The following is a 288,358-nucleotide window of genomic DNA, read 5'->3' on the forward strand; positions in this document are numbered from 1 at the left end:
TTAGCAAGAGTCCTAAATTTACCATTAATGACTGTATAAGGAAGAGAACCAGTTGACAAACTAATTCCTGATTTTAATGTTTGAAATGGAATGCTAATGATTTACTATTCCTCTTGTTATCACCAACATAAAAATTTAAAGTAGAGAAAAAAGGATTGTGTTTCATATGACTTACTATTGTCAAATTATAATAAAATCTCAAGAGTTTAAATAATATACTTCATCAGTAAAATTCATAGTACTAGGTTCCAACTTAAAATGTTCTTCATTCAGTAAATTTTAATTGAGAACTGAGCTCTGTACTTGGCCCAAAGAATAGAAGAATATGTATATTTTTCAGCAGGATTTTTAAACTAATCACATGAAGATCCCTTTAAAAATGCACAGTTTGATTCAGGATTTCCATAGTATAGCAGGAGATTCTGTATTAGATATAAGGTCCCATGTTGTTTCACCAACCTCTCTTTGTTGTGTCAGAGTCTTGGCCCTTATAATACATTTGATAGCACAAAGGTCTAAACAAATTAATGAGTGTAAATGTGGTGAGTTTTATTATAGAGTAGAGAATGAAGTGTTAGGAACACATCAAAGACTGGGAAACCAAATCTTTCTAGGGGTATTAGGGAAGATTCATTGTGGTGGTAACAATTGAACTGAGTCTGAGAGGAAGTATAGTACTTTGCTGATCAAATTATTAATTATTAATTACTTTTGTCATTTATGGTAGGTGGAGTAATATAATATATAAAGAAAATGACTCATGAAAAAGTCTGGAACAGGGTCATATTCCGTGTGGAATGAACATAGATGTGTCTGTGGGAACCAACGAGCTAGAAGGATGTTGGGAGAATAGATTGGCCCAAATTGTAAGGGCCAAATTAATAAGTGGGGTTTATACCTTATAGTTTGCATTAACAAAAGAGGTTTACAGATAGTGGAGTAAAATTATTGCTTAATTTTATAAAAATAGTTCTGAAATTTATATTAAGGATGCATTAAGGTAGAAAGTCTAGTAAAAATGAAATAAGATAGAAGACACTTAAAATAGTTCAAATGAGAAAAATAATGGTCTACATTAAGGCAGAAGTGTGAGGAATGAAGAGTAGCCAATTTTAACAGATATTACTAGGTTTTATTAATAGTAATTGATGACTGATTTGGTATGAGTCAGAAAGAGAGAGTAATAAATTATGATGCCAAATTTTCTATGTAAGGATACAGGATTAAATGATGACAGCACTAAAATTATCTTGTCAAAAATGTTATTCTTATTAAAATATAGCTATTTTAATTACTATTTGTAGGTAATGATTCTATCTCTATGTCATTAAAGTTAATAATTATCAATTCACATATTAAAAATCTTTCTTTAACATCATTCTCATCAAAATATCATGATTAAAATATCATGTTTAAACATAAAAATGATTTCCATAGTTCTCAGAATTTCAACCAAAACCATTCTGTTCAGTGTGATAATTAGAAAAAATAATATTTTAAATTTTGTTATTTTATTTTACATTTTACTTGTCTATTATTTTTCTCCCGGGCCTTTGGTAGTTTTATTTTCTATTGAAAATAAAAAGCTTTCTGATGTAATTGGACCATTTCTGCTTTTACTGGACTCTGTAACTTTACGTTCAGCAGTGAGAGTGAAAATATTATCAAAAAGTTAGTATACACAGTTGTAGGCATATAAAGGGTAAGGGAGTTTATGGTTTTGTAGATAATAACTAAGATTAAAAAATATGTAATAAAATTTAAAATCAGAATTCAACTATGTACGGTCATTTTTTAAGAGAGGAAAAAGTTTCATAAATCTTTATTACATATTTTCTGAACTCAGCTGTAGTTCTGTAAAAAAAAATCTGTAAAAGACAAGATTTTTGTACAAAAAATGAGTATAAATATAAAGCATTCCTTTCAGTAGTATACTGCAATATTTACAATAGCTAACAGCATGACTTTTGGAAACTTGAGCATATAATAGCAATTTGTCATTTTTCTCCAAGTTCATTGACATCGTCAAGGCATATTTAACTCAGCAGGAGAATTTAAATTTCATACTTGGTGATTTCATGAAGCATTCTTCTCACCTTGAGGTTTCAGCTAAAAACTCCCTTTTTCATTTCTTTCAATAAATTACCATCTATTCATATCTCATGGCTTCATTAGAATGTTCAGATGCAAATAATCAAAACACCACCTGCTTTCAAACTATGTTTATATAAAAGTTTACTTCTGATTTGTAATTTGGATAATCGCTGAAGAAATGTTCATGAATATAATCTCTGTAGGCAAGTGGAGAGTTTGGTCAGAATCCCTTGTGGTATAATATGATCTGTTTTATCAGTTGGCTTGGATTTAAATTGGTTTTGCTGTATTAGACTATTATTACCACTGGGAAAAAATAAAACTAGGTGAGACAAAATAGAACAATAGCATTTGAATTTTAATAACTGAAAGGAAAAGAGAGCTATTTCTTTGGTAAGGATTGTGTGCTCCTAACAGTTTTACTCTAATTCTACTCAATGGAGAACATGCCTTTTAAAGCAGGTACATACTGTGTTGTCCTAAAATTCCCCTCTACCTACCCTAGCCACAAAGTGGATGTCCTCTATATTCTTGTTCTTATGAATTATAGTACAGTCTTCCAATTCATGCAGCAATGATGTTTAAAATCATATTTCATTATGTTTTTCTCTTAATGTTCATAATGCTGATATTACCCCAAAAGGGAAAGGGAAAATATCCCAGTTCTTGTCTTATCCAAAAGGTAAGAATATAGATGGGAGATGGTATGTTGTGCAGCAAAAGATTTTAAAGGATTTACTTAGGAAAGGAAAAGCCACAGTCTTTGTGTGCCCCTTTTCTTATACCCTTGCTTAGAGATGGTCTTCTGAGTGATGGATGGCTCTTGACACTGTAATGCTTAGTCATGTTTTTCCCCTTTGTGCATGTCCTTACCCATGGTGTACACAGAAAAACCCATGGAGGGGCCTAAACTGCAGTGCTAATTATATTACAATGAGCATTTGGTCACGCCCAGTTAAGTCCTTCCTGCTACTGAGCAGTTGAGGCTGTTGGGTTCTAACCAGTTTCTTGTTGGCACTCATTTAGATGAAATAAGTCCCTTTATGCTGGAGGCAGGCATAATACCATTTTCAGGAGCATCTTCCCTCTCCTTCACCTATCTGCTCTGTGCCCCCACTTATCTAACTACCTAACACTAATACCATTTATTTAATCTATATGTTATCCAGATTCTGTGTTATTACTACACACACTATCCTTGTATTGGCAATCAAAGACAAAAAAAACTAAAAAAAAAAAAATCTAAAAAAAATTTAGTAACTATTATTTCTATAGGTATTATTTTGCCCATAGTCTGTCATCCACATTTTATAGAAAAGGAAACTGCACTTTGGTTATTTATCTTGCCCTATCAAGGCACACGACAGATAAAAGCCAGAGCTGAAACATGAACCATTTCTTTTCACTGTATTACATTGTTTCCATTCCTTATATTTAATCTTTGAAAATATGCCATCAAATTATATTTTTCTGTATTCCAACATGACTTATATTAACTTTCCTTTTCCATTTGTGCTTCGTGGACCCAGGTCCAGAGTCCTGCCAGTTCACACTTAATTTTCCATACCTGCTCTGAGATTGTCCCCATATTTCTACCCTCATCCATTCTACTTTCCACTGCCAGCTAGAATTCCTCAGGTCTAAAACATTCATTTTTTAGGATGATGGCATAAAGCATGAAATTTTATATTTACATTCAAGGTCTTTCTTAATTTTGTCTTATTGCTTATTAAATACATTTCTCATTTCTATTAGTTAGATGTTTGAAAATTAGTAAAGGGGAACCTCACTAAAATGGGGTTGGGAGGCCAGGAGGAGGAGCTCTCATCCAGTACCACTCCATGTCAGTTACAAAAATTGTCAATTACAGACCTCAAAACAAAAATTATCAGTAGGAAAGAATCATCAATTATAGGCTGCATCAGGGAAAAATATAAATTGCATCTCCTGTGTGAAACTGACTACCCTAGCAACTCAGCCAATGAGAAATTGTCATCACCCTGAACTCTCACTTTTCTCCAGTGGATTTTTGTTCAAAATAGCCCCTCTCAACTTGCTCGTTTTTCTCTAGAAAATAATTTTCCTCTCCTTTGTGTTTTGGACTTGCATATTGTCCTTGCTGTGGGTTGCTTGTCCTGAACTACAATTCTCTGCTCTTCTGGAATAAATTCATTTTTACTGGTAAAAGAACTGACTTTTATTTCTGAGGTCAACAGATGTTAGATATCTCATACTGCTTTTATTGATGTCAGCCGTCTAAGTAGACCACTATGACTAGTGTGAATTTTGTATTGACCTCTAACCTTGAATTCTCTCCTGTCATTTTTATCTCCATCATTACAAGTCCTGGCTATTCCACAAAGTAGGAATTAGAATCTGTCATTTATACAGACATCATTTTACCTGTTACTTTCTGTATTTAACTTTCCTATTAATAAACTTGATCTAGCCTTCAATATATATTTTCTATAAATAGGTATAGTTTATTAAGTGTTTTAACATGCAGCTAGAATCTTGAACACTATACTATGTGTTTTAATCCTCATGAAATCCCAGTGAGTATGCACTATCATTAACCCTACTTAAGGAGAAAAAAGCTTACTCAGTGTTTCATAAGTACTAAATAAATCCCAAATTTATTATTAGATTTAGCTTTTCTTGCATTTTAATTGAAGAATATTTGATTTATTTCCTCCACGCAGACTGGAAATTATTTTTAAACCTTGGAATTCATAGCCTTCATACTTTCTTTCAACCCATATTTTTTTAATGTCATTTTGCTGTGGTCACTGAGGAGACAGGATTATTCATAAAGGAAATGGGGGGAGCACTTGGTTATGTGGAAGTATGAAAACAGACTTACAAAAGGAAACATCTATTCCGAGGGAAAATATACAGCTAGTTTTCAAATAACTATATTTATGCTACTAATGACAGGCCACATGATTAAATCTTGTTCTACCTGAGAATTCATCAGAATATAAATATCAAATCCATCTTTCCAAATATTTATTTATTAGATTCTTTTGTTTTATGAGGGGGTGGGGATGAAAGTGAATTGAAATTTAGCATATGACCTAAGTATAAAATCAAGAGGATTCTAATTCATGTGGCTAGCAAATTAAAAAAAAATTCACCAACATCATTTCTGTAATAAAAGGGTTGCAAAACCTGTTTTCAGTCATCATAGCTAAATAAAAATGAAATTCTCAATGTGTGTCCTCTAAGACATGATTTGGCAAACTGTGTCCTGTAAGCTAAAGGTAAAATGGAACATTTATATAGGGCAAATAAAAGTCATCACTATCATATTTCCTCTTTGGAGAAATAGAAACAGCATCTTAAAATTTTAACAATTAAAGAAAAAAAAAAACTATGGTAACCTTCAAGCTTTCAGTGTCTTAAATAGGTTCAAAATCCAATGTGTCATCTAGTTTAGATTTGTGTACTCCTTTGAGACTGTTATTTCTAGTTCAAAATATTATCAGAGAGAATGAGGCCAATAAGATTTTGTTCAAAAATATTGTCTGTGGCAGAACTGAAAAAAGTCCCTTAAATTTCAACAGTAATTAGTTCTTCTAATTTAAAATGCATTCTTGAAGGCTTTTAGTGTTCATGGTGATAGACTCTGGGTCTGACACTAAGTAAAGGCAACAACGAAGTAAGCAAGAAAGAAGATGTCCCAAAATAACAATGTTTTAAATTAATTATGAGAAATAGTGAGCTGGCCAGTCAAGTAAGAAAATACATTTGATGTTCTTTCTTCTTTCGTTGTTTGCTTTTATGCAAATAGTTTTTAAAAATGACAATGTCAAAGAAAAATGGCTATTTAATAAAATTTTCCATAGTTGTATATATTGAGATCAGGTGAAGCTCCAGATATGTAACACTTAATCTGTACATTTCACAAAGAAAATTAACTTCATTGATTTATGTGTCTGGAAATTTAGTAAATTTATTTTTGCACAGAGTATATTTTCTAATAAAACTGTTTATGTTTAGAAATTATAAATCATTATATGAGACTTCAAATTAAATAATCCATAGAATAATTTGGTTTTGGAGCTATGATAAGAACAAAACAAACAAAAAAAGTGAACTACTGTTACTTTCCCCATCTCTGAATCTACCACAATGTCTACACTGCCTTTGCCTTTTTGAATTAGCTTTTCAACTCCCAAATTCAAATACCCATGTTTATAACACTATGGTAGATTTTTAGTTCTTTTATTGCATTTATATTCTTTCTGTAATCCATTCAGATTTAGTTTTGGATAGTTTGCTAAATTGAAAGACTCATATGTGATACTACTTTCTATCATATCTATTTCTGGCTAAAATGGTATTTCATGTAGTCTAAATATTTCTGCCATTTTATCTAATTATATTATTCAAATATGAATCATACTCTTTGAAATTAGTGTGATTTTAACCTAATAAGTATTACATTGAATAACATAAGATTATGCCTGATATTTATGTATCCAATTTGTTTAACTTTGGTCCAAAAACTTATTCTTAAAAGATTAAGGTTAATTCTAAAATATAAGTGATCCACGAAGAAACTACTTGCAATATCAATGCCAAAGTTTATGTAATTTACACATAATACATTCTATTAATGAATAGTGTGAAATAGAGAAGCCAAAGTATAATATTTCATATTTTCTTTCTACTTTATTATTACCAAATAAAAAAATTCAATCAACTAATCTCTAAAGCATGTATTAAGAGTAGGAAGTGCTAAATTATTTCATGGATATTAAGAATCAGAAATCTATTGTTTCATACATCAAACTTGAAATATAAAAGGGACAAAACTGATATCTAGAATGATTAGCCAGAAATTGGGGACAAAATACATTCACATGCCAGTTTCTGTGATAAAAAACATTAAAATGCTAAGGGTGAGAAGGGATAAATTGGGAGTTTGAGATTTGTAGATACTAACTAATATATATAAAATAAACAACAAGTTTATACTGCATAGCACAGGGAACCATATTCAATATACTGTAGTAACCTATGGTGAAGAAGAATATGAGAACGAATGTACGTATGTTCCTATATGACTGAAGTATTGTGTTCTACCCCAGAAACTGACATAACATTGTAAACTGACTGTACTTCAATAAAAATATATTTTTTAAAAATGCTAAGAAATACCAAAAATGGAATAAAAGATGAAAGTCAGTAGCAGAAACTTCAAAGTATAAAGCAGAGTTTGAAATGGATATTTATTTTTAAATAAAAATTGCTTAATATCACAGAAAGAGACTTTAATTTCTAAAATGAGACCTAGGTAAATAAATCCACCGATTTATTTCAGAAAGCTCACTTTTGAGAAATGATCACAGCTATGCCTACCATATATTTCATATCAAGCTATGTACACTGTTTCCTGATTAGAGGATGTTTACTTTTGCTGGTCAACACCAACATTATTTTAAAAATATTTTCACATTTTAAAAGTAGTTAAACTCACTATAAACATCTAGAAAATATAGGAAATAAAATAGCCCATTTTAAGCTGGACAATATTTGACTGGTTTGTTTTGCCCAGATTTTTATATCTGAAATAGTGCTTTGACGTCTTTGTTTATTTTTGTCTAAGAGCCATTGAGAAATTGTAATTACTATACTATATTAAGGAGACAAAACTTGATACAAGGAGAAGTAAAACTTTGTTTCAACCAGCATGTACTATGAAATTCTCTTTGATTTTTGTTTGTTTTAAACCAAACTATGTTCACTATCCAAAAGATCAAAATAGAATGAATTTTTAGAAATCCTTATCTTTCTTCACTAACATCAAAATTAAAACATTAAAAAAAATTAAGATGCTTCATACCACTTCAGTTTGAGCACATTTGACTACCCTTTCTCATTGCAAAATTTCATTAAAATTCAAGAAAAATATCTCTCATTTTAAATATTAAAATGTATAGTACTACTGAAATCATGGATGCATAATTGAATGTTTGAAGAGAAAGAAGATTTGACTAGTCTTAGAATTTCTCCTCCAAGATACTAACTACAAAAGAAAAAAATAGTAACCTTACAGCGAGAAACTCAGAAGACATCAGCTGAGCCAAGTGATGAATGTTAACATCATTAATAATGACGTTTCAATATCACAGACCGTCCCCTCCATATGATACACTGAGAAAGACGAACATCACTGATGTGCTACTATTGCCAAACATGCCTAACTTTATTCTAAGCGTGAACAAACATCAGACAAATATAAATTGAGGGACATTTTGCCAAATAACTTATCATACTCATGAAAAGTGTCAAAAGTTGAGAAAAATAAGAATATGAAGTTGTTACAATCTGGAAGAGACTAAACAGAGACAAAGAACAACTAGCATGGAATCCTAGTTATGACCTCAAAACAGGAATAGGATATTAGAGAAAAAAAGGTGAATTTTGCACAGTGTGTGTAGTTTAGTTATAATATTATAACAGTAATTTTTGTTCTTTATAATTTTACTATGGTTATATAAGATATTAACATTAGGGGAAGCAGGGTTAGGGGGACTCTAATTTTTTTCAACCTTTCTTATTAGTCTAAAATAAGTTCAAGATAAAATGTTAAAAAAAAAAAAACGTTAGGAACTTACAGAAAAGCAGAGAGTGAGGAGGAGGAAAGGGAGCTGGAGGTGGGTAGAGGATGGGGAGAGGAAGGTAGCAACATTGACAGGAATAGGTTTCTTCTTGTAAGACTAGAAAGATTGTGAATCAAAGTAGGATAGAGGACAAAAACGCTTTCAGAGCCTAAACAGGAGAAAGCCAGTAGAGGTAAGACCCTCGGTTTCTAACATAACTTAAGCACAGCATCAAACACAAGTCCAAGGTAATTAAAAGTACAGCCTTAGGCTATGTATTTCATGTCTCTTTCATCAGTTACCTATGAATAAAGTATCAGGGACAGCATGTTAGGGTCTGTTAATACATCTGCCTGACTGGCCTGAAGTATTGATTTTAGATAATTTAGGATTTTCCTGTACATTGGAGATTGTGACTAAACTACTGTAGGGTGGGTCCAGGCATTGATAATTTTAAAAATGGAGAGGGTTGGGGGCAGCAGAATTTTAACTTGCAGTCAGATCTGTAATCTATTCACCTTTCTACGAATAGCTGATTTTTCCTTGTAGGGCTACACTTTCCAGAATATAGACACTGCACTAAAATTTACACCCTCTATCATTCTACTGTGTTGTTTTCTGTCATTAATTTGAAGAACAAATAAAAGGGAAGGCATTGCCTTGATAGTCTTAAGAGCAGCACTCCTGCCCTTGAAGGAGAAAATCTGAGTGTTTGATCTAGGCATGTTGCCTAGAGAGTGGGACATGGCAAAATGTCTCCATCCCTTCTTTAGTGGACAGAATTTCTTTCTTTTGCTAAGACAGCTTATCATGTAACACCCATTGAGCCTCAGCACAGTTGCATCAGCCTTAAGAGTTGAGAATCTATTCAGACACCAGCACTGTGTAGTCTCTCTGTCTGGTTCATGGAACTCTTAAATGTAATTTTTAACTTTTTATATGTTTATTCATAAATGTTTCTCCTGAGGAGAACTTAATCCAAGGGCAGCCCTAAAATTCCATTTAAAATTAAAAACAGTAACAATCTCATTTTATCAGAGGAAACAAAATGAATCTCTTGTTATATACATATATGTACATATTTATCTATGTGTGTGTGTGTATATGTGTGTGTGCATATATATATGTATATGTATATATATGTCTATATATATGAAATCAACTTGTTACTGAACTGAACTTGGGTCCATTTGCCTGCCATGCAGCAGAGCTGGTTTACTGACACTGGGTTGTAGTGACGGAAAATACAGTGTTTACTGCAGGTACCAAGCAAGAAGAATGGGTAACTCATGGTCAAAAGATCCAAACTCCCTGATGGCTTTCAGGGAAGGGTTTTTAAAGGCAACGTTTGTGGGTGAGGTCTGCACGATGCATGACTTTCTTTTGACTGGTTGGTGGTGAGGTAACAAGGTGGTATTTCAGGATATCACTCATCTACCTTCTGATTCCAAATAGTCTGGGGTCTGTGTGCTTGTACTCAGCATGTAGTCACCATCCTCCACTTGGAGGTGGGGAGGGGGTCATTGTTCCTGCATAACAACTCAAAGATATGTGTCAATTGTTATGCATATCACTTGAAGAGGAACTAGGACTCTGTTTTATTGCTGAACTATTGTCATTACTTTTCTTATTTAAGTACTTTTACTTTGTTTCTGTAAACCCTCACTTCCCTGCTTGGGAACTGTATGTGCCTGCTCTTTGGAACTCAGGGAAGAACTAGGAGACTAAAGTCTTTTCTGACAAACAAGAAATGGGAGCTACAGAGACACTTTTGTACCCAGGAGGGCCTTGCAGGGTCCTGCTTGATTTCAAAATTTGTTTCACTGTGATGTCATTTAAAAATTATTTGAATTGTTAGTTAAAACTTTGAAAATGGTTTACAGAAATAAAAAATCCACTAATACGTAGAACTTGAAATAGTTGCATAATTTTCCAAATTGAACTTTTGAAAGAAAAATCCAGAAGATGACAACTATGTAGATATTTTGGGAACGTTTGATGCTTCTGAAACTCCTTAGAACTGCCCTTCACTCTTGCTATCCATAAATATTATATATGACTTCTATCATTGTTTGCTCCCCAGCCAGAGGCCCTACAATTAAACCATCTGCCAAATTATAATTAATTTATACTTTCCGTCCTGGGGGAAAAGAGCCAAATATTTGTCAACATGACCACCCTGTCAAAATCTTTAATACTTATTGCAGCTTTATTTTAACTGTAATAAATAAGTATATATATTGGATTTCATTATTTTTCAGAAATTCTAATTCAAATTTAAGTAAAAGGTGGAATTATTTTTTCTTCTATAAAAGCATATTTGAAAGCACTTCATTTGTTGAAGGATCTCTCTCCATGTATTTGATTAAGATACTTATAGACAATTATTCTATGTTGGTTCTTATATTTTTAACTATACCCCTGATTAAAACATTAAAAATTAATTTCAATAATATAATTTTAGTATTTTTAAGACCATACAAATTTAGTTCTATCAAGGGTATTCATTTTTATTGTGATGTGAATAAGTTAAAGATAAAGGTGCTTAGCTCATATAGCCACATACGATACCACTTAAAAATGTAGAGACAGTTTCTCTCAATTTGTGATTTTATTAAATGCCTTAAACACTAATGTTATGTTACCTGCTACTTGACAGAGGCAGAATTAATGAAGACATGAGCACATTTTAAATATCATTGAGATGTGCCTATCAATGCAAATTTTACTGATTTAATTTTCATGGAAGAATAAAGCTTGGGAAGGATTGTTTACGTGAGCAGTTGTTACAAACAAAAATGAATGTACAAACCATATATATGATTTGATTTATATTATCAATAATTTGGACAGAGGTTTGCATTTCTAAAAATATCTAATTTTGATTTCGATCTTCATGAAAAGTTGGGAGTTTATTGTCTTATTTCTCAGATGCAGTATCAGCCTCAGCTAATGATACCCCTAGACCACACCTCTAACATTTTTTCAAGATAAAACTCAAATGTAGGATTTCTGACTGCAAATGATGTGTCCTTTCCATGACATGATGCATATTTATGGGATCAGTAGAAATCTGAATTAGGATATTTTCTAGTTTATTAAAGAATAACATTGTTATTTAATGTTTATTAGCGCGCAACCATGGAATGGTGTTTGTTCTAAGGTTTTTAAATACATTTCTGTATATATAAAAATGCTAGAGAAAAGCAGCCATTATTACAATATGTGCTTAACTGTACTTGTCTCCTCCAAAGACACTGATTTTGAGTGTGGTCTGAGGAAGTTTAGGTATCTATTACTAATCCCCAAAGGGTCAGCAACCCCTTAAGGGGTCCTTTGCCTGGAGTTACAAATGCCAATCAAATGAACCAGTTCTGTAAAGCAGAGCAGAAACTTTATTTATTGTTCAAGAAATGGAGAAGTTAGAACTTGTGCTCTAAATACACCTCCTCCCTTCAGGGAGAAGAGTAAGGGAATTTTAAGGGGTAACAGATAAACATGTCATCAGGGCTCTAAGGAAAGGGTGGAGATTTCCACGGGCAGCTGGGGCATGCACAGTCTTCCATGCTTTTTTGCACAGGGCATAGATTGTGCCTAACAGAGTACAAATCTCCCCAACCCTACCCTTGGGCAAAGATCTTAGCATGGTAATTAGCAAAGGTAACTTTTTAGACACCTCCAGATCTCATCTGCACAGCTTCACTCCTGTGGTCAAGTCAGAGCTGGTTCAGGGTGGTTGACCACTGCATATTTAAAATCACTGCTGCAAAACAGCTGTCAAATACCAGGTGCTTCTGAAATAAACACTGAGATAAATCAAGGCAAAGATCCCTTAGTTCTCCAGAGCTGATATGAGTGACAAAATCACCACATTGTCAGAGTTTAATAAGTGCTTTAACTGCTTTATTAAATGCTGTATTAAGTAGATTTTATAATTATATTCTACAACTTGTAGTACACACACACACATACGCACATAGAGATATGTACATAAAATCATCATCTGCATTTTTTTCCCTGACATGCTAAGGAAAGGAAACATTTCCAACATTCCCATCTGTTCTGCATGTGAGTGTAACTAATTATGCTCTGATTGACGAGGCTTTAAATGTACATTCTTGTGAGATGGTAGGTTTAGAGCTTGGCTACACTAAAAATTATCATGTGTATGCATTTTACAATCTCTCCATGAAAGCATTATGTTAGGTATGAATTCATTAAAGCAAAATCTTGTATACATTTTTAGACGGTGTCCATTTCTACACACACACACAAACACCATGTACACAAACGTATATTTATATATACAAATAAGCATATGTATGTGTGTTTAGAATAGTTTTGAACTACTAAATAATATAACATATAGCACTCTAACAGAGCTTTTTATTATTTTTATATTATTTTCTGTGGACTCTATAGCAAGGAGTGTTTGAAAAGACATAATCCAGATTAAATATAAATCTTGTCAGGCTATCATCTAGTAAGCAGATTCTAAATTCCATAGAAAATGACTATGTAGGTCTTGATGGTAATAAAACTATTAAAACAAATATAGGCTACTAGGCTTGTGTGTGTGTGTGTGAGAGAGAGAGAGAGAGAGTATTTAAGAGTTATAAGCTTTAGCCAAACACTCCTGGGTTAAATTCCCTCTATTTTAATGAACATTTCTGAAGTGTCCATTGTATTTCTAATGAAAGAAGGATAATCATAATTTGTAAGCAAAACAAAACAAAACAAAAAGCCTTTCTTTATGAGACAAAGGCATGGATGTGAAAGGAAATTAATGTGTGGTTGATAAAGTACATCAGTACCATAGATGCCCTTGCTACTAAAGCAGTCACAACCTATCACCAAATAAATACACTTATTTAGAGACATAAGTAAATTTAGAGTTGTGCCATATACTGTTCCTTAGATTTTCCCAGTGGTTTATGCTTTCAACAGTGGTTCTCAATGTGTTTCTCCCAAGGAAATCTGTTTGAAATTTCTGCCTTCTACTCTTATTTCTCTAGATATAAGTATAATTTAACTTTCCATTAAGGAGGAATGAAACTATTGTTATCTGAGTGTGTTTTTTTTCTAAAAGACTTTATTGAGATATAAATGAATGCCTCATTTATGTAAATTGTATTTTTAGGAGGTTTAACATATTTAGTCCCTCTTACAATCATAGCCCCAGTCAGGTATAGAATATTTCCATTTGCTTTAAAACTTCCTCCAGGACCTCATTGCTGGCACTTCTCCTACTGCATCCCCCAGGCCATCATTTATTTAATTTCCACCACTGTAGGCAATTTTTTCCTTTTCTAGACATTTTATAAATAGAATTTAAAATATGTGTGGCCTCTTTGACTCAGGATCATGCTTTGGGATAAATTCATGTCATTGTATAATATATCAGTAGTTTTTCTTGTTTATTTTTGCAGTCTTGTGCATGTGCATGTGTGTGTGTGTGAACATGGGCATGTGTTTTAGGCAGTAGCAAAGAAGTATTGGGAATTTATTCTTCTAGACAGAGGGCTCAAACCTTTGCTTTGGATTCTTATCGAAATATTTTCTGAGAAACTTCTTATCTCCCTATTTGTAATATACAACAGCAAATTTTGCCTTTTTATTAATCTGTTGCATCTACTCGTTAAACTCTTGTTCCCTGTGGACATTTTCGACAGGTAAGATTTTCTCAATAGAGTGACATTATAGAGTCTAAGTATTGTACAATACAATGGTTTTAACCAATAGTTTCATGTAAAATTTTTATAATAATTTCCCCCAAATTATTAACATTCTAAATAAACAAAACAAGTAGAAAATTTGAGATACATTTCAAATATAACTGTAGAATATCAGGCTCACAAGTTCATGTTTTGAAAAACTGTCAAATGCCAACTATGGAGATGCATGTCTGAATTTTTTTCTGAAATTAAAGAAGGCTTCAGAGCCTCCTTTTCAGTGTGAACCATTCTCTGCAACTGCATATTTGTCCTGAATATGTTTCTTTAGTTTAAATATGTTCATGTTTTTCTTTAGTGTTTTAAAAATGGACCTCTAAAAGATTGAGAAAGTATTGCCGAGAATATGGAGAATGAAGCAAAAAAATCAGAAAATTATTTCAATGTAAGGAAAGCTATAACTGCAAATAGGTGACCAGGAAATGAGGTTTTAAGCGTTTTACATTTCAATGCGATTGTTACTTTTACATAAGTGTGTACTGTGCTTTGATTAATTTTTGGAATTTGATGGAGCAGTTCAGTAGATGTGTAACACAAATATAATCTTCCCATTTAGAATCATAGGCAATAGACTTTAGTACAATCAAGCAGGCATATGGATTTTTAAAACTAAATGATATCATTAATCAGGAAATGTCTGTTTCTTATAAACTGTCCCAAATCTTTGGCAGATAAAATTTTTTATGAAATTTTATAAAGCTACCTTTTCCCAAGAAACATCTTGACAAATGCAGCATAAAAAAGGAAAATATCACTTATGACTACACATGAAAAAAATCTAGATCCAAATATCAAATTTAGCAACATAAATATAAGTAAACTATGAGTGAATAATTGTTATGCAAGATAGCTCTGGTACAGAACATCTATTACTTGTTAAGATCTTATTAATAAGCAAAATGAGAAGAAAACATGATCAGTCATGAGGTTCTACCTCCAAATATCATCACATTGGAGATCAGAGTTTAACATATAAATTGTGGAAGGACGCAAATAGTCAGTCCACAGCCCTTTAGTAATACCAAGAGGTGCTCTGAGGGATTCCTTTATGTCCTTATCTCCATTGTGCAGTAGCAGTTTAATTGTTCCCTGGTAGTCAGAATCAACCACCCAGATTATCATAGTAATTGTCATTTTTGCCTGTTAATTCAGAGGCATGAGGAATCCACAGTGGTCAGGCAGCAGTCTTAACTTCAGTTAAATTAAATCCTTTTTGTATCTACTTGTAGAAGCATTCTTCCCTCTCTAGGCCGGCAGAACATAAGGTTACAAAAAGGAAGCAAAATTTTTGCTAGTGGGTCACTAAGGTTTAAGAGCGAGTGGTGCCACTCCCATTTCCACTTATTAATCCCTAGACCTTTGAGTCTTGGCTGTAGGAGAAGCAGCATCATATATTGGGTGCTCAGTTGGAGAATATATAGCCTTCTGGAGAACCTTGCCCCAGTCCTGCAAAATGTTGTCATCCAGCTGGAACTATAACTGAGTCTTCAAAAGGCTAGCCCACCACTGTGTCAAACCAGACACTTCAGAATGGAGGGGAACATGGTTAGATCAGTGATTCCATGGGTATGGACCATTGCCACACTTCTTTTGCTATAAATTGAGTTACTTGATCAGAAACAATGCTGTGTGGAATAACATGATGATGGATAAGGCATTCTGCAAGACCACAGAAGATAGTTTTGGAAGAAGCACTGCATGCAGGGAAGGCAAATTTGATATCCAGAGTAAATGTCCATTCCAGTAAGAATGAAACACTATCTCTTCCATGATGGAAGATATAATCCCTATTTCATTGTTATCATTGAAAATATGTGTTTTAACATTCTGGAATTTTATTAATTTTATTTTTCATTTGTAAGAACCAGTTGCTCTTATTTTTTTTCCTTTTTATATTTTTTATTTTTAAAAAATTATTTCTGTTATCCTTAATTCTAAGTAAATGGGTTTTAATTTAACTCTTAAAAGTTGTAAGCTTAGATAATGGATTTTGGACCTTTATTTTTTTAGCATGAAAATGTAAAACATGATTTTCCTCAATGGATTGTTCTAGGTGATATCATATTTTATTAAAATGTAGTCAAAATATTTTCTAATTTACCTTGTGAGTTTTTCTTTGACATAGGAATTTTTAGGAGAGTTTGTTACTTTATAAATAGTTATGGAGTTTTCCAAGATTTTTAGTTATTGATTTTTTGTTATTGATTAATAATTAATTGTATTTTGGGGAGGGAATCCATACTGTAAAGTTTCAATCTTTTAAAATTTGTCAAGACTTATTTTATAACCAGTATATGTTCTATTGTAGTAAATGTCCCTTGTACTCTTTCAAACTGTGTTCTACCTTTGCTGGCTATAGTAATCTACAAATGTCGATTAAAGGAAGCTGTTTGATAATATTATTTAAAACTTCTATATACTTATTGAGTTTCTGTTTACTTACTTTAGCAGTTACTGAAAGAGAGGTGTTGAAATCTCCAACTATCATTTTAGACTTGTCTGTTCCTACTTTCACTTGTATCAGTGTTGCTCTTTGTTTGGAAGCGACGTTGATATGTACACACATTTAAGATTGTTAAATTTTCATGGTAAATTGACTCATTTATTATAAAGAAATATCCTTCCTTATCCCTGTTAATATTCTTTATCATAAGGTGATTTTTAATGATATTACCACTCTAGTGTGTTGATTATTGTTTGCATTTTTTATCCATTTTACTTTTAATGTGTAAATATGTTTTCACAAGAAAGTAACAAGTCTCATTTAGTTTAGTGTAAAGGCATGCAACAGAGTTTGCAAAAAAAAAATTATCTAGAATTTTCATTAATTATAAGGACCAAAGGGAAAAAATTTAGAAACATTCTGATGTATCTGCCATCATTCAAGGTGAGTAAGCAAATTATGTTTTGAAAGAGAAGGAAATTAAAGTCTGGGGAATTCAGCTACAGTTATATATAGATACAAGAAATTCTACAATTGATTTGACACAAGTCTTAATCCTGCTTTCTCCGGGTCTGAGTCAAATTCTCAGGAAAAAGGAAAGTTGATTTGTTTAGGTCAGATACACATTCCCAGTCCAGTTATCTATGTTTGGAGAAGAAAAGAAGGTCACGTAGCAGAAACTGATTACCAGTGACAGCAGTTTGCTTAGTAGAGAGGCTGAAGCAACACTCAAATGATTCCTTTCTACACAGTCTAAAAGGAAAGATCCTATTCAGATATCCTTCAGGGAATGATGATCATATTTACCACTTCTTTGCAAGCTATATTTGAATCAATTAATATTTGTTTTTTGTTTTTCTCATAAAACTTATAGATCTATTAAAAATAATAAATTACCTTTTTGTGCCTTTTTAGTTTTATAGAATATTATTTTATTATTTCCCTACTGACCCATATCACTACTGGATATCATTGTTTTCAATATCATTTTTCATATTCATAAGCATACGTTTCTGATTTTTCTCCTGAGACAACTCAGTTGGCATGATCTGTTCACCTGCTTGGATCAGCCCTGGTGGGTCCGTGGGACTAATGCACAGCTACAATCCGGTAACTTCCTTGATCTCTCATCCTCAGACTTCTCTTTGTTGCCATTTGTGTAAAAACCTATAAAATCCTGTGTTTGAACAATTTTCTCTTGCTTCCTGGATTTCATGTTTTACTCTTCTCCATTTTTTCCTGCAGCATAATAGAAGCTGAAGTGATTATTGAGGCAGGCTTCATAGTAGGGTGATTTTAGTTTAAGTTTTAAAATATCTTTTTTTAGATTCCTGACTGGATAGGATAAGAATTCTGAGATAAAAGTAACTTTCAGCCAGAATATTGAAGGTATGATTTTGTTGCATAGTAATTTTTCTTTGATAAGTTTTCTGAACTACTAATCATTTTATCATTATTATATGCAGTGTTTAACACTTTGAGGGGCAGGATTAATGAAAGCACATCCAGGTAAATATAATAGACAGTAAGTACTCTTTGCCCAGTGCTTCTAATAAGACATAGTTCTGCCTGAATGGGCTAGCTATATAGTCATGTGGTTCTATTTTCAGAAGCATCAAAATAATAACTATCATTTTATGATATCCAATAGGTTATATAATCATCAAAAGTTGTCATAAAGATAAAAAAGCAGATAATAGTAAATTTAAAAAAAAATTAGCCAAGGAGGATAACCTTCAAGTAGTGAGAGTTCTGGAAAAAGAAAAGAGAAAATGGAGAGGGGAGGATATGTCAAAAGGATATTCATTTAGTTGTGAATTTGACAGAAGCACAGCTAATGAAGGTGGCCTCCTAGTTTTGGTCCCCAGATATTGCTCTTCTTTTTTTTCCTTTTTTTTTTTTTTTTTTTTTTTTTGGTATGTCAGTGAATAGCCATATCCTTTCCTTGCCTTATGTTAGAAACCAGAGAATCTGCATCATTTTGTTAGGGCCTAAAGATTCTGTCTTTCTTCCTTTCTAAATTATTCAGTTCTCTGTATCAACATGATAACCAACTCAGTTCAAACTATCATCATCCTGCGCCTAAATAATGACATATTCTCCTAAATGTCATTATTACAACATAGTTATTCCCCCAGTTATTTCTACATTAACACTCTTCTTGTTCTAAATTGCAAATATTAGATCATAATACTTCAGTAGATCTCTGTGCCCTTAATACACAGCTTCAGTTTCCTAGAACACCCTAGGCCTTTTTATGGCCTAATCCTTAAGTGACAAGAATTCCTGTGTAGTATTTCTCACCCTTATTGAAGCCTTTTACATCCAAACTTTCAAATCTCATAATTTTCCATGGTCCACCTTGTCTCCTTGCTCCAGTGAATTGATATGTTTTGCCTCCTCACCTTGTTTAGACTATTTACTACTCTTTACTAATATTTCACTTAGTAATAATCCTCTAAAAATACTTCAAGATAATCATACTCTGGGCCTTAGGTACATCCTTTAACTGCCCAAAGAAACTTTGCTAATCTGCTATATTATAATTGCAGTTTACCACAGTGTTGGTTCCACTAAATTTTGATTCATTTGAAGGTAGATAACCATGTCTATTTCATCTTGGACTAACAGCAGGTTAGTTAGTCCACTAACATTTGGCGTGGAGTAGGTGTGAAATAAAAATATGTTGAGTGAATATGCAGATGAAAAAAAATGGGCAAATTCTTCACATTTTCCTTTACCTACAGAAAATAAACACTAGGCCAGAAGTTCTGCACTACTGTTCAGATTAATCCTACCAAGGAAAGAAAAGAACACACTTTCCTAAGCATCATCGGATGAGTTTTGCATTTGGGAGGTTTTGAAGGATTTTTTGTTATTTTTTTCTCCCATGGTATCTGTTGTAGTACCAATTGAAAATGTTAAATTGATTCTGTAAATGAATCTGAAATTTGCAAATATGGCTGAATATGACACATTTCATGTTTTCAAGGCAATATAGCAAGACAATAAATACTCACAGTACTGGTCTTCCGTAATACATTGACATCTTGCTGTGTATTACAAATTTCACTAAATGACACAGTGTTCCCACTGTCAGCTCACAGTGTTTACACAACAGATGTAACAACTTAAAATTATCTTACCTAGTAAGGGGAGTTTTTTATATCGGTAATTATGTAATACTTCTGGAGATCATTTCTAACTTTGCTTATTTAATCAGGCAAATCAAATATTCTGAATTGGATGAAACTGGGAAAAATGAACTCTGAATTTCCTTTCAACCTTGAGATTTTCTGTGATATTTGTAAATACTCTTTAAAAAAATGGAATTTCTAGTAAGGACCCAGAGAACCTCATCATTTTCAACTCCAGCACAAATCTAAATCAGTTTGCAAGAATTTTCCATCTGCTTCTTCCTGAACTTCCCAACAATCCTACATGTGAAATCAAAGAATTTCTGCCCGATTTTTTGCCTGGTAGTAAAGACATGGTATTTTATAACCCTTTCTATACTTTGAGCATTTGGTTTTCCAGTAAATATTTAGTGACCTACTATCAATAGATTATGAGATTTTCTTATTGTACAAGTTTTCTTCCCCTTTCCTCTTCCTAAATATACTTTTTTACATTTGCAGATCTGTTATATATTTAAAAAAGAAATATAAAGCATGAACAACAAATCTCATCATTACTGGAGAGTATAGCTAAATTCAACAATATCTAGAGTTCTTAGGGTTTTTTTCTTCATCTTTGGATAATTTTTCTATTATTTCAGTACTTATTTACAGTGTAAATGAATTTAAGCATAACTTGGAAATAATGATTGCATAGAATAATAACTATGTGCATGCTGCTAGCTCTCAAAATTTCTCTAGATTCTTGGCAGCACCTTAAACCTTCAAGATTTTCATTGTATAATTTAGTTTTTATGTAGGCTTTTTATGCACTTAACATATTTTATTCTTCCCATGGCTCCAGACAATGTGCAGTTGCAGTTAAATATGTATATGTCAAATGATTTTCAGAATCCCAGAGGTAAAAATATACAAACACTTCCTGGGTTTGTTTGGCAGTTTTTAAGAAGGCAACTATTTACTCAAAAATTTGAAATGAATAGAACCCAATGGTTAGCATATTTCCCAAAAACATAACTTAGAAAACAAAGCAAAACAAGATGCATGCTATTAAATTGTACAACAAAGATTTATGAGATGAAGATAATTACTGGATCATTGTATTTGTCTGTGTTTAAATATCTGAGAGATAAAATTATAACCTTATTTACACTATCACCTGAACTATTTTATGCATTAAAGGCCTTTGCAGTATTTAAATTTAAATAATCACATCAAGCCTCAAGAGTTAAATTCCCCCTATATAATAGTTATAAAATTAATTTACTTACAAAATCTTAACTGAATTATAAACTTTGGAGATCAGCACCATGTTGAAATGTGTTTTTATATATGTACATTTTTCCTAAGTCTATCATCCTCTATGTTAGGCTAACTTAAATTTCAGAATCGTCTTTCAGTGTTTCATAACATCACAGTTTAGGCTTCATGTGTACTCTTGTTTTTACAAAAGTATAATTCCCTCCCCTACCCCAAAGCTCTCTATCAACCATATCACAGTACCTTAATGGCTCAGAGTCATAATCTGTAATCTTGTGAAAATAATCCAGTCTGACCACTACTAGTAGACATAGTTTTTTTTCTTACCTTTTCATCCCAAGTCATATCATCTTTTCCCTTCTGTCCTATAGTAATGCTCCCTAAAGTTCTGATGTACCTAGATACTACCCTAAACTATATGGATGGACCTTGATTGACCAGATAATCACAGTAACCCCTTTACCTTGCAAGAAATTTACCTGAGTCAGTTCAGAGTACAGCCCAGGAAACATTTTAAGAGTTGGGAAAGAAAAGCTCTTTTTTTTAAAAAAAATAAGGATATTATAAAATGATGTCTGACATGTTCTATCATTTATGAAAAGTCCTTCTTAGGCTAGATACACACATAGAGAAGGGCAGATTTAGGAAGAATATTACAGTCAGAACTCTTCATAATATGTAGTATTTGGGTAAATGTATATTTCAGTTTGGTTGTACTCTGAAATTTACTGTTATAGACAGATAAATTATGATTCTAAATTTTGTTCTGAAATTCTTATGGCATATTAAAGGAATTGGAATAGTCAAAACAACTCTGAAAACAAAGAGATAAGCAAACGAAAACAAATTTGGAAGATTCATAATATCTGATTCCAAGACTTATTGTAAACCTATAGTAATCAAGATAGTGCAGTATGGATAAAAGTATAGATTCATAAATCAATGGAAAAAATAGAAAGTCCAGAATTAAACCTAATCAAATATAATTAATGGATTTTTGCCAAAGTTGTAAAGGCAATTAAAAGAAGAAAAGATAGTATTTTTGTTTATTTTCTCTTAGTCTCTCTTTTTTGAATTATGGTAGAGTTGTATAATATTATATGTTACAAGGGTACAGCATAGTGATTCACAATTTTTGAAAGTTATATTCCATGTATAGTTATTATAAAAGATTGGCTATATTTCCTTCACTGTACAATATATCCTACTAGCTTATTTATTTTATATGTAGTAGTTTATACTTCTTAATCCCCTACCCTTACCCTGTCCCTCCCCCTTCCCACTTTCCACTGGTGGAGATTCTTGGTCTGACTTACTTCCCTTAGAATAATACCCTCCAAGTCCATACATGTTGTTCCAAATGGCAAAATTTCATTCTTATTTTATGGCTGAGAAGAAATCTGTTTCATGTCACATTTTCTCTGTCCATTCATCTGTTGTTGGACACTTAGATTGCTTCCATATCGTGGCAATTGGAAATAATGCTATGGACCTGGATGTATATTTTTGAATTAGTATTTTCATTTTTTTCAGATATATACCCAGGAGTGGAATTGCTGGGCCATATGATAGTTCTGTTTTTACTTTTTGAGAAGTCTTCATACTGTTTTCCACAGAGGCTATACTAATTTATATTTCCACCAACTGTATATGGGGGTTCTCTTTTCTCCACATTTTTGCTAACATTTGTTATTCGTGTGCTATTTGATAATAGCCATTCTGACAGGTGTAAAGTGATATCTCATTGTGGTTTTAATTTGCATTTCTCTGATGATTAACGATGTTGAGCATCTTTTCATGTGCCTGTTGGCCATCTGTGTGTCTTTGGAAAAATGTCTATTTAGATCTTTGGCCCATTTTTTAAATCAGGTTGTTTGTTCTTTTGCTGTTGAGTTCTATGAGCTATTTATATATTTTGGATATGAACCCCTTATCTGTTATATCATTTGCAAATATTTTGTTCCATTCAGTAGATTGTCTTTTCTTTTTGATAATGGTATCCTTTGCTATATAAAAGGTTTTAAGTTTAAGTAGGTCCCATTTGTTTATTTTTGTTTTTGTTTTATTTGCTTTAGGAGACAGACCCCCCAAAATGGTGCTATAATTTATTTCAAAGAGTGTTCTTCCTAGGCTTTCTTCCAGGATTTTTATGGTTTCCAGTTTTACATTTAGATCTTTAATCCATTTTGAGTTTATTTTTTTTATGATGTTAGACATTGTTCTAAGACACACTTTCTGATAGTTCATTGTTAGTGTATAGAAATGCAACCAATTTCTGTATATTAATTTGTATCCTGCAACTTCACCAAATTCATTGATGAGCTGGTGGCATCTTTAGGATTTTCTATGTACAGTATCATGTCATGTGCAAATAATGATAGTTTTATTTCTTTCCTTACAATTTGGCTATGGCTAGGACTTCCAATACTATGTTGAATAAAAGTGGCAATAGTGGGAATCTTTATTTATTTCTAATCTTACATGAAATGTTTTCAGCTTTTTATTGTTGAGTATGATGTTAGCTGTCAGTTTGTCCTATATGACATCTATTATGTTGAGACATGTTCCTTCTTTGTCTACTTTCTGAAGAGTTTTTATCATAAATGGATATTGAATTTTCTGAAAAGCTTTTTCTGCATTTGTTGAAAGTATCATATAGTTTTTATTCAATAAATGTGATATATCACATTGATTTGAAAATATTAAAAAATTGTTGCAACCCTAGGGTAAATCCAACTTGATTGTGGTTAGAATCCTTTCAGCAAATACAGTTAACTTTTGCCTTTACAAAGTTGTAAAGACAATTAAAAGGGAGAAGGATGATCTTTTTAACATAATAAATAGCAGTGGAACAATTTGAATTTTAATGCAAAAACAGAATGAACTTTGCCACAAATTTCACATATTATACAAAAATTGACTCAAACAGTTCATAGCCCTAAATGAAAAATATACAGGTATAAAATAGCCTGAATGAAACATGAGAGTAAATATATATGACTTTGATTTGGCAATGAATTTTTAGATACAACACCAAAAGCACAGTCCATAAAAGAAAAGAATAATAAAAATGATAGGTTATGAAAAAGGAAAGTAGTAATTTTCAAGTTAAGAACTCTGCAAATACTACCTTAACTAAGTGATCAAGATTAACATCACCAGTGGTGTCATATGTTCATCCTTCCTCCCTTGATATGATATGATGGGCATTTCTTCTCTGTTTTATTCTTTCCAAAACCTATGATCCGTGTCCCATTATCAGAAAAACTCAAATTGGAAATCATTCTACAAAATATCTCTTAATTATCCTTCTTAGTCCTCAAAACTCTCAAGGTTTTGAAAAATAATTAAAGACTAAGATACCAGTCACAAACCAGAGGACATTAAGGAGGCATAATATCTAAATGAAACATAGTATCCTGTATAAAATCCTAAAACAGAAAATAAAACAAAATGTATGTGTATTTTCACATTACAAATTCCTGAGAAAAGGGGAGGTTTTGAGATTGATGCTTATATAGTGTTATTCATTTGTGTCATGGAGACAAATGTCTCACCAGCTGTCACTTCCTTTTGAGGCAGGAATTAGTTGATTATTCCCTTTTCAAGGAGGATCAGTTATGTCTACCCATAAACTTTGAAATATTTCCTTTTCAAGGTAGATGGTCAGAAAACTCAGGATCAAGTTTCAGCCGATTGCCATCCATCAGGACATATGCATTTACAAAATATGGAAAAACTCCACATTGGTTGGAAAATAGTAAATTCTCAAGCCCATCCCTCTCGTAGTGCCATCAGCAACTCTAGTTGTCCTCCTCCTCTCACTTCTGACCCACTCTGGACCTCTTCAAGAACTAAAAACAAGAGGGTTCATTTCTAGGGTATAGAAGAGTTCCAAAAACTCTGCTCTCTAATTAGGCCTTGCTAATTGGTCAAGTACTTTGACTTACACCCATATTATTAACCCATTGGAGAGAAAATATTCAGTAGACCACCATTTCCTCAATTGTTTGAGAATAGTGATCCCAGAAATATTAATAGGTATTCAAAGAGAAAGAGTTCTTGGGCAAAAAGTACACAAAAAACTTCTTACGTTTTTCTGTTTTGGAAGATTCATATACACTTAAGCATTTTTAAGGCTTAGATATATCTTCCTGTAAATAAATCTGTTTAGCTTTGATTAACTTGATGTTTCCAATATGTATTTGAAAAAGTGACAATTTACTGAGGGTTATCTGTTAACTAGGCACAGTCACACTATTATATAATGTCCTATACAATAATAGTATAAAAGTGCTACTCTGGACAACATTTTTGTTCTTTTTATTCATTGAGTACTAAATATATTTAGACAGTATTCCACACAATAAAATTTATAGAAATAGTTGATATTTTATTCTTCCTGAACTGCTCCCATAAGCTGTGTGTTGACCGTGGGGATAGAAACTTGAAATTGTGTAAACTGTCTCACAATCTTGAGGCACTTCCTTTATTCTTGAGAGGTGTCATAAATATATCCTTAACTAAGGAAATAAATTTTAAAAAATAAAATTACCAATCTGGTAGTGCTTATTTATATCATTAATTTGAACAGTTTATCAAATTTTCAGGGCCAGCACTTGCTGCAAAATATTTTTCTTGAACAGGTGACTTAGGCATATTTGTAAGTAACCAGTGTTTTGAATTTAGACTAATGCCAGTTCTCCATTGTAACATGGAAAGAAACATGGGAATCACACTGAAATTAGACAACCCCATCAGGGGTAGGATGAATAGTGAGTTGTGAGACTCTAGATTAGAGGTCCTGAGAGAAGGGTTTTGCTCATAGACAGAGCATAGAATCCAAAGGGTTAAGAGAATAAAATGTCAAGATTTTAATAATTCATAGCAGAAATTCCAGAAACTATAGTGAGGGACCCAAAAAGGTAAATAGAGTAGGTTTTCTCATTATTTATAATTGGGTAATGGGATTCTATTCTCATGAATGAGTTTTATCAGAAAAGATAAAACTAAGTCTTAAAATTCCTGATTGACCAACAAGAACTTGGTAGCAAGTTACAGTTACCAGTCCAGTTATCACATTTATGGCAGAGGAAACAAATCCTAGAGGCAAGAACTAATAGAACCTGATCTGCTTAATTATCTGTGGCCTGGACTGCTATGAAGACAGACTTAGTTTATAAAATGTCTATCTTATTATCTTCTCATAATACATTACAAAGTTTCTCTTTTAATGGATCTGGGGCCAAGGAAGAAGTTGTCAATTTATTTGAGCTGTGGCAACTATAAGCCTGTGTAATTCAAGGTCCAAAGAGTGAATGCCTATAAACAAGTATTTGTAATGAAGCTTGGAATGTGGCAGATCACATAGGGTTGAACCACATATTTTGATAACTCATTTTCTAAGGGGTTATAATTAAACAAAATAAGGAGTCAATTCCTGTTAAAATGACTTAAAGCATCAAATTATATATATAATGTATATTTTAATTACTGGCTACGAGACAGGTTTTGAAATGTGTTTAATGATTTTGGAGTTGCTTTTTTTGCATAGTAGATTAGAAAATCTTTCAGGCATTTACATTATTTTCTAAATTATGAAGCATGAATGATGATGTTTCATTATGGAATGTAAAGTCATGAAACATACTTAAGTTCGCATTTAATAATAAAGTATTCCACAGCCAGCTGTATATTATTTGTCCCATTATGTAATATTTACATTGGAAATTTTGGGAGAGAGAAATATTCAACACAGAGATGTATGTGTTGGAGAATGTTTCCTAAGAATGCAAAACAAATAGTGCTGTAAATAGATCAAAGGTAACAGGTTAGCCTTGGAAGGGAAAAACTATTGTTCTTCATCTGACAAGGTCAGGGCATAGGCAACAATAGATACTATTTCAGAAACATTTTTAGGTGTATGGTTGCAAAATTGGGCAGTTGATGCCAGATAGCCTCTATTTGATCTGAATTGTACAAGATAAGGTCATCACTTGAGATTATAGGGGACAATGACAGAGAGTCAGACTTCAAAAGAGTGTTAAAATTTAGAGTAATTGTTGTAGAAATAGGAAATTTAGCTGACTCTGGATAAGTATAAAGATTCTGAGTTGACTTGAGTATCTTGGCTTCGATAAAAAATCCTAAATGTGTAATATCGTGGAGCGAAAAAATATGTTATATATAATTTTTATGGCACCATTGAGCAGGCTAAGAAAAATGTGACCTCCAATTATTTTTCATGTGTAGGAAGTGCACATGATAAGTGAGAAAATTATGTTGATTTTGTAACTAGGAGATCATATAACAGAAGTTGACACCTTTTACTAATGAGCAGAAATTTTATACAGAATCATCTGGAGCTAACTGAGCTTATGAAGTCACTTGTTCACGGAATTCACATAAGAGATGCTATGTCACAGTTTCAGTGCCTGACAGACAGTTAATGGAAACACAGCCAGTGAATTTATGTTGACAGTAGCACTTGGGAATTAGGTGCTGAAATTCTGCTACTTCATAATTGGATTTTGGCACCTCCTTTTAATCTCCTCTAAATAAAACATAGCATTACTAACAAGTGGCATACTCCAGTGTTACTTGGAGTTTTGTTAAGTGGCAAATTGTTGCTGACACTAGTGGCATTTTTGGTACTTACAGAAAAGCACAATACAATTTAGAATAAAAGACATGGGGTTAAACAAGTGTTGCAAAAAAAGGAATGTCATTTATATTAGGAAACAAATTAGATCTTGCTATTTTTTTTGAAAATAAACTATTTCATTTAAGGATATTTAAGAGTGGATTTCATGTGCTGCTTTGTTGTTGCTGTTGTTTTAAATAAAAAGTGGAAAAAGATAACTTTTATTTTTTAGATATCTTCAAAAGGACCTGGAACTATGTATTAGTTATATATCTTATAAATATCTTACAGAAGGTAAAAATGTTAAATAGAAGATTGGACTGTTTGCAGCAGTTGCTTTGTAGTCAAGGTCAAATAGATTTAAGGGTACAGGACAGAAAGGAGCAAGACTTCCCCTGTGTCTTCATGAAGACTGAAAAGTAGTTATTAAGTGCAAGAGAGAGGCTCTGAAACTTTGTTCTAGATGTATGTTAAATTGACTAACTAAGGACCATGGTCGTGAAGTCAGTGTTGAGTTGAAAGTCCTATATGATGATAAGGAATTTGGTTAACCTCAGGGGTTATGATTATTTAATATTATTTGTAAAATACTCAAACCATCCTTACTCATGGTTTCTGTGCCAATAATAACTTAACATGATGATATCTTTAATGAATTTCAAATGAAGTTGTTTTATAGAGAAGGATATTTACAATTCATTTTATAATAGGTGAATCATACTTCAGGATTTGGGGCTAAATTTCAAAATGCAAAATAAAAATTCTTTCATTTTTAATGGGTTGCTTCACCCTCAAATTCTATTTAATAACCTTTAGCCAAGAATAATAGTAGGTGCTCAGATATTCTCTGAGTGGCACTTATGAGCAACTTTTACTCCAAATCGCTTCAATATACCTGGTGAAGAGAGGAAAAATGGAAAGTGTCATGGGAAGTCTCATCAACTCTGAATGGTTCTGTGTGTGTGTGTGTGTGTGTGTGTGTGTGTGTGTGTGTATACACACAATATACAGTATCTGCAAATCTTGATTTGTTGAATGCCTTGAAAAAAGAAAAGGCACAGGTGCTAGGATGTGTTGAAAGTAGCTATAGCTAAACCTGGAAGTATACCAGTAAAAAGGGAAGCTTCGTTTTCTGTGAAATTTCACAATGGAAAATGAACTAGGAATCATCCATATTTTGATTGCATACGGTACAACTCCTTCTCATCCTCTCCTTCATTCTCTGTATCTCTGTATTCTGAACCCCTTCATTAAAAAAAATTACGGAAAGTGTTTATTTAGTTACATCTTTAACTTTTAATGTTTTCAGCAAGAGACTTTCTTGGACATTATCATTTGTTATAAATATATACATATAGCCAATATAAGTAAATAAACATATATGTATTATCTTAGGTTTTATATATATATTATCAAATATATAAATATATTACATTAGGTTTTATATAAATATGTGTGTGTATGTGTATATAAATCTCCGAACGTAAACTGTGTTGTAATCTGTATGTTCACACATGGTCCATATTCTTACAAACACATAATTCTGTAGCAGAGATCAGTCTAAAAGCTCTAGGTCATATAGATAAAGATTTTGATGACTGAGGATTTTGCCCAGTTTTCTCTTTACTAAATGGTGTTTCAAAGAAAACTTGAAACTTTTATTTAGTTGCTTTTGTAAGTTTCAGAATTAATTCTCCTACTGCCTTCTGCCCTTCCACCTCCCCACACACAACAATAAAAGATAAAAGACTTTGAAAGATGGGTGAGAAGCCATGACAATTAACCTGAAGGTGGCTCCTTCCTTCAGGTTCTGACACCAAAACAGACTTGATGAACCCATCAAACTATGACTCTATAAGCTTCTATAGTGCAATTTTACTTTTGGAAAACTACAACAAACTTATTACACAGAATTATAACACAAATGAGGGCAGGATGGAGTCCAACCTGATTGCAGCTCTAACTCATGCTCCTGGCTCAGGCTGGCAAGAGGAAGGTTCTGAACAGACATTCATTATTTGCATGTTGAATAATTTGAATTTCAACTGTATTATTTTCAAATTGTATCTGTTTATTTTTGATACATTATGAAAAATTCATGAGCATTTATGTATTTGACCATAAAACAAACCTAAGGATGCTCTTAATTTTAAAAAAAGACAACAAATTTTGAAAGGTAAAATTGGGAATTGTTAAAAGATTTTTTGTGCATTTGGAGAAAAGTAGAAACATGTAAAGAACTCAGTTATAGTTAGCTACCTTTTATTTTCAATGTGAGGCCACACCATCAAAATATGTATTTCTTATTTAAATGTTATAATTTGACAAAACATGATAAGATAATACAACATTTTGAAATGACTTTATATAACCTACATCAAGATGAAAACAAATATTTATAGTCCAAGAGAATGGATGTTGCTGGACTTCAGCTTCTGTTTTTGTAATTCATCACGTTCCTGCAAAAATAACATCAGTTATGTTAATAGCCCTCTTCATAACAACTGTGGTTGATAAATGACATCAATTTCCTGATGTCCAGACATGAACTAAACTTTCTTTTTTAGGGATTTATAATGCAGATCACAAGTCCTGGCATTTTTCCCCATCATCATATGACTGTTACCTGACTCTTTCTGGGCATCTAGATCATTGTGCCTGTGAACTGTTCTGGAAAACATTTCCATCACTGGCTTCTTATAATTACTTAGTTCCCAGTTGAAATCAATGCCTCATGGCCATCTTCCCACAATCACATTACCCAAAGTATCCCAGTTATTCTCTCTTCATCTATGTAATATTAAGAGAAGCTTTTTTATTTTTTTCATGTTGTTTTCCTGTGGATTGTTTGTTTATATTTATATTGCCCACTGATTGATTTATTGAGGTGTTTTGCAGTAGATATATTTCATATTTATTATTAATCTCTGTATATAGATCTTGGTTTTTACATTTAGCATTAATATTTTGAGTATACTTTGATACCAATGGTTTTGTTTTGAAATGGATTTGCTTCCCAGGAGCTATGAATCAACCTTCTAATTTACTCTTTTTTTTCACTTGCCCTTCATTTTCTACAAATAGCTAGAATATTATTTTTAACATGTTAAAAAATCATATCCCATTTACTCCTCATCATTGACTATAAGCTGTATATGATATAGCTCCTGCCAGATCTTTGAAGTTATCCTTCATTGCACACCAGCCATGTGGAGCTATTTTGTTTTCATTTTAAAACAATGTTCATTCTTATATTAAGGAATTGCAAATTGCTTCTCTCTTTGCCTGGAATTGTTTCCTTCCATATTATTACATGGCAGTTTTCTCATCATTTAGATTTTAGCTGAAAACATCACATCTTAAATGTCCTCCATGAAATTCTTTACAAAGTAATTTATGTCCCATTCCTCAGAATCACTCTCTATACAAATGCTCTTTTTATTTTTCTTGTTATAGTTATGTTTACATGAAATTATCATTGCTTATTTACTTGTTAGTTGTTTATTCCCTCTTTAATATAACAGAATCTCTTAGAAGATGAACTTTGTCTTCCTGGTTTCTTACTATATCCCCAGTGCAGGTAATGTTATCAGGGTCACATTGAATACCTGGTGAACTCTATTTCTTGTAGAATTCTCAGTTGAGATTCTTTCCTAGTTGATAATATGAATTAAAAAGTCTCTAATCTTCAGTCTTAGATAATTCCTTATGTAAGTTCACCTTATTTTACTAGAAGTAAATGCCAAGGAAGAAAACTGTGCCGTCACTCATGGAGGGCCTGTGAAGTGATAAGCAATAAAAGTAATTTATTTTTGGTAATTTTTACAACAACCCTATGATGAAAGCATCGTTATCTCTATTTTACAATTGAGGTACATGAGACTGAGAGAAATTAAGTCTAAGCTCAGAAATTACCTCAAGCTTTATTTCAAAGACTGATATTTTCATTATACTACTTTTACTGTTTTTGCCAGAATCTATATCATGTTGGTTTTTAATAGCCTTTAACATATATGGAAAAGCAAAGATTACATCGCTTATATACATTGTCCATTGTACACTGTTGATACACGTGCTTGTGACAACAGAAAGTAGTATAATTCATCAAATGTGAAATGTTAGCTTATAAGTAATATTTTGTAGATTTTTATTAGACATACAAACTACTTAGTTACAAGACAATTAGTACAGAGTTCAATATTCTGAAGTGAAATAGTTTATTGACTACAGATACATACCATCTTAACGACCTCAACATATCTAAGTTCAATGACATAATACATAGTGCTCGTTTCTATTAGTCTGGAATCATCTAGTGATTTAGTGATAAAAATAAACCAACGTGTTTTGACTGTGGTAAAATCTCATGGCAAATAACAGCCACCAGAATTTGTTTGTCAAAATATATTTTATATAATGGTAATTGTGACAATTTAACTTACAAGAACTGTGTCTTACGTATCTTTCAGACTCGAATTGTGAAAATAAGTGTAATAAGTGATCTGTAATAAGTGACTAGAAAAAGACAGGTGGAAAAATAAAACACAAGAGGAAATAGTAAAGACAATTTATTGTAATTTTTAGGGTAAATTTTTAGATGAGCTCCTTAAGTACTAGAATATTATGGAACAAGTAATATAGGCTATTATAAATGATCATATTTAAGTTGAGCTGCTGATGCTGTAATTGAATAAGGCATCGTGCCTCACAAGGCTTCTATAAACTCTCTACAGCATCCAGTCTGCTATTTCTTTTTTGGCAGTAGAAAACTGACAACTTCTTGGAGCAAATAAGCTGATTTCAAATTGCTTTAACTGAAAAGCTGGAATCTTTCCTAATTACTTTGCTTTATTTGAGAAACTGGAATCTCCCCTATCTTGCTAAGTAGGTCCCTAGAATTTCCAGATTTGCTTCTTCATTTGCTGAATGGTAAGGAATACATCATCCTGGAAAATGATTTCTGTATCATGTTGTCATGGAAGATGATTGTTCTATAAGATGATTGTCTTATCTAAGAGTCCCTTCCTGCCCTTATCTCCCTAAAGAGAATCCTATGTTCTCTGGGCCAATGGCTTCAATTTTAGAAGACTTCCATGTAGTTTCCAACATGTTCAGTGGACATTTCTCTCTCCTTTTTATGCAGAGCTCATTTGAGATAGAAACTCAGCTCTGTTATGTACATATGTGGAGGCACTTCTAATATTAATCTAAAAATTATATGTACTGGATACTTTAATTAATTTAGGTACTCCATTAACAATGATTTAGCACCTAATATGTGGCAGCCACTGTGTTAAAGACTGCAAATTCTAACATGATTCCAAAATTTGATCCTGACTATATTAGACCTCTTAGCTGATAGGAGAAACAAACTATTACAAGAAGGTTTTTTATTTACTGTGATAAAGATGTTATGTATATTATGTTTGGAGGACTCAGAGAGGACAACCAAATTTAAACATAGGGTGAAATTTTAATTGATTTTATCTTTCCTGATTCCAAAATTATAAAGAAAATAAATGATAAGGAAGCTGAATCATTTAAAATTTCAATATTTGAAATGTCCTAAATGTTTTTTATTCAGTCAAAACTCAAGTCTTTTCTTCAAATTAAATATATTTATAAAGCAGATGTTCCTCATCTTTTGAAGCTGTAATTATGAATGTTACTTCATATGACTAATTATGACTAGAGGCCAGTTATTTCTCCACCACCTGCTTTTACCTTCCATCCCCCTTCTTATTGGAGTCTTAGAACACTGAGAACAAAATTTGAGAATTCTGTCCCAGACAATTGTTTCTGGGATCCCCTTCAGACAGAATAATATAACACAGTAAAGCACAAATAATATAACAGGCCCGTGTTAGTTGTTATTCCTTTAAAATTTGTTGTTTCTAACATAGAAATCAAAGATAAAGAATGTATATATGATATTTCTATGCCTTAACATTTGGGCAAAAAGGATTGTCTAAATTATTAATGAATAATCTATAACCTCTGATTTTCTTCAATCTTGTAGCTTTGACAGTGCATTTCAAGGTTTGTCTTCAGAATTATCTTATTTTTAAAGAGATCAGTTTCATTCTTAGAGAAATAAACTCAACCTGTCTCCCTTGGTCTCCCATGGAATTCATCAGTGTTCCTCCGTCCCTGTCTAAGAGACCAGGATAACTGCTTGGATTTACTTGCACGTGGTATAGTAACAATAAATTGCTTGAAATGGGAAGTGGAAAGGAGTGGTAAGAGACCTCAGAAACTGATCCCTAATCCCATAGAAATAAGCATTGGAGTGTTGGCTTGCCTGACATTCTTAACTATTCATGCCTGAGTGCTGTGCATGATTGTGAGTGCAGCCATATAAGAGAGAGTGATGGGAGAGATTGCCCTGGGTTCCAGTTCTGGAGCTTGGGCAGATGAAAGGTATTTCAGAAGTAAGCTTTGTATTTCTACCTCTAATGTTACCAAAAGAAAAATGATAGATTTAAGACCATATTTATTTAGGTGTTTAAAAAATAAAGCATCAAATCATCTGAACATCAATGTTTATGTAAAGGGGAACACTGTTATCCTGTTGCAGAAAAGTGTGTTATAGCTCAGTGTTACATCTCAGTTGCAATAGCAACCTGGATCCAGGCGAGAGACCAAGCAGCACTCTGAGAGTTGGAGAACTCAGGTTTATTATGCCAGTGGGCCCAGAGGAGTTAACACTCCAAGCTCTGGACCCCGTCTGTAGGTTTATATGGGCTTTTATAGACTGCCAGTTTACATTTTGCAACATCATATACAAATAAGGTATAACAAAAGTTTACTAATTAGGAACAAGCTTTGTAGAAATGGACCAATCATGAGGGAGAGAAATAACCAATCAGGAGTGAGAGAAATACCAATTAGGAGTGAGCTCCATGCAAATGAAGCACTACAAATGGACCAATCAGGAGTTAGCTCAGGGAACCAATAAAATTTTACGGGTAAGTTCCACTTTCCTAGAAGTTAGCTGTTTCAGAGGCAAAAAGTGAGATAAAGCTTCTGGGCCAGGGAACCAGATGGTGCTGGCAGGAGGGTAGTGGCCCTGCCTGGGGGTCCTGCCACTCTTTTTTATGGGGCTTCCCACCTCAATCCTATTGTGTGATCCATTTTAATAAAATTATTTATTTTTAACAAAATATATTCTTCAGTAATAGGGTATAAAGCTACAATATTTAAACAGAGCTGCAGATCTCATGTTTGTAGATTTTTAAAATTCACGTTCTTTATTAGCTGGGATATTTATTTAATTGCTTTACTAGAGAGCAAATAACTGTGTCTTAATCAGGATAAAAGATTCATTTTCTCAAGCACAAGGAAGTCTAAGCTGATAGGGGTTTATGGTCAGGGCACCTCAGCTACTGAAGGTCATACAAGTGCACAGGCTCCTTCTCCCTTCCTGCTTCATCATCCTCATCTGCACAGCCAGTGCTGGCTCATTACACCCTTTCTCCATACCAGCTCTTAGGATGGAGGGAAGAGGAAAAAGGAAAACAGCTTCCCATGAAGGATATGATTAATAAGTTGTACATATAATTTTCCTTCACATCACACTGAACAAGACTGAATTCCACATTAAGTTTTTGCTGCAAGAGGGGCTGTAAAATGTTCTTGCTAGTTACGTAGCACTAAGCACAGTGAAACTCAGATATCCCTTACTAGGGGGAGAATGGATATTGAGGGAAACTACCGGTCTCTGTCATTACTTTCTTAGAATTCAAAAAAAAAAAAGTCTGTAACATTATTTGCTATATTTAACCTCATTAAACAAAGGGCAAAAAGTATTAAAATGCATATCACTGTTTTAAGAGTATGGTTTAAAAATTACCGAAAAATCCTCTCCCGAAAACATGTACAGAATATATCTGATGTTCACAAATGACTGCTATTTTTATTCCTCTAGAATTGCTAAATATTATATAATACTCTTTTATACTGCTATTTAATTTAAACTTAACTGTAGTTTGATTTTACAAATAATTTAATTAAATGTCCCCAAACTATACAGTCCTGTCAAAAAATATATAAGACTTAAGGATAGAATGTTAATTAGGATACAAATATAAAATCTTTTTATTCGTAGACCATGCCAGGCCACCAAATTCCCAACTGTCTTTGTAGCAAATTGTATCTTGTCCATTGTCCATTGTCCATCGTCCATTGTATTGACCTATGGGGATTCTGACCTTTAGGGGAGAATATTTTCAAAAAGCTTATATAAATCTAAGGAAAAACTAATAGCATATATTTTAGAATTAGAAACATGTGTCCTTACCTTTATTTTGATCTTTTTTTCATAGAAAGGATGTGCAAATGCCATTCACTTCTCATAATCAAGAGAAAATTGTCTAAGGTAGTAAGAAATAAAACATTAAAGAAAAAGAAAAATAATAAAGTAACAATTTTATTACTAGAAAAAATACAGTAGTGTGATTATATATTGAAAAAATCTGAAAGGTCAGTCTGTTGATAAATCATTATGCTCCTAAGCTACACTTGATTTGTAGATTTTTTCAACCTATTGGCAAAATATACTTGAAGCAAATTTTTAAAAATATAACATATATTTTAAAAAATTGATATGGGTGTGAAGGGTATAGTTCAAATGGTAGAAGGCATGGTTAGCATGGACAAGGTCCTGGCTTCAATTCCCAGTACCTCCATTAAAAAACAAACTAATAATAAATAAATAAATAGACCTAATGAACCCCCCCCAAAAAACAAAGAAGTTAATGTGAAGTAGCTTCCTTATAGTAAAAGCCTTTGACATACACATGAGTATATGCCATATATATGGTATATGTTATTTATTATGTGTAACGTAATAAAATTAAATATATATATTACTTAACTAAAATTTCAAAAGTATATCTCAGAAATCTTTCAGCCTTGCTCTATAGATAGAATTATTTCTTCTAGGAGGGAAGATCAGCAAAGTGGAGGGGAGGAGGAAGTCACTGACTGATAGATCAATTGATTAATTAATGATGCACTAAATTCAATTTCTCCAGTGCAAATTATCCTCCTCTCAGTATTTTCTCATTTTCCTAGTTATTGTCTCCCATATTCTCCAGGATCTAATTTCTCCATGTACATCATCCTCCTAATCTTACTACCTTTTAGTTCTAGCAGATAACCATCCTTCTGAATTCACAACCATAATTAAATAAACATTGAGAAATTTACCAGTATATTCATTCACATTTTACTCTCAGAATCCTGTTGTAACGGATAGTGTTCCTTTTCTACTCAAAAGTTAATATATTGATTATATTACTTCTCTTGCATTTTCAAAACTTTCCCTCATACACAAATATCTATTATTCCATTCAATGTTTTAAAAAATAGCGTTCAAATCTTTAAAACAAAATTGAGTAATTTAAAGAAATAAAAGGTATCATCAATTATATGAAAGCCAATTCTTTTATGCCACCTCCAAGGCAACCTTGTTAAAAATTTGTCTCCTTCACTTTTTAATTCTCTTTTTCAACGGAGAAAGCTTGCTCAAACTCTCTGGTCCATTGCATTATTTTCTTTTGACAACTTATTACTCACACATTTCTTGATACATTTATTTTCTGCCTTTTTAGTCACAATCAAATACAAGTGCCTTGAGAAAAGGGACTTCATATCTTTGTTTTCTCTGCATCCTCGCCTCTCAAAGAGTTTATTTCACATGTAGATGCTCAATACTTATCTGCTGAGTGAATGATCAAATGTATGAATATTTTATTTTTTACCTGGTATGATAACTGACAGTGAGGAAATAGTCAAATGAACATTTTCAACAATTATTTGGTCACATTGCCAGTGTCATATGTATAAACTCAAGATCAGGGAAATTAAGGCAATTGCTAATATTCCAACTTCAAAGTCTGTAATAAGAAATAGTTTAAGAATTCTACTGTGTTTTCAGAATGATTTTGAAGTTAAACTCTTTGTTTCTTTTTTACTTATTTAATGTTGACTCCTCTAATACTGATATAAAGTATATTTCAAAATCATTATATAAAGAGAAATGATTAAAGTAGAGTTAGTTTTGATAACATGTAAATATTCTGAGTACCATCATGGCTTCGAATAAATTTGATTTGTTAATTATCTCTTTCAGGTTTATTTGTTTGATTATTTGTATTTAAATTGCTACTTCTGTGAAACATTGAGTAAATTTCCATGACATGAGCAAATTTTAAACAGAAATGGGAAACAACTGAGAAATGCTTTATCTCAGTAGAAGGTTGGAATGTGGGAATTACTTTTTTTATTTCACTGACTTTCTGAATTTCAATCAGCTTTGATGTAACAACTGTTGGTTGACCTGATTAAAGTGAACCTCTCATCCAGTTGATTTAAGTCTACTTTGCTGCTACCAAAGAATCTAAAATATGCTCTATTTTAGACAACCATCTGGCCCCTAAATTCAAAAGTTTACTTTACTGCAGTCCTAGGAAACAGACTTTTTGTTTCTAATTAAATCATATTTTACTCTGTTGTATATAAAACTTCTTACAATCTGGCAAGTACTTTTTTTATCAACTCACATGAATATTTTCCCTTCATCATGAATTTTCCTCAATAAAGCAGTCAGAACAGTTAATGGAAAGTCAATCATGGTGAATAACAGATTTTGAATTTTTCAGAGAACTGTCATAAGAAAGAAATAAAGAAAGGGAGAAAGAGAGAAAGGAAGGTAGAGAGGACAGAGGGAAAAGAAAAAAAGGAAGAGAAGAAAAAATGTTTCATTAGAAAATAATTTATTATTAATATATGTAATATAATATATTACAACTATCTTTTTCAGACGGGATCAAGTTTCATACAGATAATCTGAAAGATAAAGTATATATCAAGATTTCTATAGGTCACTGATATTGCTACCCCATCTTTTTAAGTATCTAATCCAGTGAAGTTTCCTTCAGTGATCTTCAGTGGCAATATTGATAGCTTTTGTGCTTCCCTCAACAACTAGTTCATATTAGTACTGAAGAGCTAGCTGGAGGCTGCTGAGCAACAGTGACTCTACAATAGGAAATGTACCGTTTTATGCTCTTATTGGTGGTCTTCAGTGGTGGTTTGTATTGACAGTTTCCAGTAAAAGCCCTGAGGGTCACTTTTGAAGCTTTTCATGTATTCTAAAATTATTTATCAAGTGCATATTGTGGTATTCCATGTGTCAAGAGCTGGAGATACACAGTTCAATCATATTGACTTAATATTTGTTCTCAAGGAAGAGTCTATTTAACAAAAGGGAAGTTCCTGTTCAGGCTTTAAATCCAAGTATAAATAAACAAACTTTCTCTTTTATTTTATTTAAATGTGTGTTAATTATAAGTATACAAAATTAATTTTTTTTTAAAAATAAAACAATATAGAAGTGTTTAAAAGAAAATCTAAAAGCACTTACCCCTAACATTCATCATGCTTTGACTAACACTGTTGACAGTGTACTGTTTATCCTTCCTGACATGCTCACACATATGCATGTTGATATACCCACCACGCACGCACGCGCACACACACACACACACACACACACACCACACACACACATATGTAGTATATACATATACATACATATCAACATGTAGTTTCCATTTATAGGGAACTGGCTTTCTACTACATGTGTGTTTCTGCAATTTATTGTTTTTCACTTGGCAATATAGGCACACCTTGTGCTTCTCTTTATTGCACTTTGTAGATACTGTGTTTTATACACATTGACTGTAGCAACTATGCATCAAGCATTGCCTACTGGGACTGTTTTTCCAACAGCATTTGCTTACTTTGTGTCACATATTGGTAATTCTCACAATATTTCAAACATACAGTAGTAGGAATTCAGTAAATATTTATTGAGCAATTGAATGAAAGAATGAATAAAAATATAATGTTTTATTAAGCAGGATTTATGCAGTTGTTTATTCATGTTCTTCAAAATAAATTATAGGAGAGTTAGCTTAGTGTACTAAAACAAAAGTTGTTAGCATGGATAGTTCTAAATTCATAATTCAAATTTTCTACCACAGAAGACATGTGATTCTGAGAAATTGTATTCTCTGGGCTTAATTCTTCTTCTGCCAAACTGTCATAAGGATATCTATTTTACCTAGTTATTATGTGCTTTTAAGATACTGTGTAAAGTTACTAGTACATGATAGGAGAGAAATAGTTGGTAGAAAGTGTAATTATTTATAAAATAATTTTAGCATAAAAAGGTGAATTTAAATAGCTTTATTGAGGTATAATTAATCTGCCATAAGCTCAACTATTTAAAGTACACACTTTTTAAGTTCATTCGAAGAATTGCACAATACTATTACCACAGTCAGTTTTAGAATGTTTCATTCTCCCCAAGTTCAAAAAGATCCTTAGCCACTAAGACTCATTCACACCCTCATTTCTCTCCAACCCTTGTGGCCCTAGGAAGTGATTAATCTGCTTTCTGCCTCTATAGATTTACCTATTCTGGGCATTAACACACTGATATGATATGTGTATAGTGGGACTAACTTCTTTCACTTAACATAATGTTTCAGGTTTCAACAAAGTAGAAACTTGTATCAGTACTTTATTATTTTTATGGCCAAATAGTATTCCATTTTATGAATATACCACATTTTATTTATCCATTCATAAGGTGATAAATATTCAGGTTGATTCTACATTTTTGGCTATTATAAATAATGTTTCTGTAGATGTTTGTGTACATGTTTTTGTGGGGATTTTTGTTTTCCATTCTCTTGGTCATACACCTAGGAGTGGAATTTCTGGGTCTTAAGATAACTCTGTGTTTAAATTTAGGGAAACTGCCAGACTCTTTTCTAAAGCAAATGCACAATTTTGCATTTCTTTCAGCAGTATATGAGGGTTTTGAAGTCTTCATGTTCTCATTAACACTTGTTATTAACTGACTTTTTAATTTTAGTGGGTGTGAAGGAGTATCTGTTTGTGGTTTTTATTTGCATTTCTCTGGTGGCTAATTGCTTACCATCATATCTTCATTTAAAGTTCTCTTAATTCTTTAACTTAACGCAGTGAACTTCCACAAACTCTGTTCTAACTACAGTCAGTTTCCTTAGGACAGCTTCATTACTCTCTACTAACGTGGAATGACTCTGGTAGGACAATTATCTATGTCTGTGGGCTGGGTGGAGAAAGAGAATCCCAGATATCTTAGCTTTAGCTGTTTATGCATGGAATAGAGCGTCTTCAGCATGAGCTGGAGCAGATGATAAATGCTCAGTGCCTGTCGCTCTGGGAAGATACTGTAGCCCTTTACTTGAAACATGGGAAGAGGGTGCACTGACTTGGTGGCCACTTTCATCTGATCTGGACCTTCTGCCATGCTGAGTTGATGTGCTTGGGCATGGGGGATGGGATGAAGTAGAGTTGGATATGGCTCAAGTGCCATATGGACTATCACTATTCTTATGGAAATTTGGAAGATTTTCTGCAATAATTTCTTCTTATGTTGTATATCCTCAGAACAAATTCCAGAGACTTTAAATGCTTTGTTTTTATAGTTTTTACCAATTTTGGTTCTTTCACTGGTGAGCAGACACACAATGAAATTCAGGAAGTCACTCCAGAAGTCTTCCAAACATGAATTATTTTCTCCAGACACACACACAAAAAATAATAATGATTAAAAACCATTTAAACAGCTAAAATTTTGGTCACATTTATAACTAACTCAGTGTGGCTTTTGTGTTTCTTTTTCTAAATAGAGTTTTATTAATAACATAAGACATATAGAAAAGCTCACAAATATTGTACAGCTGAATGATTTATTAAAAAACAACACCTGAGTAATAATTATCCAGGACAAAATGATGTTAACAAAAACATATATATATATATATATATATATATATAGTGTTAGATTTTATTCTTTTGAATGAAATGAAAAAAATGAAAACAATAAAAAATAATTTCATTCTTTTACAAGTAGCTGTCCAGTTTTCCCAGCACCATTTATTGAAGAAAATACCTTTTTTCCATTGTATATTGTTGCTTCCTCTGTCATGGAGTAATTGACCACAAGTGTGTGGGTTTACTTCTGTTCTGTTGATCTATGTGTCTGTTCTGTTGATCTATGTGTCTGTTTTTGTGTCAGTAAAATACTGTTTTGATTACTGTAGCTCTGTAGTATAGTCTTAAGTCAGGGAGTGTTTCCTCTAGCTCTGTTCTTCTTTCTCAAGATTTTTTTAGCTAGTCAGGATCTTTTGTGTTTCCATACAAGTTAAAATATTTTTGTTCTAGTTCTCTGAAAAATGCCATTGGTAATTTTACAGGGATTGCATTGAATCTGTAGATTGCCTTGGATATGATGGTCATTTTAATAATGTTGATTCTTCCAGGCCAAGAACACAGTATATCTTTCCATTTGTTTGTGTTGTCTTCAATTGCTTTCATCAATATCTTAACGATTTTCTGAGTACAGGTCTTTTACCTCCTTAGGTAAGTTTATTCCTAAGTATTATTTTTTGATATGACAGTACATGGGATTATTTTCTTAATTTTTCTTTATAATATTTCACTGTTAGTGTATAGATATCCAACAGATTTCTGTACATTAATTTTGTATCCTGCAACTTTACTGAATTTATTGATGAGCTCTAGTAGTTTTCTAGTGGCATCTTTAGGATTTTCTAGGTATAGTATCATGTCATCTGCAGTGAGTTTTACTTTTTTCCTTTACAATTTGGATTTCTTTCCTTTTTCTTCTGTTAATGATGTGGCTAGGACTCCCAAAACTTTGTTGAATAAAAGTGGCAAGAGTGTACATTCTTGTCTTATTCCTGATCTTAGAGGAAATGTTTTCAGCTTTTCACCATGATATTAGTATTATATTAGATGTGGGTTTGTCATATATGACCCTTATTATGCTGAGGTGTGTTCCCTTTATGTCCACTTTCTGAAGTGTATTTATCATAAATGGATGTTGAACTTTGTCAAAACCTTTTTCTGCATCTATTGAGATGATTATATGGATTTTATTCTTCTAATATTGCCACTCGTATCAACATGCATGGATTTGGAGGTCATTACGCTAAATGAAATATGCCAGACAGAGAAAGACATATACAGTATGATATCACTTATATGTAGAATCTGAAAAATACAACCAACTAGTGAATAAAACAAAAAAGGAACAGACTGAGATATATAGTGAACGAACTAGTGGTTACTAGTGAGAGAGGGATGGGGGAAGGGCACTATAGGGAAAGGGGATTAAAAAAGGGTTATTATGGGATTATATGAAATCATGTGTGTGAAACTCTTGAAAATTGTAAAGCACTATATAATTAAATAATTAAAAATGGTATATGTATAGCATATTTGTGTATGAATATATGTATATGGTTGTATTATATAAATATATTATATATGTATGTTCCAAGGTCGATATTTATGCTGAAAATATTAAGACATGGTGTGAGTATGCAGAGAGCCTGAAACAATTTATATAATTAAAAAAATAAAAATAATTTAGAAGTCAGGATTCCAGGATAGAGCTCAGACTGTAATAATCAATCTAACTGTATTACAAGTATATTAAACAACCTCACTTAAGAAGTTAAGGGAAATAGGTTCTGAATTAAATAACTTTATTAAAGAATGGAGACCATAGGAATAAATGGCAAATGAACTATATAGAAGCACTGTACTCTAGTTGATCAAGTTGTTCTCACTGTGTGGGTTAACAAATCTGAAGTCTCTATATGTGTATACTGGAAATAGACAATTAAATAAATGGATGGTGGATAGTCAGAGTCTGCTTTCTCACTATTGGAGTGGGCAGTTACAGGCCCTCAAGGAGAGAAGGCCAGCATGAGTCATGTACCAGATTAGATTTGGAGACATCACTATAAATATGTTTTGCTTAATGTATTAAGCAAATGAAATGTATTATTTCATACATATAATTTCATTTATATATACATATAAATGAAAATATGCAGAGTTGTTTTTATGTGTGAGTGTGTGTGTATATATATATGTATATATACAAGGCTTAATATACACATGTATATGTCCTTACTTTTTCAGATAAGAAGGCCTGGAAGCAAGAACACTCCAATAGCAATGAGAACACCTAGTGCATAGAACTTGGTTTCTAATACTATTTCCCAGTAATAGGAAACAGGGCTTCTTGGATAAATGGCTTTTTCTATGACTTGGGCAGGCTGTATACTATATGAACCTGGAATCTGTTGTAGTGTCGGAAAGTAAAGATATGCTCAACACACACGTGCTCAGGTTCACATACATAGACACACACACACATAGTGATGGAGATATGTCAGAGGGGAACACAGATCTCAATAATCAAAACTGGTATAATTTGAGTAATAAAGTAAATAAATTAGTATTGGATTATAACATATAAAATATTTTTATGTAACCATGTATCCATATTGTTAAAAATAAAATGACTAAATAAATAAGAATAAAAAATATCTCCCATGCAGGAAAAATCCAAATCATTTATATAAAACTACTCTTAAGGATATGAAGCAAACCTCTTTTCTCCTGAACTGTGGCTGTGCAGAGTGACTTCCTGCCAAACAGTAAGAGTGGGAAAGTAAAACTTTTTTAATAGAAATTTGATGAGCGCTACCTCAGCCAGGTGACCAGTGTTAATATCAATGGTAATGCCATGTTCACAGTATGTGCCCTTGATATGATCTAATGAAAATGGCACTTTACCTCTGTGGTCTTCTTCCTGAAAATTCACAATCCCAGTCTAATCATGAGAATAACATTAGACAAGTCTCCATGAGGGACTTTCTACAAAATACTTGACCAATACTCCTTAAAACTGGCGAAGTCATAGAACAAAAAAGTCTGATAAACCATCATAGCCAAGAGAAGCCTAAGGAAATACAGTTACTAAAAGTAATGTGGACTCCTAGGTGAGATCTTAGAACAGAAAAAATATATTAGGTAAAAACTAAGAAAATCTAAATAAACTATAGACCTTAGTTAATAATAATGGTAATATATCAATATTGGTTTATTGTGACAAATTTATCATGTAAAATGGTAATAGGGGAAATCAGATTTGTGGATATGGGAACACACTATACTATCTTTGAAAATTTTCTATAAATTATTCTATAATATAAATATTTTAAAAAATCAAACTAAATCATATGAATCCAATACAATGTTGTTTCTGATTTCAAACTAAATTTTAAAGTTATAGTAACAAAAACAATATAATACTGGCATAAAAAGACACATCAATGGAACAGAATAGAGAGCCCAGAAATAAACCCACACATATATGGTCAATTGCTTAATGACAAAGGAGCTATGAATATGCAATGAGGAAAGAATAGTCTCTTCAGTTAATAATGTTAGGAAAACTGAACAGCCCCAGACAAAAAATTAAAACTGGCCCCCTATCTTACACCACCCACAAAAATCAACACAACTTATATTAAAAGCCTAAAGTATGAAACTGGAAGGAATCATAGGGAGTAAGTGCTTTAACATCAGTCTTAGTGATGATTTTTTTGCCTTTGACACCAAAAGCAAAGGCAACAAAAGAAAAAATAAACAAGGGAGACTTCATCAAACTAAAAAGACTGCATAGCAAAGGAAACTATCAACAAAGTGAAAAGGCAAAGTATAGAATGAGAGAAAATATTTGCAAATCATATCTGACAAAGAGTTCATATGCAAAATGTATAAGGAACTTGTGTAACTCAGTAGCAAACACCTTCCCAAACAATCCAATTAAAAATGGGCAGAGGACTTGAATAGAATTTTCCAAGTAAGACATATAAATGTCCAACATGTATGTGAAAAGATGTTTGACATCACAAATCATCAGGGAAATGCAAATCAAAACCACACTGAGTGGAGAGGGTATAACTTAGTGGTAGAGTGCATGCTTAGCATGCATGAGGTCCTGGGTCCAATCCCCAGTACCTCCATCAAATAAGCAAACAAACCTCATTACTTCTCCCCCAAAAATAAATGTTTTTTAAAAACACTGAGATATCACCTCACACTTGATAGGAAAGCTGTTATCAAAAAGACAAGAAATAACAGGTGTTGGCAAAGATTTGGAGAAAATGGAATCTGTGCTGTTGGTGGGAATGTAAATTAGTACACCCATTATAGAAAACAGTATAGAAGTTTCTCAAAAAAATAAAAATATTATGATCATATGTTCCAGCTGTTGACCTAAAATAAATATACTGCCAGTTATTCCTCCAGAAAAAAAATGAGTTTATTCAGGAGCAATAAATAATTGCAGTTTGGGGTCTGCAACCAGGCAAGTCATGTGCAAGTCCCCAGCAAAAATGGAGAGGGGAAATCTTTTAAAGAGGGAAAAAGGTAGGTGGGAGGGCTATAGTAAACAAAGACTGCATTTGGGGAATTGAGAGTTTGAAGTATAGTGGCGTTTCATTGGCTGAATTGTGACAATCTCTGATTGGCTAAGCTCTTGCCAGGTCAGAAGAGGAAGTTTTTCTTCTTCCTCTTGGGCTCTGCCATTGTCATAGCAGGTTGTTTTATCTTAATTGAGGTTTCTGTTTATTCATTTTTACACAGCAATTCCACTTCTGGTTAAATATCCAAAGAAATTGAAATCACTCTCTCAAAATGATACATGTATCCTCTTGTTCATTGAAGGATTATTTACCATAGCCAAGACATGGAAGCTACCTAAGGGCCCATCAGTTGATGAATGGATAAATAAAATGTGGTATATACATATACATACATATACATACATACATACTTATTTTACACACACACACACACACACACACACACACACACATACACACAGTGGAATATTATTCAACCATAAAAAGGAGAAAATCTTGCTATTTGTGACCACTTGGATGGATTGGATGGACCTTGAGGGCATTATGCTAAGTGATATAAGACAAAAAAAAGTACTGTGTGATCTCAGTAATATGTAAAATTGAAAACAAACAAACTCATAGATAAAGAAAACAGATTAGTCGTTGCCAGAAACCAGGGGTCAGGGGATGGGAAAAATGGGTGAAGGTAGTCAAAAGGCAAAAAACACTTCCAGTTGTAGGATAAATATATTTTGGAGATATAATGTATAGCATGGTGACTTTAGAAAAGAAAAAAAATTTTTGGCATTTGAGTGTCTCTATTTTTAAACACTTAAATTTACTTTTTGTCCTTAACTATTCCAATAAAATTACATCACACTGTTCTCCTCTTTCCTGGGATAACATATTCCTGAGACTTAAGTACTACTGGACAACTTCTCTTCTAATTTATATTCGTTCTCATTCTGTCTTTTGGCTAGACAAATTTTAATTACTCTTACCAAGGAAACCCCAGGACAAATAGACTGTTTATGGCTTTACTGAAGCCAGAAACAGTGTTTAAACAGCTTGCATCCATGATTGAACTTTGAACATATTTTGACTTCCTTGCTTCCTTTACTTACAGCTACTCTTCCAAGTTCAGTACTCCAGCATCCCTGTCTATTCAGGTTACAAATATATCCATCCATTAAAGTCCTCTTGTACTTAGGAATACATGGTTTCTCTTACATATAACCAATAACCTGGCTCATATAAAAATTGATACCAGATGTTAAGTTGTAGATAAAAGAATATGATCATTAACTGATTCTCTGGTCCTTTAGGAGCAAAATATGATGAAAATCTTCAGAGAAAATACTTAAGAAATGGAACCCTCCCAGCCCAAGTCAATCAGTGCCAAAATAGCTAATTAAATAATTGATTGTAGTGATCTTAAATGAAATATCAATTGAAACATAGGCTTTAGAGGACTCATCTGACATTGCCATAAACTTTATGAAGGAAGTGAGGAATTTAAGGATTATGATTTTAAGTGTTTGCATTAAATTTTCATAGGCAATGTGAATAAAGAACCACAAGCTTGAATCTATAAATTGTCTAGTTCAAAGCAGGGACTGAGAATCCGGACTTCCTGTTAACATACTAAAAGTGTTTTCTTCTGAGCTGCAGGGCTGTGGTAGTGGAAAGCAAATGTTGAGTTTGATCCTTTAGAAGGTCACTTTATAATCTCGGTAGAATGAATAGCTTCACTAGGTTTAAGATAAAGAAATTTTTAAAATGATAATAGCCTTGAGAACTTGAAAATGTTATATAAGAGATTCTAAAAACACAGAGTATATCAAAATATCAACCACCATTGAGTCTCACTTGTCTGTTGAGGCTGGTTTATTCTCCTGCTAGAAGATCTTTTAATTTCTCAGTGTGAGACATATACCATCCAAAAACAGAAGGAATCAAGTTATCCCCATGACCCATGTTCCCTCTCCTCAGATTTTGTTTTTTTCCCCAGACATACAATTAAGTCATATTTCAGCATGCGCTATGTTCATTTACAAAGTCAAACCTAAAATATGATACATAATTGAAGAATTTTATATCAGCAAAAATTTATAGAATATAGTAGGAATAGATTCCTAGTGGAACAAAGCAAATACACAAAATTATAATTTATTTACTCATTATCTTTTTTTCCAATTTGGATGACTTTTTTTTTTTAACATTTTTTATTGATCTATAATCATTTTACAATGTTGTGTCAAATTCCAGTGTAGAGCACAATTTTTCAGTTATACATGAACATATATATATTCATTGTCACATTTTTTTCTCTGTGAGCTACTATAAGATCTTGTATATATTTCCCTGTGCTATACAGTATAATCTTGTTTATCTATTCTACAGTTTTGAAATCCCAGTCTGCCCCCTTGGCAACCGCAAGTTTGTATTCTATATCTATGAGTCTATTTCTGTTTTGTATTTATGCTTTGTGTGATTTTATTTATTTTTCTTTAGATTCCAGATATGAGTGATCTCATATGGTATTTTTCTTTCTCTTTCTGGCTTACTTCACTTAGAATGACATTCTCCAGGAGCATCCATGTTGCTGCAAATGGTGTTATGTTGTCGGTTTTTATGACTGAGTCGTATTCCATGGTATAAATATACCACTTCTTCTTTATCCAGTCATCTGTTGATGGACATTTAGGCTGTCTCCATGTCTTGGCTATTGTAAATAGTGCTGTTATGAACATTGGGGTGCAGGTGTCATCCTGAAGTAGGGTTCCTTCTGGATATATGCACAGGAGTGGGATTCCTGGGTCATATGGTAAGTCTATTCCTAGTCTTTTGACGGATCTCCATACTGTTTTCCACAGTGGCTGCACCAACAGTGCAGCAGTGTAGGAGGGTTCCCCTTTCTCCACAGCCTCTCCAGTATTTGTCATTTGTGGATTTTTGAATGATGGCCATTCTGACTGGTGAAAGGTGATACCTCATTGTAGTTTTGATTTACATTTCTCTGATAATTAGTGATATTGAGCATTTTTTCATGTGCCTATTGATCATTTGTATGTCTTCCTTGGAGAATTGCTTGTTTAGGTCTTCTGCCCATTTTTGGATTGGGTTGTTTGTTTTTTTCTTATTAAGTCGTATGAGCTGCTTATATATTCTGGAGATCAAGCCTTTGTCAGTTTCATTTGCAAAAATTTTCTCCCATTCTGTAGGTTGTCTTTTGTTTTACTTATGTTTTCCTTTGCTGTGCAGAAGCTTGTAAGTTTCATTAGGTCCCATTTGTTTATTCTTGCTTTTATTTCTATTGCTTGAGTAGACTGTCCTAGGAGAACATTTTTGAGCTGTATGTCAGGTAATGTTTTGCCTCTATTTTCTTCTAGGAGATTTATTGTATCTTGTCTTATGTTTAAGTGTTTGATCCATTCTGAGTTGATTTTTGTGTATGGTGTAAGGGAGTGTTCTAGTTTCATTGCTTTACATGCTGCTGCCCAGTTTTATTCATTATCTTTAAGTAGGAAGAGATAATAGATCATCTTTTATTAAACAGTAAAACTGAATATGTTTCTATGAAACATAAATGTACATGCCTTACATATGTATGAAATATAAAATAAAGCATAAACAATGAGCAATATACTTTTAGATTCAGCTGTGTCAATTAATACATAATGCACAAATATTTATTGAGTTAAATGTGATAGTTCACACAGTTGAGAACTGTCCTTATAATTTCCCCAAGTGGACATTCAGGTGATGCAAATGAAATGATTTTGAGATTATGTTAATTCCTAGAATAATATAGAGATAAAAATATGAAAAATAGGGATCCTGCAATGGATCTATCTTGTGAAATCTTATTGTTCAACTCCTTAAACACATTTCCTTTTATTATTCCAGGAGACATCCTCTCCATCAAGGCTTGAGAAAAATATTGTTTTGGAGAGCACCTACATCTTTTTTTTTAATTGAAGTATATTCTGTTACAATGTGTCAATTTCTGGTGTATAGAATAATGTACCAGTCATGCATATATATATATATATATATATATATATATATATAATGTATTCATTTTCATATTTTTTTCATTAAAGTTTATTACAAGATATTCTCTGTGCTATACAGAAGAAACTTGTTTTTTATCTATTTTTATATACAGTAGTTAACCTTTGCAAATCTCAAGCTCTCAAATTTATCCCTTCCCACTCCCTTTCCCCTGTTAACCATAAAATGGTATACTATGTCTGCGAGGTCTGTTTTCGTTAATAGGTGAGTTCATTAATGTCTTTTTTTTTTTTTTTTAAGATTCCACGTATGACTGATATCATATGGTATTTTTATTTCTCTTTCTGTCTTACTTACCTAGAATGATGATCTCCAGGTCAATCCATGTTGCTTCAAATGGCATTATTTTATTGTTTTTTTATGGTTGAGTAATATGCCTTATATAGATATACCATAACTTCTTTATCCAGTCATTTGTTGATAGACATTTAGGTTGCTTCCATGCCTTGGCTATTGCATATAGTGCTGCTGTATCTTTTCTAATTAGAGTTCCCTCCATATGTATACCCAGGAGGAGCACCTGCATCTTTGAAGAGTGCTTAGTGGATAATCTCTGAATACTGGAGATACAGGAGGGAGGCATAATAATTGAACTAATCTCTCTGCTTTTTTTGGTAACTGTAGTATTCCAGCATCCTAGAGGTCAAATAATAGCATTAGCAACAGAGGGAATGTAAGGATGATTTTAGCAGTAGGCAGCAAAGTTAGCATGGATGTCATAATAGCCTAATAATGTATTTTTAGAATTCACTGATTGATCATGGAGTTTTCGAGACCTAAATAGGTCAACAGCTCACAAAGGCCTATCTTTATTTTCATAAGTTAAAAAGTCTAGTTCTGCTATCATAAAGCCACTCACTTTCAAGAGCTTTGTTTTGAGTTTAGCCACCTGGAGTAATATCAGTGAAGGGAGATGTTGTAGAAGGACCCTACAATAACAACACAATTATATTCTGTGAACTTTTTCTCCAAGTCTCCTTGTCAGTGGCCAGTGGACATTAACCAAGCTAATTTTACTGGAAAAGGAAATGGTGAATATTTTAGATTATTGGACATTGAAAACTGAACAGAAACTAATTTCTGACAACATACAATGCAAGTGTGATCCATTAGTCAAATGGAAGCTTCTGGGGTGATCACTAATTTTAACCAATATGCACTTTGCAATAGATCAAATAAAATCTAGATCTGAACAAATCCCTACAAGGGCTTCCAGGTCTACAAAGTTAAAAATATGATGGAAAACTTGTTAAGCCAAGATCCTTGGAACACCCTCCCTACCAAAAAAATGAATGAAAACAACTCCATGATCCTGAGGACTGTAAATATTAGTACCAGTATCAAAATTTTTAAAATATTTCTGTTGCATAATGATTTCTGTCACCTCCTTGAGTAGATTTCATAATTTGAATGTAGGTGAATCTTGGAGAAGATAACTGATTGTAATAAATTTAATAAGATGACATATTTTAACTGTAATTGCTATTCCAAGTGAGAAATCCTTCTTGGAGTTTTTCACAGTACAATATAGACTTTTGTACTTAGCATGCAGTTATGTTTTGGCAAATGCTTATTTTCTTTATGACAACAATTCTCTAAGTGTGGACTGAGGGACCCTGTTGGGAAGGGTGTGTGTGTGTGTGTGTGTGTGTGTGTGTGTGTGTGTGTGTGTGTGTGTTAGGGCTAAAGCAAATTATTGCTTTTTTATTTAATGTATGTGATTAATCAAGAGAGATGGCTCTTGAGAATCTGGGGGTCTGTGAGGACAGAACTATTATAGAGTATAGAATATTTGCTTTTTTCAATTTGGTGACATTTGCACAAGTGATACCTAAGAAACAATGGATGAAACTGTGGGCATATTAGCACAAATCGTTCTAGTGGCCCTTAAGAGAGGAAAATTAATATGATGTTGGAAGCCAGAAAATAATGCATCAATGCTTTGCAAATTCTGAAGAAAATAATGTTTAACCTTAGTTTTTGTTTTTTTAGATTTTTAATTTTTTTCAAAAGAAGTTGTCCCATGCTAGAAACTTAAACTAGTTTATATTTTTCATTTATTTTTAATTATAATCACAGAGATTAATTATTTATAATTATAATATTTTTAATTAAAATCATACATCTTAAAAATGTAGAAAGTGGAAGAATTTGGGACAAATTTGCCTTTTGAATACATTACACTTACCTGAAAAAAAATACAAGCCCAAACCAAATTAAATGATCACAGTTAAAGTGACCCTTGAATCATAATTGGCCTGTTTCTACAGTCAGTAAGTACAAATGATTAGTAGAATTTAATTATTCAAGATTATCATTCAGCTCTCACTTTTAATTTCATGGTGGCCATTATTAACTACTGACGTCTTAATGTCTTCAGAATATCAACTAAAATTTGTTTTCCAAAATTTATTTCATCAAAATTTTTATAATAATAAAAGCAAGAGAAAAAAAGCAATAAATTTATTATTGTAAATTTTAAACTGTTTCTCTTTAAAGTTCTCAAATCCTAGAGTCCATGCATATTTGTATATAGATTTTATTAGTTGTAATTATAAAATAAATATAATTTTTCATCCTTTTTTTATTTAACATTATATTTTTTTATTATCATGCTGTTATATCCATTTTATGCTAAAATCCACAACTACATTAAAGAACAACTGTGTATTATCAACTCAATAATGCAACTTATATTTCCATAATCAACACAGGGTACCTAATATAATATTAACTTATACATTGTATTTACTATGCAGGAAAAAACTGATTCGTGATTCAATTTATTTTCATAGATTAAGGATAAATATTACTCTGGTAGCCTTGCTTCAAAAACCTCATTACTGACTTTACCTTAGAACTAGATGATATTTTCTCAAGATTTTGCACTGATTGAAATTTGATATGAAACAAAAGAGATATATTTTCTATTAGCACCAGTTTAAAGTTTGAAAATTCAAATGTACTATTATACAGTGGTTGAAAACATTCAATCCTGTCTAAAGGCAGTAGGAATGCATATTCAAAATGTTTCAAATGCTGTACCATAATAGTACATTTCCTAGTCCTGTTATGATTGCAGAATAAATATACTTTCATTTCAGTTTGTTATTTTAGAGATATGTCTTGTGGGTAAGAAAGAAAGTAATAATTTCTTGTCACAAGTAAGCTATAATTATGTGTATTTATATTTAACCTTTGTAGACACTACTCATTAGCATCTAGTTGTACCCGTATACGTTTTGATATACAACTTTTGTATAATGCCAGTAATGACTATGGTAATCTTTGACTTGCAACTTTTTTTTTTTCTTTATAAGTATCACATTAGTGTCAGAGAGCAAACTTCTAAGAACAAGTTTCGGGTAGCAGCCACATCTTTTTCTACTATTATAATAAATTCAGTCATGTGAATACCACTTTCAGAAAACATCTGCTCTTTTATTATAAAATTGAAAGATAATCTTGAAAGAACTGATCCTCAAGAGCAAATGCTGAACAGGAAGAACATAGAACAGCACTGACTCATGGAAAAATCAAACTGATAAAATAAAAGGAGGAGAGAGATCTAGCTACTCTTCCTTTTCACATCTTTAATGACAAATAAAATTAGAACCCTCTCATCAACTGATTTTACTGTCTTGAAATCAAAGGCAAGTGGAGCACACCATCAAAAAGAAATATGCATTCTTTTCTAAGTAGCTGTTTGATTCCTTTCATCATTTGTCATCACCTTTATGTAGGTTATGTATTATTAACAATAACATTGTATAGATTTTGGAAAATTGAAATAAATTTTGTCACCTTGACATATTTCTCAGTAGCTCATACATAACAAATATGTGTTGGATTTAGGGACTCACAGCTGTTTTTATCCCTTTAAAAGTGTTTACAACTTTGTTCTCATTTTAAAATGTGTTTATTGGAATAAAAAATAAGTAGAAAATGCTGAAATTAGAGCAAACATAAAGGTTCAATTTTGCTTATGAATAGATTATTGTGTAATATGTTCATGACTATAGACAAGCTATTTTCATCTTTTAGAGGGAGTATAATAGACGTTTTACCCAAATCTTAAAATGTTATCTCTTTAGTTTGCAGACATTAAAATACCATGCACATTAAAAACAAAAAGAATATAAGAGAAAATAAAATTTTCACATTTCATTTCACACTACTACTAGACACCCTAACACTAAAATTAAATATAACATTTTATTCTGTATTTAGATATGTGTGTTTGTACAGTTGGTATCCACATCATAATCAATGATTGCTTTCATTACTTAAAGGGACATTTCTCTTTTCTGGTACATATAATATAATTGTATTCTGTGGACATCTAGTTGAGCATTATTATCTTATGTAATTCAAAATGAATTTATCTGACTCTGATCAATAGTTCCACTAGGATTGTGGTATAACAATCTGGTTGAAAAGACCAGCCTCAACTTGCAGTATTTCTTACTAGAGAAAGGTCCTTAGGGAAGAATGGATTTTCCATCCTGTTTGGGACTAATCATTCTCCTGCCAATAACAGATCTTGCATTATCTTGTGATAGATTAAAAAAGTGCTAGTCTAATATTGCACCCAATTTCTAAGTTTCTCAGGTACTCACTTACCTAAAATGATTACATAAATGTGACTTGGCTTATTAATCCTCCTTCTTTCTAATTTGTTCTTTGTTTCTTCAGCAGTTTTCAAAACACAATTATTTGAAAAAACTCACTGTAAATACAGCACTAACATTTACCCATTAAGGTTAGCTACTCGCTAATAAAGTTCTACATTTATTTTTCAAGATAGATTTAAGTTAAAAACATTAAATTATTTATCCTTATTTTTTAAAAATTGAAGAATTCAACACCTGCTAAGCAGAAGCTCTTAACTGAAAAAATATAAACAAATGAAAATGAGCTTTATTGTGATTAATAATTGAGGTCAGTAATGATATAACAGATTTGTATAATGTATGATACTGAGTTATTTCTTTTTAATCTTATTTAATTAAAATTTTTAATCTAATTTAAAAATTTTAAGATTTTTTTAAAGTACGAGATTTCTGTTCTAAATTATTTATGAAACTAATTTTGAATAAACTTGTTTTTGGTTTCTCTATGGATAGTACTTTGTATATATTGCTTTTTGTCAGGATTTCCTATTAGATAGAAAGGACAGTGTAGAGTTTAAAACAAAAACAAACAGAAAACAGGAAAACACAGATTTGAAAAGTTTCTTGGAAAGCCCTGCAGTTGTAATTACTGTCACATGAAACTGATTCATATCAAATTTGTAAGCAATCTGGTTGAGACGTCAAGAGATTTGGGAAAAAACGACACTCCCCAACCCCCAAACCCCAAGTAAGTAAGTGATAGGACCAAATAACTCTTGAGTATTTGAATCTAAAAATATTCTTGGCATGATCTTTTGTGGTAGAGTGGGCCACGAAAGCTCTGCAGACTCCAAGGGGCACATCCCCCAATACTGATTTTTGCTGTCACTGCAAAGGAAAATGAGAGGAAGAACTTCCCAGTGGTAAAGAAGGTTTCCCCAAAACACAATGGGGAAGTAAACTCCCTTTAAAGAGTAGTGTCTGATCATGCTAGGAAACATCCTCAAATATTTAAAAGAAACTTCAGAATATAAAGAAAGAAGAAACATCCTCAACTTATTATATGAAATCAGCATAATCCTAATATCAAAATTTACTAAGATATTTTAAGTAAATAAAATTATAGACTAAGATTTTTCATGAACAAAAGCATACATCTTTAAAATACTGACAAAAAGAAGTCTATCAATATTTTTAGAAAAGATAAAACAGAGAGGAGTTTGGCTTAACAGATACACACTACTATATATAAAATAGATAAACAACAAGGACCTACTGTATAGCACAGAGAACTGTGTTTAATTTCTTGTAATAACATATAATGGAAAAGAATCTGAAAAGATAAAATATATGTGTATGTAAATGTATAACTGAATCACTTTGCTGTACACCTGAAACTAACATTGTAAATCAACTGCACTTCAATAAAAAAGGCAAAAAACTCTTAAACCTCATAGTAACCATTTAGAATAAGCAACAATATGATTATATTTTATAAGGAACTAGAAATTTTAGAATGGATGATCATACATTTAATGTCTCTAGTTTATTCAACATTATAATTTAGAGCATCTGTACCTTAGATGTTTTATCCTTTTGCAAAAACTATTTTGCTAATATGTTTGAAATAAAGGGCAAAGCAGGAGACACATGAGCATGCATTTAAAATGATGATGATGTTATTATTGTTGTAGTTTAGTTCTGGTCACATTTCTTTAAAACTTTCATTGACATGGTTTTGTCATATAGCTTGACTTATAGCTTGCTGTACAGACCTCTTCTCCATAATCCGAGGTGTTTCTAGCCCAACCTCTGCATTTGATATTGCATGTGACTTTTTTTTAAAAAATTTTACCATAACTTTTATTTTATTTTTTTAACAGTATAACATTTTTATTGATTTATAATCATTTTATAATGTTGTGTCAAATTCCAGTGTAGAGCACAATTTTTCAGTTATACATGAACATATATATATCATTGTCACATTTTTTTCTCTGTGCACTACCATAAGATCTTGTGTATATTTCCCTGTGCTATACAGTATAATCTTGTTTATCTATCCTACAGTTTGCATGTGACTTTGATAAGATAAGCAATAATTTTTCTCTCAATGCTGTTTAGGATTATTATTATTATTATTATTAACTATAAATGTCTAACACCATGAGCATCTTTGCATTTTTCCTAATTATAACATTGCTTGAATGTATTTCTAATATGCTCTTATACCACCCTTATTCTGTCCTGTAAATATTAAACCTTTAGTTTTGCTATAGTAGCAATAAGTATAAATTTTTAAAGAATGCAGGCAGTTCTCCAGATTTCCAGATTTTAGGATTCAGTAGTTATGATCCAGATTTAGTGCAGTAGAGGCAAGTGATCACAATTTGGCACCCCAGTTAGAGCATAATCCTCTATCCCATTTAGCATCGATTCGATAAGCATAACTCAAAACAACTAAACCTTCATATTCAACTTATAAGCACAGAAAATACTAAAATTTAGTCTATCAGCGATTCTTTAGTTCTCTAAATTTTCTATGATCTGATACATTGTTATTTTTACATATGTGCTTCTTTTGTGTGCTTGAGCCTGTAAGTTTTTCAACATTTAATTCTTTCATTAAGAGTGAATGAATATGTCATATTTGATATTTACCAAGATTTTGATACTAGTTTGCTGTCGATTTATTGGGAGGTTATAAACATTATGAAAACATGCATAACATTGTAAACTTTATAGAAACAAACAAAATTTTAATATTTAAAATAGATAGCAAAAATTCCCTTTTTTGTTTATTTCTGCAAGAGATATAGATAGGATATGCAGCATTAATGTTCAGTTCTGAAAGTCAAGTAGTTATTTAATGTATGGCTGATCAGAACTATTTTACGATTTTTACTTCATGTCATATTTTAACTGTCGTTTTTCATCTGTTGCTTCTTCAGAATAATGATATAAATGCCACCTGGGTATTAAGAAGAATTTTGAATGCCTCACATGAATAACAACATAATTGTAGTTGTCAAAGGTGCTTTGATTAATGTACTGGAGAAAATCAGTTAGGCTTCACACTCTGAGTTTTAGACTTCTTTAAGCTGGTTTACAGAATATCATAACTCTCATTCTTATGATTCTAAGCCCTGCTTGGAAGCTTTGTATATATCTTAGTGATTATGTGAAGAGCCCAAGTGGCAAAACAGTTGCAAGCTATCTTCTTGCTTCACTCTACATTTTACATTAAAAAAAAATAACAAACAATAAGCTGTTGGAATTATCTATGCTCACAAGAGAGCAACTCACAAAAAATATTTGTGTACCTAGGCAGTATCTATGACTAGTCATTACCAAATGAAAACAAATTATCTATAAAAAATTAATGTTAACAGAAAAATCCTGAAAGAGATTTCATATTTTAGAAATATCATCTTGATTAAAAAAAACATACTATTTAAAAGAAGAATATTAATTAAGCCCTGGTATTCAATGCTAGATATCACAATCAAATGCTGTGTTTTGTTTGTGGTATCACTGCTTGTTAACACACTAATGATATGACAGTTGTGCTATGGTTAATGTGATCTTGAAATCACTTCGAGAAATGATCAAACAGTACTCACTTTCTTTTATGTGTTGATAACAAAGGAGGAAAACAGAAATATCTACACAAAATAATTATTTTTGAAATCCACTGTCTTGAAGGGATGTTAAAAGTTGTTGAGATTTCCTATAATGAGAAACAGGGAGCCATAAAAGGATTTATAGTTACTTGTTTACTGACTCTTTAAAACATGTTCTTTACAGAAACCAATGAGAATGTTCACACCCTTAAACTGTTCCTTAATATTATTTTGAAAAACTAGAGTTATAAGGTTTTTCACTTGCTTCTTTCTGAGTCTATAATGGTAGGCATCTTAAGAGAATTTGTAAACATAAGGAAAGCATGGTAAAAGCGTTCATCAAGGATTTCCTTATATAATAATAAACCCATAAATAATGCTGCACCAAAACATCTTTCTCTGGTATTGGTATCATCATATCAACAATTTGCTTATAATAGTGAATTTTAATATAGCATATAAATATGATTCATTTTTAATATAAAATGTAGATCCTGTAATTTTTATAATTGTAGATATTTAACTGAAATATTCAAAAAACAGTTGCAAAGAAATTGAAGCCAAAATACATATCATTAGGGGATAAAATTGCTTCTTTAGGAGAACAAAATAAGCGAAGGTAAATGAGGATACTCACTTGTTTGGAGCAGAATTCCTTCTGGTGAGTACTGTTTGGTAGGAGTGAATAGAGTCGCAAAGGGTGAATTGTAAAGCATAAGAGCCAAACTAAAAGGAATGGGTTTTATTCTTTGAAAAACCTGGGCAGAGGCTGAAGTGACAGAATTCTCTCTCCTATAAGAATATAGGATAGCATGATGGAATTAACCTCTAAATACATAGTTTGTCTTGAAGTTGGGAAAGGAAATCACTAGATGGCATATACAAAGAGAGCACACAAAACTGTGAGGTGAGCATAAATGGAATTCAGAACTGAAGGGGCGTAAAAAAAGAGATTATATAATAAGGAATCAGATTTAGCCTCTCTGATGATAGAAGTTGAGACTTCAGACTTGCTCATCATGGTGAGTAAGAAAAGAATTCCCTACATTAACTCACATGCACTGTCAGTCACTTCTCTAAAATGGACACTAGATCAACCCCAACTATCAATCTGGGGTGCAGTGAAGAAAGTGGCTAAAGAATAAGGAGGAAAGGGATCTCCTATAACAATAACCTAAGGTATGGGGCAGTCATTGATTTAGACTTCAGATTTTCACTATCCATATTGTCCAATAACCTTTCAAAATTAAACATTGATAGTAACTAAATTCAGCAAAAATTTCCTCACATCAATGTCAACCATCCAAATTATGCATATGCTACAAACACACACACATTCTTTGAGGATGAAACATAATTATAAACTGCCATGAAAGAGAATCAACAAATTAAATACATGATACATGGTCAAATTACAGTTTTGAAGCATAAAATAATAAAACAACCAAAATATATTTCTACATAAACATATTTAAAACATTCAGAATGAATGGGAAAGGATCCATTATGTAGTAAAGGAAAACTGAACAAAACAAGGAAATGGAAAATCTAGAAAAAAAAGTTAAAAATAAGTATGAATTTTTTGAATTTGTAGAGTGGTAGCACTACAGATAATTAGCTGTTTAAAAGGATTATTACCTAGAATACAGGACATAAAACAATATACAGAAAACATGAAAGAGAATTTTAAAAAGAATATAGAGTAGGAAACTTCATTAAGATCTAGTAGGAGTTCCTAAATGAGAAATAGTGGAAGAGCAAACTTAGAAGAATCAATAATCAAGAAAACAGGGAGATAAGAAATTCTCCTAAATGCTGTTGAGCATTTTTTCATGTGCTTATTGATCATTTGTATGTCTTCCTTGGAGAATTGCTTGTTTAGGTCTTTAGCCCATTTTTGGATTGGGTGTTTGGTTGTTTCTTATTAAGTCGTATGTGCTGCTTATATATTATGGACATCAAGCCTTTGTTGGTTTCATTTGCAAAAATTTTCTTTGTCATCTAGACCAGCAGTATTGTTCCAGACATTCTAGGGAGAGAGGAGTGAGCTAACATTTAATGAGTTATCATTATACAATGATATTCAAAATCAATAAAAATCTCACCTATAAATTTTATAGCTCTTAGTTCTCCATTTTCTCCAAATATTTAGTTTATTCATGTTATCCTCTGTGCTTGGCACTCTGACAGTCATTAAAACAGCATGTCCTACACAACTCACAGTCTCAGCCCATGATTCTCTGGGAAGATCTTACTCTGTTTTATGAATACACAGTCACCTCAGTGTTGTTCTGTCCTTAGTGTGGGAAATAGCAATAGAGAAAGGGTAGATCATTACAAGTTATTTATAAAATAAAGAAATTACAAAGCACAGGAGTTAAATTTGCCAAAATTCTGGGATTAGGATACCCAGATTATTTAGCTCCATTAAAATCAGATTGTGTTTATATCCAGCATATTTCATTTTAACTGAATGCATGAGGTACAGATGTATAAAGAAGTAAAAATATAAATATTTCAGAAATTATTTTCTTGAAGTGCAACTTTCAATACTATTCCATTAAAATGTTCCATGTTCACTTTATCTAGAATGGGCATGGATCTCTTACAATTTCAGTCAGTTTCAGATGAAACATCAGGGGAAAGGAGGGGCTAGAACTAGAAAAAAATCTTGTTTAGGAAACTGGCTTTTGTCTTGGCTCAGAAAATATGACTGTCTGGATCACTGTGTGACCTTTGATCACATTTATTCATTAATTCAACAAGTGGTTATAGACTTACTGCTTTGTTTCAGTTGTTACACATAAACACACACACAAGTATATGCCTAAGCACCCTCACATATATGTAGCAAGGGATAGTTGAAATTAAACAGATAAAATTAACTTCATTTAGTGATAAGTGCCATAAATAAAATAAAACAGAGTGAGAGAGTAAATGGTGGGGTAAATTGTGATTATATTAAGTGCAGTGTTCATGAAAGGCATTTCTAGGTAGGTGATAACTGAAAAGAGAATGGAAAATAAAGTGATCTGTGATGTGGCATGGAGCTAGACTTTATTTCCCACCATCCCTTATAGGCAGAGAGGTCATATGACTAAATTTTGGCCAACAGAATGTGAGCAGTATTAATGCAGATCTTCTCCAGGCTTAGTCCTTGAAAACTTCCGGAAAAATCAATTTGGCGTATGCCTTTCTCCATCTTCTAGCTGAACAGAGAAATTCTGATTACCTATAGGCTGGAATCATAAGGTGGAAGATTCATGAGTTTCTGAATGGGAAGAATTCCTTCATCTACCACGGTAGAACCACAGATATGTAAAAAATAAACTTTTTGTTACTTTTAGCCAGGGATATTTTGATACATTATTTTGCCTACTCAGATAAATACAAATATTTGTATGTGAACTTGGACAAGTTAACTAACTATTCCATGTCTTAGTTTCCCCATTTTGAAAAGGGGTTTATAATAGTATATTCCTTTGAGATTATTGTAAGGATTAAATGAGTTAATGCGTGTACAACATTTAGAGTAGTGTCTGGTACTTAATAAAGTGTTAAGTAAGTTTGAACATTTTTACTGGTATCTTAGGGAATAGAGTTCATGGATGAGAATGCACCAAAGATAGAGAGTCTAAGGCTCAATAAGCTTGTTGTAAAAGGAAGGGTATAATGAGAATAAAGGGAATGATAGATGAGTTCAACAATTAAGACTGAGGCCAAGTCTGGTAGAGTCTTAAGGACTCAATTCAAAGATAGTGGAGATTTTTGAATATGGGAATTTATGGCTTACAAATGTCAATCTCACTTTGGGGTGGAGATCAGACTCTTTGGAGGTGATGTTGGGAGAAATAAAGTCAGTCTTTTGGTTATTGCTAAAAGACAGGTGAGAGATGATGATGCTTAGATCAGAATGGAAGCAGTAGAGATGATGTAGTGATCAATACAATGCAGTTACTAGTAGTACTACATATTCTTCCACATGCTCTACAGTCTATCAGTCAACAGGGTTTAATTAAATAACTGCTACATACCAAGCACTCTACTCTATATAAAGAAATAGCAATGCATTTATAGCAAAAGGAGGCAGTATATAGGATCTATATGCACCAGGTGCTTTATATGAGTCTAAGAATAAATAAAGAACATAATTCTTGTTTTCAAGGTATGTTCAGTCTGGCAAAAAGTGACAATTTGGTAATTACAAAGCCAAAGAGAAAATAGTATGCTAGCAGTTGGAGTGAGGTTCAGAGAAATACAGGAGGGTACCAATCTAGCCTGGAAAGTTCCAAGATTTCCCAGAGATGTTTATACATAAGATTAAATTGAAGGACAGACTCTGCACTATAATTATTCCTCTTTAAAATGAATAATCAAGATTTGATTGAATGATGTTTAGAAACAAGCATATTTAGACATTTGTATTACCATTTTTAAGTTCTTTGAGGAAAGGGCAAATTTGTACTTCTTTCTGTTCTCACACAGTGTGGTGGCTAGTAGAGTGATTGCTTTATTATTTGATGAATTGATGCACTTGACTCTGAAAGCAGTCCATATTCTTGGGCATAACAAGTTTTTTCTTCCCTCTCTCTTATCAAATTCCTTCTGGCAGGTCTTTTACTTTATCATGGATAATGGATTCTAGCAGTTAAATACAGCAATTTTTGTCCCAAGTTCAGTGCAAGCCCTAAAGTGAATAATATTTAACAAGGGAATAAATTGTGGATTTTTTTCCCTGTTGTACTTGGGAAAGATGGTTATTCATATTCTTTCAGATCTACAAAGGATTCTGGGTACTTTTGCCTAAGCCTCTTTGTAGCAAAGATTTTCACAGCATAATTGTTTGACGGAAAGGCATTTTTGCCAAAGGGAAAAAGAAATAACAGGTTGACAGTTTGGTTTTAACTGGTTGACAGTTTGGTTTCATTTCTTCATTGACACAGTACACTCATTTTTGTATTACATAAATCTTGGCTTTCATAATGGTCTATATAGTGACCACCTTAAAAAATAGTGGATGATAATAATTATGTACACTGACTTGATAGAAAATATAGTCATAAAACTTGCTGGAAGTGTGAAATAAGTGAGTATAAAGCCAGATTGCATATTATACTAGAAACTGATAACATATCAGTTTGCAAATCCTTTGGTGATTTGAAGGTGCAGAGTTGAATCTACATTTCCCACAGAACTTTGGAACATATGTCAATGGACGTGTAACAAAATGCCAAGAACAAACAACAGTTCAGAAATGTTCACAGTGCAATACACAGCTCAGTTACATATATGCTTCTTAGTATTTGGAAACTGATATCTCTCTTAATGAAGAAAGAAATTTTAGTGAAGAAAGAAAACTGTGATGTCAAAAAAGAAATTGTGATGTTGAATCAACAAGTCAAAAAAAATACATATAAAATACTATGAACAAAAGGTGTAGAAGGCCAGTGATTAGATAAAATTAAAAAAAAAATCAGTGATTTGCACAGTATTACCATGAATCTACATATATTTTACATGTATTCAGGTATTTTGGATTTCACACTAAAGTTCTTTTTTCATTTTTTTATTCATTTTTCATGTTTCTTTATGTCCTTTTTAATGTCCCTCTTTTATTTTTTGTTATTTTATCTTTTATGGCAAATTGTCTCATGGCCAATTAGTTATACAGCAGAAATACTTGCAGCAAAGAGGTTTATGGCAAAGATCCTTATGGTGAAAATACTGGACATGCTATGAACAGAATCAGGTTGAATAATGAAAGGAATTTTTATAGGGGTGTGATAGATTCATTTTCTTAGATAAATAAAATGCAGAATGTTAAATAAAAGAGAAAATACAATATAGAGGCTAAATTATTATTTTTTTTAATAGAGGCTAAATTAAGAAGCATTCAGGAATTTCTCATTATTTTGAGTTGCTGTAACTGTCATAGTAGAATGGCTTCATAGAGAATGAGGAGGTGTTCCACAGAGCTTAGCACACAAGTACTTGGGAAGACTGTTATATTAAGCAATTTAGGTACATAATCAATTCTCAAACATTATCACAATTTTTTATTCCTTCTAGATGATAAACTTAACTGAAAATATTTGAAAGAAAATGAAATGTTTCACAAACTAGAAATGTTCAAAAGTTTAATTTTTGATTGATATTGTGTTCTATTATTTAACATAGTATGTGTCTGAAAAAAAATGAGGAGGATTCTTTGCCAGTAAAAAGCCAAAGACGTTTCCATAAAAATACTAACCTCTTTAGATGATCTATTTCCCATTTTTATATATCTACTCTAAATTTGACTTCTAGTATTTAAGAACATTGCAGGGGTTCCTATGATCTTTGTGATCTTGGGGAAATTACATAAAATCCTTAATAAAATGGAAATAATAATCATATCAACCTCATCACGTTCTTATGAGAATTTAAAAAGACATGCAGATAAAAGCATTTATCACTTTGCCTGGCTTATAGTAGATCTATTGATTAATAATAAAAACTATTCATGTACTCTTAGGCAAAATAGTAAATTAAGTACTTTCAGTAAATTAGACCAGTATTTTTTAACTCAGGATATGCATTTGATACACATGGAGACTTTCATTTTAAGGCACACAATCTGGACCACCTCTTACCTACTGTTTTGTAGTTGCTGCAGGTAGCAGGGACCCAAAATTAACAACTGGTATTCTAGGTCATTTTTAACCCATATACTTATTGTTAAGCCCCAAGATCATAGGAGCAGATACAGAAACAATGTATTTCCTGAATCATCTTTATGCTTCCTTCTTAGCAATCAGTTTTATATGGAGATTGACAAATTACATATACACATATATTTTCATGACATTTAGAGTTAGTGTGGTAAATTGGACATAAGATGGATTTTAAATAAACCTGGACCTAATCCCTGCTTGGCCACAAATTAGAAATAATTATTCTATCTTCTTTGACTTTAGTATTCTCAAGAGCAAAATTTAAAAATATACATATTTTTTAAAGAATTAGATTAGATTACATACATAAATTGATTAGATTAGATTACATAGAACAGTCTTGTTTCAGCAGTAATTTAAAAGCATGACTAGTCTCTTTCCCTTTCTCCCATCTCTTTGAATCCAAGCATTATTACTTCTCAACTGCATATCATTGGCAAATCTTTTATTTAGTTTGCATACGCAGTTAGAAAGACCACAAGTTTCTTGTAGCAAATTAAACAAAGTGTTTAAATGTGATTTTGTAAACCACGATAAACTGAAAATTACTATTTTAATGTCTATTACATATATGTATTTGCATTTGGTAAAAGTTCTGTAAAAATTACGAAGAATTGGTCATAATTAAGATTAAATTACATTTACACTAAAATCTGAGCTTCATAATGCTCTTACTTTCCCCCATCTTCTTGATTCATAATTCTAGAAACACAATACCAGACATTTTTCTGAATCTTTCAACAAACAAAACATCCGAGGTTTAATGTTTTATCCCTTACAATGCTGCATGTGTTACTTTCTTTAATATGTATTACATATCTCTTGTTTTTGAAATTAATGTTCTGGATAAAAATCATGTAGATTATACAACGTATTAAGCATATTTTTCTGTGAGTATATAAAGTTAGAGTTATAACTCTTAATAGCTCCTCATGGAAAATTGCTCAGAGTGGTGTCTGATAGACAATGTACTATAGTTAATGAAAAGTCTATGATAACTAATTTTCAAATTTGGCTTATCCTATACAGAAGGGAAAAAAGGCTAAAAGCGAAAAATGGAACACTCCACATACCTCCATTCTTCAAAGAGCAAATGAAAAACCACCAATCTAAAAACTAAAAGTGATTACAATTCTATGTGGCTAATTGAGAGCTTATGGAGTTTGAATTTAAAATGAATATAATCATAGTGAAATTGTTCTATTTTTCATGGGGAATGAATGGGTAACTATTTTCCAGAAAAAAAAATTACTTTTGGGATATATTTTAGCTTGAGAAAATTGAGATAATAAAACAAAAGGAAAGGCAAAACATTAGGTTTACTACAAGGCAATATTGATTATTGAGTGAACAGTGATACTTGAAAAGGAATATATGCCGATCCAAATAGACACACTTTTCTATTTGTTGAACAATGTCTTATTGATTAGATACTATACATTCTCTATATCAATTGCTTGATTAAAAGAAATTTAGTATTCATAGCGTCGGGCATTTAAAAAATGAAAAAGGAAACATGACTTTCTTAGGTGCTAAGAACAAAGAAGAGAAGGAAAGTCTCATCAGTCATCCATTTATCTTTGCCAAATCCCTTTGTCTGTAGGCAGGTTATGCTCACCAGACCACACTTGCTTAGGAAAAAATTGGCTGGCTACGAATGAGATCACAAGCACCATTCTTAGACATGAGTTTTCTGATCTTGGTCACCATTGTGCTGTTATTTGGCTAGCATTTAATTCCATTTGAATCTTAACTTGTCATCCCCCAAATCAAGATACTCATCTCATCAGCTCTGCCTTCTATGAGAGGTTAAACTTTCTATATTCTGTCCTTTTCCTCATTGGTTGTACCTACTAAAGAATGTCACTTGCAAACTGGCTCTACAAGAACTGAGTCATTAGGCATTGCAGTCCTGACCTTCAACATACCCTGAAAAGAGTTCAGGGTGGTGATCAGGAATGAGACACTTTGTGTTCTGGAAAAACTGGTAGAACAAGCCTACAGATAGTTAGATATTTTCGAGAGAAAATTTTATGAACCCGATTTCTTGTATGTTTTCATACTTAGAAGAGCACTAAAATCATTAACTAAGATTTCTGTGCTTGCATCGTGACTAGCAATAACCTTCTATAGAGATACATGTTTGATTGCACATACCCCTTCTCCAAAATCACATATGTGCTGACCTCCCCACTTATCTCTTCAGAAGCTATCTAAGAGATATCTGAGAGCTATCTCTCAGACTATAGTTCTCAGTAACTCCCCAAATAAAACTGAAACTCACAGCTCTCATGTTCTGCGTTGTTATTTCAGTCAACAGTTGCTATCTATAGGAAATAGATCTGAACCTTCCAGTTCAACTCCTCATGGCCTTGTTGCCAGTGCTAATAGCTTGTCTAACATACCTTATCTGGTGAATGCAAAATTATTTAAGAAGTTAGTATTATTAGCCATAGTATTATTTACTATAAATTATTTCTCCTTCTGTACATTTTCTTTACCTATATTTGGCATTTTTTCAAGGAGGGGGATTTAAAAATAACAAGCTTTGGTGAACAAATATCCATGCACAAGCTGACATTTCCTTTCTTGCCTACCCTTAGCCCTGCTATGATGATCACACAGTGTTCTAACAAATGATTGTCATACCAGTATCTTAATGTAGATTAATTATTCTTCTTTGCAATCTTCCCAGGATTGTTTCTGCCTCAGTTTATAGTATTTTGCTGTTCTGTTTATAACGTACGTACCTTTTTATTATCCTGAAGAATTTTTACAACACTTTAAAGAAAATAAAATGCATTGTCTGTTTATGAGTTACTTTTCATTTCTACTGTTTTTATGTTGTCTTGGCATCTTTTTATCCATCTTTTTATTTATTTACTTAATAAACTTTAATTTAATTCTTACAAATGGTATGAAGTACAACTGATTCTTTCCCCATTTCCTTTCTATTGTAGATAGCAGAAACTCTTTCTCATCTTTACATATCCTTTTAATTTGTTTTGTATGTGAGAGGCTTTCAGATCAATATGTTCTTTTCTTTTAATTTTCTATTGTTACTTAGTTAATCTTTCCTCTGTAGCTAAGATAGTTTATTACATGTTAAAATGGCACTAGATAAATATATGATAAAAAAAAATTCTGAAAATATGTCTAGGAGGGCACTAAAGGAGGCATGTAGTTAAGAATTCCAGGACAACTGTGACATTGAAAGAGAAGGTTTGTAAATTGTGGAGAGCATCTATCTGAATGTTGGGCAAGAGCAAAGACAGGGGAAGTTTATTCCAGATGCTGGTGAGTTTCATGAATAAAGAGCTAAATAGTGAGAGCTCAGTATTTTTACTCAGTTCCCAGGATTTCTAACTGTTATATGCTCTGGTAATATTTGTGTGCCTTTATCTGCAAGCAAGTTAATAAAAATGTATTGAAAGTATAGGAGAACCCTAAGAAATGAAGAAACACTTGAGATTTTTAGGAAAACAGAAATTAAGAAAGTTCTAAAGCCTAGGTAATAATTAATAGACTGTCTCTTTATAAAACTAAGCAGGACCCTGCAGGGCCCTCCCAGGTACTAAGGCCCCTCTGTGTCTTTTGTTTCTTGTTTGTAGAAAAAGAATTTAGTCTCCTAGGCCTTCCGTGAGATCCAAGAAGTAGGTTCAAGAGTTACTTATTAGGGAAGTGAGGGAATGCAGAAACAAAGGAACAATAGTTCAGTGATCAGAGTCTCAGTTCCTCTTTAAGGAATATAGATAATAATCTGATGCGTATGTTTGAATTGTTCTGCAGAAACTAAGGTCCCCACCCAGGTGAAAAATGATGAATATATGTTAAGCACAAGCATGTAGACCCCAGACTTGTTGGAACCACAAGGTTTATGATTAAGATTCCTGACACACTATCCTGTTAACCTCACCACCTATCAGAAGAAAGAATTTTTAACAAAGAGAGTTACTTGGAAGAGCAAAACAATTGGTATTTAGACATTTTGGTATTATGTGCAAAATATGTAGAGTTGGAATTTAGAAATTAGAGTTCAAAGATTGACTGTACAATCTTCTTCATTTTAAATATATTGGAATTGAGTTTCAAAATAACTAAATCACTTGCCACATCCACACAACTGTGTAATGAAAAGGCAGAAATAGATATTAAAATTTCTAATCTATATTGGCTTATCTTTCTCCTCCTTTTGGTTCTCTTAGTTCTCTTCTGTCTTCTCATACAGTACAGAACTGATAAGATGAATATCTTAGTTTGGGGAAGATTCTTTCAAGACATTATGTGAAATTGTACATTTGCAGTTGTTACAGGAAAATGGGGCACAAGAGGATGGTCATGTCTCAGGTCTTGGGTGAGTCCCTGAGATGCGCCCCACCAAGTGAGAGTCTTTGGCTTTACACAGGAAAGAATTCAAGAGTGAGCCATGTGGTAATGTGAAAGTAGATTTATTCAGGGAGATACACACTCCATAGACAGAGTGCAGGCCATCTCAGAAGGCGAGAGATGACCCTAGGAGATACACTTTCCATAGGAAAAAATGAGATCCATTTCAGAAGGGAGAGAGGCCCCAGAAATATGGTGTCACCTAGAAAGTTGAGAGCAGCTTTGAGGTGTGAGGGTGATTAGTTTTTAATGGGCTAAATAATATTATATCCTACAAGTGGAAGGATTATTCCAACTATTTTGGGGAAGAGGTATAGATTTCTAGGAATAAAGCCCCTGCTCACTTTTTGACCTTTTATGGTTACCCTTAGAACTGTCATGGCACCTGTGGATATGTCATTTAGCATGTTAATATGTTAGTTTTGGATATATCTACCCAGGAATTAAGTCATGATGTTATATATTTAGGTGGATAATAATATCACTACTACAAAACAAATACATATGAAGACTATAAATAACAATAACCACCAAAAATTAATCCAGTATTTTAGGAAATAAATCCTTAATAAATGATTTAATCATTGAGTTATTCATTCATATTTATTATTATAAATTCCCGTATCATATTCTAACACAGTATATCATAAATGCTGGAGTAGATGTGGACAAAACATGTATTATGCATTGACAATATTAGTACTGATTTATTTAGTGCAACACAAGATTAATTAATCATTGAGAATAATTAGAGTTTTTGAAGATTCACTAATAAATTCAAGAATATGTGGATAAGATCTAGAAATGGCAGAATACAATGTTATAAAAGGTTTAGAATGACTTAAAATATAGTTCTATGTGTACAGAAGGTATCTTGAAACAGTATTTTTACTCTTCTGATTGAATTTTAAATAAATATAGCAAATCAACTGATAATTTACAAAAATATCCAAACAATTACCCTATCCCAAGATACCTGATGATATTTAATTTTATCTTTGATATCTCATTTATAAGTAAATTTGATTATACTTTGATCTAAAATTTACATTATTAGACAACATTTTGTGAAATCAGTGAACTATTTTCTTTATTAGACAGCTCTGCATTTTGGAAAAAAATTATCTTCATAATTTTGACTCACTAAATTCTCTTGTTTAATAAAATTCTAATTTCCAAATCTTTTAGTCTTAAAAGGTTATTATGCAAAGGGTAAATATTAAAAAATTACCCATTTGAAAGCAAATGGAAGAGATCAATAATGTGGCAGCTTTCTATGTAGAAAATATAAAAGTAACTTGGAATTTGGAATTCATGGGTTTTAATTCTTCTACTGTGGATTTTGTAATCTTGAATAAATCACTTTTAATAAGAACCATAATCTGTAATATAAAAATATTAATGATGAACTTAGTTGTATTTTTTTGGTTGCTTTGTATCAATAATGTATGAGACATTGCTGGTAAAATGATGATGATGTGTACCAGCTACCTACAGTTGTAAAGGTAGTTTATGTTATTATTAGACTCTTGTCAAATTTCAGTGCAGAGGAGTAACTTGATTCTGCCCATAATTTTTTTCTCACCAAAATGGTTCTGTTAATTACATGAATAAAAACTGCATTTAGGTCCAAAGAGCCATTGTTTTCTTTAGGAGCCATAAGCTAACTGAGAAGTGTAAGATTAGTCTTTCAAATTCAAGACCCTGTGTTACTGTCGCCGATAGATGTAACCAGTGTTCCAGGTTCTTGTCCCGTCCCAGAGATAATTCAGAGACAAGACTTAGAGGTTAAAAAGGTAAAGTGAGGATTTATTAAAGGATGGATAGTACACTCTCAGGGGAGAGTGGGCAGGCTCAGGTGAGCAGCTGCCCTGAGTTTCTTTGGCAAGTTAGTTACATAGGGTGTATAAATGAATGGGTGGAATATTCATTGGGGAGGGAAGGGTTTGGGGTCGTATTCCCTGATTATCATCCCAACTCCACCTTCCTAAAGGGAGGAGGGATTTTTGTCCTTATTTAGTCTGGATCGGAAGTGTCATGGCGTCGGTGCATGATGAGTACTTCTGATCTGCAAGGCTAATTTTATTGAAATGAGGGCATAATGAGTAAAAGGTTACATTTGGACACTGGAAATTCCTGCCTTTTCTGACCTTTCTTTGTTGGTCTTCAGGCCAAAAGGTGTGGCCCCTTATCAGCCCAAAGAGTCCAGCTTTTCTTTCTCTGCCCAGGGATCCCTGCTGCTCACATGATGTGTGGTTTTCTGCATTTGGCCTGTGCCCCTCCTTTCTGCCCAATTCCTGCCATTTGGTCTGTGTCCCCCTTTCTCTGTTCATATCTAGCTATCTGCCTGCTCTAACATTACCAGGCTAAACTTTGGGTCCTCTCACCTGGGCAACAAAGCCAATTTACTGATACCAGGTTGGGGTGAGGGAAAGTAAAGTGTTTATTGCAGGCACTAAGCAAGAAATATGGGTACCCAGTGCTCAAAAGACCTGAACTCCCAGATGGTTTTCATGGAAGAGTTTTTAAAGACAACATTTGCAGGTGAGGGCTGCAAGATGTATGCCTTTCTTCTGACAAGTTGGTAGTGAGGTGATAGGTTGGTGTGTTAGGAATCTTAATCATCAACTTTCTGGTTCCAGCCAATCCGGGGTCTTCATGTTTGTGCTCAGCATGTAGTCACCATCCTCCACCTGGTGGGGAGAAATCTTAGTTCCTGCAGAAGACTCAAGGATATACATCAGATTGTTACGTATACCCCTTGAGGAGAAACTAGGACTCTGTTTTATCACTGAATTTTTGTCATTACTTTTCTTATTTAACTGCTTTTCCTTTGTTTCTGCATTTTCTCACTTTCCTACTTAGTAACTGCCTGTTCCTGCTCTTTGGAACTCAGAGAAGGCCTAGGATATGAAAGACTTTTTCTACCAACAAGAAACAGGGACCACAGAGAGGCTTTTGTACCCAGGAGGACCCCACAGGGTTTACTCTGTTTGCATCCCCCCTTTTCTTTGATACTCCTCAATCTTGATGGGAAGAGGTGTGGACAAGGGAGGGAATAAAGTTTCGGATAAAAAGGTTAATCACAAATTTGGCAGAGGAACTCAGGTTTAGGGGGGCTCAGTTTCATCTCCCTTCCTTTTCTGAAAAGTAAACATGTAAATGATATTTATTTCTTCCTATTAAAACATGGCCCACGTAAATTTACCCATGCTTTACAAATTCTCTTTGTTCATAGGTGGATTCATTAGATTAGTTAAAAAGTAACTAGACAGAGAATATAATAAAAAGTTAAATACAGAATTTTCAGTTTAAAAAGTCTCTTCTGCTAAAATGCCTTATTCATCCTGTTGACTGAAATAAATGCGCAGCCTAAAATTTAAGAGTTGTTTTATTTGACGGGAGGACTGGAGCCAGAATGACAGCCCCTCGGATTGCTCTGAGGGACTGCTCCAAAGAGGTGGGGGAGGAACTAGGATATATAGGAGCTTTACACAAAGACCAGGTAGTTGAAACAATAAAAGATTACTTGTTATCTAAAGAAAACCAGGCATCTCAAGTTAAAGAATTTAGTGCTTTTCTATGTATGGGAGGAAGCAAACACTTGGGCTCACTGAATTCATTCCTTTGACAAGCACCTAGCTATCTAGGGCCAGTATCTTGTGCTTTCTTATTCTGAATCCCCTCAGGGTGCACCATTGTGAGTGGCTGCAGAGACTGGGCTGCAGGCTTGTCCTCACTAGGTGGGTGGCGGCAGCGGCTGATGACTTGATGGCTTCAGCATTGTTTGTTTATTTACATGCTTTGCAGTTTTTTTTCCTTCACAATCCCAACAGGTTTAACTCAGAATCCCTCTATTTCTGCAAAGATTGTGACTTGTGTTTAGCTGTCTTTTAATGTGAGAAAGGAAAAAAAAAAACCACAGATGAATCTCGTATTACTGGTATCAAATAATGTTTTCAAATTTTTATTCGCCTCTTTTGAATATATTTTACTTTTATTTTCACAAAGTATTATAATTAACTTTTAATTTTGTTACTGAACAAAAGTTCGTGTGCCTGATGTTCAGTGAGGCCCCAAAAACCGAAACATCAGAGTTCGTAGCAGACAAAGATTTATTGCAGGTCCAAGCAAGGAGAACGAGTGGCTTGTGCTCAAAAACCCTGAACTTCAGATGGTTTTGGGGAAAAATGTTTATAGGCAAAATTTGGGCTCAGATCACCAGGGTGTATGACTTCCTGCTGATTGGTTGATGTTGAGGTAACAGGGCTGTCTTCCAGAAATCTTGTACTCAGCCTGAAGTTGCCATCCTCCATCTGGGTGGGGGCCTTGGTTCCTGCAGAAGAACTCAAAGATATTTTTGTGTATATTCCCTAAGGAGGAACCAGGACTCTGCCTCAAGGCTGCACTATTGTTTTATGACTGTTTCTCCCTTGTCTGTGCATTCACTCCCTTTCCTGATAAGCAGCTCTTTGAATCCGCCCTTTGGAACTTGGGGAAGGTCCAGGAAGCTGAATGAAGCCTATTTCCTACAAAAGAGAAATTCAGGATAGAAAGAATTTGTACCAGGAGGACCCCACAGGATCTTGCTCCCTTTTAATTTCACTTTGGTAATGAGTAGAAACTGTTTAGATTCCTAGATGCTTTACATCTGGTTACATTTTTGGTTTAATTATCATAGTTCTCTCTTTGAAAGATACTAATAATGCGCTTACAGATTTCCCTTTGCCAATTTATCTTTTCTTCCTAATCATGCTTAATATTTTGTTCATTTCATCTTGATTATATATGCTTTTCTTGGTTCTCTTCTTCAAGCCCTTGATATATTTTCAGGAATGATTTTTCTCTCTTACGCTTCTGAGTTGGCCTTTGTTTAGTGATAGCTTTATTTTACTCGTCAATATTTTTTCTGGAATTATTTCTTCCATTTTGTTATTTTGTTATTGCTTGCCTAGGCTTTTTCTGTGTGTCTCACTCATTTGCTTTTATAAAGATAATTGCTTCATTATTGTTTTTTAACATTCACAGTGATATGCAGTCTTTCCTCTTTTGTGGCAACATCTTTGAGTTAGTGTTTTTTTCTTTTATATATTTATGGTTTATCCATCCATGGTTATATATATACATATATGACTATGGTTATATATAGTTTGATTTCTTTTTAGTTGTTATTCTTCCTTGTAGAAATTTCTCTCTTCCTAGAATATTCAGAAGGTTCATATGAGGAGTAGCAAGGTATAGATTCTTAGCAGATAACAATTCTCCTCATGACTCAGGATTGACTCTGTGTGTTAGAGACTATTTAGTATTTTTCTTCTGAAAAAAATCAGATGTCACTGCAGGGTATCTCATAAAACAGTATGTCCTTTACCATATGTTTTTTTTTGTTTTTTAAACAAGCCTAAAATAAGCCAGTTTAGAAAAAAAAAATACTTTAAGGTCATCATTTTCATCATTGCAGTGGCTGCCCTTCTGGATTTTTCATAACTTTTCAACCAGTCTCCAATTAAATGGTTGTTTCCAGCATTTTTCTCATGATAAAATATGTGATGATAATAAGTTAATAATTTTCAATGTAACACTATGCATCGAATTAAATATTTATATATTTCCATTCATATATGCATGTATGCATTTGTGTGTATAGCACATAGAGTGTGTATGTATGTGTATATGTGTGTGTGTATGTGTGTGGTGTATAGTGTGTATGTAGATTCATACATACATACGCACAGTATTCTTGGGTACATATTTAATATTAGTGAATGTCTTTTGTAGAGGGATTTAAAAAAATCTAGTATGTGGATACATCTCATTATTTATTTACTCATATAAATGTTCATTTGTATTGCTTTTAAAAGCTGAATTGGATTTTTAGCGTTTTCTTTTCATTGACAATAGTTCTGTGATTGTCTAGCTCAGGTATGTTTATCTAACCATTTAATCTCAAATTTTGCGATTATTCAATGTACCTTAGTAATGATCATGCATACTGTTGTGGGAGAAAGGAAGAAGAAAGTCTACCACAAACACAAACGTATGAAAATGCTTTTCAGTGTCTGTGTAAAAAAATCTATGAAAGTATGTTATTTTTCCTAATCGAAAGAGTAACCAGTTAAACATTTCATGAATATATGTTTACTGTTATAAAGAAGCTGATGAGGAAGACATACCTAGTATTGAAATGACCTAGGAATAAGACAATTTTGAGTGATAATGAGTTCAAAGTAAAATTTGATTTTTTTTCCATTTTATTAGGTAGAATTATCACAACTTGACTGCACATATACATTATATTGCAGGTAAATACATATATACAATATACTGCAGTTTTTTTTAGTTTACATATGTGTACTGATCATTGTTTCTAGGAACAGATTAGAGCTTTAGCTTTTTAAACTTACATAGTTATCAAAGGAATATAACTAACCACAAAATAAGAATCAACAGATTGCAATAATACAATCATAAAGGACACTCAAATTGTGCTTACACGCTAAAATTTGATTTTTAGGTCAGGAAAAATAAGCAACAAGATAAAGGTTTTGGATATAGAATAGAGGAGATTGTCAGTATTTAAATCTAGGTTTGGATCAGTGTTCATTACAATAGCCAACTAACACAAATTCCTCTAAGGAAAAGGTAATAAGTGGGTTGATAGAAGAAATGTATTTAAATATATATATGATGTATATATCTCTGTAAATATAAGGGGAAAAAAGGATTGCATTTGAAGAAAAGATGTGTGATTTGTTAGATTTATTTGCTAGTCTTTTTATATATTGACTGCTTTCAAAATATATTAAAACAAAGCTGAGTATTTGAATAAAATAAACATTCACGTGAGTTTACTCAGGCTACTCACTAAGTGGTCTTATCTATTACCTCTAAAATTCCTTCACTGAAACGTATCTCACATGAATAGAAGAGTGGTTTCTATGGGGTATTGGTGCCTGTTTTTTTTTATTGTAACCAAAACCCAAATAGGTCAGTGTTTTTATGCAAGCCCGTTTCAGTATCACCATGGAAACCTCACTCCATCAGTGAAATAATGAATTGATAATGAAGATAACAAATGGATCTAACAAAGACAAGGAGAGATAAATCCAAGGGGTGATTTGAGGGAGAGAACATAGCAACAATCAAAATACCACATCATTTATGTGCAGTGATGGTACAAATTATGCACAATTCTAACATTAAGATATTATATTTGAGTGTGGCTGGTCTTGGAATTGATTTGTGAGGTTCCTTGCATGACTTAAAATAGAGTTTTATTACCTCTTTGGTTTTCTGTCTCGAACTTTGAGGTCTTAGTAGTTAAATAAAGCAAAACAATTATATGACATAACACTTCTCGTAGATCCCAAGTCACTTCTATTTCCATTGGTGGAATTTGTAAACTGTACATGGCTGAAACATGTTCAGAACAGCAAAACTTGATAAGATCAGTAATATGCCATGGTAATTCTTTAGTGTGTATCAGAATAAATAATACTTGATTAGAGTTAACATAATGATCAAATTAACCTAGCTAAGACACTAATGAAATATATTGGCCAGTTTAGTGAAAAATAGGAGGTAAGGTAGGCATATGGATTGTTCTATTTCAACAGTTAAAGTATCTTATTATTATTTGTTTGTTCCCATCTCACTCTTACTATCTGCCATTTCATCTGAAGACTGACTTTCCATTATACTTACAAGATTTTTGCTGAGTGCCCCTAGATCATCATTTACTCTTTCGTACTAAAAGGTAAGATTGCCAGATGAAATACAAAACACCCAGTTAAATTTGCATTTCTAATAAACAGCAACATTTTTTAGCATAAGTATGTCCTATACAAAATTTAGTATTTGTCTAAAATTCAGATTTTACTGGCCATCTGTATTTTATTTGCTAAATCTGTCGATCTTACTACCAGATGAATGAAACAATATAATTTTGCTTTGAGAAACTCTTAAAAAATGAGGAAGCTTCTTTTCAGAAGTTCCCACAAAACATCTTCTCATGTCTCATTTTCTCAATTTTGTCATCTCTCCATACCTGAGATAATAATTGTCAGGGGATGAGACTTTGCTGGTTCTATTTATCTTAGCCTCAGCTGCCTGTTACACAAAATTTCTGGAGAAACATAACTAGAATACAACAAAAAATTGAGTAGTTATGAAGAGAAGGGTACTGACTAACTACTGAGGAAGCAACAACAAGAGTTATATTCTAAAACATAATGACAGGGACAATATGGCATAGTTTTAATAATGTGGGGCTTGAAGCCACATTATATGGATTTTCTCCATATTAGTGATGTAGCCAAGTTGCTTGACCTCTTTGTGCATCAGTTACCCCATTTGTGAAATGGACATTATAATATACTTTTAACAGTTTTTACTTAATGAATATAAAGTATTTAAACAATAGTTTGCATTTAGAAAACCCTTATCTTATGATAAGAAGCATGAGGAAAATGTACCTCTAAATGATATAGCAGAAAGTCTACAAATTAGTTCTTATTAATTCATGAATGTCCATAATTTAGAACTTGTTGAAGACTACTCTTCTAACTTTTTATATAAGTCTATTTCTTGAATATTTGATTGTAAGGATTTGTATTGGAGGAGCAGACATTAATTTAGATAATAATTGCAATTTAGTACTCAATTGCATAATTTTTTTTATTGTGGCAAGCACAGTTAATATGACTACCCACTTAAATTTTTATATGCACAATACAGTATTGTTAAGTATAGGCACTATGTTATAGAGCAGATCTCTAGAACTTCATCTTTTTGCATAATTAAAACTTTATACCTGTTGAATAACAGCACCATAACATACAGTTCTTAGGTACCTAGTAGAGTCTAAAAATTTACTCTAATCTGAGATATTATCTTAGGCCATTAAGAATGCTGTAACAAAATACCTTATAAGCAACAGAAATTTATTCTTCACAGTTCTGGAGACTGGGAAGGTCAATATGAGGAAGCTGGCAATTCAGTGTTTGCTTAAAGCCTGCTTCCTTAGAAGGCTGTATTTTTGCTTTAACCACACTGCATGGAAGGGAACACTGGAGCTCTCTGGTACCTCTTTTATAAGGGCACTAATCCCATTCTTAGTTACCTCCCAAAGGCTGCACTTCCAAATGCCCTCACATTAGCATTTGAGTTTTAACATATGAATTTAGGGGAACATAAATATAAAATGTATAGCAGATATTAACAGAAAGTTGTTTCTTCATTTATTTCTAGCTCGTCTATTATTCTACATGAGCTCTCTTCTCTTAACTGGTTTTCAGTGGCAGGCATACGATGGGAGTATTTGGGGAACGTTGGAAGAGTAAAGCAAAAATCCACTAGATTTATTTTAATGTTTTGTATACAATTTCTGCTCAGAAAATACAAGCAAATTTCTATGACTTACAAAATCCATTTCCTCAACCTGGCCCCGTGTTTATGGAGTGGAATATTTGAAAAAGACTGTTGTGATAGAAAGGAAATGTGTCAATGAAGAAAATACGGTGTCTTCAAATCTGTAAGATGTCCTCTAGGACTGGTGTGCTCTGAAATGTGTTTGGTTCAATCCCATCCCTGAGCGTTCAGCTAGTAGGTATGTCTGATGTTTGTGGCTTGATTATCTTGAATCTCATTTCTCTTTTACATTAATCTAGGCTCGTGGTCCTTATTAGTAACCCTTTCTTCATTATTCTTTGGCCCTTATTTCTGAATGCCTGCCACATTCTATACTTGGATTGTTGCTGGAGTTGTCTTCAGCCTCCCTTTCACAGTGACCTTTACCTTTCTAGCTATATCACATTTATAGAAGTCTTCTTAGCTCTCTGTTTAGTTACTTCTAACCAAACTGAGTCTCTAAAAAGCATGTGGAGATTTCTGGGTCTCACCACACTAAACAGAGACTGAAAGATACTCAACAGTGCCAACTAATCCCTCTTGCTAAACAGCAACGCTGATCTCTCTTTTCTTTACTGGAGCGGGGTGATTTTGGAGAATAGCACTGTGTGGAGTGTCTCCTTCCTAAATCTCAAATACAATATGTCTAAAGATGTATAAAATGCATTTACTCCCAGGTTTGAAATCTGTGCAAGTCAGATTAAGACATCTGCATAGATTCTTGCTTTTTTATCTGTGGCTCTCTCCTGTACAACCCCTGGGACTAGAAAAGGTGTTGTTTCTTTTTACTGCCTGGTTGGGAATTCCCTTAGGTTGAACTCTTCGATCAGGTCCTCAAGGCCTAGCTCTTGATATGATAAATGCAAATAATAAGGAATATTGAAAATAGTTTATTTTTCATAAAGCTTTGTATTTAAAAGCTAAGTAATTTTGTATTTTTTTTTCCATTTTGAAAAACATGCTAATCATGCATATAATTAGTGGCTTCTTTACAATATTTAAGACTACAAAAGATAAGTTCAGTATTAATATGCATATACATATATGTATGTATTTCAAGATATTCCTCAGGTACATAGATATATAAACAAAGCAGAATTCTCAGCTGCTGCACATTTTTTTTTAGAGAAGATAATAATCATATTTGAAGGAAAATTTGTCAAATATGCTAAAAAAGGAAAAATGTTTTAGAAGCTTCTATTGGCAAGTAAATGGAGGTAATCCTTAATGGCACATTTCCCTTATGCAGTATCCCTAATGATCACTTTGATGGACTTTAGAAGGATTTTTTTAAAGAGAATGTTTCCACAGACTTTATTAGAATCTCAAAGTAGCTTTAAAAAAAAAAAAAAAGGGCAAAAAAAAGGATTTATAAACTCTAAATTGCTTACTCTTTGAAGTCACAATACAAAGGGTAAGTTTGGGGAAATTGCTATAGAATATCCATATTTTATGTCACTCCTATGAAAGATGGTCAGTCTTTTGGTTATAAAAAGGAATGGGAACTTAGAATTATAAGGAAAAAAAAGAAATACAAGGATGAAAAAAAAAACCTTAGCCACAAACTCTATGTCAAATATTATACTATATTTTGTATTTGAAATTTTATTATCAGAGTTTTAATTTTGATTTTTGGATGAGAAGACCTCTTTTCAAAAACTATTTCTGCCCCTTATTATCAGAGATAAGTCACATACTCTTTCTTAGTGTCAATACCTACATTTGTAAAATGGCCCAGATAGACAGTGTATAAGATATATGGAAGCAATGTTTTATTTTTGGAAAAATAATTTGCATTATATGTATTAATATTAAGGATATCCTCATCTGAAAAAGCACTCTGTAGAGACAAAAATGTTAGATATTTTTGTTAACTGATAAAAAACAAGTTAGCAAATTCTTTTATTAAAAAAAACAGAATATCAAATATAAAATGATAAACATGTTATCTGTGTTATAGTACAGAAATATGACTGTTTGACAGAGTATACTAAGAATCAGCTCATTTTCCTGACAGTGGCATTAGATTGTAACAGATATGGATATGTTGGATATGTATGACATGGAGTATCTTAAAGGTGATGGCATTTTAAATGGTTTTCCAAAATTGAAAATAATTTATTTTAAAAGGTATAACTTATTTTCAGTACTAGGTCAACCAAATGTGTACTATCATTCATTGTCTTCCTAAGATGACTTGAGTATGCTTGTTATATTTAATTTTTTGTCACTAGATGGCATACTAATTTAAACATAAAGAATCTGTGAAGTTGATGAGATTAAATTAATGCAAATAAACACAAGTGTGTAAACTGTCAGAGAATACCATCAAATTCAAGTAACAATAACAATGAAAATATTATGACTCATTATGTAAGGCTTTGTTTCAAGGTTATTTTTGTCACGACAATTTAATGATAGCAAGGTTGAAAACACAATTTCATTTTTATATGGATACAACGTACAAATATCATTAAACTTATTATATAGTAAATTTAGAAGACTGTCAAATTGAAATAAATATCAAATGAATGAAAATAATTTGGTATTAACACATTCCAACTTAAGAAAGAGGGAAAATATATTTGTAGCATTTAGTGAATATCTGCATTACATGTAACTCACATGTGTAATTAATTTAAAAATAGTACTAGAAAGATTTTTTAAAATTCTAATTTACTCTAACACACATTGTTTTCTGTCACTGTCATCAAAGGGAAAGAGGTGAGAGCTGGTTTTTGATTATTTACTGCTGCAAATAAGCTACCCTAAATAGTAAGTTTTCAAACAGCAATTTGTTTGCCATTGATTTTTTTTTTTTTTTTTTTTTTTAATTTGAGCACTGCTCAGTGGGACCTGCACATCTCTGTTCTTTGTGGAGTAACCTGACAAGGGCTAGAAACTGTAAATGCAAGTGGCTGGTTGTTGGCTGAATGCTCAGCTGGTACTATCATCTGGGGCCTAAATTCTCTTCCCCATGGCTACCTTGGCTTTTTCCCATAGCGTAGCAGGCTAAATGTCAAGAGAGAAGACAAACAGACATGCCATATGATCCAGCAATCCCACTCCTGGGCATATATCCAGAGGGAACTTGAATTCAAAAAGAAACATGCACCCGATGTTCATAGCAGAACAATTTACACTAGCGAAGACATGGAAACAACCTAAATGACCATCAGCAGATGACTGGATAAAAGAGCTGTGGTATATTTATATGGTAGAATACTACTCAACCATAAAAAAGAATAAAATAATGTCATTTGCAGCAACATGGGTAGACCAGAAAATTGTCATTCTAAGTGAAGTAAGCCAGAAAGAGAAAGAATGATACCATATGATATCACTCATATATAGAATCTTAAAAAAAAAGGACACAAATGAACTTATTTACAAAACAGAAACAGACTCACAGACATTGAAAATAAACTTACAACTACCAGAGATAAAGGGAGTAGGAAGGGATAAATTGGAGTTCCAAGATTTGCAGATAGTAACTACTATATATAAAATACGTAAACAACAAGTTTCTTCTGTATAGCACAGGGAACTATATTCAATATCTTATAGTAACCTAAAAAAAGAATAATATGGAAATGAATATATGTATGTATATGTATGTATATCTATGACTAAAACATTATGCTGTAACCAGAAATTGACACAACATTGTAAACTGACTATACTTCAATAAAAAGATAAGAGTAACAATTTTGAAAAGAGAGAGAGAGGCAAAGAACTTGATAGTCCACTTAAAAACTGGCAGAGTCACTTCCACTGCATTCTATTGAACTGTCCTCGATCCAGTTACACAGTTCAGGTTCAAGAGGGTAGAGAAATAGATTACACATTTCTTTGAGAGGAGTGACAAAGAATCTACACTTATCATTAATTAATCTGCAACATTCCACCCTCTAGCCACAATTACTTATGTAACTCTCACACAAAATACCCTTCCTCCCTATAAGACACAAAAGATTTATCTCAATAATCATCATACTCAAAACCAGAAATATTTCCTGTGTATCAGGAGATGCAGGTGCAGAGGTTGTTTTTAAAGTGAGATTTCCATTGATCTAAAAAATATGTAGCAGAATTCAAAGTGTTGTGCCCTCCATATACCCAAATAAAATGATGGGTAGGGAAAGTACAATGTACACTTACTTTTACAAATAGAGGGAAATGGGAGGCACATAGAAGTCATTAGTTCAGAGCAATTCTGAAATCTCTGGTTTTCATTGCCAGTTCCTTGATTAGCTTTCAGTCCTGTGCCCCAGGAATGATTTTCTGTGACTCCTGGTTTTACTCTCTGAGCTCTTGGCTCTGCCTTTTCCCATTAGAAATATTCCAAATTTGCAGCTGCATAACTTTTCAGTTTGGATCCTGTTCATGGACGTTTAAGAGTGTAGGGGCCACTCTTCATTTTAAACTGTCCCTGTCCCTTTCAGTCCAGTGGATTAATCTTTTGAAAATGTTGTGAGTTCCTTTTATTCAATTTATAGTCAACTCAATGAGACAAAATGTGAAACAAGCCCACACGTCTTTCCAAGGAAGTCCTTTCCCTACCTTAGGTCATCTTTGAGGCAGCTTTTGGACAACACTCTTATGAGGCTGTTGTTTTAAGATACTAAGTTTTCGGGTGGCTTGTTATGCAACAATATGCAGCTGCAACAAAATTTGGTTTTAGAAACAGTATATTACTGAAACAAAAACCTAAAACTTGTGGAATTACCTTTGAATCTGAATGTTAGGAATATTGGTGAAGGCTGGAAGGACAATGATACTGTTATTGAGTAAAAGAGAAAGGTGAAATAATGCTTGTCAATTCTGTTACTTTAGATGTTCTGGAAAGTAGAAATGATATCTAATTAACTTGTGGATGTGGCCTCGGAGGATTCCAGGAAGAATGCTGCAGGTACTAAATGGCTTCTTTGGGCTTGTTATGATAAAGTACAAAGCTGTGAATTGCAAGGTGTAAAGTTGTCTAGCTGCGTGAGTCTGTGAGGCATGCCCTTAAATCTTCCTGAGGTGTAAGAAAAGGGTTTTACAAGATTCACCACTGATATTTTTGATTCAGAGGCCACCTTACTGGATTTAAAGTCACACTAGATTAAATCTATTACGTACAGCCACTTAGTACCTTGATCACTTAAAGGCTTGGAATGAGATAGTTTTAGTTTCAAACACAGGTCTGCTCCTTTATCTTTCCTTTAAATTCTGCCTAAACCTGAAGAGTTAATTTAAGCTCATCTCGTAGCTTTGCACTTTCATAGGGGGAAAAATAAGTTTGTGAATGATAGATATGTTAATTAGCTTGATTGTGGTAATCATTTCACAGTGTATACATATATATATTCATCCCATCATTGTGTTGTACATTTAAAATATATAAATATAATTTTTATTTATTAATTATAGCACAATAAAACTGGAAGATATATCAGCCCTCTCTTTCCCTATTTCCCTATATGTCACGTATTATATTCTTGTATTTAGATATAACCTAGTCTATAAAGGAATCTCAAAAGTAGTATATGCTTAAAATGTTATTTGTATTTCCTATCCAGCTGTTCTGCGTCATACCCTCATTCTTCATTCCTTGAATAATATCCTTGACACTTTCTATACCTTTCTGGTCACTTTTGTTTATGAAAAGTCAAGTCTGGTTTAAAACTTCAATCTCACACTTATTTTGAAAATTTGTATCTTTCCTTCCTTCAAATGCAGATTTTAAGCCATACTTCTCTAGTTTAATAGTGATAGAAGTTAGGGAGAAAAAAGGCAAAAATCTGACTTTGTGACAGCAGCTAATCCCATCTTTAAGGCCAGTCTCCTTTATTGCTGGAGATACGGAGTGGGAAGGAACAGGAAGATCTTACGAAAACAGCTGCTGACCATCTTAGAGAGATGTCCCAGGTCAGGTCAAATGTCCATCTGATTCTATTTGTTGCTGGTGCTCTGTACTGAGTTGGAAAATGCTCTCTCTTCATAGGAGCCACAGATACTAGTGAAATCTTTTACAATCTCTAATTAAATTCCAATAGAATGAGCACTATGCTTTTCTTCTTGTTTGTATAACTCTTAGTTACATTTTTCATCTTTGTAGCAGAATTAGGCACTAGTCTCTGTGTTCATGGTTGTTTCTAAATATTAGGAGATAATTTCCTTTGTCTCCAGAGAATAATCCTACCAAATCCCCTTTTACTGAAAGCTCTAGCATAAATCTTCTGATGTAGCAGCCCATAAAGAAACAAGCTAGCTTTGACAAGGTGATTCGTTTGTTATTGGGTTGGGCGCTTCCCTTCTCAGCTTCACAAGGAGAATAAAAAGAATCTCATTCTGGCTACTTTACAACACTTTGTTTTATTTTTAGGGATTGATTTGGAGTAAAGGGTAGTCCCTGGTTATTTTGATACTTCTATGGCCTTTAAATAACTCCAAGTTCACCTGCTGTCCTAATTTTTCGTAGTTCTTTTTACAATGTTGAGAACTTTGAGCAGTAAGTATGTTACTACTCAGAACATCAAGGTTAAATAAAAAAGATCATATCTTAGAATCTAGGTGTTCTATTCAGTAGAAGTACCAAAGATAATGATAACTAATTGCAATTCTGATTAATAATTTAAGTAAATGAGATGAAACAGTGAGGTTTGTAATCTGTGAAGATGAGTCATATTTAACATGATTCTCTTTCATTCCAAAGATGAGAATGTCAGAATGCTCAATGCGCCAGGCCTGGAAGAGAGGCAATGGGAGGATGGACAAATGTTTAAATTGTTTTTCTTCCCCTACACTCACCACTACCACTTTTAAAAAATACAGGTTTTATAAGTGTTCTGTATACCTTTAATGTTTATGTAGGCTAGGAAGAATTTGCATGCAGATGCCTTTGAAAGGCACTGGAGTGTGGGACCCTGGAGTAAAACAAGTAAGAATTAGTGAAGAAAAAAAAGAGGTGGACATGTTAAGTATAGTGTTCAAGGTATGAGAAGATCTGGAACCAGGAAAGGGTAGACCATTAGAGACACAGCTAACAAATCTACTGCCTTCAAATTTATCTTTCTGCTGTAACTTCACCCTGGGAGGAAGTTACAAGATATGAAAAATATTATTAATCAAGGAAATTATTTCATGAATGTACTTTGAAGAAGAATATAGGAATACCTAGTTCTTTACAAAGATTAAGCAAGAAGATGTTTGCTTTGTGTGCTTATTTATTAGTTTGATTTTGGCCTCAGAGAAAGAGATGTAGGAAGGATGGTGACAGGAAGAATAAGAGAAGTATAAACATGTATGGAGAAAGATGATTCAGAGAATTACCCACCACCCCTTGATTAACTAAAAACTGATGGCAGTTAAAGAGAATAGTAGTAGCAATAGTTGCAGCAACAGTACTAGTAACAACAAAAACAAAAGTGATTGCTTTTGAGAACTTACTATGTTTTAGAAATTTTCAATAGAGGACCTTAGTCTAATAAATTCTATTGAACACTACCTTACTCTGTTGAACACTACCATCTCTATCAATGTGCTGAAGTGGGTAATAATAGTACATATATTTTACTATAAATTTAGATTTAGAGAATTTACTATCTTCCTTAATGTCACTTACCTAATGAATGGTGGCAATAGGAAAAGGACCAAGGAAGTAAATAAATGGTTTAAACTATCTTCACTGCAGTCTGGTCCTTGATGGATTACTATTAAGATTTTTCTTTTTTCATTGGTCTGCTTTATTTTTCTGATGATGGACTTGAGGGCTCTAGTTTCACTCCTCTCATTCTCTCTTACTTCCATTCCAATCAATCTTGACCTCTTATCACTCCACTGAATCTGATTGTATCAGTGTCACTAACGATATACAATTTCCTAAATTTAGTGGTCTATTTGCATCCTGGTTTTAATGTGATTTTTCAGAAGCATTTGACACAGTTCTTTTCTCCTTAGTATCTTTTTTCCCTTGACTTTCAGGACCGAATACTTTATTGGATTTTCTCCCATATACTGGAGTTGTTCTTTGGCCTCTATTTCTGCACCTTTCTCTTTCTTGACTTTTAAAATTAAAGCGGCCCCAGGCCTATTTCTTAATGAACTAGTCCTCATGGCTTAAATACCACCTATGTGCTGACAACTCTCAAATTTATCTCTTTAACCCCTAATTCTTTTATAATTTAAATTATCATGCTTAAAACATACATTCACCACTATCTGATTGTCTTTTAGATAACTTAAATTTAAATGTTCATGTATAGACTCAGTCATCTTACAAAAACCTGATCTATGTACAAGCTTTACTATTTCAGTGGATAGAGAATTCTTTCTAGTTTTTCAGGCAAAAAAAAAAATCTTTATTATATCCTAGAATTCATTATTTTTAAAACACTGACTCAAATATATATGAAATTGTGTCAGTTCTCTTTAAACTGCGTTAAATTCCAAGCACTTCTTTCCATTTCTGCTTTTACCACTCTAGCCTCAGCCACCATCACCTCTTACCTGGATTTCCATAATAGCTTTCTGAAGAGTTCTCCCTACTGATACTCAAGAGCTTAAACTCCAAATATACAGCTGCCAAAGTGAATCTTTTAGAACATGAATCAGATTACATCACTCTTCAGCTTAAAACTCTGCATGGCTACTCTTTACATTCGTTGTTAAAGCCAAAGGTAAGATATCTACAAACCCTGTAAGTAGGGTGACCATGTAATACATGATTCAAACCAATCAGAGAATGAAAGAAGGAGTTAGAGAACAGTAGACATAAAAAACGTTGTCTTGGGCAACTGGAATGTTTCATCGTCCTGCTGCTAAGGTGCCTCACAATTTGCCCCATTACCTTTCTGATCTCTTCTGCCATCACTCTTCTCTGTATTAATTTTGTTCTTATCACATAGGCTTATTTTTGTCTTCCTCAAACACCCCATGCAGGCAGGCACACAATACCTCAGAGCCTGTGCTTTCACTCTGTTCTCTCTGCTTTGAATAGTCTTAGCTCGAGAATTCACTAGGCTTGTTCCCTCTTTCCTTATATTCTTTGCCCAGCTCTTGCCTCTTCTGTGGGTCCTACCCTGACCACCCTATTTAGTACTGAAATCTATCTACCTTTCATTAACATTTCTAATGTTGTGAATCATATACTCAATAAACTATGTGCCTAACAAGGTGCTGAATATATAGTAAACAATAAACACTAGTTATCATCATAGTATCATTATCACTAGATATTCTCTTAAATACAGATAAACATACACATAAAGATAAACATATAAATATAGGTATTTAAAATGGAAATAGATTTATTATTAGGGATTGGCTCATATGATTTTGGAGGCTGAGAAGTTTCATGATCTGCCTGAAAACTGGAGGCCCAGGAAAGCCAGAGATGTAGTTCTAATCCAAACTTGAAGACCTAAGAACCAGGGGAGCCAATGGTTTATGTCTCAATTCAAGTCCAAAGGCCCAAGAACCAGATATGCCAAAGTTTAAGAGCATGAGAAGATGAATGTTCCAGGCTAACAGGGAGCAAATTCACCTTTCCGTCACCCTTTTATTCTATTCAGGCTTCAGTGTATGGGATGATATCCACCATACTGGTGAGGATGATGCCTTCTGGAAATACCTTCACAGACACAGCCAGAAATAATATTTTACCAGCTATGTGGACATTCTTTAGTACAGTTAAGTTGTCACATAAAATTAACCATCACCTGACCAGAAATCTTTTTCCAAATGAGTTATTAGTTTATTCAGCAAATATTTGCACAAAACCTATAATATCAAAGCAATGTATGTATTTATTCCAAATTTTAAAATATTAATTCATTCCCTTAGTGTGCTGCATTTGCAACATAATTTAAACTAACTTGTTACCTTACATATACTATTAACCAAAATCTAATAAGATAATACAATATTTTTTCAACGTAAAGGGAGGTTTATATTCAAATGTTTCCCTGCATGATTTTAAAGCCACTTTAACCTATTCTTTGTAACAATTTTAATTGTTTAATCTGTACTATTCTTGGGAACTACCCTCTAAACTCTTATAAATGTTCCAAGAAATTAAGCCAGAGTTTGTTAATTAGGGACAATTTCTTGAGGACAGACAAAACATGGCTTCTCTTTTCCTTTGTCTAAATATTGCCACATTATCACAAGTATATGAAAACTTTTCAGAAAGTAAATACCAAAAACATGAAAATAATAAAGAAATGAAGACTTCAATTTCATTACTATTCCTTTGAATATTAAAATTTTCCCTGTCCCATTTCTTTAGTAAGAGTTCCTGGGAATTGTCAGAGGACTTAGGTGATTTTTTTTTTCTCCTTTGAAGTGAGGCTACATTACAAAATAATGTATAAGTTAGAATTAGGAAATATGGTTTTGAGTTTTGCCTTTAATGTTCACTTATTCTGTATAATCTTAGGCAAGTAAACTCAGTTTCAACATGGAAATGCAAAGGAATTGATTTTTCATTGGATTTTTATGAAAAATTAATGAGGTGAGTATTTAACCTTCAGATTGCAGGAAAAATAGTCATCAATGTTCTGGGCAGCATGAAATCTTTTAATTTTATTTAATTTTATGTCCATATTTTAAGTCACTTTACAAATAACTTACAGGTATTAGAATAAAGAATTACTAAAAGCACCTTTATTAAATAAAACATACATAATAACAAACACAGTAAAACTATTTTAATCAGTGAATTTTTGTGCACAAACATCACTGGAGATGAAACAATACTGTCATATATCCTTTTAACAACATGAGATCATTCAGATTCTTATTCTAAACTATTTTGTAATATACTTTCCTTTAAATGACTAACTGGAGGAGAATACTGTATTTATATTCTTGTTCTTGAAAATATATTGTTTAATGATTAGTTCTTAAGTTTGAGAAAATTTATTTAAGATATTATCATCTGAAGACACATAGTCTGAGATTTCATTAATATGAAAAATTTCACCATACTATTAGAATCTGAGTGCTGCTTTTGTTTTTCTTTACATGCATCTTGTGATTGAATTTATCTTATAACTATGGAATATCAGATTTCTTCTCTTTGCCATCATGGTTGGAAAATTAAAACTTCTAATTCTCAACTGTGTTCAAGGATATGAAAGCAGACTACAAAGATGCTGTCCTAGTCTTTTATAATTCCTTCTTAAAAGATGATGCAATAGTTCAGGTAAGACAATAAGAAAATGAAAGAATGACAGTTTATTTCACTCTTACATCATTCTTCTGAGTCATTGCATCATTCTTTTGTTTTCTTATTACTTATTCTTTTTCAGCATAGTTGGGATATTCAATGTAATCTTGAATAATGATAAAGCAATTCTTAGAATAATGAAATAGAAAAATATTTCATAATACAGGGAAAATAAAGTCACTATGATTCCATAATTTATTTTCCATTTATGACAGAATTCAGTGGATCCAAATGGTAATTGCAAGATAGAAATAGTTATATTCTATTAAAATAGATAAATTACCTTTTGGTTCTTTGAAAGGACTCTAAGAGAGAATAAATTCGAGAAATATGAATGCTTGAAAACAGAGCTCCTGGAAAAAGAAACTCAAAACAAAAAATTGGTCCAATGATCCTGATGTTATACTAAGGGTTAATCAACTTGACACACTGTACATACTCATAAAAATTGGACTTACTGTCTTTTTCAACTAAGTAACTCGATTTATTGCACCCTGAAGAAGGTAGATTTTGGGTGTAGGAAAATAGTTATAGAAAGAAAGCAAAAGAGGCAATACTATCTGTATCTATGTATTTAAAGAGTGTAAACAGTAAAATAGTAAATGCTAATACTTAAATATGCATACATGCATATATATATATACACATATTCATACATATACTATATGTGTATACACACATGCATGCACTATTTTTACTCTTTAAATTTACGCCATGAAATGTACATTTTCACATATGCCCCTTTGAGATACTAGGGTGGTTTGACTGTATCTGCTACTTCACCAGAATTATTTGAGATTGTCAGAAATTAAAACAAACAAACCAAAAAATCAACAGTAGAATCTGTTATTTGTGGAAAGAAAATGCATTAGGATGGGACATACTAGTTTTGAAATGCATTAATCTTTCAAAATTGAAGCAATTTACTAAACTGAATTCACTGATACGAGATGGATTAGTGCAAGAGGAAATCACTGCCTGAGCCCTAGCTAAAATCTGAAAATATAAATGATAGCTATATTATTCATTAGCCATTTTATGTAGGGATTACTGGTCCTAGCTCTCTATGACTTTTAATATGGCTATAAGATATCCTCTAAAACCCTATTTCTAATAAATCTAATGTTCAGCCACATTAACAATGGAAGAAGAAATCGGAGCACCTGGTTTTCTTCTAGGAGTGTGGAAGATGGTCATTTCAGATTTATTTTGAACTATATGCTATATATGTATAAAATATGATTTTCATTAAAATATTTCATTTTAAATTGGTATTGGCATTTCCATTTTGTTACTGCAAATGAGTTTTTGTAATGACAAGATGTTCTTTCAAGGCCATTTGAGGCATAATTCAGATGTTTACTTCATTTCCCTTAATAAACCATGTAGGTGATCATATGATATAGCATTGGGAAATGTATTTTCTATGATTCCCAATAGTGCTTTTTTAAAGTAACATTTAAATTAACCATTGGTAAAGATTGATATAAGAATGAAAATAAAATGAGCAAATATATGAAGAATAAAAAGTGTAACATTTTTCAAACTGCTCAAGGCTGAAATGTCACTTTTGATCTATTCCTTTCACAAGAAGTCTAGAATCCTGAAGATTTTTAGCATAAACAACATATGTGTTAATTTGCACATATCCTACAATAAAAAGGGTATTTTATTTAATAAACAAATAATAAATTAGACATGTAAACTTAGTTCCAACATACATATATGACGTGTGTTAAAAATGAGGCTGAGTATATTATTATTTGTGAGAGCAATCGTTTGTATATATTTATATGTGTGGAAGAACTGACAAACTCTAAGAAGCAATCTCACATCTTAATATTGAGTAGATACAAAAAGTCCTGTTAATTTGGTCATTTGTAACTCTGCACATATATTCCCTTAGACTCTGTATTATGCCAGATATTTGTGATCTAGTTGACCCACTGATGATTTAGAACCCTTAATGGAGTTTGAAAAGTATAACTACTGATATGTTCATGGGAATATAGAGCTTAAGCTTGATTGATAATTCAGTCATCTGGCTAGTATTTTTTTTGACACATACATGTCACACACTATGGTGATAGAACTAGGCATATAAAGTCAGTGCTCTTCTGGAATTTGCCATCTCAGAGACTTTGAAATATCACATTTAATATTTTGTATTGTGCTTAGCCACACCCTCAAATAGACAGTTGTTTTATTCTTTCATCAGATGTCATATCTAGAAAATACATTTCTTCTTAACTGGCTTCCCTTTATTTCCTTCTACCAAAATATTTGGGAAATAGCAAATTCCTTTTACTATCTTTTAGTATTCTACAAGGTTTCTGGGCCATGAACCTCTTGATTTAAAAAGAAATATGTGGAAATAATTATTACAACTTGTTGAGTTTTTTTTTTATTGGATAGATCATTTTGTGTGCTATTAATTTAATCAACAATTACAATTTTATAAACTAGATAATCTCATTTTTTTTAAATGAAGAAACCAAGCACAGAAAGATTGTCTTACTAAAGTGGAGATTAATATATTCAGTATTTTCTTTTCTTTTCTTTTCTTTTATTTACATTTTTGTGTGTGTGCTGGGTTCGGGCTAGGTGCAGGGTTAGGGTTAGTTGCAGGGTTAGGGCTACATTCAGGGTTAGGCCTTGGTGCAGGTTTAGGGCTAGGTGCAGGGTTAGAGCTAGGTTCAGGGTTTATATTCAGTATTTTAGACATGACTTGATTCTAGAGGCCTCTTTCTTAACCACTATGCCTACTGATGTGCATATAGGAAGTGAAAGAACATGTGTTTAAACACGAAAACTATGATATGGATATTTATTAATTGTATGAATATTATACACACAGTACATATACTAATATCTATACACACACACACACACACACACACACACACACAATTATGTATGAGAGAGTGAGAGAGATTTTGAGTTGAAAGATGTATGAAAATTCTAGTATTTCCTTCCTACACTGCTGTATTTGGTCATCTTGGACACCCCCTGCATGAGTGCGCTACATGGTTTCTGGGAGCAGACCCTGAATCAGAGTTTCAGCTATTTGACATTTGTTAGTGGTTAACATCTGTGAAAGGAAGTGGGAAGCAAGATTAAACAGAGAAAGAACTGTGATGCAATTCTAACAATTCCTTTGCAGACAGTGCCCTTTGTTGTTTTCCCACATCAGGTTGAAATAACCGGGCTTTATTTTCTCTTTTGCTTCAGCTGTGTCTTTAGTTGGTAGATCTGATGTTCTATCTTGCAGGAAGCTTCTGGATGGTATCCTATATGATACGATCAGTGGATTCTATAGTTACTAGTCCATTATTGCAACTCCTCTGTTCTTTAGTAGTTGCCCTTGTCTGCCATAATTTTTTTGTGAGATCTAGTGCTGTCAGATGCTTGCTGAATCCCTGTGAGCAGGTAAGAAATCCATAGCCATAAGTTTGTATTCTTTTGAGAATAAACTATTGGCTCTAACAGACTGAAATGATCACACCATAGTAAATTTGCCATCAAGTGGGCAGTTTATGTGCTGGAGAAGTGGTGTCATAGTGTGGAACTCAGACTGGTCTCTGTTGTTGATCGGTTGGACATTTAACAGTGGCAGAAACTAGATCCCTTTGAAACAGACGTCATGCTTCGGTCCATAAATAGTCACCCTCTCTGTCCCCATCGCTACCATTCTTACTTTAATGCCTGATACGGTAATTGTGACCTTAGCTTCTGGGTGAAATCTCACTGCCTGGTTTTAATAGTTGCAGGGTCATACCATCCCCAGTAAGCCAAATTTATGTCAGCTTCTCCTGTCATCAGTCCTGGTCTACAGGGAAAAAACACCAGTGATCTAGGGATGCTGGTCTGTCACTCTTAGCAGAATTTTCCTAGAACCTCTGGTAAATGGTGTGTCCTTCAACTTTCTCATTGAACTTAATAGACTGATGAATCCTCTGGCTGTAGAGAGTATAGCCATTCCAGTATGCCCACTTTTTTGAACCTTATTTTATTTTTTTCATCACCATCTACCACAATCATTTTAATATTTTAATTGCTGAGCTTGTGCGTGAGAATTTTCCCGACTTTTAATTTTTAAATTTCAGCCCGTCTGATCAAATACCCTCACACTTTGTCACATGAATAATTCCCTATCTCCTATCAGATGTTGGTTAGACCTTGCAGCTTTTTTAAGGTATATATTTCCCTTATTCTGTAATTAGCTCCAGCTTGTCCTCAGCTGGGATAAACTATAATTTACCCCTTAGTTATAGTCCTAAGTGACCCTGAAGGGAGGTGGTAAAAAATTCTGAGAGGGACATAGTTGCATTGCTGCCTGAGGGAGTAAAAGTCCTCTGTATTGTCTTCTAGATCAAATAAAGTGCTCTCAGTAAGGAAAGAAGTCTGTCTGGCTCAGAATTTTAAAATGTGTCAGAGATTTAAAATATTTGAGAGTGTTCACCCAGATGCCTTCATTCCATGTGTCATAGTTTCAGGTTTTCAAAATCAAGACCAGACCCTGTTATCACTACCTGCCATAGTTGGGCATTTAACTGGCTGAACTTTATAGACAGTTTGACTCTTTAAGTACTGGGCTTTGCTTCATTTTCTCCACTCTCCCTTTGCAGGAGATGAGAGCTTCTTTATATGCAACAAAAAGTCCCTCTGGCTTTCATGTCTGGGCTTCAGTTCACTGTTATCAGCCCTCAGTTCTTCATTACTTTCTATTATTTATCAATAATACTTAGCAGTAGATATCTGAGACCGTTAGCCTTACAGTGACTATTTATTTCATACATCTCAGATGACTTGTACACACCCACTTTGCAATCTCTTTCATCTATACCCAATCCCAGTTCATCCAAAGGTGAAAGTTTCAACAACTGGACTGCCAGCTTGTGTCAGAGGTTTGCTGTATCTACCACCGGTGATAGAGTCTTTTTTTGCCAACCAAACAATCACAGAGAGTCATCCAAAATTCCATCTTATTGACTAATTTCTTGGACCACTTTTGGTTCCAAATATCATATATCGAACTTTAAAAAAAAAACAGATTCTTAGACAGAGTTAGGGTATGTATTAATTTGCTAGGGATGCATTAAGGAAGTATCATAGGCTGGGTGGGTTAAGCAATGGAAATCTATTTCCTCACATTCTGGCTAGAAGTCCAAGATCAATGCATCAGCAGGACTGGCTTCCTCTGAAGTCCTTTCTTTTTGACCTGTAGATGGCTGTCTTATTCCTGTGTCTCCATATTATCTTCCCTCTATGAGTGTCTGTGTCCTAATCTTTTCTTTTTATAAGGACACCAGTCTTGGATTAGGGCCGACCATAATGACCTCATTTATTCTTAATTACCTCTTTAGAGACCCTATCTCCAAATATAGTCATATTTGAAGTATAGGGGTTGAAGACTTCAAAATACGAATTTTGCCAGGAGACATTTAAGCTTATAACAGGGTACAAGATTATTAAGAATCATCACTTATGTAAAGAAGGACTTGCCCCAAAGTAAAAAGTGAGACTTTGTTGTAGGTCCAGGAAAGCCTCAGCCTAGTCAATAAGAAGCTCTGGTGCCAACAGTGCCTACCCCGACCTGCCTCAGACACAAGTATAGGCACACCCAGAAAGGGTATGATTTCAGGATAGGTATATCTCTACAGCCAAGGCTGACTCTAAAGGAGCTAATAGCTGGTGGCTCTCTGCTAACCACAGTCCCTCCATGTGGGCATCATTTTCCTCCTTGAAGTTGGACCTCAGTGGCACATCTTTGTGTCTAATTGACTCCATTTTGAAGATATCAGTTATATTTAAGAAAATAAATATGCCTTGAATGCTTAGTATGTTTAAAGGACTGCTCTGAACCTTGTAGGTGGTTCTGCATTGTACTTGACTTGGATTTTTTCCCCCACATCTCTAAGGAATTGAGATATGCACAAATAATACTAACACAAGATGAAGTGTGTTAAATAGCAAAAGAGGAATATAAGAGAATGTTGAAAGACTGGAGCAAAGAAAGAGAATAATTCTATTTCAATGCAAAACTCTTCAGAAACAATGACATATGAGTTAGGTCTTCTATAGCTAGGGCTATTTTCTTTTCTTTTCTTTCATTTTTTAGTAAATGTTGAAAGAGTTCAAACATAAAAGTACAAAATAGAATAATAGGTATTCATGTATCTGTGGCCCAGATTCAGCCATGGCAACTGTTAACATGTTGGCATATGTGCTTCTGATCTCTCTTGATCTTATTTTTTTTCTTTGTGTGTGTGTGTGTGTGTGTGCACGCGTGCGTGCATGACTAGCACTCTCACCCTTGCCTTGATATATCAGTTTAATTTGTGCCCCTTCCTCCTTATATCATTTCAGGAATCTTTCACTACATTTCTCTGACTTATTTACATCAGCATTATATTCTATTCCTAATAAGGAAATTACCCTATAATATGTGCTTTATGATGACAAATTTATAATATGATTTAGAGACTATTAGATATTGAAAAATATGTGCTGAAAGAATAAACTGAATACTGCCAAGGCATTGCAGACTTTCTGGGCCAAAATCTGAGAAAAAAGAGCCTAAATAGATAAAACCAAATTAGCAGCATTTTTCCCCCATTGGAATATTTTCTTACTGCATATACTGAGTAGAGTTTATAATATACTGACTGGTGGAAAAAAAAATCAGACTTCAAGTCACCACAAGATGGAGATAACCTGGTAAGCATCCAAGGCTTTGAGTAGGAATCTTAAATCTAAAGCTCAATTATGGATGAAGTGAAAACAGACAAAGCCTCATAAGAATGAAAGAAGGAAAGATTAGGGACAGGAAGTATTTTACTATATATTGCAAAACAGATACAGTGCATACACATACACTTCTAAGAATCATAGGAACATTGCTAGGGGCAGGAGGAGGGAGATAATTAAAAATATTAAAGAAGGGAGAACAGACTTTTAAAAGAGCAATAATATTTATTAAGTGAAATAAAGGAAACCAAAGAGTAGTAGAATGATATCTTCAAACATTTCCAAGGAAAATCCTGTCAAACTAGAATTAAATACATATTACAGTCAGTCTTCCAGAAATGAAGGTGAAATAAAACTCATTAAGAAAAGCAAAAATAAAGAGAATTCACCACCAAAAGACCATTATTTAAAAAAAATAAATAACAGGTTTCTTTTTGCTGAGGGAATATGTCAATAAGTTGGAAAATTTCTGTTTAGGTGTTCCTTTTTAGGAAATTATAAATATCCAATATTGAATAGAGAAGATACAAAAATCTTGAACAAAACAATAACAAACAAATTTTAAAAAGTCAAATAATTACTAAAATAACACCTGGGAACATAGATCAAGATGATAGATTATGTAAAATAACAGAAAAAACATGAAAATTACAAATAACTAACAGTTCAAGGGGAAAACCAAGCTCCATTAATGAGCAACAATTTTACATAATTATTGAATGACAGAAAGCCAAGAGTTTTATATATATACAGAGAAACAAAACCCAAAGAAACAGTAGCTCAAAAACCTTATAAGAGAGCACTATTTTAAAGGAAGGAGTCATATTTGGATATGCCATACACAAATTCAATGATTATAAGAGGTAGGGGGGGCTCAGAGGAGTTTTTTCAGAGTGATGAATAGTAAAGAAAATTCTGATAAGCAAAACTATAGGTTTCTAGTATGAGAATTCTACAAATATTAAGAATATAGATTTGATTTTTGAATTAGAAATTGGAATGCCCAATGAAAACCAAAAATAGGTTAAATATTGAGTAATCTTGTATTCATGACCTTAAATACAGAGCCAAGTAATTCTTCTAGATTTCATTGCAAAAGAAAATAACATATATGAAAAATAAGAGAAAAGTTTGGACAAAGTTCAGAAAAATTAAAGAAAAGTTTGGGCCATATTTGAAAACTGTTTGTCCCATGGGAGTATCACAAAAAGTTTGGAGGAAAAAAAAAGAAATAATAAGACAAATTTTGTCCTAGACGAAGTAAGCACACTGAAATTCTTCCAATTAATAGAAGTTTCCAAAGAATGGATAGCAATTAGAATGGAAAACATCCATACCCATATAAATACATATTAGAAATTAAGGCTAGCAAATGCAGAAATTCCCAAAGATCCCAAGTAGAGTGAATAAAATGATACAAATTCTCAGACACAAACACACACATTGTCTGCAGAGGAAAATAAGAACACTAGTATATAAGTTTGTATCTTCAACCCTAGATTCAAATAGACTTCAGAGTTCTGAGGAAGTATGAATTACATCCTTGAATTCTAAAACCACCAAATTAGTACTCAAGTGGGATTGACAGTAAATTGTTCATATATGAAATCATTAATAAATACAGATGTTATCAATTTAAGGTCATTTGATATGCTGTTGTAAAGTGAAAACTGAATTGTATAACAGGGATATGGCAGGGAAGGGAAACAGAGGAAAAAAAAACTAATTAAAAATAATAGTTACATAAAAGACTTCTAGATCTGAGGATAACAGAGTAACTGATGCTGGGCATGATCACCTGCTAAAACCAACCATAAAACTGGAATGAAATATAACAAGTAAATGTTTTAGGCTTTGAAAATATCTATCCTTAGAACAACCCCAATCTTCCTGGCTGCTCCCAGTTCTTGTTTCAGTTACTCACTCAGCCCTACATTACGTTTTTGAAGGGGTGGAATAGGATATGGCAGTCTTGCAAAATATGGCTAAATTCATTTAGAAGGCTTTGAGGTGGTGGTGAAAGTATTTGCTGATTTATATTTGTATTATCCTAAAAATCTGTTGTAAATCATTTTAATTTGTTAAGCCATGAGACTATCTTCTGATGGGAATTAATGTGGGATCTCCTTTTGCTGGTACATTGTTACTGCTGCAATCTTTCTGTTTAAGTTTTTCTGGGAGTAGCTAAAATTGTTGTTTCAATATGTGGAGAGGTTTTTGAGACTTTTTCAGCAATGCAATTGGCCAAGTTTTCTCAAAACAGTTAACTCCAAAAGGCATGTGATGATAATTTAACTTTCTAGTTTATAAAAAGTCTGAGTGTTTAAGAAATTTAAAGAAGGAATGTATAGTGTATTTGTATAACTTTTTAAATTAACATTCCCACTGCATAGATTAAGAAACAAAAAAAGAAACAAAGTATATGGTCTAGTAGCATAAGTATGGTATTGTATGTTTATTTGAAGTCAGTTATGTCAGTTGAAATTGAATTTAAGGGCTAAACACAACAATCCAACTAACAAAATACCAGAACTTTCTTTTAAGAATGTATTTAGAAGTATTTTAAATGAAAACCACTCACTTTTGCATTGAGATAAATAGCTATTAATATTTGTTAGAATTCTGAATCAGTGAGTAGGGGGAGTCAACTCAGAATTTTGTATTCAAGCATGAGAAACACTAGCAATCAAATGCTTTTTCTCTTAACCCATAGAGATCCACTTCTAAAACTTACCTTCTGAGATACAGATAATGTAGAGGAGCAAGGAATCAGGGACCCTCACATTTAACTATTAACTCATTTTAAGGGATAATAAGCAGCTATAATAACTCTTGAAAGCTAAGTAAAAGAGGCTATTTTCCTCTTAAGCCTAATTGTTTTTATTTTGTTTCTGTTTTATGAAATGTTTACCTGAAGGAATTTCCAGACTTCACAACCTCGTTTAAAATACTGTTTCCTTTTGGAAAAAAAGAAAAAAAAAAGAGAAAAGCTTGTTTGTCTTTCATCTATTTCCATGAAAGAATATATACAATTTATTATCTGATACAGGAGATGTGACTAATACAAAAATAGTTTTGTTATGCAGTTTCCTCTATGGACAACAACCCCAACATAGTCAAAAAGATGTCTTATGATAGTATTACTGTTAACTTTTCTAGAGAGATTAAAGAGCACTGATAAATAACAACTGCTCTTTTGAATTTATCAGCTATGTTCCGTCTGAGCTTTATAAACTGGCCAATAGTGATCCTTCCACAAAATATGTTCTATAGTAAAGATTAAATATTGTATCATCTGGACTTACTGACATGCACATCTCAGTGTGATAGAAAACCTCAAGAGAGTTTTTTTGATACAAAATGAACAGACAGCTTTACATAGAAGCTTTGGATTGCATGAAAACAAAACCAAACACAATAGTGCTGACAGCTGGACTCACCAGAATGATAGCTCCTGTTCAAATCTGGACAGAGATAGATGATCTTCAAGTATTCAGGTAAAAATACTCTATTATTCTCGCAGATATCCTGCATGTACTTATAATAAAAACAATAGAATAATAGGACATTGAAGTTTAAAATTTTTAAAAAACAGCTATGGTTTACAGAAATTACAAGCACTAACTTTATTTAAGGATTGGTGAGTACCAAATACAGTCTAAGCTTCCCATGTTTTAGTTTTCCTTAGTTGTCCTAATGGTATGAACTGACATTTCTGTATGCTTTGAAAAATACACTTTTAAACAGAAACTAATTTTTAAGAAACTTTAATTGGATCACATTAAGATAAAGAAAAATAGGTTGTTTTCATTAACAGTATTCATATGTAAAATTATAAACATCTTATTTAGTTTGAAACAGTCTTTGTTAAGGGAATCACACTAAATTATTTTCTCAAATCTTCCCAGACTGGCTAAATACACAAATTTAAGGTATTCACTTAGCGTGAGAAGAAACAATATGTGAGGTTGTCTGACCCATTTCACATTTAACCAGGTTTTAGATGTAATTCATATAGTTTATCCTTATTATACTGATACTGTTATGTATTACTCTTCTCCCTCTGCCAAATAACCAATAAAGCATTTCACTGGGTGATATTTTGTTAGCTAAGAGATACTTTGCAGTAATATAGTCAATCAAGAAAATTAGCAGAATGTTTTATTAAATATTAAGTTGCTTCATTTTTAAAAACAATATTTTCAATTAATAACAAGTATTAGGGGATCTATAGACTGTAGAAAGTCAAATACAGCTAAAAGAAGTTAGCATAATTTCTAATAAGCCCCAATGTTACTTTTTGAAATTCTCTTTTCATGTATTCAGTTACTGAATGCACTTCCACTGAGTGGTTATTACGTGTAAGATACTCTGTTAATGGCTGAGGCTATCCTGACATCTTAGTCTTGCCATTTAAACATCTTGGGATTTGCCATTTTAGGATTTGTAAACTAAAGTTAATTTTGAATTAAATGCAGTTTATGCAGTCATAGATTTTAATCTTTGATACAAATTTTAAGCCTGACATACTTGATACACTTTTGCATATGTGCTTTGAGCCAGTAAATAAGGTAGGAACACAACCATATTGAGCTCTTACTTAATGTGATAACTTCTTGCACATATATACACATACATTCATAGAAGTCCCCATTGCATTTATTCAGATATGAACTTTACAGTTATGTTAATGGACTTACCTGAAATAAGAAGAATAATAAAAGAAGAATAGAGTCTTCAGATTGTACTAATTTTATCATGCCTGAAGGCAACAATCACTGAGCTTAACTTATATTGTGTGACTTTATGTAAGGCTCATATATGTTAGAAGTTTGATTTATTTATTGTGAAAAGTGTGTAGACCTTTCTTGAAAGTGTTCTGCTTCAAGAAATAATGATGCTGGACATGTCAGAATTAAATGATAAACGGCTTTTTAAACATCTACGATCATAGTGCACAAACATGAAACTGTGAATTCACTTGAAGAATGATAGCTAAATCACAAAGGAATGGCAATACATGGAATCTATGGAGAAAAAAATTATCATGCAGTAGTAAAAATCAATAGTTAGAGGTATGCTTGATTTGAAATTATAAAATATTTGAAATGTTATGTTACTGTGTGGTAGGGAAAAATACATGAAAGAAAAAATGATAAAACTCAGTTCCAGGACAGATATTCTCAATAGTCAGACATATAACTTTTGTATAAATTTGTTCCGAGTCTTATTTAACATATATGTAAATGATAAGCATAGTTTTATATGACAAAGTTAATTTGTGTTATTTTGTCCAGAATAAATAAAATATCAAAGACATTTAATATTTGAATAGGACACTGACTTACACTGTTAACACAATATCAGGTTTATAGAATAAGCATATGGAAGGACAACCCAGAGGAATTCCTTTTCTTGAATAAATGTTCTGGAATGGTTTTTGAGATCCTGACTCACAAATCCAAATACCTACTCAACCTTTCGATATTAATGTCAAATTTAAAATGTTCAAATTTGAACCCTAGTCTTCTCCCTAATATAGTTGATAGTATCTTCATCCTTTTAATTGCTTAGGCAAAGAAATTTGGGGCCAGTCTGGCTTTTCTCTTCCTCTCATACCTCTTATGTAATAGAAATTCTATTAGTTCTAAATTAAAACTATGTACATAGTATGACATCATCTCACTACCTCCAGTGTAACAAATCTAAGTCATCATTATCACTAGATGCCTAAAATAGCCTCTTAACTGTTCTCACTACTTCTCCCTTTATCTCTAAACAATCTATTCTCCCCCAAGTAGTTATTTTTTTTTAAAACAATAGGTCAAATCATGGCACTCCTTTTCTCAAAGCCCTGCAACATTTTCCTCTTTCATTCAGAATAAAAATTAAGGTCATTAAATAGACTATGATATCCTTCATGATCTCATCTCTACTTATCTCAGTAACATTAATTCCTAATAATTTTACCCATATGTTCTCTCTTTCAACCACAGTGGCCCTAGGCTTTTCTTCTCACACAGCAGGCACACTTATGCCTGTGCTCTGGCTGTTGCTTTACATGGGATATCTTCTACACCTGGAATGACTATATTCATCTTCAAACTTCCTCAACCATACAACCTTATGAAAATGCAACAAATTGTGTACTGTCCTACAACAAACACTTCTGTTGTACTTCTTTTCCAAAGCAATTATCAACTTCTAGCATAATACAAAGCTTTCTTATTTACTATATTTATTTATTTCCTGTTTTCTCCTATTATACTGTTAGCCTCACATGGGCAAGTGTGATTTGTCCATTATGATCACCAATGTGCATGGCCTGGCACATAGTAAGTTCTCAATAAATTTTTATGGACTAAATCTAGCCAACCAGGGACACTGGGCCCCACAAAGAAGTAGAAACCTGATAGGCAGCTTGAGTTTTGGTCTTTTTTTTTAATGTGAAAGCTTTACAGATAAGTTAATTTTTCCATGCAAAGTTTGCAAAAGCTTGAGTAACAACTTCTATCTCCGTTATTGCTATCTAGGTTTCTAGGTTTTTACATAAACTGCAGTATTTTTTGTTTGTTTCTTTGTTTGGCCAGTGAACTCATTGGCCTGTGTTCTCATCTCCTTGGATCTTTGGTCCTTTAGTTATCTGCTTCTTATTTGCATCTTAGAATGACAATATATTTTGACTCTCACCCCTTACTCATCAACTTCAGTTCACTCTATAACTGAGGTCTGTTTTTTGGACTTTGATAGGTTTTTTGGTTCTAGAAGAACATTAACCCTAGCATATAGGTACTCATTGTATCTTGTTGGACATATGGTTCACTGATCTGGCAAACTGTAACAATCTCCTCAGTCTTTTTGTTGGGGGAAGGAGATCAGTCATGGAATAATCCTAGGTTCCTGTTTTTAAGGGGTTACTGCTGTGAAATTAAGGAGAATAAATTGGAGGAATGTAAGATGTGAAGTAAGCTTTTAAGATGCTAATAGTGAAAATAAATAATGTTAAGGAGATGTAGAAAAGCAAATCTCAAAAGATAACTGAAAGATGAAAGTAACAATTATTAAAAGCCAATTTGATGGGGGAGGGAAAGAGAATAGGATTTCAAAGTTAATTTTAATCCAAATATTTAACAATTATCTTTTAACGTAGGTAATAGAGTAACTGTAAGGATAGTCTATGTTGTTATGCCTTAACAAACATTCCCAAATATTAGTAGCAGAGCAGAATTAACATTCATTTGTCAATTCAAAGTCCTCTTCATGATGCTCTTGTCCATGAAGTAGGTTAATATTCCAGGAGTCTCTATTTCAAAATTAGTATCCATTTTTGTCATGAAAGAGAAAAAGTGCATGGAAAATTTCACAGGAAAAATCAAAATTTTCAGCCTCGAATTGATACTTATCAGTTTCATTTGTCTTTCATTGGCCAAAGAATGTAATGGTTACCCTTAATATTACACTTAATTATTATCTGAAAAGAAACAAAGAAGTCTAAATGTTGGAAGTCTAAATTAGTAGTCTAATGAAATATCATTCACTGCCTCTGTGCTAGGGACCAGAATACAAAGTTAAGACATTTTAAATAGATTTATATATGTAGTTGTATGATTCACTTACATGGTGGAAAATGTTTGAGGTCAAACACAAATTCATTACAAGCCATGTTGAGATGGAGATATCTGTGTGATATGAAGATAGAATTACCACAATAGACAATTGAAAATATCTTGAGATCTATTATAAACTCAAGGCTATGATCTTGTATTTTAATTTACTATTGTATTGGAGGGAGTTAAGGTCATGCTATTAAAAAATTTTATCTAATTGTAAGATATAAATTGAGACAAGAATAGATGAAAAAAACAGTGGGAACTATATCATCATCATTATCTATGTCTTTATTAATAGTCTTATTTCTGGAAAGATAAAATTTAAGATAAAATATTTCACTTATTTCTTCAATTCTCTGATTTTTTTTTTACCTATTTATTACCATGCAGAGTTTACTAGATAAATAGTTTCTCCACCAAGAGTTCTTGGAACTTGGAAGTAATGAATGAGTTTCCTCTTAATGAAAATATCCCCCATGGTGAATAATATATATTTACATTTATTTCAGTTTGTCGACAGTATCCTCTAATTTCCAACACATATCCTTTGTATGAAAGTTGAGAAACATAGTTCATGTTGTAGGATTTTTCTGTTTTCCAGATATGAAACATAATGACACAAATGACTATTCCATAAATAAATGTTTTCCATTAATTCCTTATCATTTGATTTTTAGATACTGAATTACTGGTCAGCATCTACTCTTTACATCTAGATTGTATGTTTAGTGAGGTTTCCATTTACATGTTGTTTCCTCTGTGGGAAATAAATTGTTTCTCTATAGGAAGTATTAGATGTTTACTAATAAATTGTTTTTTAGTAAGTTTGGACCTTTGAATATTACAAATTAAATTGTTCTTTCTGTTATTATATGAAACCCATTTCAATATTGTATAGTTTATTAGATTTTGGAGACTTTTTCACAAAGATTTAATGTGTATAATATCAGGGAACACTTAAAGATCCTTTTAATTTGTTTTTGCAGAAGCTATCATAAAAATATTATTTTTTATTCAGATAGCAGTATTTTGCTTATCTGTTTGTTTCTCATATGTGCCTAAGTACACAATAAATACATTTTAACTTCTTTTTTTCTCAACTCTATTAGCTAGTAATCTTGCTTTCTAAGTTTTGATATAAACATGTTACACAATTAAGTTAATAGGGTTATTAGATATAAGAAGTTAGGTTTAAAAATTGTAAGTTTGTTGTTTTGGAGTTTAAGTATTATTTTTATACTAGACTATTATTAGAATACACTCATACCAAGAAATGAATGACTGATATAAAATCTGTGTAGCAGAGTATTAAACCTAATTTTATCTGTGATGTTCATACTTTTTCCTCTAAATCTCTAAAATTGAAAATAGGTCATAAATTCTAATGAGAGTAACATTGAGATTCCTGATATTTCTTCCAGTTCCTTACAAAAAATAAATGCATATCTCTTAAACCGTACTACAAAGCAGTTATACCCATCACCCTATATAAAAAGATGATATTTTAAGAAGTTTATTGATGTAAGAACGTTTTGTGAAGTTAGATTGTAGAATAAATATAGAAGGATAATGTCAAAAAGAAATGGCGTTCTATGAGAACCACTTAGAGTGAGTAAACCTTCCTGCAGGAGAGGAAAGCTGTTATCTTACTCCCTAAATGAATTTTTGCTCAGGACAGAAATAAGAAATGATACATGATAAAGAAAACCTCCATGATCCTAACAAATTTTCCATGGAGTTTGAAAAGTAAATGATATTTTCTTTTCCCTGAAAATTTTAGAGGTCCGGATGTTGGCTTGAATGACACAAAAATAGAGTGTTGAGGCTGAGATGGAGTGGCCTTCTGTTATTGGTATATTCAAGGGTATGGACATCTTCTCTGAGTCAAGCAGGGACTGGCAGGTGTCAGACATGGAATCCTGAAAAAAACCCAATTTAAGAGAATGTAGGATCATCACCAGTAAGAGGGCAAGGAGTGTACCAAAAGGGCTGGAGGTACATCCTGAGGGAACTCAGCCATGCCATGTGAAGTGTTATCATTTTCCATTTGGCTTCCAAATAATCTATGCCTACAGTTATCCTTGGATAGCTGCCATAAAGAGGATTCTAGCACCCAGAAGATAACTTCAAATATAACTTTCTACATAAATCTTCCCTTTAAACCACTCACCCCAGCTGTGCCTCCAGCTTGGGGGAACCAGAAAGGAGGAAGAAATTAAAACTGATTTAAGGAATAGACCATGCCTCATTATTTTCCTGAAGATGCCTAGAGCCAAATTAAGGTTTTAATTTTGGGTGAGAGGAGCTTTGAAAAACATCCAGAATCAAAGTTTTGAATTAGACTAGAATGCGACAACTTTTTTTTCTCAGTAATTAAAACTGAGCGTGCATTAAAAAATGTAAAAATCATTCTTATACTTATTTCCTAGAATCTACGGAATATGATGAAAGTTTTTCAAGGATAAATTTAGGAAAAGTCAATAAACATCAGAGAAGACAAAAATGGGAGTAGGGAATAAAGCCATGTCCTATGTGTATCCTCAAAATATGAAACTCTAAATTAAACTGTACTCTTGGAGAGTCTTCTTTTATGAGACATAGTGGATGATTGTTAACTTAGCTCTCTGACCATGGCTCCCATTTAAAACTGTGCTAACCATCAGCACAGAGCTGGAGTACCTGCAGCTACAACAAATGGGTGAGGAACATGCAAAGGAAAAGTAGTAACATTTTTTGAATACTCATCCAGCATCAGCTGCTATGTATATATATGCTGTATGTTATTTTCATTATATTTGATACTATGCTACATATGGAAGGATTTTTTTTTTATTTTTTGGAGAGTAATCAATAAGTAACAACTACTTTTCCTAAAATAATGCTAACGTATGACAAGGTGATGATCACAAAATTCCTATTGTGCTCATGTAGTTTTCAGGATGACCTGTTGAACTTGCACTGTCATAGAATATATATCTTTCAATATTAGCAGGAAAAATTAACTTGAAGCTGGCATATGTATTGGGTGAAGTAAGTGAAACAAATGCAATTGATGCCAAATGGAAAAATGTTCCTCTCTTGTATTTGGAACACATAGCTTATGTGTGAATAAGTGATAATATAAGGTGAATAATGTGAATTACCTCACAGAGGTTAAGGTTAGGTGAGTACGTTGAAGTCAGTCGATAAGTAGAAAACAACTATGATATCCACTAATGGGATAATAGACGTCATATACACACCCTATTTCACACCAGATAGGGTAAAGGAGTGTTAATAAAAAAGAAGAAGAAAAATGGAAAGGGCATAAAATTGAGCTAAGAAATAAATAAAACATATAAAATAGAGGCATGATTTAAAATAGGTCCAGGAAGTGGGATGAGAGATTCAAGCTGAAAGAAATAAAGATTAAGAACAGATCAGTCAGGAAAGTAGAGAAGCACTAAAAGAGTTCCTGACAGCAGTAGTGCTAAATACTTGTAGGCTGGATGAATGTTGACTGCTTCAGAAACATGGTCAAAATGGTCATAAGAACCCATGGCAATATAATAATGGATGTGGCATCCAAGGAGCTCAGATACTCACAGGTTTGACTGGAGCTATAAATCACAGCCAGTATACGAGGGTATAGAGGATAAAATACAGAAGATTGAAGTGAAGATGGCATGTGCTAGGCATAGAAATAAACAATGCCATTGAGGTAATATTTAAAATAGTGTCTTTGCTTTTCAGAAAGATAAAGGTACAGTAGATATGTTGAAATAGAAATTATCTACTGAAATGTAACTAGACCACATGGTATAAAATTATAAATTTGTTAGTAAATATCCAATTTCTTAAAAATGAGAAACAGCAGGTTTTCTGAAATATTGGAAATGTTATATAAGCATTTTACTATACTTATGAAACTATCCAGAGAAATTAATAATTTGGAGTTATTTTAAAAAGCCATCAATTGAATTAAGACCCACAACTAAGCATATTTTTATATTGCAAAAATAAAATGAGTTCTAACACTAATGCTTTCAGAAATAGCATAGTGGCAAAACATGGTAATAAGTTGACTTTTGGAATAGAGTGAACATAAGAAAGAAAAATTGAGCCAACAATATATGGTATATAAAATAAGAATCTGGAAAACAAGTATTTAATTAAAAAAAGCCTAGAATCTGCCCTAAGAAAAATGTTGGTCAGCAATACGTAGAAATGTGCAATTAGAAATATGCTGACAGCTTTGTTTAAACATTGTAATGAAGATCCACATTTAAAGAAGATTCTCTGTCAGAGGACTGTCTGGAGCTACTATGCTCAGAGAATGTAGAAATAGCTATGGGGGTAGTCAATCGGTATGCTAAGCCGAGCTCAGGCACCAATTCACACTAATCTTGTACAAGTTACTTAACTCTTCTTAAGCTTTCTCATCTTGAGCAATAAAGACCTTATCTAGAGGTGAGTTGTGGGTATTGATTAGCTAATGTCCTGAAAGTTCTGTGCAGATGGAAGAAATAAGACATAAAGGATAAATTGAGTCCTACAGACAAAGAGTCTTCAGTTAAGGCTTCCAATGATCATATACACATTCTCTTTGCTTTTAAAAATAAATTGGAAAAGGTGTCACTTATAAATCCATGGAAATGTAATTTTTAAAGATCATAGTTACCAAAGATAGTAATACTGGTTTGTTCGTTTTAATTAAAATTACTCAAACTAAATAACTGACACATATGCACAGTCTAAGCTATTATGGGGATGGGATTAAATATAGTTTTCTATATTTGCATATGTATTTGGAAAGTAGAAATTTCTTAAAATGTGTTTAAAATCATGGCTTAGTATTATTTAAGATAAATTTCTAAGTCTTAACAAAATTTAATATTACTTGTGTGATGATAACCTAATAAGGCAAATTTTAGGGCAGTTAAATATAACTTAACTGCTTTATCAATATCTAATTTGAAATATATGAAATTAAAACTGTTAGGATCTACAAAATAAGTATTTGTTATAAATGCACATGGAATAATTAAATGATATTATTTCATCTATCTAGTTTGCTTATGTGCAACAATAACTTTTACCAGCTTTATAAAATTTAAGTTACAAATGCACACATCAAAGTAAAAATTATAAATTAACCTAATTATAAACTAAAAATAGACAGATGCATATTATCATCAATGGGAAATGAAACAAAACTAATCATTTTCTTAGAATTAAAAAAACCCCCTCAGATCCATGAATTAGTCCTTCTTTTCTTTCTTCAGATTTTCTAGAATATCTTTTTGAGCCTGAGGCATATCAGAAAATGCCTTTGAGATTTTCCAAAGTATATTCTACTTCCACTTTTGTTTCCTGTTTTTTGGGTCTCAAATAAATGTAAAACTATGATATTGTTTCTGACTTTCTTATTAATTTTCAAAATGGACTAAAAAAAATTAAAGATAGAAAATAACAGCCCCCCCCCAAACAGCTAAGGAATTAAACCATAGAGTTAAAGTACACATTTTTATATGCTTATAATAAATAGATCCTAATTATCTAAAATAACTGTATAAACATATATGATTAAAATATCTACTTAATTTTTCTATTAATGTATTTTGAAAAATGAATCTCTGCAAAGTCTTGTTGAAGCAAAAATATTGAGGATTTTATGACAGTTATGTTAAACTTGTTTGGTATTACATAATTTTAACTTAACAGTCAGTGATCAATGAATGTCTGTGTCATTTTTTACAGCTTAACTAGCTTTTTAACATTAAAACAGCTCAGTGATGACTAAGCTATTATACTCTTCATCACAGAGTCTATTTTTTCTGCTTTCTGGAGCTAGTGTAACCTAGTGATTAAGATCCCCCTGCTTTGGAATCAGTCCTGGATTTCTCAGCTTATTTGACCTTAAGTAAATGATTTAACCTCTTTAGCCTTTTTGCTCATATGAGAAAAAACAAAAAGGATATAATAATAGGCATTCCAAAAATGGTTGTGAGAATAATGAAGGGAAACCAAGTATGAAGGAAAAATCACTGTGTACAACATATAGTAAGTGCCCTCATAGTAGTATCTATAGTTAAAGCTATTATTTTCTCTGTATTATTGTTGACTTATAAATATGAATTTGTTTTCAGTTTTCTTTCCATTTGGTTATGCGATTTTTAAAACTTTGCTGAATTCTTACGACATAAGAGCAAAAATATGTACTAATTGTTTGCCAGTAGAATTTATGTCAAATTTTATAAGATAATGAATGGAAAATTTTATTGCCTCAACAGACATCCATTTCACTTAGAGACTTTACTATACACCCCTCAGTACATGGTAGACTTATGTAACATGTCTGTTCTTCCTAAGACAACGTGAAAGCTCTCTCAGATAATTATATTAGGGCCATCATTGTTAATGTGATTTTATAAACATTCTTCATGTATAGCACTATCTGAACCTGCACACTGGTGGTAAATGTCACGTTTAACTTAATTCAATGGCAGCATCAAAGGCCTTAAAGAATTAGTAAAGAGCACTTACTCAGTTTTCATTTGTTATAACCCTACCTAGACTGTTGGGCTTCCATATTTTCTATAACTATATATCTGTAACTCTTATTAGGAACACTTTTGAATATTTATTATTCATAATTAAAACTTTCCTTTATGAATGAGTCAAAACTACCTAAAACTACATAGTAGCCTTTTCTACGTGGAATTGTATGATATAAATACACTGCTATCTTAGATATGTGTTTAATTTTAAATGCTATTCTAAATAACACATGGCCATTTCTCTCTGAATTATGATTCCTGGGACTACTACCTAATTTTTAAAACTCTAATTTAAAAATATATACTGCTGGTAAATATAATACAAATACTCTATAAAGAAGGGCAGGGAAACACCAATTTTTCATATCAGATGCTGTTACACCCTGTTGTTTTTTAAATGAAATTGAAAGTTATTGAAAGAGACAAAAAGTTTACTAGATTCTAATATTTGCCAGACATAATTATTCATATAAAAACAATGATAGTTCATTGCTATTTTCCTCTTTATTTATAAGATTCCCTAACAAGGCTATAAATTCTAGAAGAAAAGGGACCAGGTCTAATTTAAAAATTAATTTTAAAATAATTTAAAAAATAAAAAAGACAGCAGAATAACTGGAAATTCTACAGTCTGTATAATTGCATCATACCTATTCCCCTTTCTTTTAAATAATAAAAAAAGAACTTATCACAATGGGATACAAAGGTAAACATTTCTTTTAATCTAAATTTAGATTATATGAAATATGGATACTCAAAGATCATCTGTTCAGAATTCACATTTACATGATCAAGCTTATGTATTTTGCCAGTTTTACTGGGCATACAAGAGAGGCTAACAGCTTTCCTCTTTCCATCAGCCTCCCTATTCTTTGGAGTTCTATCTGTTATAGAAATATTCCAGTAATGACAACTTGGACTCTATATGGCTCCAAAGTATTGCCTGCGCCACTCTCCCCCGTGCCTCCAATTTTTCATCACTGTGCTCCTGCTGAAAAATTAGAAGCTCACTTATATTGAAAGTTCTTAACGAGGATGCTTTACCTGTTAATCACTTGGCCTGAATGTCAATGCTCCAAGTGCAGATTTAGACTCTGAAATTGGGTCAGTTTCCTCAGTGCCGAGCTGTCCTTATACACAGTCCTCATGCCAACATCACATAATCTTTTATTTCTATGTGCATTGTGTTGAAGTGATTGAACCACCTTGTTAAAGCCAAGTTCTATTTTATGATGCATATTTCTGTCGATAAACATGATTGTAAATTCTTCTTTCTGCTTTCAGTCTTTTCTTCCATTTCCAATTCTGTTATTTTTACTGTTGTTTTTTTTTTCCTATTACCAGCCATGGTGAGTACATTTTTTTCTAAATGTCATCATGCTTAAAAAGAGGTCCGATATTTTACAACTTTTCCTTACCAAATTACTAATTAGTACACCTGAAGAAAAACATTCTATGTCGTTAACTTTCATCCTAATTTCACTTGTCACTAACAGCAGCCATTAGCTCTTACGAATTTCTTTTTTTCTTTTCTTCAAATATGTCAGTTTCTCTCTCATATAAGACAAATAGCAGGTGATCGTTCCTAAGAGACAGGGAAGAAGGAGAGACAGAGACAGAAGGAATCCATTGTAACTAGCCTTGAGAAACTCAATGAGGTACTTTAGTGTGCTTCAACTAAAAGACAGGTCAATTAACTTCTCTAAGGTCTAGTGTTAGTTAACTTGCTAATAAGTGAGCAAACTTTAGATTCATACTATCACATTGCCTCAGAGACCAGAAAATAGTGTAAAGACAGAAAAAACAGACTTTCTAATTTCTAAATCTTCTTAATTTTCACTAATGTAAGGATATGCAGTGAGTGCAATGTGAATCTTCATTAACTTGCCATCTAGTTCATCATTAGCCAATTGAAGAACCACTCAGGGGCACTGAGAGATAGATGGTTATTTTACCAATATGTTTTAGAATGTGTTATAAATGTTAATTCAGTATTATCTCTGTAACTACATGAATTTCGAAAAGCAGTGATTCCAGAGATTAAGAAACTGAAGTATTCTTTGGATACTTAACGAATGAAAATACTCGTTTGATAATCTTCACGCAAAATCGATTTTCAACTGGACAAAAAAGCAGATGAGAAATGCTCAAATTATGGCACAACAGAGGGACTAAGAACAGTAATATAAACTACTACATAAGAATAACAGATATAGTAGAAAAGAGACAAATCACATTTAAATAATTTAAATGGTCAATAAACCACAGGAATCTGTGGTACTTTATGTTAGTGATATTCCCACCAGAAATGCACTATCCCGGTCTACTCAGGAGAAAAACATCATATAAATTCCAACTGAAGACATTCTACTAAATAGCTGACCAGTATCCTCAAATGCTATCAAGGTCACCAAAAATAAGACATGTTTTATTAACTGTCATAACCAAGAGAAGCTTAAGGAGGTAAAAGTACTTAATCTAATTTTACCCTTAAGCAAAGAGGAGTAAATAGGAAAAACAGAGGAAATTTGATGGGAATTTACTTATCAGTATTGCATCATAATTGTGAGAAATGTACCACTCTAATGTAAGATGTCAGTAATAGTGAAAATTGGGTGAGGAGTACATGTGAACTCTCTGTACTGTTCCAATAATTGTATGAAGTGAAATGTAACACTGAGGAAAGCATTCAAAGGTAAAAAATCTGGACTTATGAAAGAGGTTGGTAGACATGAAAAACAGAGTGAAACGATTTGAAAACAATTAATTCTAGAGTAATAAAGCATGTGGCAATGCAGTGAAAGGCATTATTTGCAAAGTTAAGGGTGAAAGACTGAGAATTAAAATTAATCCCAGCAGCTTTATGCTCTAATGTAGTAAAATCTGTTCCTTGGCCACTTGATATAGGTAATATATTTCTTTAAAATCTCATTAGTTATATGGGTAGGGCTAATCAACCTTATAGGAGATATTCTGTGAATAAAGTTAAGTTAGAACTTTTAAAATACGAAGTGCTTTGTAGACATTAGATCTTTTACTACCTATTATTCCATAGAATGTCAGAATTGCATCAGTCTTCTGAAGAAGGATTTCTTTTTTTTTCTTCTGATTTATGTGTTTTTAGATAAGGTGAATACAAATTTATATTTTGATAATAAAATATCATAATTGGAGACAGTGATATTTAGGTTAATTTAAGATGTGTTAGCTGGATTGAAGAGAGGATCAAATGTTTAAATTTCAAATGGAATTAAATTTAAATAGAATCCTAAATTTTACTTACATTTAAATATAATAGCTTTTGTTTCTATACTGGCTAAAGATAATTGTGTTGCTTGAATTGGAATCAACTTGTTTATATATTTGACTAACCTGGTTGCTAGAATTTTTTTCTCTGAAGAATTTTCTTGTTAGTACTAGCTAAATAATTCAATATTTTGTTTTTCCATTCTCTTATATAGCCTCTTTCAAAATTTCTCATTCTCATTATCTCTATTGTTGTATTTTAGCATTAAAATCAAATTTAAAATGAAAAATCTTTCTTGAGAGAAAATAAGAAAATGAAAATGATGAAAATAGAAATGAAATAAAGATGGAAAATTAGACAAGATATATAAAAGATAAGAATTTCAACAAAATTTTGGAATGTATAATATTATGAAATTGACTCTACTTAAATTAAAAAAATGCAGTCTATATAGTCAAGAACTGCGGTTAAGAATTGTAGAGCAGATTAGACAAGGCAGAGGACAAGACTTATGAACTAAAACATAAGTCAACAGAAAACATCCAAACTGAAGGATAAAGAAAAAAAAAATGGAGGAAAAGCATTTCTGACACACATGGGACATACTCAAACATTCTAATAAATATTTAACTATAGTCCCAGAAGGAGACAGTGGAGACAATGAGTTAGAAGCAAAATTGAAAAAAGTTAACCATTAATATTCAAAACTTATGAAAGATATCAACTTTTGTCCAAAATGTTCCATGAAACACCATAGTAAAAAAGCAAATGAAACCACAGCTAGGTATATTGTAACAAAACTCTGTAACTTAAAGAAGTTATAAAGAAAATCTAAAAAAGCTGCTAGAGTAAAAACTACATGTTACCTACAAAGAAGCAACTAAAAACTTCCATACAGAAAAGAAAAACAAAAAGCCAAATGAAAATAGAGACATCTTTATAGTATAGGAAAATTTACTGCCAAGAAATCAGCCTCTAATCAAAAACCTATGCTGCAAAAATGAAGTTTTCAGACATACCTAAAACCGATAAAGATGTATGGTAAGTCAGGCTAGTCCAATAAATATTAAATAAATTTTAAAAGGAAAGATTATTTAAATAGTTAATATTTAAGTATTTTAAGTATGTATTAAAAGGAAAACTCTGTCAGATGGAATATGATTCCTGATAGAAATATGGAAATGAAAAATGGAATGAATAATACTGGAGAGAGTAAATATGTAGGCTAATGTAAATGATCACTGGTAGTGTTAAAAAATGTAATGCTTTGTAAAGTTTGAAATGTATGGAAAATAAAAACCCATAGCTGAAATAATTTAAAACAAGGAATGATATTTCTGATGAAGCATTCTATGGTTATAGTAAGGTCAGGAACACCCTAAGACTATAATAAGTGAAGGAAAAAATAATATAATGTCTAAAATAACCAATAAAATAATACATAACTAACAATTTAATACAGAGAAGTGTATTAAAATATTTGTTTAACCCCCAAAAGGCAAGGAATATGGACAACAGAACATTAAACAATGGTGTCAAATATTATACAAGTACATTTTATATTAGTTATTATACTTATATAAATAAACTAAATATTCAAGTTACAAAAGGAATATTGTCAGATTGGATTATGACAGAGATAAAACCTAAGACTCAAAAAGAGTGATGGAATAATAATATATAACACAAGCAATAATAAAAACAAAAACTGCTAAGTCTACTAATACCAGACAAATTCGACTTTAAGGCAGGAGTCATACTACAGAAAAGGAGAAATATTTTATAATTATAGTAGGGTTTATCCAAAAAAAAAGTTATAAAATTTCTAATTTAGATTGCATTTAGTAACAGTCTTAATCAATGTAAACCAAAAATTCATAGAAATAAATGAAAATATAAACATATACAAAGTGACAGTGGCAGATTTTCACTCACCTAATAAAAAAACAGGCCATTTAATGTGGGTCAGGTAACAACTGAAAAAGAGAAACGGTCATTAAGTTACCCTTAGAAGACACAAAATGTTTCCATCAAATATGTAGGAATTAAATTCACTGTTCACTGAGGGTACTGAACAATTTGATGAAAAAAAAAAAACAGTAATGAAAAATGAATCAACATAACATTTTTGTTATTTTTCTGATGGCTATCTTTATAAAAGTAAAATATTAAGATTTTAGGTTAATGGGTGCTTTAAGTCTTGGAATATTTCATATGTATGAAAACACCATTATGATAGCTCTTCTCAGTAATTTTCAACCTCTATGGAAAGTATTATCAGTTCTGACATATTAGTTATCCTTTCTCTATGTCCTTCATAAGAAATTTGTCTATTCACTTAAATAACATCTTTTATTTTTACATCATTGACAGGGAAGCATTTTAAAACACATAATTTTAAAATGATTTATGCCAAAATGAATTAACTGTTTCAGTTTTGAATGTGTCCATTACTTTTGAGAAAATGTGAATTTCACGGTAATGGTGGTGTTAACAAAAATCACTATATAAATGGCTGACTCCATCTCTTCATACAAAGGTTGCTTTGAATTAAGGTAATTTAACCAGTCTTATAATTTACCTATAAATTGCATGTTAGTTTTTCCTATTCAAGGAAAAAGCTGATTTTTCTATGTTATCTGCCTCTTCTACTATCCTCAAATCCACATTCTAACCTCTCTGTAGAAATCTAATTCTCTACTCCTCTGAAAATCACTGGAGTAGTGAAATCTTAAACTTACAACCTCTAAACATAACCAATGTATCATATAGACAGTAGTTAGCATACTGATATATATTTGTTTATATATGAATATATATGTATATATCATATAAACAATATTATAGTATATATATATATACACACACATACACTTTCTTGTGGTTAGTTTTAAGTCTATATCATTTTTATATTTAGTTTATTAACAAAGGGATAATCTAAGATTTCTAGAAAATAAGTTAAGGGATCAAAATGGATTTTTCTTAGCCAGCTGATAAAGTTATAAAAGATATGGGACATCAATCCAGATGGTCAACCAATGTAAAATATAAATGTGATACAAAGATTATTAACATACAGACCAAGAAACCACATGTTGAGAAACTAAGTCACTTAATGTATTAAATATGACGTACAAGCATCTGAGACACACATAGATACAGGCACAGAAAAAGAAAAGTGATACTGAGAGAACAGAATTTCATAACCCAGAGACTGAACAAGAGACAGAAACATTAAAGAATCAGAAAAATAGATTAAGTCAGAGGCAGAGAGAATCAATAGCACTAAGTCATTTTGTCAATCTAAAGCAAAATCAATGTGTATTAAGCATGGCAAGGACAAATTAAAGTGGAGACTATTTTATTTGACTTTTTACATTATTTTGTACTACTTTAAAAGCCGTATTTTCACGTACCAATCATGAGTAAGTCTGGATTTTTTTAACATGGGGTATTATGAATGCAAATTTAGGGCTCACAATATTTTAACTTCTTAAGGAAAGAATCTTTTATTTTTTTTCCTCTTGGGTTTATTTTTTGCCAGTAAAAAAAAAGGTTTGTTCCAGAGCAAATATCTTTTGTCAATGTTTTTGATATGTATCTGCCTATTGCTTTAATAGACCCAAATAAGATAATTATTCATTTTCCTTAGCTAATACTTTATGGTAGCATTTAGCATTTTACTCTGAGGAAATAATGCATATGATATGAATGGACTATAAAAGAAAGTGATAATTAAAAATTCTATTAGTTCAGTGAGTTGATCTATAAAATACTATTTGAGCTATTTTAGTTATTTATGTATTTAAGAGGTATATTAGTTATAGTTCACATGTCCCTCCCAATAAATGATTCTTGTAGAATACTATTGGGCATTTTGCATGTTACAGAGCATTTATTTTCAATATAAAACAGTGTGACTAAAACTGCTGTATTTTTAACTCCTGTAATATGCAATACAAATTGCATATCACTGTAGTACAGCATGTTAGCTTTTTAAAATATAAGCAATGTTATTGATCCTATTAGAACCCTCTACATATTTTAATGCATTATAAATATATTCACATATAAACAAGAGTATGTACTAGAGATCAGCTGCAAGTGAGTAAGGTTCAAAGTTGAGCCATAGGAAAATAGAGTAATAGAGAGAGACTGCAGGGATCAAATACAAAAACAAAAGGGGAGAAAGCAAAGAGCATAGAGATAGTAAACTTTTTAACTTTAAAATTCATAAAAATAACTAAATAAAAAAAGTATAACAGAAATGATACAGACAAATACTTCCTGGCATAGATGATAAGAAGAAAAAACCCAAAATGACATAATTTAGGAAAAATATTTTCTCACTACCCTCTTTAGAAGCAACCAGTGTTAACTTATTTCAGAAAATCCCTGCCCTCTTTAGAACTCAGTTTATATATATTAGGCTGGGTTGGGGCAGGGGCTTTGTTCAGCACTTTTTCTTTTCCTTTAGACACCATCATGGACTTCCAAACTATTCCTAATAGGCCATGGTACAAACTGTCCATTTTGTATATTTATATTTGAGTTATCATGAAGGGTTTTAAAATTGTGGCAAGAACTGTGATATTAGATATGGTGTTTCTGCCTTCCTGAGAAAGCTAGCCTTCTCTGGCCTGTTTGATAAACTACTTCTACTTCTAGCTTAGACAAAAGAACAGGAATCAGATTTTCCCTCCTACATGAAACAACCAAAAAACTGACAAAATAAATAGCACAATATTTTTTAAGACAAAAGGCAATGATAGAAAGTGATTCTTGAGGGATGAGGAGTAAAGGGGTAAATGAATCCTATAGTTGCCCCAGATGACTGTCCTGAGAGGGTATCCATGTTGTGGTGTAGGGAGTGGGAAAGTAGGGAAACCCAGGCTGACTTCTGCAGACTTCCTGAGTTAAGGTGATGAAATTAGGAGTTCTGGGAGGCAAAGGTGGCTAAAGGTCACAGAACAGAGTCCCAGAGAGGGGAGAGCTCCACTGACACAAAACCCCAGAAGCCTGAGAATGGTTGGGGATCAGAGAGTGTTTTTCTACAAAGCGACATGATGAAAACTGTTGAGGCAGTCCAGATGTTTTAAGTATGATTGTCGTGATGTTTACATAACTGTTCACATTTTCAGAAGTCATCAATTTGTCCACTACAATATGATGAAGCTTATTATATGTAAATAATATCACAATAAAGGTGACTGAAATATTATTTGTTAATATTGAGACGTATATTTTAGCAAAAGAAGGTCTAACAGGAGGGACCAAAATCTGGGGACTGATGAAAAACTGGAAAAGGCAGAGAAAAGAATCATTTTTGAGTAACTTCTGTGTGCCAGGCACTGTGATAGATTCTTTTGCATACAATATCTTCATGGCAGATAACACCACATGATAAATGCAAAGAGCAATAAAAGAGATGATGCCCGTTTATTTATGGAATTTGATTTTTATTATATTACTAAAATGAAATATATTCCAAGAAAAGTTTTGTTTCAGCAGCTAAATCTTTTCACAAAATACCTGAAGTCCCAAACTTGTTATTTTTGCTTACCCCAGGCCTCTTTATAATCTCTGGCTGTCAGCAGAGTTTCCAAAGTCTTCAGTGTATGTCAATATAAGTTCAACATCCATGTTAAGGCTCAAATCATAGGCATCCTAAACTTCTAAAAATAATGGCTATACCATCTGCTTTTTTGATGTTCTTTCATGGTAGTTGTATCTAAATCTATTATAAATGTATATACATGTTGAGTTTTAAATAATCTTGCCCTCTCACATGTATACCAATTGAGAATAGATTAGGGATGTAATTAATTAATTAAATTATATTTTAAAAAAATACTTAATTTTTTTACCGAAGTTGTAGGTTCTCATCAAAACTGAGTGGAAGATGCAAAGATTTTCCATATATCCCCTGCCCTCACACATGAATACTCTCTCCCATTATCAACATGCCTCGCAAGAGTGGTATATTTGTTACAATTGATGAACCTATATTTACACATCATTTTCAGCCAAATCCATAGGTTACCTCAGGATTCTCTCTAGGTTCATGTTCAGTTTGGAAGGACATGTGTTCACCATTAAGGTATACAGAATACTTTTGGTACCCTAAAAATTCTCTGTATTCCACTTATCCATTCTTCATTCTCCCCCCAAACCCTTGGCAACCACTGATCTTTTAACTGTCTCCATAGTTTTTGCCATACATGTATTTTGTTGGAATCATAGTTTGCTACCTTTCCAGATTGACTTCTTGCATAGAGTAATACATATTTAAGTTTCTTCTATGTTTTTACATGACTTGATAGCTCATTTTTTTTTAGGTTTGAATAATAATTCATTGTATGGATGTAACATAGTTGTTGTTTTTATTTTTATTTAATCTGTTGACCTAATGAAGGACATCTTGGTTGCTTCCAAGTTTTGGCAATAATGGATAAAGCTGCTCTAAACATTGATGGCACATTTTTGTATGGACATATGCTTTCAACTCCTTTTGGTAAATATAAAAAAATGTGCTGCTGGATCATATGAATATGTTTAGTTTTGTTAGAAGCTGCCAGACTGTCTAATGGAAATGGCTGAATTACAGTTCCTGTTGCTCTACATCCTTTCCAGCATTTGGTGTTGTCAGTGTTTTATGTTTTGACCATTCTAATGGGTATATAGAGGTATCTCATTGTTGTCCCCATGTTCCCATGAGGTCCCATGTTCTACTCATTTCTCAGGATTAGTGAGGGAGTTCCAGCTTCATTCCCATCTCCCCTTAAACATACATCCTTGCAACTGGGTCAAAGCCCAGCTTTTAACCCCAGTGCAAATATTTGTACCTGCTCCCAGAGGAGCTCCATTCTTACTGAGCCCTACGTGTGAATCACAACTAATGCTCTGGATTAGAACATTTAAATTATTTTTTCTGGACACCTATAATTGCTCCAAACTTCTTTTAGCTGAACTATACAAGAAAAATTACATTTTTTTCTGTAGCACCTAGTCCTTTTGCAGAAGAAAAACCCTCTTCCCAATACAGAATTTCAGATCTTTGGTTGGTTCCTCATTGATCCTCTCTTTGCTTCTCTATATGAATACACATTAGGAGTCCTTTCACTTATGTTGAGGTTTGAATATTCACTGTCTACTAATTTTTTTTCTAAAGCAGATCTGTGTTTATATTTCCTGTTCTCCTTATTGCTTTTGCATGATTTTCAGAAGGGAAAATGATAGTGCCAACTTTATACTGTAATAGTAAAAGTTAAAATAATGGCTATTTTTTTTCCAAACCTATGTGCTGATTTCTAGGAACTGAGCAAATGCTTTAAAAAAATGACAATTTCTATGGAAAAAAAAAACTATTAGAAATTATGTATACATCACCATTTCCCCAAAACTGACTGACATCTATCCAATGTAGTCCGAGACTCACAAAATCAATTTGAGGCTATGAATGAATATTTATGTTTCACATACCTTAAGTAAAATCTAGCTATAAAATATACTATCTTAATATAATTTAGGTTGAAAGGATATTAGGGTCAAATATGAATGCTCTTGGAATATTGAGTTTTTTTTAATTTTTAATTTTTTTTTTAAATTTTTAGGAGGAGGAGGTAATTAGGTTTATTTATTTATTTATTTATTTATTTATTTTAGTGGAGGTATTGGGGATTGAACCCAGGACCTCGTACATGCTAAACATGTGCTCTACCACTGAGCTATATACCTCCCTCCCTGTAATATTGAGATTAATTGAGGAAACTTCAATAAAATGTTGCAGTTTTAGTGATTAGTATGTATGATCTATTTTAACAGCATTTTCCTTCTGTAGAAAGAATCTCAGATCTACACTGACCCTCAAATTGACCCTCAAAATTTTTTCAACCAACCTCTAATTTTAGCCATGTATTGGATTTAGTAGAAGAATAAAAATTATTGAGAGAACTCTGAGGTAAAAACATTTTCCTAAACATACAAATTCATGAGAAGAAATGGTAGAAAACAAGAAATGTAATGATAAACATATTTCATTTTATAATATTAAATTTGATGTATATTTTATAAATATGACATGCTTCTCTATTAGATTTTTAATTTTTAACTGTTTAAATAATTGTGCTTTTGCCTTCATCTCCAATCATCTTGTAGCTCATACTTATGTAATAGTATATATTGCATCATCTTAAAATAAATGATCGGTATTTATACTTAAACTAGATATATTTGTCATGTTGGTGTAATATAACCTGAAAATGAAGCATTATATATTTTCCCATGAGGATCTACCAAACCCATATTTTGCCAGAGACACATTTTTAAACTTAAATCATATTAAACATTTAGGATAAAAATACAGTAGAATTTATTCCTATATTATGTTCTGTAATCATCATCTGAATGAAAAATAATTTATTAGAAATAAAGGAACTTATGAGTGTTAGTTTATGATTTTATAAAGTAAATCATGGATAAATATATAATATATACAATGATGCATAATACATGAAATAGATAACATGCAAAATATAACTATCATTGTATGTCAGATTCTTGAATATGATTATGTTAAATATATTATTCAGTATTCTGCATACATATTGATAAGTTTAAGGAAATCTCAAAAGGTATAAACATATGTTCGTATTATTCTAGCTTTATCTTATATATTGTCAATTAAATACGTGAAATAGTTTTGTAAATATGCCAAAAAGCATTTTCAGCATGGATTGATATTAAGTACAGAATAGTTTCCTACCATTTTTCTTATGAATATTATCATACACAAAATCTTCCCTATAATTTCACAAACAGTGCTTTATAATATTTATGCCAGGTTGTATCTTTCTTACTTCTCAGTTCTTGAACTTTACACAGTAATATTCACTGAGTATAAAAATGTGAGTGTTGCTAGTAATTCTTATAGTAGGCAGTTTATAGGAGATGGAAACAAGGGTAGTCATCAGCTGTATTGTTTTGGCAATGTTCCTATATTTTCAGTGACATATAATATTTGCTCTTATGAATCATGGCAAATTCCACTCTTCGGATATTTGCAATTGCACTTTTCGTATGAGTTACTGAGAAGCTGTTAGAGCTTGCACAGAATTAAATGTCAGATGAAATCAGCACAAGTATTTAATAGTGTGAAATAAACCTAACCGGGCTGAGGGAATTCTTGATATAGTAAACCAGTTTCAATGAATGAATCAAGGATAAAATTTAAATTCATACTTCTGACGCTCCCTGGTGATCTAGTGGTTAGGATTCAGTGCTCTCTCTCATACTTCTACTCTCTAAGAAAAACCTGGGCTTAATAACATCAGATTAAATAATGTTTCCTTATTACTAATTGAATACTCTTTGCATTTTAAAGTAGTTATATGTCTACTGGGCTTATTAGAACAATTTGACTTATGTTTAAATATCCTTCTTCATTTAGTTTTAAGAATTCAATTATGTTAATCAGATTAATTTTGGTCTTTGTACTTAAGCATTTAATGTCTCTAAATCAACGTTCATTATTTTATTATAATTTTATTCAGAACTAAAAAGTATTTCAGGGATAATATACACATACAATTTTCTTTATTAAATATTAAGATTAAAATAATTCCCACTCTATGTATAATTATTAAATGTAATGAATTCATTTACATGCGTTCTTTTTTGAAACTCGTGATGCTTGTTCAGTGAAGCATTTAAGATATTAGTTTGTTTATTCATCTACTTAATTTTCAAGATTGCACTGTAGACAGACTGAGAGATATATGCTATTGGAAACAACTAATAAGGAAAACATATGTTGACCCATATTTGGAAGAAAATAATCGAGTCATACATTGTGTTATCTATCAGCTGTGAAATAAATCACCCCAAAATGTAAAGAGTTAGTAAAACAAACATTTATTTTTCATTCCATTTCTCTGGCTTTGAAATTTCAGTGTGATTAAACTGACTCCTCCATCTCTGGGTCTCTCACCAGGCTATAGGCAGTGTAACTGCTGGGTTTCACGTGAGGGACCATTCAATTCCAAGTTCATTCGTGTGGTTGTTAGTAGGATTCAGTTCTTCATGGGTTCTTGTACTGAGGAATTCTTGAACAGAGAGCATGAGTTTCTCACCGGCTATTGGCTTGAAGCATCCCTTAGTTACTTGCCACTTGAGCCTTTCCCTGGGGCAGCTCACCACGCGGCTACTGGCTTTATCAGAATGAGCAAGTTAGAACAAGAGATGGTATCATCAAGACGGAAGTCACAATCTTTTGTAACCTAGTCTCATCTCATTACTTTGGGCCTTATGCTGTTTGTTAGAAGCCAATCATTAGACTGAACCAACACACAAGAGAGGGTGTCACACAAGGGAATGAATGCCAGTATACCTCAATTTTAAATTTCTCTAAAAGAGATTATAGAAAATGCACTTTAACTTTTATTTCCCATAAATTAAAAATATATGGCCAAATAAAGTGAAATAAGTCAGCAGAACCAAAGGCAGAATTGGAAATATGCTACATAAATTCATCAAATCGAGGTTAAAATAATCAGAGAAAACACAGTTCTCATAACAAAAGGAATTATGTTGAAACAGAATGATAGCAATGAAAAAAACAAAGACTGTTTCAGCATTTTAACTACATCAGAGGTAAGTAATAATAATTTAAATAATGTAAACATCATCCTGTAGTGAACACACTCACGTTGACTGCCCATGGTCCCCACTTCCTGGTGTTCCTGTTCTTCTCCTTAAATGTGAACAGGACCTGTGACTTTCTTTTCTCCAAAGGAATAGGGGGAAGATGATGGGGTTTTGAAGATGTTATTAATATCCCAAATCAGGTGACTTTATGTTAATCAAATGTTCCTGGTTGGGCCTGACTTAATCGATTGAAAATGTTAAAAGGGGAAGTGGACCCTCCTGGAGAACAGACAGAGTCTCCCTGTTGGCTTTGAAGAATTAAAACACCATGTTCTCTGAGGACCTGTGGATAGTGACAGGTGGCATGGAACTTCTGGTGGTCATTGGGAGCTGACAGCAGCAGCCAGTGATATCCAGTAGGAAAACTGTTCCCTCAGTTCTATAGCAGCAAGGAGACCAATTCTGCCAACAACTTGAGAGAACTTGGAAGCAGATTTTTTCCCCTTTAAGCCTCTGATGATACTGCAGCTCAGCCTGTACCTAACTGTAGCCTTTTAAGACTATGATTGAAGGCCCCTGTCTCCTGACCCACAGAAATTTGTGAGATAATAAATGTGGATTGTTTTTAGCTGCTGAGCTTGTGGTAGTTCGTTATATAGAAATAGAGAATTACTATACTTTGTAATACATTTTTAAAAGTAGGTAATGAGCCACTGCAGTCTCTGTGGTATATTGAACCAAGGAAAAATTTTTTTTAATTTGAAGTTTTAAGGAAGCAAAATATAAGAAAAATTTTAAAATTCTAAAATTACATCATTAGAAAATCAAAAACAAACCAAATGTACCTTCATTTGAATAAAAGATAGTATTTCAAAGATACTAAAACCTTTTTCTGTTTGGTTTACTTACACCCAAATACCAAATGACACCATAATGCCAGCCATGTAAAGAATTGAATTTCTCTACCACATTTAAACAATATTGGTCAAATTGTGAGACTTCCTTAAATCAATGAAATGAGATCACATGTGCTGTTTGTCTCTCAGAAGCTTTGAAAGCCAAATTGCCTTTTCCTTCTTTGAAGATTATGGGCACATATGTCAAAGTGGAAGCTCTCCTGTTAACTAGTCAACTAAGAAGAGCAGAGCCTCCATGACAAGGGAGTATGATTATGAATTAAATATTTGGTGCATTTAGGCTTATTTGTTACTGCAGCAAGATATAAAAAAGTGATACTTTGAAGTAGGTGCCACAGTGACAAAAGCAAAACACACACAAAAAAGCATAGCAGTGGTTTAAGAATCAGTTGGTTTAAGGGTTAGAAGAAATTACTACTGGAGTCTAAAAGAAGAATGATAAATATTATCTAATGACAGAACATTTGGTAAAACTGTCCCTGTGATAAAGTGGAGTGTACCAATGTACTACTGAACTTGTGTTTATAGGGGAAGATGTTAAAGAATATAACCTTAGTATGGCTGTATGGGTTATCAGTGGTTTCAACAGATTAAGTATTATTTCAAAAAAGATGGCTGCAGAATAAAATAGTAGCAATTCTGAAGAAGAATGAAAAAAGAAAAGAGAGAGGCTCGAAATGCAGGGACTTGCAGGGTTGGAAAAGACAAATTCTGCTCAACCCCTAAAGAGGAAAAAAATAAACTGAGGAGGACTTTGAGCTACAAAGGCTAATGAAAACTTAGAATTAGGTGAAAGATTAATTCCAAGGCATTCACTTGTATGAATGAATGAAAGAGGTGACATTAAATCATATCAATTAGACAAAAATAGCTCATGGGAAAAGAACCCAAGGGTATATAACTCTCCTACCAAAGTCTAATAAATTCATATTACCCACATTAAATAAAGAGAGAAAGAGAAAAAGAGCAGAGTCTTGGAACAAAAAGCAAAGAAATACAGTAAACAGAATAATTGTGTTGAGAAAGGAACTCTGTGTTAGTCTTATAGCTATTTAATATGTAGAATTGACTTAATTCAAATAGATAAGAAGTTGATAAGATAAGGATATTTGTACCATCTTAAGCAGCACAATCCTTTACTAAATGAAATAGAAGACTAGTACCCACACACATCAGCATGCGGAGTATGGGCTGAGAAAACTGCTCAGCCCCAGGCCATATTTCTAGATACCAACTTCTAGTATGGGCAAAGATCCGACTAGAAAGGAACGTTCACCAAGAAGTGAAGCCACTGGTCATGAAGCAAATGTGAAAATTTTGCTAAAATAGCTTTCTCACCCCTGGTGAAGAGGCCTATCAATAAATGCTAAATGGGATTTGAGAATTGCTGCAAATGTAACATGTGTGTCCTATTTTTCACCTTTACAATTAGGGATGGTTTCTGCAGTTAGAATATCTGTTGCACCATCTAACGCAGGCTGCTTACGTTGCAGAATACTTGTCCTCTTAGTTCATAGAGTTCTGGATCAAGAGAAGCCTTCTCTCCACCGGTCTGAAGACCACCATGTATCACTGCCATTTAAGAGACTGTAGTTCAGGGCACATGAACTTTGAGCTTGATAGAATGTTTGGATGGACTTTTGGGGTTATATTGTTCAGGGAGAGTTGAGTGTATTTTAGAGTGTGAGACATCTTTTTGATGATCAAAAATAGAGAATAGAATAGAGTGTGAGACATCTTTTTGATGATCAAAAAGATGGAGTGTGTTAGTCACTAGTGTTGTTTATGAATTATTTATAGCTCTCTGCCTTCAGGACAAATTAAATTTTCCCTTGTGCACTCTTGGAATTAGCTTTGGCCCTGGAAATTGCTTTTAGACAATGAAATATGAGAATGGTAGTGAAGTTTATTACTTCAGGGTAGATTCTTTGAGGGACAGTGCGCTATTAACATACTCGCTTTCTGCCTCAACAGCAGAAATTTACGTTAAGATAACAGTTTTGAGTCTTAAATAACTAAGAACTGACAAGCTGCATAATGGAACCATGTTGTTAATATAGCATAAGCAAGATGTCTTTTCATTAAGACATTTAAATTTGAGTCAGTTTATTGGGTCTGTTTATCATTTATTCGTTCATTATTATATTGACTACTTTTTATCAACCCTATGAAATGCATAGCTTGATTTGTCAAAGAAGACTTTTTCATTATAGTTTTCGCTTTGTCAAAATCTCTATGCTTCTACATTAAAGTTAATGTATATATATTATATACATATGTATCCTTTATTATTTTATCTTCTTGTTAGAGTACTATTTCAAGACAATTTTTTTATCTTTTAAAAATAACTAGTTTTTCTTGAAGTAATCTTTGAATGATAATATTTCTCTTTCTGGGTTTTATTTGCTTGCATATATTTTGTATATTCTAGTCCATTCTATTATTTTCAACTCTTTGTGGCATTAACTCATTACTAATGCTTAGTTTAAGTCATCTGTATTTGGTTTGCTTACACAGTTTGTGCATTCTGTCATTTAACTTGTTGATTTAATGCATTCATGATAAATGTATTTATAAATGTCTTTTTTCTTGCAATTTTTACTTTTTATTTTTGTAGTTTTTTTCTTTTAATTTGGTATTTTTATTGATCAAATGGTTTTGCTTATTGTTTCTATTGCTTTGAACATTTTATCTAACTGTATTTTCTAACAACAGTTACTCAGAAGTGTTTATCAATCATATTTGATCATAATTTTAAAATAATTATTAAATAGGTACATTGCAAAAATCATATAGACTCTTTATTCATATTTATTATCAGTATAAAGCTTTGCTTTAAGATATGTAAGTTACATCTCAATTTTAAAATTTACTTTAATTTTTTACATTAAATTTTAAAAATTATGTTATCAACTAGAGCCTTACATATAATTTTTGTTGCTTTCATTTTCCCATTTTTTCTGCATACTATATATTCCACTTCTTGATTTGTATTTTATTATTTACTTTTTGTTTTACTAAATTAATTTTTTAAATATATTTTTAAACATGTCAAGAATATTTCAGTTGTAAGGGGTGGAGATTTCACCATGAAGTAAGAGAGAACCAAAAAAAAGAAATTTAATAGATTATTATTTGGAATACCAGAGGTGAGGCTTTTCACAGAAATTATTTAGTCTATCTATCACCTACCTACCAATAATGTGTGTTATTTTGTTTTCTACTTCTGTTTATTCATTGGATTTATTCTTTCAATTTAAGATTTACCACAAAGTTATAACCATGATTTCTGTATTGGCAATATTATATTGTGGACAAAAATTAAAAGACTACATCTCTATCAAATCAATGAGAAAATTACTGGAGAGGGGATCTAATTAGCTCGGCATGAATTCTTGTGCATCCCTGGAACGGTTATCTGCCCAGGTAATTTTGTTAGTGTAATTGTATATGCTTGGTTTGGCTGACAAACTTTTTGGACAGGTAATGAGATAATATTCCCCAACACACCAGTGACTGAAGTAGAATAGAAGAATTTCCCTCTCTCCAAAATTGTACCAGAAGAACTGGTTACAATGAAGAACAGAATAAAAGCTGCAGTTATAGAACATATATATTTGAGTCTTTGAATATCAGATCTTTTCTACACCCTGTTCCATTTACTCCAATATGGAATCTAAAAGTTACAGTGCTTTTCCATTAAAGACCTTTTGATTTTTCTTTTATACAATCTTCCAGAATGTTCTGGAAGATCTTTCTAATACTAAGGTGATTCTCTTTTCCTTTGTAACCATCTCCCCAAATCAGGAAGCTTACAGGATTCCTTTTTATTCTTAGAATAAATCACTTTTTCACTGAGTAATTTTTTTCAATGTTGTCCATTATTCAGTGACCTTTTTGGTATTAAAAAGTTGACTATTTTTTATTTTAGTTTTTTAATCTATTTTTTATTTTATTAATTTTATTATTTTATATCTCCCTGTCTACTCAATATTATACTCTTGGAACTATTTTTATACGGACTTCCATGTTCTACATCCCGTGTGTCTTGCCTTTGCGCTCAATACTTTAATTTCTTCTTTGTGTATTGTTCTGCATTCCAATGGATTATCTGAAGTTGATCTTGCAAATCGCAGTTAATATTCAGTATTATTCATTCAGTTTCTCTGAGCTTTCCTCATTATTTTGACCACTATGCATTTTATTCCTCAAATACTACTTTTTTCCAAGCTTCTTCATTAATTGCTTCTTGAGAAAAGTACTTGGAGTTTGTTATTGTTGTTGTTGTTGTTGTTTTGACCACTAAGTCCTATCTTGCTTTCTGTATTTGGCTTTATTAATCTATAGCTTATTGCCCTAATTAATCAACTAATATCACAACTCTTTTGAAAATTTTGTTTTTCCTTAGTATGTCTGATTATTATTTTTTCAAATCTGTCCCCTTTAGGGGAAAAAGCCTAGAGTGATATGTACTGATGGCTTGTTCAGCATCCTTCAAGAATCATGTCACTGTTCAGGATTCTTTGGGACAGGAATACATTTTCTATTTCAGTTGGTTCAAGTGTAAGCTGAAAAGAAATAGGTAAGAAATCTTGTTTCTATCTCCCTAAATCCTTCAGAGGAAAGGAAATAGAATATGCTTAACATAATAACTGTGATTAGACTTATTAACTGCTGGTGACAAAGTGAGCAGAGCTGTTGTGTTAAATATCTAGTGTGTTGGTGTCACACCACGTTCCTAAGGCAGGATACTCTTATTTTTCTGGCATTTTCCATTGGGATGATTAAGGTGATCAACAGTTAGAAGGTTAATTGCACATCCTGGATCATATATGCTGACATTATTTTGTGTCTATCAAATGTGTTTGTTCCCAGAAAGCAAAAATGACACACTAATTCTGAAGGACATCATCAAAATGAGCAGAATGTTCAGTAAGCCAATCCAATTCTTACTGGTGCTTTCTTCTCAGATGCTTAATCAATCTTAGTGTCCATCCAGTTATGCAGACCTAAATAATTGCCTGACTGCCTTATATAACTTAGTGAAAAAGAAGTTACATATTACTGGGGTTATATTAGGTACAAAGCTTTTACATTATCTTTTTTAAAAACTCATATTAACAACTTTAAAAAACTAAAATATAAACTAAATTTTTTTTACCTATTTCATCATCCTTCCAAGTCTATGAAAAAGATCATTTTCCTATCCATTCTATTTATCTAATCCCGTAGGGCTTTGTCCAACAGGACTTTTTATGTGCATGTTGGTTAATTGGGGTGTTTGACACAAGATTTGGTGACTGTTTGGAAGACTTCCAGGAGATGGTGAATTTTTTCCTTCAATCAGGAGGTTGACTGTGGAGTTCTTAAATGGCATGATTTCTTTTAAGTCGTTTTTCACACCAAGTAAAGCCGAAGCGTATGTATAGCTTGTGGTTAGCTGTATAGTGTGTTGGTTACTGGAGGAGATCCCTAATGTCCTGTGTTTGATCTTTCTATTTTCCAAGCAAACCCAATGTTCCATACTCTAAAGTGTTAGAATTGTTTGTGTCCAGTTAGAGTCTTAGTACTCCAATAGGAAAGAAAATACCAGATGATTCAGGATATTTTCCAACTATGTTAAATCACTTTTTTTATTTCAAGTTTTATTAATGGCACCCAAATGTTTGCTGTGGTAAGTCTTTTCCTCTCTTTGTCTCTGCTGCCCACATTGACAGATTTCAGTGCCATATTCCTCAGTTCATTTTTAAACAGTCCCTGGCAATTGGGATTGTATCAGGCACCTTGTATGGGAAAAGCTAGCTCAGAATTTAAATCCCTTCAGTTTCTGCCTTATTACCCAGCTTGCCTTGTTTCCAGTCCCTTCTGTTCTGAGCTTTGATTGTTTTCAGGGCTCAGTTTAGAAAATCTGCTTGTTCTTCCAGGTTTTCCCCCTTTGCCTGCTTTGAGTCAAAGGCTATTTTACACTGATCAGCTTTGTCCTCCGTCTGTTCCCATCTGTTTAATGTCTTCCAGAAATTCCTTAAAATTCTGGTTTATTAAAGACATTCTCTCCTATGTCCCAGTGATATTAATATTTTTTCTTATTATTTCCAAATTTATTTTGAGAGGAGGAGGAAAATACGTGTGCTAAATAAACTACTTTTAGAAAATTGAATTTACCTACTGCATCCATGATTCTGTCTCTATTTTTATTTATTTTCTCTTCTATTTTGTCCTTATATTTGCTTCATATATTTTATGTAGGAAAACAGTTTTTCAATGAAAATATTTCCATCAATCCCAACTTCAAAGATATTCCTTTGAAAAATATGGAATTTTTTATTTAACATTGGTCTTTCTCTGTACTTCTAACTTTATTCTACATGGAAATAATATAGCATTTTCTTTATCAATTTTCCTGTTTACCAGTTATGTTTTATGAGGTAGATTTCATCATTATTACAATAATCTGCATTTTTAACAATCTAAGGAAGTGATCTCATAAGCCAATTAAGAATGTTTTGAATGATGACTATTTGTGTATATTTAGATTCTTTAAAACATTTATAGGTTTTCTCTTAAGAGAACTTGGAAGGATATATATTTGGTGTAAATGTGTGTGTGTGCGCGCGCGCACACACGCATGTAGGTGTATCTGTGTGAGTGCGTGTTTCACTACTGAAGTTCTATTTATCAGGAAGCAAAGATTGCAGGAGTGTATTCAATAATGATGAGTCCTTTGTAGTCTACTCAATTCTGATTGTAGAGTACAACTGATCTGAACTTAACCCATCAAGAAACTGTGAACTATAAAGTTGGTACCTCAAATATTTTGTCCTCAGCATAACTCCTTTACTACTATTAACAATATCTTTGGTAATTATTGGTACTTTTTTGTCATTCTATCATTGCTACCACTTTGACCCCCAGTCAATTTTTATTTCTTCATTTAATTTTATGAAAGTGACAAAAAATGATATATTGTCAAAATATATGTTTCAAAGTGGCTCTAAGTACTTGCAATACAACTTGCCAAAGTTTTTTTTTAACTTTTTAAAAACTTTTCTTTAGGCTTATACACCTCTTATGTTGAAACATAAGGAGATAATTTGTCAAAAAGTATTGTTTCTTGTTTGTATAATCAATTAATAGAAGGTTATTCTACTGTGAGCTCTGACATTGCATAATGTTACAACTGATTTCATGTAGCACAATTTCTGTTAAGATGATGGTATATTGTATTCCACTGTAAATACTTACAAAAATTTAGAAAGATACTGTACTTCACTATAAATACTTAGAAAGATGTAAATACTTAGTATGAACTTCATTGTAAATGGTTAGAAAGATTCTAAATTCTTAGATTTTCTAGTCCCAAAACAACTTTTGTTCTAAATTTAAAATAATTTCTAATTTGCAACATACCCCTCATAAACATGTTTTTCAATTGGGTTTGACTTTCAGCTTAATTGTTCTTAGTTTGTTATTTCAGGTTAGTAGATGTGGCTAAATTTACTAAGCCTTTGTCAACTTTGTGTACTTTGAGTATTGAAATATAATTGTTGGAGGGAAAATTGAAATGAAAGATCATTCAATCAGTCAATCAATCAAGAATATCATTTATTATGTATTAAATTATTTCTTTTACTAAATTACTACTTTAAAGAAAATTATTTTATCTTCTCACATAGTAGTTTCATCATAATAGATGAGATGTTGGAAATTGAAAAATACTTTACCATATATTGATGATACATAGTGTGATTCACTATCATACTTTTAGCTAAACTCATGACATGTGACAGATGAGAAACTTTTCCACTTCCAAAATAAATTCCTTTGATCTATCACTCAAATATGTTACTTGAAATTTTCTTTAGAGAAATCCCTATCTCTTTGGCTATCTATCCATCAGTGGCTAAGAGCAAGGGTTGTATTTTCTGAGTATGGGTCCTTTAATTTCCTTTTATAATCTGTGACTCAAAATTTTTTAATTATGCTGGTTCTCAGTGGTTTCTTATAAATTCAAGTATTTAGGATAAATGCTTACGAGATAATTTAAGTATAACCGTATGTGCTAGAAAGTGTTACCTTCTCTTTGCCTATGTAACTATACTTTTAACTTCTTACTTAACTAACTACATTACTTTCTTTTTTGTTTTTGTGTCATGTGGTGGTATCAAACAAGCCAATTGCTTAAAATAAACCAAAATTCATTTTTTTTTTTTTACATAATGTTCACTGAGGTTATAGCAGTTGTCCCCTATGTTGGTTTATTATTTCAGACTGCTTTGATCTGGGAGACACTATATGAATGCTTACTTGTAAGATCACAGTGGCAGGACAAGAATCATCTTAACTTTTCTTTTCACGTAGAAATGGCATTCATACTTCAGATAACATTTCATTAGTCAATGAAGTCATCTGGCTATGTCTAACTTCAAAGTGACTAGAAACTTCAGTCCTTTGATGTGCCCAGATGGGAAAGAGAACTAGAAATATTGTAGAGTAGTAATAGTATCTATAAGTTTATCTACTGATTCTCTTTACCTTCCTACCAAAAATTGGAAGTGCCATAGATACTGATCTTTGATGCATTTTGAGAGGAGAAAATTAAAATCTGGAAAGAGAAAGTTATTTATTTAAAGTAACATGATATACAAATGACAGAACTAAGACTCATAAGCAAGACTTTTTTATCCTTAGTTTTCAATAGTATTTCCTCTACTATAAAATAAAAATAATTTCAGTTGAATCTTATTAAACTAAGAATCCAGTAGGTAATAAATAACTATTTGGAGTCCACAGCAATAGTAGAGCTTTAATATTTTCAAAACTATACAAATGTTTCAGTAATAAGTATGAAGAAGAAAAGATGACCACCAAGAAAACTGAAAATCTTGGCTAAAATGTCTAAGGAAATTGAAGTTGTAGTTGTCAGTATGAAAAGCAGAATTCCCCTAAATCCTACTTGACCAGGCTTTATTCCTTGCAGTTTGGCCTCCTGAAAATCTCCAGGATAATGATTACAGGTAATGGTTAAGGCTATCGGTTTGGTAGATTGCTGAGGCATCCATCCAGGCCACAGGTCCTGATAGGATGAACTTGTCAATAGGGCAGCTGGATTCCAACCTCCTGGTTATGCCAGAGAGGAAGACTTTGTTGGACATAAAAGCTAAGTTGGCTAATATGTCAGGAGCCAAATTTCTGCCACATCATACAGATGCTGGATATCTCACTTGGAAGGAGGGGCTGGTACTTTCTTCACTATGCAGTTTAAACTTCCATAGCTCAAGTGTTGTTTCCCTACTAGATTTCCCTGTATTGACTTAAAAATAAAATATAACTGGGGGACTTCACATCCATTTTTAATCCTCAGTGTATTAACTTTCCTGAATAATTATGGATCCTTGGGGCCTGGTATGGGCTCAGTCAGGTTATTTTCCTGTATTTGTTCAACATTATCACAAAGCAGAATTGAGTGTAGTGGTGGGAGGAAGTTCCCATATACATAAATCTGAAATTGGAGATGAAAAATTAAAATTCATATCTAACCTGAAAATAAAGATTTAGGGTTTGTATAGTAATGCTAATTATCAATTTGTTGTTCCCCAGCTCTAAATTTACCCCATTTGGCTTGCTATATAAAAATGAATCTTGATCTTTCAAATATTTTTTCCTTCTCTAGCTGAAGCTTTGCTAATAGAGAGTGCTGGAGACAAATGGCAATAGGAAGGAGTTTTGCTTCCTGTTTTGGGCATGCTCACTTGAAGGCTCCTGCAGTGTGTAGCTTTCTCCAGCACAAGATTCCTAAAATACTCTCAGCTTTTCTATTGTTTGGCTTAGACAGGGCAGGGTGGCCAGCAGTACTCAGGCTAACAGCTTCCTGGTAGAACTCACCATGGGCAGCTTCATAGAGGAGTACCTGCAGTTAGTACATCTTGGCTAGCTGCAAGCTCCTGAAGCACTGACAACTACTCCAGTTCCTGGTTCCTGCAGTGCATGGACCACAGCAGTGCCCAGTGACCAGTAGCTTTCCTCCACATCTGCCTCGGACAGTTTTATAGTGGAGTATCTCTGGTGACACACTACTCCTTAAACATCTTTCTTAAGCAACATGGAGAACAGGTTTCCTGCAAAGTCCAGCTGTGCTTTTCAGCAAGCTCTACTGACATGGCACCACAGTGACCTCTTTGCTGTTTAATGAGCTGCAAGTGTCCTCTCCAGTAAAGTCTGGCTCTTAGTCCAGGGTGTCTCTGCCTTGAGTGCTCTGTCATAGCTGTAGGGGCAGTGATTGCTATTTATGTCTGCTATTTCTGTACTTTTAGAGTTCACTTTACTTCTTACTAGCCAATTCCTTGACACTTTAATCTCTTATTACCAATAATGATTCTTTAAACTTTCTATTGAAGTTACTGTGTGGTTTCTATCTCATGGTTGGATGCTGACTGATATACATTAAAACCTAAATTAAATACACAGCTTTGCTTTGGCTAAGTGCTTTCAAATTGCTGAAGATATTTACTCTTCTGTTTAATAGGTACAGGAATAATAAAACCTCTTATAAGACTTAGGACAATATTATATACATAAGGTTTAAAGTAAGTGCTCAACAAATATTACATGAATCTGAATGATGAATTAAATCTGAATCTGAGTTAAATAATATGTGCCTAGAAAGGTGCTGAACCTGAATTTAAAGAAGTTAAGGAAACCAACTTTAAGAGATTTGTCAACTAAAGAATAGGAATGTTTGAGATATACAATAGTCAATGAGATTAAATGATTTTATCTTTTTATTTTGTTGTATTGTAGTTGATGACAATAAATAGTAGAATGCAGAAAGGAATAATCTAATTGGAGACTCTAAAGATTCAAAAAATCTGTAAGTGTGAGAATGAGTGTTCTCTGGACAATCTGGACAAATATATATGAAACTGACTATAAAGCTCACATTAATTATGTGATATATACCATGCAAATACAATTTAAACAAGTGGAAAATTGTGATAAAAAGACATTAGTATAAATATTAAGCTATATGTCAACATTATCTGTGCCTTTTTAAAGCAGAATTCAAAGTTTATAACTGATAAAACTAGACACATAATGTATTAATAATTTGCTACTAACAGAATTTCAAGCAATAATAATGAAAGTTTATGTTGCTATAAGCCCACATTTCAGTATAATTTTTGTGGCATTAATTTTTATAATGATAACTTTAATGTTTATAACACAAAAGAAGGGATTGTTAGACATCTTTGTAATTTTTAGGTTAGCATTCTACAAGTATTAAGTACTATTTGTAAATGACTTTTGTTGTGAATATATGTGTGAAAGTCAATGTTTGACTCAATATTGCTGTAGCATTTTTCTCTAAATATGCACAATTGCTGAGAGAGAAATAAGTGCATGAAATGTCTTCAGTTTTATACCTTTTGCACTTTAAGTTATTTCCCAGCAAAAACTCCTATAGGAAGTTGGAGAAACTTATAATTATTTTACAGTTGATTCAACTCAAAAAATGGCTGAAGAAATTTAGCTCACATTTTTCAACAACCTGAAAAATTAACCATTCTGTGGTACCAATTCAAATATCCATGTCTTCAGAATGATATTAATATGTCATTGGTAAGCACTATTCTGAGTTATGCATTTGGGAATTAATAAATAATGAAAAAGGCAAACAATGGCAATTAATAACCAATACTGCCTCTGAAAATAGTATTAAAATAGGCTATTTGTATGCTAATCAATAAATTATGTTTTTACTATTTTATGGTAAAATGATTTTGCTTATAATTTACACTAGAGATTCTATAACTTGCTCCTTACTTACATTTTCTTCTTAGCAAAATTGTCACCCTAAATGCCCCATCACCCTATTGCTTTCATCACTGTAGACTGCTTTCTAGCCCCTCTGAACTAGTTAGATTTCACTCCTCCAAATATGAGTTTTGTCTGCAGAGACACAAGCTTAGAAGTTTATAAAACTCACAGGCCAATATTTCCATATTGGACTGTCTTATAAATATTTTCATATACTTAAAGATACCTATAATTCAGTTGTTTGTAATGGTAGACTAAATAAATGTAGGAAGATCCAGAGAAGAGAAATGGAAAAAGGTCAGCTGCATCATTTTGGGTTAAGTTTTCTGTAGATATATTTTTTGAATGGCACATATTCTTTCTTTCCTGAAGCTCTGATTTTTAATAAATTAAATTATTTGGAAATAAATCTAATCACAAAATAATCTAATAATTTAAGAAATGTTTTAAAAAATTAGAAAGCTCAACAAATTAGTTTTTTTTCCTTAAAGAACTCTATTAGAAAAAAGTAAAGGTCTTAATACAATATGATTTACCTATTTGCAATATATGCATTCTAACAATGAATGTTGCAGTGTTCAGGCACTCTTCATTTTTATTCATAATCTGTGGTGAGTTTTCACATCTGTTTTACCCTACAGATTTCTCTTAAGACATAAGGCAGAATACGTAAGAATAAAATCTCATGTAGAAATATTTTATAGAAACTGAAGACCCTACTAGACAAAAAAAAAAATCTTAAAACACCTTACTGCTCTCTTGAACCTTTCTTCATAAGCTGGTCTAGCCACAATTTTCTCTATCACAGTTAATGACATCTTTCTGCATTCCGAGAAACAAAATAGAATAAAATTTAAAAAGTGAAATAAAGCAAAAACAGAAATAAAAAACTATATTTGTCTCATTTCATTAACTCCTTAGTTTAACATCACAGATCCCATTGATCAGATCAATTAATAAAGTAACCTTCATATTCAATTTGATTATTCCTTACCATTCCACAGTTATTACTCTATTTTAACCTTATTATCTCTCCCTAGAAAATTTCAGTAAACCCCTACTTGGTCAGTCTTCTTCCTCCCTTCTTCACCTTAGTCTTTTCTAAATATATTAGCAGATTGGTTCCATTGAAATATGTCAGATCTTACCACTACTCAGACAAAACTGTCTAATGGCTTCACATCTCATTTGGATTTAAAACTAAGTTAAAAAAAAATAACTTATATGGTCCAACATGATCTAGCCTTTGTCATTTATAATCATAGATCTGGGACTTGAGAATGAATAGATTTCATGTGGCTTTAGATAAAACTAAACTTTTCATATCTAAAATGTATTTCAATATTTTAAATTTATTTTATCTGATTAGGATTCATTAGAACATGATGTACTAATTTCTGTCAAATTTGTACTTTGACATATATTAAAAGTAACTCAAAGTTATAAATAAATTTTGAAAGACAAATGCCAATTCTAAATTTGTTCAGTGAAAAAATTAATCAGCTATGTAATAAAAAACCAAGTAAATATTTTACTAAAAGTAAATTAAAGCATTCATTTGGACAGGGCAATTGAATTTAAGTACAACAAAAAGCACAAAACCAAGATGGTGAAAACTGAGGAAGATATAGGAAAGCATTAAAAATTATGACTATCATAATAAAATTAATTGGTATCACTGTTGGTAATAATGCAAAGTAAAGGAACATTCCTTTACAAATTTTCTGTTTGTAGATGTTTTTATGATATGTCTAGACTCACTGAACTGCTGTTGATTAGCCTATAAAATAGATGCTGACCCGATGATCATATTGTTGTGGCTTCTAGTTTGTATACTTAAAGTGCCAGACACATGTTAGGAAATTCAATAAATGCTATACATGATTGGATATGTACCTTTTCTCTTTGTTTTCTTTCCTCAGTAATACTTTTACTTAAATGTTAAAAATAGTTTTATTTATGTTCCAAATAATAAACAAATGTGTTCTTTTAGTAGTGAGAAGAAAATAATCAGTCTAAAATGGCTATAAATGTGCTGTTGGCTTTTAAGATATACTATTTCAGTTATTGGTTGAGAATTATTGATAGATACTAAAGGAACTGATCAGTTATTTCCTAGGATTATGCCTTTCTATCTAAATATTTCCACATATATTAGCACTTTCTACTTATTTGGGTAACATAGCAGGCATACAGAGTTTAGTAGCAATTTTATCTCGACATGAGCTTTCTGTGCGACTTTTGGTAAAAGTTATTTGAGCTTTTTATATATCAAATCTTGTAACACATGAATGAGAATTCTAATATCTATCTCATGGATTGTTTAAGGGTTTAAAGGGATAATGCAGTCAGCCCATTTCCCCAAAATAAGGTAGCTTATAGTTTTCTTTTCTTTCTTCTTTTTTTTTTTTTTTTTAAACTTCTCTTAAAGTTTGAAGCAATCATCTTTAATTAGCCACATTCCTTCTTGAGGAATTCTTTTCTTGGTGATTTTTTTTTTTTTCATTTGGAGTCTTGATGTATGATGCTACTTGATCTATCTTACTTTTAAAAATTAGCACTCAGATTATGTCTACATCATCAGGATGCAGAAATTAGATGTAACTAGTAGAAATTCAACAGATTCCTATACCTGTTTATATTACCATCTTACAACTTCTAGCTTCCTTGCATTGTCTTGAAGAAATATTAAACACTTTCAATAAATTAATCTCTTCTGATTATTTATTTCCAGACATGTGATCTTTTGTGTTTACATATTAGAAACAGATCATATAGTCTCAATGCATATCTTCATATTTCATGACACTTACTTTATATCTTATATTTGAAATCACTCGTTTAATTTTTTTACAAATTGACTTTGTAACTATGAATTCTGCTACTGAAACACTTTTACAGAAAAATTTTTATGAATTTCAGTTTATGAATTCTGTTGATTTTAATTACTCTCATTAAATTAATGGCAAAGACTTCCCAGGCAATGTTTTCTAAATGCCAAATGATTAAATTGTTAGTGAATTCATTTGTAAACATGCCCTCCAAATGTTGAATATTCAGATTTTCTTATATGCTATGGAAAGGGATATAACATTTTTATTTATCTTTTAGTAAATTTTTAAAACATAACATGAAATTATATTAACATTTGCTACATGATTATTTTGTCAGACCATGTTTTACATGTATCTACATGGATAATCCTCACGGCTCTGTAAAGGAGACACTGATGTCATCTTAATTGACAGATGAGGAATGTGAGACCTGGAAAGGTTAAAAAATGTGTACAATGTTATGAAGTGTTGACCTGAAAGAAATAGACTGTCAGACATTTAACCAGTGAAACTGAGTTTATTTGGAATCAGTAGAGAATTGCAATTCAATGACTACAACCATGGCAAGCCACATACAAGGGGCTACAAAGCAAGGGAAGGAGAACACTTTTATAGAGAGGAAAAGGAAGGGGGGAGGGCTATAGTAAGCAAAGAGTCCATGGCTTTTTGATTGGCTGAGTCCTTGCCAGGAAGGAAAAGGAGTCTTTCTTCTTCCTGCTGGGCTCTGTTATCATCACAGGGTGTGAGAGCTCCCCTTTCTATTCTCCCAGCTCTATTTAATTAAGTCTTCCATTTATTAACTTTTTTGAAGATGTTAAGTGACACATCAGGAATCTGAAATAGGATCATATGGTTCTAGAGTCAATACTCTAAAAAATAATCAGAATTTTTTCTTCCTGGAAGGAATAAAGAAGTTTTAATATTTAAAAATTTACATAGTTATTTTATGCTATGGTAACATTTCATATAAATACAATGTGCAGAATCAACATTAAAATATTTTAAATTGAATTCAGTTGTGTAGCCAAAGAAAGCTAATTGTAACACTCCTTTTAGTTACCTAGTCTTCTTGTTAGTAATTATAACTAACTCACTGAGCATATATAATATGAAAGCCACTGGCCAAAGAATTTTACATGTATTATCTCATTTAATATATGTATTTGCTTAATATGATATAAGTAATATTTTTCTTCTATATTATAAATACAGGAATAATATATTTAACTATCATAATTAAAAATATGGTATCTGATGAATCTTATTGAGACCAAAAATTTAACAGCATATCATTAATTTATTTTAACTCAAACTCTTGCATTTGTATACTCTTCCCTTTGTCGTTGGCAACTCTGCATTTTCCTAACATATTTAAAATTGGAAACACTGAAAACATTTCTTTGTATCAAATAAATATGAGCACAAGCGTTGTCTTTTATAAAGTTACTCTTGTTAACAAGAGGATGCAAGATATATGAATGATGGATAACCATCTCTAAGGCTATTGATCATAAAAATACATATATATCAATATATAACAAAACATATGTTTCAGTCATAATGCTTAAAACAGTAAACCTGTGCTGAGACAATATTTGATTTCCATCAATATTAGATTCAAATTCTTGATTTCATACCACTATCACCTTTATCTACAGATCACTCAGTCAGTTGTCAATTTATCCAGAATCCCTGTCAATGGCTTCTGTTTTTCCAAGATCCTTTGTACCTACAGGGTGTCCACCCACTCACCATCTGCCATGTCAAGTTTTCTCTATCTGTTACTTAAGAAAAACTACTCGTACAATTAAAAACAAAATGTTCTGTTCAAATTAGGATATTTTAACACATGGTGTTTGTTTGAATTTGTGAATATGAGTTCATACATTACCCAAATTTTAGAATTTGAATAAAAGTCGAAAGTAAATTATCTCAAAACCACATAAATCAAGTATACAAAATCAATTAACAGAAAGAGTGAGGAGAAAACATAACAAATTCATATAAATAAAGTGTGAACAAATGGGGATTTGTGTAAGTAGATGATCTGTAAATTGCAACTGAGAATTTTTAGTGATATATTGCTTTTCTTCCTTCATAATAATACCTCTTTGCCTCATTGACATTTTTTTTTTTTGAGGGGCTTGGTAATTAGGTTAATTTTGTCTCATTGACTTTTTAAGGCCAGTTGGATACATTTACTTTATACAAAGAGCACTCTTCTATTTTCCAGACAGCTTCTTCACAGTCTAAAAGTGCTTATCCTCTTCCTGGTGAATGTTCCTGACTATGAGAATCTGTATACAAAAGAATGCAATCTCACACTTCCATTCAGCCATGGCTAGGACAGACATCAATCACATCTTTCTGCTGAAATCATATCTTTCTTCACTTTGTCGCCACACACTCCAGTTTGATTTAAAAATAGCTTATTCATTGAACATTTATCCATTCTATAATCCTGCCATCATTTTTGTTGAAAATTTAGGTATTCAAATTTCTCAAGGCCAACCTCTACTTTATTGAAACCAGTAACATATTTCCTTTCTGTGAAATAATGGAACATATAATTTTAGCTCTTCACTAGTTACCTAAACTTGAAACATAATCTCTCTGTTTATTTTGTTTCAACAAAAATGCTATTAATCAAAATAATTATTTGGTCATTTTAGTGTCTCCTAATGATGCTTAGAGTGATAACATTTCTAAGAAAACTGCTATATTTTATAAATGGCTGAGTCTGATGAAAAAGGATACATTCTTAAAATTCATTTTTTCTTCTGTATAATTCAGAATTTATAAAATTCCTATACTAGATTTTTCCTCTGTTAGTAAGGCAAGAGCTATCTTCTCCCAAATTGAAAACAAAAAATAATTTGAGATACTTCTTCATATGATTAAAAAAATTAAACATGACCTTCAAAATTGTTAATGTTCTAACTGCTCTCTGCCCTTCCTATCCCATCTTTTATCATATTTTCTCCCCTCACCATATGAACTGAAGACATATTGACCTCCTTTCAGCGCTAGTATATGCTCCTTTTTTCCACAGAGCTTTCCAAAAGTTGAATCCTCTGTTTAGAGATCTTAAGTCATATTCTGTAAAACATGGTTTCATTTTACCATGTTCTTATATTTCAAGGCATTCATCCCAGTTGAGATTTCACATTTATTTGTGAGGTTTTTAGATTAATGACTGTGTTCTCATGTTTTGCTGGCCTCTAGAACTACCTGAATCAAAACAGTTTAATGAATGGTGAACATTATGTGTTTGTTCCTATTGATTTCAAGATGTATCAGCTGTCTTGTAATTACGAATGTATATTGAAATTAGGAAACAAAAATATGCACAATTATAAGCTTTGGTAAAGCACAACTTGTTTAAATCAAAAAGAAAAATCAATGTTAAATTAATTAGTAGGTTTCCTTTAAGATATTCAGAATTGGGCTTCTAATATTCAGCAAAATGCTTACAGCTTGCTGATAGTTCTGAGTACACGTAAAGTGCAAAATATTGAGGCATTTTCAAAAAGGCGAGGCAAGTTAATAAGCAACTTTTTAATGATTTTTTCAAGTACTTCTCATTACAACATAGATGCTGTTTACAAAATTAAAAACACAAATTATACAAAGCTTTTTAAATAAAACTGTTTAATGCTTCAAGGAAAACAACTTAATTCCTGTGATGAAGATCAAAGATTATACAACAGTGCATATGTATACTTACCAGTGTTAATTTTTTTTAATGCAGTGATTCTTGGCAAAATTTTAAAAGCCATAGCTGAATTACATAATCTACAATAAAATTCTAAATATATCTGATTTAGCATTTTACCATTTAAAAAGTCAATCATTTTTTCATTATAAGTTAAAGAGCAGTTTAAATTTATCTGTTGAAACATGCATGTAGCATCTACCTATGTAAATATAGTCTAAAGATTCTGTCGATTTTCCTCCAAGCACACTGTAGCTGTAATCCGACTAGTGACTGAAACAAACATAGGCTTTGACATCATGTATAGTCTAGCTCTGCCATTTTTTAACTTTATAAAATCAACAAACGCTTGACAGTATAAAAGTATCTCTTTCATCATCTACGTTCTGAAGGGTTCAGAGTTAGAAGCTAGACTCTGGATCCCTTAATGTGCAGATGTGCTTAGAATCTGATAAAAGAGGCCTACCAAAGTCTATTCATATGAAGGAGTCAACATTTAAATTCAAATTCTTTCTCTAGTTTTATTCTTCTTCCAGGACAAGCAGGTACTAGGACTTATTCTTCAGGTCAATTTTACAAATATATTTTTATGCTCCGTACAACTTGCTGTACTCAGATGGATGTAAGTGCATGTACAGAAGATGGGAGATAGGAAAAAGATTATCTGTACCATCCAAAATCTGCCAAAATCTGTGCCTCTTTCTTTATTCCTTATCTGAAGAATGTCAGTTATGTCAAAATACAAAAATTATTCACAATGCTTTATGCCCATTTTTTTGTTAAAGAAAGTGTTTTTTTTGTTTGTTTGTTTTTTTTTAATTGTATAGGTATTAAGGCCTTCTGTTTGGTTTTGGTACTCTTTTCTCCAAAGCTATTCAATCACTAAAGCACAGGACAGACCTCCAAAATATACTGTCTGCTTTGTTATAACCAGAGCTCCTGTTTTGTGTCTTACTACAATCTCTACCACTTTTTCACACTTTTATATGAAGTCATTTCCAAACATAATGTTACTCATTTCAGATTCCTGTTTACACTTCTTCAATTCTTCCTCCCTGTTTTCATTATAAAATCAACTTCTGGTGCATGATGTTTCCCCAAGTGCTTAAAGTCTATCATAATTATTATTCTCTCTGATTTTGTCCTAAATAACCTATTAATCCTAAAGTTCTAGCAACTGTACCATCCAAATATCTTACTTTCATATTTGCATTCACATTGTATTTAACATAATTAAAGTAGCACTCCAATAATTAAATAAGTATGAAAATCACTATGTAAATATCTACTTTAAATTCTCTATTTAACGTCTTACTTACTCTCACCAAAATTTAGGTATGCATTTTTTTTCTACTGCTATTTGACAAAATATTAACCTGTAGTAAGTGCTCATCAACATTGATTAAATTAATAAATGAATGGATAGATTAATTAGTGAATGCACTAATATGGATAAAAAGTCCACATAGGGACTAGAAACTTATGTAAGGGAGACTAGCATAATCTTTGCACGTGAAATTTTTTATTTCTAAGTATTTTTAAAATCTATTCTTCATTGTTATAGCCAGATTTATTAGCTTTTATATATTTATTTAGTAGAGGAAGATGACAGTCTCTTTGACTTTACTATAGTAGAAATTAAGTCATTGTTACCAAATGTTATATAACATTATTTTCTGCATTATTTATATCTCATTCAGTGACTGTCCCGTCCTTCTGATTTGTTAAGAAAAATTTTTGGAGTCATTTTTGACTCCTGTTTTTCTCTCATGCCCCCTACATAACCATTTAATTCTGTTGTCTCTACTGTTAAAGTTCATTGAGTATCTATTTCTCACCACTCAACTGCTAATACCTTAGATGAAGACATTACTTTTCTTGCCTGTATTTCTGCAGTAATCTCTAACTCTAAGTTCTCTATCTCTAACTATTCCCTACCCCATTTTGGCTATTTTAAAGATAAAAGTCAGAGTAATCCTCTTAAAATGTAGGTCATGTCATGTCATTCTATGCCTCAAAACTACTTCATGGCTCTCAATGCTCTAATAATACATAGATCAACAGGTCCCTGCATAAACAGTCCTTTTGTTACGTTTTGATCTTATCCTTCTATGCTCTTCCATCTTTCCTGATTTTACTCCCGTATCACAGGTCCCACTACAATTACCTAAATACAGAAACCATGCTCTATTCATGCCTTTTGCATTTTTTAAAATTTGCCAGACAAACTTTTAATAAAAATTATGAGAGCAAAATCTTTTTTTGCAAACTGCCTTTTTAAACAAATGATTTTATTACAAATACTGAGAATGACGATGTCTTGTTTTGCAAAACCAATGAATAAAAAACGTGTTAAATAAATAAATTATTCAAGGTATTTGAAAAAGGAAAAAAGAAGCCTGATGTTCTTTAATATTTTTAATCATAAATTTATTCACTAACTTTTCAAAAAATAAGTCTGAAAGTATGAATCAGCTGGGAAAAAGAGAGTGAGAGGGAAAGGGACAGCGTCTTGTAGCTGCTTTAATGGCTTTTGACAATTCTAGTGTTTTTTTCTGATGTTCACCTTTTTTAGAATTCATATCTATAGAAAATAGCTGAATTTACAATATTTATAATGAGTTTATTAATAGAGGAAAATAAAATATTTATTGAAAATGTATATACTTTTTTATATATAAACAAACTTTACCATAAATAATTATATATATCAAAAAAAGTTATGCATATCAAAAAACTTGGTAACTTTAAAAAGGCACCAAAAAATTAGGAAAAACATTAATTACAGACAATAAAGTCAAATTCATTTAACAAAAAAACAGAATTAATAAAAATGTAGCTAATACTTTGCCCCCTCTCCAGTTACCCATGCAGCCAGCTCCCTCAGTTTCTTCCAGTTTTTATTTAAATGGCATCCACTCAGTGAAGATTTTCCTACCTCCCTATTTGGAAGTTGCTTCAAGCCTTCACCTAGGACTCTGTAATCCATTACCCTGCCCTGTTTTTCACATACTTTAATTTATGTATGGCTTTTACTTATTTAGTATGTTGTTCATAATGTGTTTTTTTTTTTTTCTCTCCAACTCAGTAGTCAGGGAATCTGACTCTCCCTCTTGAAGAAAGAGGGACAAAGTCACAGTGCTGAAGAGCATGCCTTAGGAGATATCATGTTGATAGGCATGGATATAATTACATGAAATGAAATAATTTGAATACCAATATGAAGGAATATATATATTATAGGCAGACATGATCATTTCAGCAGCTATTGGTATAGTGCTGGTGGTTTAGAAAGTCAAGGTAAGGTGGAAGGTATTGCAACATCACCAATCTCTGTTACAATGCTGATATTGCAGTAGAGTCTGAAAGATGGCATGGTATTACTAGCAATTATAGTTATCAACATTAGTTATAAAATGTAACCCTCCATAAAAGTAGGCAGAAAATCAAAATAAACTGAAAGATCAACATTCTCTCTAGGTAGCTTAGGATTTCAGAGGACAATCTTTAAGGCGTATAGATGTTTTAGCAAAACTGAAACACAGAACCTTCAGACAATAGTATTTCTCCTAGTAAAGAGAACTCAGGATATCAGTGGGTTATTTTTGAAAAAGATATCTGCTAAACATACCTTCTGTTCCTAATAGTTGACTCATGAGTTTGTTAGAATTTGTAGATTATATTTGACACAAATTGTCCTATATAAAAATTTACTATATTCTGGAATAAAGTTATAGAATATAGTGTAGGGATATGGGGAGTGGGAATTCATTAGCAGTAATTGTAAGAAAGAATGATTTTCTAAATCATAAACATATTCTCTCAAAGATGATAAGGTAACAAAACCGAGGTTTCTATGAGTCATTTTGGACCAAAGATTAAAAGTTTTATTACAAAAATGTATAATAATCACATTTTATTTAACGTTAAATGAAAAAAACAGAGAGATTCAAGATGACTCTTTAAGACATTAAGGAGTATGTAAGTGTCAGTACCATCAATGTGTTGGTCTGTTGTGTAGAAAGAACAGGATTTTTTAAGAAGAAGCAATATGAGAGGGTAGGATCATAATTAAAACACATTTAAATGATAGTAAGACAATGATTTATAGTCAGATCAAACCAAGGTGTGTTAAATATCTGTGTGTAGGTGCATTTACAATTTTGTCTTAATATGCACTTAAAGAAAACTGACCTCACTGAAGGAATTTAAACTGTACTAGGTGGTAAGTTGTTATTGGGGATGTAATATAGTAGGTTATATATGATAGGGTGAATAGTAGTAGAAAATGATCCTGGTTTTTTGAAGAAAGAAAATTGAATTTATCACAGGACACGACAATACTCAGAGTTCTCATAACCTGACCTCTCCCAACTCACAATTTCCCTTATTAATAACATTTTCTTTTAGTGTGGTACTTTTGTTCCAAGTGATGAACCAATACTGGCACATAATTATTAACTAAACTCTATAGTTTATATTAGGAGTCATACTTTGTGCTATACAGTTGTATGGATTTTGACAAATGAATAATATTGTATAACCGCTGCTAGAGTGTCATGCAGAATATTTTAATGCCCTGAAAGTTATGTGTTCCACATATTCATCTTTCTCTTCTTTTCTATTGCCCCCATATCTAACTTCTTACCCAAGGTTCCTCCATATCTTTTCATGGCTCGGTAGTCCATTTCTTTTTATCAGTGAAAATGCCCCATTGTATGGATGTACTACAGTTTTGTTTATCCGTTTATCTATTGAAGGGCATCTTGGTTGCTTCCAAATTTTTGCAACATTTGTGTACAGATTTTTGTGTTTATGTATGTTTCAGCCCATTTGCTTAAATTCCTAGGAGAACAGTTGTTGGATTGTGAGATATGCCTGTGTTTGGTTTTGTAAAAGACTGTCAAACTGTGTTCCAGAGTTGCTCTATGAATTTGCATTCCCACCATCAATGAATAAGATTTCCCATTGCTCTGCATACTACTCAGCATTTGATATTTCTAGTCTTTTGGATTGTAGATATTCTTTTGTATATAGTGATATCTCATTATTGTTTTAATTTTTAATCCCTTAATGGCATATGATGATGACCACCTTTTCATATGCTTATTTGCCATCTATATCTCTTCTTTGGTGAGGTATCTATTCTGAATATTTGCCCAATTTTAACTGAGCTGCTTATTTTCTTATTACTGAGTTTGAAAATATCTTTGTATATTTAGATACCCATATTTTATCAGATATGTTTTGCAAATATTATCTTTTAGTCTGTAGGTTGTCTATTCAACAGATACTTTTAATGGAGGAATGTGAGTGGGGTCATACTACTCTGTTTATGTTACTGTTGTTGGCTCTTCATGGGTATGCCACTACTACTGTTCTATGCTTTTCTCTGTCTATCTGGACTCCTCCTGCCAATAACCTGCTTGCACAGGGGGAATGGTTCCTGAATTAGCACTGCTGCTCTCTTCAGAAAGTGGTTCTATATTTCAAACGTATCCCTCTCTTCATCAGAGAACATAAGCAGTGAAAAAGTTTATAAGACCTGATGCTGGAAAAGTGAAGTCTCACAGTGATATGCAGGCCCCTCTGCAAGTGTATTCCTCACTCTGCAAGATGTGTTCACATATGGCAATTTCCAAAAGTGCCTAAAACGGAATGTAGAGCAGGTTCCTATTCTTTCTACAGGAATCCCAGTTTTCATGTATATTATAGCTGTGGTTTCTCATTAATGATATTAGGAGTCCCTGAATATTTGGCAATGGCAAATAACTAGGAACTGAACTGCCTAGAATATATTGAAGAGATTTTTAAAATATAGTGAAATAATTTGCGAATCTATTTAACAGAACCTCAGCCTTCACAAACAATATCTTCTATGACACTGGCATGTAAAAATAATTATTTTTTCCTTGAACCAAAATAAACCTATTTTTATTAGACATAGAGGGCTACATCTATTTAGAAACATTAAGGAGAAAAAAGAGGGGCAGTTTAAAGTTTAGTTTAAAAAATGAATGAGTTTAAAGGGAAGGAAACAGAATGGAAGCATTTATTGATCTGTTAAAAAGGATACAATTTTAACTGTATTTATTAAAAGGACATAGATTTTGTTGTGAAGTTAGCATGGACTCAGTAAAGATTCCATAATGAATATTAAATTTCAAAACAATTTTCTCACACCAAAAATTTTTGTCAAACATGTAAGTAATTCTGTGTATTTGGAAACAAAGTTATTATTGCTACGGGGATCATATATTTTAACTACTATGAATAGAACAGCATTCATCTTAAAATAATTCACCATTGATAAAAAAATATGGTGAAAAGGTCTCTAAAACATTTCTAGAACTTAAGAAATCTTGAATGAAGATATCTTCCTTAATATCATGTTAGTTCTAAAATAACATGGGTGAAATGTAATTTTTTTTTATCTGTTTTAAATGTTCCGTTGTGTTTATATCATTTTAGGGAACAAATACGTATTCATAAGAGTTGCTGAAGGTTAACAGATATTTCCCCTCCCTATGCTATTAGATCCAGAAACCACAAATTCTTCTCCTACAGAAATTAACAGACGTCTTTATCACTGCAGAAGGGTTATTTTACATATTTGCTGTCTATGCATAAAAATTAATCAATTTGGATATTTTTTTCCAAAAGAACACATTGTCAGTCTAGGAGCTAGATGTCAGATACTCTGCTTTTCATTTAAGACATTAATTTATCTAAAATATATTTATTTATTTTTGTATATGTATTTTTTATTGAAGTATATTCAGTTTACAATGTTGTGTCAGTTTCTGGTGTACAGCATAATGTTTCAGTCATACATGAACATACATACATTTGTCTTCAAATTCTTTTCGATAATCTATTTTTAAGGAAGTAAGGAAAATATTTTTGCATGGAAACCCCTCAAAGATTATACTAATGACAAAGTTAGATGTTATAAAATATTACTACAACTAGTAAAATAGGATTTTATTTACACTGTACACTAGAATCCATCCAGCTAGACTATGAAAACTATGTTGTGATTTTCACAATTTTACATCTTTGGACAGTTGCAAACTTGAATTAAAAAAACTGAGTGTGTAACATAATAATCACACCACAGGATCTATATTTTATTGAGCAATTACTATGCTCCAGATACTGAAATAAATGTTCATATTTATTATCTCATTTCTTCCTCATACAACATTGTGTATTGTGAATAGAAATCTTTATATAATGGTAAGAATTCAGAGGCTGAAGGGGTTTAAATAATTTCTCTGAGGTCACATCCTCATCAGTGGCAGCACATGGGTTAAAAGTTACATCTGTGTGACTCACAGCCTATTCATACTCGACATTCTCCCTTTTCCTTTAGTTAGACAAATTGTGGATCTTAAGCATTTTAAAAAGAAATGTGGAGATATAAATTTTGTTCAAGGCCAAAGGGCTGGAAAACTGATCTCCAGAGTGCTTCTTGTAAGAAATGGATGTTTACGTGTAATAACTTGCACCAAGCAGGTGACTGTGTCATTAATCAGTATTACGCCTTAGCTGTTGTGTCTGGGTGAGAGTTAGTGGTCTGTTTCAGGAACTTTCGGCACTATGTGAGGAGAGGTTCATTTTTCAACTGACACTGCAAAAAGAAATTTAAAATTCACCTCCTGTCCCACTAACATGTTGAACTTTGACCCAGCTGTATCTACAGAGAGGATCCAAACAAACAAAAACCCATAAATGTACAACCATAACAGCTATAAAATGGGCTGAATTTTAACCCTACTCTTTAATTATAAGAGCCAGCAGTGTACAATTGGCAAAGTCTTCCTTAGAAATCAGTGGACAATTTGGCACTTAAAGAACTATTCATTGAAGAGTATAATAAACAATCATGATTTCAGTAACAAACTACCTGATGCAGAAGACTGGCATTATTACACAGATGAAATTAGAAAAGGACAGCTGAGGAACCACAGAAAAGGAAGTAGACTTTACTAGAATACATTATACTGAACTGATTCATGATTTTTGCTAACTCTTTGTCAATTAGCTACTAAAGTATAAACCCATTGTATATTCTCTATATTTATGGAGACCATGTAATTTATCATACAAACCAGGAATTTTTTTTTTTGGATAATGAGAAGAAGCTCTATTTATATTTCTCTAAGACAACAGATGAAAAGCAAAACTCTCCTGGGCAAAGCAGGGTACATCGTCATTTTATTTACAGTTGTTACATATTCATATAAACAGGAAGTAGAAAGAGGACTTGAGGTTAAAGATCATGAGTTCATATTTACTGGTTCAACCATTAGTTGTGTGATTTTAGGCAAATTACTTAGTTACTTTGAACTGAAAAATGAAAAGAAGAGAAATACCTAATTTCAAGAGTTGTGCGAATTAAAAATTATATTGACATCATGAATAACACAGTGCTTAGTACATTAAAGATATTGATGGAAGAAATTTTCACGTATTGAGGTACTGGGAAATCATTTTGGTTTATACATGATTTAGCTTGAACATTATACTAACTAGAACAGCCTGTCTTATAATCTATCAAGCATGCATTGTACATCTGCTTTAACCATTAAAGAAAATAATGTATTTAAAAATAACAATGGAGTAACTGTGTTTCAAGCATCCAAAATGGATTTGGGTGGCCCTTGGGGATGTGGTTTCAGACACATTCCTGCATCGATGAGAACTTAATTTTTCCAAACTGTATTAAGCTCAAAGTCACCACCTGTTCTCCTCAATATTTGCTAATAGCTGCCAGCTGCAACCCCCAGTCTTAAAATATCCCCTTGTAACAATGCAACCCTTTTGGATCCCAACTAATCCTTGCTTAACAAGCATCCTTACTTCTTGCCAGCTCCAATGTTAATTCTTAACAAATAAATTATATAACTTTTGTGGTTTTTTGCCTATGTAAGCCTCTCCAGTTTTTTCGTCCAGTGGAACACAATTCATGTGCTTCTTGAATCTGTGTCTCCAGGACTATAGTCCTCAGTTTGGCTCAAATAAATCTCTTTTCTTCTCCTATTATAGATTATTTATTGATTATTTCTGTTTGCAATATTCAATAAGCAGATATAGTTAGAATCCTAGTTCTCATTATGTAGCTTAATTTATTATCATTAATCTATTTGTTATATTAATGTACTGCTGAGTGATGGAATCCCAAGTTTTGAAACCTGAAAGGGGTAGAAACTCTCTGACTCTAACATATCAAATATCTATGCTTAGATTTACCAAAAGCAAAACCACATCCTTAAAAATTCTGTCTTCATAGGATTGATTGTGTATGAGTGTATCGATTTAAAACACCAAAATAATGATATTCTACTTTGATAAGTGAAAAGCAATAAAATGTTCATAACAATGAATAGGAGAAAACATTAGAATTAAACTTCTTTAATAAAGACCAATTAATTCACTAATCTGAAACAATAAATAGGCTATTTTATATAAAATAAAATAAAGTTTTACTATTTATAGTTTAAAACACAAAATAAACAATGAGGTTCGGTTAATACATGTGAGATCGGATTTTAGAAACATGAATGCAAGATGTGAAAAGTGCAGGAAATGAAAGTAAAATTTGTTTCCAACTTTTAGTAATTTACTTACATGACCTATCATAAGCCAAATCCATTGATTTTTTTTAATGCTAATAGACCTGTATGCACACTTACATATGCCTATGTTTAAGTGGGCTTTTTTTTTGCTTTAGAATATGTAAATATGCATATATATACGCACACACATATATATAAACAGTATATTGCATTTACCTCTCAGCATTATTATAGTGCCAATCATGTAATTTCAATATTAAGAAATTGAATTGGCTGAATGCTTAATTAAAACATTCTCTATTATGCTATTTTTAATCAAAAGAAGGTAAAAATCAATGTTGTAACAGAAAATATAAGAGTATACGTTATTTTCCCAGAAAAGTATATGTTATTATAACTTGTGTATCCTCATAGCTATAACACAGCAAAGTACAAACAAGGGGTGCTTTATTTTTTTAAAGAAAGTTTTAAGTATATGCAAGACTATAGTTTCCTCATGTTTCACAACGCAATCCATTTGCCAGCCCTTTTAGCCTTTCCCTGTTCAGAGCCCTGAACGACCAAGCCACATCTTACTGTGAGGGAATTAGTTTTGACACCTTGAGATATTTAATTATTTGCAACAGTGAGTCAGATAAAAGTGAAGTTGAGAGAAACTTTTGAAGCTCTAGGAAGATATATATGCTCAAAATACCATTTTAGGATATTTTAACCATGAAAAGACAAATAATAACATAATAGAAGTATATAAATATGGTTTGTACATTTTTAGGAAATGAACATATTACAAAATAAGTAGAAATGTAAGGTTTAGCAATTAATCACATTTTTTACATTCTGCTATTCAGAACAGATAATCTCACAGAGGGAAGTAAATGTAATGTTCATTTAGCACAACCATTCATTTTACAGTTGAGGGAACTGAGGTTCAGAGAGGTTAAGTGATTTGCCAAGGTCTCTTGCCAGTTGCTGTTAAACTCAGAAAGAAACAACATCTAGGTTTCTTACTTGCCTAGTATTATTTTATTAATTTCATTTGCCAATAACAATAGCAATTTAAGATATCCAAAAGTCTGCTGCTATGGATAATATTTTTCATGAGAAAGTTGTGTTAATTAAATTTGTATAATTATAAAAATGGTACGATTTTCCCAGTAAGCCTATGGCTATGCTGATTTACATGGCTATAATTTTTAATCTATTAATTATTTCATTTATTGATTAAATAATTCTTAATTTTTTAATTAAATAATCTATTTTATATATGCATGTATGCATGTGTTTGTGTGTGTGTATGTCTGTGTGCATTTTAAAGTCTGTTTTTCTTCATAGTTTTTAAAATCTTTTTAAAAATTACCTTCTGAGAGTGATAATGAGTTCAATTTGGTATATAAAATAAATATTTCAATTGATATTTATTCATACTCATCCATGGAAGATAAAATGTTTTAAGATGTCTATCGTTCAATGCAAAATATGTTACAAACACAACTATTTGGTATTTTAGCCTGTTAATATGTTAAAGATATACTGTGAAAGACATTGACTATATTGATTAAACTTTTGTATTAAAGTATATGGGAACTGTTTAGCACTTCATTTTTATCATTCTTATAACTGTAAGTATACTCAGCTTGAAGTTGTTAAAAATAAGTGTGTATAAGTCTAGGAAGAAATATTTAAATATTGCATACTATAAGATGATATAAGTCTAGGAGGAAATAGGCTTCTATGTGTGCTATTTTTCTGTCCATAATTTGCACGTGAATATTCCACATGAATTATATTTCTCAATTTGGAAATACTTGGAAGTTATCTTTAAATGTGCCCAAATCTAAGGTGACTAATTGTCTTAATTAATACGTCCCCTACTACTTTCTAAGTAAAAAGGGATGATTATTATTTTAGAAATAGTTCAGTCTTTGATTTCTATCTGATAATTGGCCTGGCTGAATTATCGTAGTCATTTTTTCCCCATTTTATTAAAGTATTATGAAACTGATAAAATCTCCCACTATAATAAAAAGATAGGTAGATATCTAACCCCTTTGTATATTACATACTAGCATCTTTGTTTTGTAAAATTTTTTTTTAATGCTCCCTTTTTATACTGAGTGATGAAATTGCAGGATAAGTTCCGTATCCAGGAAGCTTTGCATGATCTAATATAACTAGCTATGCATGTCTTCTTCATTTATTTACTCTTCATCTGTTTGTTGCATTATAGATATGTTTTTACAAAAAAATCTGTTAATAAGATTATAACTAAAATTACTTTGATTTTTGAAGAACAGATTCTTTAGTGACATGATGTACAAAATTCTGTTCAGTTTCCTCAAAACTTCATTAAAGTATTTTTATATTTTATAATTATTTTAATAATATAGAATCATGTGTGATTTGCTTTTCTATTTAATGATTGTTATTGAGTTTTCTTAATGCAATTTTCCATTTACTTACTTGAAAAATTCTATCTTCAGAATTAATATGAACAAAGTTTTATTGATTTTTCTGGAAGGGAAAATGGGGAAAATTGTCAACACTTTTTATAACTAGAGATATTAGTTCACATATTAAACAGAGAAGGGAGTACTCATTTTTTCAGAAAATAATTGCAGCAAATATCTCAAAAATAATTGACATTTATAAACTACTTTCCTTGAAACATCAAGAAGTAATTTGTAGAAATTACTTAATAATCCTCTTACTAGATTCTGGTGGTAGATATTGTATTGTAATTTCAGTGTACTTTGTATTAACAGCATTAATGGAGAGTATTAGTGCAGCTAATCTGTATGGAGTTACACATATGTAAAAGAAGCAAGGATCCAGTTGTAGATAACCCTGAACATTTGGTCACTTCTTTCACTTGTTTGCTAAGGCAAGCATTTAACCAAGAATGTTTTGTTTACTATCTTTCTCCTTGTTAGTTTAGTTTTCCCACAAAATATCTTAGCCATTTTCACATATTTTCTGTTCTTTTTGCCCTTTGTCTCTGACAAAAAAAAAATGGGAAAGAATTATTTTTCTGTTTACATATCCAAAGTACATTCAGTGTGTGTGCAAAAAAACACAAATTAACAGCAACAAGATACGTCTTTAACTATCCATAGGTCCTGAAGGAAACAACATGATTCTGTGCCTTATAGCTAGTTTATTTTCATTTATTTTTAAACAGCTTTATTGGGGTATAATTTATATACCTATCGATGCATTTTAAACTGCACATTTTTAAAGATCACAGTTTGGTAAGTTTTGACATCCCATTCACATGTGAAATCATCACCACAATAATGATAGTGGACATTATACATCAATAAAAAGTGTCTTCATGTTCCTTTGTAACCCCTCCATCCTAGTCTTTGTTCCCTCACAATGCTGATCTGTGTTTTATTGGGCTACGGTTTTAGATAGTTTGTATTTTCTAGTCCTATAAAATTGAATCATACAGTATGCACTCCTTTTTAAATTGTGTTTTACTTCTTTCACTACTAGCAAAATTATTCTGAAATTAATTCACATTATGTGAATTGACATTTTAATCCATGAATTGTATTCTGTCATATAGATATCCCAGAGTTGGTTGATTCGTTTGCCTGTTGATACATTTGGGTTGTTTCCAAGTTTTGACTTTCTATGAACATTTATGTACAAGTTTTTATATGGACATATGTATTGATTTCTATCCAATAATTGCCTAGTACTGAAATGACTGGCTTGTACAACAGGTATGAGTTTGACTGCAAAATGGTTTCCCAAAGTGGCTGCAAAATTTTATGTTCCCACAAGCAGCTATATAATGTATGGTGAATTGGCAATTAGGAAGGAATTACTGTAAAAAATAAATAATTTTTTTAAAGGTAGAAAGCAAATGAGTTTGTAATTCAAATTTATTTTATAGCTAGGTCTCTTAATATGTTTAATTGATACTCATGATTGAAAATGTAAGCATATGATCTACCAATTAAAAAAAGTTGTTTGTAGATTTCTACCTAAAAGTGTTACCATGATAGTCATTCAGTTTTGGGAGCATAAATTAAGTTTAAACTCTTTATCAGAATAACATGATAATTAGAGTATAATAATTATTCTATTAAGAGTAGTCTCTATGTAAAACTGTTTATAAAGGCTGCCAACGGATTCTCATGGTCTCAGCAAGAGCTGAATCTGCTATTACTGTTGTAGTCTTAAAATATGTAAGACTATGAGAAAGACTAATATGTTTGGCTTTATTTAGTTGCTCAACCATCATTAATTTACACATACTCTGGTTTGCATTTTGTGAATGATCCAGGGAGCTGAGAGTGAAGGAAGGCAGAATTGAGAAGTTAACAGTTTAGTAAAAGAGCCAAGACATTCAGAACTAACAAATAGCAAGACAGCTGGACATATGAATGGTCCCAGGCTCAAGAACTGTATTAGGGTAGTAAAAGAGAAATTGGACCAGGTTAAGACTTTGCCCTATCAACCTATATAACTTGTGGCAGATAACTGAAAACTGAAATTATGCAAAAAAAATGCTTAGCATTCTCAGAACAAATTATCACTGTGAAAAATCTGGAGTTCTTTCTTTCCCAAGTAATGTTAGGATGCTTCAAATAACCTTAGCCAAGAGCTTTAATAAATATACTTACATACATAACATGTTTTCTGTGATGGATATATTCCCAAAGATTGCATTAACACAATGTTTGTATTAATGTTTTAAATTCAAAGTAATCTTCTTTGCTTCTATAGGAAAGTTAGCTGCTACATAAAGACTCATTTGAGGTTTTTTTTTTTTTAAGTTACTTTGATTTTTTGTGAGAATGTATATTTTGGAGTTTTTGGTGTTTCTTATTCACTAATTTAGTCAACAAAACTATGGATTATCTTTTATGTGCAGGAGTGGTAACAAGCAGAATGAAATGAAGGAATAAAATGAGATGTAATGAATGTTGATTTTATGCTAGAGGAAGGAATAACTGTATCTGATATGGGTAGGATGCTTTGAAAATTAACTCACTGAGAATTTACAGTTCATATTGAGTTTTCATAGCCTAAGAGAGACAGAGATAGAAAAAGACAGAGATAGGGAGACAGATAGAGGAAGATTTCAAATTAAAGAAAAAGCATTGGCAAGTGAAATCAAATGTCCAAACCATGAAAGTTTATAGAAAATTCAGTAAATGCTTATTATATTTGAAGAGTGTATAGTAGAAGACACATAGGAGGTGTCTTAAATAGAGTAATTGGGCCAAATACTTCTCTTCTTTCTCCCTTTGTCATGTATACCTGCATTTTCTCCTGTCAGAGGCAGAGGTCATTTTTCTACCATTGGTCTTTGAGTTAGGCATGTGGTACCCTTGGTTCAACTGATGGATGCTGGCAGATTTTGTGAACACAGGCTTAACATGGACTTGCACAGTTGGACTTTTCCTTTGTGCAGTTCTTACACTGCCACGATAAGATGATGTCTCTGCTAGCCTGCTGATGCGTAGAGAATGGGAGACAGATGGAGCAGACTTGCAATATCCAATTTGGAGCCAAGCCTGTATGGGCCCACACTAAAGAAACACACCTACAATGTATAGAAGCAAATGAAAAATTTCCATCTAAAGATACAGAATTTTGCAGATAGGATAGCTATATATGATGACTCTTCAGTTAAGAGTATGATGTTTTCTTAATACATTTTATTGTATTCGCTCTTTTATCAGAGATAGTCACTAAAACTGGGAAGCTAAATGTGTATAAATGTGCATTCACCATGGTTCAGAGCTGTCTTATCCCTCACCTGATAAGTACTGAAAAAAAGAGACTTGTCAGTAGATTTGCCTTCAAACTATGTGCACAAAATATATTATAAGTATTTTATCAGTTGTGTTTTAACATTAAGCAAATGACCTATATAAAATTACATAAATACTTTTTCTTTTTCAAGGTTTGATTTGGTCTGTAAGTGGTTTTAAGTGTGTCTAGTGGAAATTAGAAAGGTCTTCCTGTTGAAATGATAATAACTTTGTTATCAGATGCTATTGGCCATAAACAGGTTTTCATTTATCATAATAAATGAACACAAATCTGCAAGACATGAAGTTTTGTATCATGAAATATTTGACCTCTTTTAAATGGAGACACTATGATTTATGGTATGATTAATATATACATGTACACACATGTTTATCATAATAATTTCCTTCATTTATCTGAATCCTAGGATCATAAGTAAGCCAGAAAGTGATTCACAACATCATTTCTGTAGAGTTAGCCATTTGTTTAGAAACTGACACTGGGATAAATTTCTGTCTCCATCTTGAAGAGTTTGGAGTGTATCTATCTGCTGCAGGTATTAGGATACATAAAATTGAGATGTTGATTGCCAATGTTGGCACTGACATTTTCACTCAAAATCATTAAAATGTCTTCTGCTGATATTGATACATGGTAAATTGATTACATGCCTTAAAATTATTAATTATGTATTTTTCAAGATAATTCTATCAGCTTGTACTTAAAATGTAATAAGTAATATAAAATGCATATCCAGTTATGTCTATCCATTGCAATGGCAGATGTCCAATTTGGTATTAAATTAATTACCAAATGCCTTTGCTTTTTGACAGTTGGATAGTTTAGACTTCAAAGGCAAATGGATTTTGAAGCAATGTAATAACAAACTTAGAAGTGTGAAGTGCAACAGAGCTGAAAAGTGAGAAATCACCAGTCTGTGCTGTTAATACCTTCCAGAAGAGTTAATCAATCATAGTGTGACAACACTAAAAAGTACAAATCATATGTGGTATAAGAATAATTCACTTTAAATAAAATTCTTGTTTTGATATAACATTAATAAAATGAATTTTCAAGGAGGCACATTATTTTACAAATTGATCTCCAGTTAAATTTATTATATTTCTGAATGTCATCCTAGAAGGTTATCATATTTCTGTTTAATTTTTGGTTGTATTTAGCAGTAAACATATAAAAACTCTATATTTTTTGTCATTCACTGGAAGCATTCCCAATTACACTACCACTGCTGCCAAGCTTTCATTATTTTATTGTCATTTCAAAATTAGTAGAACATTTAAAAATCATTCATGAATTGCATTAGATGTAAATCAGACATAGAATGATGATTATAAAGTATATTAATTATTTTTCATAAATATTAGAATAAATTCACCTAAATATTATAGTCTAATGTGTCAGAATGAGATAATTTTGAAGCTCATCCATAAGCCTAGTTAGTGAGGTTGATTATTCTTTGACCTTACCATGAAAATTAGACCAAATCTAGGAAATGACTATTTCTGCATGTGTAAATACAGCCTATTTTAACTTAAATATACTTAAACTTCTCATTTACAAAATACCTAAATGCTTGCTCTTAGCTATAACATTTATCACAGAAACTTTTAGTTAACTGAAATAATTTGTGTACCTTCTACCAAATAATATTTATAAGAAACATATTTAAGAAAAAGAGAAAATATTTGCAAGATTTTGTTATGATTAATATATTGGTTAATATACCAATGTTTATTTAAATGTATACTTGAACATCAAAAATATCTACTCTACTAAATATAAATTATTTGTGGAAGAGCTAGTATTAATCATTTTCAAATCTATGAGGCTACAGATTTTTAAAATATTTCACTTGTGTATTTAGTATGTCATTTAAGGTTTGCATTTACATTTTCCTCTTTCAAATCTCTCTTTCCTGTAGTGCATATCTCTTTTCCTTTGTAATGATACAAAAAGCTTGTTTAGTGAAAACATCTTATGAAATAGGCAAAATACTTAGCAAATAATCTGTAATATTTATAAAAATATTAAATGACCAACCATAATGAATTTAGTTAAAAATTTAATAGTAAGTACATTTCAAATAGTTTATTTTTTGCAGGCATAAAAATATACTATAGATGTAACATATAAAATTTATGCAATTAAATAAGGAGGCAATTCTTGAAATGCTCCTGAATTATTTTTGGATGCATAAACAGAGGGGACCAATTTGGAACTTTATATTTATTAAATAATTCAAATAGTAGCCAAGTAAATATGGGATGAATTTCATATAATTTCTTTCTATAACAGCATAGAATCTTGATTTATCATTTAATCATTATTTAAATTATAGATTTACTATAAATAAAATATAAAGAATAAAGTTAGCTAAGGTCAGATACAATTATTTTAAAAGATTGCCCTATACTATAATTACTAGTCATATCATTAATATTTGTGAAATAGGTGCAAAAGACATGTTGGAGAAAATGAAGCTCACATAAACTCAGAACTTACTCAATTAACAAACTGTTTATTTATTAATAAAATAAGCCTCAACACAGCATACTATTTTTATGCCATGTCATTTGAATTAAAATTTGATTTCGCATTTGCAAGATAGAATAAGTCACAATGAATGATCTATATGACATGATCAAAAGTAGTAATGAGTGCTTGTGAAACACAATGGAATTTTGTGACACAATGAAATGTAATGAAATTTTGTGACAAGTGAATAGAAGGCAAGAACTGTGATTTAAACAAGTTACTTTGAAATTTGTAATCCTTCTATAAAGGAAAAATGGAAAGAACAACTATAGACTTCTGGAAGACACAAATTATATATATATATATATATATACACACACACACACACATATACACACACACACAATATCATATATTTACTATATGCTATAGCAATTCCACTCATAAGTATATAGTCAAATTCATTGAAAAGAGGCTCAAACACGTGTATATTGATGTTCATTGCAGCCTTATTTACAACTATCTAAAAGTGGAAACCACCTGTGTCCATCAACAGATAAATCAATTTTTAAGCATGTTATAATATTAATAGAATACTATTTAACTATAAAAAGGAGCAAAGTTCTGATACATGCTACAATATGGATGATTTGAAAATATTTTGCTAAGTGAAGTACTCCAGACACAAAAGGACAAATATTGTATGATGCCACTTATATGAATTGTTTTGAATAGGCAAATTAATAAAGACAGAAAGTAGAACAGAGGTTACCAGGGGCTGAGAAGAGTGAATCAGTAGTTGTTGCTTAATGGGTATAAAACAGTATTGTGAATATAATTAATGGTGACATTGTTCCAGCTTTTTCATTTAAAGACATTGGCTTCTTGTGAGCTCAGGACTGTTGTCATAGAATATGCTGTTTCTTAACATTCCCTCCCTCAGCCAAGCTATACTGAAAACTAGAGTTTCAATAGGTAAGGCTTTCTTTGAAGAGTAGGAGCTTTGCTGCAAGAGAGTAGATATTTGGAGGGAGGGGAAGAGGAGCAGGAAAAACAAATAACTGTCAGATAAAACTATTAAATGTAGTAGGAAAAGCATGAGAAACTTACAGCTTTGTTAAGACTGAGGTTGTGGTTGGCTTAGGATGAGCAGTGAACAAGCCAGAAATTCATCCAGTTTATGATGGGAAAAGAGCTACAGAAAGGCCAGATCTCCCCAAAGCCTTGCTTGTCTGGGACATTGTATGCATGCTCAGGGAGGCCAGGGTGAACATGGTAGTAAGAAAAACCAAGGAAGAAATGAGAACCAACTTAACTTAGAATGTACTTTTGAACACCCACAAAGATTGATTGTCAGAGAGTAGAAGGAAGCCTTCTGAGGTGTTTGAGCAGAATCTGTGCTCAAATCATTGGCTGAACACAAAACTATACAGACAAAAGAGAAACCTATAGAAAGTCAGGCCACTATAGCCTTATGAAATGTATTGCTTAAATGATAAGACTTGAAAGTCAGAGTTACTCTTTGGTTCATGGGCTGCTGCATGGGTATTTTGTTAGCAGACATGAAAGCAGTATTAATCTCATTGCACATCTCCATCAGGGCTCGTGGGTGATCAAGTGCTTTGTCAATAAGCAGTAACTTTTTTAAAACTTGAAGTATAGTCAGTTATAATGTATCAGTTTCTGGTGTACAGCATAATGTCCCAGTTATGCATATATATATACATATATTCATTTTTTTCATTAAAGCTTATTGTAAGATATTGAATATAGTTCCTTGTGTTATACAGAAGAAATTTTGTTTTTATCTATTTTTGTACATAGTGGTTAACATTTGCAAATCCTCTAACTCCCAAATTTATCCCTTTCCCCTCTCTTTCCCTGGTAACCATAGATTGTTTAGTATGTCTGTAAGTCTGTTTCTTTTGTAGATGAGTTCATTAGTTAGTGTCCTCTTTTCTTTTTTTCTTTTCTGTTTTTTTCTTTAGGTTCCACATATGAGTAATATCAAGTAGTATTTTTCTTTTTCTTTCTGGCTTAACTTTACTTAGAATGATGATGTCCAGGTCCAGTAACATTTTGAAATGAATCTTTTTTCTGAATATAAATTCTCAACAGTGGGCTTAAAATACTCAGTTAAACCATCTTGAAAACAGATGTGCTGTGATTCAGGCTTTGTTATGCCAGTTTTAGAGCATAGGCAGAGTAGATTTTGCACAATTCTTAAGGGCCCTAAGATTTTTGAAATGGTAAATAAACAAAAGGTCACCAGTTGCATTAGTCCTTAACAGAAGTGTCAACCTGTCTTTCAAATTGTTGAAACCAGGCATTGACTTCTCTCAAGCTGTGAAAGTCCTAGATGGCATCTTCTTCTAATAGATGACTGTTTTGTTTACACTGAAAATATTGCCACCCTCATTAATCACTTAATATAGCAGGATAATCTGGATAACTTGATTCAGCTTCAACATCAGCACTTGCTGCTTCACTATGTATTTTTATTTTTTGGAGATGGTTTCTTTTCTTAAGGCTCATGAATCAACTTCTGCGAGCTTTCAATTTTTCCTTCTCACTTCTCTCAACCTTTACAGAAATGAAGGAATTTGTGGCCTTGATCTGGAATGTTGTGTCTGGTTTGATCTTCTATCCAGACAACTGAAACTTTCTCCATATCAGAATGAGGCTTTTTTGCTTTCTTACTATTTGTGCATTTTCTGGAGTAGCACTTTTAATTCCCTTCAAGAACTTTTTCTTTACATTTTCAACTTGGCTAACTATTTGGCACCAGAGGCCTAGCTTTCTGCCTATCTCAGCTTTTGACATGCCTTCCTCACTAAGTTTAATTATTTCTGGTTTTTGATTTAAAATGAGAGACATCTGACTCTTTGTTTCACTTGAACACTTAGAAGCCATTGTAACGTTATTAATTTGATCTAACTTCAATTTTGTTGTATCTCAGGCAGCAGAGAGGCATAAGGAGTGGGAGACAGATGGAAATGGCTGGTCTGTGGAGCAGTCAGAATGCACACAACATTGATCAATTAAGTTCATAGTTTTATATGGGTGTGGTTCATGGTGCCCCAAAGCAACCACAACAGTAACATCAAAAATCATGGACTAGAGATTATCGTAACAAATATAATAATGAGAAAGCTCAAAATAATGTGAGAATTAACAAAATATGATACAGAGACACAAAGGGAGTAATTGGTGTTGGAAAAATGATGCCAATAAACTTGCTTGATGCAGGGTTGCCACAAACCTTCAATTTGTAAAAAAACAAAACAAAACAAAACAAAACAAAAAACCAGTATCTGTAAAGTGGCAATAAAGCAAAGTGCAATTAAATGAGGTATAAGTGCATCTTGAAGACAGGAAAGTGGAAATTAGTCCATGTGTTGAACAACAACAACAAAAAAACTGAAAAAAATTAAAAGTAACAAAACTTTGAAACACAATCAAGTGCACCAATGTAAGTATAGTGACAGCTCAGAAAGGAAACAAAGAAAATGTATTTTAAGAAATAATGGTAGAAAACTTGACTAATTTAATGAAAACCATCCTAACCAAAATAAACACAGAAATCCACATTTAGCCACACCAAACACCTGGAGAAACAACGAAATGTTAAAGAGAAAGAAAAGAAATCTTGAAAGTGCAAAAAAAAAAAAAATTTTTTTTTAATCACTTACAGGGAAGTAGTAATATTACCAATGGCTGATGTCTCTTTAGAAATAAGAGAAGCCAGAAGTCATTAAAATGAAGTATTCAATTAGTTAAAGAAAAAGCTATCAGCCAAGAATAGTATATATATAAAATGTATCATTCATAAATGAAGACAAAGCTAAAATATTCTTAGATAAATAAAAACTGAGACAATTCACGGCTAGCACACCCATCTAAAACATACGGTAGAACCTCAAATATGCACGAAGAACAGAAAAGCTCCAGAAATAATAAATATGGGGGTAAATATAGAAAATTATATTATGGGTTGAATTCTTTCCCCTCAGAGTCAGAATGCTGAAGTCTTAACTCCTAGAACCTCAGAATATGATTGCATTTGAAGATAGGGCCGTTAGAAAGACAAGTAAAGATAAAAATGAGTTCATATGGGTGAGAAGTAATCCAATGACACTTGTGTCCTGGATAAGAAGAGGAGGACACAGACATGCTCAGAGAGGACTGTGTGAGGAACAGAGAGAAGATGGCAATTTATAAACTAAAAGAGAGGGGCTTGAAAAGAAACACCCCCAACCCTGCTGACACTTTGATCTTAAGCTTCCAGCCGCCAGGACTGTGAGATAACAAATTCTGTTAGGCCATCCAGTCTGTGATATTTTGTTATGGCAGCCCTCAAAAACTAATACATACTATACAAATATATTGTTCACTCTTATTCTATTAATTTATTTAAAAACAAATGATTGCTTAAATAATAATAACATTGCATTGTTAGGTTTATAACATATAGAAATATGATATGTTAAAATAATATGAAGTATAGGCTTTATTAAAGCAAAATTGCTATATTTAACTGGAATCAAGTAAGCTTTCACATCAATTTGACTGGGAAAAGTTAAAGTTCTCTATTTAATCCCTAGAACAACCATTAAGAAAATAATACAGAAAATACAGTTAAAAGTCTGTAGAGAAATTGAATTGGTATAGTATAAGACATATGTAATAAAAAGGTAATAAAAGAGGGATAGAGAAACAAAAATTACCTAAAATATATGAAATATAAGAAACATAATGGAAGATGTAAATTAAAAAATTTTAATAATTATTTTAACTTTGAATAGACTGAGCATTCCAATTAAAGTTCATCAATTCTCAGACTAGATAAAACAATCAGGTCTTACTACATGTTTTCCACAGTGGTACACTTTAGAGTCAAAAACACAAATAACTTGAAAATAAACTATGATAAAAGGCTGCATGTAGACACTAACCATAGCAGGGCTGAAGGTGATATATTAATGTAAAAAAATACATTAAAACAAGAAATGTTGCAACAGGCAAAAAGGTCATTTCATAATGATAATAGGTGCTATGAATCATGAAGATGTAATTGAAAATGTACATGTACCTAACAATGAATCTACTAAATACATGAAGTAAAAATGAAACAACTGAAAGGAGAAATAAACAATTAAAAATTACAGAGGCAGGTTTCAATATATCTGTCTAGGGAATTGACATAAAACTAGAAAATATACAGAAGAGGTGAACCACACTATCAACCCACTTGTTCTCACTGACAGACATAGAACATTCCAACAGATAACAGCATAACATACATTATTTTAAGTGCAAATGGAACATTCACCAAAATAGAACATACAGCAGACAATTAAAAAAATCTCGATAACTTTAAAAGGATTGAAATCACAATGTGTGTGTTATCTGCCCAATAGGAGATGAAGATTAGAAATAAACAACAGAAAGAATTCTAGCACATTCCTAAATGATTGAAAATTGAACAACATATTTCTAAGTAGTCTATGGCTCAAGTAAAAAGAATCACAAAAAGTAATTTAAAAGATTTTTATGAAAAGAATGAACTTAACCTTTTATCTCAAGAAACTATAAAAAGAACAAATTGAACCCAAAGCAAACAAAGACAGAAATAATAAAGATTAGAATGGAATTAAATGAAAGAGAAATCAGAAAAAATAGAAAATTAATAAAATGAAAAAGTAATTGAAAGAGTAAAAAACTAGGCAAAATTTTGTCTAGGCTTATCAATAAAAAAAAGAAGTCAAGAATCTAATTGGGTACATCACTATGGTTTAATTGCATAAATAAATTGAAAAATTTTAAGGGAACACTATGAACAATTGCTTATCAACAAAATTAATTACATAAATGTATAGAGCCAATTGCTATAGGGACACAAATTACCAGACTGGTTCAAGAAGAATAGAACATCTGAATATACCTATAAAAATGAATAAAGTTGAATTATTTAATTAAAATCTCCCCCAAAATAGCCCAGGTCCAGAATACATTTCTTGTGAATTCTATCAAAACCATTGTCAATGCCTAATAAGCACATGAAAATGAATTCAGCATCAGCAGTCATTAGGAAAATAATTCATACTACATCCGATATAGTCGCATACCCAGTAGAATGCCTATGATTAAAAAGATGGAAAGTAACAGGCTTCTTGTAAGTTTATGTTTTTACTCATCTATCACTATTACTCTGTTAAGTTTTTCAAACAATAAAATATTTTTAAAGGAATGCACTTTAAATTTTAGTACAATTAATAGCACTTTTCCCTGCTTTATTTTCTTCTGGACCGGCAGATTATAAAGTCATGCCTGTATATATTTGTAGTCTGTGCGCTTGTCTGTTTATGTGTGTGTGGATGTGTGTGTAATTTCTCAAGACTTAAGCAAAACTTAAGTCTAAGTTGACATTTTCTCAAGAAACTGCTTAATTTAAAACATATGCTTTCAGATTTATGGTTCCAATTTTATTTATACAACTTTCTATAATCGGGCTGGATTAGGTTTCCAACTTTTCGAACATTAAGCTGCAGTTAGGAATAAGTCAGAAAAAAATCCCAACTCCCGAGTCAATAAAAAAGGTAAGAGTCATGGTCTAGATTGAGAGGACTTCGGAGAACAGTGAAGTCCAGAAGTTAGTTGTTTAGAACCATGCTCCTACTGAAGAGCATGAGGCTGAAATATTTCTGTAAATGAAAAAAAGATAGCCGAGAAGAGAAAAAAAGCTTTTATTATAAATACAACCTTTGGATTAAATGACACAAGTCTAAAATAATATTTGTCTATAGATTCTTAAATGGGCAGTGATGGTTGCCTGACCATTGCCCCAAAATCAAATGGAAAAGCATCCTGGGACACAAAGCTAAAATCAGTGTTGATATTTGCAAATGACCATTTATTTTAATTGTAAAAGTTTAATGTCTAGTCAAAAATCTATTAGTCACAATGGAATTGAATTTCAAAACATTAAAAGGTATAATGAAAAACTTAGACTTTAATGTATTTTTCTAAATGGACCTATCTTTAATATGGATTGAATTCAAATCATACCTCTGTATTTAAAATATTATTAAAATTATTTTTAATAATTTAGCTTCAAATGATCATTATCTAAATTATTACCATATTTATTATTTTCAAATTATTATTATCCTTCAGCATTGTGCATGTACCTGATCCTTGGCACTGTAACATACTAGAAATTGTGATACACAATTTGGTTATCTCCTTTTAAAATAATGTTATATTGAAGAAATATTTTTGTCTCTGTATGTCTCTATCTCTCTCTCTTTCACATATACATACACATTCATGCACAACACACAGTAAATTACATTATAACTTCAAATTACATAACGCTTGAGAATAATACTAAAAACACATTTTTATTAATTGCTATATAATTAAATTCAGAAAATATTTCCAGGCATTATTTTTTCTCTAGTTTGTAGAATGTTAATGGGTATCATAGGTCTTATTTGGATACAGCTTTAGTTAAGAGAACATTTCTCTGGTGTCCTTTTAGTGAGATTACCAGCAAGTCATTTTGTGACTATGGACAAGCTGTTTCTAAACAGAGGAAGGCAAAAGACCCAGAATATCCAGTGCAATATTTAAGAAAAGAACAAAGTTGGAGGACTGATAGTATCAGACTTTGAGAACTGCTGTAAATCTACAATAATTAAGAAAGTGTGCAATTAGCAAAAGTATAGACAAATAGGTAATCAGAGCAGAGCAGAGTGCAGAAATTGACTCATAACAATAAGGCCAATTGATCTGTAACAAAGGAGCAAAATCAATGCAATAGACAAAGGATAGTCTTTTCAATAAATGGTTCTGGAACAACTGGACATTCACATGCAAAAAAAAAAAAAAAAAGGATCATGATAGAATACCCATCCTTCAGAAAAGTTAACTCAAAATAGATCATATCCTAAATTAAATTAACTCAGAATTTTAAAATTCCCAGAACTTAGCATAGAAGAATATCAAGGTGACCTTAGCTTTGCTGATGGCTTTTTAGATGCTACAACAGCAAAAGCACAATCCTTGAATGAAAAACTTGGAATTTTTTATTTCATTAAAATTAAAAACTTTTATCTGATATGAATAGTGTTAAGAGAATGAAAAGACAAGCCACAGACTGTAGGAAAATATTTACAAAACATATCTAATAAGGACTATTATCCAAGTTATATGAAGACCACTCAAAACTTGACAAAGTTGTCAAGTTAATAGTTTAACTCATGTTACTTACGGATGAAAGTAGGAAATATAATTCAAACGTTTGGACTTTGTTAACAAACCTCTCCTCTCTCTCTCTTTCCTTTTATGTGTATACACACACACACACAGACACACATATACATACAAATGTATGTACATGTGTACGTCTATATTGCGAATCATATTTCAAGATCTGAAAAGCTCAAAATTATCTATGCCAAAAATCATTTGCCCTTGTTTGCTCAAGGTAGGAATTGGTAGTCTAGGATCTTCAGTCTACATGTCTTTCAGTTTGTAATGCTACAGAAATTGCCCTTGTATTACAAATCATTGCTGCTAAAGTGGTATTTTATACGAAAAAATAATTCTAAAACTATATATCAACTTACTGAAACACACAAATGAAGCATAAGACTGATTTAATTGCATTCAGTGGACAAAAGTTATATATCTGATATACATATAAATAACATATAACATGGTATATTCTGAGGCCCATTAAATTTCCTCACCTATGGTATAATAGGATTACGTATCAAAATTCACATGATCAGCTTATTATCTGTTTATTATTAAACATCTCTGTGTCTGTTTCTGCTTTATGAATCCAAAACTTCTACTTTTCTTTTTCTTGCTCTTAATTTGTAACGATAGTTTTCTTCTAATTTCTTAAGTATAAATTCTCTTCGAATTTAAAACCTTTAAAAATATAGCTAATTACTCATTGGAATTTCTTACCCTATTAAGAGAGATTCCAGCTATTTCTTAGTTAAAACATTCTTTTGAGGGTCTTTGTTTCGGGGAGGAGGCATAATGTACAGGAGTTATTTATGGCCTTTTTTTCTTATTTGGTTTAAGAAGGCTGCTGTTTTGAAACAATCCAGGTTATTTCTCAATACCATTATCCAAACAATCTGATACTGTTTTATTAAAGAATCAGTTGGTGTTGGTCTTTGTTTTTACATAAAGCAAACACCTCAGGAGTTCTCTCTGTACTTAATAACTAAAAATGAGGCGTGATGAGAAACCCTTCCTGAGAGGGAACTTCCTAGTCAAAATGCTGCAGGGTTTTTTCTCTTTGACCAAAGCACTCTTAAAAACTCACTGGGAATGTAACCTTTCTTTCTGTGGCAGAAGTTAAAACTCCGTAAATCAGATGTGTGTATTCCATGCTGAGTTTAAAAGCATTCTACTGATCCAGAATATTCAGTAGGACTTTTTCAGTGGTAGAAAGTCCCTTGAGGACTCTTAAGTTTAATGAAACTGACTGAGGTTTTCTCAGGCTATGTTTATGCTTCAGCTGCTGAAGATTTGAAAGTGTAAAAGTACTTGAGTTATGATTTTCATTCTTAGAGTTTTTGGCTGAAAAGAAGTTACCTGGATTACAATACAGACTGAATTGTTGACAAGGTTGAGACATAAGCTTGTGGAAAGGAGCCCAGCAATAAAAATGTGATTACCAGAGAAAGAAGGAGCTGAGTAATTGTCCTAGGGAAGGATGAAGGTGAAGTAACTAAATAACAACTGAGATGTTTACTGTATACTTGATGTCCACGTCTCAGTGGAACATGCTTAGAAAATTAAAATTGAAATGAAATTCTGTGTTTATCAGGATATGATACCGTAGGGGGAAACCAGCAACAAAATCAATACCTCTCTGACACCATAAAAAAATATCAGTGGTCTTTAAAACACCGAAGTAATATCTTCTTTGTATTACATGTGTCAGCAAGTGGGCTGTATTCCAGTCCTCTTGGAATCTGAGGCAAGGTTGACAAGAGGATTCCCTTCTTAAATAATACTGTTAGGCCAACAGATGCCTTCAGCATTTCCTTTTGTGGGAGAAGGAAAAATGAAGAATAATACAATGCTTTATAATACTTCAACTCGAAAGTAACGTATACCTCGTGCCCAGAAAAAAATATGAACAATAATTTTTTAAATGTGTCTTTGAAAGACACTTTAATAAAATTAAAAATCAAACAATATTCTGAGAAAAAAAATTTAATAGTGTCTGGCAAAGGACTTATATTTTTAATTTAAAAAGAATTCTTATAAATCAATAAGAAAACAAGTACATTAATAATTGACAAAGATTTGAAGAGACACTATACGCAAGAAGATACAGAAATGGAATAAGCCCATGAAGAGATGCTCAATATCATCGATCATTAGAGAAGTGGAAAGTAAATTAAAATGAGAAACCACTACATATCCCGTAGAAGAGCTGAAGTTAGAAGGACTGAAAGTACCAGCTTTTGAAAAGAATGTGAAGAAACTTTAACACTTATATATTGCTGGTGAGAGTGTATAATTATAAAAGCAATTTGGGAGAGAGGTTGGCAGTTTCTTATAAAATTAAATATGCATTTGTCCAGTGACCTATTATATCCATTGTTAAATATTTACTCTAGAAAAAGTGAAACATGCATACAGGCGAAGACTTAATTCAAGAATATTCATAACATATTTATTCCTACTGGCTAAAATTTGGACACAACACATGTCCTTCCATAGAATAGAAAAACAAACCTCGGTGTATCCACAAAATGGAATAAAATTCATCAGTAAAATGGAATGATGATATACCAATAAACCCTACAATATGGAAGGAACTCATGTCGTAATACAGTGCAAAAGAAGCCAGAAATATGATTATATGATGTATAATATAATACATATGGAATCATAATATAGGGGTATCTAATTTACAGTGTTAGAAAGCACATATGATATTGTCTGGGGCTAGAGAAAGAGCAAAGGAGATTTTCTACAAGGTAGAATAAGGGATATAGTTGGCGTGATGGAAATGTCCTATATTCTGATTGTGGTTATGATGAATTGGCCATCTACATTTATTGAAATCCATCACCTATGCACTTAAAATATGCACTTTACTGTATATAAATTGTACATGTAAATGTATGCATGTACAAATAGCAAAGAATTGTAGTATACTCAAATTGGACAAATGTATGTTATCATTGATGTATAAAGATGTATACATATTTTAAAGATTAAATTTAGCTTAAAATTTCTCATGTTACAGTGAAAAATAAATAGAAAGGTTTATACTCTTCTTTTCTTGAATCTTAGTACTCACAAAATCTATTTTTCCTGTTTTATTGAGATAATTGACATATAACATTGTAAAATTTTAAGGTGTACAACATAAGTGGTTTGATGTTTCACTTCCACAATTTGTACTCACACGTACACACACACACACACACACAAAATGATCTCAAAAATAGATATTCTGTTGCTAAGAGAGTAGATCTGAAAATGTCTTGTCACAAGAAAAATACTGTAACTATGTGAGGTGATGGATGTTAACTAGACTTAGTGAAGTAATCATTTCACAACATATACATATATCAAATCACTTATATTGTACACGTTTGGAAACCTCTGTGGGCATCTTATATTAACCTCATAGTACTTCACTAATGTTTCATCATCGATGGATCATGTAATAGATGTCTTCGTTAGAGAAATATAGAATAAGAGTGCACTTTTTAAAAATTAGCATGGATACTTTAAGTCCTAACATGACTGTGTCATTTTCTGTCACATTGAATGTTCTAGTAGATACCTTCACAATAGTTATTTAGTTCCTGGCTTAATAAATAAAATATGTTCATAAATAAATTATTTTATAACTGTCATGATTTATCAGAAAATGCTAAAGTAGAAGCAGTTTTTCTTTGGAAAAAAATGTTGACTTACATGCTGGTTGCATATAAATTGTATGTTCATTTAATATCTTGACTTACTTGTCAGAGTGATCTGAATGTAGAAATCAAATTTACTTGAATTGAATCTTTGAAACATAACCAATGTAAGAAAAAACTACATTGGGGTAAAAAGATCACAAAGTTTCTTCTTGAAATACCATCAAATGAAAATTAAAAGGAATACATTAAACATTTCAAAACGTAATTAAATGCAGTATTCAGTATTTTGGTAACATAGAGAAATTAATTGGCAAGATATTTTAGAAAAAATGGCAAATTAGTTGACTGTTGCTTCTGTAACTACCTATCACAAACGGTGACTTAAAGCAACAGAAATTTATTCTTTCACAGTTCTGGAAGGCAGATGTCCAAAATCATTTTCACTGAGTAGAAATCAAGATGTCATCAGGGCCATATTCATCCAAGAGGCTCTAAGAGAAAATCCATTTCTTGACTCTTCCAGCATCGTGTGGCTGCCTGCATTCTTGACTGTGTCCATATCATTCATTCCAATCTCTGCCTCCCTGATATTATCACAATGCCCTCCCATCTTCTACAGAATATATTTTAACTCCTCCACTTGTGATTGCATTTAGGGCCCACCCAGAAAATCCAAGGAATCTCTCCATCTCAATATCTTCATCTAACCATATGTGCAGAGATACTTTTTCCTCATAAAATTAGCCTCATATTCCAGGTATTTGGACCTAATACATTTGGGGGACAATTATTCTGCTTAGAACTGTAAAAATTTTAACAGATGATTAGAACTTATTTTTTGTGTCTTTCAAAGAGAAACAGTGATAGCCCTCAGTTTTCCTCACAGATATGTCCTGCTTTCCTCCTTTTACTCACTTAATACATTTGCCTTTCCCTAGTGAGCTATAGCAAGACATGTTTAAATGACTTTGATCAAAGTCATGTTTGTCACTTTTGTGATTCATCATATTTCCTCATCTATAACACTGACCAGAGATTTTAAATTAGAAAGGCTCAGCCAGCCTGGGGCCATGAGTGCAATGTCAGAACCCCACTTTATTGTTCAGAAATAGAAATGTAACGTAAATCAGATTAACTACTTCATTGGTTTTTAACCTACACATCTTTGTATTGAATTAAATTAAAATTTATTTTATCTTATTTTATCTGTAGATTCCAACATGTATTTTTAACTTATTAAAGCCTACTTCTAGTTAATGTTGTTATCATTTTATGTATAATGTAAGATAGTGACTGTCCACTACAATTTACCCCTCCCTCTCATGGCTGCTGTTGTTTCCATAAACATCACAAGTACCTATATTAAAATCCAGTAATACAATATTACCAATTTTGCTTTAAAAACATTTTATATTTACCAAAAAATTCACTCCTACTGCAGCCCTCCAGTGGTTCTTGTAATTCTGTTTCCATTTAGTGCTGATGTTCTTCAGACTCAGAGACTTCCTTTACATTCCCTGTGTGCAGGTCTACTAGCAATAAGCTCTTTATTCTTGTTTTCCTGGTCATCTTTAAACTTAATCTTCACAATTAAAAGGCATTTTAGATGGATGTAGATTTTTGTGTTGACATATTAATTTAGAAATGTGAACATGTTTTTGTGTTTTTATGGCCTCTATTGTCTTTTATGAAAAGTCAACTCTTATGTAAGTTTCCCCTTGTAGGTAATATGTCATTTTTCTCTTGATTCTTCCAAACTTTTCTTCATATTGTTGTTTTCAAAAATTTCACTCTTATGTATCTGGTATACATTTCTTTTTCAGTTTATCCTGCTTGCTATTTGCTGAGATTTTTGGATATATTAATTTATATTTTTACCAAATATGTAAATCTTACAGCTGTTTTTTCCCACAATATATTTTTATACTTTTCATCACTCTCCTCTATTTCTGAGGATTCACTTTTATGCAGATGTGACGATCTGGGAATACAACCAACCACTGAGACCGTTTCTTTTTTAAAAAATGTTTATGTTCCATCTCTCTGATACATAGATTGGGTAATTTCTACTGATCCATCTCAAGTTCACTGAATGTTTCTTCTATTTCAAATCTAGTGTCAGTTCTATCTATTATAATTTTTATTCCAATTATTTTACTTTTTAGTTATAAAATGTTATTTGCTTATTTTTATAGTTTTCTAAAATTCCTTATACATTCATTTATTATAATAACTATATTTTTCTTTTGTCCTTGAACATATTTGTAATAGCCATTTTAAAGGCTTTTCACACTACCCTCATTGCCTGGGTCATCTTGGAGGCCATTTTTATTAACAATTTTCTTTCTAATTTTGTGTCAACATTTTTATGCTTAATATGTCCAGCATTTAGTGGTTTTGTATTCTGAACATAGTTTACAAGTTGAAATTTTGAATTTTGTGGTTTTCTTTTGTTGACTGAAATAAATGCACAGCCTAAAAGTTGAGTAATGTTTTATTTGGCAGACATTTCTGAGGACTCGAGCCCGGGGTGACAGCCTCTCAGATGGCTCTGAGGGACTACTCCAAAGATGTAGGGGAGGGGCTAGGATATATAGGAGTTTTACAACAAAGACCAGGTAGTCAGAACATTAAAAGATTTGTTAACTGAAGAAAACCAGACATCTCAAGTTTAAAAATTTAGCACTTTTCTATGTATGGGAGGCAGGAAACATTAGGGCTCATTGAAATCATTGCTTTGTCAAGCATCTAGCTATCTAGGGCCAGTATCCTGTTCTTTCTTATTCTGAGTCCTCTCAGAGCGCACCATTGTTAGTGGCTGCAGAGGCCCGGCTGCGAGGCTTGTCTTCACTGTGGCGGGTGGCAGCATCTGACAACTTTATGGCTTGAGCATTCTTTGTATACTGGTATGGTTTGCAGTATTTTTCATTCACACTTTTAAGAATTGTTGAGAGTTTAAGAGTTTATTTACTGTTCATTTTATTTTTGCTGCCGGGTAGTTAATTCAGTAATGGATAAAGTAGACCCTTTTGAAATATATTTTAAAGGTTTTACTTGGGGGTTAGTGTATATAAAGATATGTTTTCTCTAGGGCTTTAGTTACTGTATCAAATCGATCATTATTTACACCTATTCCATAATGTAAGACAGTCACCTTGTTCACAAAATGAAGTAGTCAAAATTTTTATTTTCCAAAGTCTCTTCTGGCATTAACATTTTAATTATCTCAATTTGAATATGTTTATAATAAATTTCTAAAAGATATTCAAAACTTAAAAAAGAGAATCCTATCAATTATGCAAGGTTTTGTTTTTGCATATTTAGGCAAGACCCCACAATCTATATTTTCATGATAATAAACATTTTATTTATTTACTTTGTTGACTCCTCCCTCAGCATCCATTTCACTGAAAGTGAGTAATATATTACCCACTTTGGAGAATCCATTGATTTAACAGAAATTGATTTGTGCATAGGCATGAGTTTTTCACATCTGACTGTTATCTAGAATTATCTTGACCATATTATTTCTATAGTGAGAATCTTCTGAAGGCATCAATTATATACAGGATGCCAGTGCAGAGAGGTGGAAAGGATATCACATCATAAGCCCATTGAATTTTCCATCAGTCAGCTCCCTGAGGTGTAGTTGATGTGATATGGCAACTCTAATTATTATCTAAGTATATTGAACTCAGTGTTTTCTGTTAATTGTGGCTTTCATCATTCTAACGTATACAAACCCTCTTTTTTTCAGATGCAAGAGTTAGAGGTAGCCCTAACAGGTTAAATTTTTACATTACTCTTTAAAGTATTTAAACTATTAGAGAAATTAATTATTAAACTTAAAGGCATATTTTCATAAGCATTCCAATATTTACTATTTAAACTTTAAATTTATCTCATTTATATGTAAAATCAACTTAAAAATAAGCAAACCTTAGATTTGTTTTAAATGTGAAATTTATATTATTTCTGAAAACTAAAATAAGTATTAATTAATTTCCCCAAATTCAGGAAAATAATAAGGAATAGAATCATGATGAATACTCAGAACATTGATTCATAATCTCTTTGCTTAAACACTATTTCATACTAGCACTCTGGCCATGAAGCAAAGTCATATGTCTTACTGACCATTTAATATAGCTTATAAAGGATTTCTCAGATAGTTTCCAAAGAATAAGGAGAAAGAAAAATTATAGAAGTTATTTATATTACACTAAATTTTTAAAATAAGCTATTTTTCTTCATAGATAATGAGAGTCACATAGGGCATGTTCTTCCCAGCTTTCTTGATTAAAAAATCTCATTATTGCTGAAAGTGTGTTCAACAGGAACAGTGGGTCAGGCTTATTTTGAACATGAAGGGGCAAATTTTAAGTCTATCATTTTCTGTAAACTCAAGCTGACAAAAATAAAATATCATTCCTACTTCTCTGAACTCCTTAATTTTATACAGATATTGGAGGAAAAGTAAATGGTCACCCACCTCAACTAATAGGGGGAGACTGAATCAGAAGAGATGAATTTAAAATCAGTAATAACACACCTACCCCAGCAATGCTAGAGCTAAACTGATGGTGATGAGAGTACTCAAGGAAAACTAAAACATGAAAAATAACAGTGATCAAGGGGTAAAGAAGTTCTTGTCCAAGAAAAAATTAGACTCAGGTAGCTTTGATGTTACTTCTTACTACAGGCAGGATGCACATGGACTGGATTTAGAGGCTAAATGTTTTTCAGAATCCACAAAGAAGACCCTAAATGGAGCAGTATTGTTGCCCAATCTCAATATCTTGTTCCAGATATTTTGGGGAAAGTAATCATAGCAAGGATATGGATCTCTATCAAATTACCTAGGACATTTTTCACAGAACTAGAACAGATTATCCTGAAATTTATAGGGAATCACAAAAGACCCAGAACTGCCAAAGCAATACGAAGAAAAAGAATGAAGCTGGAGGAATAACCCTCCCAGACTTCAGGCAATACTACAGAGCTACAGCAATCAAAACATTGATCTATGGATCAATGGAACAGAATACAGAGCCCAGAAATAAACCTCAATTAATCTTTGACAAAGGAGGCAAGAATATACAATGGAGTAAAAACAGTCTCTTCAGCATATGGTGTTGAGAAAACTGGACAGCTACATGTAAATCAGTGAAGTTAGAATACTCCCTCACACCATACTCAAAAACAAACTCAGAATGGCTTAGACTTACACATAAGACAAGACACTATAAATCTCTTAGAAGAAAACATAGACCAACATTCTCTGACATAAATCTTAGCAATGTTTTCCTAGGATAGTCTACCCAGGCAATAGAAATAAAACCAAAAATAAACAAATGGGACCTAATTAAACTTACAAGCTTTTGCAAAGCAAAGGAAACCATAAGCAAAACAAAAAGACAACCTATGGAATGGAAGACAATATTTGCAAATGATGAGACTGACAAGGGCTTAATTTCCAAAACACATAAACCAACTCATACAACTTCATAAGAAAAAAAATAAACAACCCAAACCAAAAATGGGCAGAAGACCTAAACAAGCAATTCCCCAATGAAGACATACAAATGGCTAATAGGCACATGAAAAAATGCTCAATATCGCTAATTATTAGAGAAATGCAAATCAAAACTGCTATGAGGCATTTGTAGGTATCACCCAAACCAGTCAGAATGACCATCATTCAGAAGTCCACAAATGATAAGTGCTGGAGAAGGTGTGAAGAAAAGGAAACCCTCCTGTGCTGTTGCTGGGAATGTAGTTTGGTGCAGCCATTAAGGAAAACAATATGGAGATTCTTCAAAAGACTAAAAATAGACTTAGCATATGATCCAGCAATCCCACTCCTAGGCATGTATCCAGAGGTAACTTTAATTTGAAAAGAAGCATGCACCCCAATGTTCATAGCAGCATTATTTACAATAGCCAAGACATGGGAACAACCTAAATGAGGATCGACAGATGACTAGATAAAGAAGTTCTTTATGTCTATGAGTCTCTTTGTGTTTTGTAGGTAAGTTCATTTGTGTCCTTTTTTTTTTTTTTAAGATTCCTCATATAAGTGATATCATATAGCATTTTTCTTTCTCTTCATAAAAACTTCCCAACAACAAAAAAGAAGTTGTGGTGCATTTATACAGCAGAATACTACTCAGCCATAAAAAGTAATAATATAATGCCATCTGCAGCAACATGGATGGACCTGGAGATTGTCATTCTAAGTGAAGTAAGCCAGAAAGAGAAAGAAAAATATCATATGATGAACTTATTTATAGAACAGAAACAGACTCACAGCCCTGGGAAACAAAGTTATGGTTACCAGGAGGGGAAGGAGGTGGGAAGTGATAAATTGGGAGTTTGAGATTGCAGATACTAACTAATATATACAAAATAGATAAACAACAGATTTCTTATGTATAGCACAGGGTACTATACTCAATATCTTGTAGTGATGTATAATGAAAAATAATGTAAAAATGAATATATATGTATGTGTATATATATGCTGTACACCAGAAATTGACACAACATTGTAAACTGACTATACTTCAATAAAAAATTTTTAAAAAGAAAAGAAAATATGATCCTAGAGAAAATAAAATACTAATTGTTTTAGCTATCTGTGACTTAACAAGGCCAAACTGCTAAACATTTTGCCAGTATACCAATGACTTAAAGCTAGTTATGGCATTAACTACACTCAATATAAGGCATTATACACCCCAGTTAAGAAAATATGATTAATCTAGATTAAGATAAAAGCCTATTTGTATGTTATTTTTAAAGGCAACCTTTAAATATAAAAACATAAAATGTTTAAAAGCAAAAGTATAGTGAAAAGTTACACCTTTCAAACATTTACTAAAAGAACTAGTACCACTATGTTAATATGAGATAAAGATAATCTTTAAAAAAAGTAACACGAGAGATAAAGATTATAATTATAAAAGGATCATTTCAATAGGAATACATAATAATTCTTAGTGTGCACAATTAACACAGTTGTTATATATAATGATAAAGTATATACAATAACTCAGTTCTAGTATTGAAAGTAGGGACAAATCTACAACAATATTTTGATATTTTTAAACAGCTCTCTCTTTAAGTGATAGAAAAACATAAGATTGTATATTAAACATGAATAAACAGCAGATTTCATTGAATCATGAAAATGCTTTTCAAAGGCCCATATTCCATTAACCAAAATAGATCATATCCTGAGTTATAAAGAAAATTAAAATGAATGTAGAAATGATTTATACAGTACCCTGATGACTATAAAATTAAGTCAGATCTCAATAACAAAAAGATCATTAGAAAAATGTCCAGAAGTTAGGAAATTAAGTTATACTCTACATAGTAAGTCAAAGGACAAATACCAGTAAAAAAATTAAATACCAATTAAAAGACAAAGATCGACAGACTTGGGGGGAAAGTCAAAATTTAACTATGTGTTGTATACAAGAAATTAACTTTAAGTATAAGGAATCAGATAGATTAAAAGTAAAAGGATGAGAACAGATATATCATGCCAATATTAATCGAAGGAAAGATAAAATAGCTATGCTAATTTCAGAAAAGCTGCTTTCACAAAAAGGAAAATAATCAGGGATAAAGAAGGATATTACGTAATGATAATGAATCAGTTCTCCAAAAGATATAATCATAAATTTGAATACATCTAGCTACAAAGCATCAAATTAGATGCAGGTAAAACATTTTAGAAAATCCAGTACCCTTTCCTGATAACACACTCACACACACACACAAACACACACTCAGAAAACTAAGAATAGAACTTCCTCAACATGATAACGGGCATCTACAAAAAACCACAACTAACAAAATAGTTAGTGGTGAAAGACTTGATGCATACACCATTATCAGGAACAAGCAAAGGGATGTTCTCTTTTGAGCTGCTATTCAACATTATACTGGAAATTTTAGGCAGAGCAATAAGAAAAATAACTCAGGATTGAAAAGAAAGAAGAGAAACTCTTCACAGATGACTTGATTATATATGTAGACATGGAGACCCATGGAGACCACTAAAAAATATTACAAGGAATACACAGTTGCCTTCTGAATAACAACCAATGGGAAATTTTTTTCTCTCACCACTTTATTCACTGTTATACAAGAATTCTTAGCTAGTGAAATATGACAAGAAAACATATAAATATATACACATTAGAAAAGAAGAAATAAAGCTATTTTTATTCACAGATGATATCATTGTTTGTGTAGGAGATTAAAAAAAAAAAGGTGGAAAAACTCCTAAAATTTAATAATTAAAACAAAGTAACAGGGTACAAAATTAATGTTTTTTAAAAAATCAAACATTTTCATATATAATAGTAAGGTACAACTGGACTATACCCTTTACAGTAGCATCCCACAGTGAACTATTCAGTTATAAATCCAACAAAATATGTACAGGATCTCTACTGTGGAAAAGTTTGAAACTGGTGAAAGGAATCAAAAAGACCTAAGTAAATAAGAAATATTTCATGTTTGTGTAATGGAGGACTCAACAATGTTAAGATGTCAGTTCTTCACAGTTTATCTCTAGATTCAGTGCCATTGGATCAAAATTTCAGAAAGCTATTATGTAAACACTGACAAATTCATTCTAAGAACTATGTGATAAGTGAAAAGACCTGGAATAGCCAGTGCAATACTGAAGAACAACAAAATTGCAATACTGAGGAACATACTTCTTGATTTCAAGATTTAATGTAAATCTACAGTAAGACAGCATAGCATTTGTAAAACCATAGACAAATAGATCAAGGATATTTGAGAATATCAAGGGAATAGATTAGAGAGCCCAGAAGTGGACCTATTTGAATGTAGTCAACTGCTTTTTGAAAAAAAAACAATTAAATAGAAAATTATATTTATTTCAACAAAGAGTGCTGAGATAATTGAACATACATGTGCAAAAAAGAATTAAAAAAGAGCTTAAACATAGATCTTACACCTTTATAAAATTTAACACAAATTGGTTCATAGATCTAAGTATAAAGTGTAAAACTATGTAACACTTACAGAAGAAAACAGGAAAAATCTGAGCAAGCACCTCACCAAAGGAAATATGCAATAAACAAACAAATCAGGTGGCTTAGGAAATATAGTCTGCAAATCCTCCTAAAATGTTTACATTGATTTCTAATCAAGGAAGAAACCCTCATTTTAAAACTTTTGTAAATATGGTCACACATATAGAACAATGTAAAAATCCTCTCATGACACCAATATTCTCTTAGAACTTTTTGAAAGTTATTATGTAATGGAAAAAACTAGGATGAAATTATATTTAAAAAGCATATTAAAAAGCTCCAATGGACAATTTTACTACTTTATGTTTACTTTTGAATTAATCTTGGTTTGATGAAAGTTTGTCTTATATGGTATTCAGGAATGCATCCCTTACATAAAACATGTGTTTCTTATATTTTATTTGATCTGATTCTTTCCCTGTACATTTACATCTAGTCAAAGTGTGAAACTTCAGTTTCCATATCCTGATATTTTTTATAGGAGTCCATTAGACTTTAAGTATAAGATGAAGTTAATCTTTGGCATAGCAATTTCTTTGTGTGTCATCATATCCCACTAGTATCTTCTGGAACATAGGAGCAGAAAGTTCTTTGAAATATAATTCCTTTATTATTATACTACCTGAATTTTATAATATGGTGCATTGAAAATTATAGAAGAAAAATACAAAATTTAGAACAAACATGATACATTTAATAGAAAATTCACTAATGATCAATATTAGAGATTTTCCCATTCCCCTTTTTGAGAGCTTCATCAACTACCTTCATAAATCTTTTCTGTTGTGTTCCATAGCAATGTTCTCTTATACTAGTTTTTTAACAGTTTGAGGTATACATAATATATAATAAACTGAGCATATTTAAAGCATATAATTTGATAATTTTTGACATGTATACACCTGTAAAAGCATTTTGAAACCGTTTGCAAGATGATAAACACACCAATATTTGAAGTTTCTTCTACTGCCTTGCCACAGTCCTTTCCTCTCTACCCTCCAAGTCTCCTGCCCCATTCAGTCCCCAGGGAACCACTGATCTGTTTCTTTCTATCTATAAATTGGTTGCATTTTCTAGAATTACATAAATATAATAATAAAGTACATATATATATATATATATATATTTGATCTGGCATATTTCACTCAACATTATTCTGAACGTAATCTATGTTGTTGCATGTATCAATAGTTGATTCCTTTTTATTGCATACTATATTCCATTGTTTAAATAATAGCACAGGTTATTACCTATTTATTTGTTAATGGGTATTTGGATTGTTTCTAGTTGTTGGCTATTACAATTAAAATGTCAAGCATTAGTGTACATGACTTTGCATTATTCCTTTATTTCCTTTTGGTAAAAACCTAAGAGTGGAATGAGAAAATCAAAAGGAAACTATATAATTAACTTTTTAAGAAATTACAAACTGTTTTTCAAAATGATTGAAACATTTTACATTCACCAGCATTGTATGAGAATTCTAGTTCCTCCATATAATCGCTACCACTCTTCATGGTCAGATTTTTAAATTTTAGGTATTCTACTATATGTGCAGTGGTATATCTTTTAGGTTAGCAAATATTCATATTCTTTTTTTGCCATTTGTGTATCATCTTTGATGAAGTGTTTGTATAAACCTTTTCTCAATTTTTAGATTTTTTTTCCTGTTGCAAAATAAAAGTATCTATATATTTGAATGCAAATTTTTACCAGATATTTGATTTACAAAATTTGTCTTAATGGCCTGCATCTTGTGTTTTAATTTTCTTAGTAGTATCTTTCAAGGAACATAAATTCTATTTTCTTTTTACTGTATTGTTTCACTGCCTCATGAACTTTATTAATCAATTCCCTTTTTATTTACATTTTTCTTTCATTTTTACAGAGATATAATTGATATATAGCATTGTATAAGTTTAAGGTGTACAGAATAATGATTTGACTTACATACATCATGAAATGGTTGTCATAATAAAGTTAGTGAACATCATTATCTCATATAAATAAAAATTTAAAGAAATAGAAAAAAACTTCCTTCTGATTAGAACACTTAAGATTTACTCTCTTAATAACTTTCATATATAACATACAATTATGTATGTGTTAAGTGTATTTATCATGTTATATATTATATACCTAATACTTATTTATCTTATAACGGGAATTTTGTACCTTTTGACTACCTTCATCCAGTTCCTCCACTGTCCATCCCTGGCTTCCAGTAACCACAGATCTGATCTCTGCTATGAGTTTGTTTGCTTTTGAAGTATGGTGGAACTACAACACTATATTAATTTCTCTTATACAATGTAGCAATTTGATATTTTATGTATTTCAAAATGATCACTGATATGTCACCATTCAAAGATACTACATAGTTATTGATGATATTCCCCACACTATACATTTAATATATGTGACTCATTTAGTTTGCAACTAAAAGTTTGTACTTCATAATCTCTTTCACCTATTTCTTTTCTTCCCCCACCAGCCTCCCTTCTGACAACCATCTGTTTGTCTTCTGTATTTATATCTATTTCTGCTTTGTTATATTTGTTCATTTGCTTTAATATCTTAGAGATTTTGTGAGAATCAGAGAATTAATATTGCATCTTCCAACCAATAAACCTTGTATATATCTTTATTTATTTAAATATTTGTCCATTTTTCTCAGAAGTACTTGGCAGTAACAGTGTGTAGCTCTTACACATATTTGTCTGCTTACGGAGTATTCCAAATTTTTGATCATACTGTTTTTTTTAAGCCCAGATTGTTTGTTACTAGTGTTTAGAAATACAATTGGTTTTCTACATGAGTCTAGTATCCTTCAGCCTTACTAATGCACTTATTAGTTCTGGCAGAATTTTTGCACATTCCATGGGATTTTCTATGTATACCATCATATCTTCTACAAATATAGATGATTTTATCTCTCCCTTTCCAGTCTGGATTGCTTTTATTGATTTATTTTTTATTGCATTGACTAAAATATTCAGTAAAATGTTTGGTGGACATGGTTAACAGTGGACATTCTTACTGTGTTCCTGAGTTTAGAGAGAAAGCATTTTACTAGATCTGGACTTTTCATAGATGCCCATTATCAAGCACAGGAAATTCCCTCTGTTTCTTGTTGACTGCATAGGTACTTTTAACTTTCAGTAAAGAATGTTGGCTAATGTCAGATATATTTCTTCTTCCACTGAGATGGTTACATGCTTTATTTTTCCGTCTTTTAATATGAAGAATTACATTGATTGATTTGTCAGGCAAATGCAAAATTATAATCCCTAGATAAAACCCACTTGTTAATGATGTTTTTATCCCCTTGTATATAATTGGATTAAAAATCCAAGTAAATTTTGCAAAGAATATTTGCAACTATGTTCATGGGAAATACTGGTCTGTAGGTCCTTGTCTTGTTATGGTTTATCTGGGTTTGGTATCAGAGTAATGTTGCTACATAAAATGTGTTAGACACCATTTTGTCCTCTTCTGCATTATTTCTAAATTTCATTTATTTATTTAATTAATTCACAGCATAGTTATAAGTAACTTTATGAAAAGAATGAAGCATAACTTAGCAATCATTTTGTATTGCCTTTTAAGTTAATTCTAATATAAATGATTTTTTAAATATATGTTCAGTTTTAGTTTGTCATTGAGTACATGGTCAAATTAGGTCAAAGTTACAGTATGCTTATTAATCTGTAATTGTTAAATATGAGTCTATATAATATATAATATGTATTAACTAATTTGGGATGTGTTCTACGAATATTATTAGCTCATGCTAGTGTTCAGATCTTCTGAAGATCTGATCTAAGAATAAGAGATATATAGTCATAATTTGCACTACTAGTGAATTTGACAATTTTGCTTTTAATTTCAATTTCTTTTGTATTAGCCTTTTTTTCTTTGAGCTGTATTGAAAAATGTACCAAGCATATTTTTAAATAACTTTTGTTCTGTATCAAATGAAATGATTTTTATTTCATTTTACTTAGCATTTGTACATATTTTTATCAGGAAACTTTTCAGGTAATCTAAAATATAATATTTCATTTTCTTAATTTGTATATACTTTAACATGTTCTAGGAAATTGTCCGATATTAGGTGTTTGAATTTTCTTTTTACTTGAAAACCCTTCTTTATTTATAATGCACAGTTTAGTGGATAAGTTTTTTTTTTATGTTTTCCATTTCTATAATTCTTATCTGTCTTTTAATGTCAAAACTGCTACCTGATTCTGATATCATTAAAATATTAATTTCATATTATGTTTATAATATGAATTTTTATCTAGAATAGTCTCAACTGTCCACCTTGTAAGCATATTTAACACGTTTGTACACAAAAAATTAAACATACAAACTATATTTTGTTTTCACAAGTAAAGTAATTTCTTGCACCATATTAACTCTACAATGTCACAAAGTCTCATTTTAAGTACTGAAATACCTAAGAGACTCTGCATCTTTGATAAATGTGAATTGGGAAGTTTAGAAAAGGAAAATTGCCAATTCCAGTAGTGGATGTTATGAGCTGAAGTGTGCCCTTCCCCCCAAATTCACAATGTTGTGGATTTTCCAAGCATAGAAGTAGAATTCAGTTAAAAGTATAAAAGGATCAACATAAATAAATAATTTTAATAATACTCTTAATGATTCCCCATAGGACTAAGTCTGGAAAGAGTGATAAATGAAAATATTAGGCAGAAACAACAGAAAGTTAAGAAAAACAATGGGTAAAAAGCTTAGTTAAGTGAAGGTTTTTTGGAATCAGGGTACAATGACTTGAGAACAACTTGAAATTTAGAAGGTTTTAATAATGAGTTGAATGCTGGAAATAGAGTTGATGAAGGAGATGACGTTTTAGAAAATGATAAGAACTAATGAATGATCGTAGGAGTGACTAGGCTTGAGATTAATGGTTGAATAGTGAGATCAGTGGTTTGGAAGAGAGAAGGTCATGGAACTGAGGTGACTGAAAGTTACTGAAAGCACTATCTTTGTGGGTATTGAAAGCCTCAAGCCTTCAAGGAGTTATGGGCGATAACTGAGAAATCAATCGATATCTACAATAAGAAGAGGCTGGTGGTTGTATAGTCTCATGAGACCCAGGTCGAAGTGTTTTAGGATATTTGGGTGGAAAATGATCTGGAAAGGTAAGAGGATAAAAGAGGACACCTCCCATAAGTACCAATTGTAGAAGAGAGCTGTGGACCGGAATAATGACTTTTAAATCTGATAGGTTAAATAGCAACAAAGTATCCTTATTTTACAGTTACTTACATATGTATTTAAAAACAATTTAATAGGCATAAATTGTATCATTCTGTATGGTTTAGAAAATGCCACAATACAAGGACTTAAAATGAATGACTTTTGCATTCTGGTATGGTTTTGGGTTTAGCAAACATTCTCCCAGTTGATGATGAGACATGTATAAGATTAAAAACTAGTTTTTTCTTTGAATTCTATATTTTAACATGAAGTCAAATAGAAATCTTAAAAGCAAAAGGTCTAATATGTGATGTTCTTAAAGTAACTTTAAAATATTAAGAAATATATTTTGAAACTTTCCTCAAGGGTTTATGCTAATATAATAATACTGTAACCATTATTAAAAAATTTCCAGGGTGGTTTTTGTTTCCCAAATATTTCTGGGAATTGTATTCTAATTATATTTTAAAAGTTTATAAAGACATAGTTGATATTCCAGAGAAGATGATTGTTGACAGATCAATGGTCTTAGAGTGATGAGCTATAGTTTTATACAGATGTAAATAATCTTCTTAGTTGATATTGACTACAATTCAAGCAGTGCTTGTTCTAGTTATGAACTGTTGTTTTTAAAAACAATCTCTAAGAGAGAGAGAAAAAAAATTACAGCAATTGCTCCAAGACACTAAGCTATTGATTTCTGGTGCTTAAATTGTCACAGAACTTTTAACAGAAAGTCACTCCTGAAATATCTCTCTGGTTAATATGTGTCACAGGCAGATACTTTCATCCAAGTTCTGACTTCGCATTTGAAAGAGAATTAACTCCTGGCGCCCTGAGGTGGGGAACACTGAAGAGCTCATTTTACCATCGATGATGAGGTAACAAGCAATTCGTTTCACTTTTGTTTTCAAACCATTTTTCTCTCTGAGACCAATCGAATCTGGTTGTTTTCTGGGTGTCTTTCACAGTGCAGTGATATATTACATCATAACATTTGTTTTAGTGACTATATTGATTTTCTTAGGAACTAGTGGAGCTGGGTGTCAATACCCTTGAAGAGGTGACACATTTCAAAAGTAAGAGACAGAAAGAGTTAGAGGAAGAAAATAAAGCATGCATTATGAAGGAACAATGCTATCTTCAGCCATCAAATTGTAGAAGGGTTTACAACAAAGCAATGATCATCAAATGATTTTGTTCCAAACAGAAATCATTCCTTAAAAGTTTCTGATACATAGAATTTGCTCATAAAAAGTTATTTAATTGAATTAACAAGGTAAACACTATTCTGCAACACAGTTTAAAAAAACTACAAGCATCACATTAAAAAATAGAGACTTCAGGTAACTTGGGACTAGTAATGCTTTTTGGACTAATGGAATTATTTTCATTTCTCTCTCTCTCTCCCTCCCCCTCTCTCTCTCAATCTCTCTCTCTCTCTCTTTCTCTCTCTCTCTATATATATATGTATATGAACTTTAGCAAGTAAGTGAGCACAGAATTTTGGTCCACAAACTAAGGAGTACTGGGTATCACCTCAGTGTAAATTCAACACAGCGCAATTTTCAACTCAAACGTAAATCCCACGGAGACATTGAAAGAAAATCAATACCATCTGTAACAGTAAGAAAAGTAAGAGAGCTTTTCCAAATGTGAGTTGTTCTAAGAGTAACAATACTCTCTAGCATTTTACACTAGAATTCAATGTGGAGAGTTAACATTCACCTGCATACATAGCTGTTATAAATTAGGAAATCATCTAAACTCCAGACAAGAAAAGAAGTACACCTCAGTTATAAGTAAACTGCAAAAAAATTATTAGAGTATTTTTATCTTCTGGACTAAATTGCAAATTTAGAGTCTTTATTGGACCCAAAATATAAGTAGTATCATCCCTTGAAAGACACAGCATGTAGCATTTATTGCTTTGTTTCAAAAATGGTTGTTGGAAGACGTTTTGCCATGGGTTTCTTATATTTGGTTAGGGTGTGTCTATCTCTAATGAGTCTGCTCGTAAGGTATACCCATACAGGCCCTGAGGTAGAGGGCTCTGATCTCTAATCTTTTCTTCCTCAGCGTGGTGAGATTGCAGCAATGCTATGATCTTTCTTCCATAGGGTTTTGCTTGGTTTCTTAAGACCAAACTCTATATAACTTACATATATATATATATATTAATATATATTTTATTATGTAATTAATATATACATATGTTAAGGGGGATAATTGTCAGACTGAGTTTCGACCTCTTTCTTCTTACCAGGATTTTGGCCCACATCCTGCAGCTTTGTACTCTAGCTCCCAAAGAATACCTGTATCTTTTCTAATTTCCCTAAACCTAGGGAGGCCCTTTGCTTAGAAAAAGTTTAGATTCAAGGTCACATATCTTAGGCCCAGAATGACAAGTACCCCTGTGAGGAAACAGTTACTTCAGAATATCATTTCAGCCCTCTGCCATAATCCCCTCACCAGAAATGTGCCCCTTCCTTACAAGTGGCTTTGATATTTCTCTGATGTCTTCAAACAAATTTTCTTAATACAGCTTTTCTATTTTTTCTGGAGGATCCACAAGTTACTCCATTCTGTCCTATAGTAGAGATCATACCAAATTTGTTTCTAAAATAAAAATATATACACAAACATCTAGAAAGTTTGGTAACAGATGCAAATATCTTGATGGCTTTGTAATGTTTTGTTTTACTAGAAACTGGCACACACTGTCTGTTCCCTTTGACTGCAGACAGAGGGTGATGGACTGGCCCTATTTGCGTGGGATTTGTGAAGTTCTCAGGATGCTTTCAGTGCCACAAGCCTGAAATGTCCTTGGCAAACTGGGATGAATTGGTTAACCTAAAGTAAAAGTCTACCAACATACTGAGTTTTATTGTGGGAAAATTTGCAGGACTTCAAATATGGTGGTTTATTGTTTCTACTTTATTCCAATGTCATGTGCCAGAGCAACAAAATTATATTCCAAGACTTATAACTGCTATGAAAGATTACATTCAAGCTCATGAAAGATTCATCCTTTTTTCTTGCTTCTTTCTATGGAGAACATTACAAGTACTGTTTTGGAATAAATCTGTATCTACTTTTTTTTACCTTTGTTTTACCATCATATACTATTAATTTCATAATCATTTATGCTCTTCCGCAGAGTGTAGCAAGACTGTAAGTTTTTAACCCAGCACTTTCTCTGATTAGTTATGAGACTTTGGATAAATTACAAAATCTCTCAGTTTATTCCTAACACATGAGTTATATCTGTAATTATATATATTAAATGAGGTAATATCTACAAAGCAGTTAAAATAATGCCTATCATATGATAACTACTGTACAAATATCTATTATATAAATAAAGAACAAACAAAATATTTTATTTTGAATTTTGAAAACTCATTTCCCACCAAAAATTGCAAGCAAATTTATTTCTATTGTCTGTATGAACTTAAAATATTTGTTTTTTTATGTGAGGTTTTATATGGCCATAGCTTATAACAAGTTTTAGTTTTCACAAAGTTACAACACTTTCACAAAGTGTTTCACAAAATACGTTTGTATTAAACTAGTATTGCCCAGGTTATTCAGGGAATCACACAGGGATCATTCAAAATTCCACTTGAATGTGTATCTATTTATATGCTTCTTGAGGGCACCATCATTCATGCTCATGAGTTTTACTACTATATTTATGCTGACATCTTCTAAATCTACTTTTCAGTATCTGCTGACCCAGTGCTGACTCTCCCTTTGCAACATTGTCTTTATGACATTTGAGTGTGGAATAGATGTCACCTGCAGTAACTCTTCTAATAAGAGCATCCAGAATTGCAGCTTGCAGGCATTTTCTGGTACACTGACCTCATGCTTTCTATGACAATGGTTTGTCATAGCAATATGAATTTTTGGCTTGCTATCATTTTACTTAGCTCTAGAGATATTTTTGAAATAAATATATTTCTTATTTCTTGATGCAACATTTATAGTTAAGGTTTATGATGAATAGTTCAGTCTTTATTGGTCTATTAAAATTTATATGGCCCCAGAATTATCATATAATTAACTTTTTAAAGTTCTGTTTTCAGTTTCATAAAAACATCAGTTTTTGAAAGCAATTATACTTTAATGAATACTTAAAAATACATGCAACATGCAATCACTGACTGCTTCTGCTTTTTTGACCATTTACTTGGTTATTCTTAAGGAAAAATCAAATACATAAATAAGTAGCAATTAAAATTAATGTCTGACACTTGTTCATCTCTTCTCCACACAAGTTAATTGTTAAACTCAGAAAAAAAAGTTTTCTCCAAAAAATTCAACTGTTCTATTCTATCAAGGAAATCCATTCAAATCATCTATTCTCTGAAGTAATACTGTGAAAGTCTGCTAACATCATGTTTCATTTTTACATGCTCTTTTTTTCCTAATGGGATTCAGATTGTGTCTATACATTATTCCTGTATGTTAAGGTGCTTCATTAATGTTAATAACCAATAATTTGAATTTTAAAAATCATTTCAAATAAAACTAGCACCATGGGTTCAGAGGTTGTGCAAGAAAATGCATTTCTGCCAGTGATTATTAATCTGTTGCAAAAAAAAAAAACAAAAAACAAATAACAACAAAATAAATACTGCTGTCCAGTTCAGAAATCATGGTGATGCAAAGACTTCTACAAAGAAAAGAGTATTTTGCTAACAGATGTGCTGGTATTAAACTGTCAAAAATAAACATTTTCAACAATGAACATTAATTTAACATTTCAAATAAAAGTATCACCAATTTTTATACAAATTTGCAATTATCAAACTCTAGACTGAGATGACAGCTAGAAAATTTGAACACAAACATGGAAGTTTTTATTTACCTATTATCAGTATTATCACAAAATTTATAATATACTGACTTGAAGGAACTTGCCTACTTAGGACTGTGCTGACACATAAATTTACATATAGTATCAGAAATGTAGTTTTTGTAAATAGGAAAGGAAAATGTTAATGCCCTTAAAAATTAGGAAAAAAATTAGTGTATACTTAGGCATCCCATTTTATTTTCTCAGTATCTTTTACTTTATTGGTGCTGTTGCATTAATACAACTCTGAATAATTTGGATTTTTCAGTTAATAAATTCATTAAATAACAGAAGAAATAAAGTCATGTCCACAGGTCCTATTTTTACCAGCAGGTGGCTATTCTGATGTTCTCAACTTCTAAGAATTGATACAAGTTGAAATGCCAAATCAAAATAATACCAGATGTAGATATGTGTTCTCTACTTCATGCCAACATTAATATACATATTTACTTCCATCTAAGTTACTTTTATAAATCTTCTTGAAAGCATTGGAAAGCTAATACAATTATAGGTACTTTTCAAATAGAGATATACTTTATAAATAATTTTCTGTCTGTACTAAATTTGTTTAACAATTGAAAAAGACAGGCTACAGTTTCCATGCTTGTTTCTACAGAAAACTTCAGAAAAGAGTTTTCATATAACTCAGTCAGAAAAACTAAAACCTAGACATGGATGAGCCATTGAATTATTCAAATGTATTCTTCTGAAAGATAATATTTTAAAAATACTAACATGTTAACATAAAATTTCAGTCATTTTTCCATGAGTTATTAACATGACTCAGTTTGAAAAATCTGTGGACTATTTGCTATAAATATACCTTCACAGAAACTAGAGAAAGAACTAGAGAGAGCTTACTGAGTTTCAATAAAAGGTTAGCAACAAGGGCCAAAAATAAACTTATTTTATTTTTTATCCCTATTGTGTCAAAGATAAGTAATACTCTCTTGAGAATAAAAAGCTAATTAGATAATTATTACTAAGGCATTAATAATGTTAATATTTTACTTATTCTTGGTTGAGATTTGTGTTGTTTTTTTTTTTTTAAGAAATAGGTGGACTTTAAAGCTATCTATTTCTGAAGGTTATGGGAAGTTGCTTTAAACTTAGACATGAATAATCCTACAAATACCATTCCATCATGACATGTAGGACTTCATTTTTTACCATCTGTTTTTAAAGTTTTCATTACATATGTATTTATTCTAATTATTTTTCCTTGCTGAATCTCAATATAGAATATTTTTAAAAAATAGTTTCCATTTAAAATAGCAATTTTTAAGTTCTTTTTAATTCTTTTTTAAAATTCTTAAGCAGTAAAACAAATTTTTCTTCTTATATATTTTGGAAAGATGTTTTAATCTTTAAAAAATATTAGACCAAAATCATTTCATAAGTAATTGATTTAAAACCCACTGATTTAATTAATGCAATTTAAAGTCTTACAGATTTATTCTAAAGAGTAAAAGTTAATTCAAGTTGAATTACTGAATTATGAATTCAAATATTCATAATTGTGCATGTAAGTATGCATATAGAACTGAGGCAGCTTACTTACAATGCTAAAACTTTTGAGTCATCAAAAACAATGTATTCTGTATTGTGTACATATTTTTTCATAAATCCCAAAGAGATGTTTGATATTTCCTTTTTAAATTCTTATTTAATGAATATTTTATCTAAGCAAATGCAGAATTTTGTATGTTTTTAAATTCATGACTAGAAGAAACAATATTACATAAAATATACTTATCTGAAATTATAATTACTACTTTCCATGTATATTTTTCCAACAGTGTTCTGCATTGGAACCTTAAGGGAACAAATGTCTGTATCGATCTATCTAGCATCTACCTATCAATCTGTCTCTTTATCTAGCCGTATTGTATAGTTTCCCCACTTTTCATTTATTTCTTATATTTCATTTTTAGATCCTACTTTCTGTTGTGTTTGGATTTGACTTTTTTGAGGTAATGCTTTTATCGTTGATTTTCACCTTTTTTATTTTTTTAAACTTAAATATTTTCTTTATGAAGTATAATAGATCTACAATAATTTCCAATGTAATTATACTGTTCTGAGAAAATACCCTTTAGAAAATAGATTAGGAATGATGCAGCATAGGAAAGGAGTTGAATGCAGGAGGTAAGAAAAGCTATAGTTCTGGAAGAGGGAAAGAAAGTGCCACACCCCTGAGACACAGACCCATGAAAATACTGAGATGTGATCAGTTGAATATACATTTCTTCCTCCTCACATCTTACCACCATACCAACAAGCCTTCATTGTAACAGTGGATTACAACTAAAAGAGTTGCAAGACAGACCCTCTGTGACAAAGTAGTACATAGGAAAGATCCAAAGTCAAAAAAACAAAAAACAAAGGCACAAGCAGAATTTGATGCCATGACACATATACCTATAGAAAATACTAAACACATCTCAATTCCTAGTCAAGTTAACGTAAATGCTTTCACTAAAAGTCTATTTATCTCAGTCCCTACTACCCAATATGATATGTTGGTCTTCTAATAAAAAGTTTTTAAAGCATGAAAATAGGCAAGAAAAAAATTCACTGTGAAGAGTCAAAATAATTATCAGAGCCTGACTGAGATATGAGGCAGATGTTGGAATTATTAGAAAGGGAAGTTAAAATAACTATGATTAATATGTTAAGGCTATAAAGGAAAAAAAATAAACAACATGCAAGAACAGAGTGTAAAGTAACTATAGATACGGAAATGCTCAGGAAAAAACTTGAAAGGAAGTGCTAGCAATAAAAAATGCTGTAATCGAAATGAAGAATTCCTTTGAAGGGCTGATCACTAGACTATACACAACAAAGGAAAAAATCAGTGAAGTTGAATAAATATCAATAGAAATCTCAAAAACTGAAATGCAGAGAGGGGAAAAAAGAAAATAAAACAATCAGTACATAACATTCAATAACTGTGGGATATTATTTTTTAAGATGCCATTTTCTTCTGTATTAGGATCCATCATTTCTATTGAGAAAACGTACTGTTGCTTTCAATTTTATTATTGTTACACTGAAAATAATGTGCTGTATTTCTTCACGTGTTTTATATTTTGTGTTTTAGCTTAACATACCGTAATAACTGACTTTTTTATTTTTTGGTATGCAGTACTATATATTTTAGCACATGTAACCAACACCACTGTCAGTATACAAAACAGTTCCATCTCTCCCCCCAAAATCCCTGGTGCTCTCCCTTTTTCTTTATCTTTTTTTCCAACAATATTTCTATGCTTTGTTTAACTGTTCCTTCTTTTCCTACTACTTGAGTCTCATTAAACTTCATGAGCGTAATGCCTTTCATCATGCTTGAAAAATTCTCGTCTGCTATCTGTCCTAATAGTGCTTCTGCTTTATTTTCTATCTCCTCACATATATATTTGAACACTATTATTTTCTGTGAGTCTCTCATGCTTTATTCTATATTTTTCCTGTCTTTCTCTCACTGTGCTTCAGTCTGAATTTTTCAGTGTCACATTTTACAGATCACTAATTCTCTGTTTAGTTTTGGTTTGTTGATTATGTTGCTAATATCATTTACTGAATTGCCAGTTTTCAGTGTTTTTCAGTTTTAGCATGTCTGTTTTAATCTTCCCATATGTTTTATTTTCTGGCAATATTCTATATTATCTAATTTCTTAATATTTTATTCATAGTGGTTTTATAACTTCTGTATTAAAACTCCAATATCTAGCTCACTTAAGGCTTGATTTCTATTAAGTGTAATTTTTTTGGTTCTCAAATAATGGCTTAATTTTTCTTGCATATCTGGTAAAATTGATTACTTACATTATTAGGAAGAATTGGAGAGGCTCTGGATTATGCTAAGATTTCCACTAAGATTATTTTAAAATTCTAGTCATAAGATAAAGTAAGGGCAGATTACCTTATTCTGGTAAAGACATGCCCTTCCTTGATTATATCTCTTTAAAGAGTGCTAACTAAATATATATCTAACAGAGTTCTTGTTCAACCGTAAAATCCAGGTGTGTGTTTGTTTCATAACAGTACCATTAAAGTGTGAATTTTATTTATATCTCATTCTTGCTTGGTTACTATGCCCAGCACCAAGCACCAAGTCAGTTTAGGCAGCAAAAACTTCTTTGGAGGATAACACTGGACAGAATATCCATGATCTTCTCTATGATTGCCTTTTCTCTAAAATCTTGACCCCTCAAGTACTGGCTACTGTGTATTTTTGTCTCCCAGTCATACGAGACTGGCGTTTGTTTAATCTTCTCTACTGTATTTTTTTAAAATGTGCTTGAGGAAACATAGAAATAACTTCAGTGGACTTCATTTCTCGTTGCCTCTCAAGTCCTGGATACCTTGGTTGTTCACAATGCCTTTAAACATCTGTAGGCGTTTGTTTTGTTTTGATATTTTAATCTAGATTTTACATTTGCTCTTGGTAGGAAGGTTAGATTTATTCCAACTTCTCCATCACAGCCAGAAACAGAAGTTTTTTCCTTCCCTATATTTAAAGCCTCTCTTCTAATATAATACAGTGTAACTCTACATGTTTCAACATAATATTATTTCAATAGAAGTTCAGCCATAGAAGACCATAAATACAGGTCTTCCACTAGTGGCTTTGTTCCTTGAGTAAATGGACCCTTTCTTTGTGCCTAACAAAGTAGATTCTGAATAAATATTTATTAGATGAATAAACAGAGGAATATGCTTAAACATCACTTTTTTCTGGATTACTATTAATGCATCAATCATTTCTTTATATATTCTGTTTCATACTACTTTTGTTCAATAGTCAATGCCTTCTAGTTACTCAGTATCCTCATCTACACTTAACCTGAATTCTTTTTTCTCCAGGAATCAAGTCCACATAGGAATGTGTTTTCTGAATGAATATATAAATATATATTTGTATTTCTTATCTATATATTTATTAATGGTGGAGCGACAACAAAATGGCAGCTGTTGAGGGCAATGCAGGAGTCCTTCAAATGTGCCAGAAAAATATTGTTCCATAGTTTTTGTAGGATTTTTTACATTTTTAGAAATTGAGCCTGATTCCTGCATTTAACTTTATCATCTGAACTCAATTCCTGGTCTTCCCACTCAATATGTTTGAGGCTGACCTATCAGACTTGCTAGCCTATTTGCTCCTCACCTAGTTCTTTCAGGTAGAATAGCAACTCTGAATATAATTCCTGAGATTATGGTGACTGCTAAAACCTGGCACCAGCTGCTAGTCAAAAACCCAAATAAATTTCACCTCTGCCTCTGATAGTAGGATTAGGATAATGAACATCAAGCATAATCTGACTCTCTGTGGCTACTTTATTCCAGTAGCTGATTGGGATTTGGTGAGAACAGGTGATAACATCCAAGAGTCCAGAGCTATTTTAGATAATTTTATCTTCAAGATATTTGGAGCAGGATTGCCTCATATAAGTTTTTAATAATTTTAGTTATGGTGATTCACAGAAGATTCCAATTAAATATTCCTTGGCCATGTGTGATTAAACACTTCTCAATATATGTCTAAATTAACACATTGAAGTTTAGAGAAAAATTCTGATACTATAATTAACATTTGTATAACCATGTTTTGCCCTAAAACGCTAGTTGGTTCATTTATATATTTCTGTGCAGTTACCAATGATCGTCATACAAGGACTGAATACAAAAATGAGAAACTGTATTTAGTCTTATAATTCTTATTATTTTTACTTTTCACCTATTACAATGAAAAAGTTGTTGATAAATATAAAATGATTTATATTCACTTTGTTATATCCTCCAGTATAAACTATATTACTATGAGTAAAAACATATTTCTATGAGTTACCATGAGATATGAATTTGTAACTTAATTTCACCAAATTCCTGGAAAGGATTCAGTGTAGAGAAACTAAATGTCCCTCTGCATTCTTCTCATATAACTATAAGGAAAAGCATAAAGTGTTGCAAGCAACTTGGAAGATTTAGTATTAAGCTACAAAAATAATCATCAGAATTCAGTTTGTAGGGCATGAAATACTTCCCAATGTTTTGTAATATTAAAAAATCAGAAAATTATTTTACTCATTTTATAATATAATCCCAAATATTCTAATTGCCAAAGAAAATAATCTTTTATTTTGCAGTAAGAAACTAATGATTTTATACAGACATGTTTACTCTTCAGATCATTAGTCTGAAAATGCTTTTTAGCAGGTCAAGCAAGCTAGTACGAATATACCATTAGCTCTTAAGCACCATGGCAATTGCAAAACTAGTAAAGTGTAACATTTTTTCCTTTTCATAGAATTTATGATAGAATATTTGCTAAAGGATCCCACTATTAATTGCTGTAACATTCAAAAGTTGTTCAAATGTTAACAACATTTGCAATTGGAAGATGTATCATTTAGAGTAAAAATATTAACTTGAAATTCATTTTTAAATACAACATTGGTCCTTGGTTTCTCAGTGATTCCTCCAATTGTGACAGAGATTACTACTTTCCGCCATACTAAATCACATGTGGGTTTTTCATATTTAGAATTGAGTTCTTCCAGGTTATGTTATCGTGGGCCTTCGTACCCACAATGCTACAATTAGCCTAGGGCAAAACCCATAGTATTAACCATGTATTTTGCCTAAAACTGCATTTCCTTTTGATGATTCAGGCCCTGAAGGAATGGCCCTTCACCTATGGTGCATTTTATTTCAATGGCTGCTTGGCTTTTCCAAGGTTGATGTACATAGCAGTACATCAATACTTTTTCAAATTATTTGAACAGCAAAGATGAATACACCTATTCTCTTTCATTTCAGATAACACTGCAAAGCATGGGATTTGGTCAAGCAGGGAACAAAGTTAGTAGCAGCAGCAATCTCTCAGACCTTGTTCTCTAGATCTATTCATAATTTCCCCTAATAGGAAATAACCCAAACCTCCCTCATTGGGTGAATGGATAAATAAACTCTGGTACATCCTAACAAAAGAATACTACTCTCTATATATTTTTAAAGGAATAAACTATTGACACACCCAACAATTTGGACAATCTCAAAGGAATTACACTGAATATAAGAAGCCAGTATCAAAAGCTACATACTTTATGATTCTCTTTTATGACATTCTCAAAATGACCAAATAATAATGATAGACCTCAGAACAGTGGTTGCCAGTAGGTGGAGTTGAAGGGAGTGTGTAGACTATACAGGAATAGCATGATGGAGTTATTCGTTGTGATGGAATTGCTCTGCATCCTGATTGTAGTGGTTCTAACATGAATGGATGAATGTGTTAAAATTTGTTATAGAAAAACTCTCTGAAAAAGTAAATTTTACTTTTTGATAATGTAAAACATTTTAAGGAATTATAAGCAGTAACAGGCAAGAGGGAAAGAAAGAAATAAAATATCCCAGAGAGTCTAAAATAAAGATACGAGTCATTCAAAATAAATTTTAAGCTCTGATAGAAACAGGAGATATGTCAGATCTGTCTTTAAACTGTGGATCGTAAAAGCTGAATCTTTGTTAATGTATCCTGATTAGAAAATGAAAGAAACTATTTGAATTCCTCTTAAAACATTTGAATAAGTACTAAAAAATTGACTAATTTTACAAGGGGAAATATTTTTTACATAGACTTTCATAGATTGTTAGAATAAACATAGACCCACTAAGATTGAAAAGAAGTAACTTTTAGTTTTAGTAAACTATTTTAGTTTTAGTAAACTATTCAATATCTGTGAAGGTTTCAATTTTATATTCATACTCACATTTTATCCTTATGCTACCTTTTGATTTATGTTTATCAATATCTATGTTACAGACAAGTGAATATAAAGCTATTTTATTTTCAATTCCCCAGACTACCCTTTTTGAACAGTTGATTTAGAACTAATAAAAACAGAATAAGTAAATCTTTTGTGTCTGGCTAGCTGTGTTCATTCCATTTGGCTATAATTTATGTTACTAATAATCCAGATGCTTTTTTTGTAGTAGATGTAAATTAGTTTCAGATAATCTCTCAAGAAATCTTATCTTAAAAGTCGAAGAAAACAACAATGCAGAAGAATTTACTTTCTCTAAGTAAATAGTGATATCTCTGTATGCATCAGAATTCAATTCCTTGAGAAATTAAATGATGATGGTAATATTAATAATAATATTTATAGCTAAGATCTGTTCCAGGTACTATTATGTGTTTGATTTGGGGTTTTGTTTGTTTGTTGGTTTTTGGTTTGTTTTGGTTTTTGACAGTAAATATTTGTGTAACAACTCTAGGGGTATTATTAATAAAAGAGAAATGTGGGCTGTAGAAGGTAAAGTAAATCACCCAGGGTTCCATACCTACTAATGTGGAACAAAAATATTCATCCAGTTTCTTTTATTCATACCAGAATAACTTCTAAGTTCTGGTTTGCTGACTTTGGTAGTTAAGTATCTAGCACTTCAACCTACCTAAATTTGAAGATAAAGTAATACACCTGCTTTCAATGTTAAACCTACTGACCTTATTTATATTGTTCATTTTTTTGTAAAGGTGTCTTTCCCTTTTTAAATTTTTTCTTCATTTTTATATATATATTTTTTATAATATTTAGAATGTTCTAGGTTCTCTACTTACTATGCTAATTATTTTGGTTTTTTATATTGAGTTACTTTTAAAATAATTTAATATATCATTATAACTTCTTTATTTTAAACCAATTTGGAGGGGGTGGGTTCGGTTAGGTTCTTATTGATACATGCCTACAGTAGATCTGAGTTTGCTTTTACAGGGAAGCTTTCAAGACCAAATCTATTACATGTGTATTGCTATGGCTGGGGTTCTTATATAACCATGTAGCATAAATTTAGAACCTCTCATGCATTTTCATAATGTAAGTTTGTGTTTGAAGGGTTTTTTTGGTGATTTTTTTCACTACCTAAGACTGGATGAATGAAAAAGTATACTTCTGCCTTGTTGGGCCAGAAAGAGGTTTATCTAGATCTGGCTTCACAGAGAATACAGCTTTCTTATGCTTCTAGCTTTTTGCAAGGGGCTTAGTTCTCAATACATGCCAATAGATTTTTAGAAAATACTTTGATGGGAATTAACAACACAAACCCTAGACCCTAGAACAATAGCTTTGAAATAGTAAGACATTTTCATATATATTGTAATCTACTTCGAATATACACCATAATATATACAGACACAAAACCACATTTCCAAAAATAAAACTTAACTTTATTATGAAATTTATTTCGATTAATGTTACTCACAGCTCATCAAGTGTGATTTCCAAAAAGTAGACAAAAACTCATTCAAATAAAAAATAAGTATGCTTTGATAATTTTATTTACCCTATTTATAAGAGAGCTAGCAAGACATTAAAGCAGGTTCAAATGAGAATTTTACAAACTATGAATATGAAATTTTATAAAAAAATGTTAGGATAAAATCTCGGGGTAAGATACAAACTGGTTAATGACCTACGTGGTTAATAAACTGTAACTCATAGTGTTATTATATCTAATGGAATCAATTATTCCCATCTTTCCCAAATAAAAAAATCTACAAGTTACTTTCTGCACATATGCCATTAGAATATAGCCTAGTCAGGAAAACCTCAACAAAGGTTTAACGCAGGCAATCCACTAAGAATAATGTAAGTAATATTTTCACCTAATTTTAATATTCAGAGTTTTTTTTCCCGACAGGGCCCACTAGACTGATTTTAGTAATCCCTAATAGGTCACCATCCTCAAATTAAAAATAATGCCTGAAATCTAAATTATAGCTGATAACCCTGGCCTGCCATGACATTGCTCTTAACTCACCTCACAATTTTTGCCTTTTCTCTTCAATTCTACAAGTTAAGAGTTTTGCTTTTCTTTTACTCTTTGACTCTGACAGACTTTTTAAAAAATTTTACCTAAAGTTTTTATATATTTTTACTATACCTGGAGGAGGGTCATTCTGCATCCTCCCAGTCTGTCATGTTGCAGGATGTCCTCGCTATCAGTTTCCCACATTTCAGGCTAATTGCTTCAGATCCCACAGCACAATTTAAACACAGAGTGTGAGGATCACTAAGCACAATGGAATTTGATTCTCCTACAAAAAGAATTCTTGTTCCTGAAAATATATATTTTTTGCTATTTAAAAATTTCAATCCTTTCCTCTTTCCAGTTTTTTAAAAGGAGAAAAATATAGTCATGTTTTATATTTACTCAAACTACAAAAAATGTTAGTCAGTAAAGGAGACCTTATAGTAGATTCTTCCTTCATTTTTCTGAATACTTTTTTTTTAATTTAAAAGTAATATTTAGAGAAGATATCTTCCTTCTGATTAAACAAAATATAATTATAAAGAAGTATTATAAATGGAAAAATTCAGTGAACTTATTTGAAGTTAAATACATATTTAGTTCTCATGTTCTCTCCAAGTTTACTTGAAAGATTTTAACCAAAATGGCCTCATTATTCTCGTGAAATCACTATTTTACACCTTGAGTAAATATGCAAAACCCAGCTTTCAAAAAAACTTTGAAAAACTTAGTCTTACTTAAACATACTTAACAACTGTAGTTACTTATGTTGACATCACATGGTAATCACTGATAAAACTCTTATCAACTTTTTACTAAGTAAACAAGGCAGTATATTGTAAAGATGAGCAGCAGGATGACTTTTTGATAAGAAAAGTGTTTAATATATGCTGATTTCTGCCTTATCACATAAAGGAAATCAGTAGCTCTAGAAATCAAATCATTTAATAATGTTGTTTTGCAGAAAATTACAAATTCTTTAGTATAAACATCTGTCTTCTAATACCCAAGGCAAAAATTAGTGTGCTTTCTGAAAATAAGCTTTTCGTATGTAAGGATTGCTGCGTTTATTAAAGAAAAATAGAAGACCACAATATTTCTATGTCCAATTCTCTATTTTCAAATAGATATCTAATCTTACTAGGCAAGACAACAATTCCCTTTTTATTCTGTTATCATTTATAGAGTATTGTATTGAAAGCCTACACTACATTTTTTTGTTGTTTCTTCACTCTTTTCTCACTGTCAGGTTGTGAATAAGGCTTAATAAAGTCATCAAAAGTCATAAAAGATCATGAACATAGTGAAGAAATTTGCTATGAGCATTTGGATTCATATGTAAGTTGAACCTTTAAATTGCCTTTCCCATTAATTACTTACAAAAATCAATACTTCTCCCTCCAAAAATGAAGAGACAAAAACCCTTCCTCATTTTTCAGGATTTTGATAAAACTCATTTCCAGCAGTGGAAAGAACATCTCACTGAAGAAATTCTTCATACAGTTGTTCCTTAAGCTGTCAAATATTTTACCTAGTTAGTTCAACTCTGTCTTGAAAATAAGTGTCATCTGTTGACATATCTTGTCATTTTGCTGTCACCTATTTGTCTTTCTTTCAGCATATCCTAAATTGTATATTACTTATACTGGGAGTCCATTTCTACAATAGAATAAATAATATAGTCACTCTAATTGCATCAACATTTACAAATTTATAAATTTATTTTTAGTCTCTGTAAAATTAGAAAGGTGTGAATTATTTGAAATAATGAGAAATAGTTATATTTCAAGATATGCCTTATAAATGTATTAAGATCCATCACTGCATTTCTTGACAACTACAACATAGGGAAACATTTTTTTCTCATAACAAGACAATCTATATTACTTATTAATTCTTAACTAAAATACCATGAAAGTGAAAATTTTTACATATGAAGGATTTATTTATGCTTTGAATACTTTCCAGCTTTAGAGATTATTACTATTTTATAAGAACAGAAATAAACAAGCTAAATTACATTTGTTTTAGCCATTTAAAGTGGCTGGGGAAAACAATATGTTAATTGACCATTAGCAGTAAATATTATTTATTAATTCCTAGATTTATAGCTTCATAAAATAGTCCTTTTACTTAGCACTGCAACATACACTTTTAATCTAATGACTAAAAAGCATTTCTGTATTACAAATTAAAAATTATTCTGTTATAAATGTTGTAAAATAATATGCACATAAGAAAATCTGCCCGAACCCATCTCTCTATCTGCTTTATTGAGGAAAGCCTTAATCTTCAAAGGCAAAAGCAAAAACAAACACAAAACTGAAGCCTGGGTGTAGAGTAAAAATCCATTGCATCTGAGAAAGGTGGAAGGATATATGCTGGGCACAGTGTTCCAGTGGAGGAGGGACAGACAGTAACACTTGTTAAAGGCACACACTTGATACCCGGATTCTCAATACCTACGAAGACTGAAGCCTAATTGGGCCATAAAAGAAAATTCCATCCCTGCCCCACCCAAACACAAATCTAATAAGATTTTAATAAAAGTAACAGTGGAATATGGCTAGTAAGGCTGCAAGAGACAGATTTTTTTTCTGAGGAGTGATAGAGATGTAAGACTCTAACACAAATATGAAGACAAAAACAGTATTTTTACTAGAGGTATCTGAAATAACAATGTAGTGTATTTTTATAGCAATGTATAGGGAAATTAAGACAAGTGTATTTAAGTTAAAAGTAAAAGAATGGAGAAAAATACCATGTGCCCCTATATCTATCAAAGAAATTCAACGAATAATTAATAACCTTCCCAAACAGAAAGCATTGACCCAAGATGTTTCCACTAGTGAATTCTACCATTTAAAATAAAAGTAACACCAATTCTCCATAATCTCTTCCGGAAAATAGAAGCTGAAGGAACACATCCTAACTTATTCCATGAGATCAATACCAAAACCAAATAAAGTCATTCCAAGACAAGAGAACTAAAGACCAGTATCTGTCATGAACATAGTTGCAAACCAAATCTAACAATGTTTAGAAGGTGTCGTACACCACACTAAGTGGCATTTATTATAGTCACGCAAGGCTAGTTCAACATTTGAAAATCAATCAGCATAATCCACTACATCAGCAGTCTAAAAAAAGAAAAATGATATGATAATATAAAGTGATGCAGAAAAAGCATTGGCAAAATCCAAAACCTATGCATAATATAAACCCTCAGAAAATCATAACTGGTCACTTCCTTAACTTAAAAAAGAATATCTACAAAAGCCCACAGCTAACATCATGCTTAATGATGGAGGATTGAATGTGTTTTCCTCTTAAGATCAAGAAAAAGGGTAGGATGTCTTATCTTACCAAAATGATTCAACATCTACTGGAAATTCTAAATGAGACAAGAAAAAGAGCTAAAATATGTACATACTGGAAAGGAAGAAACAAAACTCTATTCCCAGATGGCATGATTGCTTAATTAGAAAACCTCAAATAATTTCCAAATATCTCTTGGAACTAATTGTGAGTATCAGAAGAAGGCAGGGTATAAAGTCAATATACAAAAATCTAATGCTTTCTTATATACCAACATGAACAATGCCATTTTAAAAATGATAATATTTACACAGCAACAACAAAAGTTAAATACTTAGGTTTAACCTAACAAATTATATATGTTCTTTGTGTATGGAAAGCTATAAGACACTGATGAAAGAAATAAATGAAGAAAGATCTAAATGAAAAAAGAGATACCCATACTTATGGTTTGGAAGATTCTTTTTTTAAGATGTCAATTGCTCCCAATTTGATCTACAAATTCAAAGCAATTCTAATCAAAATCCCAACCAGCTTGTTACAGATATTGACAGACTGTTCTTATATAAATATGAAAAGATGAAAGAACTGTAATAACCAGAATAATTTGAAGAAGAAGAAGAAGGAGAAGAAAAGAGGAGGAGGAGGAAAAGGAGGAGAAGGAGGAGGAGGAAAAGGAGGAAAAGGAAGAGGAGGGAAGAAGGAAGAAGAAGGAACTGAGTTGTAGAATTCACACTACTTGAATAATAGAATTAGTATAAATCTACAGTAATTCAGTGAATGTATCAGCAAAAAATGAACACATAGGTTAATAAAACAGAATGGAGAATTCCAAAGTAGATGCATACAAACATAGTCTGATTTTAGACCAGAGTGCAATGTCAATTCAACAGAGAAAGGTCAGTGTTTTCAATAAAATGCCCTGGAACATTTGGAAGCCCATATGTTAAAAAAAACAAACAAACAAACAAAAAAACAAAACATAAAGCTCTATACAGGCTCACATTTTATACAAATTTAACTCAAATTTTTCATAGATTTGCATCTAAAATTTAAAACTATGACACGGCTAGAAGAAAACAAAAGTGAAAATCTGTATGACCTTCAGTTTGGTCATTAATTTTTAGATTCAACATCAAAAGCATGAATAATGAAAGAAAAAAATTAAGTTATACTTTATAAGAAAACAAGCCAATTATATATTACAAAAACAATCTAAGAGTGTAGTAGTAATGGGTACTCATCAAAGAAGGTACATAGATTAAAAATAAGTGTATGAAAGGATTTTCAACATTTGCCTTAGCTCAGGCTGCCATAACAAAATATGATAGATTGGCTGGTCTTAAATAAATTTACTTTTCACAGTTCTGGAGACTGAGAAGGTGCTTGCAGATATGGTTCCTGGTGAGAACTCTCTTTCTGGCTTTAAGATAGCAGCATGAATTCATGTTTAGCTTAATACAGATATATAGATAGATATGTGATAGATGATAGGTAATCAAGCAGATGGATAGATAGATAAATACATGGATGGATAGATAAATACATGGCTGGATAGATGATAGATAGATAGATAGATAGATAGATAGATAGATAGATAGATAGATAGATATGGGTTTGTTAGTCTACATACAAATATTTCTTGCTCTGCCATCTGAGAGGTTATCTCTCATCATCTGCCATAAAAACAAGGACACCTCAGTAGCAACATGCATACCCAGCATCCTGATCTTGTTTTCTAAATATAATTCTCTGATAAAAGGAACCAGACCTCATTGGTGAAATGACATATTCTAATGCTGATCAGGGAATATTCAAGGTGGGCCTGAAACCTCTGTAGTGTCAGAAAGTGAAGGAGTACTAAAAAATAAAAAAATAAACGGATGCTGGTAGGTCAAAATAATATAGCATCCAGCCTGAAAGAGCTTTCAATGACCAAGTCTGGTACAAATATAGCAATAAAATACATGATGATAATATTGGATTTAACCCAAAGAATTTAAAAAAAAAAAAGGGTTCATTCTGTTATAGGCAGAATGTAAGATGCTGCCGAAGATTTTCAATTCTCTTAGTGTACATGCCCTGAATAATTTCCAGAACATCGACTATAATGGATATCCCTCCCACAATTAGGCTATGTTATATGGTAACATTTATCTCCAGAGAGAGATTATCCAAAAAATCCTGACATAATCACATGAGCCCTTTAGGGAGCATTCTCAGTCACTAATCACTGAAGAGAAAGTCTGAGAGACCTGCCCCATCTGGCCTAAAAGAAAGCAAACATCCATGCTGTGAATTGCCTATAGATGATCATTTCGGTAGAGCTGAAGGTGGCACTAGATAAGAACCGCCTCCATCTGACAGCCAGCAGAGAAAGAGGGACCTCCATATTATAACCACAGAAATGAGTTTGGAAATGGACTTTCACTCTGAAGTTTCCAGAGGTGAATTTAGCCTGGTTGACACCTTGATTTCACCCTTAAGGAGTCCCTGACCAGAGAACCTAGTCACATCTTTCCACAGTTCTGAATACTGAACTGTGAGCTAATAAATATGTGTTGTTTTAAACTGCTAAATTTGTAGCCATTTGCTGTGCAGTAATCTAAAACTATTACAGCTTTATATAAATGAGTGAATGAATAATAAACAAACAAACAAACAAAGGAGAAGAAACACATCTTCCTAACTGAATTCCAGATAGTAAATATAGAAATGTGGGAAATAGAAAATCACCATTAACACCACAATAATAATTACATACACAACATCCACAGTTGAATGATAAAATTAGCATGCTAAACTTTAAGGAAAAAACAAATATTTGATAGATTCAAAGTATCTTCAAATTATTTATGAATTGCTATGATGTCTGTAACATATGTCTATAGACTTTTGATACTCTTCCTTCCTAGATTTGGAGTTTAATTTCCTTCCCTTTGAATGTAGGTTTGTTTTAGCAACTATGTTACAACAACAGAGTATGGAAAGAAAAAGAATAAAAGTAATTTTACTGCAGAGAAACTTGGCAGACATCTTCTTATCCAAGTAATCAAGATCAATATGAATCCTAAGCCATATTGGTACCACATTTACCCTGATTTGATGATGAGAAGAGTATCTCATCTCTGATAATTTTCCCCCAAACCCTTAACTCCAGAATAATTATCAGAAAAATACCTTAACAAACTTAAATTGAGGTACAGTCTAAAAAAAAAAAACAAAAACAGACGTGTTGGTCTTTATCATATTTCCATTTAGTTCACCTGTCAGCTTTTTCAAGAAACCGGATGGATCATGGGAAAAAAGTATATACACTACCTAGACTTAACCACATATTAGGCCCAATTGCAGCTCTGTGTATGATATTTGTATTAGTGTTAAAAAAATTTATAAGGTATTAGGTTCAACTCCCTGGGGCTTGTGTAATGCCAGATACATAAGCAATGCAACCTCCAAGGCATAATCTTCAGTCTGGAATGTTACATCAAGGAGAAGAGCATGCAGGGATGGGCACACAACCACGGGGTCTCCTAGCCAGATCATGTACTGCACCACCCAGAAACTTCAATGCAGTGCTGTGTTCTCAAAGGAAAGGCTATCTGGGCCTCTGCCCCTCTAGGTTAAGTAGGAGGAACTCTAATTACTATCATTTCTAATGATTCAGAAGGGCAATTATGCTCCCCTTTACCACAAATCTGGGCTTTGAGGATTCAGAAATACTGGTTCATCAAAAGAGGTGCTCTCTTGCCAGGGAACACAAAAAAGATATTAGTGAATTACCTGCCATAGCTGTTGCCAAGACATTTTGAACTCTGTGCCCAGGTACTGGCAGGTGAAAAGAAGAGTCACCATACCAGCAGAGTGTGATCAGCAGGAGTAGGGCTGCTTTTACACAATCTGGACAAGAAGGCATATGTGTGCAAGCCACATAGTCCACATAGGTGCCTCTTAATGCTCCTGTGATCCATCTGAACTGCAAATGAACTTGTGCAGCAAGCAGATCAGAGAATATTGAGGTTTCAGTAACAGAAATTTGGGACACAGCATCAGGTTAACCTACTTCAGTGATAGTTTAAGTTAAAGGGAAATTAGAATGGATGGCAGTTCGGGAGATGATTAGTACCAGTTGTGGTTCAGCTGAAGTGATGGACTAACCTCATTCAGGCAAAAAGGCACTTGGGAACCATGGAGGAGCTATACTACCATGAACCTATATGGAAAATAGATTTGTGTGGCACAGTGAAGACTGGTGGTTATTAAAATAAAGCTCCAACTACAGGGAATGCATTTGATCAAGTAGCTACTCTCTAAAATCTGTAATCCTCTTTATTTGGAGACCATGCTTTCTATGGACGCTCCCAGCCAATGATGGAGTGCAGGAGTGACATTTATACAGGCTTGTTTCTGGAAGAGATGGGGTTCCTCAGATGGTCAAAGTTGGCTCAAGGATTTCCTGTTCTCTCAAGTAGGCATTTGCCATAATACAATTCTTCCATGTTAAATCTTGCCTTGATGTTGGCTTTTGGAGGAACCAGGCTAACACATATTTGAACTACTAAATGATAGATTATGAAAACACTCAAGTGTCCTGGAAAATATCAAATTACAAGGAAATTATATCAATTTATAGTTCTACCAAGACTGTAAGTCAGAATTACTTTGGTTAAACCTTTTAACCAACATTGTTGCATTATAAGTATTTTTAGTTGGACAATATGTTAGGTTTCAAATCCTACCCTAATTTAGCTATAATTTGAATTTTCTTACTTTCTGTTTTAGTTGAACACCTTTTATTTATTGGCATTTTATATTTTCTCCTAAGTAAAATGTGCTTCCTTAAATTTATTTTTAATACAAATTGTATATGTTTAAGGATGCATGATAATTAACATATATATACACACATACTGGAATAATTATAATCAAGTTAATTAACACATCATCTCCTTAGGTGGTTTCCAATTTTTGGTGATGATAGCACCTGAAATCTACTATTTTAGTAAATTTCCAGTATTCAATACACTATTATTAACCATAGTCATTCTGCTATACATTTGATTTCCAGTACATTTATTCGTCCTACATAACTGCAACTTTGTACCCTTGGACCAATACCTCATTTCATCTACTTCTCTCCACCCCTGAAAATTAGCATTCTACTCTCTGCTTCTATGTATTTAACTTCTTAAGATTCCACCTATAAATGGCAATCATGAAGTTTTTTCTTTATTTGTTTGTCTTATTTTACTTAACACAACGTTCTCCATGTTCATTCATGTTGTCACAAATGGCAAAATTTCCTTATTTTTAGGACTGAATAATAATCCGTTGTGTATATGTACATTTTTTTGATCCATTTATCTGTTGATGAACGTTTAGGTTGTTTCCATGCCTTAGATGTTGTGAATTATGCTGCAGTGAGTATGGGAGTTTAGATATCCCTCTGAGGCATTGATTTCATTTTCTTTGGGTATGTAACCAGAAGAAGGATTGCTGGATCTTATGGTAGCTCCATTTTCAGTTTTTTGAGGAAACTCCATACTGTTTTCCATAATGGCTATACTAATTTACATTCCCACAAACAGCATACAAGGGTACCCCTTTCTCCACATCCTTGTTAACACTTTGTATCTTTTATTATTTTTGATAATAGCCATTCTAATAGATGTGAGTTGATGTCTTATTGTGGTTTTGATTTTCACTTCCCTGATAATTAGTGATATTGAGCATCTTTTCATGTACATGTTGGCCATCTGTATATCTTTATTGAAAAAATGTCTATTCAGGTCTTCTGCTCATTTTTTGTTGTTGTTGTTGTTGTTTGTTTTTTGCCATTGAATTCTATAAGTTCCTTATGTATTTTGGATATTAACCCCTTATTGGACACATAGTTTTAAGTATTTTCTCTCATTCCATAGATTTTCTTTTCATTTTGTTGATTGTTTCCTTTGCTGTGCAGAAGATCTGTGGTTTGATATAGTCCCACCAGTTTATTTTTGCTTTTGTTGCATAAAGTTTGGTGTCATATAAAAAACAAATCATTGTCAAGGTCAATGTCAAGGTAATTTCTCCCTATATTCTCATCTAGGAGTCATACAGTTTCCGGTCTTGTGCTTAGGTCTTTCATACATTTTGAGTTGATTTTTGTTTATGATGTAGGATAAACACACTTTCTTAAATTTGCCTGTATTTCTATTGAGTTGTTTATATGTTTCTCGTTGATATTAATTGCTTACATATTCTAGATAATCAACTCTTTTTGGAAATAAGTGTGGTAAATATTTTTTCCTTGTTTGTGTCTTGTGCTTTTATTTTTAAAATAATGTTTTGATGAATGGAAACATTCAATAATCAAATATTTCAATCTTTTCATAAGCAGTTTGTGGTTTATTTATCTGACTTAAGGTCAGTTTCCTGGCCTTGCTTACTTGTATCTCATCAGGGTGTTTTCAGCTTTTTAGACTGATCTAAGTTTTCCTGTTCACTAGCCTACACTCACAGTAATCCTGAGAGAGGCTTTGAGATTTCTAGTCTTGGCCTACAATTTCTTAGGTGCCAATTTTGGCCTACTAACTGTAGGCCATCTCTGCAGGACAGCCTGACAAATTTCTCCTCCATCCATGAGTAGCGACCATACCTTTTCCTGCCAGATCTAAATTACAACCTTGGGAGAGACTCTTTGCCAAATTTATCCTTCCCTTGAATAATCACCCTCATACTAGAATATTGTTTAGTGGTTTTGTTACTTTTTATAGTTAATCACCTATTATAATTAATAATTATTGACATTTAAGTCTCTCATTCAAATTATTGTGAAATTTTATTCTCCTAATTGGACCCTGACTGCTCATACTGTTCTCTATAATTTTTAATGTTTTCTGAAGCCATTAAAAATAGTTTTTCATCTTTTTAAATCCCTTTTATTCACTATGTCTTTAGATTATAATATTTTATTTTGTATTCTTAAACAAATTATTTCTGATCATTCTTAATATATACATTTGTATATTTATATAGATATATATCATTATGCTCTGTCAAAATTGATCCTATATAGAACAATAGGCTGATTGTAAGGGAGATTTGACTTTATTAAAAAAAGAACCTTATTTTTAGTAAAAATCACTTGTACAATAATCTGTTTATTCACAATTATATTCCCATTTTAATTTGTATAACTCTATAATACTTATTTCTTCTTGCATATAGTTTTCCCCAAGGGAAAGACTGAAATTACATGCCTTGTCAACTTTGTGGGTGATTGTGTGCTTCATAGACAGGAATATTTACTTTTTCTATGTGGAGAGGGTGAATTATGTATATTAAAAAATGAAATCTCTATCCTTTGTTTAAAAGTGAAGTCATAGTAAGCCAGCGCTATTTCTAAATAAAAGGGCATCATTTTTTCCAAAAAATTCCTAACATTTCTAATTTGTATAAATTGATCAATATCATTACAAATCACTCTTCTAAATTTTGTTAAAGATTTTTAACAACAAAACAAAAAAAACTTTGGAAATTTTTTTCAACTCAGAGTCACTCATGGTTGCTGAGCATCTTCAGACAGTCCTCACCTTGTTCACAATTGTAGGTTTTTGAAAATATTAAGTTATGTTTTACCTTAAAAAATTATTCCTGCTCCTCTCCTACTATTCATTATATTTCATAATGATCCTGTATACTAAATATTCTAGAATTAAACCCCCAAAGAAATGTGAAAACTATTCATTGTGATTTTCTCTTTAAGGTATACTTTTATTACTCATTGCCAAGTTATGTACATGTTGGGACTACAGTATAATTTTATAAATATGTTTTAATCAGTTAATGCTTATTCCTTATAATTGTGAACCTGACATGAGAAAACTCATATTTCTTCTTATTATTATTAATATTATTTTGGTTCAGAGTAGTGCTAAGTTTCTCTCCTAAGTGAAAAATAAATTTCTCCGAAGAACTTAGAAATGGTACAGTGATATTGACAAGCTATGGCCCTTAACCAATTCACATATGTTTCTATAAGGAACTTCAAGACTGCCTGTAAACAAGTATTAAGTTTTTAGGTATTAAACACAAGTAGTATAGTCTAAGAGCCTTAGTCAATAAATGGCACTGCACTCTTTTTCTGTGTTGGAAATTTCTCATGCATTATCTACATATTTTCACCTACCTTTTTTGTGTTCACCATTGCTGTAACAGAGAGTAGTTGAAGGTTTATCCTGAAAACACCTTGCTCAGCTACATCCCGTATCTTTTGTTTCATGCTTTCAATATTCTCTCTCTGCCATGTGGATGCCTGCAGGGACTTGCTCAACCATCTGTTACACGTAGAGCTCTTTTATAGCTGGAGTGAAAAATCTTTATCTCTTATCTCTATCTGATTTTTGACCCTTGGCTAAGGTAGGAGAAGACCTATATGTGCAGTTGAAAGTTGAAAATTTCCTAGTGGTCACAAATAAGTTCTTTACTGATGATTTGCCTCTGGCCTAATCAGTTCAGTCAGCTTTTCTTGATTAAATGACTGGGGAAGTATTTAAAACCCTCACCAGGAACTTCTGCTTTGAGTTCTTCTAAAGCTGGAGAGAGAGCAGGGTCATGAGTGAATAAGGTTTTCAGGGGAGTTTGTACATAGAGTGTCTCTAGGACCACTGACACTTGCCTGCACTCTTATTTTCTTACTAGCCATATCATTTGTTTAAATTAAAGTGTTATATGAGTATGCTGTTTGTTGTCTGTTGAACCTATTCAAATACCCACATTGGGGAAATCTTTATATGTAAGACAAAGATGTAAGATGTAACAACTCTGGACAACCTTTGATTAGTGAGCAGCAAAAGCCAAAAGATACATATTCCCCTCATTTTTTTCTCAGAGGAACAATTCTGAAATGCATGATAAAAGTTTCCTTAGGCTATCTCTAGCAGCACTGATCCTCAGTATCCCACAGAAGAAACTAACTCATTATTCACTGTTAGATTGGCTTTCCATTCTTCCCTGTTGCATTCTTCCCAGTATTTTCATTCCTAGCCTCTGGGATCAGTTTACCAAATGAATTGCATGGCTGCAAACCTTGGACTCAGATTCTGATTTCTGAAATAAACTCAAGCTTAGAACCTTAACAAATTGCTATTTTTCCTATTCTTTTTAAAAATTTTATGCCATAATATTTTTACTGCCAGATGCTAAATAGCTATGAAATTTTAAAATAAAACTGATTACGGTATGTAATAATTATTAAGCTGCATAAACTAAAATTGTGCCCATTTCTTTGGTGAGAATAATTCTGGATTAAATGAATAATCTGTTCTGTTTTAGTCTTTACTCTTCATTTAAATGCTACTCAATATAATGAGGAAATATTGGTTTACGGATACTATCCAAGAATTTTCCTGAAATGTACAAAGGATTGAATCCTCAAAATGAAAATACCACTGAATGTTAAGCAGAATTAATTTTAAAAACCAGCACTGATATGCATTGCTTTAAAATTGAAGTTCATTAAGGAAAACTATGATAAAAGAAAATGAGTGATAAGGAAACAGAATTATAAACTGAGAGAAGACTAATTATTAACGACGATAGATGGCAAATGTCAATGAGTAATAATCTCAAAATTCCAAGGGGAAATTGAAATTAGACCTTTGTATCCAACAAGTTAATCAACATAAATATATATGAAGCTTTCCAGAAATGTTAATACTATTAGATCTGTTAAATGAAAAATTTGAAGCTCGGAATATGTAGGGTAAAAGTATAAACAATATACTTCAAAGAGAAAAAAAGGAATTAACAATGTATAGTAAAATATAACGAAAGAAGTAAGTCAATAGTACATTCTGGCAAACCTCAAAAAATATGATTGTGATAACATAGTAATTATATAATTATGCATTTAAATGCAATTATAATTAAAATTCTAGACAAAATTCTAAAAGAATAAAGGTCTGTGACCTTAGAATATAGGAATAAGATTTTCAGATGGAAGTGAAAATCTATATAAGAATCTGACGAGCATAACTTGTGTTATTCAGGACTAGATTAAAGATATGACTGAATTCAGACTTGGTTAATAATATACATGTTACAAGTTTAAAGCTAAAGGTTAAAATAATGTTACTGTAGTTTGTAAAACATTTACATCAGAACAAGAATAAAAGGTGGCTCTAGAGTAAAAGGAAAATGCTATTAACCCAACATTAAGCTAGGGCACAGAAAATGTATACTATACACTCATTTCTAGTGGGAATGTAAATTGGAACAGTTACTTTAAGGAGTAATTTAAAATGATCTAATAGGAATTTAAACACTCATAACTTGTGACTCGGTAATTTCTGAATATACACTGGAGAAACATTTGAAATAAAACTCAAATATTAGTTTAGGTAGTTTAGGAAAACATTTACTATTTTTAAAATGGTGTGATTAAGAACACATTAGCAACTACCTCTGCCAGCTATGATGGAGCAACTGCCACAAACCTAGCAAAGCCACCCTAGGCAGCTGCACAACAGGCAGCCCAGAGCAGGAACTCCTGAATAAAGGGAAACCCAAAATGAAAGTTACAAAATCTCTTCTAGAGCTATTGATTTAAAACTAAGGAGTTAATAACATACTAGACTATCACCACTGTAAAATAACTTCTAAGTCTATTTTTGAATCCAAGATGAGATTTACAAAAGGCCCTTGTACTTCATTTGGACTTTTAAACATTTATTTATTCAAGGGACACACTGAATTTTGCATCTAAATTTTAAAGTGAGTCTTGTTTTGATATTTATGGTTGAAATACTTCACATCCTGTATAAGTACAAGGAAAGAGAACATGGATCCACATGAATAAAAAATAATTTGACCCTAGATTCTACCAGAAAAATGAACAATGAATATAACAAATGAAAAAAAATGTAAAATGCTAACGGATTTAATAGTATTTCTAAATGCAGCAGGAGCATTGACGTTCAGATTTCCTGACACAATACTGAAGTTGTTTTTTGCTTTCTTCCTTAGAGCAGGCCAAAAAAAAAAAAAGAAAAAAGCCAAAAAACAACGGGTAGTGTGAGACAGACAGAGGCAGAGCCAGAGCCAGAGACAGAGAGGAGAGAGAGAATGGGGTTCACTATGTATTACCTAGAAGGTGGGAGAAAAAGTAAAAGAATAAAGGTCTGTGACTAGTAACGCCTTTCCACCCTCCCATCTCCACCTTTATTTTTCTCCTTATTTTCCTATCATTTTATGTGTACAAAGGTTAGGTCTTACATATTCCCTGGAAGCCTTTCCTTACACTTCTCATCAATCATCATTATTTTAGGTCAAATTAAAATTTTGTTCAGCTAGACAGATTCAGACTATAAGTACTTCCTGCTGGTTTCTTCCACTCCATCCTATACTCTTCCTTCTGCAGTAAAACACAAATCTAATTCTATTGTCGTCCTACTTAAAAATCTTCTCCTCCTTATCATGTGTAAATTAAATCAAAACCTCTGGGTACACAATTTATATCTCTTTGCAGTCTGGCCTTTTCTAACTTCTCCTGCTTCAACCCTGATGTTTCCTGTGTGCCCCAACTATGCTGTTTATTTTTGTCTTTTTGCCACTTGATAGAGGACTCCATTGCAGCATCCATCATGGAATGTTTGTATATATGTACACGCATATACTTACATGCAAACACACACACATAAATATATGCATTTTTTACATGTCTTTATTTCCCATTATGCTCTGAGCGGCTTAAGGCAGTGACTTCCAAACATTGTCCAGAATTGGCAAAATGTAGGAAAACATAAATATTTGTTGAAAGATTAAATCATTAGGAATGAGTGAATGTATAAATAAATGACACCTTCCACTACCTGTTCCCAGGCCTATGAAGAACACATTTTTTCTTGACTACAAACTTCTCTAAAATACAAGATCTCATCAACATCAGCATCTTAGAAGTTGGTAAAACTAGTATAGATAAGCAATACTATATATTCAAGAGTACCCATAAAATTAAGCAAATTCACTGACTCAAAAACATGAATAATACAATTCCTTGTAACACTCTTCTTAAATTATATAAAATAGGAAAAATTTGGTATCAAAAATTGACTTTCAGTTAAGATTCTTAAGAGTGCATTTTTGAAGGTATATAACAAAATTCTAAGATATGCCAATACATCAAAACTTAGAATTTAGCCAGAAAAAGAAAATTGAATCAAAAATAAAATGTTTTGGAGTATAGGTTAAACCATAAATATATACCATAGTTCTAAGGTAGAAATAAGATTTACTTTTGCCATATTCCTGAAGCAACTGTGATCATTAGAGAAGCTTATAAAAAATATGAAATACTGAACACTGCAGAGGTACTCATTGTAATTCATTAGCATATACATATACACACTTTACGTATGTATGTATAAAGTGTATATATATATAGTCTGTACATATAGATGCATACATACATATATATTGCACATATAAACTATGTATACTGTGTAATACATACAGATATATACATATACTGATATATACATGTACAGTAAATATTACATATAAAATCTTCAATTGTATCTTTTATAAATGCTTATTTCCCATATTAGGGGCAGTGATAGTTTTATTTTATTACACACACCCTTACTGGATATCTATATATGCTAGACAATTTTCTAGACCTATTCAACAGTCACTAATTTATTTTTAACAATTAATTAATTCATATTTTCAATACTATTTCAGCCCCAACAAAGTAGCAGCCCTATTATATACCTTGAGAATAGAGCAGTGAGTATAAGCAGCAAAATCTCTGTCATCAGTGTTTCACAGTATAGACAGTGCGTCAGCAAATTTTTTTCTGTAAATATTTTAGGCTTTATGGGCCATTTCATCTCTGTTGTTGCAACACTCAACTCTACTATTGTAGTATGATTTCAGTCCCCCCCCCCAAAAAAAATACATATATGTCACCTAAGTGAATAAACATGGCTCTGTGTTTCAATACAACTTTTCAAAAATGAATGGAGCACTAAATTTGGTCTTTAAGCCATAGTTTGCTATGCCTGGTATAGACTGAGTATTAAGTAATTAACAAATTTTTTTACAAACATTGGAAAACAGTTTGTGCTATTAAAAAAAGAAATACAGTAAAGCAAGTTGTTAAGGAATAGATGAGGTATTAAGTTGTTAAGGAATATTAAGCAAGGACTTCTGTGAGGAAGTAAAATTTAACTAGAAAGCTGAAAAGAGAAAAGAGCCACATCAATATCTCAGGAAAATGCATACCAGGACCAGGAAAAGGAGAGAAAGACATGAAATGGTCTGTGTCATTAATAAAATAATTAAAATTTTGGAATGTATTGTGTAATCAAATAGGAGAACAGATTTAATTTGCTAAATCTGTAATATTACTACATTATAAGACAACCTCCATACCTTCAGTAAAGGTTGTTTTCTTCACTTTCCTATAGTTATGTATATTTTTTGCTTAAAACCCTAATTATTGGTATCTAATGTCACTAAATGATGAGGATACAAGTTCCATTCATTCCTTGAAGCTGAATATAATTATTGAATATTTAAAAATAATGAGATATTCTTATAATCACTGTTAAGTACTTTACCTGTGTATAGAGATAAATAAAAGATTATTCTTTGTTATTTTGTATGGATAAATGATATTTTTCTCATGAGCTAGAGGAAATTATCACAATGTTTGCCCAGGTGTTTCTCACATGCTTACAGAACTGAGTGGTGCTATTACCAGACTCTACTTTCTCTCTTTAATAGCCAGAGTACAATTGTGGAATTGTGATATGTGCTGTAAAACAATTAGTTTTTGAATTATGTAATTGCTACCTTTTCTCTGTTAGTTTTACTCCCCTTCAACTGAGTTAAATTTTCTTTCCTCTTTCTTCCTGAATATTTTCTCTATTAATGTACATAGAAATACATTTTAGTCCCTCCTTGTAATTTCTAGTCACCCATATCTGCTTTTTAAAAACCTATATAGTCCATAACCCTACTCTTATGGATTAAGTATTAAAGAAACAAGGGTGTGGTCTCCTCTCCAGCTAAAGGTACCACAGTCATAATTCTGAAGGCAGTTGAAATCTGAGACTTTCAGCACTCAAGTTTTTCATTAGGTGACCTTTTTTGAAACAAACTACAGATGGTAGAGATACCCATCTATAAGCTATCAAGTTGTGTACATGGCTCTGTACTAATTACTCCCAAACTCTGATTTTTAGAATGCCTGACACATGACATTTGGAATTTTAGTTTACAGAGGCTTTTTCTAAACAGTTTGCTATGCTGTCTTGTAATTTTCTTTGGAAATATTTTACTATTTGAATAATTTTCCCATCAGAAATTCTACCAGATAAACCTTAAACAAGGTTCTTGACTCTTGAAAAATAAGGAGTTTAACAGTCTGAGAAGACTATAGCACAGAATATTACAAGGTTGTTATTACCTCCTGCAGCTCCTGACAAAACATTCAGTACTCTAGAATACTGGGAACACTATTACACGTTTACTTCCGATCTCAGTAAGGAGTGGGACGAGCAGCCCTATGTAGCGATGGACCTCTGTATAGAAAAGTGAAGAGAAATTTGTTCTTGCAACAATTTGTATTTTTCAGGTCTTTTCATTTTGATTCTTTGGGAGAAATATGGTTGCTTAGGAGAATCTTCAATAGCACTTCTTCTTGGAATACAGTGTTTCCCGAACTTAGTTCAGTATCTGAAACATCACCACAAGATTTCAGATTCTTGAATGTTACTTTGTGTTGTCTTTATTCTAAATGGTCATAATTGAATGCCATCCTTTGCTTCCTTAAACAGCTAAATAAGGAAAGTTCATTTAGTTTAAACAATTGGAAATATGTATGGAGGTAAGGGTAGAGTAATGGTTTAATTTTTTCTGCCTGTGATATTTAAAATCCAGTAACATATGCCTCAATGAGCTGAATATATAGGAAGGACATGGCGTAGGTGGCAGGAAACAAAATTATGTATCATATAAATAATTCAAAACAAATCATCCAAAATTATCTTAGCAAGGTAATTTCAGATATAACATTGCAAACTATCTAATTCAGAAAATAGTATATTTGCAAATACGATTAAATGAAGTCTCATCCTAACAAAACAGTCTGAGGGCCATGTTTAGGTCAGACTGCTGCATATACCATTACCTTTCTTGGTAATCTCTTTGTTCTCTATTTTCTTCAGGTAACTCCATTACTTTTTTTCTTTTCATTCCTCCATATGGCTTCACAAAGGGAGAAATAGAGGAATTACAGGGCAGTGATAATCATGAGCAATGAAGCATGAAACAGTGGTTCTTCCTCTTGAGGTCATGATCTGTGTTCCTTTATGCAGCAGATTGATACTCAGTTAAGTTTTAAAAATGTTAAAGATTGGGCTGATTACTCTGTTTATCTCTACTGTTTGTTATCTTTTTCAATATTCTGCACTTTACTAATATTTCACTCTTAGAATTTTTAGTCTCCCTGAATCATATCAATTTTCTGACAACTGAATCAAAATAGTCTAAAACTTAGGGTATTTATTTTTTAAAAAAAAACAAGTGTGAATAATTTAATTCAGAGATCATCTCTGAAAACCCTGACAGAAGAATGAGACTAATTGGGAGAGAGGGAAAGAACATCAGTAAATTTGCATTACTTACAAATTACCACAACAAAAGTTTAATCCCACCAGGGACTTGGAAAGCCAGCATAGAACAAACTCTTCACCCAAAGAAGCTGCGGTATTTATTTACCAATTTTTGTTTGTCATTGGTTGGGTAGTGTGGTGTTAATTCCATAGCAATTCTGGCTTGCCACTTGTATTGACAAATTGGGTTCAGTGGCCAGAAAAACCTTCACGCAAAGGGATGCAGCTGCCACCAGTTGAAACTCCAGCCCAAGGGATATATACTAGGCACTGACAGCATCTACTGTAAGTCCTCAGTATGGATGAGTGTCATTTCAATGTTTCTGAACATTTCTAAGCAAACACATTGCCTTCAAAGTATGTAGATAACCATATTGCCTTACTTGACATGAATACAAAAAAATCTGTTCAAGGCCCACATTAATGAAATATAGGAAAAATTATATACTTCCTTGTTGTCCTCAATTTCTCTATTCAAAGAGGGTGGCTTCTCTGTTGTTTATTCGTAGAATGAAAATGTATGGAGAAACATCCATAAATTGAAAGAAAATAAAACTATAAAATTAAGATTACTTTTATTAAACAGTTTTAAAAAGAGCAAGTAAATCGCCCAGTAACTTAAAGGAAGGCAAATTATTGTGCAATTATTTAACTTAAATTTTAGAAAGTTCACAGTGAAGCTACTAAAGTCTTGTGATTAGTATCATTTGCCAAATTATAGGTGATTTTTAAGTAGAACATCAATTGCATCTGATAAATTATGTTTTCATTGATCCATGGATATTTTGATATCCGGAGTTATCTTAACATGTAGAGAATCGCTAAAGATAGACCCAGCATGTTGCTAAAATTGATACCTCTAATTTGCATCACAGCATGTAACAGTCATGACAGTTAAGCCAACTGATATTATTACTTATGATTGCTTCTTATCAGAAACTGTAATATTTTCCCCATTAAGTGGGAAGTAGAGTTGGGCAGAATTAAACTTAGTGCTATAATTATTTCCCTCTTAGGCAGAATTCATCAAAACCAACAGTGAGGTTCAAAATGACCAGTAATAAAATTAGGAAGAGAAATGATTGTCTGTAAAGCTCAATTTAATGGGACTGGACTCACAGAGAAAATAACCACATAGTAAATTAGATCAAATAAAAGAAGTAGACTGGCCTACATATATTAAATTAAGAAGAACAAAATAAAACAAAACAGTAAGTTACATTACCATAATTTCAGATATTTATATCATCTAACCTTTTTCTAATTAAAATATTACTTTGTTATAAAAATGGTACATACACATATTAAAAGCTTAAAAGAAAGAGAGAAATTCTCTCACTTCTGAATCTAGCCCATATTCCAGAGGATGAGTCAGAGTATCTTGTGTAATTACTTAAATGGTGGGATCCCTGGCTTATATTGATTATAACATCTTTCATAAGCAATGAAAATTTTTGCTTTTCTATACTCATACAGTGTTATGTATTTTTACCATTACTGATTTTGCCTAATTAGTAGATGATAAAAGAAACCCATGCTTTAATTTTTATTTCCTTGTGGCAGGTGATGTTAAACATCTAATGTTTAAAGGACCCATTCTTTTTCTTGGGTTTTGAATCACCTGTTCATATTTTTATTCATTTATACATTATTCTTTTATTCATTTATATATTGTTCTTTGACATTTATTCATTTGTGGAAAACCTTTGGGTATTGATCCACTAGAGGAAGGGAAGATTAGTCATCTCTGTGATCTACAGCCAGTCTAGACCATTGAAACTCTTTCCTTCCACATAATGTTTTAATGATTTTAGTAGCTTTACTTAAAAAGTATGTTTATATATCTGATCTTGTAATCCTTATCTGATAAAGTAATCATAACTTACTGATATTATCATCTCAATTTTAGAGTTGAAGAAATGAAAACTCGGTCAGTAATTTGACGAAGACCCATAACAGAAATACATTTTTTTTCTGCTGACTCCTTGCAATTTTTTCCAAATATGCAATCCATTATCCCTATTTTACTAAGAGTATTGTTATATTCATTATCGTGCACCAATTTGTTCTATTAAGTTTTCTTTATTGAGTGTTTCCTAATTAATGAAAAAACAGGTTAATTTCCTGGAAATTTGTGCCAAAATCTGCTCTTTACTAGATTATCATTTCAATACTCCCATAACTGGCCATAAACTTTAATAAAACTGAATCGGCTGTTCCCCATACTGCTGCAAGCTTGGCACCAAAATCAACGTCCACATTAAAGCAGCTTTCTGGAATGGTCCTAAATAATTTATGCTAACTATTGCCAAACTATTACCTTCTTTATAAGGCTGGGTACATTTCTTCCTCGTCAGTGAAAACTGTTATGATCTTATCAAACCAAGGTCAGAATTTTCTCACTCTCTGGATTTCCATGAATTTTACAATATTCTTATAAAGTAAGTTGATTTGCTTAAATATAATAATCTTTCAAATAATGCTCATAAAACTATATTCACTTCCTATTAATATGCAGCTGACAACAGAAAGTAACTATACATAAACTAATGCAGTTAGTTGGCATTACTCACAAGTATCGATTATTAGCAAGCTGGGAGTTGAAGAAATTCTGGGATACTCTTTATGAACTGAAAAATAATTATTTAAGATTTAAGAATAAAAAGGATAAGGAAGAAAGAGGTAGAAACTGAATAGATAATTAAAAATATAAGCATGAATGTAGTCATATGACCAGGTTAATATTTGGAAAACTGAAAAAAAATATATTTCCTAATATTCCAGAATTTTACTGTCTGCCTTCATACCAGCCTTAAGATGTGTGTTTTGTCAAGGTAACAGAGAGCAGCAGCTCATTAGAGAAAATTTTTGGAAACCAAAAAGTGGACTCTTTAATTAACAAGGGAGACAAATGCTAGTACTAATAGAGGGAAGGTAACTCTCCATTGGCAGGGGAGAAACAGCAATGGGAGGTTAGGAGATGAAAGTGAAGTGAGTTTAAAAAAAAAAAAAAGATGTGGAAGAACAACAAAGCTAGAAAAGAGGAAAGGGAAAAGTAAGAGGCAAATAGGTAAGGGAGAATTTAAACTACCCTGGATATGGAAGTCAAGAGACTGTCACAAGTGTATAGACAAAGAAATGAGCATCAGCTGGACTAGACCAGTAGCACACTACATGATTTGTGCCCTTACAAATTTTTATGGTAAAAGTCGGGGAACTATAGAGGATGCCCTATCTAGACACTGTCCCAGAATAGTCTAGGGTTTGCATAAACTCTTCTGGTGTTTTCCTTTCAATCCTGTGCAATGCAGGTTGTACCTTATATACCTGTGAGGATTATCACAGGTACATTGTTTAAACCATTTTATTTGTAAGTATCTCCATATTTACTCACATATCAATTTCTCAAATTAATGCTGTTTCATGCACTGGTTTTTCTAAAGATTATCTCATTTCACTTATTAACTTGAGTCATTTTTTTTCAGAATTCAAACATATGCATGCATTTTAATTTCTGCCTAAAGTATATGACATTGAATTTTGTACAAACATTTAATGAATTCACCAATAAAGGATGGCTATTGATTCATATTGCTATTTAGAAGGTTATTAGATTATTACAGATAAACAGAAAATGTTCTACAGATACCATTTTTACTATTTCAGTAGTTGCTTCAATTATGCTATAAAGTGTAGAAATACTGCCAGTTAACTTTAAAAGACAGCATAATAGAGGAAATGAATATAAAATGGCTCCAAATTATTTTAGTTTAATAAAATAATGTCTTGGGTTCACTCTTTTTAATCCTATCTACTTTCTGATTCTTATGGTCCTTGAAAACAGTACTGTGAATGACTGAACAGAATATTATATCTGATTTTGTGCTGGAAAATTGAAACAGCATGTGATCATGGCTAAGCAGGAGCTTTATGGAAGTAGCAAATAGTTACATGATTACTGAAGTATAGCTGTCATTGAAAATAGAAACCTGCAAGGAGCCTATCATAAAAGTAGCAATTTCAGATTCACTAGTGTTTAAAATTAAAGTTTAGTAATTCATTGTGGATATTTCTTCTTAATGGCTTTCAGAAAGTTTTTTACTTTCACTTAGCATTTTTGCTGGTTTTTTTTTTTCTTAATGTCCTGCTTTTCAGAATGAAAATATTTTTTAAGATCAGTAATTCATTGTTATAAGGCTGTGTAAATAAAATACTCCAAAAATTTTGAATTATGAAATAATGGTCAATTGTTAGTTACAGTTCATACGTTGAGGGATGAATCGTATTATATTAGGTAAATCAATTTGACTATTTTTTTTTCCTTCCCTATTCTGGAGTATAATTATCAGATGGATGAACTTAATTAGAAACATGACAAAACCTTCAAGTATAAGTGTTTGGTGAAAATAAAATAATGGCTATTTAAATAGTTGTACATAAATGTATGATATTATACTGTCTTAAGAAGTAGAGATGGGAAATGGGTTTAAGAAATTGGACACTAGCTATAGAAAAAAATTTTGAACAAGGAAGTATCTAGATTTTTTTTCATTTTTGTTTATTTAGCATGAAATGTATCTGGACTAATACATCTGTGGAGATGTGTGTGAAATATTACAGAGAAACATTAAAGATTTAGTTTGGGGAAAAAAAAACTTCAGGGTGGTTGATAAAAATGATCAGGGTTTGAGACAAATTAGACAAAATAAGGGATGTATTAAATACAAATAGAAATAAACACTTTAGGTTGAGAAGATTTAAGAGAGAAGATAAACTGTTTGGGACTTTAATGCCATTTTAGCCATACAATATTTTAAGTACTGGAGGAACAAGGTTCTATGATGACATCAAGTTGAAGCACTATCATAAACAACACTGAATACAAAAGCATAAGCCTCATATAATAAGGGCATTGTAATATTACGTATTTTTCAATGTTAAATTTCCAAAATAATGTTTTTAAAAGTTTACATTTTATTACCAACCAGGATAAGAAACTTTCTACAATATATCCAAAAGCATTTATTTAGATAATATTGCAAATGGCATATAAACACATAGCGTATACATTAGGCAAATAGGATATAAGATAGATACATATGTATGTGTATAGCAATTAGTATAGATAGAAATCTACATATAAAGAGTAAACAACATATTTTAGAGTTATTTATTGATATAGGATTAATATTTAAATCTAACAGAACGGAATATTTCATAACTAGAGGATAGCTCATTTTGTTTGTGAATACACTGATTGTATTTTTTAGTGAAATAGTTCAAAATGAGACCAAAGCAAGGGCAAAGGACAGGAAAAAAACCTGCTTATAGAAACAAAAGTATTGAAAATATGAAAAGTGATATTTAAAGATCTACAAGTCTAGTTAGTCCTCATATTTTTCACTGTAATCTGTAACCTTATTCTTCTAAAGTATGCATTCCTGCCCTAAACCACTCAATCTTTTTTAAAATACTATGGTTTTACCTGCCTCAGGCTTTTGTTTATTCTGTTTTTCTGTTTGGCGGACTCTTCAAGCTTGTTTCCCCACATGTGGAAAATGTCTTTGCCCATCAAGACATGTCTCCCATTGCCACCTATGTCTTTCATGATTCTTTTACTCACAATTAAATCTTTCCCTTTTATTGCCATAACCATTTGCTAAATCTTCTATTCAGAGCAAATTTTAATATGTTAATATATATTTAATTGTTTACATGTCATTCTTCTGAATTATATGTACCAAAAAGTTTGAAGGAAAAGCAGAAAAAAGAGCTAATAACTGAGATGAGATAGAAATATTGAGAAATCAAGTATATTTTGTTAAGTACAATTTTATTCTTAGGATTTTACCCCAGAGAAATAAAAAAACAGAAATAAGCCAAATATCCATTAAAAGAGAATAAATAATCAAATTGTGCTATTTTCATACAAGAGAATGATGCCACTTAGCAAATGAAAAAGAATAAGTATCTGATGCATACAAACATTTGTATGAATATCACAGATATTATTATACCGAGTGAAAAAAATCAAAAGAGAAATATACATATGATTTTATTCCTTTATGTGAAGTTCTAGAACAGAAACAAATAACCTATGGTAGAAATATTCAGAAAAAGGTGGAAGTAGGTGACTAAGACTGAGTATGAGAGAACTTTTTAGAGTGATGAGAACAAAGGTGCAAAGGTGTATGTACTCATCAATACATTAAATTCTACATTTAAAATATATGCAGTAAAAGTTTGCAAATTTTCTTTAAAAAAACTATAAAATAATGAATTTTATTTAGTATCTTGCTTTCTTCTGTAGTATAGGTTGGCAAATCTTATTTTCCATACATTCAAGGCATTAGATGATAAGTAAAAACACTAAAAATAACAGGAACCAGAAAAGAGTCACAAATATGGAAAAAGAAAAAGTGTAGAATGTACTGTGGATTGTAATTAGAATTATCTATATAAACTCTTTACACAGTTGAACAAACACATTTGATGGTAGAGAATTCTCTATGAATCTCTTCCATTTTTGCCTATTGTCTGAGAAAAAGTGTTAAAAGCATCTGTCCCAAGTAGCTCTCCAAGACTATTTTTGCAGCATTAACTCTGAGGGGATAAATATAGGATCTCCTTTGCTCCCTCTGATCAGGGTAGTAAAGACTCAGTCCAGGGCCAAATTTGGGCAGATTTGCTAGCAACTACCTTATAATTTTGAAAGTTTCCCTTAGGTCATGTTTCCTCAATCATGACACAAAACCTACTATGTGGACAGTATCCACCTGGATCTACCTCTGAATCACCCTGAGAGGCTTGGGGGCAAGAGGAACTGATGGGAATATGAAGTTCTTGATGCCTACTATGCCATGAGGAGCAAAGTCCTTGGATCTGGGTATCCTGTGTTCTCTGCCTGCATCTATAAATCCATTCAGGCTAACTTCTTAGTTTAACTTAGCTTTCAAGTAGAGTAAAATTTCAGAACTCACAATTCCCTATAATACCCATCTGTTTCTGGATTTTTCTGACGAAAGGGCCTAAAATCAATGACATAAATACCCCATAGATGACCATCCCTAGCATGCAGATTTTGGTCTTTGAATACCATTCAACACTAAAAAGAAACAAGGTTTTTTTTGAGAATCCACTGAATCCAGTTCTAGTTCTGGCGAAGAAGTGCAAAGGAATGATGGTGCTAAGTCTTAACCAAGTGGTTATATTTAACATCATCAACTTTGGGGACAAATCAGTATCACTTGCCCCCTGATTGTGATACACTGAGAATGCATCACTTTAGAACTATCACTACGTAAACTGTACAACCTAAATCTAATCATGAAGAAACATCACTGGGGAACATCCTACAATATAAATGACCTGTGCTGTTTAGAAATATAAAGGTCACAAAAGAGAAAGAAACTCTGAAGAATTATTCTAGTTTCTAAAAGACTAGCAGTACCTCACAAATAACTGCAAAATGTGAACTTTGTAGATAGAACATTTGATCATGGGACACCAAATAACTATCCTTCAGAATGACCCATTCTGCACTGGGTATTGATGACCTGCCAAGTTACAAGGTCTAATAAGCCAGCAGTAGATGCAAATGGTACACCTGAGACCAAGAGTGAACAGAAGGAAAGGGCATGAGGAAGCTGTGTTAGGTGGTATTCAAGACCTCCACACAGCTGTTCCCAGGTCTTGAACCTATTGCTTTCTGGGATGTACCATCAGATCAGCTGAAGACGAAAGAAAAGCCTGAGCTAGATTATGGATGATTTGGCTTGATATGTGTGGGCAAGATGAATATGTAAACCACTGCCTCACGACCACATTCAGTATGGCCCTGAAAGACACTAGAGTGGGAAAATCTTCCCAATGGGCAGAATGGAGAACAGAGCACCTAGTCATTCATTTTGTGGGGAAGAAGTAGCCTGAGGTGAGAATATACACATTCTTGCAGAGAGGGAAATGGCCTGGCCTGGTCAAGGGCCTGGAAAGAAAATGCCTTTGCCTTTTGATGCATATTTTCCATAGTCCACATTTCTTTCTTTCTTGTTTATTTGCTGCCTTCCAGGATCTTCTGTTAGTGCCCATGCATCTGACCTTGGAGCATCTCTAGCCCATCATCTACAATGTGTGGTTCCCAAAGCTTAATAGTCATAGATGTACTTGTGAAGCCTATTTGAACTATCTGTTTCCAGGGCATGTGTAAGTTCAAGATTTCTAGTGATTCAATGGATCACATTTTTCCTCTATTATTTAGAACTCACTAATACTGAAATTTTATAGTTTTTCACTTACTTTATGCCCACTGTAATAAATTATCTATACCAACACAATTATTTAGATTGGATATCATCAATAGAAGATAACATGACTATCACTTAGTCACTATCATTGTAAATTATTTTTAATAGATTACCGGACTGAATATTTTAATTCTGATTTCTAGTCCTCTTGGACATGATAATTTATGTTCAATCATGAGGCTGGTTTATAGTGTTGGATGAATGAATACATAGTGAATCAGTGAATGTGAATATTTTATTTTTAGTTTATTTAAATGTACAGCTCAAGACCAAGATGCTACTATGTTCAAACAAATCTGATTCTCTGATCATGATGCCTTAAAATTCCCCTCAGCTTGGCTAGACTTTAATAGGCTTCCTGGCTCTGCCTCATACCTCCCTTTCCTTAGAGCATTTGCTTAAAAAATTGGTAATTGCAGATTTTTCCTGCACCCCTCTGAAATGTAAATCTTCTCTCAGCTTTTTGTTTAAAACCCAGAAATTTATTTCTCAAGGAACTGGGAGTCATCCTTTTGAATTGCAGTCTCTTAAGGAGGTAGAGCCCTTTTCTCCCAGTCTCTGTGGGCGAGTAGGAGACTGACTTCAATAAGCAACAATTAACAAACAGAGATAGCTTAATCACAGTGACCAACCTACCGTCTAATATCCTCTAGTACTTTTTCATTTGCTTACTTCAGCGTTTAAAAATTTTTCTGCCTTTTATTTCAGAGGAGTTGAATTTAATCTCCCCTATTGCAAGTAGTCTCAAATGTAGTCTTCCTTGGCTGTTTAACTCTGTCCACCGCAATTTTTATTTGACAACCCCCACTTGAGTGTACGCAAGAAAAAGAAACAATCACAAGCACTACCCTGGGAAACCCTAAGAGGAGGGACTGCTTTCTCTTAAAAGAGGCCACCCGAATCAACCAAAATAGGTATCAGGACCAACCAGCTTTCCTACATTGCTGTGTTCGCTTCCTCTTCTCCGTTCCATTGCTTAAAACTAACAGTTTTTAAAGTAAGAAGTAGATAAGGAAATCCTGCCTACCCCTCCTCTAAAGGGAGCTTGTGCTCCCTTTAGTTAGTCATCCCCATTTGAAAGTTACTGAGCAGTCTTGTGACCCAGGGCACAACTTCCATTCATAGATCTCTTGTCCTCTCACATCCCTGCCACCTCTCAATCTCTCTGGCTGCTGAGAGAAGCTCTACTCCTTTTGTCTCTCTTCTGAAAAGGTGATGCCCTAGGATCTGTTGGCTATCCAAGGAAGGAAAAGTGGGAGCCCTAGGTAGAAAAGAAGGCTAGCTGTGCATGTAATTTGACTTTTTACTTAATAGCTTAAATATTATGATATATATTATCTGGGCTTCAGACTCTGCAAATTTGAGGACAGGCCTATACATTTCAGTTATGCTTGAAATGCTATGACCTAGGTTAAATAATCTCTACTAGTTATGTTTCTATCTGGAAGAAAGGACCATGGCTGACAACTTTCAAAGACAACTGAGTTCTCACATCTAATAGAGGTTATTGCTGATCTAAAGGGAAAGCAGTTTGTCTTGTCAACTGAAAAAAAGTACTCAACCTAAAAGTTGAGAATTACGTTTTATTTGGCGGACAAAACTGAAGGCTTAATCTCAGAAGACAGCCTCTTAGATAGACAGCTGTGAGAGACTGCTCTGAAGAGGTAAGGGTGAAGCCAGGCTATATAGGAGTTTTGCAACAAAAACCAGGTAGTTGAAACATCAGAAGTTTACCATCAATTAAAGAAAACTAGACAGCTCAAGTTAATGAATTTAGTGCTTTTCTATGTATGGGAAGATGCAAGTCTGGCTCAATGAAATCATTCCTTTGATATGCACCTCAACTATCTAGGGCCATCCTTAATCCCTTCAGGGTGCACAGTTGAGGACAACTGCAGTGGCTCATGGCTTGATGGCTGCAACACCCTTTGTTTACTGATCTGGAACTTTAGCTTAGAAATTATGAATATTCTATTTTTTTTTCTGTCTCCCAGTGGGATTTAACTAATTTTGAGTAGTTGTAGATATAAATATTTTGAAATAATATGGGTATCTATGTACATATTTTAGTGTAGCCACTTACATATCTTTAATTGTTCTTGCTATCTATTTAACACTGCACTAAAAATATTTACTGAGCACCCACTCTATCTTATGCAGGCACCATAATATGTGCTAGGTTTAAAGGAAAGAAAAAGCTTGTAAATTTTCATGAGAAATCTGCCATCTAGGAGTACGTATCCTTAAAATGCAACACTATACCCCTGAGCCATAGTCCATCTTCTGATTAGTAGATTTAAGCAAGTTCTATATTGAAACTCAAAAACCACAAATATTTTTTTCTTTCCTGAGGTGTGCAGGTTTATAAATGCAAACATACAGGTGAGAATAATCTACTTTATAGTAAATACACAAGGGGAAGCAACAGTCTGAGAAGTTGGGAATCCCTGTTGTATTCCAAAAGCCTATGAGAGGATGCTGCTTCTTCTACAGACAATAAAAATATAAAGTCTCTTTAGAGAAAGATAACCAATCCTGATTCAGGAAAGATGAAAAGTTCCCTTATATAAAACAAAGTTTATATTTACTGTGATTTCGAGTTTTGGGAAACTTGATGTTAGGCCAATGGATTGGGTGAATTAAACTGAATACTAAAAAATGGTAACTTTAAAATCTTGTTAAATGCACTGTTGATTAATGAAGTGATGCAGGAAAAACGGATGTGAGGCATGAGGAGGGCCATGTCCCAGGCTTTGGTTGAGCCCCTGGGACATGCCCCGCCAAATGTGGGTTCTTGGCTTCGCTCAGGGAAGAATTCAAGAGCGAGCCACAGTTGAGTAAAGATAGATTTGTTAAGAGAGATACATTGAAAGGCAAGAGAAAGGCCACGAGGTGTGGGGGTTGGGTGCTCAGATTAAAAGTAGATACACACTCCATAGACAAAGTGTGGGAGGGGGCGGCAGCCGCGAGGCACCGAGGCACAGTGTTGCCAGTTTTTATGGGCTCAGTGGCTTCATATGCTAATTAGTGGAAGGACCAGTCTGACTAGCCTGGGGAAAGGGCCGGGATTCCCAGGAAGTTGGCCATTTTCCACTCTTTGTTTTTGTGGCTAGCCTTGGGACTGCCATGGTGCCTGTGGGCGTGTTATTCACCATATTAATATATTAAAATGAGCGTATGATGAAGCTCAAGTTCTGCTAGAAGTTAAATCTCCCACCATCTGGAGCCTCAAGGCCTACTGGGGGTTGAATCTTCCACCATTTTGATGTTAATTGCTGTAGCATTCCTTGAATGGCTGTGCTCTGCCCCCTTCCTGTCTCAAAGGGTCTTTGAGAAAGATTTACTTGAAATGTAAAAGGGAAACTATTTTGACCCACTGTATTTATGCACGAATGTATTGTATTAAGGTAACTGTCAAAAATTAGGTGGTAGAAAGTTTTCATAATAAAAAAGGTTATGTATCAAAACCATTCTCAAGATCACTGAAAGAAAATAAAAGTCTTAGAAGAGAACGTTTTAAAATAATTCAGAAAATACCCTGAATAATGATCTCCTAATGGTTTTGAAGTATATACCAAGTGTTTCTTAATTTCAGAATTGTCAGTCTTAATTGTATAATTAATAAAACATTTTAAGGACCCTCAAGAGGAAGAGTTTGTAAACATTAAAGATTTTCACAAGGGTGACACTTTATTATAGTTCAATTACTTTGTAGATGCTTATAGATAGAACTCCTATGAAGCTGAGCCCCAGTGCAGATAGGCAGGACCTAAAACTCTTTATCAAGAAATTTTTGTCAACATAGAGATGAAATAAAACAACCACAGTCTAAGGAAGATTGTGCAGCTCACAAAGACTTTCTCAGGCAGCTTATCTCCTCCGTTACACATAATCTTTGCATTTCCAATTATAGCGGAATCTTCCACCACCACCACCCCCATCTCCTTCCAATTAAAACAGTATTTTTAGAAATGGAAAGTTTCAAGGTTAAGATTTATATTTCTAACATGACATTTTAAAAAGTTCTTATATTTTTTCACTGAAAAATTGTTGCAAGCATCTGGGAGCAGAGGTTGGGATTTTTTTTTTTTTTTTAAGAAAAAGGGATCTGTTTTCCCAGAATAGTATTACGTGCATGCCTGAGCCTGTAGGTATACTATTGCTTTAATCTACTTTGCTTTCTCAAGGGGATCAGATGAAAGGCCTGACTCTTCATTTGACCTCTGGTGTTCAGCTCTGTTGATGAGGAAAAATCTAACCTGCATCTGTCTGTTTCTTATCACTCTCTTATTGCTTTTCTTCCTCCTTTTCCTGAACAGTGTTCTTTATCAGTATCCACCTCAACTACCAGAGCTTGAAGATCCTCCTCTCACAGAATACTGGAGCAGTCATGCTCAATAGCACACTTAGATATGATGCTGGCTGTGGATGGCATTGATGAAATAGAATCCCCTGAGTCTTAGAATATTCTCATAAATAAATTCTCATAAATAAAAAATAAATAAAATACATTTTACCCAGCTTCATAGGTAACTAAAAAAAAAATCAAATGAAATTTAAATTTAAATCAGTGATTATCCTGATGTTATTCAAATTATTCAGAATATTCTGCAATATGAAACTAATGACTTAAATTAAAATTAATATAATTCTGTTTGTCAAGGAGGGAGGGTGTAGCTCAGTGGTAGAGCATGTGCTTAGTATGCACGAGGTCCTGGGTTCAACTCCCAGTACCCCCATTAAAAAATAAAAAAAAAATAAATAAATACATAAATAGATAAATTCTATTTGTCAAAATCTACAGATATCACTTTCAGTTGATAAACTATCAGACATTTTTATTAACAAATACGTAGATTGGTTTAATATATCAGTAAATGATGACTTTACTGACATCTACTTTGAACATTTTAATGAATGATTTTATATCATTTTATGTCTGAAATTAGTCATATAAATTTCTTATGGAATGTGCAAAAGTGAAAAATCTGTGTAAGATGAGATAAACTTGTGTAATAAATATGTGTATTTAAAATGTATAGGAAAAAGTTACCTTGATGTAAATTTTTTTGAAAAATTAATTTTTAAGTGACCTTTTGTGTTTCAGAATGGCTAGATCAGGAAAAAGTTCTCTAACCTTTGTTATTCCATTAGAAAATATCATCTGAATGTCCTCAGGATGAATTTAACTAAAAATGTCAAAAGAGCAAGGGGCAACTAGTGGTATATCATGAAATCATGGGTGAAATGTTAAGGCAATTTTGCAGCGGAGATATGTGGTGACTGGGAGAAGGTATGACAAAGGTGTAAGTAAGATGACTGTAAACAGAAAAGATGTGATTGCATATAGAGGAATAATCCTAGTCATAATAAACTATACATAATTGATGATCTAATCTCAACAAAAGCATTGCTAAATATTTCACATAATTATCATTCAGTTTTCACATCACACTTATAATTAAAGTAAAAAAAAAAAAAAGACGTAAAGAAACAGAGACTGAGAGAATTTAAAGTACCCATGTTCCCAGAATAGTTTTAAAGCTATGATTCATTCTAGATTGATTTAACTACCCAGCTTTTCTCATAACTGTGATATTCTACATCTTCCCTCAGCACCACACTGCACTGCACTATCTCCTGGTGCATAAATTGATTCCCTGATACTGTATGTTCCATGTGACTTGATAGAGCAAAGTAGAATAAATATAACCTCAGCTATTTAATATCTAGATTTATTTTACAGTTTGGGAAAATGAATTTACATTAACAGCTTAAATTTAACTCGCCATATACTTTTTCTGTTTTTTTCTGCCACAAATGTGGTTTAATGCCATATTGCCTGCTCATCACATGAGTTCTTGTATCTGAAACTGACTAGAGTAAAACACGAGACCATGCTACATGATAATCCTTTAAATTTATAGTCACCGAATTCAAGTCGATACTGCCTGTAAATTATGACATTTTCTTAGTTCCTGCTCTCCAAGATAATTTTACACTCTCCCCTTTAATTTTCTCCTTTCTTTCTTTTTTTAACATTTTTTATTGATTTATAATCATTTTACAATGTTGTGTCAAATTCCAGTGTATAGCACAATTTTTCAGTTATACATGAACATATATATGTTCATTGTCACATTTTTTTCTCTGTGAGCTACCATAAGATCTTGTATATATTTCCCTGTGCTATACAGTATAATCTTGTTTATCTATTCTACGATTTTTGAAATCCCAATCTATCTCTTCCCACCGCCCGCTCCCTTGGCAACTACAAGTTTGTATTCTATGTCTGTGAGTCCATTTCTGTTTTGTATTTATACTTTTTTTTTCTTTCTTTTTTTTTTTTTTTTCAGATTCCACATATAAGCAATCTCATATGGTATTTTTCTTTCTCTTTCTGGCTTACTTCACTTAGAATGACATTTTCCAAGAGCATCCATGTTGCTGCAAATGGCGTTATGTTGTCGGTTTTTATGGCTGAGTAGTATTCCATTGTATAAATATTACCACCTCTTCTTTATCCAGTCATCCGTTGATGGACATTTAGGCTGTTTCCATGTCTTGGCTATTGTAAATAATGCTGCTATGAACATTGGGGTGCAGGTGTCATCCTGAAGTAGGGTTTCTTCTGGATATATGCCCAGGAGCGGGATTCCTGGGTCATATGGTGAGTTTATTCCTAGTCTTTTGACGAATCTCCATACTGTTTTCCACAGTGGCTGCACCAAACTGCATTCCCACCTGTAGTGTAGGAGGGTTCCCTTTTCTCCACAGCCTCTCCAGCATTTGTCATTTGTGGATTTTTGAATGATGGCCATTCTGACTGGTGAAAGGTGATACCTCATTATAGTTTTGATTTGCATTTCTCTGATAATTAGTGATATTGAGCATTTTTTCATGTGACTATTGATCATTTGTATGTCTTCCTTGGAGGATTGCTTGTTTAGGTCTTCTGCCTATTTTTGGATTGGGTTGTTTATTTTCTTCTTACTGAGTCGTATGAGCTGCTTATATATTCTGGAGATCAAGCCTTTGTCAGTTTCATTTGCAAAAAATTTTTCCCATCCCGTAGGTTGTCTTTTTGTTTTACTTCTGGTTTCCTTTGCTGTGCAGAAGCTTGTAAGTTTCATTAGGTCCCATTTGTTGATTCTTGCTTTTATTTCTGTTGCTTGAGTAGACTATTCTAGGAGAAAATTTTTGAGATGTATGTTAGATAATGTTTTGCCTATATTTTCCTCTAGGAGGTTTATTGTATCTTGTCTTATGTTTAAGTCTTTAATCCATTTTGAGTTGATTTTTGTGTATGGTATAAGGAAGTGTTCTAGCTTCATTGTTTTACATGCTGCTGTCCAGTTTTCCCAACACCGTTTGCTGAAGAGACTGTCTTTATTCAATTGTATATTCTTGCCTCCTTTGTCAAAGATGAGTTGACCAGAAGTTTGTGGGTTCATTTCTGAGCTCTCTATTCTGTTCCATTGGTCTATACGTCTGTTTTTGTACCAATACCATGCTGCCTTGATGACTGTAGCTCTATAGTGTTGAATTTTCTCCTTTCTTTGAGCTTTCATCATCTTTTTTCCTATTCTGTTGCTTAGCTGAACTTTTTGCTTCTTATTCCACAGTGGAAAAAAATAAGAGTTAGAACAGAGTTTTTCAAAAACTCATTGCCATATTTTATAATTAATTCCCTTCTATGTATACATATCTAACTTCTCATTTATTACTACAGATGAATTGTCCAAGTCCCTTTCCAAAGCAATGCTTCTAGTTTTTGCTCAAGATCCAATACTCTTATTTTTAAATGCAATACCCCAGCAATTTTCCGCTTCCCCACATCATGAATTTTCTCTATCCTTTCCAGATCAGTATGATTAGCATTCAAACATGCTTTGATTTCTTCCCTTTAAAAAGCCCACACCAGTACTACCCTATACGTCCTTCCCCTGCTCATTCTTTCCTGAAAAAGATCAGCTGTTTGTCCCTGTTATTCCACAGAAGCTGATCTCTATTTTTCTACATCTGTTGGTCAGTTCTCAGTCCACAGCTAACTTGCTTTAGCAGCGTTTGTAATATTAGTTAAATCTTTCTTCCCTGAAGCTCTTTTCTTGGCAAACAGTATTACACTTTCCTGGTTCAACTTCCAATTCACTGGGTGCTTTTCTTCCTCATTTGCTGGTTCCTCCTAATTAATTCTCAGCACTGGTATGTATGAGAACACAGTTCTTGGACCTCTACATTTCCCTTGTTCTACATTATGGATGGAGGAAATTTAAACATAAAATAAAAAATGGAATTACTCATGATCAATAGTGAAGATGCTACCCCAAAAGTTAACGACCCCAGTTCTTGTCAAACTTGAATAATAAATTTACAGCCAGGAGATGGTGCATTGTGTAGAAAAAATTTTTAAAGATTTATTTAGAAAACGAAAAGTACACATCGAAGAATGGTCGGTGGACTGATCCAAGGGAGAAAAAGCAGCAGTTTTTGTCCCTCTTTTCTCTTATACCCTTGCTTAGAGGTGGTCTCTTGATTGATTGATGGCTCTTGTCCCTGGAATGCTTAGTCATGTTTGGCCCCTTGTGCTTATCTTTAAAAATGGTGTACACAGAAAAACCCATAGAGGCATCCTAAACCACATTGTTAATTATAATACAATGAACATTCAGTTGTGTCTAGTTAAGTCGTTTCTGCTGTTGCGCAGTCGTGGCTGTCGGGTTCCAACCAGTTTTTGCTGGCGCTCATTTAAAAGAAGTAAAGTCCCTTTATGCTGGAGGCGGGTATAATGTCATCTTTCGGACCATCCTTCCTCTCCACCTGTCTGCCTGGTGCCCCCATTTATCTAACTAACAGAAATAGATAGTCTTTAAAAACCCTTACAATTAATAGAAGGGAAAAAAATCAACTCAGAACCATTTTTAGCAATTCATCAATTACCAACTATACTATTATGGCTATATTTAATGACTTTTCTAGAATTAAAATTTAGAGTTAAATACTTAAAACTGGTATTGCTTGTTTAATGTATTTTAGAGGATACTACTTTGTGGCTTCTGAGATTCTACCTAAACATATCTATGATGTACAATTCAGAGACTATAAAAACATTTACACAAATATGTATATCTATATATATAAATCGATATTACTTATTGTCCATATAATTTTATGCTAGAATTGAATTAAATGAAATATTTTGAAAACATACTTAAGGAGAGTTTAAATATGATTTTGATACCTCATCCAGCATATAGTAAATTAAACTAAAACTTTAGTTAACTTTGTTAACTTAATAAAACAGTCTCAAAATTAAATGAAATATTTTGAAAACATACTTAAGGAGAGTTTAAATATGATTTTGATACCTCATCCAGCATATAGTAAATTAAACTAAAACTTTAGTTAACTTTGTTAACTTAATAAAACAGTCTCAAAATAAGTTCTACAGTATTTTAGCCGTGATTTGAGTTGGACTCTATTTGAGATTATCTAGTTAGGCATTTATATGGGTAAAATGTGAGGTTATTAGACATATATTTGGGAAACATAAGCTTATTTTTCCATAGAATTATCACCCAAACACATTATATACTTATTAAAGCAGACAATTGTGAAATCTAAAGAACATGACAAATAGCCTCATATTGAATGCTATGTGGAAGATAAGAGATCATATGCAGACTTAAATGTCAGTCTTATATGCATACATGTCAATATTTTATGTAAATAATGTAGGCTTTATATATTAAGAAAAGCTAACCTTGCATTAGATTATTACATTAATGTTGCTTATATGGCTTCAATTCAACTTAATTTCCACTAATGCTTTTTACTTGGGTTTCTAATGAGACACTTCTTCCCATACTCAATTTCTATGACTAAGTTTTTAGATCAAATTTACAAACTTTATTTCATTAAGATTAAGTATTCCTTCTATTATTTTAATCTATTAAAAAGCCTTAAGCACAAATCTACCAGCCTATATAATAACTCCTTACTCTATATTAATCACATATATGATAATCCTACCTTTCATATTATTACCTATCATACTAGTAAAACAGTCTAATAGAAAACTGTCAAAGAAAGGCCGCCAGTGAGTATCACAGGCAAAGTTTGTCCACATTAAAGCTTTAATTGGATCTGTTCAAAGATTGAAATATAGTTAACTGTATAATTTTTCTAACTTGGGGTTTCCTTTCTGAATGCAAGCTACTCTGTAACCATAAATATCTAAAATGAAATACAAATTGGTGTGGCATAACTTGGTCCTTAATGAACAACTAATGCCTTATCTATTGTGTTTTTTCAAGTACTTTTTTTACTATTTATAGATTTATTCACTTCTTTACTCTACAAAATGTGCTTACCATGCAGGTGTGTGAAACTCTACACTATATACAGAGGAGGTCCTCCCATCATTTACATCACTTCTAAAGTACAGGTGGTGGATAGAAATATTTTGACCCTAATAATCACACTCTCTACTGTTTTTTTTTTTTAAGAAATACTAATGTTCATTTAGCCAAATATATTGGTTTATGGGGTTTTTTCTGTTATCATATTTCTTACTGTGAAATAAACTCTTCCATTCTGTATTTTACTCTAAACTCTTGATTATATTAGTTTCACATTTATCCAACCAGGAAAGTCATGTATTTTTTTTTCATGAAAGTAAGATAAACTTTAATACATGCCCAGGTCTTTAATTATTTTGTAGTTTTTAATGAAATATTGTTCATCATCACATAATGAAACAAGGACATGAGCAATGATTGATGGAAGAATAGATGTGGGAATAAAGCACCAGTGTTTCTCTCTCTCCCTCCCTCTCTCCCTCTTCTCTTTTTCATATGGAATTTGAAATGTAAAAATTTGCATTATAGAAAAAAAAAGTCTTCCTATCTTTCTATATATTTTGTATACATTTTGAGGATCTGTGGCCTGTTTAACAAAATGCAGCTGGTTTGGGCTAATGTTATTATAAGAATGATTGTAATTGTTGTTACTGTTTTTGTTGAACACGAAAGAATTTTTTGTGACCATCAATACCCACTTTATTCATTAGACTGATCAACTGTATAACATCCTTCACAACCATGAAGTAAGAACAGGAGTTTTACACAGATATATGACTGACCTCTTCAGTTGAGTATACTCTGAAAGTGAATGCTAAAGGTTTCCCAGTGCTATAAAGTTTAACTGTGATTGCTAGGTGCCTCTAAATTGGGTTGTACCTGACTGAAGACTAGAGAATGATTTTCAAAATACTTCTACTAAAATTACTCCAAACCCCCAGGGATACAGCTTCTAAAGGAATTTGATTGTAGTCCAGTCCAGAAGAAATTATTTTCCTTCATGATTTTTGAAACCACCTGGTACTGTACTCTTTTATTTGCCTTTAGTTTTTTCTTTCAGGAAAGAATATACCATTTATTGCCATTACAGGGTTGCCACTAAGTACATATTTATCCTATTATAATGCTTTTATGTTAATTTTATTGATGCTACTCATTTAGTTTTGCTTACTGTTGCAAAAAAACTTGGCCAGGTATACCCTCTGCTGAAATGAATACATAGCATAACATGAAGAGCTGAAGGCTACCAGGTGAGCATCTGAACTCATATGTAAGTTGTAGAGAAGTTGGAAGAGAAATAGCACCTGGTATAATAGAGCTGAGCAATGACAGGGCTACCAGAAAAGCCAGACCTCATAGGAAGAGGTGAATGGTAGAGAACTATCTAGAATATTTGCTGTAGGAAAGAAAAGAGTATGTAATTTCATGAGAAGAATGGTTATAAAAGAATGAAATAAGCTATTTTGTGAGGAGAATGGTGTTGCTAAGAATGAAAATATCTATTGTATAAAATTTTATAACAATCATAATCAGTGAGAACTTTTCTGCTGTTATGAAATTAGAAGCACCTGCTATTACCGGTAGTAACAATGCCTGAGCTGAGTGCATCAAATAGACTTTCCAAGCACTGAAAATGACTGTTGTCATGGAAAACTGCAGTTGTCCAGGAATGAAAATAACTTTTCTGTAGGATCTGTAACAGTTTTAATTGTTGCTTTTGATATGTTACCATCACCAGACACTAGGCAAATACTTGTATATAGATGCTAAAGTTTGCTTACAATCTAACAATTTTTAGTATCTGGGAATCATCTGGTCAATAATCTCAGCTTGGGTCACTGTTTTTCAATGACCCACTATTTTCAGTGTTTCAAAATAATATGTTTCTACACCATTGTTGGAGGATTGAGGGAACAAAAAGTGCCCATGAACAGAGAAGGTATCTTTAGACCAAAAAACGAGGCAGGATCAGTTTATTATAGGGAAACTTACAGAGTAGAATTGGGTGGTCGACAGTCTGGAAGCATTCACAACTGCACTCCTCACTGTCAAAGGCCATTGGGACAATTTTATTGTTAAGCTAAGGTTTGAGAGTATGTGCTTGAAAACACGAGTTCCATCCCAAAGTCAAGATTTATGAATGGGTAACTAGTCTCTTGGGACTGGGAATATGTCCACGAAAGTCTTAATCATTATTTCAAGACTCATTGACGGTAGAAGCTAGCTAGACCTAAAGATCATTAAACAATATATACTAGCTACAAAGCCCTGAATGACAGAGAAGAGATTTACTACACAGTACAATGGAACAACAGGAGGAGCTGACTAGGCCCAAGATGATGTCAGTTATGCTAATAGCTACACAAACATATAAACTGATGTATCTGTTGCCATCTTAAAACTGAGCAAATGTATACTAGAATTAGGTAGTTTATTGAATGGAATTTATTTGATTAGTTATTTATAAACTATTTAAAAACAAAATGATACTAAGGTTAAAGGGATATGGATAAAATAAAATTGTTAAATTATATGTTAATAAGCAATATTAAATTTAGCACAATCCTTTGTTAATGTTGATATTTATTATTCCTTATTGCAAGTGTATTTCCTATAATATAATCAAATGAAAATTCAAGTAGGGAGATATTTAATAAAAATAGTTTTTAAAAAATTATAATTAAAGACTGTGAGAAATTTGAAAGATTACCAATAGTAGTAATGAGTAAACATAGTTATCCATGTAACTAATTCATTCCTAGTTCATCTGTTCAACAAATGTGTTGAGCACCTAGCATATGCCACTGGTGCATATGATGTGAACAAATCTGAAAATATTTTGCCCTCAGAGATCTTACATAATATTGCCATTACATATTCATTATGTTTTAATTAGTTACATATTACATTAAATACTAATATCATGTCTTCTTTAGCAGATTTGGTTTTAGATTTTAAGATCTACAAAAATTACTGTTAGAACATTTCCATCACCCTAAAGTATTCTATATCTTGTTTGTGGTGCTAGTCATATGGGCATAGATATTTGTGAAAAGGCATCAAAATGTACAATTAAATTTTTTAGTTAGCTGGACACTTCAAACTATAGAATTAAAATTAAAATTATTATATATATATTATATCTTAATAAAGTAGATTCTTTACGTGCTTGATGAGCTATTTCTATTTACATACTGTAGTAGTTACTTACATGTACATTCCTAAATTTCACAAGTATATATATCTTTGACGTGGAAATAAAGAGACATGGAGAGAAAAAGACTGAGAAGGAGGAATGGTTTGATATATTTTGGGAACTTTAGGTCAAGGATTAGTATATTTGTTGTATTTTAGGAATAGCATTTTTATTTAAAATGAGGTTATTTCATCTCTATTTGCCCTTCAGATCCTCAGGATGACATTACTGGTGTCACTCATAGATGGCATAGAGAAGGTCTCCTATGAACTGGGATGATTTATAGAAAAATAAAACTTTATTGTCTTGCTATAAGGATATTTACCTTTCTTTGGAACTTTCATTTTTAGGAATAGTTTATAAAGAGACAAATTTTCTTGCAAAGAAATGAAGAAAAATAAAAATTAGTTTGTCTTCAGTTCATCTGACACCCATTAAGTTCTGTTACATAGTTTAAGAGACCCAGAAAGCACATATCCTACCTTTGGTTAATGACAGAATCAGTTCAAAAGAGAATTTATAGCTGAAGCCTCTGAGAATAGCTTTCTAAGTCTGTGCCACCAATTGTATGTGGCTGAGATTAAGAGAATATCAGAGAAGGAAAGCAGGAACAGAGGCTGCAGACTTGACTCCTTTCAACTGATTCAAACAAACTGACATTGGCCCAGAAACAGAATTATCACCATTAACCTGAGATAGAAATGATTCAAACGTCACACTGCTAACAAATAAAATAAGAAGGCAAAGGTGTTCCTGATGTTTGTTTAAGATTGTTTTGAACAGTAAAATGAAGCCTTTATGTTGTAATTATATAAAAATGAAGGGAGTGCTATGTCTGTCATGGTAGAAAACGGAGAAGAAAATCAGTATGAGTAACTTGAAACAAACCTGGCAAAATATGAATACTGCTTTCTAATAAAACCAGTCTCTTATTATAGCTCTGTTTCTAGACATTTGCTGTTTTCTCTTTTGGGATCTTCTTATACCTACTCTTCCTTCCCTCTTCCTTATCCTGTAAACATGGACTTATACCTCAGAATTTAGCTTATGTCTTATCATGCCTTCCTTGCTTCAGTCTCTAGCCTGTCCAGAGCACCCTTTTTATCCCAGGTGCTCATGATACAGGGTGCATAATCCTTGCCCAAGACAGTTATCATATGATATTATAGTTTTATATTTACTTATTATGTCTGTCATTAGCAGAGAGCTCCTTAACAAAGGAATTGTCCAAAGAGTAATTTCTAGAAAGCCTTTCCTCTTACTCGTGATCATATCTTCCTTAAGCCATTTTAAAACACATTGTAATTTACTATTTATTATTTTCTTTCATTTATGTACATTACAAAGTGTTCTCTATGACTGTGGAGACAGTCTGTCTTGTTTGTTCTATTCATAGTGCTTCACAAAGTGCCTGGACCATAGCAAACATTCAAATATTTACTGAATGAGTGGACAAATAAATGAATACATCATGACTTTTTTATCATCATATGTCTGAAAGATACCATCTTATCTAATACATAATGGATATGTTAATAGAGAAAAGACTTGTGAGAAATGTTAGAAAGAGGAGAAAATGGACATTATTGTTAACATATGAAAATTACCTATTTGAATATGCAAATTAGGAGATGGTATACCAATGAATGCAGAGAATAAGCCTTGTATCTAAACTCTGGATTGCATCTTATATTTTTTTCTAACTTTTATTTACCAATTTGCATCCCAATGCCTGACTTATTCATTACAAAATGAACTCAGTTTTACAGATGTCTTGCATCAAAATAATAGAAAATAATAATTGTATAAAACATTATGATATTTTAGGAAATATTTATTCCAACAATGATGTTAAAAATAAGTAAATTAGTCTCACCAATGTGATAGAATTATCCAGTTAAAATCTAGTTAGTAGCAGAATCAAAGCAATAACATGTAGTTACAAAATATCATATTATGAAATTTTATCCACACATACAACATGTAAGCAAAATATATTTAATGTATTGTATGTACTTACTTATGAAGAAGGACATATTTACTTAGTTGATACACATACTAATAGAATTTAAGGGGAAGGCAAGAGACGCTAGATCAAAGAAAATCTTAATTAGTGGCTTTGAATCCCACTATAAATCTAATAGTTTTCACATATATCCCTAGATGATTGGTTATAAAAGACAGAAAAGGGAAGAGAAAAAGTGGGGAGGAATTGAGAATAAGAGAAAAAGAAAGGCATAAGGGAGAGAGTATAAAAAAGAATGGACAATAGAAAGTGTAACAAAGATAGAAGAATTGATAATATGAGAACAGGGAAACAGTCCTCCCCAAACAGTTACAAATCATCTGGAAAAATATACTGTCTGCATTCAGTGTATTTAAATTCTTTTATCTCTGATTCAGAGGTTACTTCTCCTTGAGCTCTGTAAAACTATAGCAGTAACTACAACGAATACTTATAAAGTATATCCTAATTAGAAAATACATTTTTTAGAATCTCCCACCAGTGGATTTAATGTCATTTTAGAGAGAAATGAAATCACACCAAAATATCATAGATACATAAGTGGATACTTGAGATATTTGCTATTTTTATTATTTAAATATATTTAAGATGAGCATTTCTGCACAAATATCTCTGATGGATTTTGAAACTTTTTAAGAAATTAAATAGCTTTTTAAACTCAAATTCAAAGTATAAATATAAACCCTTTGGAAATTTTTATAACTTTATTTATTCTGTCCAGATTAATTTTATAATATTATAGGTTGAGAATCATAAGAAATCTTTATTATAATGTGGTCTTTATGATTGAAACATTTTCTGTTTATTTTCTATACATTCAGATAAATGCAATATTACTTTACATCTTTATTGAATCAGATATATTTGCATGGTAAATTTGATATTTCCCATGGGCTTTTATTTCCTTCTATAAAGTCTCCTAGCTGAAATTAGTTATATTGACAATATCTTCTAAGTACATGATAAAGAAAATATAAACAAGATTGTGGAAGTCCTTTTAAATTGTGTATGTGTGTATATGCATATACATTTTTTAAAATTCTGCACATTTTGTATTTTTTTACATAATTGTATTTGAAGTTAATTTTTAATTTACTAAGTACTTGTATGGACATCATTTCTAATGGCTACTTAATTCTTTCATAAGAACATACCATAAGTCTGGTAATGATTTTCATATTATGAGAGTTAAAGTAGAAAAGAACATACACAACAAATTTCAACAGTGTCTTTCAGTGAGTTATGGGATTATGTTGAGTTGCTTGTATCCTTTTATATTTTTCTGTGTTTAAAACATTAAAAATATAGTCAAAATTATTTTAAATAAATTTCATTAATATTTCCATGTAAAACAAATTTATATTAAATTATGACTCTGTAATTTTTAGAAGGGAAGAAAAAGAAGCTAGGATTCATCTTTGGGATTAAAGTAGCTAAATTTTAATAGGGCAAACATTTTTTTAAAGTATGTGACACAAAGCTCCTGAATTAACATGACTCTTGAGGATGGGTGAAACAGAGCATAGAATAAATCTTCTCAAACAAAATACCAACACTCCAGAGGATTACTTCCATGCTCTATTTCTTTCAGTTTGTCACTGTGGTCTATCATTGTAACACAGATACAGCCAGTAGTTAGTCCCAAATGAATTGGCTAAAATATTTGTAACTGAAAAAGGGTATATTAAAATTAAATAATTTTTGGTTTCTTATTATTAACATCAAATGCTTAAAATTTCAAAACTCAAACATAAAGAATGAAAGACATATTTTATATGGGCTCACCACTTACATGGTTTAAAACAATTAAAATCTTTAGAATTCATGAACCATTATAAACAGTTGGAAAAAATCCACAATTTTGATTAACAGCAAACATGTAGCATCACCCTTTATACATTTATAGAGCATATAAATATTTACATATAGAATTGGCATCTTGAGGAATGGATTATTTTAGGAAAAAAATATGATGGATGAAATGGTTAAGATGTTAAGATGTATGATAGTAAATACTTTATCTCCTCCTTCCTCTCCAGCTGTTGTCTTCCAAAAACTATCAAGAGAAACCTAGAGAAACCTAGAGTTGTATTCATTTAAGTCAGGCTTTAGATTATTTATATAATTGTTTATTCTTTATAAAATATAGTCTGATTTTCTTCAGTGACATCTCTGCTTTTTTCCCATATTCAAAGATAACAAAAACAATCCCCCAACTGGAAAGTTGTCTATTTTATTTGAACAGCATGGTGATACTGATCTGACCAGACACTTGAATCCAATTCTACCAATTAATAGTCATTTAGTTTGACAAATTACAATTTTCGGTACAGAGTCTCTCACAGGATAATCACCCATATATGCACATTAATAAGTGGCATTACAATGTGCTTCATTTAATCCACACTTATTATTTCAGAGGTGCAGTCTCAGAGGACAAATACCCTTATTTGCTGAAATGCAAAGCAATAGCCCCTTGGGTCCTCCTAACATTGTTAAAACATTAACAATTCTGTGTAACCAGTAACCATGGAGACTGTTATCTCCACAGAAACAATGCTCTCAAATTAGATGTGAAAAGAGGTCAAGTAGAGGATTGTAATTTCATTGTTGTTTTACTTTTCTAGATTGCAGACACAAAAACAAGGCAAATTATCTTATGAGAGTGAAGGATAATATTAATCGAACATAAACAAAATTCTGTTGCCCTAAAAAGTAGCCCTTCAGTTAAAATTTTCAGGAAAACTTCTATAACATTTATATATTCCAGCTGAACTGGAATGCATTTCATATTGTGTGTGATTCATATTGTTAATTCTCATTCATTTGAAAGCCAAGACAAAATATAGTCAAATCCATGTTAAATAGATATATGGGGATAAAAAATAATATTTATCAAAAATCAAATTTAAATTTTTTTATTAAAATGATCTCAAATCCTTTGCTCCTGAATATTTACTTATCTAATGATTAAAATTTTTTTTAATTCCTAGAATAGTTTAACACTATAATTTTAAGATACAAATATTAATAAGTAGTTTTTGAATCATCAAATATAAGCTATTTTAAAAATTTCTCCAAAAATTATTTTAAAGGTTCTCTCTTGAAATCAAGCCATGAATATTAAATTCTTATAAACCACAAAAGGATCAAATCATGCCAGAACCAAACATAAGCAGATATTGGTGAAAAATGCCATCTCTGTGCAAGATTAAATCTTAAAACCATATGCTTTATTAACAACAGATGTGACATTTAACAACTGTGCCTTAGTTAACTTCAAAACACACATGAATTCCCCTTTCAGCCACCATATCCATTAACATCCAGATGAACTAGCGCCCAAGGTCTATTCTGTTTTCCAAATAGTTATTTTGAAGTGCTGACAACTGTCATTGCTCTGAATATCTTCATTCTTCCCTCACCCAAAACATAGGGTAATTTAGCTTTATTTTTTCGATTTCAGGTGACCATGGTTAAATTTGTTTGGAATACTAAGATAGAAGAATATCCAATTTGTATCATGAGCAATTTCTTAGGAACTTATTTAATCAATAAAATATTAAGCTATAGTATTTAAAAAAATAGAGTCTAATAGGCAAAAAATTAAAATGGCATAACCATAGCTTTAGAAGATATATGTTTTGTGTGTATGCTAACAGATTCACTATTAAGATGATATATTAAGTGAACATATACAGCCAAACCACTAAAATAAAATATACTTGTAAAACAATATCATTACAACAATCAAACTGCTTTAACAACATAACATTTGATCCTAACATATGACAGCACCACACACACACACACACACACACACATATACACATTTACACTCTCACTCTTAGTAAAAAAGTTCAGTAAAAAAAAGAGAGGACAAAGATATTAATGAAGAAGAAGGATCAGTTAGATCCTGGAGTAAAGAAGCAAGTTGAAGTGATGGTAAGATTCAAGTTGAATTTCCTGTTGAAATGGAGGGAGTGTTCCATAAGTAACATGCAATAAATAGACATTTACAAGAATGCCAGAATATGTAAATTTTCATCTGTCCTTGAACTAAATCTCCAGATTAATGTACTACTTTATAAAATAAAAATATATCTGTGTTTACAAATATAAATGCATTGAGTTCCTTATAAGTGAAAATTAAATTTCAACTGAGATGCAGATTCTACCCTAAGCATTCTGAAGATTAGCTTAATTTCAAATAATAATAGACAGCAAGTGAAAATAGATGACCTAGGTTTAAGTGATAGCTCTAAAATGTAACCATTATGTTATCACAGGTAAAAAAAGTCATTAAATCTAACCTGAATTTTAATTTATTCAACTGTAATATAGGATTTAACTATAATTATTAAAATATATTTCAAGTATTATGGGAGACTCAAAGGAGTTAATGTTTATATGATTTATTAACCTTTCAGAGTCTGAATAAACTTATTATTATTTTTAACAATCTGGTACAGTATAAGGTGTATTTGGCTGCTGAGTTATAAAATATTAGTTCTGAAGGAAGTGGTGACATGAAAATGGGACAAAATTTTATTTGTTTCTTCCACAAATAAAAACTGAACAGAATTCTCAAAAACAACCATTTCATGGAATTGGAAATTGATTGATAGAAGACAACAAATGAAGAAGAATTTATTCTTGAAGACTTTTTTGAATTTGATAAGACATGCAAGAATCTGCCTTCTTACCTGGAGTTACTATTGTCCATATTGCCACCCTACAATTCAGTTGATGAGACCTAGAGTTTACCAAACTGATACTGGCCATAACAAACAATAGGTTTACTCCCAGAGAAGGTAATGTTGATTCAGGACAGGAGTTGAGACAAAAAGTATGCTTTTGTGTAATGAAACTTGGAAATGGACAGGATAAAATGATAGATTTGGCAAAGCCTAAGTTTTCAGTCTTGCTTTGGGGGAAGTGGTAAACCATCATCAAGGAGATCCTGGAATTGAAAGAATAAAACAAAGCCTGATATTAGGTCCCCACATATTACTGGTTGGCAAATACATTGCAACAAAAATATGAAAGCCAGAGGAAACTTGAAAACTGACTGCAGATTTTAATTTATCCCCCAATCCATACACAGATCAATCAGTTGCTGTTGTAAGATTTACACACCTGTAGTATTTGCCACAATCTCTACTCAAATCATTGACTGGCCATTAAGTTATATACACAAGAAAAAGCCCTAAGGAACTAGTCTGAAAGGTAAATATAAGCAAGATAAATACATAGTAGAAGAAGAAAAGGAATTGGGCAGAAATACCAATACAATAGCAGCACATGGTGAAGAACAAAAGTTGAACAGTTTAATTCAAGGTTCCTTGAATAAATAAACAAAAACCAGAAAAATAACATATAATTTACATTTGCTACAATACATTGTCTAAAATATCCAATATTCAACCAAAATTATCTAGAGATGCACAGAAAGAATAAATTGTAACCCATACTTAAAAAAAGGAAAAGAATATCAGGTAATAACTAATTCTGAGTGGGTCCCAGTTTCAAAGAGAAAAAGCTTCAAAGACATTATTACAAATATTAAAGAGCTAGTGGATAATATATTCAAATAATTAAAGAGGAATATGATGATAAAAAAACTCAAACAATAAGAAACATCATCTGAAAAATAGAAATGATAAAAATGATTCAAATGATAAAAGTCATATGATCATCTCAGTAGAGAAAAAGCATCTGACAAAGCTCAACACTTATTTATAATAAAAACTCTCAGCAGAGCATGTATAGAGGGAATGTACATCAATATAGTAAAGGTCATATATGACAAGCCCACAGCTAACAGTGAAAAGTTAAAAGCTTTTCTTCTAAGATCAGGAGCAAGACAAGGATGCCCACTCTTGGCAGTTCTGTATAACATAAAAATCCTAACGAGAGGAATTAGGCAAGAAAAAGAAATAAAGTATATTCAAATTGGAAAGTAAGAAGTAAAACTGTCACTGTTTGCAGAAGACGTTATATTATATATAGAAAACCCTAAAGATGCCACCAAATAACTGTAAGAATTAATAATAAGGAAATTCAGTAATGTTGCAGGATACAAAATCAATGTATAAAAATCTGTTGCATTTTATACACTAATAACAACCTATCAAAAAAGAAATTAAGAAAAACAATCCAGTTTACAATTGCATCAGAAAGATTAAATACCTAATAAAAATTTAACAAAGGAGATTAAGGACCTGTATACTGAAAACTACAAACTATTAAGGAAAGAAATAGAAGATAGCACAAATAAATGAAAAGATATTCTGTACTCATGGATTGGAAGAATTAATATTGTTAAAATGTCTATGCTTCTATCCAAAGCAAACTACAGATTCAATGCAATCCCTATCAAAATTCCAATGGCATTTTTCACCAAAATAGAACAAACAATTCTAAAATTTGTATTGAATCACAAAAAATTCTTAATAGCCAAAGCAATCTTGAGAAAGAACAACAAAGTTGGAGGCATCACATTCCTTGATTTCAAACTCTTATTACAATAATAAAGCAGTGTGATACTGGCATTAAAAAAAAAACAAAAACATATTGGCCAGTGAAACCAAATAGAGAGCTAAGACATAAACCCAACCATGGATAGTTAATTAATTTACAAGAAAAGAGTGAAGAATGGAGAAAGGACAACTCTTGAATAAATGATGCTGGGAAAACTGGATAGCCATATGCAAAAGACTGAAACTGGACCACATTCTTATACAACACAAAAATTAACTCAAAATAGATCAAAGACCTGAATGAAGACCTGAAACCAAAAAACTCCTAGAAGAAAACAGAGACAGTAAGCTCCTTGTCATAGTGTTGGCAATTTTTTGAATTTAAAACTAAAAGCAACAAAAGCAGAAATAAACAAATGGGACTACATCAAACTAAAAAAGCATCTGCACATCAAAATAAACTATCAACAAAGTAAAAAAGGCAACCTACTGAGTAGGAGGCAGTATTTTTAAGTCATCTATCTTATAAGGGATTAATATCCAAAATATATAAGGAACTCATACAACTCAACATCAAATAAACAAATAAATAAATAAATAAATAAATATCTGATTAACAATGGGCAGAAGATCTGAAGAGATGTTTTTCCAAAGAAGACATAAGAATGGTTAAAAGGTGCAGGAAAAGATACTCATCATTAGTAACTATCAGGGAAATATAAATCAGAATCACAATGAGATATTATCTCAAACCAATGAGAATGGTGGTTATCAAAAAGGCAAAAGATAAGTGCTGGAGAGGATGTGGAGAAAATGAAACTCTTGGGCTGTTGGTGGGAATGTAAATTGGTGCAGCCACTATGGAAAATGGTACAGAGCTTTCTCAAGCAATTAAAACTAGAAGATTGGATTAAGATGGCGGAGTAGGAGGATGTGGAGCTGACCTCCCCACACAAACACATCAAACATATCTACAGGTGGAACAACTCTCATAGAAAACTGATTGGAAGATGGCAGAACTGCTATACAACCATGCTGCAAGAAATATTTTCATGTAACTTGGTAGGACAGAAAAAAGTCATGTGGGTTGAGACCTCTGCCTCTGGGAGGGATCTGAAGGAAGAGAAGGTTGAGCCACAGACTGGGCGTCCCAGTCCTGGGGTTCAGTGTGGAGAAGACAAGCTTCCTTGGCTGATAGGAGAACTGCTGGGACAGACAGAAGGGCTAGAGAAGCCTACACTTGAATGTGCAGATGCTAGCTTGCCAACAAGCAGGGTGGAGAGAGCTCTGGTCTGCTGCCTTACTGCACTCTCCAACCCAAAGGGATGAACACCACAGCCACTTTCACTCAACACCACAGTTTGGCATGGGTCCTGGGCCAGCCAGGGCCTGGGAAAAGACTTGGTCTAACTATTTAATGACAGCCCAGGGGCCTAGGCTGCAGTCTGGGTGTGATGGTGGCAGCCATTGCTGGTGCTTACTTAGGCAGCACCTAGGGAAACACCAGGACCAGCTCAGAGCAGCAGTGCATCTATCAGCTGAGTGAGCACTTCAGTCCTGCCGCTCCACACCACAGCTTGGCCCTGGAAATGGGGAAGACAGGGTTCTGGGCTTCACTTGCTCCAGCACTCCCCTCCTTTGGGGCAAGATACACACTCAAGGGGAATGGAACTTGATCAAGCCTGACCCTCAGGATTTCTACTCCAACAACTAGGGAGCAGATCTCATCCTTTACAGGGTGGCCACAGAGCAGAGAGGAAGTCCTGCCTCACACCCTGCATAGGTTTTAGACCCTCCAGCACCAACAACACTCCTTTTCTAGGTGATAGTGGCCAGCATACCCTTAGGAAAGAAATGGCTGGCATCCACATCAAAACCGGCCCTCCCACCAAACACACTGTACACACACAGTCTACACAGAGATACTCTCACATAAAAACACCCCTTCAAGACTACAACAGATAACTGTGTCTCCTAAACTCATAGAGATTGAGAAAAATAAGTAAAATGAAACGGCAAAGGAACTATTCACAACTAAAAGAGCAAGAAAAATCTCCTGAAAGAATAAATAATGAAATAGAGATCACTGGTCCGACAGACTCCAAGTTCAAAAATATAGTAATAAAAATACTAACTGAATTAACAAATATTATCAATATAAATGCAGATCACTATAACAGGAACTAAAAACTATAAAGATGAACCAATCAAAAATATATAGTTCAATATCTGAGATAAAAAGCAATTTTGAAGCAATGAGCAGCCAGCTAAATGACACGGAGGAACAATTAAGTGATCTGGAAAAGAGAGTAATGGAAATCAGCCAAGCAGAATAGCAGACAGAAAATACAAATACAAATAAATAAATAAATGAAAGCAACATACAAGATCTATGGATAATATAAAATGTGCATTATAAGAGTCCCAGAAGAAGAGAGAAGGGGATTAAAAATGTATTTGAAGACGTTATGGCTGAAAACTTCCCAAACTTAAAGAAGGAAAAAGCTAAAAGGTATAGGAAACACATAGGGTGCTAAGCAAGATAAAGTCAAACAGACCCACATGAACACCTGTTATAATTAAAATGGCATAAGTTAAAGATAAAGAGAAAACTAAACGTGGCAAGAGAAAAACAAAGAGTTACGTACAAAGGAAGCTCCATCAGTCTATAAACTGATTTCTCTGCAGAAACTTTACTGGGTAGAAGGGAGAGACATGATATATTCCAAGTCCTGAAAGAGAAAAATCTGCCTCCTAGGATATTCTACCAGGCAAAAATAGAATAGATGGAGAGATAAAGAATTTCTCAGACAAGCAAAAACAAAAAGAACTCAGCAATACTAAACCTATCCTAAAAGAAGTATTGAAGGTTATTCTCTAAAGAGAAAAGAATCAGGAATCTATAGGAAAGGGGAAATCCCAATAGAAAAGGCAAATATACAGTAAAGACTGAAGATCATTTAAATATGCCAGTATGTAAATTAAAAACCAAAAAAATTATAAAAGTGATCATAACTACAATAAATAGTAAAAGGGTAAGTATGAAGATATAAATTAGGACATCAAAATCACAAATCAAAAACATACAATAGATTCACAAATACTGAAAAGAAAGAAATTCAAGCATATTACAAAAGAAAATAATCAAACCACGAAAGAAAAAAAGAAAAAGAAGAAAAAGAAATGGACAAAGAAGAACTACAAAAGAGCCAGAAAACAAGAAATAAAATGGCAAGAAGTAAATACTCATCAATAATTATTTTAAACATCAATGGACTAAGTACTTGGATCTAAAGACATAGAGTGGCTAATTGTATTTGAAAAAAGCAAGAACTTGCAATATGCTGCCTATAAAGGACTCACTTCAGGGCAAAAGACACAGACTGAAAGTGGGAGATTAGAAAAGGTAGTTCATGTAAATGGAAATGACAAGAAAGCATGGGTAGCAATTCTCGTATCAGACAAAATAGACTTTAAGACAAAGGACGTAATGAAAAGCAAAGAATATCATTGTATAGTGGTAAAGGAATCAATACAAGAAGAGGATATTACACTCACTAACATACACACAACCTATATAGGAGCACCTATAGGTAGTAGCTGAATAACTCTGCGGGTAGAGGTATATCTTGTAAGATGCTTCAAAGGCAGTTGAGCTGAGACTTAACCTTAGTATCAGATTCAGCAGCTATAGATTAGGTTGGCACCCATAGAGGATTCAAATGTGTGTGATCCATAAGATGGGGCAGCCAGTATGTCCCTATTTGCAACTCACAACTGAATGCTCACATGAAAATTAATCTTAAAAATGCTCAGCCTTTAAATATAATTCTGGTTTATCAGTTATACATATCTGATATGATCCTTTAAGTGCATGGTGGTCATACATAGTTTAAATCACAATGCCGTTTATATGAGTTCCATCAGCACTGTCACCATGTTTTGGACATTTAAATTTTGGGAACTGTTCTAGCAAAGTAAATGGAAACAGAAGAACCAGCAGATGAACTAAACACTTATTTCCAGTAAGTGCACTTGCCATCCAAGGAACCAGAAGTCTGTGATTTAGAAGTAATACATATTTTTGAGTGTAATTATAAAATAATGAACAATTAGTGATGAACACTATGAAGGAAAATAAAGATGGATAAGAGCAAAGTTCCGGGGTTATTTTGTATAGGGTGATCATAAAAGGCCTCTTTGTGGTGGTAATATTTAATAAGTGACCAAAATAGAGTGAAGAAGTGAGTGATATGACTGTCTGCGGAAGAATGTTCCAGGCAGAGGAAACAGCAGGTACAAAGATTATGAAATAGCCGCATCTTTGTTCTATTTGAGAGCTGGAAAGGAGACCAGTATGATCAGAGCTAGAGGAATATGCAAGTGATTATAAAAATAGGGAATTGGTTTATGTGAAAGGTACAGGGAGTGGTAGGATTTTCTATTTCAATCTGAGTGAAATAGAAACTGTTGGAGCAGAGATATGGTCTGATACGTGTTTTAAATGATCATACTGGCAGTGGTGTGGAGAGTGCTGATTTTATTAAAGTAGCTGATCTAGTTGTTGTAATGCTTTCAATATTCACTGGGTATTGGCCTTGGGAAGCTTCCTAGCGCTTTTGGAATTCAGCTACATCAACTGGATAATTTGCCAAAATAACTTATTTTATTATATTCCTTTCTGGTTAAATGACAATACATATTAAGATAATCTTGTATACCATAAAGCATCAAATCAATACTGATTATAAAGAAATGTGTGAAATTCTTTATAAAAATCATTGGTGATATTCAAGAGACAGACCTCCAGTTTTCACTGGGAAATCTGTGAGGCTCAATATATTTATTTGCAGCTAAACGCTTCACATATATTAATTTTTTTTCTCCTGTTATAACATCATTATAAACTGAAACAAATGAAATATATATTTAACAAAAATGGGTCTGTTACTCATCAACTCTCCTTTTGCTTGTTAACAATCCACAGGTCTTTTTTTTTTTTTTTTTTTTTTTTTGGTGGGGAGAGGCAATTAGATTTATTTATTTATTCTTAGAGGAGGTACTGGGGATTGATCACAGGACCTAATGCATGCTAAGCATGCGCTCTACGGCTTGAGCTATACCCTCCCCCAACAGATTTAAACACCTGAATGTTTGGAATGACAAAGATAATAAATTTAATTCTAGGAATGTTAACACATGATCTACCAAGTTAATAGTTTTAAAAATGATTTTATTTTCTTCAAAACTTTTCATAGTATCTTAGTTGATTTCTGACTATGTTTTAAACGGAAAGTTGGGTTACTTTTAACATTACTACTTCAAAATTACTACCAATGACAGTAATTGAAGAAATTCATAATCATTTGTGCAAATGCTGCATTTTTTACTCCATAAATACTAATTTCACCATCTCCCAAATAATAATTTAAACCTGTAAGCGTAATTATAGGCATATTATGAAAGCAAACAAACACAAAATGTCATAGTGTTCAAAATGGTACCTGCCACTTTGAAGAGTCTTTCATTGACTTTCACAGAGTGAGGGCCTGGCAAGGGGAATATTGTTCAGTAAAATGAGTTACTTCACCTACAGAGTCAGCATGCATTTGCCAAACAATGGGTGGGTTTTCACCACTTCTTTTCATTTTAGCGATCAATCTGAGAGCTGTATTAAAAGCAGTATGAAGTTCATTATTCTCTGGCACAAAGTCAGACAGCATATTTAAATTTGTCTGTGTTATAAAAATCATGTAAGCAATAAATGCTTTTACATGAAAAGACACCCAAAGTAAAATACCAGCAGTTTTATGGTGAATTAAAAAAATAATTTTTTAAATATTTGTAAATAAAAACCTTATAATTAATTTGGAGAAAAAGGCATAGTTTAAAAGATTCTGTATGAATTATTCACATTTGATTTTTTTAACTTTTTAGTTCAAAAATTGACATAGGTTTCCTGCTTTTTTTCCCCCAAAATTGTATGAAATAATAGTTAACATTTCTCCAGTGCATATTTTGGAGAATCACTCTGCTAAATTGTTATACACGTTATCTCAATTAATTCCTCAAAATAATCTTATAAAATTGGCCTTAGTATTATAATGTATTACAGATGACAGATGAGAAACAGAGACATTGAGTTGAATTATTTGCTCAAGATCTCACAGAGTTAATTGTGGAGTCAAAATTCAAACCCAAGAAATACACAAACTGATTATATGTTTAAACACTGACTATATTGTTAATGGGGAATCATAAGAGAATATGAAGTAAAGACAAACTTTTCTAATAATTAGATTTTTTATTGTTAAAGTGGTATGTTTGTAGAAAAGATACGGTTGTTCACTTACAAAATTGGCGTGATTTTTTTCTTCCAAACCCTAAATAAGCTTGGAATATCATATAATACAATCTCTCTGAAAGGAATTTTGGCCCATGAATTAAAAGCTTTGTAAGAGGTATAACTTTTGACCTAGAAATTCATCATTTGGAAAAGTAATTATAGATTATCCATAATCAGGGTTGCTAGGAAGAGAAAGTCATGAATGTAGATTGCCTAAAGCAAAAGTCACTAATTTCCATGTTGATTATGTGAAGAATCCATCCACACAAACCTGGGATAGTAAGGATACAAAGTTATACTTCACTGTGCCACTGAAACAGAACTAATTGTGGTGGTACACAGTTCTTAATTGAAACACTGTATAAACTTCTCAAAGAGAATTTGTTTTAGGGTGAAGACATAACCACACAGCCACTTAGGCTTCATGGAAGACTTCATGACCAGACTCTTAGATCCAGCCTTTGTTCCCATTGTTAGAAACCGATCAGTATAATTTTAATATATGACCTGTTTAAGTTGCTATCTCTTTTAGCAAATAAGACATAAATTTTCATTTATCACTAAGGTTCCCACCAATAACCCGCTTATTGAGCCAAAATATTGCAGTTCATACGTAGCAGAGTTCCCTCTGGTCTTTGACTAACCTGGATACCAGAATAGAATTGATCTTCCATAAACCTCTGGGGCTCTGGTGCTTCTTTCCCATTTTGGAGTATTTAATTCAGATTCTTGGTGTCCTAGGATACCATGCTGCCTCTGCATGTTCTGCAGCATCTACAAGAGCTGTGAGGAAACAGAAGGGTGATCTCAACTGCTCTCAGAATTAGTATACATCTACCATTATTCTAATTGGGGAGGTTTTTTAACGTGTCTTATCTCAGGGGCAGCCCATCCCTATTTTAAGCATAATGTTTCTTAGAAAGTTTCCTTAATCCAGCTCACCATGCAGCCTCTCACGCTGTGTGAATTTGCTTTTTTCATCTGGATTTTTTCATATATAAAAATAAGTTAAATATAAATAAATTCCTCAGTTCTCTCCACTCTTTACTTAAGTGTTAACCTTCCCAGTAAAGCACTTATGGTGATACTACTAGTGTTCATAAATATCTAAATTTCCTTCTTTTCTTGCCTGAGTGACATGATTGCCTTTAGACATGTCACTCTATTTCTTTTCACAGTCACCAGCCAAAATTAGTCATATTGTACCCAATCCAGTTATAGTTGGACAGTGATAAACTCATAACCAATATGCCCAATTGCTCATCCCCTCCCAGCAATAATAAAAGTCTTGTTTTGTTTTGATGGAGCTTGAATTAGGATCCCTGCATCACTGCTTAGGAGGAAGTTACCATAGTGAGCTGCCAGATATACAGAAGAATTTGCATGAATTAAAAAGACACATTTATATGCTAAGCCAATTAAAACTTGAGCTATTTTTTTTTTTACTGTAACTTAGCCTACCTGACTAGTATACTCTCCGTAAACATACCACTTAAAATTATAACCACTTCTCCAAACATTTTCATATCCTCCAGTCTGTCTTCTTAATTATGTTCAAAGACTTAATATCTAACATATCATATAACTTAAATATTATTTTTCAAAATTCTTACTATCACAACTAAAGCCTCATTAAACTGTAGTCACAAGAGGACAGGAATTTTTATCTATTTTGTTCACTACTGTATGAATAGCACAAAGTAGGTGCTTAATAAATATTTGTAGAAAACTAAATTAATAAAATCTGATCAAATTTAAGATTTAGAAAATCAAATTTGTGGTTACATCAGGTGTCTAATTTTTGGCTAATTTTCTCCCAGTGTTTATTTTTGAGAAAGAGTAGTTATTATTTGCCTTTGTTCTATGATTTCTCATAGTTGAGCAAAATCTGATTAATTAAATGGTGCTCATGAATCAAGAAGTAATTTGACTGTTCATTTTGTTATTACTGTTGATATGGATACTATAATTATTGCAGTTCAGTCTAGTCATACAAGCTAATTTTAAATTTCCTTTCTTTGGGTTTTATCCAGAACTTATAATCATATGTATTTATTAATTTATTACTGTTTTCAAATACTTAGTAATATTTGTTATATGATAGTGTGAAAGTAGGTAGAAATTCTATTTTCTTGAAAACATGAAAGTTTTGAGTATAAAGAAATCGATGCATTTTGTCACCTCAATGCCCTCCTTTCTCATATGCTTTCTTAAAAATGATCTAATATTCCATTTTTTATTTATCTTTAGGAGAAAAGACATTGTTTATGAGAACATCTAAACAGATGCATACTTGACATGTGAGTAAAATTTTCCTATGTATAAAATTCACTTCTGTTTGTAAAATTTTGAGAATTTTTATATACACAGTTCAGTAAATTTTTATGGAAAAAATATCAGGAAGCATAGTATAAAAGGACCTAAATATTTCTAATCATTTACTACACATTTCAAAACAGAAGTTACTTGTCTGGATAACTGAGAGAATTATTACATGGTTATCAATTTGTCCTGTTATTTTACCTGGGGTTCTCAAAGACATTAAGGATGACTGTCAATAACATTTTATCAGTAATGTTACATACTTCATAAAAATTGTGTAGAAGTTAATCACTTATTTTATTTTTTGAACAATTTTTACTTTAAAAATCAAAACGTAATGTTTCAGTCAATTACTTTCTTACATTATCTTGTTCTGATATTTCTTTTTACCTGCTACTTGTAGCCTCTGTCTCTCTGACTATCTTCATCTTAGGAAAGAGAATTCAATTACTATTGGACAAGTATGTTACTTCATGAGATCTTCTGAATAGATAACTAGATAGATAGAGATATGGATATGAATATATAGATAGATAAATGCACACATACAAGCAATATAATAAATTCTATAATTTAATAATACATACTACGTAATATGTAATTATGATATAAAATATATTGTATATTGATATATGATTTAAATATAACAGCATTTTAAGATTAAAAGCAAATGTAATAGGTATTTTAGCTCATGATTATATGACATCAATTTAAAAATAGCTTTTATATTTGATTGTCCAAAATTAGCTCTTACCTCTCTCAATAAAGTGAAAAGTGCATAAATATGTTTTTTTAATTGTACATAGGTTAGTACACAATTAATACTGGATAATTTTCCTCCAATGTTATATGTTCTTAATAAGTAAAGACTAGGCTTATATAATATTAATGTAATGGAGTTGTGTTGCATATGCTCAGTTCTATTCACTTTAAATAAAAATTACAAAACTTAGAATAAGTAATTAGCTGTAAAATATAATTGGGGATGTTGATAGATATGGAATACAATAATTTGATATTTTAAAGAGGTGCTTCATCACTAGGCAAATAACATTTAAAAATTTTTTAAATGAGATAAAATATTTTCTACATCCTCTCTTGATTTACTTTAACCAAGAAAAGCCAGTTGAGATTTCTGAAGCATAGCACCACCTTACTCACTCATCCATGGAGTGGATTTTATATTATTTAGACTATAAAGTTTTTCTTCATGATTTCAGTCACCTTTTCTATTGTTAAAACTACCAAAAGGAAAAAATCTTATTTGTGCCTGTCATGGTGTGGGGGTAGGGTTTAGAATGAAGTGCTTTAATATGATTAGTTTTAAAACTATGTATCACAGAACCTCTCCTATATTAGGTGATATGTTTAATAGGGAAATTATTTATTTCACTTAATATATTCATCCAAATTAATGTTTATATTAATATTTTCAGGAGCAATAAGACCCTTTTCTATCTTAAGAATTATTCAGAAAATATATCTTTCTGTAGAATTAGGACTTCAGAATCTCAATGTTCACACAAAAAATAAAAAGAAAATAAATAAAAGAGTGGAAAATGAAAATAGAATACAGAGACAAATAAACCAAATCATATTTCAAATAAATAGCATAACCACTATGAAATTCATGAGAGAGTACTAGCCCAAATGGTTTTTAATCAGCATTTGGATGATATATCCTCAGGCTAAGAAAAAATAACTCTAAAAATATTGAACTCTATAGTTAATAGCTTTATTTTTCACAGAGACATAGTTAGAAATTCTGAAACAACTTTTTGGGTATTCAAGGATTTACTGATTATGTAAATATACTGTGGATAATTGGAGCTTGTCTTCTCATTGTGGAGATGGAAGTTATAAATATAGAACAGGAGAAAAGGGTGGAATGAGGCTTTGCTGATGGATTGGAGTGGGAGATGTCAGTGTGAGCTCATATGTTTAAGCAGAAACACATACTGATACATATTCAGATATAGGTGTATACAGGCATAAATATAGATTCATAGAGTTTTAAATATAGCTATATCCATAAATTGATACAGATGTATCTTCTATGTACATATATGTGTATGTGTGTATGCACATACATATGTGTGCATATAGATATAGTCAGTCTAAAACAATAATTTTCTAGTGTCCATGAACTCATGCTAAAGTGAACAAAGACTCCACGGGGAAAGACCTGATTCCAGGACTAGAAGAGCAAAAGTTCAAGATAAATCTGAAATATCTTGTCTAGAAAGTAAGAAAGTGCTAAAGGAATGAAAGGAACAAACCAAAAGATGAAGGGGTCAGCTTAAAATGTCTTCCCTTCAAAATGGGGCAGTTGTGCCATGAACAAGACCCACTGAATAAATTAGAAATCTCTGAGTCCACCATGATAAAAAGAAATAATGAGAAAAGAAAGCCCTTCCACAAAGTAGAAAGGTAAAAAAGAAATAAGAAATTTTCAAAAGAGATCACTATTTCAAAAACATTATAATAACAATTTATTTAAATGAGAATCATCATGAATACTAAAACTCATGGGTGAAAACTTGAAGAGTACTATATTTATAGAATATTAAAGTATCTCCCCCAAAGATAATTATGAAATACAAAAGAAACAAATAGTAACTCTCCACTAAAGAAGGCCCCCAGGCCCTTTCTTGGTCATGTGAATAAAATTAACATCATCATTGCTGGATCATATAAATCCCATGAGTTTCCTGACATGATGCAGTTTTAAAATAGTGTAACATCACTTGCACATTATTGCTGCCAAAACTGTGTAACTGAAATCTAATCTGGAGGTAATATTAGAAAATCCAAATATGTGTGTGTGTGTGTGTGTGTGTATATATATATATATATATATAAAATTTAACTAATTTAAAATGTTATCATTTTAGGACTCTAGATGATGAGTGTGTTAATCTTTTGACTATTCTCAAACATTTTATCCATGTCTGAAATTATTAGTTTAAAAAACTTATTGTTAGAGAAAAAGAGGACATTTCATACTAAAAAATTTTGACACACATACATACACATATTTTTAAATATTTTAATCTATTTTTTATGATGGCAGCAATAATCTGTCCCTACCTTCTACATTCTGACCAGAAATTGCAGTCCATCAATTATTTTGAACTCACACCTGTCTTGTAATAGCTAATTAAATGAAGCCAATAGTAACTATTACCTGCTGCTATTATTATCCTGATTACCAGCCTTTCCCCTAGAGCTACAGGCTTCATGGTATATGGTCTATTTCATATGTAACATGAGGCAACAATTTTACCCTCAAAATTGCTGTTTACTTCTAATGGATTACCATCATTCCAGTATCAGGCAATTATTTCCATACTGCTAGCCAATAGACGTCAGATAATGCCACATGCTTTAGATTTTGTTTTGTCAGTAACTCATCACTGATAGAATGTGTGCTAGTCTGAATGGGCTAGGTTAAACAATAGTACAGAGGAGTCCAACATATCCAGTGGTTTGAAAAGCAAAGTTCTTCAGGGAAAATGGCCTGAGTTTGCTTTTCTGATGGTGTCTTTCCCTGGTTTGGGTGTAAGAGTGATGCTAGACTGCTAAAAAGTGTAGAAGAGTTTCTCCTTTTTCTGTTTTTCGGAAGAGCTTAAGACAGATTGTTATTAATTCTTTGAATGTTTGGTAGAGTTCACCTGTGATGCTATCTGATCTTGAACTTTTCTTTGTTGAGAGGTTCTGATAACTGGTTTAATCTCTTTATTTGTTATTGGTCAGTTGAGGTTTTCTATTTCTTCTTGATTTAGTATTGGTAAATTATTTTTCTAGGAATTTTTTTCATTATCATTATCCATTGGTTGACATAATAGTTCATTTATTATTAAAAAATCTTTATAATCTCTTTTTATTTCTGAACCTTTGGCTTTAACATTTTTAATTTCTGATTTTATTTATTTGTCATCTCTTTTTTCTTAGTATATCAAGGGTTTCTTATTTTATCTTTTCAAAAAACTCACTCTTAGTTTTGTTGATTTGTTTCTTTTCTAATATTTGTTTTCTTCTTCTGCTAACTTTGGTCTTTCCTCTTCTTTGTCTAATTCCTTGTGATATAAACTTAAGTGAGAGCTTGTGTAAATAAATCCTTACAAATAATAAAAACAACCTTTGAACTGTCTTTTAGCCATGACCTTTTATTAAATGTATTAATTTTCTCTTTCCCATCAACACTACAAAGTTTGAATGACTGATTTTTCCTTTTTATTAAAATATGATCCCAGCTTATACCTTACATTCTCCTGATCATTTGACCACATAATTTTCACCACAGATCTCAAACTGTTAACCTTACCCTGACAATGTACTGAAGGAAAATGAGGCTAGAATGTTGAGTTTCTAACCCTCTATTTTAGAAAACACTTTGATAATATGATTGAACTGCCTATAAGTAATATATATTTATCATAGTATTTAACTTGTTTTTAATCTCTAGATATAAGGTATAATTTTTCTGTCAGTATCACACATTAGGTATGTAAAGTACTTACAGATTTGAAATTAATTTCACTAAAATAAGTAGTAGTTTTTCCTTTGGAAAAAAAGAACTAAAATTCATGGAATAATTGAGCAAAAAATATAAGCAGGAAAAGTCATTTATTTTATCTTTTTATAACCTGTAATTAAGTGATATGAATTCTGGATAATCAATTGATTGGGAGAATATTAGTATCATCATGCCTTGGCTTTTCCTCCTTCTATATGAATAATTAATGCTCTTGAAGCAAAAGAATGTCACTGCAATGATGATTTCAAATATTCTCTTATTGTTAAGATCTCTAGTATAGCATGAAAATGAACAAAGCATGTAACTGTATCTGAATCTTTTCTTTTACTCTTTTATTTCTTACATTGCATTTAAGTAATTAAATTTTCAAGTAAAAGAGAAATAGCATGCATTTCTCATATCATTCACATACAAATTGTAGATTTTCCTCTGAAATTAAGCTATTCGGTATAATATTTCTCAAATATTGGCAGTTGTTATTCTTTTAAAATGTATATTGACACATATATTTAGGGTTTTCACCTTTTACTTTTGACATAATTTGGCTGTGTTTTGCTTAATTCAATATAGGTTAGGCAGCTTAAAATAATTTTGTGTGAGTAATCAGCTAAGTTATTAAAATCATTGAGCAAATAAAACAAAGTTTAGGTTCATTCAGAAACTATGGTCTCTGACCCTACATGAAAATATATTCTCCTGTGCACAATGGTAAGTGACAGTAGAATGTGTACATATTTTCAAAATTCATGATGATTTTTGGAAAAATAATTCCAGATCCATTTTAATGAAAATGAGCAAATATATTATTTCTAAGGACTAAGAGCAATTTAATCATGACCAGTGTGGCACTCTGTATGTTGTTATAATATATAATGACAATTAATTGAAGATTTTTTTCCCCTTCAGTATTCTGTTTTCCTCATTGCAAGAAGATAGCGGGTCATTTTCTGCCACCTTTTTTTTTTTTTTTTTTTTTGGTAGAGAGCTGTGCATTTAGGACAAATGTGGAAGTTTTTATTGTATTCCTAAAGATCACCATAGGAAATCTTATTGAAGAGATTAAGTTCAGAGCATTTCAGGGGGTTGGAGGAGAATTTGAGGTGTAACAAGAGACCAAACTATCTAAAGACAGAAAGTGATGGTTGAATGTATAAGAGATGGAAAGAACAGTTGCAAGACTCATTGGAAGAATCCCAATAAATTTTAAAAATTGCCTAGTGAAGGGGCTACATGAAACACTATGGGAGACTGGATTTTGTGTACTTGCCTCTGGGCCTTGACACACATTTCCTTTCCAATTTGCCAGACATGGGAGCAACAGAACCGAAAGATGTCAAGAGTCTCTGGGCTTCTGGAACATACATCTAAGTATCAGGCATGTAGTATTTGAGTCAGAAGCCCTCCATTTCATTTCAAAAAAAAAAAAAAAATGCTGATTACCTACCATGTGTTACAGCAGTAAGAAAAATGGACACGATGACTGCTGATGTCCTAAAGGGCTGGAGACAGACAATAAACCAATCAGTAGTAGTGTATTAGAAGAGAAGTCCAGTGAAGAAAAAAGTTAAGAGTAAAGAGTGTTAGGGAAGATGGGTGTGGGGAATCAGTAGTTCAGCAGATTGATAAGAGAAAACTTCTCTAAGGGAACATGTGAGCAAAGACTTGAAAGAGGTGAACTAGGCAGTCACGTGGCTATCTCTAGGACCAGATGTTTCTAGGTAAAGAGAACCTCAAGTGCCAAGTCACTTCAGCAGGGACTTCCCTGGTAGATTTGAGGACTATATCCGAGGCCTTAGGACCTGAGCCAGCAAGGAGGGAGTGATAAAAGGTAAGGCTGCACAGGTAATAGAGTGTCGATTTGTCCCTAGACTTGTAGCTTTTCCAACTGTTTCCACTGCAAACCTTAGGATGAGTGATGCCTGCAATGACTGAGATTGAATTTCAAATTAGTTTAGAAGAAAAGATCCTTGGAATCTTGTTGAATTTAATTTGGACGTCTAAGTTGTGGAAACTAAGAAGGGGATATCTTAACATGTAAAAATTTCAGTTTTTTAAACTTTATGTATGTTCTATTTGATTTCAACTCTCCCTTCTGTTTTTGTAACTCATTTATGTTGATATATGTAACTATATAATGTATTTATTTTCATTGCTCCCTAGGATTCCATTTTCTGAATGTACAACAGCTTACCTATACCCCTTTTGAGGGCATTTACATTATTTCCAGTTTTTCTCCAATATCAATCATGTTGATATGGACATTTTTTGCATTTTTTATAATCTCCTTATTCACATGTGCAAGAGTTTCTCCAAGATATATATTTATCTAAGTGTGTGATTTTTTGATCAAAGAAGCATGTGTATTTAAATCTTAATAAATCAAGTCATGTATTTCTTTACATATTCATTACACCAATATTCTATATAATTCACACTCAAGGATAGACTCATTTTTCTGAGTCTGTGTTTCTAACAGGTTCAAGATTACAATTGGAGCAGGAGAGATTTACAGTTTCCTCAACCATCCTGTGCATAGTTGAAACATTATAATTCCTGGCCCTTGCCCACTAAATGCCTAACAGCTCATTAATAAGTCATCTTAAAAACCAAGATAACACTCTCTCATATCTCTACACTTTTGGCAATAATTTTTTTTTTAAGTATCTTACTTTTTTGAGATCACAGATGCCTACTTAATGAATGTACATTTTATTTTGTCTGAAATTTTTTTGGTGTTTGTATTAGTGTGATCCATCCCCCTTCATCCCCCTAAATTCTGATTTGTTCCATAATGTATAGGGAACACACCATTTTACTATATTTTGAAGTATTTCCCAGATGACTCTAAATATAGTGCTCCTCTGAAGAACGCCTGGTTTATCAATTTACCTATCTCTTCTGCTGCCTATTTAGCAGATCTTGTGTTGTCATTGGATTTTATCAGTTCTCTTTTCTCCATTTTTAAATTACTTGTGTTCAAGTTCATTTATTTTATCAGACCACTAGTACATATGCAACATCAAATTTTAGTCAAATGTCACTCCTTTAATAGATTTAATTATTTAGTATTATTTTTATAGAAAGAAAATTCCTTTTATCTTTGTATTATATTTCTAGTATTAATACTTAATTTTACATCTCAAATAAAATCCAAAGTATTTTGCCAGTTAATGTTATTTTCCTTAAAGAGTTAGATCAGAAAAAAATGGAGTAAATCTACATCCAGTTTTTTCAGGATGGTAGATGAGTCTAATTGATCTAACATAGCTTTCTGAAATTTGTGATATATGAAGGAAATGATATTTTGAAAGCTGTTTAAATGACTATTCAAGACTAAAACTGACTTTGAGAATTTTGTGATAATTGTCTATCAGGATGGAAAATTTTACATATGTAGTATTTCGTGGAAGTCTTAAAATCTGGAAAGTTTAAATTTAGTTAACAAAGAAAATATTAAATTCAATGTACCAGAGATGGTGATCTGAGAAAAAAGAGGACAGGATCAGGGAACAGACTAATCTGAAGAACTTAGTTAAATCACATTATAGGACCAATAAACGGAATAAATCATATTTAAAAGAAGTTAGAGTTGAGATCCTTAAACTTTTAAACTTGCTTTGCTTCTAATAAGTATATAAAATTGATTTCAGTGAATAAAGAGAATGTATCTTAATAACACCTTCCAGAAAATCCTTGTCATTATATCCAGAATTGTTCCAGTTTTTAATGTCAGTGTAGTGGCAGCAACTGAGATAAATAATCTATTGAGGAAATTTCAATGAATATTTACATGCAAGTATTAGGTAGTCTGCATGGACTTCTGTTTTTAGATATTCACTAAAGTTTCTAAGTTACACTTAGTTACTGTAGTCAATAGATTATAGTGGGAGCTATGTACTGAACAGGATATGCATACTTCATGCCATAATTTTCTTCCTTGAGCATTAATCCTGAAGCTTTGTCAGCACATAAATTATAATCCTAACTGGGAAGACTGTAGATGGTTTTGAGGCTATATGAAAAACAATAGAGCCCACTTTCTTAAGATAAATTAAGACCTAACTGGGTAATCATCAATTATCAGCAAGTAATTATTTAGTAATAAATAGCAAACATCAGGGTAACAGACACAATCAACAATATCAGTAATGAAATTTCTTTTAAAAAGTCTAGAATTTTATTTTCTCATTTTATTAAAATAGTTTTTTCTTTTTGACATACATTTATCTGGCCATATGATGACAAGGATTTAGTTATAATTTCCTGTGTATGAAGTCTTTCAAGTATTTTTGAATCTGAAATTTTAAATAAGAAAATATTGATATCTATGAAGGTAATACATTAATCCTAATTTTATTGCTATTTTTAAAACCAGTTTCATAAAATACATTGTAGGCGCAAATTATCAAATAGTTCTTCAAATGTTCTTCACATTTTACCTGAGAGCTGATATAGGAAAACTGTGAAAGAAAGAAACTTATCCTCCAGCAATAATATTATCAGAAGTGGAAACTAGAAAACTTCCTCAAAAGGATCTGTACAGTTCCATTTTAAAAACCTGTCTTGTTTTGTTTAACAGTAGTATTTATTTTATACTTGTATTAGCTTCCTATTGGCTGCTCTAACAAATTATCATAAGATTAGTGGCTTAAAGTACAACAAATTCATTATCTCACAGTTCTTGAGGTCAGAAGTCTGAGATAAGACTCATAGCGCTATGATCAAGATGTTGGCAGGGCTGGTTTCTTCCTAGATGTTCTAATGGAGAGTCTGTTTTCTTGTTTTACTGTCTACTACAGTATCTGAGGTCATTTCAGCATTTTAATGACAATGAGCAATGTGTGTGTAGGGGGTGTGTATGTATGAAGCAGAAGCGGTATTTTATCTCTGCCTTTGACTAACTCTAATAGTCATTCCATTGAGGTCAATAGGTATCGTTATTTATAATCATAGCAAAAGGCTGATTTTGCTCAAAGAATTAAATGTCTACATAGTCATATGTTGTAAAAGTGACTGACAATTAAGTAGTACTTTATTCCATATATATGGATTTTTAATGCTTTGTAGGTATTTTTTTTTTTTGTGCACTTTAAGGAGTGAATTTTCTATCATGTTATTAGAACAAAGAAAATATTTGGAGACATTGTTCCTTTAATATATTTAGGGACAGATGATTATTTCTAAAGAAGTGTGTCTCTTACTTTCAGAACTAGAATTATATTGGTCTGAATTTTTGTTCTCTTTTTCTATTCTGCAAGCTAGATGATCCAGTTCAGGAAAATACTAATGGAATCCAAAGTTGAAATTGAGCCCTTAATTTTATTTTCCACCAAATCTTTGAAATTACTTAAAATATCCTGTAGCGCAAACTTGGAGAGTGTTGTTAATCTCTGTTCTTTTGGGCTATCCCAGTTTCTTCTCAAGAAGTGCTTTCAGAAAGATTTGGGAACTGCTAACAAGGTGGATTTCCAAACCTGCCTTACTCAGTCATTGTTTGAATTGTGATTTTTTAAATGAGGAAAACACACCTTGTTAAGTTTTTCGGGTATATTGTATTTTGTCTTCCAACTACTTTTCAGTTCAACATAAGCCTTCCATGCATGCTTCCAAATTTGAGTGCCCATAAAGGAGTGTTATCTTTTATTTTACTACAGAAGGGAATGTGATTTTCTTTTTTTCTTTAATGACTGATTATCTTCATCTTAAATACTAATTTTGTTTCAATTGCAATTTGATTAAATTAGTTGGCTATTTAGTTGATGGTGTGTTTTCTTCTTTCATTCAAATTCAAATGTACACTGAATTTGACAGTAAAAGAGAAATCTCCATACTTTGATGGAGAAAAAGCAACAGCTTGTAACAAGTAAGGCAAAAAAAAACCAAAAAAAAACTGTGTTTTTATGGTTAGAAGATTCAGTTGCTAACTAATATTGAAATTTCTTTCAAGAATCTGGGCAGTGAAAAGTAGTACAAGAGGGCAGTTATGAAGAAGTGGTAAGGGGCTACAGGGGAGTAATGTGGGGAAGTTGTGTCTGGTTGTTTGACATTGACTTTAGTTTGCCTTTTTTACACCCTTTGCTTGTTTTGTATTATTTCATTGTAATTTTGGGTGAGAAAGATACAAATCATGTTTAAATTTGAATTAGTGACAATCCAGATGAATTAACTATTCTTAAATGTATATGTACAAACGAATACATGCCAACATGTAAGTGCAGAACAGAGCCATTATTATTGTTTATTAATAGAATCAAATGAAAAGTGTATTTAGTGAGTTTCCTAAGGAGATTAGAAGAGATGAGGCAGGACGATGCCAGAAGTTCAATCATCTGGATTCCATGTTTCTATTACAACCCTAAAATAAAGGTGTAGCAGTGCATGAAACTGCCCAGGAGAATCATAACCCCATTGAAGTTGGAAGTCTTTGAAACCTTGTGTGAATGCTAGCTACAGCAAATTTAGAATTCCAGTCAGCCTCCCAGTAGCTAGGGAGATACTTCATCCCCTACAGAGCCAGCAAATCAACAGGGGGCAACTAATATTTGTAAATGCTGAGTACACAGTAGTAGGATAAACAACCATACAAGTTTGCCTAGGACTATTCCAGTTTTAAGACTGAAAGTCAAGTGTCTCAGGAAACCCCTTCCAGTCTCAGACAAATCAGGGGTGGTTCCTCACTCTAATATATTGCTTGTATATACATATATCTGTATTTGCATATATATATATATACACACACATATATATATAAATTTTTAATCATTCTGAATCACTGAAATCTCCAATTTATATTCTCTCAAATGTCATAGGTAATTCCAATACTTAACCCTAGATCCAGGCCTCTGAAACACACTTGTATTGTTGTCACTTTAATCCAAGAGAATAAATAACAAATTTCCTTGGCATTTGATTACATACAGAGATATAATATGTATATCTCATAGTGCATCATTGGAGTAAAAACTAACATACACACACACACACACACACACACACACACACGAGACAGAGTGAAAGTCTAGAAGGGGCTTTATTAGCAAGACTTTGTGTTATGACCAAGAACACTAATTCTGAGAATAAAACATTTTTTCCAAGCATTTTCCTTGTGTGGCAGCCTCATCCTGATTCATACTGCTATCATGGCAGCGGAAGGTGACCTGAAGGCACATTTGTGATGCATTGGCTGTGCTAATTTGGAACTTCTTTGCCTGATATACAGTAATGATATATAGTTACAGCGACTTGGAGTTCTTGAGAGATCCCACTGTAGAAAAATGGATATCATTTGAATTTTGGATGCACCCATCCAATTTCTCTATTGTTCATTAAACAGCACTGGTGATGAGTTATGGGGAAAAATCTATAAATATTAATGTATTATGTCATTATAAGTAGTAGTTTCCAGCTTATTATTCTCAAATATTTTCTAGAACTGGGATTCTAGTAAAGTTAAAATATTGTTCAACTGTAAGAGAATATTGGAAAAATAGATCAAGCCAAATGATTACCACCAGTGACAACAAAGTTTGCTTTACAATTAATTCCACATTTTTAGCTCTTATTTCAATTAACTCCTTGCTGAATGTAGATCATAGTATAGTAAAAATACTGTGACTTTGGAGTTAGAGAGTCTCAAATTCTAGAACTGACTCTCCAGTTTAATGCTTTGGTTATTTTAGGCAATTATATAATTTCCCTAAGACTCAGTTTCCTTAGTTGTAGAATACAGGCAATATCCTTAGAATTTCCTTGAAGATTAAATGATAATATATATTATACATAAAACATACAGCTTGTGCTCTTACTTTACCCTTCAGCTGTGTTTAAAACTCACTGACCGAAAGAGGAGTGAGCCTTCATCATCTGCTTACTCAATATATGTCTCCGGAGTATGTGGAAATAGAAAGGGCTTCCTCCCTTAACACATGGGGCAAAAGAGAAAGATCATAGATGGAGGAAAGCAGGGTGGCAGAGGTCCTGTTCTGTTAGATGATGGCTGACTGTCCTATGTGGTCATAAATACCTTTCTGACTCAAAGACACAGATCCTTAGAGCTGGGATAAATAGGATTATATTATTTTGTCAAACATTTTTTCTAATTCTCCTGTATTATTATTATTATTATTATTATTATTATTATTATTATTATTATTATTATTATAGATTATTGTGTATACAGTCCTTATAGCTTAATTTAAATATCTGTGTTGGAGATAACAAGATCATCAGACTGTATGAAGATTAAATGAAATATTGCTTTAAAATAATCATAAGGGAGTCTTAGTATCTAGTATTTTGATTCAATAGTAGCCTTACTAACAGCATATGTAGTGTAAATCTATTCATTTTATTTTCAGTATTTCTTGATTCACCTTTTTGTAAAATATATATATATGTATTTTATATATATATGTTATATATATATAATATATGTATACATTTTAATCTCTCCCCTAGGATTATTTAAAATAAAATTACTTACTCCAGGTGAATTTTCTCCATGTAGTATTAAATCCAACCCAGACCTCAGTCTTAAACTTCCTGCTTCTGTCCTCATGGCTATGGGACATTCTTGATTTCTAGAGCAATTAAGCTTTTCTATTCTTTCTCATTTTTGTCAGACAGATCATGATTTCACAACCTGTATCCTAGAGTAAATAAGAACTTCTAGATGGATCAAAGCAGTTATAACTTAGAAACCTCTAATTTTCACCAAGTTCTTACCTACATGATTTACTTATAGGGCATATAGGCTTAGGCTCTGTCTAAAAAAACCTACATGTATCTCCACATCTAGCTCAGATATTCCCATCTTTCATTCTTGCACATTTCATATCATCTCACTTTTCAGTGCCAGCTGCTGTGGAATAATCTTGGACCCATTGTGCACTTATAATGAGAAATTCAGAAACGAAAATCAATACTGGAAGAAAACTATAGATCAATGTTGAAAAATCCCTATTTGTGCCCTTCATACATATCTTTTAGCCTTTTCAACTTCCACATCAGCTGGCCATTAAAAAATCAAAAGTTCTCAAGGAGCAGAAGCATATTTTTATATTGATCCCTTATCTTTTACAGAGTTATGTCTCTCATTCTAATATTGATTTGTAAGACTGACATTTCCTTCCCCCCCTTGGCATTCCTGTTTCCTTTTGCCTTAGACTTTGCTTTCTTCTGGTTCTTCCCATCTCCTTGGTTTCTCTCTTAAAATCTGGACAAATGTTTAATTTAAGATATATTATATATATCTATATATATACACAATAGATTCCTTTAAAATTCTATGAATATGTTTTAAAATCCCATGCTTTTAGGTGGAAAATATATTACCTGGCTGTAACCATCTTGGCTGTGAGATGCAGAGATGACTCAGATGTAGAGAGTTCTCTGGGTGGGGAGGGGATGAATATTATTGGCACATACTCAGGTAGCACATCAGATACAGCCTGGAACTCTGATGGTGGCCAATCTACCACAGCCCATGCTCTGAGACAGACTGAGAGCCCATTCAGGCCCCAACTGCCCTGCAATATGGATCCACAGCAGGCAGGTATGTCAGAGGCTGGGGGGAGTTGTAGGCTGTGAGGCTAAAAGAGGCTAAGAGGCTTCATCAGAGCAGGGTATGGGCAACAATTGCTGGTGCATGCACAGGTGGTACATAGGGGCAGCTCAGCCCTGTCCGTGGCTGACCCACCAGAGCCCATGCTCCACCATGAGCTAAGAGCTTACACATGCCTCACTTGCTTCAGCACTGCTCCCCTGCTGGGGGAGGGCAAAGTACACAAACAGGGCACAGAGCCAGCTCAAGCCTGACACTCATGGCTTCTGTCCCAGCAACTTGGGATCTGACCTCCCCTCCAATAGGGTGGTGATGGCCACTGAGCAGAGGGGAAGCCTCACCACACCCAGCTCGAGCCCTAGCCCCTTTATCTCCAGCCCCACCTGTTACCCAGGTAAGAGCTACCAGTAAACCCTGAAGAAAGATGTGACTGTGTCCATGCCAAATCTAGCTCTCCAACCAAAGACACTGGGTATAAGCAGTCTGTATAGGGATGCTCCCTCATAAGGACACCTTGAAGACATCAATAAGTAACTATTTCACATAAATTCATAGAGATAGAGAAAGTTAAGCAAAATGAAAAGACAGAGGAACTAGTCTCAACTGAAAGAGCAGGAGGAAATCCCTGAAAAAAAAATCATAAAACCGAAATAAACAACTTAACAGTTAAAGAATTCAAAGCACTAGTACTAAGAATGCTAACTGAATTAAAGAAAAGAGTAATTGAACACAGAATTTTAACAAGGAATTAGAAAATATAGAAAAAGACGCAATCAGAAATGAAGAATTTAATAACTGAAATTAAAAAACACATTAGAAAAAAAAACTAACTGAATCACTGTGCTGTACACCAGAAACTAACACAATATTGTAAATCAACTATACTTCATTTTAAAACATTAAATTAAAAAAAAAGAACACACTAGAAGGAATAAATAGCAGGCTAAGTAACTCAGAAGAATTCATAAGTGATCTGGAAGATAGAAAAATGGAAATCACCCAAACAGAACGGTTAAAAGAAATTTTAAAAATGAGAGCAGTTTAGGAAATCTCTGGGATAATGTTAAGAGTACCAACATTTGCATTATAGAAGTCTCAGAAGGAGAAGAGAAAGGGATTGAAATGTATGTGATGAAATCATGACTGAAAATTTCCCAAACATGAAGAGGAAAATAGATACCCAGGTACAAGAAACACAAATGGTCCCAAACAAGATGAACACAAATAGACGCACACCAAGACATACTATAATTAAAATGCTGGAAGTTACAGATAAAGAGAAGTCAAAATTCATTAAGAGAAAAACAGAATCATATACAAGGGAACTCCCATAAGGTTATCAGCTGACTTTTCTGCAGAAATGTGCAGGCTCAAGGGGAGTGGCATGATACATTCAAAATGCTGAAAGAGAGAAACCTGAAACTAAAAAAAATTTTTAATAAAATATTAAATTGATTCCAACAATATACAAAAAGGATCATACACTATGATCAAATGAGATTTATTCCAGGGTTACAAGAATTGTATAATATTGACAAATCAATCAATGTGATTGATACACCATATTAATGAAAGGAAGGATAAAAATCACATGATCGGGGGAAGGGTATAGCTCAGTGGTAGATTGTGTGTTTAGCATGCATGAGGTCCTGGGTTCAATCCCTAGTATCTCTGTTAGACAGGTAGATAGATAGATAGATAAATAAATAAATTTAATTACCCCCCCAAATCACATGATCATCTCAAGAGATGCAGAAAATGCATTTGATAAAATTTAACATTCATTCATGATAAAACTGTCATCAAAGTTGGTATAGAGGGGATATATCTCAACATAAAGCTATTTATGACAAGCCCACGGTTAACATCATGCAAAACAGTGAAAAGTTGAAAGTCTTTCTCTAAATTCAGGAACAAGACAAAGATGTTTACTCACACCATTTCTATTTAATATAGTATTAGAAGCCCTAGCCACAGCAATCAGACAAGAAGAAGTAAAAGGCATCCAGATTGGAAGGGAAAAAGTAGAACTGTCACTATTTGCAGATGACATGATACTATATATAGAAAACCCTAAAGTCACCACAAAAGAAATATTAGAACTAATAAATGAATTCAGCAAGTTTGCAAGATACAAGATTAATATACCGAAATCTGTTGTGATTCTATGAACTAATAATGAAATATCAGAAAGTGAAAGCAAAAAGCAATCCCATTAAAAAATCACATCAAAAAGAATCAAATACCTAGGAATAAATCCAACTAAAGAGGCTAACCTCTAAAGGCCTATAGTCATAAAATTATAAGATGACAAACAAAGAAACTGAAGATGACAAAGGCTGTGCAGACACTCTTTGAAATAAACTGTAGCAATATTTTTGGATGTCTCCTAAGACAAAAGAAATAAAAGCAAAAATAAACAAAGGGACCTAATTAAACTTAAAAGCTTTTGCATAAGGAGAGCCATCAAGAAAATGAACAAGCCCTTCTGAATGGGAGAAATGTTTGCAAGTGATATGACCAATAAGAGGTTAATATCCAAAATACATAAACATCTGATATAACTCAATATTAGAAAAACAAGCAATCTAATTAAAAAATGGGCAGAAGACCTGAATAGACATTTTCCAAAGAAGAAATACAAATGACTAACTAGCAAAAGAAACGATGCTCAACATCACTAATTATTATTGAAATGCAAATCAAAATAATAAGATAGAACCTCACACCTCTCAGAATGGCTATAATTAAAAAGTCTACAAGTACCAAAAGTTGACCAGATGTGGAGAAAAGGGAACCTTTATACGCTGTTGGTGGGAATGTAAATTGGTGCAGCCACCATGGAAAACAAAATGGAGGTTCCTCAAAAAACTAAAAATAGAACTACCATAGGACCCAGCAATTCTACTCTTGGGTATATATCTGAAAAAAACCCAATAACACCAATTTGGAAAGATATATGCACCACCCCAGTGTCCATAGCATCACCATTTACAATAGCTAAGATACGGAAGCAATCTAATAGTCCATCAATAGATGAATGGATGAAGAAGTGATACACACACACACACACATGCACATACACACTGGAATATTACTCTGGCATAAAAAGAATGAAATTCTGCCATTTGAAACATTGTGGATGGATACTGTGCTTAGTGAAATAAGTCAGAGAGAGAAAGACACTCACTCACTTATGTGTGGAATCTAAAAAAAAAAAAATATAGCATCTACTGTTATTAAAAATGTATATGATCATATAATAGCTAATTTTATATAATTTTAATTTATCTATATGCTAGGAATACATTTCCATGCTAATATAAATTTTATAAAACAGTATCTACTATACCACTGTATCTCAGAATAAACTATTTTTGAAATGTTTAAAATTCAGTTTTTTTGTAGTTCTTTATACAATCTTTTGTACATTGGCTACTATTAGTCAAAAACAACACAAGCTGTCTCCTTGGGGAATATTAAGTTATTTCAGTATACACTCGATATATATACATACATTTTTTATTTTGAATGCTATTTATGCCAGGTCTTTACAAGAGAGTCAGAACCTGATCAAGAAGTAAAACCTATTCTTTAAATTTTACCATTTCTACCTATTGAGCTGTCAGAGAACAGTTTCATGTTGAGAAATACTTTCGGATAAAACTATCTCCTTATCTCCATGTAGACATTCTGTTACTCTTAGTGAAAAAAAATAATTTTTAACTTAGAAATTATGCTCACATAAAATTCATCTGGAATATTTTTAAATCCTAAAACAAGGTTGAGCAAATTATTACATCTTTATATTCATATTTAAATCAAAATACTGTTAAAATGCATAAAATTGAATGGATTTTAAAGAAAAAGACTAACCTAGAAATGGAAATAAAATTTGCATCTGTAATTGCTAATGTTCATGAACACCGCATAGTGTCTACAGGCCACTTTATCTGAGGTTCAATGGAAGCTGCCAAGAAGTTAAGTTATGGCATTTGTTATCACTATGTATATGTATTTATACTAAGTATTTTCCAAATGTTCACAGCAAAGCAATTTAGCCAATTTTCTCCATTTTAGAAGCAGAAAATTAGTTTATTCTAATTATTAACTTCTTATGTTAGTGGTATAAGAGATAAAAGAAGAATAACTAAATTGGTTTAGTATTTAGTGAGCACAGTGAAACAATTCAAGTGGAAGTAGTTTTCTGTGCAGGATGAGAAACACATGGAAAATTACTGTGGAATACAAATTTGGAAGATTATAAATCAATTTAAAGGATATCTGATTAGTTTGTCAAAAGGTTTAGAGAGTATGGTAGAGAACCAGAAAATATGAATAAGATCAAACTTCTTATGTGTGTGTATATGTGTGAAACTTTCTTACTAAGTTTATTTCTGTAACCTCTGAAAATTAAACAAAAAATACCTAAAAGTTTCTATATTAAGACTTCGACTATAACAAAGCTTTTATTCTTTCTGTATACTCTTCCTTGTTTTCTTCAGTGTTTCCAGCTCATTCAAAGATTTTATATTCCACTGCTGTTTTGCAATGTATTGTGAATGTTTCTGAAATCTGTTACAAACATCAAATTCATTTTTATTCAGTGAAATTCAATTTGTTTGAAGTTGCATTCAGTTTTAAGAACCATGATCAGAGATTTATAAAATTTTATGTGTTTCCAAGTTACTTGGTCCAGAATGCCAAATTTGAATTACACTTGATATCTTAAATCTCACTTGTTAAAAGTTACATCAGTCGGGGTCCGTTCAAATGTCATAAATCATATCAATAACCCAAAGAGGGAAATTTTAATATAAAGAATTACTAACTAGTAACAGGGGTAGTAAAAGTGTCAAGAGGCTGGAGAACTCTGAAGAACACGGGAATAGTAGAAGTAGGGAGCAGCCACTATCCGTGGCATTGATGAATACTAAAGAAAGAAGCAAACTTGAAAGAAAAGGAGCTGTCTATACACACGCATGCGCATGTACACACACAGGCATATATTGCAGAGGATGGGGCCCTGGTTCCTTGATGGTGAAAATTTGAGGAGGTGCTGTAGTTAACAGGCAACAAACCCCAAGGTGAGTGCTGATGAAACTCACTGGGAAGCACTCATAGGGCTGCCTGTGAGATTTGCTGGGAAACCATTACATGAGCAGCACATTTTAGGAAAAAACAGAAAAGAACTGGAACAGGAAAAGCCCCTTCCTTTGAAGTGTCCCTCCACTGCCCTCTACTGACAGAACCTGACATTGCGGCAGCTGACGAAGGAAAAAGATTTAAAGGGCTCAGTTCCAGTATCCTAAAGCAGGGAAAAGAAGCATGGATTTGGAACTGAGAGGCAGCTGATAACTGGCATAGAAGTAAAGAATGGAAACTAAGCAGTTAATTATAGTGTATTTGTGGGAATGCACCAGCCGTTTGGTTTGGTTTTAGTTTTTGTATTGAGGCATTTGCTATGGGTTTTAATGTTATTGTTGGCCCCCTTTTTAAAGAAAATTTCAATGTGTGAGAAATAGTAAGCTATTTGAACACATTTATTTTAAAATGAAAGTAATGAACTCTCTTCTATATAAGCATATACATTTTAGGGTTATGTTGCACTTTATCATACATTATTATATCAAATCTGTGTTGAATGCATTCTTATCCTTGTTTTCCTGATGAGGAAAACATAGTTTATGGAAGTAAAATAACTGCCCAGTTGTTAACGGGCAGAGTTAATACTTAGAAACAAACAAAAGTGTCTCTCTAGATTCAGGGTTCCTGCTGCCTCTCTTGATCATGACGATTTTTTGTTTCATCCGTGAAATTTCTGATGCTCAGTGACTTTCTCATGCTCAATGACTTTCTCATGCTCAACTGTTAGAGGAAGATGCATTAATATGAGAGCTCAGACTGCTGGCTCCTTGTTTATGTCTTTTGTTATTATCTCTTCCATTCCTCAAACACTGTTAGTGGTGTTTATGTGAAAGAAACAGAAGAAGAAGGGTAAAGAGACCAATATGAAAATACTCGGCATAATTTTTTTAAAAATTACAGCTTTTTTACAGCCATGAGTGGGCTATGTGTATTGAGTATCTATAAAAGTTGCAGAGTTAACGTTCTATAAATAATATTCTTTGGAGCAAAGTTTGAGCCTTTTTAAACCAGATCTGACGTAACCTGTTTGACACTAAAACTGAACAGTAGAATAATAAGCATTATCTACAAATAGGAGCTACTGAAATATTTATATTTTTGATTCAGAGTGAAGTAAGATCTACCAGTACTGATTGCTGGCTCCATGTTTACAGTTCTTCAAAATATTCACTACAACAACAATAAAAATTTTTAAAATGCCACCTTAAAAACAAACATTAAGTTTCATCCAACTTAAAAATAGAAAATAGAAAATGCATTTCTATGAATCAAGGATTAATTGTCGAGTACATAAAAGAGGATTGTGCATTAGAATTTGTGGCAAAAATTATTGTAGGAGAAATTCAATTTCTCATTGCAACTCTGTTTATGTTACTCATTAGAAATTTAGGTTTTTCATATATGTTGCTTCCTTTAGGCTTTATTCTATCACTAATTTATTTTCATCATTTTTTCTCATTTATAGAACCCAATCTTCCATGTTAATATACTTTCTTCAGTCAATGGGTTTTCTTTTAGTGGAAATAGAACCTGAAATTATTTTTACTTTAGTGTGGTTATATATTTAAATTACATATTTAGCTTAACATTTTTCTATTCAAACTTCTCATTATGACCGTCCATGATCTACCCTGTCTATCTCATTTCTTATTACCATCAGCCACAGGCACTAGAATCCTGCCAAAAAGACTATTTTTTTTTTTTTAAACATAAAAGCCTTTCACCCCTAGGGCTTAGATACACTGTTTTCCGCTTCTGGAATGATCTTACTTCAACACTTTATATAACTGGACCCTTCTCATTTTGAAGTTTCAGATTAAATATCATCTTCTAGAAAGTAGATCCTTGCTATTACAGTAGAGGGGAAACATACAAGCAAAAAAAAAAACCCCAATCCCGCCATTCTTGGATTTTTGTCTTTTTCTCTTTTATCATCCAATTCTTTTAAAACAAAAATATTTTCCCTTTTATTTCAAGTACTTTGGGGTCTGAAAAAAAATCTTATTACAGTGAAAGACATACTGTATCAAAAGTAGAACTAAAATAATTGAGAAAATGTGGTTCAAAGAAATATTTATAATAGATACACAGATGTTCTGACACGATTTTTACATCTTATTGTTTTTTCAGTGATTAGTAGAAAGACAGGTAACATTATGCAATTAACTTGTTCTGTGCCTTTGGAAACAGGTCATCCAAATTTGCTAATTTGAATATGTTCACATATTCAAGTATTCCCCTCCTTGTGTTTTGTCAATAGCAATTTTTGCAAAGTTGTCACTATTTCCCAATTTTTTCTCATTTTTCTTATTAAAAATGAGTTGTATGACTAGTTTCAGTAGCTCAGACATTTTGGAGCCATTAATTTCAAGTCCCTCCTTATTAGTTAGATGCCTATTTTTATATCATTGCTTATCCCCTAATGAATTCAAAACAGTTCATATTTTTTTACCCATTCTTCCAACACAGAACTTTTACTCTTTTTATTTATTTTATGCTTGAAAGCTTTTCTGTCTACTCTTTTTTGCTGTAGTTAAGAATGTATCCTTCTTAACCTTAAAAATTTAGTTGAATCTTTGGTAAAAATATCTTCTTATTTATAGCCACAGCCTAGCAGCAGTTGGGAAAAATGGAAGGATAGGTGTTCACGTGCTCTTTTAACAAATAAGTTCATTAACATTTAGAGTTTGTCAGCAGAGATTCACTGACTTGATTATTTGTTGAAAACAAAACTCAAGTAAAGAAAAAAATCCAAAGATTGCAAATGGCAGTAAGGAAAAATAATTTTTGGTCTAATCTAGGTTTATGATAGAATCTATCTGAATTGGATAAATACACAGCTAGAAAAACAAATAAATAACTGTTGACTGTGTAATGCCCTCTCCCAAGAATCCATGAGTTGCTGAATCCTTAAGAACCAGCTGCAATATATCCCACATACCCACTTTATAAAGCAATATTCTCTTAGGTCTTAGCAAAAAGTTTGATTCTAGCCAAGTATGAAATAAATGAAGAGAATAAGTACTGACCACTTAATTACTAGCATATGGAATGATTATGTTTCAGCTCATATTTTTTTCCTATTCCTTTTTTATCCTATTCATAATCTTACATGTGTTCTTATTATTGTTTTTTAAGGAAAATGATTCAGAAACTCTAATGCCAGTACTGCCTTCTGCTCTATAAATATTTCTATTCGCTACACTATGTGAGGCAATAACAAAGTCTTTCATATCTACATATGTATATAAATTTCATAAATTTATGACTGAACTTTTAGTATATGAGATGCAGTTGAGCTCTGAGAATGAAAACTGTCTTAATTGGTACCTTTCTGTGAGTCTGTGACCTAATCAATTTAGCTTTAATTTACCACCACTGTGCCTTCTTCTTGATAATTTTTCTTCATATATTTTGAAGAAATATCTACCATAAAATATATTGTGGTAATTTTTTTATTTTGATTTTTATTCATTTATTTTTGTGTTTTCATTTAAGATACCGTAGAACTGTTGTTTTGGGGAGAATCTTGCAGTTGCATGAGCCTAAGCCATGTACCGATTCATTTAACCACAGTCACAGTCAGAATACAGGACCGTTCCATCACCCCATAAAACTCCTCATGCTACACTTTCATAATCACACCATTCTCCACTTCTGGAGAACTATAGTGACAGAGAAAGGATTAAGGTTAATCCTTTCTCTGTCACTATAGTTCTATCTTAAGAATGCCATATAAGTGGAATTATACAGTAGACAACCTTTTGAAACTGGCTTCTTTCATTTATAATGCTGTTGAGCCTGGGGGTTAGGCAAGAAGTTCTTGGACATGATACTAATAGCACAGTCTATAAAAGAAAAAATAACAATAAATTGGACTTCATAACAATTTTAAAAATTTAGAATATGAAAGACATTGTTAAAATAATTAAAAGGGATAGGCTATAGGCTAAGATTTATTTACAAATCATGTATCTGGCAAAGGATTTGTATGCAGAATATATATTTTTTTAATTGAAGTCTAGTCAGTTTACAATGTTGTGTCAATTTCTGGTGTACAGCACAATGTTTCAGTCATACATAAATATACATATATTCATTTTCATATTCTTTTTTGCTGTAAACTACTACAAGATATCAAATATAGTTCCCTGTGCTATACAGTATAAACTTATTTATCTATTTTATATATACCAGTCAATATCTGCAAATCTTGAACTCCCAGTTTATCCCTTCCCACCCCCCACCCCCGGTAACCACAAGTTTGTTTTCTATGTCTTTGAGTCTGTTTCTGTTTTATATATAAGTTCATTTGTCTTTTTTTTTTCAGAGTCCACATATGAGTGATATCATATGGTATTTTTCTTTCTCTTTCTGGCTTACTTCACTTAGAGTGACATTCTCCAGGGCCATCCATGTTGCTGCAAGTGGCATTATTTTGTTATTTTTTATGGCTGAGAAGTATTCCATTGTACAAATATACCACAACTTCTTTATCCAGTCATCTGTTGATGGACGTTTAGGTTGTTTCCATGTCTTTGCTATTGTAAATAGTGCTGCAGTGAACATTGGGGTGCAGGTGTCTTTTTGAATTAAGGATCTCTCTGGATATATGCCCAGAAGTAGGATTGCTGGATTATATGGTAAATCTATTTTTAGTTTTTTGATGAATCTTCGTACTCAGTAGTAAGAAATATACAGCCTACTTAAAAGTGGCCAAAATTCTCAAAAGAAATAGTTCTTATTGCAAGCATTTTGTGACTCAATGTTAGAAAACAGTATGCAAAGTACATTTTAATATTTTAAGATTTTTCCCTTTTTCCAAATATCAATATAACTTTTCTAGTAGATGTTTTTGTTCAACTTTTCTTGGACCATACAGTAAAGCCCTTCATTGCTCTTCTGAAGCCACATTAGGACATCAGAATGGATGAAACAAACATTGTACTCACTTTGCAGGATTCTGAAAACTAAGTGACAATGTTTATTAAATTAAATGGATGAACCTAGAGATGAGATGGAGAAGACTTGTATTCTGTATAACAGAGAACTCTTAAAAGCTTGTAAACTATTATATTATTTCCAGATATATTCTCTCTTTCAATGTCTTCACACCTCTGTCTTCAGTACATCCTAATTTATAGCTATTTTGATCTTTCTGTTATTTTAAAAATTACAAATCCTTCTCACTAGAAAACCTAATACTCACAATGATTATAGAAGGAGATGTATGAGTTTGGTAGGGCTGCCATAACAAAATCCCACAGACTGAATATTAAGATTGTGGTCCTAGCAGGGTTGGTTTCTTCTGAGGCCTCTTTTGACTTGCAGATGGATGTCCTCTTGCTGTCTCTTCACTGGTCATCCCTCCATGTACAGGTGCCCCAGTTGTTTTTCTCTTTATGTCCTAATCTTCTCTTCTTATAAAAACACCAGTCAGGTTAGATTAAGGCCCACACTAAGAGCTTCATTGTAAATTAATGACCTTTTTAAAGGCCCTATATTCAAAGGCCCTATATTCATATTCTAAAGTATTGGAGGTTAAGACTTCAATAGATAAATTCAGACCATACAACAAGGCATACTAGCTATACATGTGTTAATCATACTAATATATGGAAAATCTGAAATATTTGCTTATTTTACATTTGACCAATAACATTAAGGAAATTGGTTTACTCAATTTATCTACTGTGGTTCTCCAGCATCATATAAGGATATTTAACACTGACATTAGCTAATTGCACATGGGATTACAAAATACTAGTTTTAACCATAAAAGTATATTTAAAAATGAAAATCCAGATGCAATTTTAAATAACAAATAAACATCCAAAATTTGGCTTATCAATCAACATCTTTCTACATTCTACTTTCCCTCAAACTTTAATGCTATAAATAAATGACAATTCACTCCATTTATTTAAAAATTGCTTAAATATAATATAAAGATTGTTCATTTAAAATGAAATTAAAAGTTAGAAATATATTTAACAACTGCTTAATATTTCAGACTAAACTATGGATCTTTTATAAACTGTTTCAGAGGTCATTTCCCCTGAGTATATCAATTTAACTTAGAAAATATTAGTGAGAAAATTAAAACTGAAAGATGAACTAGATCAAACTACCCTATTCAGAGTGTGAAAATTACTAGTCTGTGATTTTGTTTATAAAATTTTCCAGCAAACACTAATCTGCATGTCTATGGCTAAGATCCCAGAATAAGAATTCGTTCACTTACATTAATTTTCTATGGTGGATTATATTAATTCTGGCTCTAGTACAATAACAAAAATAATTATAATATATGTTCATTGAACATTAAAACTAACTCACACTGACTCTTTCTAGACAAATCCGTTGTGAACTAGTGAGGTCACTATTTGTCTAACAAAATTAAAACAAATCTTTTTTATAAATGAAAATTCAGTGTATGCATGCATGTAAACGTCATTGTAGACCTTGCCCAGATTTTACCACACAAATAGCATAAATTGGCATAAATGAAACTCCCCAGCTGGCAGAGCAGTTACAAGTGAGGAAATATTGCCTCCTTATAAATATAGTAAACAATGTATGGCCTTTGACCTAGACATTTGGCCTTAAAGGGAGTCTGTAACATCATTCTTGAGCACAGACAGACTCCATGGTTCAGTATCCCGGGGGAAATTTCAAAATTGCTGTGCAAGGAAGTGGAGCACAAATGGATAGGGGCTGTCTTGCTAAGGAGGCTAGAATTTCTGGGCTGGGTCCAGAGACGAGGAGGATGGCAGAGTAATCTTCTCAGGGGACTCCTTAGGTGCTTGCCTGAATTCTGAACTGCACATGTACTAGGACAGACTCTAAAAGGAATAATGGAACAACTCCTGGCAAATGAGGAATGAACCAAGATTCCAGAGGTAGTACAGGGCTGAAGGGACATTGGAGTTCTGACCTAGCTACAGTAGCTAATTTAAAATACATATATTATTTAAAACACTATCTCATAATTAACTTACTAGTAAAGTAAAACTCAATAAAATTTATTTTGAGACAATTGGAATACTTTAAATATTGAATGGATATTAATTGTTAAGGCATTTTTGTTCATAATATTAAGTGAGATAATGGTATTCTGATTGTTAACAAAATACCCTTATTTACTAAGATATGTACAGAGCATGTATGAGAAAACTAACATGGTTTTAGGAGTTTTTAAATATATACATATATTAAAAATATATGTATATATTACTGAGACTTAAAAAGAAAAGAAGTGACTAAGAAAAGAAGAGAAGAACAATGGAAGGAAGGAAGAAAGGAAGGAAGGATAATAGTTTAATAGCTTAAAACAATAGCTTATTGACTTCACTCTCAATTTTATAGATAAACAGCTGTTCTTGTCTGGGCTAACTCAGCTTGTGTTTACTGAGCCCTCTCAAATGCTTATAGTTCGCTGATGGCTGAAATCTAGGGTGGTTTTCATTTGTTCTTGAAGTTGACAGGTTGTTCACTGGACTTGATTTTCCTTCAGTTAGCCTTTTACCTATCATCAGTGTAGCTTAATTTTGTTTACATGATGGTCTTGAGGTTTCAAACACAGCAAAACAAGATGAAGTCTAGTATGCATGCTCTCTTAAAGACTTGGCCTATGTTTGCTAACGTCACATTAGGCAAAGCAAGTCACCGGCCAGGTCCAGAATCAAGGTGTGAAGAAATAGACTCTCTCCTTGATGGGAGGAGTTGCAAAATCACACTGCAAAATGCTTTCTGAAAGGCTGGAAAGTTTATGTAGCCATCTATAATAAGAAGAAAAGGGAAGAAAGGAAGGAAGGGAGGAAAGAAGAAAGGGAGGAAAGGAGGGAAGAAATGAAGGAAGAAGGAAAAGGAGGGATAAATCAGGCAAGTGTGACAAAATGTTGATAACTATTGAATACTGGGGTTGGGATGAGGTCTCCTCTCTTCTT

At 32.2% G+C, this 288,358-nt stretch overlaps 1 non-coding gene across 1 annotated transcript; it reads left to right on the top strand.

Moving 5' to 3' along the window:
• Positions 1-235,092: 235,092 nt before the first annotated feature.
• On the top strand, positions 235,093-235,165 carry TRNAT-AGU (transfer RNA threonine (anticodon AGU)). Its single transcript has one exon. It is a non-coding gene; the product is annotated as a tRNA-Thr (tRNA).
• Positions 235,166-288,358: the final 53,193 nt, after the last annotated feature.

This window comes from Camelus dromedarius, chromosome 2, assembly GCF_036321535.1.
Source record: "Camelus dromedarius isolate mCamDro1 chromosome 2, mCamDro1.pat, whole genome shotgun sequence".
Taxonomy (NCBI): domain Eukaryota; kingdom Metazoa; phylum Chordata; class Mammalia; order Artiodactyla; family Camelidae; genus Camelus; species Camelus dromedarius.